This window comes from Mustela nigripes, chromosome 13 (genome assembly GCF_022355385.1).
Source record: "Mustela nigripes isolate SB6536 chromosome 13, MUSNIG.SB6536, whole genome shotgun sequence".
Taxonomy (NCBI): domain Eukaryota; kingdom Metazoa; phylum Chordata; class Mammalia; order Carnivora; family Mustelidae; genus Mustela; species Mustela nigripes.
The window spans coordinates 105,122,292-105,410,649 of record NC_081569.1 but is presented as its reverse complement, the minus strand read 5'-3'; the positions used below and the strand labels follow the sequence as shown (position 1 = coordinate 105,410,649).

General features: G+C 41.1%; 4 protein-coding genes, 1 long non-coding RNA gene and 1 other non-coding gene across 10 annotated transcripts in view; 2 read left to right on the top strand and 4 right to left on the bottom strand.

Annotated features, from left to right (window-relative positions):
- The window catches only part of JKAMP (JNK1/MAPK8 associated membrane protein), a 26,913-nt gene extending 12,960 nt beyond the window's left edge, over positions 1-13,953 (bottom strand). The window contains exons 1-5 of one of the 2 annotated variants that reach the window (XM_059373319.1): positions 13,862-13,953; positions 11,286-11,377; positions 10,562-10,716; positions 2,787-2,993; positions 169-350 (exon numbers count right to left, since the gene is read on the bottom strand). In XM_059373319.1, coding sequence (XP_059229302.1) covers positions 169-350; positions 2,787-2,993; positions 10,562-10,716; positions 11,286-11,377; positions 13,862-13,865 — 640 coding nt within the window. In that variant the 5' untranslated portion in view covers positions 13,866-13,953. The remainder of the gene's footprint in view (positions 1-168; positions 351-2,786; positions 2,994-10,561; positions 10,717-11,285; positions 11,378-13,861) is intronic. The other variant, XM_059373320.1, reaches the window with a different exon arrangement.
- An 85-nt stretch (positions 13,954-14,038) lies between these two features.
- Positions 14,039-27,173, top strand: L3HYPDH (trans-L-3-hydroxyproline dehydratase). Its single transcript, XM_059373318.1, has 5 exons — positions 14,039-14,632; positions 18,800-18,969; positions 22,090-22,212; positions 22,302-22,439; positions 25,638-27,173. Exons 1-5 carry the CDS (start codon positions 14,125-14,127, stop codon positions 25,761-25,763), a joined length of 1,065 nt encoding a protein of 354 aa, XP_059229301.1. The 5' UTR covers positions 14,039-14,124; the 3' UTR covers positions 25,764-27,173.
- Positions 27,174-33,059: 5,886 nt separating this feature from the next.
- GPR135 (G protein-coupled receptor 135) lies at positions 33,060-34,943 on the top strand. The gene has a single exon (XM_059371293.1). The coding sequence runs from the start codon at positions 33,146-33,148 to the stop codon at positions 34,643-34,645; it is 1,500 nt and encodes a 499-aa protein (XP_059227276.1). The 5' UTR covers positions 33,060-33,145; the 3' UTR covers positions 34,646-34,943.
- Positions 34,944-79,295: 44,352 nt separating this feature from the next.
- On the bottom strand, positions 79,296-242,591 carry DAAM1 (dishevelled associated activator of morphogenesis 1). 3 transcript variants are annotated; one of them, XM_059373313.1, is made up of 26 exons: positions 242,415-242,591; positions 177,409-177,628; positions 158,556-158,645; positions 134,321-134,392; positions 129,046-129,140; positions 126,452-126,785; positions 125,749-125,859; positions 125,528-125,631; positions 123,824-123,890; positions 123,508-123,625; positions 122,931-123,069; positions 122,590-122,648; positions 119,220-119,407; positions 118,369-118,671; positions 117,955-118,062; positions 111,619-111,648; positions 110,410-110,516; positions 103,548-103,632; positions 98,456-98,562; positions 96,584-96,672; positions 95,574-95,742; positions 91,775-91,882; positions 90,163-90,223; positions 87,151-87,282; positions 83,067-83,237; positions 79,296-81,995 (listed from the first exon to the last, which is right to left on the bottom strand). In XM_059373313.1, the coding sequence occupies exons 2-26, from the start codon at positions 177,589-177,591 to the stop codon at positions 81,786-81,788; spliced, it is 3,240 nt and encodes a 1,079-aa protein (XP_059229296.1). In that variant the 5' UTR covers positions 177,592-177,628; positions 242,415-242,591; the 3' UTR covers positions 79,296-81,785. The 3 variants fall into 3 exon arrangements, with proteins under 3 accessions (XP_059229296.1, XP_059229297.1, XP_059229298.1); XM_059373314.1 differs by lacking the exon at positions 242,415-242,591 and adding an exon at positions 242,269-242,391; XM_059373315.1 differs by lacking the exon at positions 111,619-111,648 and having other exon boundaries at positions 242,415-242,590.
- Positions 242,592-259,698: 17,107 nt separating this feature from the next.
- LOC132000425 (U6 spliceosomal RNA) lies at positions 259,699-259,800 on the bottom strand. Its single transcript, XR_009399300.1, has one exon. It is a non-coding gene; the product is annotated as a U6 spliceosomal RNA (small nuclear RNA).
- Positions 259,801-268,455: 8,655 nt separating this feature from the next.
- On the bottom strand, positions 268,456-279,315 carry LOC131998842 (uncharacterized). Of its 2 annotated transcripts, none has more exons than XR_009398891.1 (3): positions 279,028-279,315; positions 269,632-269,833; positions 268,456-268,679 (listed from the first exon to the last, which is right to left on the bottom strand). It is a non-coding gene; the product is annotated as an uncharacterized LOC131998842 (long non-coding RNA). The 2 variants fall into 2 exon arrangements; XR_009398890.1 differs by having other exon boundaries at positions 269,632-269,732.
- Between the last annotated feature and the right edge of the window lie 9,043 nt (positions 279,316-288,358).

Genomic DNA, 288,358 nt, shown 5'->3' with positions numbered 1-288,358 from the left:
CTGAGAACATTCCATTCCAAGAAGCCCATTTTTTACGTTTTTTATAAGACTGATTATGTTTTAGCAAAAATATGTATTTTCAAGAAAAAGATCCAAAATTATACTTAGGGAAAATAGTTTATCACACATAAAAATAAAATATATTTCATTGACTTTCATCAAACTTACATAAAAGGCCTCCGCCAACTGCCTGAAGCACAGTTAAAATTGGGAAGAAGTACAGTGCAGCATAAATACTTTTAAATCGATCAGACTTTCCTAACCCACAGGCAATCTTCTTTACCAGAAGTGGTCGGAGCAGCATCATCAATACCAAGCAGAATGCATAATAGATAAATACAATGGTGTATCTGTAAATAGAACAAGGAATCATAACACAGAGAATAAGTTTTAAAATACCTACTGATCAATTTAAAATCAAAGATGCTAAAAAAGATTTTAAAAGTATATTAAGTCAACCTATTAATTCATAAGGTTTCAGTATTGTAAACATTTTTATAGTAAGTTTCTAATAATAGCAATTTACATGCTTTTCCATGTTTCATCTAATCAAGTTCCCCTCAAAACTACAATTAGGGTAAAGTATCCTGGCATTTCTCAATTTGTAAGGAACTAGGCTATATATATGCCAATGGAGAAAATAACCTCCATTAGTCAATGTAATAGTGTTCCAATGATAATTTTATGCCATCACTTTTTGTTGACTCACGAAAGAAAAAAATTTCTATAACTTTTGGTAGTCCTATAGCCTTTTTTTTTAAAGTTTTTTTTTTTTTTTTTAAATAATCTCTATGCCCAACCTGGGACTTGAACTCACAACCCTGTAATCAAGAGTTGCATGCTCTTCTGACTGAGCCAGCCAGGTACCCTGGGTAGTTCTGCTGCTTTTTGAAAAGTTTAGCCCCAGTAAACAATATGTAAAGTAAATATGAATAAACCCAGTGTTGATACCATAAAATCTTCTCTTAATTTTCAAAAACCACTGTTGTGTATAATTAATAAAAAAAGGCAGACAGGCCACTGCACTGTGACTACTGGAAAAGTTGCTGAGAAAAAAAAAACCTACTTAATTCAAAGATGGTGAAACATATCCTGATCAATGAAATTGTGTAAGGATGTGGTCGCAGAATGAGGACAGAGAGCACCTATTTGCCATCTCTGTTCTAAGTATTTGTTGACTTCCCTACTATATGCTTTATAGATAGTATAAAAAACATTTATATATGTGACCAGCAAGTGAGTCTGATTTTTTTTTAAATAAAATGGTTATATACGATATCTGATTCCCTTTTTAAGCTCTCTAAATAGGACCAGGTTAAGTCCTGCAGTCCCCTGGATAGTATATGAGAAGAGAATAATCAAAGCTGAGAGTTATAGCTCTGACACCAACCAAGAACACATTATCAGTCATTTATATATAGTCTTACATGTAAATTATATGTATATACAGGGACAGATGGCATATATACAGGAAATAAATAATTTACAGGGCTTAATGGTAGGCAGGTGGAAAGATGTTCATACCTCTGTATCTGGAACTTTTTTTTTTTTTTTTTAAGATTTTATTTATTTATTTGTCAGGGAGAGAGAGAGGAGCGAGAGTGAGCACAAGCAGACAGAGTGGTAGGCAGAGGGAGAAGCAGGCTCCTGGCTGAGCAAGGAGCCCGATGCGGGACTAGATCCCAGGACGCTGGGATCATGACCTGAGCCGAAGGCAGCTGCTTAACCAGCTGAGCCACCCAGGCGTCCCTGGAACTTTTTTTAAAAATTACCCTTTTACATATGTGAATGTGTTTTTCACACTTAGTATGCTTAAGAAACTGCACAAAGAGGACTATTTTCTTGAGCATATTATGTAATGGTAACTTGCTATATAAAATGTCAACACCAGACTCTTTATTACAAGAAAAACACATCAAAATGAACACGAGGAGAAATTCTAAAAACGAAGTAGTCTAGGACAGTATTATACAGAATCTTATGAATTTGGTATTTTTTTTTAAAGATTTATTTATTTGGCAGATAGATAGCACAAGTAGGCAGAGCGGCAGGCAGAGGGATTTGGAGAAGCAGAACCCCTGCTGAGCAGGGAGTCCCGATGCAGAGCTTGATCCCAGGACCCTGAGCTGAAGGCAGCTGCTTGATTGACAAAGCCACCCAGTGCCCCAAATTTGGTATTTTTAAGACAAAACATTCTCATGGAAATTATAAACATTAGTTGTGGAAAAAAACAGAAACAAAACCAAAAAAACCACTAACCTAAGCACCCTAATTACAATGCCAGCTACTACTTTATTAAGTGCTTCCTGTATGTAAGCACTGCACATAGTATCTGATATGTGCAGACTTAATACTCACAATCATGTTATAAGGTACCATTATTCCCAATGGGAATAATGGAGGTTATGAGAGGCTCTTAACACAATTATGTTACCACAGCAGCTCAGGATTCAAACTCAAGCTTATTTTTAGTCCTAAAACCCATAATCTTTCCTCTGTGTCAGATATTGCCTTATAAACCCCTTTTAAAGAAACAAATGCCGCTTATTTTAGAAATGCTTATATACCCTTCAATACCAACATAAAAACATGTTCATAAAAACATGCATTATACCAAAATGTATTTCTATTCCCATCGATTAGACTGTGTATCCTTCAAGAGCAGAAAATCATCTCTGCATATCTCTCAGTTCCTGGAAGCCATTCTTCAATACTCAACCTATTGAAATGAATAAAATCTATAGTTGTCATTTTCTAAGTGATCTTCGGTCTGTGAAAATACTTACAGTGGGTAAACGGCTTCATGTGTGCAGTGCACCGTGGTGATGTAGTCGGGACTCGGGTTGTAAAGCATAGTGTACCAATCGGAGAGCATCAAGACTCGGCAGGAGCGGATGTAAAGGACACCGACCGGGTCGCTCACAAGTAAGGTGGTAAGAGCTGCCATGGTGCATTCGAATAGCGCAGTGACATGCTGGAAAAGTGCGCTGGAACTAGGAAAGCAAAAGCAGCACAATTACCAGAAATTTTTCAGGATTTCAATGGATTTTAAGAAAACCTGTATGTTTCAAAATACAGGTTCTAAAAGGATCTTTTAACTGATAAATCCTGAAGCTAAAATATCTTCTAAATAGGTTAAGAAACGCCAAACATAAAAACCACTTGAGAAGAGTTTAACCGTCTATATTAAAAAGGGATACGCATCCCAGATACACGGTGCCAGTACTATATAAATGTACAGAAGAGCATAAAGTATCTTTAGTGCCCTGCCAAACTGTTAAGAATGTCTTAGTATCTATGCATTTTAAATGATCTTAAATATCAAAAGCACATTAAAGATTAAATGTAATATATATTAGTTATAAAGTGTAGTAATATAGTAAACACTATAAGCTCATCATCTAACCTAGTAACTAGAACATTAACCTACATTTACCTCTTTTCTTTCCTCATTCTCCACTCCTGGCTCTCCCCAAAGAGGTAACCATTATACTAAATTGTCTTTATCACTTTTTCTGAAGTTTTTATTCCAATTAGATTATGTTTCATAATCTGTCTAGTTTTGCTTATTTTTTTAAAGATTAATTTATTTGAAAGAGAGGGTGGGGGAGGCAAAAAGAATCTCAAGCAGACTCCCTGCTAAGCACGGACACAGGTTGAGCCTGACACAGGGCTCAACCTCATGACCCTGAGATCATGGCCTGAGCCGAAACCAAGAATTGGACGCTTAACAAACTGAGCTCCCCAGGCACCCCAAGTTTTGGCTATTTTTAAGCACTATTAAAGTGATATTTGTCTTGAGATTTTTTTTTTCATTCGAAATTACATTTCCAAGATTCATCCATGGCATTGCTTTAGCTAAAGTTCATTTTCACTGCTATATAATATTCTACTGCATGCCCATTCCATCATTTATCCACATTTACTTTTTTAAGTATGTTGTCAATGCCTTCCTCTCAGTTTATAAGTTGAATTTTCACTCTCTTGTGATATTTATAAACAGATGTTCTCAATTTTAATAGAATTTATTTTATCAATTTTTAAATTTCTGGTTAGCATTTTAATATTCTGAAAAATCCTTATTCCAAGAAAAATATTAACCTACATTTTCTTCTAGGTTTAAAGGTTTTGCTTTTCACATTTAAGTCTTTCACTCACCTAGAATAGATTTCTGTGTATAATCTAAGGTAGGGTGTGACTAGATTTTCCCACTTGGGTAACCCAACTGTCCCAGCAGCAGCACATTACCGAGGAGTTTACTGTCCCTCCTAACCTCCCACCCCCCCCAAACCACCATGCCACTTCTACCATACAAGTTTCAGAGATTACTGGTCTGTTTTTGGGTTCTGTATTTTGTTCCTGGGGTCCAATTTTATCCCTCAGACAAAAGAATATGACAATCATTCTTGATATTACATACATTCTTCTACTTCTTCAGTGGTCTTGGCCATTCTTGGGCCTTTGGACTTCCATATAGATTTTAGAGTTAGCTTGTCATGTTCCACAATATGAATCCAATGTAGCTTAGCTACCTCGGTCTTAGCTTTCTCTCAATACCATGGTACTATAAATGAAATATAGGAAGATAAAAGATCCTGTATATTTATCTTACAGCCAGCCTCTTTACTAAGCTTTCTTACCATTTTTATTATCTAGTCTACAGATGTTTTTGAGTTTTCTATCTGAACAATGTTTATCTATCACTGCATAGCAAACCAAAATTTAGTGGTTTGACAACCACCATTCATTATTTCTCACTAATCTGTGATCTGACTGGGCTCACCTGGGCAGTCCTATCTGTTCCACATGATACCAATCTGGGATGTACTCATCTAGAGGCTTGACTTGGCTGGAGTGTTCAAAACAGGCTGTATGGCTGGAGTAGATGCCAGCTGTCAGCTGTCAGCACAAAGAGGGCTGCTGACCAGAGCACCATGTGGTGTCTCGTTTTTGGTGGTCTGCAGGTAATTACGTGAACAGGTATGAGTTTCTTATTTCTTCTGCTTAGAATGTGTTTTGCTTCCCCAGGAGCAATTTTGTGAATCTGTTTTTCACTATGTCTGTAAAATCCAAAGCTAACATGTCTTTAAATATTGACTCTCCTTCATTTTCTCTATTTTTTTTCTGAAGACTCTGATTAAAAACTATGTACAAAGAGTTAATAAAACTTTTCCTCTGCACAGGAGACTCTGACTTTCAGTTAACTAGCTCAGTTCCTCTGGAAGCCTGATAAGGGTAACATGTCAACTTTATTGCCAGGTAACACTGTTTAGGAGACAAACAACTCCTTGATTGGTAGACTGTACCGGGACTGGGGAGAACTATAAATAAGCAATAAATATCTGATGGGACACCATGGTCTGGCCTTCTTGAGTTCAGCAATTCTTGTAAATTGGCATGTTCCCTGCAGGGCTCTGGAAGCTATACTTATGGAGAGGTTTCAGAAAGAATGGCTCCTTTAGGGCATAAGACCTTAAACCTGGACTCCCACACCCACTCAGTGTGGACTTTATCTTCCTCCAGCTGAACTCAACTGCTTCAAAAGCTGACGCTGCCCTGTAGGCAAGCTGTGTTCGTTCTGGGCAAGACTGGTTCTTGGTATGACCTAGCGTTGTCTACCTCTGGTAGTCTGAATGTTTAACTGAACCTAGGTGGATTCCCACAGGGATTATAGACACACACTACAGCTTCTCATTCTATGCTCCATTTCCCTTAATATATTTCAAATTTTCTATCTCCTTTTCTCTCAGCATTGCATTATTTTTTAAATTTTGTTTTTTTTCCAGTGTTCCAAAATTCATTGTTTGTGCACCACACCCAGTGCTCCATGCAATATGTATCCTCCACAATACCCACCACCAGGCTCACCCAACTCCCACCCCACCAAAACCCTCAGTTGTCTCAGGCCACAGTCTCTCATGGTTCATCCCCCTCTCCGATTTCCCCCAACTCACTTCTCCTCTCCATCTCCCAATGTCCACAGATACATGTATTTCCTAATTCACTAATTCTATCTTCAACTGTTCAATCTGCTGATTGACCTACCATTTTTAAAATTTCATTTCTAGAAGTTCCTTTTGTTTTTTAAACCAACCTGTTTGTTCATTCCCAATAACCTCTTGTTGACTCTTGGAGGTCTTTGGGTCTATTTCTTTAAGCACTACAAGGTAGCCTACAGTCCATTATCTGCAGTCCTTTAGAAGCACACCTATACTCTCTGTTAAGTTTACCCACTCTCAGTCACAGTGCTGATTTTATTTGCTTATCACGGAGTATGAGGTCATTCACAGATATTAATGAATAAGAGTCTTAGGGCCTAAACTAAGGATACGGGAAGCCTTCCAGCAAAGAGGATCTGTGCTTTCGCTGGCAGTCGTGCCCACCACTAGCTTGGGCTCCAGCCTCTTGAGAGTGTAGGCTTCACAACGGCTGCCTCAGATTCAGGACCTGCTGTGGTCAGCAATAAACCACAGGCAATGCTCCCATTCCTACTGTGCTTTGTCACTCTGGCCCCAGCTTAAAGTTGGCTTGTGTTCTCTTTTCTTTTCTTTTTTTTTTTTGTTTTTAACGATTTTATTTACTTTTTTGACAGACAGAGATCACAAGCAGGCAGAGAGGCAGGGAGAAGAGAGAAGGGGGGAAGAGGCAGAGGGAGAGGGGGGGAAGCAGGATCCCCGCAGAGCAGAGAGCCCAATGTGGGGCTCGATCCTAGGACCCTGGGATCACGACCCGAGCCGAGGCAGAGGCTTAACCCACTGAGCCACCCAGGGGTCCTTGGCTTGTGTTTTCTAAAAATGGATTCTTGGAGATCTCCCCTGCCTCCAGTGAAACCAGCAAGGTCTTTAAACAGTGTGTCTTTTCCAAACTTCAGTTATTTCCCACAGGAGGGTCGCTTGGAGCTCCTAACGAGCCCATATCGCAGGAAGAACTCCTGCATGATTTTACAGAGATGGAAAGAGTGCATACATAAACAAACATAATTTCACATAATATAATCTAGTATTTTGCTTCATTGTAGAATTCATATTTTTAGAAGCAACATCCCAACCTCATCATTTCTTGCTCTCATTGTGCCCCTTTCAAACTGTCTGCAGTCAACCACACGATCTTTACAGAACAAAATTGGGCTTCTAAAACTCCCCTTAGTAGGCTACTCGTTGAGTTCCATCTGTCTTTCAGGAAAAATACCCCTTACCAGCATTGTTTGCCACCCCTCCCAGCCACGCTACTTTCCTTTTCTCCTCACACGTCCACACACGTGGGCATCCTTCACTCACCCATCTGGCAAGCTGTGCATCCTTCAAGATCAGCTCTGGAAGTTATCCCCAGGTCTTAGGAATACTTCCTAAGATTCCTGTAGCCTTAACTCTCTACCCTGGTCTCATTTAGTCCCCATCTCTCATAGGACCTCAGTTCTCACCTCTTCATTATACTGTGTGCTTTTTTGCCTCCATACTTTGGCACATCTTCTTCTTACTGATAGACTTTTTCCTCAATTTCTATCAAAATCTACTCACTTTGCAAAGTCCAGCTTAAAGTCAGTTTTTTTCTGTGACCCTGCCCTACTCTGAGAAGGAAAAATTAACTTCTTTCTTCTTCATGCCAGCCTTAAAACTCTCCATAAACCTCTATTACAGAACCTCACAAACACTATGATGGCTTGTCTTTCTCATCCACCGGACTGAGAGCAGCCACATTTCAGTCCTCTCTGAATCTTGCAATGCAGCACAGCATTTGGCACACTGCAAACATCCCTAGTGACCGCTCAATACATTCTAAAAGTTATAAATTATATAAAAACAAGTCACATAAGCAGCACAGCTTCTGACCATACTGCATAAAAATATGTAATTCTGCTTATCTTTGCCCTGGTCCTAAAGAAAAACAAATTTAATACTACACTCTGGGGAAAGCAAGAGTACCAGAAAGGAAAGTTTTGATGAGAGTCTGGCCAATGGGTGACTTCACTCCTAAGAGGGCAAAAATTGGTTCTTGGGGATAAAATAATCTTACATTTGTTATATATAGCACATAGGTGCATACATGACATAGACAGTGATGATATAAAAATTTCATAGGCGTAGGTGAAATTAGGAAAAAAGTATCTGAAAAGGCTCCTTATTTAAGGAAGTGACAATGAATAAAAGGTTGAGAAACACTGGGCTAGTCTCCGACAGCTAGGCCTCTACTTCCTTGATCGTAAGGGCAACATCTCTGGAAAATGCAAGAGATGGCTCTGGTGTCCTTTGCTGTCAATTTCCTAGGCAAAGCATACCTAAGTTATGCAAACTCCTTCTTTTTAAACATACCTGCTTTCCTGCCTGAGAACTAATCACTCCTCTGTTCTACCCTCAAACCCAACCCCACACTCTGCTCCAAGACTCTCCCTCAAAACATAACTGATGTTTTAATTCAAATGCATTTGGTGAGGTGCATCTCTCTAACCCCATCTCTTCCCTGCTTATGGCTGAGACGTTCCAACCAACTAGCTGAGCAATTACTCCACTTCAGCTTTCAGTTTATCACGTCTCCTTTCTTGCCCTCGTCTCTCATCATTCTAGACAGAAATTAAAAGCAAGATGAGAGGTACTTTTTTAAAAACCTTTTTTACGGATCCATCTGAAAAAGAACCAATACTTTTCCAATATAAATAATCAGTGTGGATTTATTAGGTGGGATCCAGAAAACTACTAATTCTAATTCTGTCTGCCCATCCTTCCCATTCACACTACTGGAGTCTGGTCATCCCTACTGCTTGCAAACAGCCTTCTAATATACCTCGCCTCTCATCTACTCTCTATAGAAGTTACCTTCCTAAAATATACAGCCAGTGATGTGTAAACCAAAATCTTCACCAATAAATCATCCACGCAGCAGATACTAAATGAGCATCTGTTACGTGCCAGCAGCTGTGCTGGTCTCTGGAAATTCCATGGAGAACAGAGATGGCCACTGCCCTCATGGACTTCCAGTTGGGAGACAGGAGGAAACAAACATAATTATACATTGTGTTGACTACTAAATACAAAACAAAAACAATAAAATGAAGAATACTATTAAAAAAAAAGAAATAAGGGGGGCAGACCTACTTTAAATTGGGTCTGGGAGGGTCTCTACAACTAGGAGTAATTTATACTGAAATCTGAAAGAAAAGGCAGCTAGGTAAAAAGCTGCAGTCAAGAGGGACAAGAGAGCATCTGAGGCAGAGAAGAGCTGGCGAAAGGGAAAGATGCTGAGAAGCTGGAGGAACTAAAGGCCGGTAGGGCTTGAACGTACTAATTTGGCTGCTCATTCCCAGTATAAACTTCACATCCTCACCAAAGAACCTTCCCATTCTGGGGGTGCCTGGGAGGCTCAGTCGGTTAGGCGACTGACTCAGTGTCAGCTCAGGTCATGCTCAGGGTCCTAGAACAGAGCCCCACACAAAGCTCCATGCTCAGTGCAGAGTCCGCTTGTCCCTGTCCCTCTGCTCCTCCCCCTGCTTGCACGAGTACACAGTCTTTCTCACAGACAGACAAACATACCTTCACATTCTGGCCTCAACCTGTTTTTCCCACTCTCCTAGTTATTACCTTTGATGTGCAATCCACACTCTGACCACCCCAACTACTTCCAGTCCCACCTGCAGCACAGCACACATTTCACACCGCCATGCCACTGTCCGTGCTATTTCCTCTGCCTAAAATGTTTTTTTTGAAGTCTTTCAGATCACACCAGGCACAATTCATCTCTTCCATTCTTTGTGATTCCAGAGCATTTTGGTCATAACGCTTTTTTTTTTTTTTTAAAGATGTATCTATTTACGGAAGAGAGAGAAAGGGAGGCTAAGTGCATGCAAGCTGAGGGGGTGCTAAGGGAGAGAATCTCAAGCAGACCCCCCCCCACCCCGAGCACAGAGCCTACACAGGGCTGGATCCCATGACCTGAGATCATGACCTGAGCCAAAACCAAGAGGAGGACATCTAACCCACTGGGCCACCCAGGCATCCCTCATAACACGTTTATACTTTTTTTTGTTTATACACTTTTAAAATTGATTTATAATTAGTTGCATATGCATTTGTCTTCTCTACAAAATTAGAGAAGTTTATTATTATAAACCACATCAGTTTTTTCTGTACCTCCTCCCCAATCATCTAACCGTAAAACATAGGGCTCAATAAATGCTTGTTGATTTTAACGTTTTAGCATCAGTATTCATAATTAGGTTGCAGCTATATTATCTTAATATTATACTAGATTACTAGTATTAAATTAAATCACAAAGCATTTGTTCTCCAACAATAGTTTTGTAATCATAACCAATTCTTTATAAAGAACCCATAGAGATTGTAATTGAGAAATGAAAAAAAAAATTCCTTCCTTATCATTTAGAGTAAAACAAAGGATATTTCCCTTTATAATTACTAAGACATGCCCTATCCTTAAGTTTTCTTGCCACAGTCAAACGTCATCAGAATATAAAGCAAAAACAGGTTCACCACAATTATTTAATAAGGTCTTCTAAATGATCATCATTCCAACATCAGTCCGTCCAGATACATTCATAGAAAGTACTAACCTCTTTTTCCCTGAGTACCATTCGATGAAGAACCAATGTAAAACAAGGGGAAGCATAGCCATAAATCCAAGATACAGCCAATCATAAAGTTCTGGAGACTCTGTGCATGGCTGACAGTATTTCTGTGCATTTGTTCTCTGTCCTCTTGGACACACCTATAACATAAGAACAATATTTTTTGTACAGATACTATTTTAGGGATTTATCTTAATATCCCAAAGTCATTCTATAAAGACATCCCATTTCAGTTTAAACATGTATACATGTGCATCTTTTAGAAATAAAAAAGAAAGTGCATATGTAAAATATATCTACATTGTATTTGATATATCTGTATAACACTCTTTTAAAAGATTCCTTTTACTAAGTTACTAAAACAGTCGACTAACATTAAATGACAATCTTAGTTAATAACGCTACATAAAAATAATTACAGATAAAAATTCTGGAGTTTTAATGTTAACTTACTGCCCAAGTCACTGCACTATAGCATTAATATGTATTAGAAATTACTATAAAATTATAAAATGTTTTAAAAAAAGTTAATTGAGACTGCAAGAAAGATGTATTACAATTAATAAGACAACACAAATAAGAATTTTATTAATGTGCCATAGTTTTATAAATTGAGTATAATGAAGAAAAAAGATATTCTACAAGTGAAAATATTTCAAAAACAAAAAGATTTTAGCAACAAAACATCAAAATGTTAAGTAAGACTTACCCCACATTCTCCATATATTTCAGTTGAACCATTTTTAAATAATAGGGTCTTTCCACAGTAAAGTCCAAGGCATGCTGGTTGAATATCGACAGCTTTTTAAAAACAAATGCCAGTAAAGTAACATCTTTTGTGATTATAAAATAATGTAATAACAGTTGAAGCACCTGGCAGAAATATCTCAACACAGTTGTTAAAAATGATACAGATTAACAAAAGTCTTGATGCACTTACTTTTAAAATCTAAAATTCCCCTTTTACACCTTGTCACTGCAGAAAGTTATACTGAAACCTTGTTCTTAATGCTATTGCTTCTGGTTAAGAGCCATCAACCAGCAGAGTGGGATCTATCCCCAGAATTCAAAGCTTAACCTGGTATGTCTCCAGTGGCTCCAGCAGCTAGTCCCCCTTGATTAGATGGACTAGACTTTTGCAGTTCCACTTTTTAATTAAAAGCTAACAGAGGATCACCACCCCTTATTTTTGCCCAGTCAGAGCATGCACACATACACACATACACAAAGACACACACAATATCACCTTCGTTCTTAATAGAACACATTTTAATACCAGAAAAGCAGAAAAGACATAATTTCAAAATAAAGGTCAGGCCTTTAAAGTAAATAAATTCACCTTAAGAAAAAGCTTACAACATTGTCCTAACTTTGGTCATGTTTGCTGAGGACAGGTGAAAATTTCATCAAGGTTGTCACTGGGCCTCTGATCAGTATCAGGGATACTGATATCTACCTTAGAATCAAGAATCAACCCCCTGCTTTCAAGGCTTGGACAAAATAAAAAGCAGCTTTTCTTCACAAAAAAATACCTCAGGGCCTACAGATTGTCTTTGGCTTCACCAATAAAAAGCTATTAAGCATGTTTTGTTTTTTCTTCATCGGAGACATCTGATTTCCTTCGTTCACTGATTCATTGATTCAATAAACGTGCATTAAGTATCAGACTCCCTGGCTATGAACTTCTTAAAGAGCCACCGAGCAACATAACAAGAGTCCCTGCCCTCAAAGAACCTACAGCTTAGAGAAGAATAAATCTGAAACAACTATGGTCAAATGTGAATTAATCTGGAAAATTGTGCATTTTATGACTACTGTAGGGACCAAGGGCAGGCTCCCAAAATGAGCCATTCTGGAATACTGATTATTTTAAATAAAAGTTACTTAAGAAACAACAGGACATGTGAAGGACATTCACACTTCTGTCTCCCTGAAAGCAGTATAAAGATATCCTTATTAACACTGATAATGACTTTAAGGTCAAAAAAGCTGCAGAAATAAACCTTGTTACTTTTTTGCCAGTCTACTACCTTAGCCCAAACACTTGTTTTCCTTTTCCGGTAAATTCCTCACAAATTTATTGCCTCTTTGTTGATAATGTATAAAGAACTGCCTGCCTTGGTCATTTCTTTAGGTCTCAAGTTTCATAACTAGGCCTCCATGAACACATAAAACTTTTTTTTTTTCTGTTCATCTGTCTCATGTAAACTTAATTTTTAGTCCAGCTGGAAGATCCTGAAGGTAGAGAAGACTTTTTCCTTCCTTTCACTATTGAATAATTTCCCAAATTCTTCATGAATTCACAATAGAGACTGCTTGGTCCACAAAGCCCTTTCTCCTTTCAAATTCAAGTGGACTTTTGATTTCTTTCTCCCTGTACTGCTGAGAAACAATAGAAAGAGCACAAACTAAAATGCTTCAAGTTTAATATTTTTACTTTTTACTTTTTTACTTTTGCCAAATTCCTGATTTTTTTTAAATCCCTGGGCTTCTTTACCTTATTTGGCATTTAATTCTTAATCAATTGTAATCACTCTGCCCTAAACTACTAAGACAAAAATGAACGGTTTCAGAGTTTTTGAGAAGACAGAAGTTAAAGAACTGGAGGCTTCTTCCACATGTGTTTTGCATCTAGTAGGTGTTTAGTAAATACGTCTGAATGTGAATAGTCTGAAATTCTCAAAACCCAAGGCCTGAAAACAACCATGATAAACTGAAATCAGCTCATCATGGACCAACCAAAACTACGGCTCCCGGTGTCCGTTTCATATCCCCTTCCCCTTCCCCTTCACTGGAGGGTGGCTAAAATATTATGACTTTTTTTTTTCTTTTTTCCAACGGTCTTGTCCCTTTATGAAGCGCCCTATAACTTAACGCCTGATGCTCAAGCGGGCGACTTCAGCAGCGAAGAGCTTCCTCTGCCCTCACTGGCTGTCGGCCTTACTAACGCCCGCGCTTTAAATTCTGAAGTCGACCCTCACGAATGCTAAACAAAGGGACTAAAAGGGACCGAAGCGACCTCTCGCACTCGACCAAGGCCTGGCCTTTTGCCCTGGCACACACAGCCCGTTCCCCTCTACAGCGTGCCTCCTCCGCAGCCCGAGAGGGGCCGAGGCGACCCGGACCCCCAGGACGAGTCCAGAGACCCGGCGAGGCTGTGCGAGCAAGGGGCAAGGATGCGCCGCTATCCGCAGGCCGCCCGCCGGGGCAGAGCCCAAAGCCGCCGGCGTGGGGAAGAGACGGGGACTAAGACAAACGCTTCCCGACCCTTCCGGGACCACTCACCCATTGGCCGCTCGCAGGTCTCCCCGAAGGAGCTCCGGGATCAGCCGCCACGGTAGCAGCGCCCGGACATCCGGCCCACAGCAGCCTCGGCGGCTCCGCCTCCTGGTAACCCGGGCGACCACCCCGAAGCCCCGCCCCCTCGCCCTTCCGGTCTCTGCTCCGACGCCCCGCCCCGGAGGGAAGCTCTCCAGCGGAGTAGGCAGTTGGGCCGTGGGCTCCAGGTTCGCACTGCGGGAAAGTCGCCGCGTCCCGGGACTCCGGCGATGGAGAAGGCGCTGGCGGTGCCGCGGCTGCCCCCGCACGACCCGGGGACTCCGGCGCTGTCGGTGGTGGACATGCACACGGGCGGCGAGCCCCTGCGCATCGTGCTGGCGGGGTGTCCGGAAGTGGCTGGCCCCACTCTGCTGGCCAAGCGGCGCTACATGCGCCAGCACCTTGACCATCTGCGACGACGGCTCATGTTCGAGCCCCGGGGTCACCGGGACATGTACGGAGCTGTGCTGGTGCCTAGCGAGTTGCCGGAGGCGCACCTGGGCGTCCTGTTCCTGCACAACGAAGGCTACAGCCCCATGTGCGGCCACGCAGTGCTGGCGCTGGGCCGCTTCGCGCTCGACTTCGGGCTGGTACCCGCACCCCCGGCCGGCGTCCGCGAGGCCCGAGTCAACATCCACTGCCCGTGCGGGCTGGTGGCCGCCTTCGTGGAATGCGAGGGCGGCCGCAGCTGTGGCAGGGTGCGCTTCCACAGCGTCCCGGCTTTCGCGCTGGCCACAGGTAAAGGACGAGACCCTCCCAGCCCTGGGGCGCAACTAACTACACTGTCTCTCTGGCCTGAAACTCACGCAGTGCAATTAACCCACCCACAAGCCTTTGCAGTTAATAAAAAGATAACTCAATGCAAATGTGTGTCCGCATGTTAGCCTTGCAGATTTGTTCCGTGTATGCCGCAGATTATTTCGTCTGGGTCTTGAGAGGGGCTTGAGGATTACAGAATTCCGTGTCTCCCTTACTCAGCGCCTCATGCCTCACGGTCAGGCATTCCTAGAGATTGCACAGTTGGGTAAGTCAGATAGGGTCAAGGCAAGAGCAAAGAACAGCCAAAGTGCCAGGGTTCACTGGCTGGTTCAGAAGACACTTACTAGACATTACCCCCTGACAAGTTACTAAACCCTGTCTTGTTTTCCTCACCTGTGAAAGTGCCTTCCCCATTTCTTTGGGAAATAATTAAATAAGAATGAATGAACTAAGCAGTTTATAAACCGGGAAGATATAGATGTTGCTGATTTTATTCTTGAAGAACAAAAATAGCTGTTGTCTGAGTCCAAATCCTGATAACCCCTTAAAGCTATGCAACCTTAATCAAATTACTAACTTCTCTGTGCCTGTATTTTTTCACTTGTTATCTCATTGAGTTTTTGGTGTGGATTTTCTGAGAGTATGCAAAGTACTTAAAAATTTTTAAAAATACATTTCGAGAGACAGAAGGACTGTAGTTTAACACCCAGTGCTCATCATAACAAGTGACTCAATACCCATCACCCATTTAGTCTAGGCCCCCACCTCCCCTCCAGCAACCCTCAGTTTGTTCTCAATCATTAAGAGCCTCTTATGGTTTGCCCCCCTCTTTTTTTTTCCTTCTCCCTAGGTTCATCTGTTTCGTTCTTAAATTCCAAATGAATGAAACCATACGATATTTTCCTCTAATTTCGCTTAGCATAATACACTAGGGTATTATGCTAAGCCATCCACATTGTTGCAAATAGCAAGGTTTCATTCTTTCGATGGCTGAGTAATATTTCACTAAATACAGGTAGGTACATACATATATACATGCCACATCTGCATACATTCATCAGTTAATGGACATTTGGGTTCTTTCCATAATTTGGCTATTGTTGATAATGCTTCTATAAACATCAGGGGCATGCTATTAGATCTTGATCTTTCTTGAGGATTTGGATCTAGATTAGCCTAATTATGAATGAGGCAGTAATAGCCCAGGCATTTGCTAGTCTTAGAGCAACCTCAGACAGCTGAAACACACAGGTTGATGAAGAATTCCCCTGGGGAAACTTTGACCTCTAGGAGAGAATGATGTCACATCTGGATAGGGAGGGCACTTGATATAGACAGGAGTTTGGTTAGGACTGCATCTCAAAAATCTCAGCAGTTTAAATAGTTTTGCTACCCAATTTCTCCTTAGGGAACCCCAGCAGCAGACTGGAAGCACTCTAGGTTCGAGGGAAATGACAGCTGGCAGCAGGGTCACCAATGACATCATAGTTCAGGGCTGGCTGGGGCAGGGCAGCCAATCTGTAAGCACATAGTTCCTGAGAGCAACACTGTGTGACTGTTTGATAATTGGTAGGCCATAATGGTCACTTTGAGTCATTAAAAAAGATCCTAAATTCTCTACTTTGAATAATGCTAAAAGGGTGGACTGACAAGTGTTCAAGGTTACTGCTCTACCCCCTCTCCATCTTGAGGACCTTGCAAAAGGGATTCCACGCTTCAAGGTCATCATCTGCAAAATGAAGATGACAACAGTACCCACCTCAGAGGATTGCTGAGTTGTTTTCCCTTCCACACTGCTAAAATGAAAACTTCGTTGTGTTACTGTGTTCGAGTGCTAGAACAGTAGGTAGTCAATATTTGTTGAATGGGTAACTAAGTAAATGAAATTGGGAGAAGAATATGGTGATTAACAAGTGTAAATATCCTCTTAAGAAACCCTATTCCCCTTGGAAATTAAATTTTTGGCCTTACCATTAACATTAACGTATTGCTCGTTTGTGCCAAGCACTCCCCACACATTATCACATGGAATTCACACAACGGTCCTTTCAGACGGGAATAATAGTTCCATTTTTTTTCTTTTTTGTTTAGCTCTTTCATTTTTTTGTAGTTGAAAAAAACAAATATAACATGAGATCTACCTTGTTAACAAATTTTTAGGTATGCAGTATAGCGCTAATTATAAGCACAATGTGGAACAGCATGTCTCTATAACTTCTTCCAACTGCATGACTAAATCTCTCTATCTATCAGGCAGTAACACCCTGTTCCCCCTCCCAACCTTGTGCCTTGCAACTATTATTCTGCTGTTTCTAAGAGCTGAAAAATTTATACACCTAATTCATGGGAGATTTTGCAGTGTTATTTCTATGACTGCCTTAATTTACTTAGCATAATAGCCTAAAGGTTTGTCTATGTTGTAGCACAGGACAGAACAGTCTTCATTTTTATGGCTGGATAATATTCCATTGTATATATCACATTTTTTTTTTTTATCTCTTCATCCCTTTAGCAGTTCCACTTTATACATGAGGACACCAAAGCCACACTTAGCTTTCCAGCTTCCAGCAGCCTCTCTTTTTTCCAGCTACTTCCTCATTCTCCTTTCGTTAAGGCTGATTTTTATGTTACACTAGCATCAAGATAGAGACATGTTTCAATCACAGTTGCTCTTAAGTTCCACAGGCATATTTCACTTTTTTCACTATAAACTTGCTCTGTTTTTGACACATCATGTGTTAGAAGGGCTCTGGGGGCTAGCCTGGGACTGAGAGCATACTGACTGGTATCTTTGTATGACTCAGTGTGCAAACTCAGGCATGCAAGCTGTATTTTATTTTTCAGAGTTTCTGAATTTGAGACCCCATCCTACCTTGTTGATTTGCCTAGTCTCGTCGGTCTACATGCTGTCCCCTTTCCTAATACATGTGTAGCAAATCTTTCTTAAAAGAGCCAAGGTCTTGGGGCGCCTGGGTGGCTCAGTGGGTTAAAGCCTCTGCCTTTGGCTCAGGTCACGATCCTAGGTTCTTGGGATTGAGCCCTGCATCGGGCTCTCTGCTCAGCAGGGAGCCTGCTTCCCTTCTCCTCTCTCTGCCTGCCTCTCTGCCTACTTGTGATCTCTGTCAAATAAATAAATAAAATCTTTAAAAAAAAAGAGTCAAGGTCTTGAAGAAGAGAACCTTTTGGTCACCAGCCTACATGGTCAACCAGTGAAGCATCATCTTCCCCTGGCCATGTGGCTCCTGTCCCTGCCTCCCCTCCTCTTTGCTACCTCTGTCACACCCTGTAGCCTCCCCTAGTGCTGGGAGAAGTCAGCATAGGTCCTCTGCACTCCAGACCCGCCACTTCTTTCCTCGGTCCAGAGGAAATTTCTCTACTGACCAAGAGAAATATGGTGACCCTTCAGGACACTGAAGTTCTATGGAAACTTGGACACTTGGGTTTCATGGAAATCCAAGATCTTTCCATAAAACCTTCTTTCTCCCCCACCATACACTCTCCCAGAGGTAGTGATCACCAAGACAGCTGGAATTGGGGAGGAGGAAGAGGAAAATGCAAGAAGGGGTAAAACAGTTTGAATATCCCAAAATATTATCCAGCCCCATTCTTTTAGAAATAAAAATTTAGGACTTCAAACAACTGACATTCTGGTGAAACTCTGGGAAAGCTGGGGACTTAGAATAATCTCAAACCCTAACACAAAAAATACGGTAAACATCAGTGATTCTATAATGGCTTTATTCTGAGTATTTGCCTGCTTCATGAGATGAAAATACATAGATGAATTAGTATATATGACTTACATAGAAAAATCTTTTTTTCATTTTGTTTTGACATTATAGCTGAAGAAAGCCAATTTGTGAATAGGATCCAAAATCCTATATTAAATTATTCCTATTAGGGACACCTGGGTGGCTCAGTAGGTTGAGCATCTGGCTTCAGCTCAGGTCATGATCCCAGATCCCTGAAATCGAGTCCTCCATCAGGCTCCTTGCTCAGCAGGTAGCCTGCTTCTTCCTCTGCCTTCTGCCCCTGTGCTTGTGTTCTCGCTCTCTCTCCCTCCACCAAAATACACATATTAAAAATGCTCTGAATTGTACTGCCAAAATACTATAACAAACTTATTTTCAAACACATCTTTTTTAGATCTCTTAGTGGATGTTCCTGGTCATGGAAAGATGGCGGTAGATATTGCATATGGTGGGGCATTTTATGCATTTGTTAGCGCTGAAAGGTTGGGACTTGACATTTGTTCTGCAAAGACAAGGGACCTTGTGGATGCAGCAAGTGCAGTGACGGAAGCAGTCAAAGCTCAGGTCAGTACAAACACTGCTTTCATCACAAGGTGCCCGCCCCTGTGGCATGGAGGGAATGTAAATTACACATCTATGCAGTTAAATATCTACATATTTAAATTATTAATAGGACTAAAAATAAGGCATTGGTTAGGATCTTGGGCTCTATAGCAAGACTATCTAGGAGTCCCAGTGTTGCCACTTTAAAGTTTTTCACAACCTTGAATGAGTTCTAAAACCTTCCTGTCGTGAGATGGGAATTGCAAAATACTTGCTTCATAGGGTGTTATAAGAATGAAGTCAGACAATAGGTACAACGGACTTAGAATAGTGCCTACCTACAATAAATGTTCAATAAGTAACTTGTTAATTTTAATTATATACATACTAGTATAATTTGTGGTTATTTACACATACAGAAAATGTATCAAATAGTATTTCACTAATTTGAAATGCATATACTTTGTGGTCATTCTCCAAGACTTGCAGATAATGAATGTCAATTATAGCTCCCAACTAGATTTCATTAAATCTGTTCAGACCTTGTCTTATTTCACAAAGAACAGGGGGTATAGCTCAGGGGTAGAGCATTTGACTGCACAAAGAACATTAATTCCTAATTAGTAAATTTTTCCAATATTGCTAAGAAGTTACCTAAATGACCCCTCGAATTAAGTCAAGTTTTGGTTTGGGAAAACTACTCTGATAAAATCAGTTAAGATAATAAATATGTCTAGAATATTCTTTCATTTCTAGCACAAGTCTGCCATTTTACACTTAAAGTTGGGATATGTAAATAAAACTATGTATGTTTTAGCATATAAGAATTTCATCACTATTCTAAGTAAAAAATAACTTGTGAAAGAGTGCCTATATACTTGTATTAATAATTATTATAGGCCTATTTAACATACTTGCAACTTTAACATAATTTTTAATTTAAACAAGATGAAAATAGGGGCACCTGGGTGGCTCAGTGGGTTAAAGCCTCTGCCTTCAGTTCAGGTCATGATCCCAGAGTCCTGGGATGGAGCATCGGGCTCTCTGCCCAGCAGGGAGCCTGCTTCCTCCTCTCTGTCTGCCTCGATGCCTACTTGTGATCTCTGTCAAATAAATAAATAAAATCTTGAAAAAATATTAAAAATAAAATGTTTTTAAAACGATGAAAATATATACTTTATTTCTGTTCTAAATTGTCATTTATCTAGGACTGTAACTACCAATAGCTAGAATTAGTTTATCGTAGCAATTTCTGAGGTTCTGAATTTATATCAGTTTTCTGTTCACTAAGCAGACAGCTAATAGTTTGAGTTAAAATTTGGTAGGAAATAACTTCACTTTATTTATTTTTTTTTAAAGATTTTATCCATCCATTTGACAGACAGAGATCACAAGTAGGCAGAGAAGCAGGCAGAGAGAGAGGAGGAAGCAGGCTCCCTGCTGAGCAGAGGGCCCGATGCGGGGCTCCATCCCAGAACCCTGGGATCATGACCTGAGCTGAAGGCAGAGGCTTTAACCCACTGAGCCACCCAGGCGCCCCACTTCACTTTATTTTTAATGAGATTAAGAGAAAAAGGCATAGTTTTCTTAATAAAAGGAACAATTTTGGACTTGTCATTAAAGTGTGAACTTCTTACCAAGGTAGGAAGGGGTAGACTTTGAGGGAGGAGGCATTCTGAGAAAACAGGAGAAAATCTTGTATGAGAGGAACATATATAATATTATCTATTGGTGCTGAATCAGGCAGCAGAACGACTTTGTGAACTGCTGACCATTCACACCACTGAGGCAGAGTTAGGGAAAGGCCATTTTGGTAGGGACTGAAGTTAGTACACATTCATCTTTATTCATTTATTCTTTTTTAAAAAGTGTTTATTTAAATTCCAGTTTGTTCACAAATGGTATAATGTGAGTTTCAGGTGTAGTCCTTCTTTTAGCAAACATTTACCTAGAATTTAGTGAGACGCACACGATGCTATGTTAGATGCTAGAGACTCCGGGAGAAAACAAACCTGCCGTCCAGAAGCTCAGTCTGGTGGGGGAAGCAGACGTGAAGAGTGAGAGGTAATGGTTCTGTGGTGCAGGTGGGGCATGGGGGCTTGAGGAGGATGCAGAACAAAGATCAGCAGGGAGACTTCTTAAACTTGGCTTTGGATGGATTTTAAGAACCCAAATCTATCTACTTATTCCCGATGACAGGTAAGTAGTAGCAGAATATACTAATTGTAAGGATGCATGTGGAGTGAGATAATAGTTTGAGAGCTAACAGATGTCACAGAAGCTGAGGAAAAGTTAACCTAGACCTCCCGAGAAGCGCAGGAAGCACTGTGCACTTGGGCCTGACCTTGCTTTACCAATGAAGGGACTTAGCATCCAGTGCGTGCTTCTCTCTCTGAGTTTACCTGTTGCTTTTTATAACACCAGCTGACTTCATCCTTTACAGATTTTTTTTTCCCTTCCAACCATTCTCTTACCTACTAGCTTCTGCATTCTTATAACTTCGGCTTGCTCAAAATTCTCTTCTGAGAGCTGAGTGAAGAAGCTTACCTAACACCCAATTCCGGCCTCTTCGGTTTCTAAAGTAACACACAAAGAAAAAGCTAAGGGTGTCACTCACCATCCCAGTCTCCTCCCAGCCTCTTCCAAGTCCTCGTCTCTGCCATGGAATTCACCTCAGCTCTAGATGTTCACCGTCTGGTTCTTCTGCCTTATCCCCTTCAAGCTCATGAGAGGAAGCACAGGACCGTCTTAGCCTGTCCTGTTTGAGCAGCCGTGGCCAGTCTGTGGAGTAACCATCCTGGGCTCAATGCTTCAAAGAGTGGGAGTGTTTGGAGAGTCTGTGTGTATATAAAATAGGACTGTTCCTTTAGCAGAGGCTATATGCAGGACAAATTCCTTAGACAGGACTCAAGGTATGACAGGAATCCTAACTAATCCAGTGAAACTATGTTTATTCATCTAGACAAAGACATCATTTCCTGCCTTGACCCAAAAGTATTTTAAAAATGACAGAGTGAAAAGTTATGCCTCAGAGGACCCCATCTATATCATTTACAAGGATAAATTTGAATCAAAATATATATTTTGTAGTAATCTACATGACAATTTATATTACATGATGATTTTCTTTGTCATTTGCAGTTTCAAATCAGTCATCCTGAGAGTGAAGACCTTTCCTTTCTGTATGGAACCATAGTGACAGATGGAAAAGACACTTATAGTGAGGAACCAACGACCAACATCTGTGTGTTTGCAGATGAACAGGTATTAAAACTGTAACGTTTGGCTCAAAAGCTGGACAGCATGGAACTGGAACACTGTGCATGCTCTCACCTTCATTTACTCTGAAACAGGTTGACCGAAGTCCTACTGGCTCAGGAGTGACGGCCCGAATTGCCTTACAGTACCACAAAGGGCTTCTAGAACTGAACCAGAGCAGAGCCTTTAAAAGCAGTACCACCGGCTCAGTATTCACGGGCAAGGCTGTGAGGGTGAGTGACTCCTGTAGCTGCTTCTGTGCGAGTGTGCTACTTTGGACACTGAAGAGGCCTGATCTGGGTGTTGGGTCCCAGCTCTCAAAAGAGAATTTTAAAGCAGGCCTGTAAGAACTTCTGTTCAGCTAGGATATTGGTTCTCAAAATGTGGCTTGGAAGCCTTGGTGGTCACCAAGTTCCTTTCCATGGGTCCCACAAGGTCAAAACTTAGTATGCATTAACATTAAGACATTATTTGCTTTTCACTTTTATTGTCTCACGAGTGTATGGTAGACTCTGCAGAGTCTACACCACAGGTGATAAGCCAACTGACTGAATGCAGAAGCAGGTACAAGAATCTAGCAGTCTTCTATAAAACCATACGTTAAGGAGGTTTGCAAAAATGTAAAACAACACAAGCCATTTTCCTCACTAAAATTTTTTTGCTTTGGCAAATACAGTTATTTTCCCAAAAATATGTTGTTTGCAATAATATGCGATGGGTTTATTATTTTTAATGAATTAATGAATAAATACCTTTAATTCTCTCAATATAGTTAATATTAATAGATATAACCTACCTGGAGCACCTGGGTGGCTCAGTGGGTTAAAGCCTCTGCCTTTGGCTCAGGTCATGATTCCAGGGTCCTGGGATCAAGCCCCGCATCGGGCTCTCTGCTCAGCAGGGAGCCTGCTTCCCTCTCCCTCTCTCTCCCTCTGCCTGTCTCTCTGCCTATTTGTGATCTCTGTCTGTCAAATAAATAAAATCTTTAAAAAAATAGATATAATCTATTTCAAAAATTCTTAGAAAATCTTATTTTATTCTATTTATTTGTCAGAGAGAGAGACAGTACACGCACATAAGTAAGAGGAGCCGCAGGCAGAGGGAGAAGCAGTCTCCATGCTAAGAAAGGAGCCTGATGGAGAACTTGATCCCAGGACCCTGGGATCATGACCTGAGCAGAAAGAAGATGCTTAACCAACTGAGCAACCAAGGGGCCCCTAGATGCTCAAATCTTAAGGCATTAAGGAGTCCTGGAACCAAAAAGTTTGAGAACCACTAACTTAGGGTTTGGATTTTTTTTTATCCTTTTTGTTTTTATTCTATAGGAGTGTTTCATTTTTTATAATAGGTTGTGAAAATCCCGAAAAGTTGTGAAAAATAAAACTTTTGTAATAGAATCAAATTTCAAATGTGCTAACAAATAAATTCTGTTCACTAATAAATAGTAGTAAATGAAATCTAAACTAAGTAAATTTAGGAAAGAATTTAGTAGATACATTTAGTAAATGAATCTATTCATAAAAAGTCCTTTAACAAAACAAAATATTGTAATACAGACTTTTATATCCTAATTTGGTGTTTTTGAAGTTTGATTTTTCTGAATATTGAGTTTTCTTTTAGGTTAGGGATTCTTATTAAATATAGTGATTTTATGTAAAAATTTGGAATTGTCTTCAAGTCTGAGATTGAAGATAAAATAATCTACAACATTTATTGGGTGCATCACTGTAAAGTTCCAAGCTAAGTACTTTATGCATACCTTTTCAAGGCACCTGAGTGGCTAAGTCACTTAAGTGTTCAATTCTTGATTTCAGCTCAGGTCGTGAAGTCAGGGTTGTGAGATTGAGCCCCACATTGGACTCTGAGTTGGGCATGGAACCTGCTTAAGATTCTCTCTCTCACTCTCCCTCTGTGAGTGTCTCTAAAATAAATAAAGTAAAAAAAAAAAAAAAATATATATATATATATATATATATATATATATTCCATCTTAATTCTCACAAGAAACTTGGCAAGTCAGTACTGTTATTATCCTTTTTAAACAGGTGATAAAATGGAGAATTAGAGAGTTTAGGTAATTTGCCAGAGGTCAAACAGTTAGTGAATATAGGACCCAAACTCTGAACGTGGACCCCTCTGTGTAGACCCTACACTGTTAACACTACTATATTGTTATTGGACAAAGCAAGTTTTCAATGAGGCTTTTATTACAGCAGATTTATAAAAAGATAATGAAATTACTGTATCCTAATCTAATAATTGGTATTTTATCACAAGATTTAGTTATTCTCATGTTTAAAAATCAAGAAATAAGGGGCAGTTGGGTGGGTTGGTTGGTTGAGTGTCCAACTCTTGGTTTTGGCTCAGGTCAGAATCTTGGGGTTCTGAGATCAAGCCCCCCCCCATGCTCAGCAGGGAGTCTGCTTCTCTCCCTCTCCTTCTGCCCCTTCCCCTGTTGATGCTTGCATGCGTGCGCGCACTCTCCCTAACAAATCAATACATCTTTAAAAAATTAAGAAATAAAAAGGATACTCTGTAGTTAAGATTTGGAGTTATTTCTTTTGTAGCTAATAGTCATACTTGACAGGACATCTTCACTCTCACCATATGCCTTCCCTTTCTGTCCTGACGGTTCCAAGCTCTCCCATGGCAATGGCGCCATCCTGGTCTCTCTCTCTGCCCCAGCTTCCTCTCTCTGTCCTTCCACCTATGGGTCCCCAGCATTCCATCCTTAGTTTCCTTCTCATCTCTTCTGCATCTTGATGCCACTGGGCAATTTTACCCTCTTTTGAGACTTCAGCTCCCAATCACACACTGGCGATGACTCCTGAACCATGCCCCCTCCCATGCCTACTAGGTGCTTCTTTCCTGAGTCTAACACTCATATTCCCAGCTGTCCACCAAACTCACCTCGAAATAACGGTCTCGGAGACATGTCATCTTGTCAAAAAGCTCTTCCTTCCTTCCTAAATGTGCTCCTCCTATCTCATTTGCTATCTTGATTAATGGGAGTCCCTGTTTCACTCCCCAGCCGGGAACTATGCTCACACTGAACTTATTCCTACTCCTCACCTCCCACATGCGTCCGTCCCCAGGCCTGCCAATTCTACCTGCAAAGTATCTCTGTTTTGTTCTTCTCCCTCCTCCCTAAAAACTGCCCTAGTGACTCGAGAGCCCATCAATGAATGAAGGTTACCTCTGAAGAAGTTTCTAGGTTTCTAATTGCTATCCTCTCTGATTTGTCCTCATTTTGCAGCTAAACTTATCTAAAACACAAATTCGATCATGTCACTCTCCTTAAAAACCTTCCATTACCTACAAGATTAACCCTTGGGTTTTCTTTAAAATGGTAAAAACCAAGAATATGGCTCTAGGCCAGACACAATGTAAGTGCAGTCTTTTGGTATTATATTCCTTTCCTCTTTTCTCAGGAAGCAAAATGTGGGGATTTTAAAGCTGTTATAGTGGAAGTGTCTGGACAAGCCCATTACACAGGTACAGCAAGTTTTATAGTGGAAGATGACGACCCACTGAAGAACGGATTCCTTCTCAAGTGACTTCAGTACTCCTCAGGGCTTTCTCTGAATTATGTGGAAAATGATACCCAATTGTATGACTTCCAATCTTTCTGAAGTGTTATGCTGTAACTAAATATAATCATTATACCTCATATTTGCACATGTAATTGGTATAAATGTCACCTATGTCTAACCTACAAAATGCTGAAAATTCCAAATATTTGTCTAGTTATTAACATACCAGGTAAAATTAATACCTCAGTGTTGTTAACTTTTAAAATGTTATTCTATGCTACTTACTGTAATATTTTGTTGTAGATGCTCTTTGAATTATAACTTGATTTGTAGCCCTCACGACGACTCTTACAAGTTCAGTATTTTAGTCTTCCAGGTTTTGAGTAAGATAATGTCCTCTCTTTGAGCAGGATGTAAGGGAGATGGGTTTCTGTGAGGTACTAAACTCTTAGCCTACACAGCCTGGGAAGGACTGGGGTGGGCCAGCTTCTGGGGACAGATGTTGTGGCTCCTACCAGGATGTTCTCTGTGCTGCAAAGCCCAGCTCCTCCTCCAAGGTAAATGAGGTGCCATTAGCTGATGTGAGGAGACCAATGAATAATCAGATTTCTGCTACATCTTTATGGCCCTTATAAAAGGGATTGTTTCTGCATTATAAACACGGGAAATTGATGAATTACTAGAGTAGGGTGAGTCTCCTACACAACCAAACACATGCCCCATAGATTTAGGCCTGAAAGAAATGTTAACTATTAATTCTTGCTAGTTAATTGTCTGTGAATCTGTTAAGAATAATATTTGATCAGGGTGCCTGGGTGGCTCAGTTGGTTAAGTGTCTGACTTTTGGTTTTGGCTCAGGTTATGATCTCAGGGTCATGAGATCGAGCCCTGAGTCAGGCTCAGTGTGGAGTCTGCTTGAGATTCTTTCTCCTGCTCTGCTCTTCACTGCCCCCTGCTCTCTCTTGCGCTCTCACTCCCTAAAAGAAATAAGTGAAATCTTTGAAAATAAATAAACAAAGTAAAACTTGATCATTTTTCAGTCACTAAAAATGAGGTATTAAAAAGTTATTCAATACGTGCTGCTCTCAATAGACAGCAGATTCCTGTGAAATATTTGTTTTTCTGAGCATATGGAAACTGAAGTAATTAATATTAACTGATTTTGTCATCCAGTTATTAAGTGTGTGATTGAATTACCAGATCAAAATGAAAGATTTTTAGCTTTATAATTTTATAGTTAATGTTCTTGATTTCCCTATTATATAAAAATTAATGTTTTCCATTCATTCTCTATAAAATTCTATGGTGAAGAAATCACTTATCTTAAAAAAGAAATGACACTATCACTAGCTTAATATCACAAGAGATTTTCTACATGTCAGTGAGATTTGTTGTACTTTCCTTTTAAAATGAAAATAGACGGGAACCTGGATGTCTCAGTTAAGTATCAGCCTTTGCCTCAGGTCATGATCCCAGGGTCCTAGGATTGAACCCCCGCATGGAGCTCCCTGCTCGGGGTGGGGGGGGGTGGTGTCTGATTCTCCTTCTCGCACTCCTCCTGCTTGTGTACTCTCTCTCTCTAATAAATAAATAAAATATTTTAAAATAAATAAAATGAAAATTGAACTATTATTTGTTCTCCAAATTTCACAAGTCATATTAACTTATCTACATTAAAAAGTAGGCATTGCCTGTATCTTTCTAAATTCTAATCCATACCAGAGTCAAACCCTTGTGGTAATATTCATCCCTTCTATACTTCACCGCTTCTCCTGGAGTCAACACTAGGGAAATTAATCCCCCTACACACCCCCAAACACACACCCCTCCATGTGTCTAACCAGTCACGAAGCCCTGCTGAGTAGATGTTCTAAATATTGCTCACAACTATCCCATCCCATCCTTGGTAAGGGTCTTGCCTCATTAATTAAGCTCCTTCAAGCCAACCACCTTTCCCTCACTGATCTCTTAGCTCTAGGTTCTCAAACGTGTTCATCATAAACAAAACGACACAAACATCCTTTGTCTGCCTTCCCTCTCTAGCTTGCTGTCACCCCTGTTTTCTTCCCTCTGGAGTCAAACTTCTACATTCCTGACTCTGCTCATTGGGTACATTTTCTTATCTTCCATTTGTTATTTGACTATTGTCGTTTGGTTTCTACCTCATTATTCATTGGAAATCATGCTTGACCTACCTGCCAGATCTAACAGCCCCCGAGGGCTTATGCAATCTGTGGGGGTTCTACTGTAGACTCCTGGCAGGCAACCGTGGTCCATGTTAGAGCAAGTACATTCGTGCCCTTGGTGCTGGGTGAGCCACAGAGACACTCACAGGAGCTCTCAAGGTCACGAGGTTGGTACCCAGTCCCCATGAGTACCCATCAGGGCTGCAATTATGTGGGCCCAGGGCCATCTCTTCACCATGAAGCTGCAATGAGTTTTGCTCCAAGTCCTCTATATCCTGTAAGACTTGGGGCACCCTTCTCTTCAATTCCTAAAACCCACAAATTCCATACCATCCCTCTTTAGGATAATGCTTCTCATACATGTGGGTATGAATTACCTGGAGCTCTTAAACTACACGTTCTCATTTATTAGGTATGGGGTGGGGGCAGTTTCAGCAAGCTCCTGGGTGACGCCAATGCTATGCCTACGACTGCATTTAGGAGCAAAACTTGATAACGGATCAATTTTAGTTACCCATTTGGGACTAGGCTTTACAGTTGAGTCTTCTCCTTTTTGTTCTAAAACATATAAGGAAGCTATGAGCTCTCCACCGAGAGGCAACCTAATGGTCACAGCAACTTTCCTGAGAAGAGGCTGAGAAAATTACCTTACTTTGAAAACCAAAACAAAATAAAAACCAAAAACCCAAGACGCTGACTCCTCAATTGGCCAAGGTGCCTCATTAAATATGTCGCTCACCTGCCTGGCTTTTCTCTTTTGAAATGCTACTTAGTTTTTTCTACTCCCTTGCATTCCACCCATGGTTCTTCTCTTTCTGCACTCAACATCCTGTCCCTACTCATCACATCCATGCCCATGCTTTTCTTTCTCGGAGAGAGAGGCTGACAACTTCCAAATCCCTAAATCCTGAGGGTCAGAGCCGTACTGCAGGCCCAGTACTTGGTGGGCAAGTCAAACTCTAACGCCCCTAGAACGTGCCCTTCCTCCTGTATTCTCTAACCTGATGATTGGTGCCCCCTTCCCATGAGCCGTGAACTTGCGATTTATCCTTCTTGTTCATGCCCTTTTGTCCTGTCTGTTGAAGCTTCAGACGAAGATGTCTGTGGATTTGGCTGGCGTCATTCCTTACTCCTTCCTTTATCAACAACACTCACCTTTCCTTGTGGAAAACTCTCTCCATCCTCTGCACGCAGCCTTGCTGGAACTGCCAGACTCTTTCCCTGGACCTGGGATCTTGAGAGAAATGATATAAGGTCTGAAAATGGCTGACATGGACTTACTCCAATAGTGCTTTAAAGAGATTGCCCTCCATTCATTTCTGCATCTCTACCTGCTATTTCTGCCCTGATTTCTCTTGTTCTTGGGGCTAGCTGTCAGGTTATTCTTTTGTAATCTGAATTCCCCCTATCCCTCCAATGAATCCTTTTTTTTTTTTTTTAAGTGAGACCGTGCCTGTGTATATTGTTTATATCCAGAGACCCTAATTCGTATACTACTTCCTGAAAATCTCTTCTCCTTCTTCACTATGTCTTAATTCAGACTCTTCTCATTTCTTATCTGGGCTAACTGGTCTCCTGGTTGCCAGGTTCTCTTTCTACAGTCACTCAAAAATAGGCTTTGGGTATCTAGCAGTTTTCCAAAATGCTAAGTGTTCAGGATCTAATAACATGCCAGGCAGTCAAAGTTCTAGTTTTCACAAAGCCTACAGTCTACAGTGGGAGACAGGTAATGATTCATCACAAAAATATAATTCTAGACAGTGCTGATGTGCTATGAGCCAAGAAAGGCTACCTCTGGGAGACTAACATTCATGTGGAGACAAGGATGCAAGGGAATGGGTAAGGGGAAGGAATGGAGCTCTCTAGGCAGAGGGGATAGTGAGTGCAAATGCCCTATGCCCTATGCCCTATGATGGGAGGTTTAAAAAACTCACAAAAGGCCAGTGTGACTAGAGTGGAGCAGAAAGAAGGAACCATGGCCCCAGATGAGACCAGAAAGGAAGCAGTCAGGTCATGCAGTGCCTTGTAGGAAATACTAAGAATTGGGGACCTTATCCTAAATTAAAAAGAGAAAGTCGTTAGAGGGTTTTAAATCAGTGAGTGGCATGATCAAATATATTTTGCTTAGAAAGGTGTGCTGCCTACAGGGTAGAGTAGGGACTGGATGTGGGATACCAGTTCTGAGTGGCAGCAGTAGTTCAAAGAAGAGAGAATGAACGCTGAAATTTAGGTGGGGGATGAAGTGATGAAAGAAATGAATGGGGCCGCCTGGGTGGCTCAGTGGGTTAAAGCCTCTGCCTTCAGCTCAGCTCACAATCTCAGGGTCCTGGGTCCTCGGGCTCTCTGCTCAGCAGGGAGCCTGCTTCCTCCTCTCTCTCTGCCTGCCTCTCTGCCTACTTGTGATCTCTCTTGTCAAATAGATAAATAAAATCTTTTTTTTTTTAAAAAAGGAATGAATGGATACAAAGACATTTAACAAGTCAAATCCCTAAATCTTGGTGATAAATTGGACATTGGCTGGTTTGGTGTTGAGGAAAAGGAATTAATCTAGAAAGAAGCCTAAGTTTTCCGGATGGAAGATAGTGCCATCTTCTGAGATACAAAAGGTTGAGGACCAAGGATTTTTAGGAAAAGTGGATCACGAGTTCCATTTTAGTCATGTTGAGTTTGAGGTGTTTTTGCACCTTCAGGGGAGATACCAAGTAACAAGCAATAGGGCTTGAGGCTAGAGATGTAGTATGGAGTTAGGGATATATGGCTTTCAAAGCTCTGGGTGCGGGTGAGATGAGGGAGGAAGTTCAGAGCTGCCAGGGACTCTAGTAGAGGGCTCTAGTATTTAGAAGCAGATGATGGGGGTGAACAGGCTGGGGACACTGAGGCAAACATGGCAGGCAGAAAACTGGGAGAGCGGGAGGTCACTCTTTTCTTTCTGAACCATACCTGATTATGGCCTTCCCATGCTTCAACTCCTTCAGCGACTGGTGCCTTTACCACATCTGTCCCCAATGTAGTTCAACCTCTCTGAACATGGCCTGTGAGGCCTTCATAAGAGTGTCCCAGTCAAGTTTTATTATTCATCATTTATTTCTCTCTTCACTCCCTAACCTCACTCACCAGTACCCAAGAGTCAAGGACTTAGGCACTGACCTGCAGACTTTGCACAAGAATCCAATGTCCTTCCCTGTCTTCTCTGTTTGGAGAATCCAATGTTACCACTGATGTGAAGTCTTCATCAGCTACCCTAGGAAGAGTCAGTCACCTCTATAGAATTTCATTGTATTTTTAAACAGCACTTATGATAGTATAAACCTAAAGTTGTAAGCTTCCTTGGGCTGAGATCTTTATTTGTTATTTCTGAAAACCTAGCAGAGATTTGCTAAATAAACTCATCTATTATATATGTTTGTCTTAATTCAGTGGTTCTCGGTGGAGGTCATCCTGCCTTCCTCCAGGGACGTTTTTAGTTGTCACTACTGGCATATCATGGGTAGAGGCTAGAGATAACTGCCAAACATCCTAGCACGCACTCCTATAATGCATTAATGTACCACCTTCAATATACTGCAAATTTCCAGCAAGGTATTTTTCTTGACTGAAATAAGCATTCAAAGCACTACTATCAGTGATTCTAAGATGGGCAAGTGTGCCGGTCATTCTTTAGAGTCCTGTTTCTCAAACTGTGTGTGCCTCAGAAGCACTTGCAGGATGTCTGGCTGGACCCCACTCCCAGAATTCAGATTTGATAGATTTGGGGCAGGGCCTGAGAATCTGCATTTCTACCAAGGCCCCACGTAATGCTAATGCTGTTGGTGTAGGGTCCACACTTGGCAAACCATGGTTTTAGAGAAACCTAGGGGTTTATCACATGTTCCCCTATTAGGGGCTGTGCTCCGAAGCTTGAGATGCAGCTTCCCTGGGCAGGTGGGAGCTACCTGTCCCTGAATCTCCCAGCCAGCTACCTGCAGCGGCATCAGTGGTGACTCCCTGGCTGGTACCACTCTAGACTTAAAGCACACCCCCCTTCCATGGGGTGCTTGTATGGCTCAGTGGGTTAAGCCTCTGCCTTAGGCTCATGTCATGATCTCAGGGTCCTGGGATGAGCCCCACATCCAGCCCTCTGCTCAGGAGGGAGCCTGCTTCCCATTCCACCTCTCTCCCCCTGCCTCTCTGCCTACTTGTGCTCTCTGTCAAATAAATAAATAAAATCTTTAAAACACACACACACACACACACACACTACATTCCAGAGAACTGAGGAAGGATGCCAGGATGGCAAGAAACCAATTGCTCTCTATCCCCCATCCCCATCATGTGTGAACCTGTTATGGTCCTGAGGTCTAGGCCCTTGAAAACAAGACGATATGTAGCCTCCAAAATCCAAATCCTAAATCCTCAGAGCCCCTATATCAGAATTACCTTCGGGGTTTAGATTCATGGGCCCATTCTAAACCTGGGAGTCAGCCAGTGAATGTGCATTTTAAAAAGCTCATACTTTTGTGGTTCTCAGAGTGAGGTCCTCTGAGCAGCAATATCATCACTACCTACGAACTTATTAGAAATGCAAATTCTGGGAGAGGACCCCAGACCTACCCAAACTGAAACTCCAGTGAGGCCCCGTCACTTGTGTTTTAAGAAGCCCTCTACCTGATTCTGCTGCGTGCTCAAGTATGAGAACACCTGCTTCATATTATTCTGCCCCGAAAGTTGAACTCTCCGGATTTGGACTGCTTTTCACTTCAGCGGCGGGATCCCTTTCCTATCTGCCAGTGCCAGACACGTCAACAGGAAGCACAATAAAGGCCTCCCCGTAGGACTTTTGCGTCCAACAAGACGGCTTGAGAGTGAACCCTTGTTGGTTTCCGCCATTTCTCTGACGGCCGGTCCCGCTTTTCCTGGAGGGCCCTGAGGGGGTCGACCCGGCCCCCTCCAAAGCCCAGACCCCCAGGCCGGATAACCTCGGGGAGAGGTGGGGCGGGCCGGGTTTTCCGAGGGGGCCGGGTGGGCGGCGTCCCGCCCCGCGCTCCTGCGTAAACACGGTTCCCTCGGCAACGCGTGGAACCCACGTCAAAGGCTCCGCCGGGTCCGGGGCGACCGCCACCCCTCCCGCCGAGCCCGACTGCCGGCACAGGCCTCTGGCCCGCGCCCCAGCCACCCCGCCTCGGGCTTGCGGCCGCCTCCCCCGGTGCGGGATGAACACAGCCGCGGCCGCCGCGGGGCCCCATGGAGGAGCAGCCGCCGCCGCCGGTCCGCCCGCCAGCGAGAATGGCCTTGTGGGGCAGCCCGCCCCCCGGAGCCCCCTCCGCGGCCGCCGCCCCTGGCGGGACTTCCTCCGCCGGGACGGCGGCGGCCGTGCTCTCCTTCGGCACCGTGGCGAGCGCGGCGGCCGCGGCGCTGGGGAACCAGAGCGACGGGAGCGGGGGCGACGGCACTGGCGCTTCGGCTGGCGGCGGCCTGGGCGGGCCCCGGGCGGCGGGGGCGGCGGGGGCGGCGGGGAGGCCGCTGCTGTCGCACGGGGCGGCGGTGGCGGCCCAGGCGCTCGTGCTGCTGCTCATCTTCCTGCTGTCTAGCTTGGGCAACTGCGCCGTGATGGGGGTGATCGTGAAGCACCGGCAGCTCCGCACCGTCACCAACGCCTTCATCCTGTCCCTGTCCCTGTCGGATCTGCTCACGGCGCTGCTCTGCCTGCCCGCCGCCTTCCTGGACCTCTTCACGCCGCCCGGGGGCTCGGCCCCCGCCGCCCCCGCCGCGCCCACCGCCCCCGCCGCGGGGCCCTGGCGCGGCTTCTGCGCAGCCAGCCGCTTCTTCAGCTCGTGCTTCGGCATCGTGTCCACGCTCAGCGTGGCCCTCATCTCGCTGGACCGCTACTGCGCCATCGTGCGGCCGCCGCGGGAGAAGATCGGCCGCCGCCGCGCGCTGCAGCTGCTGGCGGGCGCCTGGCTGGCGGCGCTGGGCTTCTCCCTGCCCTGGGAGTTGCTCCGCGCGCCCCGGGAGCCCCCCGCGGCGCAGAGCTTCCACGGCTGCCTGTACCGGACGTCCCCGGACCCCGCGCAGCTGGGCGCGGCCTACAGCGTGGGGCTGGTGGTGGCCTGCTACCTGCTGCCCTTCCTGCTCATGTGCTTCTGCCACTACCACATCTGCAAGACCGTGCGCCTGTCCGACGTGCGCGTGCGGCCCCTGACCACGTACGCGCGCGTGCTGCGCTTCTTCAGCGAGGTGCGCACGGCCACCACCGTGCTGATCATGATCGTCTCCGTCATCTGCTGCTGGGGCCCCTACTGCTTCCTGGTGCTGCTGGCCGCAACCCGGCACGCCCAGGCCGCGCAGGCCCCCTCGCTCCTCAACGTGGTGGCGGTCTGGCTGACCTGGGCCAACGGGGCCATCAACCCCGTCATCTATGCCATTCGCAACCCCAACATTTCGATGCTCCTGGGACGCAGCCGGGAAGAGGGCTACCGGACTAGGAATGTGGACGCTTTCCTGCCCAGCCAAGGCCCGGGTCTGCAGGCCAGAAGCCGCAATCGCCTTCGAAACCGCTGCACCAACCGGCTGGGAGCCTGCGGCAGGATGTCCTCTTCCAGCCAGGCCAGCAGGATGGGAGGGGATTTGGCCATGTGGGCCCGAAAAAATCCAGTTGTGCTTTTTTGCAGGGAGGGGCCCCCAGGGCCCGTGACAGCAGGGGTCAAACAACCTAAATCTGAAGCCGGGGACACCAGCCTCTAAGAAGGGTTAGAATGCACAGCTTGTGAAGGCGAAATTTCACCTGCTCCGTTTAATGATACAGGATTCCGGGGAGAATCGTGTTATTTCACAAACCCAAACATTTAAAAAAGAGACAGAGGGGGAGGCTTACCACTTTCCCCAAACGACGTACAAGACAATGTGCCCTTCTTCAAAAGTGCCAAATGTAAAATGCAAAAATTAAAACAATATCAAACCACACAACCAAGCATTGTGAACTGTTAAGTGCCAAAAATGACAAAAATAGAATTCACAATTACTGATAAGCTCATGTTACAGGAATCACACTGTGAAACGAACAAACAAAAATCATTGAATGGAACCAGGATTTGTTCAAATACATAGAGTTTTAGGAAAGAATAGGAGACCTTCAGAATTACTTGAAACCCCTCCAAATCACCAGCATCCAACAAAAGTGGAGATTGTTAGAACTCACACCTTTGACGCAGGGTTTGGGTGCTCCTATTAGAAACGAAAAATCCTTATCTTTACACACTTTGGTGCACTTTCTCTCACCCCATGTCCCTATAATCTTTGTGGGAAACTATATTCATATCCCATTTTAAACCATTCAAGGATTTTTAAATTGTGTCTTATTACCAGAAAATCAACCATCTGAAGGGCCAAGAGAAGTATAAACATAGGGAAATGTGGCTGTTTGAAAACATATTCCAAGATTATACTTTAAAAATTAATGTCCCTCAATCTACCCACCAAATTATCTGCCTTGGGAAGCTTTAAAGCTTTACCTTTACCCTCACCTGCTACTTTTCTTTCTATTCATTTTGGGGATGCTGTTTTCAGAGTACTTTCATATTAAAAAAAATAACTTTCATAGTAGAACATCTAGTCTTTTGAGGTAAATTTGATTTTTAAATGCAGCCAAAAGTGTAATTTGAAGTCAAGTTGATTGAGTCAGGTGAGTAATGCCACTTTTTTTTTTAATGTATACAAAAATTAGAGCTCTAAAAAGTAACAAGATTGGCTTTCCTATGTGGCTCACAAACCCAAGATGATTACAAAGAAGAATTCTAAAATCATTTTGAGAAGTGGCTGTATTCTTGTAATAAACATAGAGCTTTCCACGGGAATTATACTCTCCTGTATTTGGAAGTTTGGGTATATTTATGAAAAGATGATTTCTTGCTTTTATAGACATGATTTGTCTAAAAAATGTAGTTGTTATTAGACAGGGAGAATAGATGTGGTATTACTAGATGGAATAGGGTGTTAATAATTTGGGCATAAAGTCAAAAACTTCCATCAAGCTGGGGATATTTTCAGAAATGTACAAAAGAAATGCTTTTTAAAATTCAAAAGCAAAATTTAGGATTTGTGTGTGTGAAATTTCTCACCTTAAATGCCACTGTTCACAGAATCATCTACTCAGAATTTTTAAAGATATTTTTATGTTTTCTCCCTCTTTCCTTTTCTCCACCTTACCCCTTTTGTCTTCAACATTTCACAGACTTACTTGAATAAGTACTTTAAACTAGATATGGTATGATATCAGTTATCATATAAAGATTTCAATGTGAAATAGCCATTTTTTTCTTTGTATTTAAAGATATTAATGAGTATTTGAACTTCTGTGTGATGGGGGGTATATGTCACTATTTTGCCAAAGATGGAAATACATGATTCATGTCAGAGCTAAAGATACTTAATTTTTTCCCATGCTCATGGCATCATTATGATCATAAGTTTTTATAAATTATCTGTATATATCTTGCTACACTCGATGTAACACAAAATTGATGAGATAATCTCTCCTCTTTAGCACTCATTATATGTATGGATGTGTATACACATACACACAGACTTAATGCAGCTGAACTAACATTTAACAAATATCTACAGTATTTGTCTGTTAAAGGCAAAACAATTGTGTGTTTTTTGGCATTCTGAGAAAATGGAAGTCATGTCTGGCATTTAGGAGGAAATGATAAGTCTTCCAGTTAGCCAAATTATCAGAGAATAGGAATTCAGCAACTGTGAATAGAGGCAGGAGGACAGTGAGGGATCTTAGGGGAAGGGGGCAAATGTGGTACAAAATGGGGTATTGCCTGAAGAGAAAAATCAAAGGAAGGTATTTAAAAATAACTATGGCATGGAATAAACTTTCCTGGTGAGTGAAGGGAAAATCAGAGATATTGGAAGTGACAAGGTGGTGACACAAAGGATCTCAAGGCAGGAAAGGAAGCCCATCCTAACTCTTGGTATGTAGTGGTAGGAAGTTTTAAGAAAGGGTTAGCGTGAGGAAAAGATCATTCTTCCAGGAGCAAAAATGAGAGGGTAAAGAGAGAACAGTGCTAATAAGTTACTATAAAAATTAAGGTATTGTTTGCTAGGTTAGTTGAAGCTATACAACTAGTTAGTGATAGAACCAGGATTTGAACCATAGTCTATCTGGCTTTGAAGACTTACATTCTCTTCTTTACCCTCTGTTGCCCCCTCAAAGGTCAGTGGGTAGTACCCCAAGTTCTATCATTATCTTCATCACCAACAGCGTCATCACCTCTACCACCATAACCATCATCACCAACATCACCATCACCACCATCATCTACAATCTTTATTTCCTACTTTACACTGGGCAACTTCCTGGGTGCTCAGCTACTTAAAGGTAGAAATCACAGCATCTGCTTTAAGAGGGCTCACCGTCTAACTGAGGATCTCGTGCTTTATAAAAACTGGCCCTAATCCGGACTCTCCCGGCGGGGAAGAAAAGGTGTAGCGTTTTCAGAAATGGTTATCAAAGGAGATGGATTTAGAAGCAAAAGATATGTGAAGGCCAGCAACTGATCTGGTCCAGTTGTAGATATTTTGAGACAGAAATTAATGCCTTGAGTAAAAGATGGGAGGACAAATGACTCTCAAACTTAAGACTTATACTTTTCCTCCTGCTGACTGAGTGTACATATAAGTGATTTTGTTTAAAGAGGAGAAAGAGAAGCTACGAAACATTGGGATAAATTAAATATTGCATAATGCATAAAGGACAGAATGTCATCCTTCGTGTCTCATTCTGCTGTTTGAGCGTTTCATTGGAATGACAATAATAGCAATAAGTCACACTCAGCATAGTACATACACGACTCTATCTGATCCTCAAAACAACTCTCTAGGGAGGTACTATATTATCATTCCCCCCATTTTACAGATGAGAAAACTGAGGTATAGGGGTGCTATGTGATTTGCTTAAGGTTACACAGGAAGTGTGTGCTATACATACCTATACAAATCTAGAAGATTGGTGCCAAAAGTCCTGTCTTAAGCACCGCTCCGTGCTGTGCCTCTAATTTGTAAAAGAAAATGGGAAACCTGGAAAAGGGCCAGAGAAGATAAATTATCAAAGGGATGTGGAAATATTGTAAAATGTGAAAGAAAGGATTTTTTTAAATATAGAGAACAGTGACACAGATAGGAAATCTTAAAGTATATGAAAATATTCTGAACAGTTATTTTCAGGTATAATCCTATCCCTTGATGACCCCAGTCACCTGTCTTCTCCATTTCTGCTCCAGAGTCACTGAGCACGACTGGAGAAAAGTCATAGATCAGATCAGTAAGTACCCCCAGAACTTAGAGTCCATGGCCTCTCCAGCCCCTCTCCCCTCCCCCCTCCCCAGCAATCTGAAACTTTTTGCTCATTATCCCACTTTTTTCTGCTCACTTTAGTGAACCTTCAGACTCTCTCCTTGAACTTGTAACTGACTTTCCCCTCTTGAAAGATGACCTTTGCTCCTACTTCCCCAAGAAAAGCAGAAGCCATCAGATGCACAGATCTTCATATTTTAGCCATCAAATGCTACCAACTGAACTGGATTTACACCAGTCCTCAGCTCTGTCTTTCCATTTGTAAGGAAACTGGTGCCCTCTCCAGCCTTAGGAATCTCATGATCTTTCCATGGTAGTCTTAGTCTTTCTCCCTGAACCAAATCCCTCCCGTGAGCGCATAAGCTCTCACTTAAAAGGAAAAACTCCAAAGCCTCTTCTATTCCTCCTTTTCTCTTCTCTCCCTCAGCTCCCTGCTAAACTTGTCAAAAAAAAAAAATTGCCTATACTTTTACAGCTGATCTAAACCCTAGTCTACAATTTTAATGGTGCAAGAAAGTTGTCGCTTTAATGCAGTTCAGTTTCTTTCCAATTCTCTTTCCTGTAAAAGAGCAGAAAATGAAGATGATAGTATCTAGGTCCTAGGGGCTAATGTAGCACCAAGCATTGGTAAAGAGCAATCTTCAGTGGTCGCCTATCCCTACTGACATCCACCGATCAGTCTCCAGTCGCATCCGAAGTCTGCGCGTGATTATTCAAGGGGACCCAGTTCTCACTGTAGACCACTTTAGAGCTCCTCTTTGAACGTGAAAGATTATTATTCCATCTCAGCATCATGAGGGCTGGGCCACACCCATAATGCTGTCTCCAGCTGCTTTTTAAAAATTACTTTTATTTTTATTTATTTATTTTTTTAAGATTTCACTTATTTGTCAGAGAGAGAGAGAGAAAGAGAGCACACAAGCAGGCAGAGTACAGGCAGAGGCAGAGGAAGAAGCAGGCTCCCTGCCAAGCAAGGAGCCTGATGTGGGACTCCACCCCAGAACACTGGGATCATGAACTGAGCCATAGGCAGCCACTTGACTAAGTCACCCGGATGCCCCTAAAGATTATTTTTTTTTAATTTTTCGATTATTTGATGACTTTGATATAGGTCAATAAATCAAAATGATATATCAAGTATACATGGTGAGTTCCATTTGTGGAATGGCAGTGAAGATCTCTGTGGACCCACGACCCGGAAAACCAAGTATAATTGATCAAAAGTATTTAAAAAGCCACCATATGAAATTCCCAGAAATTGTCATAAAGCAGATAGCAAATGAGGAAAGGTCTACTCAAGAAAATCTACTGTAATTCATTAAGAAGAGCAAGAGTCAGTGGCATTTGAATTATACCCACCCCCCCAGCTCAGTGTGACAGAAACTCCACTTTAGGTGAGGACAGCCAAGTACACAAGGCTCCCTCTTTCCCAGCTTCCAGCTGAGGACTGTGGTGTCTCCCTGGGATAAACCAGCCATGAGAATGTCTCCTTTTGTCAGCTGCATGTGGCAGAGGCTAAATTCCAGGTGAGTGTAGCCCACCGAGCCCCCATCCATAGGGCAGATGCTTGACCTCAGGGATGGCATGCTGGGAATACTGGCGGCGTGATTGTCCTTAACCCAGCTGGATGTAAGATGGAGACTCCATCTTGGGAGACATAAGCTGAGAAGACCAGAGGCTACTGCCCACACGCAGTGCCCTGCTCGTAAAGCACGGTGTCACCCCAAAAGAAGCAGGCCACTCTCCTGCCCCCAGCTTCAGAGGTCTGGCTCAGAAATTTTGGCCAGGGGTATAGACAGGACTTTAAACAGAGAGTGCTGAAGCTCTCCCCAAAACAACTAACTTTATTTGAAACAGAGAGTGAAGAAGTTTATGTCTAAGGACATTCTCAAAACAATGGAGTTTGGGTGGTAAAAAATTCAGAGCAGACTAATAGCTTCATGAGAGATACAAGCTAAAACATTTGCCAGCTGGTTAACCAGAGAGAATCAGGGAAAGAAATAGCTAAGAAAAGCTTTGCATTACAGTTGAGTTTTCAAAGTCCTTTGTCTGTTTTGGATAACAGTCCTCTATCTTTTTTTTTTTTTTTTTAAGTCCTTTATCTTTTGCAAATATTTTCCCCAGTCTATGACTTGTCTTCTCATTACTTGACCTTTTCAACATAAACAAAACAAAACATGAATCTGACAGTGAAGACCATACTGAAAAGACAGAGTTGTTCTTATCAATGAGTCTTACTCCTCCCTAAGGGCCATTTTGGAAATTTGTGGGAGCATTTTTCATGTCACAATGTCACTGGCACATAGTGAGTGCTATCTGGGAATGTCAGATGTCCTGCAAAGCATAACAGAATACTGTCCCATAAAGAGCTGTCCTGCATTCCAGACCATTTGGCAACGCCCCCCCAGAGACCGAAACAGCTGATAATCTACGGATCATTACATAATTCTACACCTTCAATCCATGCTGCAGAGAAACACAGCATTTTAAACATGGTTCTAAAGTGTACCGAAAAGTTTCTTGAAGTGCAGCTGTTTTTGTCTGTTTTGTCTCTGTTTTTGGAAACAGAGAATTTATTGTATTTGCTCTATTTAGGTTTTGAGGAAGCAATAGTCATCGTTTGAGAAGCTACAGCTCAACTCGCCATACCTCTTGAGGTGACAGATTGTGAAGAGCACACTGGTACAGGTCTGCATTTGTCAACTCTTGCTATCACTGGGATTCAGCATTTCGGCAGAAGCACCCAGCTCCCTCGCTTGTGCGGTCTGCAAGAACGAAGTACTAGTCACGGTAACATGGACGGATGCTAGGCATTTGGCCAAGAGAAAAGTCTGCCTCATATTTTCTCAAAGGGCCCAGTACATGGGCCAGCTTAAAGGAGACAACGTCCTCTTGCTCTCTCTCAAGGAACCTAACAATCAGTGACACTGAACACATCTTTAGCCCTGCTTTACCTGTGGCTGCAGGAACGAGAGACAAACTAAAGGAGAGATGGCAGAGTTCACCCCTCCCTGGGGTCGTTAAGCTTCTACCCATTTCTGGATGTCAGGGGTCCAAGCCAAGTACCTAGTTTGTTTGTTTGTTTGTTTCTTTCTTTCTTTCTTTTTTAATTTTTAAGAGCATTTATATATTTACTTGTCAGAGAGAGAGAGAGATCACAAGCAGGGGAACAGCAGCCAGAGGGAGAAGTAGGCTCCCTGCTGAACAAGGACCCCCATGGGGGGCTCGATACCAGGACTCTGGGATCATGACCTGAGCTGAAGAAAGATGTCTAACCGGCTGAGGCCCCCAGGAATCACACAAATATCTAATTTCTTGACAGCACAAGGACACACACTCCCATTGTGAAGCGGGGAGGGGATGGTAAACAGCACTTCAGCGGTGATTAGGAAGCCTGAAATACTCTTAATTGCCCACAAGGAGGCTCCATTATCAAGTACAAGTTTTCAAAACAGGGAAAAGTACACCCATTTCAAAAGCAGCCCATCATGGTGCATTAAACTCTCATAATCTCTACATGCATTAACATTCTTATTGATTACAGTTTGGTTCTCATTCTCGTATAAAAAAGTCATGTCATCGTAATGCTATGCAAAGCTAATATCACGTGTTAAGTCCACAATTTAAATTAAGCTGAGTATACAGCGTAAGACAGGAGGAGAAGGTGAAGATTGGTAATTATAATAAAAAGAAATTTAAGGGGTACGTGGGTGGCTCAGTCAGTTAAGCACCTGCCTTCGGTTTAGGTCATGATCCCAGGGTCCTGGGATTGAGCCCCAGGTCAGGCTCCCTGCTCAGCAGGGAGCCTGCATCTCCCTCTGCCCCACACCCCCATTCTCTCTCTCTCTCTCTCTCTCTCTCTCTCAAATAAATAAATAAATAAATAGATCTTTAAAAAAAAATTTCCTTAAGCTTCAATTAGTTCTTTGATCCAACAGTTGTCACATAGGTTCTAACTTTGGCTTTCCAAGTCAAATAAGAAAAGCGGGCTAAGATTATTTCCTCTGGAAGATGAACCATTCATTGTTACCAGTTTAGTAGCTCTTTTCTTAATAACACATATGGCCATCGCATTGTTTTACTATCACTCTTCAAAATTAAAGTAGTGAATACTTCTTATTGGATGTTGTAATATCTTAAAATATTGGTAGCAACATTTCTAAATGAGCATAAGTTTATTTGACTAAATGACAAATAATTTATACAATTAAGATTTTTCTTAATGTACAGCATTAAAACGATGTAAAATTGTATGATAGTAAAACCTTTTCTTTTGCCTCCTTAATTCTATGAAAAAAAAAAAACCTGAGAATATGATTAGTGCTATACATGTTCAATTAGCTTTGTGTTTAAATCATTTATAACATATGAACTATATAAACTAAATCATTTATAACATATAAACTATGTCAAGGCAACCGAGAAATAAGGCAAATTTCCTTACATGGAAAATGGAAGTAGGCTTGTAACTTAGGAGTCGTAGTCTTCTAAGATTTTACTCTTCTCTTCTTTAGAGAGTGGGATTTCGGACATAGCTAGCATTTGAGTGCCTTGTTAGATCACCGACGTATGGTATTTCACTAATTTCTAGCTGAATCACTTGGAAACCTGGTATGGAAGCCAGAGCCAAGCGAGGCAAATATGGGTGAAAGTTCAGGAGTCTGGGAGGAAGCAAGAAGTGAGAGGAAGTGTGGGTACCTGAGGGTGGTACCTGAGAGTCACACAACGAGTGATTTATGTACATCAGCCTGTCTTCCTTGTCCTCTGCAGCCCCTCTGCGGCCAGGTGGGTCTGTTTTTCCAGTCAGTTGAATTTAAGCATCAATATCATCTTTGAAACGTAACAGTGAAATTGGCTTCCTGTGATAAGTTTTCAGTGACTACTGGGTGCCCACGCAACCAGCTTCTGAATGTCTGGTTGCTCTTCCTAAAGGTCATGGCCACACCTAGCTGGCCCTACTGACAGAGGAGACCTAGAGGTCAGCCTGTGCCAAGTGGTCAGGAACTCACTGAGACTCACTGATGTCCCCTGTGCGCATGGAGGAAACTGGTTTCCTTGGGGATGCTCAGGTTGCCCTAGCAACTCCACCCCCTTCCCGAGGCCACCCTCCATGCCGCTTGGTGGGGAAAACCTACAACCTCTATTCCCTTGCGGGGCTGGTTGCGCCTCTCCTATCTTTCCCAGAGAAAAGACAGGAGACTCTGTCAAAGTCGCTGTGATTGCTCTTAACTTGTATACAGACCCACTTCTTTAGAGAAAAGAGAAGATTCTCCCAGTTTTGATTTTGGAAATGGGATGGTAGTCTTAGAGTCCTGCATTAAGGCTAACACAGACTGTCCCACGAAGACTGTCTCTGGGAGACGGGAGCAGTCGGGTCCTTTCAGAAATCAGGCACAACGAGGCAAGGGCTGGATGGGAGTGTTTTTCAGTTGTGGATTTCTTGTCTGAACACCTCTTTTAAACACTAAATAAAATTATGTAAATTCAGGGGCACCTGGGTGGCTCAGTGGGTTAAAGCCTCTGCCTTCGGCTCAGGTCATGATCCCAGAGCTTTCTGCTTAGCGGGGAGCTTGCTTCCTCCTCTCTCTCTGTCTGCTTCTCTGCCTACTTGTGATCTCTATCTGTCAAATAAATAAACAAAATCTTCAAAATATTATGTAAATTCAGCTTCTCTGAATTTGGTAAAAATGCAAAAACAGTGGAGGAGGAGTTTATGCGATCACGTGTAAACTTTCTGTTCTCTACTGAACATTCCCTCCTGACTGTCTCCTAGATTTCTTACTGTGACCTACTTTGAAGGGGACTGACAGGGAGGCAGAGGAGAGAGAGAGAGCCTTTTTTAAAAGATAAAAAAAGGGGAGGAGAGAAGTTGGCCGCAATCATGGGGCATCTGACAAGTGATAAAAACTTGATGCATTTCTTAGTTTAACATCTATATATCGAGCCTCTGCCATGTGCCAGGTTCTCAGACCCTAATGGAAAGCAGAGAAACAGTTGTTTTGTCTTGTGGAGCATGTAGATTGAGGGAAGCCTGTTTATTAACTAAAGTAAGATTGCTGAGAAATTCTTAGTTCCTTCTATTTCTAAACTATTTCTCTCATCATAAGTTTATCCATTAAACCCAAGTAAATGGAAGTGAACTACTCTGGACTATTAAAATATAACATGGGTTCAAAAAAAACATGTTCCAATTTAACTTTATTTTTCCTTTTGCTTTCTTAATTGGGGCAATGTTTTTGTATGACTGCATGTCTACGTATTTTAAAGGAGCTGATAAAATACGTTTGTTCATTTCCATGTAGTCTACTTTCTCAGCAAATTTGCAAAATTTTCCTGAGAAATGTATAGAGGAAACAAGTCAGTCAAGAGTGGCTTTTCAAAAAATCAGTATGGGGATAGACACAGGACAAATATAATTTGAAATCAAACACAGAATGGTGGACTTAGCATGAAATAGGTAACCTGACAGCCTATCAAAAAAAAAAAAAAAAGTCAAATACTCTTGTGTACCAAAGCATTTAAGTTGATAACAGAGGTGAACTTGAGGTCACTGCTGTCAAATAAGTTCTAAATAGATTCCAGACTGACTCTTTGTCTTTGCTGCCAAAAAGATTAATCAACTTTATGTATCTACATTTTACCTTTGAATGATCAAACTGCAGTTGTGATAGACAAAATATTTAAAAATCAGTATAGCATGGGCACAGATGATGTCTGTATAGCTGTCCTTTTTGGATACATCTTGCCTAAATAAATATTCATCTTAATTGTGAGGAACCTAGTAGATTGTTAGCATGCAATGAAATTCCCCCCCCCATTAAAAATTAGGCCACTCCTTTGGAAGAAAGAGTTAATATGACCAAATTCATCCTCAAATGAGATAGCTAACATGGGAAAAAGGGAGAGTCCATTCCTCCTGAGTAGGTTCTCCACTTTTTTCAAAGGTTTATTTGTTTATTTGAGAGAGAGACAGAAACAGAGACAGAGAGCATGCATGAGTGAGGCGGGGAGGGGGGAAGGATGAGGGAGGCAGAGAATCTCAGGCGGACTCCCCGCAGAGCATGGAGCCTAATGCATGGCTCCATCCACGACCCCGAGATCATGACCTGAGCCGAGCCAAGAGCGGGATGCTTAATCGACTGAGCTCCCCCAGTGCCCCAGATTCTCTACTTCTCAACGTTTCTAAAATAAAGTGCTGGCATTCTGGTTGTTGACACTATGTTGAAAAGATACAGAGGGTTCGAGTGGAAAATAGATGTTCGTTTAGTACACATTGAAATACCAGTCACCTTACTGTGAGACACAGAGAGAAAGAGGTCAAAGGCTGGAGACTTTAAGTGTCCCAGATGGGAGAAGGGAGCTGTGTCTTCAGACTGCCTTGCAAATAACCTCTGTGAGAGGCAACACTGCGTTCCACAATGGGAAAGGAAAGAATAGGTTCAGTTCCAGGCGCCGGGGTCTTTTGTAGTATCCTCCTGCCTGCCTGACAGTAAAAGGACAAGTGCACAACTTGACCTTGGTGAGGGCATAGTGAGAAGGAGTTTGGATCATACAGTAATGAGGGTCTGGGTCACTGAAGCAGGTAAGCCAATGAGGCTAGGAGAAGTTCCAGCCGAGGATGAGGAGAGTTTAGGCTGAGTGAAAGGGAAGGGAGGAGCTGATGATTAGTTGCAGCCCTGAGATCAACTGCCATGGTGAGGACCCTACTCCATCCCGCTAACTTTTCCTTTGTAAGTTTCCTGAGGCAAAGAAACCAATCAGAATCCTGAAGAAACTGTACTCAGATGGAATCAATGGCTTAGACAAAACAAGGGAATCCAAGCAATGCAAAGGGGGAAGTGTGGTGTTTTGTCTGGATACCCCCTTCTGGAGCCTGGCAATCACCTCCCCAGCTTGCAGAAGTATTACCTGTTGATAGCTCATAGCTAATCCCTCCCCAGGAATTGCCCTCAGGGGAAAGGAATGGATCTACCTCAAGTTATGCCTACTATCCAGAGGCAGCCCAGAGTCAGTGCCTGGTCAATGTGGGACTACAAAAATCCAGTCCTCTTACCTTAATTTGGGACAGCTCTGAAGGTCTACCCCAGCTCCTGAGCTTCTGTGGGATCTGCTGAAGACTTTCTTGCAATTTCCCCGTAGTTCAACTTCTCCTTCCCAATCCTGCTTCCTTAACTCCTCACAATTATTATCCCTGAGACCACTTTACAATAAACTTATCATATGCAAATTTCTGTGCTGTATCTTTTTCCTGGGAAATACAATGTAAGAGAGCTATTTTAAACATATGTAGAAAAGTATACGTTCGCGACACATTTTATTGGAAGTATGCTGGAAATATGCTGTGTTTGAGTTTATGGTAACTAATTTAGCTAACCTCAGTAAAACAAAAATAAAGATTTAGCAACAGAATAATATTTGGTAATTCTAAATCACTGGACAGGCATTCTAAACATATTATTTTAAAGGCTATGTTTTATTTTTAAGTAATTAATGTATGTTCAGCCAACTCAAACAAACTGCTTTAGTGCTTTTCATAACATCTGAGGTTAATTAAATAAACACCAATGATGATACACTTTTATTTTTTCACATTTTTAATATATCAAAAAAATGTTTCAACTGTGCTTTATAGTCATGACACAAATTTTTAAGCCTTAAGTTTATTATTGTTCAACCTCATGCTTTCAATAGTTTGGTATAATTCATCTAATATGACAAATTTCAGAATTTATTAAAAATTATTTTGTTGAAATTTTATTTCCCTAAATGGGAGAGTCTACATTTGACGTCTTGAAAAGTTCATCTCACAGCTATATTGATGTCAGTGAGGCCTGAGACCTAGTTAACGATAAAGCAAAATTGTAAAAGCTGTTGAGAATCTGTGGTTTTTATCTCAGCTTAATTGAGATATCATTCACAGGCATATGACTCCCCCTTCAAAGTATGTAATTTAGCGGGTTCTAGTGTCTTCACAGACTTGTTAGCCATTATCACATCTGACTTTAGAATGTTTTCATCACCCAAAAAAGAATCCCCACGTGCTTCTGCGGTTGCTTCCCCTTCCCCTCGCCTCCCAGCCCCCGGCAACCAGGAGTCTACTTTCTGTCTTTACTGGTTGGCCTCTTGTGGACATTCTGTATTAATAGAATCACACAATACAGGGTTTTTGTGATTGGCTTCTTTCATGCGTATTAATGAACATTGTTTTCAAAGTTCATGTTGTAGGATGTATCTGCGTTTCATTCTTTTTATTGTTTTATTCTCTTTGTTGATATGATATTCCACTGTATGTATATACTATATTTCGTTTATTCATTCATCAGTTAATGAATGTGTTGGGTTTGGGGTGTTTTATTTATTTATTTTTTTGTTTGTTTGTTTGTTGTTTTTTGTTTTTTAGCTACTATGAACAATGAATGCCGCTATGAACATTATGCATAGGTCTTGTGTGGACGTATGTTTTCTTTTCTCATGGGTATATACCTGGTAGTGAAATGTCAGGTTAAAGAGTAGGTCTATGGGGCACCTGGGTGGCTCAGTCATTAAGCATCTGCCTTAGGCTCAGGTCATAACCTGTGGTCCTGGGTTTGAGGCCCACATCAGGCTCTCTGCTCAGCAGTAACCCTGCTTCTCCCTCTCCCACTCCCTCTGTTTGTGTTCCCTCCCTTGCTCTCTCTGTGTCAAATAAATACATAAAACCTTTTTTAAAAAATGGTAAGACAATGTTTAATGTTTTGAGGAACTGCCTCCTGAGTTGGCTGCAATTTTACATTTCTACCAGCAATGCATGAGGACTCTCCACATTCTCACCAATGCTTGTTACCGATTATTGGTTTGGTTGTTTTTAATATTAGCCTCTCTAATAAGTATGAAGTGGTATCTCGTGGTAGTTTTGATTTATATCTCCCTACTGACTGGTAATTGTCCAGTGAATACTGTATAATGGAAAAAAAAACCAAACCCCAAACCCAAACCCAGATATTTAACTTGGAAAAAAGGAAGATTGAGGCAGGAGGAGCTGATAGCTATCTTTAAGTCTTAGAATAGAGAGAACCTTATTTGTTATTTACAGATGAACAAAGAGTCGATGTTAAACAGAGGCAGAATTTAGCTCTATGTAAATGAAATGTCTAATGGATAGGTTGAAGAGAGAGAGAGGGTCCCATTTCCTGGGAATGTTTCAGTAGATGCTCTAGAAGGATTCTGTAGGGCTATCCTTGCTATGCTGAAGTTTGTAAACCAGTGTGCCAAATTTACAAGTATATTGTTTTAATTTTTAAGTCATACATATATAAACTTGGCAAGGGCATTTTTTTTTTCTAAGCAAGGGATTCACATATTACTAAGTACTCTGTGGGAAACTGAGTCTTATATCAGTTGGAGCCTGTGGGGTGTGGAGTATATTGGGACAACAGCACAATTTGGAAGCTCCTACGTTAGGCGAATGCCTACTCCATCTGGATTAGTCATGCTAGAAGCCACCAGAAAAACATTTTGCTGACTCCTGGATTATAGTCTTTTCTAAATGCTCCCAAACCACCATTTAGTAATGTCCTAAAGAGGGGTGCCTGGGAGGCTCAGATGATTAAGCATCTGCCTTTGGCTCAGGTAGTGATCCCGGGGTCCTGGGATCAATGGAGTCCTACATTGGGCTCCCTGTTCGGCGAGGAGTCTGCTTCTCCCTCTGCCTGCTGCTTGCCCTGCTTCCCCTGCTTGCACTCCCTCTCTCTCTGACAAATAAATAAATAAAATCTTAAAGGAAAAAAAAGTAATGTTCTAAAGGGTCTTTCTAGGGCATGAGATCGTGTTCTGAGAGTCAAACAATCTTCACTGTTTTAACATATCTACTGTAAATAAAGGGAATAATTTAATTCTCTCTATATGAATGATATGTATGTATACTTATATATGTGTATGTGTATATATGTATATGTGTGTGTGTATGTATTATGTCAGTAATTACCCAGTGAATGAATAAATGAATGATGGTGATTTAATGGTAAAAGGAGTGATGCTAAAGAACATAAAGTTGCCTCTAAAATATAAAACAGGGTAAGAACAGAGAAATGCATGGACAGTCCTAAATAATTTTACTATAACTTACATGACTTCTGGTTTTCCAAAATGGACACAAAAAAAGGGAGAATATTGAGCTCAGCTCTTACTGAGGCTAAGACAAGTGATAGAAACGCTAAACACAATTTTTAAGATAATTCCTAATATGGGCTTGTTTACTAGCAGAGTTCAAAAAAGTTTATTGTTAGTGATGATCCAATGTCTTGCTGTGGGAATTGACTGATGTTTTGTTTGGTAAATTTTCAAGTATACAGTCTTTGTGTAATTTATATTAAGTGAATCTTGCCTACAGATTAATATTTCAATAAAATTAAATGGAGAAGATGATAAACTCTTGATTTTTCTATTTTCTCCTCTCTCCCTCCTCTTTAAAGATTTATTATTTTTATTTATTTATTTGAGAGAGAGAGCACACAAAGAGGGGGAGCAGCAGAGGAATATAGAGAAGCAGGCTCCCTGCTGAGCAGGGAGCCCAATGCGGGACTCAATCCTAGGACCCTGAGACCACAACCTGAGCTGAAGGCAGCTGCTTAACTAACTGAACCACTCAGGTGCCCCCAAGATTTCTTATTTTTAAATAATCTCTCTACCCAACATGGGGCTCGAACTCACAACCTTGAGATCAAGAATTGCATGCTCTGCTGACTGGGCCAGCAGGTACCCCTATTTTCTCCTCTCTAACAGCTTTATGGTATATGTACTAATTTCCTTTTGCTGTTTAACGAACCACCACAAATTTAGTGGCTCAATACAACACACGTTAATACTTTTCTTAGAGTTTGGAAGTCAGAAGTCTAAAGGTGGGTCTTAGAGGGCTAAAACCAAGGTGTCCACAGGCTGCTTCCTTCTGGAAGCTTCAGAAAAGAATCCACCCCCTTGCCTTTTTGAGCATTTCGAAGCTCTTAGCATTCCTTGGGTTAGGGCCACATGATTCCAGTCTCTGCTTCCAACATCACATTGCCTTCTCTCTGACCTCCTTCCTCCCTTCTGTAAAGACTCTTGTGAGTCTTATCTGGACCAACCCCGATAACCCAGCATCTCCTCCTCATCTCAAAAGCCTTATGTTAATCATATCTGCAAAGTCACTTTGCCATGCAAGGTTAACATCGCCATAGGTTCCAGCAATTAGGACATGGACCAATTTGGGGACCATAATGCAGGCTTGCACAGTGTATAAAATGTATTTTGGAATTAGGTGGGTACATGACACCAACCAGTCAAACAACCAATTATCGCTCCTTGATATTATTTATCTTGTTTACTTTCACTGCCTTTGCATCTGAATATCTACACGGTTAAGAGAAGATATGGGTTTCAAAAACAGCTAGTTCCTTTTTAGCAATGAATCCTGTGCTGATTCATGATATCTACTCAAGTGAGTGCTTTTGACTCAACTGGAAAAGAGGAAAGTTCAACTCAATGGCTATATTTGAGAGCTTCCAACATGGTGGTCAGAAGGCATTTGCCTGAGAGGGCATCATGACACCCTCCAGAGTGACATCTGCATCAGTTTTGAACAGGGTAAAACCATGGCCAGGGACATCCAAGTCATGGTTGTATGTAGTAACTCAGAATCATCGATACAGTGTTTAGAGAGATCAAACTTTTTGGTAGTTATTACTATTAAACTTTTAATTCTAAGGAAACTGTAGATTCCCTTGCAGTTGTAAGAAAGAATAGACAGATTCCATATCCCTTTTACCCGGTTTACCCACTTTTTTCTAGAGCAACATCTTGCAAAACTATAGTACCATATTACAGTCGGGACACTGATGCTGATACAGACAAGATACAGAACATTTTATCACCATTAGATTCCTTCATGTTGCCCTTCTTCTTCTTCTCCTTTTTTTTTTTTTAAGATTTTAGTTATTTATTTATTTTAGAGAGAGATAAAGGGAGCAGGAGGAGAGGCAGAGGAGGAGAGAGAGAATTGCAAGCAGACCCCACCCTGAGTGCAGAGCCCAACGTGGGGCTCGATCTCACCACCCAGAGACTGTGACCTGAGTCCAAATCAAGAGTTAGACCCTGAACCAGCTGAGCCACCCAGGCACTCACACGTTCTATAGCTATATCCACTTTCTTCCCACATCCTTAACCTCTGGCAACTACCAACCTGTTCTCCATTTTTATAATTCTGTCATTTTAAGACTATTCTATAAGTGGAGTCATACAATATGTAACCTTTGGGGATTGCCTTTCTCTACACAGCATAATATTCTGGAGCTCACTCCAGGTTGTTGCATAAATTAATAATTGCTTCCTTTTGACTGATGAGCAGTATTCCCTAGTAAGGATCTACCACAGTTTGGTTACCCGTTCATCTGTAGAAAGACACTGGGTTGTTTCTATTTGGGGGCTGCTCCAAATAGCGCTCATAGGAACATTTGTGAGCAGGCTTTTGTGCGAACACAAGTTGCCATTTCCCTGGGATAAATGCCCAGGAGTGCAGCTGTTAGATTGTACAGTAGTTGTATGTTTACTTTTTTTAAAGAAACTGCCAAGGTACTTCCCAGAGTAGCTGTATCGTTTTCTACTCCCAGCAGGAAGGCAGGAGTGATCTGGTTTCTTTCTACTCTTGCCAGTATCTGGTATTGTCACTCTTCTCTTATTTTAGTGATTCTGATAGGTGTACACTGATACCTCATTGTGGTTTTAATTTGAATTTCCCTAATGGCTTTTACTGATGGTGAATATCTTCCCATGTGCCCATTTGTTTATTTCAGCTGCCATCTCCCACATGTCCTTGGTGTCACTATGAGGTGGACAGGACAGCCGAGAGAGCCAGGCTCAGCGGCTGTAATCTGCTTCTGCCAAAGCCATTCTGTTGATTTTAAACCTATTTCACATATTAGGCTTTTAAGCAAGATTTCATTTTATTTTCTTTTTCAAGATTTATTTGAGAGACAGACAGAGAGAGTGAGCGTAAGCAGCAGAAGGAGAGGGAGAAGCAGGCTTCCTGCCAAGCAGGGAGATGTATGCGGGGCTCAATCCCAGGATCCCGGCATCAGGACCTGAGCTGAAGGCAGTCCCTTAACAGACTGAGCCACGCAGGCAGCCCACAAGAGTTCATTTTTAAAAGATTTTCTTTGCTTAAAAAAAAAAAATGAAGTCAACTTCATCTAATTTGCTGATTATTTTGTATGGGAATGATTTGACTACCCAAAATCCTAGACAAAAATTAAATTCAGATTTAAAAATAAATGACTCAGGTATGTTTACATAAAAACGTATGCCAAGGTCAGTGTGTGTTTTTTAAATTTTTTTTTTTTTTTTTTTTTTTTTTTTGACAGAGAGAGATCACAAGTAGGCAGAGAGACAGGCAAAGAGAGAGGTGGGGGGAAGTAGGCTCTCTGCTAAGCAGAGAGCCCAATGCAGGGCTCGATACCAAGACCCTGGGATCATAATCTGAGCTGAAGGCAGAGGATTTAACCCACTGAGCCACTCAGTTATCCCTCAGTATGTGGTTTTTTAACGGTGTTACTTCTTTACAGTGAATGAATGCAAGCAGACTCTAATTTTTTTAAATGAGAATTCTCTCTTACTAACTTAAAAATGGCTAAAACATCTCTCACCTACAGTCTGGACCACAGTTTCCTTTCACATATGTCCATTATCCTTTTCCACATCAGGCAGGAGGGGCTGTGCTGTGGAAGAACAAGAAGCAAAAAGAAGGAAAGCCTCTCATTACTCGATTGTGATACCTTAGATGTAAATATAATATACTTGTAACATTCAGGAGTGATGACAAATACAAGCAATATGTGGCCTGATTTTGTGATTCTATAGCTTATTAGAAAATAAACTGTCCCCAGGGAGCATGAGGCCCACTGTAGTCTTGTATTCCTGTGCAGGAAAATCCCCTGGAGACACTAGTATTTTAGCCTTTTCTTCCCAGACTCGGGCCCTCTTGCTTTTTCATTAAGGAGAGATTTAGTGGGCTAGGTCAAAAAACAGCATTGTGTAAAAAAAAAATTAAAAGATATTAAAAAAAAACCCAAACCCCAGCTATCTCTACTACCCTCCTCCTAGTAGTTTCCACAGCCCCGTGATGGCAGTGGCAGAGTCAGCACCCCTGGCAGGGAGACACAAGAGGCCATTATGGAGCCAGGCTGAGGCGAACTTGCCCGTAACTGCAGTTTGCTTCAGTGAGGCCATCTGAGGTGACAGCCTGCAGCAGGAACTGAGCCAGGGTAAGCCGCATCCTCCCCGGGGGATCGAAAGACAGAGGTCACCCCATCCCGGCTCCCAGGGAGCGGCGTGACCTCCCCACCCACCATGTGAGCCAACCGGGGCTCCAGGCTGCCTATCCACGTGTACGCAAACAGCTCTCCGGAGGAACGCGAGCTGGCCACACTGGAACATTTTTCTCCCATAGTATCATCCATCTCAGTTCTTCTGCTGGGAAATCTGTGAAAAGTCAAGGATAGGTCTGGTGAGAAGAAAATCAAAACAAAACAGATTCATGTATCTTCGTTCTGCACATATACCTCCCCGAATATTGTGATCCCCACGGCTATAGCTGAGGGCTTCCAACATGGTGGTCAGAAGGCTCTCTGGAGAAGTTCCATGCTGCTGGCTCGTGTGTGGTTTTCTTTCTCTCTGTGTGTGGTAGAAGGAATTAGTTGGGGGGGGGGGGTCTCTTTTGGAATAATATGTTTTATGTTCCCATTGGACCTTGGGTTTGAAAACACAAGTAAATGTTTAGGAGGAGTGTTTGCAGCAAGGTAGAGCAGGGGCCTGCTGGCTGACTGGACCCTGGGGAAGAGCTTTACTGCCTTCACTCATGCTTCATTGGATTTCCCTCCCCAGGCCCAATCGGTACCCCAGCAAAACTGGAAGGCAGAAACAGGGTGGCGGCCAATTCCATCGTTCCCATGAAGACGTTAATGTCATTCCCACCAAACTCACTTTAACACCAGCCAGAAGATCCGGGGCTGGCAAAACATCCCTTCTTTTTCCTAGAGGAAGTAGAAGGCCTCGGTGCCTTAGAAAATGTGAGACTTGAGCCCATCCCCGGATAATTATGGAATCAAGGCAATTATCGTATCCATCTGGTCTAGGCTGTTCCAAAATAAATGTGGCTACGAGTTTCCGCAGAAGAGCAGTGTTCTTCTAAAGCAGCATCCTCTCAATTTGTGTCCTGGTTTCAAAATAACCTACGTGTACCAACAGCCAGAGACGTGCGAGAGACACCTTCAAAAGACTGATTATAAACTTGGATGCGGCTTTAACTAATACTCTCTCAATCAGTCTGCAGAACCACTCATCGGGAGAAGACCATTACGAGCCCCAGGTGACATACTCGAGAACTGAGGGGCGGTAAAGGTTAAATAACGTTCTCAAAGTTGCACAGACGGCAAGCTGGAGTGCTGGGAATCGAACAGAGGGTTAGACACCGTGTGAAACCACGTCGCAACACCGCCAAGAAGAACCCTGAAAAGGGCTATGGGGGCCCACAGGAGCGACAGTCACAGATAGGCTAGATGCGGGGGCTGCGGTGGAGAGAATTCCCCTAGAACTCAGAGCTTGTGCTCCGTCCTGGGGGACGGGAAGGTGTTGGAAAGGGGAAGAAGAGCCAGAGGCAGGAAGTGGAGAGGTTAACCCAGAACGGGCAATGGGATGTGTGAATATACAGAAGCAAGGGAGAGTATTGCAAGGTCAAGGAATACTAAATGGGGCGGGGTGCTCAGGTCATTGCATTTTGCTTGAACTGAGCAAGGGAGTGCGGCGGGGGGCGGTGGGGGGGGGGGATTGAAGCAGAAATAGGAATTAAGACTGGAGAGCTTTCTCAGTCGGGCCCCAAAGAATTTTAATAGCAAGACTAGTTAAAAGACCATGCCTTAATCCCGGAAGAGATGATGAAGGTAGAAGATCGTGGCGATGGGGAGGAAGGAAGGGATGGCCCAGAGAAATGTGCAGGGAAGTGGGAGGACTCTGATGACCGATTCAGTGCGGAAGGTACAGGACCGGGTGGGGGGTGGGGGTGAGGTCGATGGTGAAGTAACATTTGTGTAATCCGCATATACAGGATGGTGGTATTTGTTCAGCTGGAGAAGGCAGGTTGGAAGAAGGGGACAGACCTGGGGAGGAGAAGGAGAATGAGAGCAATTAAGGGTATGGTGAGTTTGAAGTAATTATGAGGCTATGAGGCGTCCAAGTAAATACTCCAGCAGGGTGTGGGTTGAATGAGTCTGGGGCACGAGGGAGAGGCTTGGATGAGGGAAATAGCTTTTTGAATCCTCCTGGAGTTTTTGAGGCTACGGGTTGTGCCAATTTCTATCTCTCCGTCCAAATTCACTCTCTGTGATCATGTTCCGATGCTAGAGCTGGGCCTGGGAAAACCACATTTCTGTTTTGCTTGTTGCCTCCTTCTTAATCTCTGCCAATAGAGGGAGGCTCTGAACTGGAGGAGGGAGGAGGTATGAGCACCCTTGACCTGACTTCTTCACTCCACAACTGCTCATTTCAGGATCCCATATGCAGCTTGTCCACCTTCTTCTTGTCTCTACTTAGAGACACTCCAACACCCAGCTATACCCTCCAGCCTCCCAGCTACCCCCTTTTCCCACCCTGCCCCAGGTCTGCATCCCCCCCCCCAACAGGAAAATTTTCTTAGTTTTAATAAATCCAACATCTTCCTTTGTTTCTTCTGCCCAGAGGTGGAGTTGCTTCCTTTGGGTGCCACATCTCTGCCATATCTTAGGATTCTCTTTCTACCCTTTCAGTTTCCTAGTTAACAACTTTATGCCTTCTTATCAATTCTTTATATTAATTTCTCATCATTAAAATAACTGGTGTGTTTCCACCTCCTGACTGGACCCTGAGGGTTTTAAGGTGAATATGGATACCCAAGGGAAGTATAAAGAGTCATGCAGAAGACAGCTTTGGAAAGAACCTGAAACCACCTGCATTTAAAGGGCTTTCAGCCCAAGGAGTGGACCAGGGAGGTGTTGGGGAATCCAGAAGAATCAGTGTCTGCTAAGGAAAAGACTCAACTGAGAGAGAGAGAGAACTCCTGACCAAGGCAATAATAGTAATGCAGCAAGATTCTCCAGAAAGGTTATTTCTTGAGATGAAAGGAAAAGAGAGCACCTGGGGGGCTCAGTTGTTAAGCATCTGCCTTGGGCTCAGGTCATGATCCTGGGGTCCTGGGATGGAGCCCCGCATCTGCCTCCCTGCTCAGCAGGAGGCCTGCTTCTCCCTCTCCCACTCCCCCTGCTTGTGTTCCCTCTCTCACGGTGTCTCTCTCTGTCAAATAAATAAAAATAAAATCTTAAAAAGAGGAAAAAAAGAAACGAAAGGAAAGGAATGAAGATGGGTGAGGAGTAAAGCTTTTGAGTCCGAAGGTCATGAGAGTCCAGGATGCGGTGAATTGATGGGGTCTGAGGGAGGAGGAGAAGGAGGTTTGCAATAGCCTCCGAGGAGGAGGGAAGAGAAGGCTGGCCAGGGGCAACCTGTGGGACAGAGCTGAGGGCGGGGGAAAGTAGGGGGGCACTCGGGGAACTGGAATTTGAGGTGACTTTGATCCACACGACTGGGTGTGTTCATTTGTTTTATACCATTAGGGCACAGCAACATTTTGCAGGGCATTGAAAAGTCAGACAATGGGAATAATCCAAGGAAGAAGTTTGCCTGGAGCTCAAGACAGATGTGGGTATCAGCAAGAGGGGTTTAACCGGATGACCCTGGGCTAGGTTGGTAAGAAAATGGAGTGAAGCTCCTGTGGGGGCGACGCACAGAAACACACGACTCTGTGGGAGCACATGAGGCTGCTCCTTATTTAACTCTCCGTAACTAAAGCCATACAGGAAACATTTTCAAATATGCTCTGGCCAGCGAGAAGAAAATCCCCCATAGGGGCTGGACACTAGTTTTCATCTTAATGAAACACGATGGTCCATCTTTAGCCCTAACCTAATTTACCAATTACCTTTGTCAAATGGCTTACAGATCTGTATGGTTTAATTTAATTTCAGGCAAGGAACTGTGTTTTGAGAAGTGTGATAAAGAGCTTAGAAAACTTTAGAACACCTCAAACGTGAAGATCAGGGATATTGTTTTAATGAGGTAGGTCTCCTTTGAATGCCTTTTTTTTTTTTTAACTACTTTACATTTTCTTAGGGCCGAGATCAAGTCTGATAAGCACTTTAACTTAGGCAAATAATGATGGTAATAAAATATTATGCCACTGCAAAATATGCTAAGTGCCCAGGCTTCTGAACCTTTCCGATTTTTTTTTTCTTGTAAATGCATTTGTAGGGGGGTAGTTTTCCCCTAGGACAGACCATAATTTTAAAAACTTGTATTTACTACAGCCCTATAAATTACTGTTTCCCCTTAATGTTGGCAAGTAGTGATTTATTTTAGTAAAACTGCAGACCTCACTAAGCCTGCTTTATTGTGTATTTACTTCCCTTGGGCAAGTGAAACTTTTTTAGCATATTGTTTGGGGGAAGCATAAAAGGTATTAAATTCCTCATTTAATTAACACATGAATTCTTAGTATGCTCTGATCATATATTTTGTACAAAATTGTTCTTATATTCATAAGAAACTAAAATATACAACAATTAGTAATTCTCCTATGTTTAGAATAGAGCTTTATTGCGGCTAAATATTTTCAAATTTATCTTTTTCATTTCTGCAATCCTGATTATCAAAGGTATTTATATAATAAGTTATATCTAAGATTCATTTTTCCACTGATGAGACTTATTTTGACCCTTCTCTCATCACAGATTTATCTAAGAAAGGCACAGAAAAGAAAATTAAACTGAAATAGGTATAGATTTAATTCAACTATCTATAATTAAAACTATAGATTTAATTCAACTATAAAGCCTACAGAGGCTTTTGAAAATGATATGTATCCAGAAGAATATATGGAATGGTGAAGGTAGCATAAAATGGTAAAATGCTGAATGATTTCAGGGGAAAACTATTCAATATCCATGAATTGCAACTACCCCATCACCAGAAGAATCTGAGTGTTGCTGCCTCAGGGACCCTAACAAACACTGCAGGAATCTTTAACATGTATGACAGGAGTTATTTAGTAGAAAAAACACTTGAGCTAGACAGAGGTTCGATTTCCAACTTGGTCACTTATTAGATGTTGGCCTCGGTCAACTTTAACTTTTCATAGTCACAGTTTCCTTGTCTGAAAATTAGAGATAAGAGTAATTACCTCTCAAGGTCCTTGGGAGAAACCACTGTGATTACAGGTGTTGAGTGCTTGACCTCCTGTCGTTATGGTCCCTGACATCCTCCAGCCTCAAGGTCTGACCTCCCAAATGAACATCTGGGGAGACATCAAGTAAGATTTCACGACAGCTTAAGAGGTGGATGTCCCCAATAAGCCATCATCCCTTGACTTATTATAAACTTGAAAATGTGGAACTGTGTATCCTTTGATGACCTGATGCAAAACATATGATAAGGAAAAAAACAAATTTATTCTGGAACTTTTCTCCAATAAAGAAAGGGACAGTGGATGGAACCACTGGGTCCCATACCAGTGCCTTGTCATTAAAGCCACCAAGCAGGGGGCACCTGGGTGGCTCAATGATTAAGTGACTGCCTTTGACTCAGGCCATGATCCTGGAGTCCTGGGATCAAGTCCCGCATCGGGCTCCCTGCTCAGCGGGGAGTCTGCTTCTCCCTCTGACCATTCTACCTCGCATGCTCTCACTCTCTCTCTCATTCTTAAATAAATAAATAAAATCTTTAAAAAAATAATAAAAGCCAGCAAGCATCATGACTTCATTTGGACACATGATTACAACCACAGACTCAAAAACAGTTAGAATGATCAACACAGTTATTGGAAGCATACAGGAACAATTCTTTTGTCAAAAAAGAAAAAAAATAGCTAGGTTTAAGGAATCCCTTGCTATCCCATCCAATTCAAGGACTAGCAGTGTGATTATTTCATTTGACTATTTATCAGAACTATCAAAAAAAAAAAAATCACAGTTGTACCACCAGTTCAGGAAAGGACTCCTGTGACCGTCTCCATGGCAGCTGTGCATTCCTCTGCTTCTCACCAGTTTGAGTCTTCGCAGTACTTGACAGCTTGTGAAGGATTTGCCTGTGGGTCACCTCTTCAGGCACGCAGGACTGGTTTCATCGGTCTCTCCTCAGCTCTGCTTTCTCTTCTTTATGGCAATCGTGACTCTTCTGTGAAGATGTGTGTCACCCACACGCTCCCTTCCATCAGTCGCCCTTGCCAGGGAGCTCTGGGAGCTCTAGCTTGGATTTCTCTTTCACGCTCCAGTCCCTATTCTACTTGTCTGCTAGGCACCTTCACATCAGCGTTTCACAGGTTCCTGGAACTCCTCAGAGCTTTCCTCCGAACGCCCTCCTGGTGAATGGCGTTACTACTGACTCAGGGACACAGGCTCAAAAATGCTGGCTCCTCTTTTGCCTCCAAAATGTAAGCAGTTGCTATATTCTATATAGTTGGCCGTATAAAACCTTTTCAATTAACTCATTTTTTTAAAAGATTTTATTTAGTTATTTGACAGAAAGAGATCACAAGTAGGCAGAGAGGATCATGACCTGAGCCAAAGGCAGAGACTTAACCCACTGAGCCACAGGAGTCCCTCTAATTAACTCATTTAAATTTCTATACCTCCTGCCTTATCTCAGGTCCTCTTCACCTTTCCTTAGGACTACAGCAACGGGTGATCTAAAGAGTAGCCCAATTTTACCCCATTATGCATGCTCCTGCTCAAGCCCAGGTCCAATGACGGCGCCTCCCTACTCTAAAATCTTTGCAATTTCTTTTTGCTTAGCGATCTAAATTCTAAGTTCATCCCATATCAAAGCTTACCGCATTATGGATCCAACTTTCTTTCTGCTCCTCTCTACCTACCTATATTCCATCCACAGCACTTGAAACCAACATTTTATTGAACGCTTCTGTTTTAGACACCGTGATGAACATTGAAAATGCATTATGTTGCTTAATCCTTAAAACATGTAATGGTAGGGATGCCTGGGTGGCTCAGACAGTTAAGCGTCTGACTCTTGATCTCAGCTCAGGTGTTGATCTCAGGGTCATGAATGCAAGCTCTACAACAGGCATGGAGGTTACTTTTTTTTAAAAAAAGTCTGTCAGTTAAGGGTTGTAAGATCAAGCCCCACGTCAAGCCCCATGCTCAGTGGGGAGTTTGCTTGAGATTCTTTCTCTCTCCCTCTCTCTTTGCCCCTTCCCCACTCTCTCTAGAGCAAATAAATAAATCTTTAAAAGTAGGTATATATAACGATATTGTTTGCCCATTTTGCAAATGAAGAAACCAAGGCTTGGGAAATTCAGGTAAATTGTCCAAAGCATTATGGTTAGTAGGGAACAGTGAGGAAATTTAAATCTCAACTCTCTACATATACCTTAAATTTTTTGCTTATCTGCCTCTATTCATGCATTTTCCTTCATGTGAATTTCTGCAATGTCTTCTACATGTTAACATTTGTGTGTCATCCTCTAAGACAGATGTCAAATGCCACTCTTCCTTGAGGTCTCTCCTGATGTCCGAGCTAGTGGTACTTTGTCACGCATCTGCATAGTCACGCAGGAATACAGACCTGGCTTCAGTGACTGGTGAGCTCATCTCTGGTGCTTTGGGCTTTGTGAGGACAGCCGGCAAATATTCATCATATTTTTACCACAAATTTCCCCCCTCACCCACCTCATGCTGCACTGACATAAATCCTGACATATTCTAGGTATTCAGGGTGGGAATTGAGTTGTCTCACAGATAAACAGAAAATATGCCACACTAGTGTCAGGGCGATAATGGCAAAACATCCCTACGTTATAGTCCCTGTGTCTTCTCTGGAAATCATCATGTTCTTTCTAGCAACTGAGCAATTAAGTATGACACAAAGGAGGAGAAGGTATCTTACTGAAAGCTTGACTGTTGACATTAAACATCTGGTTTGTGTGGTTTGTATGTCTGAATAACATAGACACTTTCTTAATCAGTAGACATGGTTACTGACCAGCTGATTTGTCTTCTTTAAGTCAGAGCTGAGTTATTACCCAGTTCTTCTTTTGGCCAGAGAATTATGTAGCTATGTTGGCAACAAAATGTACTCTTTGCCTTGTCCATGAGAGCAACACTAACCAATACCTTCCCCTGTGTTCATCAGTTATGAAATCTGGAGGTGTCCTCATTTAACCCTGGAAAGCAGTCAAATTGATAGGACCCTGCAATTCCACTTCATATGAAATATATGAAAATGGGGTGCCTGGATGGCTCAGTGGGTTAAAGCCTCTGCCTTTAGCTCAGGTCATGATCCCAGGGTTCTGGGATCAAGCCCCGCATCGGGTTCTCTGCTGAGCACGAAGCCTGCTTCCTTCTCTCTCTCTCTCTGCCTGCCTCTCTGCCAGCTTGTGATCTTTGTGTGTCAAATAAATAAATAAAATCTTTAAAAAATATATATGAAAACAAATGTCCACACAAATACTTGTGTGTTAATCATAGAAGGCAAAAAGTGGAAACAACCTGATGTCTATCAACTTATGAATGGGTAAACAAAAGTGGTACGTCCGTATAACGGAGTATTCAGCAAGAAACTTAGCAATAAAAAGGAATGAAATACGGATGCATTCTCCAACATGGATGAACCAAGAGAACATGCTAAGAAGCCAGACACAAAAGAACAAGTATTATGTAATTCCATTTCTATGAAATGTCCAACAGAGGCAAATCTATAGACACAGAAGGCAGTGGTTGTCTGCAGCTGGTGGGGGAAAAAAGTGGAGAGAATTGAGGAGTAACCACCAATGGGCACGGAGTTTCTCTGTGGACATGTGATGAAAATGTTTTAAAGGTGATTGTGGTGACGACGGTACAGTTTGGTGAATATACCAAGAGCCATTGAAAGGCACACTTCAAGCAAGTGAACTGTATGGTATGTGAGTGATATCTCAAGAAAGCTGTTCTTTTAAGAAATAGTCAAAATGATACCAAGGACTATTATGGGATGAGGAGATATGTTAGTCAATGGCTACATAAGCTGCTAAAAATTCTGTCTGAAAGGGGAAATTCAACATTTGAAGACTCCCACCAAACTTTCTCTTTCTCCAAATAGATTACAAGGAGAAAGAAGAGATAAAAAAGGAAAAGGCATTTGGTCATTGGCTCAGTCCCCTGGTACAATTTTGCTTTAATCAAAGATTATGCTTGGGCGTAGTGCATTCAGGAGATACTTTAAGGCTTTTGTTTTGTTTTTACTCTTCTATATCTTGAAAAGGTAAAAATGAATAGTCTATTATTTGGATAATGGGGGACGTTTGTTTTTGGCTTCGATATTAATTCTGAAAGACACTTAACACAAATGAGCTTTCTGGCCCAGCCAGCTATATGTGTTTTCACACAAGCAGTTGTAAACTTATCTAGGCACATTTCACAACGGGCTGTCCACCGAGACCATAAAACGAGCAGCTGTAACATTAATGACTATTATGCACTCCCCGCCAGCTGGGACTTGACAGAACGCTGGACCACAGAAACCCTGCAAGTGAATAACATGGGAAACAGTCTATAAATAGGAAGAATATCAGTTATTTGCCAAAACACACAGATTCTGGTTTGACCACACAGAAAGGAGGAGGAATGCCATCAGGCTCTCTGATGATTTGAATGATCCTTGGACACAAGGACAGCAAAAAAGACATTATGTTCTCCTGAGCAGATGTTAGCGGCTAGCTTAAAGGTTCTCCGATTTTGGTTGCTTTCCAGCTCTCCCAAAGGGGAAATTGGGGCCTGGGAACCCTGATTGTTTGGGCGTAAGGTGTAGGACTTTGCCTTTTTGCTGGGCTCCCCGTGTGCTTAAGAGCCAACACATAGGAGTAGGGTTGGCTGGATCTGGTTGGTGGGGACCGTCTACTTGTTCCAGAGGTGCTGGAGGAGTCTGAGGAGACTGGAGAACCCTCCCGACCACTGTGTGCTAAGCAGAGTGGTTTTATCCTGCCCCATCATCCTGAGTGGCCTACTCGACTTTCTCTAAAAGCCCTACCTTGGAGCCCCATGGGAGTTTTCATTTTCAAACATATTTTGTTTGATACTGTTGTGTTTGGTACCTATTATTCCTTTTAGTCAGAATCTGACACCTTTTACTCATCCTTTTAATTTTATCTTTTCTATGGAGCACCCTCCTACCCACTGAGTGGCCCCAGGCAAAATTGGTCATTTCCATCTAGCCTCCTAAAGCCAGCTCCGTTACAGCTGGGAAACCATGTGTGGCTCTCCCTCTCCAGACAGTATCTCAGATATAAGGATTACATCTATTTTTATATCACTATCACAGTGTATCTGGCATATATAAGTACTTAATAATATTTGTTGAATTCCACCAGACTGAGATCCTGATAGGTTGCCTGAAAATATAGAGATGAGGAAGCCAACTGCCTGGTCTAGAAGGAGCAACACGTGTGTGCGTGCGTGTGTGTGTGTGTGTGTGTGTGTGTGTGAGAAAGAGAGAGATGAATATTAAGTAAGAAATTATTAAACAGAACAGCAAAAGCCAAAGGACCAACTGTTTCTGATGGAGGTATTCCAGGCTTGACCAAGGGGAGAAAGATTTGTTGAAACCATACTCTAGTGGGTGTATTTGTTTGCTCTGCTGCCATAACAAAGTACTTACTGAGTAGCTTCAACAGAATTATCTCATGATTCTGGAGGTGAGAAGTTGGCAGTTGAGGTTTCATCAGGGTTGTTTCTTCTGAGGCTTCTCTTCTTGGCCTCTTCTGTCCATCTTCACGTGGTCTTTCCTGGGTGCATCTGTGTCCTCATCTCTTTTTATAGGGACACCAATCATGCTGAATTAGGACCCACCGTAGTGACCTCATTTAACCTTAATTAAGTGTCTCCAAATACACTCACTTTCTGAGGTACGGGGGTTTAGGTCTTCCACATACGAAGTTTGAGGAGATGCAATTCAGCCCATAACAGTGGGTAATTACCTACTTTGCCTGAGGTTAAGGCTTTTCTTGTACCTCAGTTCTGCGAACTCTTTTAAGCCTGTTTGAACTGATCTTCACATCTAAGCAATGTTGACAGAGCCCCCTGAAGTGTATCCTGAGATGGTAATCGAAACTGGCACGTGTAGAGCTTAGATGTTAAGGAAGATTCCCTTCTCTGTCTTCCCAGCGCGGCACGGGCTGCAGACACCAAGCCTGGGGCCCCTTTCCTAGGCTGCTAGAAGGTCCGTGGTCCCTGAGTCCACACGCCACAGCCTACGTTCACAGACTATTCTTGTAACAAATGAGTGTGCCATTGGAAGTCTCTGCCCCTGTCTGCTCTCTGTTATGGTCAACCTAACGCCAAACCAGGTTAGGGCTCGTGTGTGAGCCTCGAGCGGAAAAGAAGACCAGCCCAGGTTGACACACGAGGACTGTGTCCCGCTGTAATCCAGCCCCCATGCTGGACGGAAAGCTGGACTGGTACTGAGCACCATTCGAGGAGTCCCACCTCCGAGCGAAGGTGTCCTCTTCAAAAGAGTACAAAATGATCACTACCACACTGGGAGACTGTTCAGAGCAGACTCCTCCTGGAAAGAGTAGTACTGGAGTAATTTACTGAGATAAAATAAGTTTGGGTTTATGGGGTGGGCACTCCAGAGATGTTCTTTCTTCAGTTTAATAGTTCTTCAAGGGAGATCCCTGGCCACCTATGTTGGACTCACATGGGTTGGGTTTTTTTTTTTTTTTAAGACTATTTATTTACTTGAGAGAGAGAGAGAGTTCAAGCAGGGGGAGCAGCAGGGAGAGGCAGAGGGAGAAGCAAGCTCCCTGCCGAGCAAGGAGCCCCACGTGGGGCTCCATCCCAGGATGCTGAGATCATGGCCTGAGCCGAAGGCAGACGCTTAACGACTGAGCCACCCAGGCGCCCCTCACACAGGGTTCTTAATAAAAATGTAGGTTCTTCTGTGCTGCCTCATGCTGAGTCAGAATCTTTGGGTGAACCCAGGAATCTGAGTTTTGATCTTGCCTTGTGTAATTTTTTTTCCAAATTGACATGGGCACACCACAGTTTAGTAACTCTGCCTGGAAATGGAGGAGAGGCACTGCTAGGTGTGTGGTTCTGCCTGGACTGCAGTCCCATGATCCACGCAGCCTTCCCCTGGGCGAGACCGAGATGGACGGAGGTCATCAAGTCCAGGCACCATGCACCCAGCTCTGATTCACCCTCTCCAGGGCTCTGCCCACAGCTCTAATTTCTCTCTCCTCCCTGTCCCTTTGTTCTTTGAAGTCACAGCTTGGATCACCCCTAACTAAAAAAAAAAAAAAGTTTTCTAATCCAGATGTTACACAGTGGTGATGACGGTGTGGTTAGTAGAAGGGAACACTCACACTGAGATGCTCATCGTGCAAACTGCTGCAACCTGTCTCAGATGGAATTCTGGCAGGCTGCAGTGAGAGACTATGACTTCTATTTCCAGAAATGAACCCCAAGGGAAAATGAGAGATGCTGGCAAAGGCTTATATTGAAGAACATTAGTCATCAGAGCCTTGTTTATAATACTGATAAATATTTAACAGGTAGGGAACTTCTCAAATTCATAAAATTAAAATGTGAGGTAGTCATTAAATATTCTGCTGTCACAAAATACCTACCAGGTTAAAAAGTGCTTTAACCTTTTTTTTTTTTTTTTGAAGATGAAAGTCTCTCTATAGAATAATTCTAATTTTCTCCCCACAAATCTCTCAATTTCTATCTGCAGAAAAGTTAATTATCTTTATGTTGGGAGCCTCCACGGGCAGAGAAAAGAGCAGGAACCCTGAGGACGATGTAACCTAAATCTTCAGCAAATTCACATTAATTTATTGCCTTCATCTTCATTCCAGTGGAGATCAGCCAGCTTGAGTGAATAGAAATTTGGCTTCGTGGTCAGGTGGAAGTTGGGAATTTGGAACTGAAACACGTAGGGCAGTGGCTCTCAAGCCTCAGCATGCAGAAGGATCATCTGGGGAGCTGACTAAAATGCAGATTCCTTGACCCCACTTCTAGAAATTTCTATGTAAGAGATGGGGCTTAATAACTTCATTTTAGTAATCCCCCAATATAGTTTTGCAGGGGACCAGCAGGTAAAAGCATCTGGGGGGAGGGGGGCCATACAAGCTGGAGAGAGAACCCCAGGGGAGACCTAGGGAAGCAAAGAACACTGGGAAGTTAGGGGGAAGGGCAAAGAAGGGCAAACAGTAATATTGTTCCCGTACTTTCCGTATAAACTAGTACTATTTACTATAATATCAGGACTACTGAACAGTCTGAAAGCCCTTTGTAGGCTAAACATGAGAACATGGCTATCACTTAAACGTGATTTCCAGTAGAAAATATGTTTCAAGTTTTAAATGACTAATTCCCATCTGAACTTTAAGGATTCAATTTGTTCCTATACAGGCAACTGTCCGTTACAACTTCCACACCACAGGGTTCCAACTAGAGTTTGGAAAACCACCCCAACCCTGATGTAACAATTTAGAGGTCCTTCAATTTTTCACAATGACTTTGGCTCATTTATCAAAATAGGAAGAAGAAAAAAGATAAACCTCATTTTGAGGCAAAAAGACAGATATCCACTATCAAATAGAAGATTACACCCAATCTCAACTTAAAAACAACTATAGGGGCACCTGGGTGGCTCAGTGGGTTAAAGCCTCTGCCTTCTGCTCAGGTCATGATCCCAGGGTCCTGGGATGGAGCCCCGCATCGGGGATCGGTGGGGGGTGTCTCTGCTCAGCAGGGACCCTGCTTTCCTCCTCTCTCTGCCTGCTTGTGATCTGTGTCTGTCAAATAAATAAATAAAAATCTTAAAAAAAAAACCCACAAACGACTACAAATCAGATTTAAGCCTCCTTGTGCTTTCCGAAGAGCTGTGGATACCCACCGCTTTGGGGGAGCAATTGCATGAGGAATGAGGGATATAGCTTAAACCTTCTGTTCAACTTCCTTAGATTTAGTTTCGAATCTGGAACGGTCCCTTAAAATTCTATACATTTCAAATTGAACAACTCTAAAGAATAAACGCTTGAACCAATCTCTTTTGGCCAGCAAGGAGGAGATAATGAACAGTGCCCATGCTGAGTATGTACACAGATGTGCTGCTGCACATTTGCAATTTTAGGACGATGATACGCTGTTTAAAAGGAAGTTCAGATGTGAGCTGGAACCAAGTTTGAAAACCTTGTCTGCAGGAGGTGAGTTGGGATGGCGGTGGTTTCCACGTCTGTGTCGGTTGGGTACAAACGGGGACAGGATCCAAATAAAGGATCCAAATAAACCAATACAGAAATAGGTTCCTAAAGCGCCACCCTGTCCTCACATTTTAATTCATTTCCAAAAGGAATATAAAGGCCCAAATGAAAGGCTCTGAGCTAGATGGTCAGTTTGAGCTGCTGAGGACTGAGGGTGTTCAGACTAGATGCGTGATGATTCCAGTTTGAGTGATAAAACCCTTGGTTCAAACAGAGTCCTAAGCAGAAGTAGAAGCCTGGTGCCTTACTGGCCTGGCCCCTCAGTCCCTTGACCACAACGGATCAGACACTTCCATCCGTCAGGATTCTTCAATGCCAAGCAACAGACTCTGACATGGGCCAGTTTTCAGACTGCTGGGGGAGCAAATGAACTAAGGTTCAGAAAAGCCTGGAACTAGGAGAGCTCTGGAGTTGTGGGTAGCCAGAACGAAAGGGCAGCCTCTTCAAGGATTGTCGCTGGAACCAGACCTTGTGCTCCTCAGCTCTGGTCGCCTTGGTTGGGTCACATGTCCATCCCTTGATCTAGAGGCATGGGGACATCTTGAGGTAGGAGAGGATGGTTAGCAGAAGGAGGGGGGAGTTGATCACAGGAAACTAAAATGTGTGTCCAGTATGGTCCTTTGAGGTCCCTTCCAAACCACAGGACCCAGGATTCTAGGACTTCTGTTATTATTACTCTTCCCACTTGCTCTTATCACAAGTAAAAGTTTCTGTAACTATGTTTGTGGTGGGTGTTGACTAGACTTATTGTGGTGGTCATTTTGCAATGCATACGAACATTGGATTGTTACATTATATACCTGAAACTTACATAATATTTTATGTCAAATAGATCTCAATAAATAATAAAAAAAAGAAAATGTTTCTTAAAATTAAAAATCTGTACTAAGATAGTGATAAAGATGGGAAAAAATTTGACCCATCTTTCCCCTACCAAAAAAGAAAAAGAAAATTTCCACTTGCAAGAGCAATCCAAAGTGACTTCAGTGAGTTAGCTGTAGGCTTTGTTCAAATTTTAAATTTTAATCTCAGAAAAGAGCAGCACTGATACAGAAGTAAAAACAAAATTGGGGGGATAAGAGCAATGTCTTTTGCAATTGCTTGTTTATTGAATATGTGTTAAGGGCTCAGATTTCTTTGGTCCAATTTTGCTTGAAACTCTGTGACAGTGTACATTTCTTAATCTTCCCAAGCCTCAGTTTCCTTATCTGTAAAATGGGAGTCATTGGGTTTTTATTGGGTTGTTTTCTGGGAAATGCTTTTTACAGTGCCCTGCCTTCATAAACGGTAGTTATTGTTATTACCCGAAAAGGGCATTTTATCTCAAACATTAATCATGAATATTTATAGTCACATTTTATTAAGTTCATTTTCATAAATTCATTAGAGCCTGGAGACAGAATGAACAAATAGATATTCTCAGCTTCTTAACAACCAAGCCAGGGGACTAAGAAAGTGAATGGTGGTAACTCCCCGAAGGGGCCGATGTGTGTTCTGCGAACACAAAGACATGTCACAGGGGTTGTGCCGAGGTACACAGCTGGTATTTGCATTTGCCAGCAGCTGGGACTATGCTGCAGGAAGAATATGACACATGCTCACTTCAGAGATTTACCCTGCCTTTTCCTGAAACAGTTTCCTGCCTAGTGACTCCCTCAAAATGGCACGGAGTCCATATTTCTGTAGGATTGTGATGTAATCAAAATCTGTACATCCTCCGCCCTTTGGCAAAAGGGCGGGGTTGCTATGACTCTTGGTTTCATCATCGTGATGACTCAAGTACAGATGATTTTAGGCCAACAGTGTCTCCTGGGAATTATGAAACCCAGGCTTCCGGAAGCAACTCACTGAAGGATTTTAAAACAAAGAGGTACTGAAGTCTGGGGAAGAGAATTCCACTCACTTAGTTCATCATAAGCACCTTATTAGGAATGGGAAATGGGGAAAGGAACTGCTTCTAAAGCAGATTGACAAATTATGCTGGTGTGACCAGAGTTATGTCTGAGAGGGAAAGATTCTTGCCCTTCCATTGACGGAACACACTTCCTTCCTCTGGGGGTTGGGAGCTGCAAGTGCCAGTTGTTCAGAAAACTCCATGCCAATTCTCCAGAATTCCCCCATCTTATTATTTCTAAAACCAATGAACTCAAAGCATTTGTTTACCTTTTGATTCCTCACCACGCCATCCACTGGTTCTCTCAGAAGAAAAGGGTGATTCAGTACTTCGAGACTCTGCCTGGGGAGACACACGAACACACGGAGTACTAAGACTGAGTAGAAAGCTGTGTGACACACGCACTCATTTTTGTGGCTCACAGGCCTGCTGGGGCTGGACAGCTCTGTGAACCCGGATGCACACTTGGCAAAACCCCTTGCTCAGCTGGGGGAGATTTCAATCAGCGAGCTTATCTCTGCTTGGCGAAACAGCGTCCACATTTGTCACCAGGTCCTGTTCGAAGGAACAGGCAACTTGTTGAAGTCATTTTGGATGCAGGAAATCCTGTGTTTACTACCTAGGAAATATTACATAAAGATTGGGCTTTTTTTTTCCCCCTTGTAATGCTCTTTCCAATTGAAATTCAGCAACAGAGCCACTGCTGATAAGAACAACATTGGTCAGGAAATGACAATATCGTGATAGCCAACTGTGCACAATAGGCCTTACTTCTTTGTTTCCATTCTGGTTCTCAAAATTGCTTGATAGAATCACTTCCTTCAGGGAGTCCAGTCACTCACAGGTTCATGTCTCTTGGGCTCTCATGCCTTTCGAGGGGCAATACCACCTCCCTGTAAATGTCTGAAAGGATGGGTGAGGCAAATGCCTGGAAAATACCGGACTCATCTGTAAAGATGCTAGGGAATCATGTATAAGAGGGACAGGAAGATCCTCTAGGGCTCAGTTAACCAAATCATCTAAAGGGGCATGAAGTCATTCCCTTTCGAAGTCACCAGCTTAAACAATAATATCTATACTTGTGACTAAAGAGCTTCCTCCAGCCAAAAGGTCAGGGAGCTATAAACAAAATCGGATGGACATTATATAATGAAGAAAAGATGAAGTAATATGTTTAAAGGAAAAAGACAGCAATAGGGGCGCCTGGGTGGCTCAGTGGTTAAAGCTTCTGCCTTTGGCTCAGGTCATGATCCCAGGGTCCTGGGATCGAGTCCCACATCAGGCTCTCTGCTCAGCAGGGAGCCTGCTTCCCCCCACCCACCGCAGCACCCGCCCTGCCTGCTACTCTGCCTGCTTGTAATCTCTCTCTCTCTCTGTGTCGAATAAATAAATAACATCTTTAAAAAAAAAAAAAGAAAGAAAGATAGAAAGAAAAGGAAAAAAGAAAGTATCCAGCCCTGTTCAGGAGTCACCAGGCTGAGAGTATTACTGTCCTGTTGGAAGGCTAGAACAGGCAAGATTCTGCCTTCAATCTAACTTAGCTGTGAGATAGTCCTGTACTTGTTTTTTTCCCCCCTTTGTTTTATTTTGGTTGTTTTCTCATTTGTAAGTTCATTTTTAGTCATTTCTCTTTTTAAGAAATGAAGGCACTCACAAACTTGCCTTTGCCTTTGTGTACAGTTTGTGCTATACTCTGTGGGTAGTGGCTCTATTTTTATATGTAATGATGTTATATTCATAATTTTATAAATAAGATTTGACAGATTTAGCAAATAAAAATATAAGATCTCCAGTTAAATTTTAATTTCAGACAAACAATAAATTTTTTAGTGTATGTCCCAAATATTGTACAGAATGTACTTATTCTAAAAAAAAAAAAGGATTATCTGATATTACAAGTTAACTGGGTGTCCTGTATTTTTATCTGGCAACCCTATTATAAATAGATCTCAGATGTCATTTGGGTTCACTGTGACCCAGTATTTTTTGGAAGATGTTCCTCTCAAATGATTATGATGTTTTTTGCTTAAACCTTTAATGTTAAATTCTTTTCTTTTTTTGTGTGTGTGGTTCATTTATGGGAATGTAACCATAGGTCAGTGGGTCCCAAAGAGGGACAGTTTCACTCCCCAGGGTCACATCTGACAAGGTCTAGAGAAATTTTTGGTTATAACTCGAGGAGGTGTGTTAATGGGTAGAGGACAGGGCTGCTGCTTAATATCCTACAATACACAAAACAACCCTCAAAATAAAGAATTTAATTTAGCATAAAATATAACAGCTACTGTTAAGAAACATTACCATAAACACTTGAAAAGGGGTCTATCATTCAACTGTATCTTTGTTTAAAATATGTCTATTGATCAGTTTCATCAATTGTATTACTCACATCATCTCTGGTCGTATATTCAATCTCTCAGAGAAAGAGAGTGATCCTTTATTGACATCCTCCAGTCTGTTAGACCTCATTCCTACTGCTGCAAACCTTCAGGAAACACAACAAATTTCTCTGATTTTATGGAGCTTTAATTCAACTTGGTTGGATTAGATTAGGTGACATACTAAACAAATGATATACTATGAAAATATATATATATGTATATATCTTATGAAGAAAATAGATCAGAGAGTAGGAAAGGAATAGGTGCTGGGAAGGGTGTGGGTTGAAGCTGTAATATGAGTGGCAAGGAAGTCATTACCAAGAAGTTTATGTTGGTTTCCGTAGTGTAGTGGTTATCATGTTTGCCTCACACCCAGAAGTTTATGTTGGAAGAAAGGTGGGGAGGAGGTGACAGAGAAAGTGATGTGATATCTAGGCGAGGAGTGGTTTAGGCAAAGGAAACAGAAACGCAGCGGCTCTGCTGTTGGTCGCTGCTTGGTATATGATCAAGGAAGAAGACGAAGCCAGTGCCGCTGGAGCAAAGGGAGGAAGAGGGAAAGTAGCGAGGATGAATGGGGTCAGAGGGGTAATGGTGCTGGCCAGCATCCAGATCATTTAGGGTGTAGGAGGCCATTGTGAGAACAGCCACACTGACCTCTGAGTGCGATAGAAAGCCTCTGGAGAGTTGAAGTAAAGTGATAAGATTTTACATACATTTGGAAGGCATCCCTTTGGCTGTTCAGTTGAAAACAGACCACAAGGGGACAGGGAGGTGAGGGAAAGGCTGAAGCAAAGAGACCGGTTAGGAGACCATTGCCATAACCCAGAAGGGAGAGGATGGTGCTGTGTCTAGGATGGTAACAGTGGAGACTGTGAGACTGGATTGAATTCGTCAGGCACACGTACACACTGCTGATAGAAATACAAAATGGTGCAATCCCTATGAGGGGAACGTAGCAATCTTGAACTAAATGACTTACATGTCTATTCTTTGACCCAACAATCCCCCTTCTAGGAATTTAAGCTAGAAATACACCTTCAACAATAACAAATAAAGAAGCAGAAGGTTATTCACTGCAACATCATAAATAATTGGGAAATATTGGAGGTTGGTTGAATAAGCAGTATTACCTGCACACAAGAGAGTAAAAAAAAGAGTGAGGTTAAAGATCTTATGAGTTGACAGGGAAGGTGATCCCAGCAGGTATTAAGTGTGAAAGACTCACTGTAAAAAAGCACACGTGGCATGCTATTGGTTGTGCAAAAAAAAAAAAAAAAAAAAAAAGGAAAAACAAGTAAACACACATATATCTGTTTATCATTACAAAAGAAAAAATGGAAAGATAAACCAGAAAACACTAAAGTTGGATACCTGCAAGGAAAGGTGGAAATACGGAGTCGGGTAAAAGGATATAGGAGGGTGACACTTGGAATATACCTTTTCATACAGTTCTGGCTTTGAAATTCTTAGTAGCCTACATGTTTTATTTCCAAGTAAATAAAAATTAAATAAGAAGGAGGAGACAAAACCCAAGTAACACTGAAAGAAAATGGACACAAATAAATCAGAGTGTATTTTAAATGATTACTGTAACCATAACAACCAAAGGCAGAGGAAAGAAAGAATGAATCCATCCTTGTAATTTATGAGCACAGCGTTTGGTTCTACATCTTGAGTCTGGGACAGAGAAGGATGTGGGGAGAGGAAGCCGAAGAGGGCGGAGGTCGATTCTGTACTCTCCAGTAGGTTCGTTTTTTGTCATGCTATGTAAGAGGCAATTTTGAAGCAACATTTTGTGCCTCTGGTTGGGATTCTGATAGGACCTACGGTGCATTCCAGCAGATGATGGAAAAACCTCAACATAACAAAAAAGGAACATCAGACACACACAAGACAAGACAGAGTAGGGGAGGTGGGTTTGTATTCCCTGTCTTATGTGTCCTTCCATCTTCAAAGCCAGCTATCCCAGTACTCCTACCTCTGCTTCTGTCCTCACATCTCCTTCTTGGTCTCTGAGCCTCCTGCCTCCCTCTTTGAAGGACACTAGTGAGTGCGCTGGGCCTGCCTGGCTGATCCAGGATCATGTGTGTCAAAACCCTTACTTACCTACCAAAGAGGACACGTGCAATGTCCTCTTGGCCACGTAAGGGGATGTGTTCACGGGTTCTGGGGATCAGGACATAGGACATTCTGCCTCCCAGAGGACTATTGTTAAAAAATGTCACTATCATAGCACAGCAAGAACAGAGAATGTCAGAAGCTGGGAGATATGACAGCTACAGCACTCCCTGATCTTGAACTGGATCCTTTTTTGGAGGAGAGAAAGGCTCCAGGATATTCATTTTTCTATCAACTGACAAAATTGGAACTTGGGTCGTTGGTTAGATGAAAGTATCCATATAAATTCACAAAGTCAGTTAATGTACTGAGGCTTGCTCGGTAAAAGCACACTCCCCACTCTTAGGAAAGGCACGCTGGAATACTCAGGAATTTTAAAAACCATGATGTAAGCAACTTGCTCTCACATGGTTCAGAAAAAGTCATTGTGTGTACATAAACACACAAACGGAGAACAAGAGAAATGATGAAGCGAAGGGGGCAAAATGTTACCAATAACAAACCTGAGAAAAAGGGCATAAGGTATTCCTTGCACTATATTAGTTTTTGCAATTTTTCCTAAGCTTGAAATTATTTCCAAGTAAAAAGCTTAAAAAATAAAAATCATCGATCTAACCTGTTACTTAGCCCCAAACTTCTGAGTTTACAGGTTTGAAGGCCTCTAAGGATGGGTGAATTCAGTATCTTAGGAGGCAGCCTGACCAATGCAGGTCAATTCAAGGAGTTTGGAAGTTCTCTACAAGATGAACTCTGCGGGCACTTGGGTGGCTCAGTCAGTTAAGCATCTGACTCTTTTTTTTTTTTTTTAAAGATTTTATTTATTTGACAGAGAGAGATCACAAGTAGGCAGAGAGGCAAGCAAAGAGAGAGAGAGAGAGAGTGGAGGAAGCAGGCTCCCTGCCTGGCAGAGAGCCCGATGCAGAACTCAATCCCAGGACCCTGAGATCATGACCTGAGCTGAAGGCAGAGGCTTAACCCACTGAGCCACCCGGGCAGCCTAAGCATCTGACTCTTAATCTGAGCTCAAGTTTTGATCTCAGGGTTGTGGGTTCAAGCCCTGCATTGGGCTCCATGTTGGGCATGAAGACTACTTAAAAAAAAAAAAAAAAAAAAGAAAAGAAAAAATAAACTCAATTTGCTGGTGACTTTCACCAATTGGTTGTAGCTCTGCCATCTGGTGTAGACAGACTAAGTCTTCTCATCTTCAGATATGAGGCAAGCTGTCAAATCGCCTTAGTAATGTTTTGCAGGCTTCAAGTTTCTTGTCAGTGGCCGCTTCTGAGTCTGTTTCTAAACCTCCTCCCTGGGATGCATTTTCTTTTGTCAGAGTTGCTCTTAAAATGCAGCTTCCATGAGAACACAGCACTCCAGCTGGGCCCATCCACTCAGTTTGATTTTTCCTTCCTCTTCCAACCACACTCATCCTGGGTTACCACAACCTCTGCAGGGAAAAGCCCTGTTAAGGACAGATATTGATTTTCGGACTAAATCAGTGCTCATTAAGTGGTGCTGGGCTGCCCCAGTGGGACTCCTACAGCAGTTACCTGGTAAAACAAAAGGAAACCCTCGGGTGAACTTCTTGGCCTCTGACCTGGAATCTGCCCTAAGGCATTGCCCTTACCACCTTTCCGTCCCACACAGCCAGGGCAGAGACCGGCTTCTCTGGCTGGGGCTGGTAAAGGTGCAATGCAGAGAGTGTGTTTAATTTTAGGGAGGGAGTTGGCTGCAGCAAAGCCCTAGCTCCGGGGACTTGGAGCCTCCGAGGAGGGGGGACAACATCCTACAGTGCAAGTTTTGGAACTTCCCAAAAAAGGTGTTTGGGAGACTTGCCTAGGGTTATAGCTCACTTCTGATGACAGCAGACAAACTCTGGAAGTGAGTTCTTAGATTCTGGTGTTGCTCAGAAATCAGCGCAAGGGACCTTGGGAGCCGTCTTCCGAGGGGAGTCCTTTAAGGACTGTATGTAGTTTCAGGATCCATCAGGCTCATCTTTGCCACATTCTTGTGGGGGAAAGTCCATGATGAGGGTCACCTTTGGCATGTTTTTTGAAGAAAGTCAATGCTAATTGCCCTCGAAGCATTATTTCCTCAGACCGTGTAAGAGAATCTCCTTTCCTAAGGGCATTAATCCTTTAGTGGGGACCTCACTCCTACCAGTGCCTCTAGCCTACCTTTTAGTGTGAATTCACCAGCTGTAAAAATGTCAGGTCACTAAACAGCTGTTGCTTTTCAGGGTGAACTGTCTCACATTCAAGGCAGTAGGAGAGCTGTTCTCTGCAAAAACGCATTTTATGAGAGTTCTTAGTAATGAAGCTTTTATTATGGTGGAGGTTTGAGGGAAGAAAGACAGGGAGAGAAAAAGGACAGGCTCTTCTTGTGAGCCTTCAGATGACAGTCAACTTGCAGAAACTATCTTAAACTGGAAAACCTAAAAGACTTATCATCTGAACTCCCTGAGCATGAATTAGCTCACTAGTGATTTTCTGACCGCCCCACCCCCCTGCCTTCCCTGCTTCTGAAGAGTTAAGGAATGGATAGCAAGATCCTTTGGGTGTAAGAGATAATGAGGAGGTTTTAGAGCCAGGCTAAAGCCGCAAAGGGTCCTGGTCTGAACGGAAGTTCAAGGAAGCATGAGAAGCGAGCCTGTTGGGCTTTACACACAGGGTGATACACACGGATGTGCATGAGCTGGGGAAGTCAAAGGGCACAGTAAGTCATCCAAGTGAATTTAGCTAAGGGGGTATGTGAAAGGGAGTAGGACAGCTTGACTTGATTTGGTTGGAAAGAGTCTTGGTCATCCACATACAGGCTTTTCTCTTTTTAAGCAGCTGGTGGAGACACTTCCTTCTCTCCCCTGTGCCTGTCTTCCTGAGTCACAGCTCAGCATTATGATCACTTCCTCCCTGGGCACCTTTCCCATCCCAGGAAAGTCAGGGAGGTTCCTAAATCTGATTGGACTCAGGAAGGTTTCTCCACACTGGAGGTGGAGGTAGGGAATGGGGTGAGGACACTAACAAAAGATGCTCACCATCCCATGGGGGCCTGCAGGTTCCTTTGCCTTAGCTATGTCCTCACATGAGCATAATGGGTATAAATGAAATGAGTGATGTACTGAAGGTCAATACAGAACTGTTTCTTCCTCCTTCCAGTAAAAGACACTGTAGGCATAGAAGCATAAAAAACAAATACTTTATGTAAATGACATGAGAGAATTTTACTTGGGGACCTTTTTCCCATGGGGGAAGAAAAAACATACCAAGGCTTTGATAAAAATAAAGATCCCCTTTGTCAAAAACCCCTAGTGTACAATCCTATGTACATGTTGTTTGTTTGACACCATGGAAACATAGCTGATTGCAGTAGACAAAAGCATGTCAGGGAAAAGACCAAAAAAGGTTAGATCAAGGTTTTCCCCCCAAGACCACTGAAAAAGAATCCTGATTGGTCACTGCTATGGAAAACATGAAAATCCTTATAAACAGGAAACGCCTTCCTCCAGGGCTTCCAAACTTTCTCCAAAATAAAGAAAATTATAGATTTTAAACCATCTCTTCATGGTAGATTAACCAGGTTTTTGGACTTCAGTAGAGTTTGTATTAATAGGGGTTACAGGATGTAGAGACAAACTAGTATACACACCACTTTTGAGAAAATGGGCACCAACCCCAACTTGGTGATGGTCTATAAATGAAAGCCCTAGAACCCTGACTTTAGATGTACACACAGTCCAGTGGTTCTTGAAGCTAGCTAGTGATTTAGAACTGAATGGTATTAAGCAGCCGTTAAAGCTTGGGAGTTCTTATTTTAGGTTTACTACTTGGTAAGAAACAGCTGATATTATTTAAAAAAAAAAAAAGGAACAAGAAGAAAAATTCAGAAAAGTCAGAACTTGATCTTTTCAATAACTGTGTCTAAACTAGTTTATTAAAGACTATCCTTTAATAAGCCTCACATAAGCCCATGTTAGATTACAGAAACCCTGGAGGGTTCAAATAGCTTCATCCCTTTAACAGAAGCACATTTTCCCCCAGCAATGATTTTTTTTTTTTTAAGGGAAAATGAAAACATAAAAGGAAACATAATGATCTGAAAGTTTCATATTTTTCTCTACTTCTATCAATACTCCATGAACAACTGAGTTCACATTCAAATGTACAGACTGTTAACTGTACGTTCAGTTTGTGGGACGCAATGAAAAAACTGTCTACAATGCAGAAGGCTCTCTTCCATTGGAATGCCCTGCGTAAGAGAAAAGTAGTAGTCTTTGGATACCATGCAGTATCCATGGACTAGATGAAATATTAGATGGTTGACAATTTTAAGACTATCATGAGTCCATTCCAAAGATCAGAAGTACTTAAGTCTGCTATTAACCACAGGACAATCTGTTTTCAGCTTGACTTCAAACTGGGTTGAGGATGGCCAGTCAATGTGGGGCCAAGAAAAAGCTCTAATTTTCAAAGGATATAATACACATCCCTTGCTCTGTATAGATGACACTTCTCATATTGACCTATATCATAAATTAATTTTAAAAAAGGAAATGCTGGGCGCCTGGGTGGCTCCCAGGCTGGGTTAAGCCTCTGCCTTCAGCTCAGGACATAACCAGGGTCCTGGGATTGAGACCTGTGTTGGGCTCTCTGCTCAATGAGGGGTCTGCTTCCCTCCCAGCTCTACCTATTTGAGATTTCTCTGTCAAATAAATAAATAAATAAAATCTTAAAAAAAAAAAAAAAAGGAAATGCTTCTGAGCGCCTGGGTGGCTCAGTTGGTTGAATGACTGCCTTTGGCTCAGGCCATGATCCTGGAGTCCCAGGATAGATTCCCGAACTGGGCTCCCTGCTCAGCAGGGAGTCTTCTTCTCCCTTTGACCCTCCCCTCTCTCATGCTCTCTATCTCAAATAAATAAATAAAATCTTTCCCCAAAAATAAATAAATAAAAAAGGAAATGCTTCAAAATGAAAACGATTTTCATTCTCGAGACATTCTTTTCTGTACTGCCAGCTGAACAATTTCACCAGTAGCTATACTGAGAAACTGTAACTCTATGGAGTCATACAAAGAGGTTATAGAAAAGTGACAGAAAGGGGTAGCATATAGCATATAGCATATAGTAGTCTGTGAACATATTGAATACTACCAAAGCAGAAAACTACCATTCTAGGTCTGGTACATACAAGCTAAAAAATATGTATGTGTTCTTGACTTAGGAAAGAATTGTCAGTATTTAAATTTAATAGTACAAATAAGTTTGATAATGCTGTTTTAGTAACTCATAGAAAGCATATACATACACCCAATGAATTCATCTCTTTATTGCATATTGTTTTTTTAAAAAAATGTACAATCTCATAACACATACAACATTTTTTTTTCTTGGTACTATAACAACAGTCTTGCACCTAGAGACTAAGAGGTTCCAACTACTAAGCTAATAAGATACAAGACATATAATTAAGTTTACAAATTATAATGCTTTCTTTTTGGCATTAATTTAAAAAAACAAACAAAAAACTTTAAAATACACACCCAAGAGAGAAAAGTGGCTACTTACACCAGCACCAATCTAAAAAGTAGATTTTTTTTCAACAATGGCACATGGAATTACCTGCACGAAGCTTTGGGGGAAAGAAACCAAAATGGAAATGGTAAAGGAGGCCTACCAGGATGGCCAAATCAAAATGAGGATGATTACAAAGGGCAAGAGGGACACGCTAGGGGCTTGCTCCTCTATGTGACTCTCCATCCACTTGTCCATTCCTTAAACTGTAAAACAAAGCCATTTTCAAAATACAGTTCCAAAATTGAGCCAGACCAAATTTCTCTTACTATAAATAGAAAAGAAGATAGAGGCACTTTTGTTAAGGAATAGACACATCCATCATCGTCTCCCATTCCTCATCTCCAAGCCTCTTGGAGCAAAGTCTCTGTCTGCCTCTTTAACCCGGTGGATTTGCAGACCCTGGTTACTGAGGGCTGGGGAGCACAACCTCTGCGGTGAGTTTATGACCTTATTTGCTAGTCATTCACTTCCATAAAATGGGTTTGCAATGAGGGGGGAAAACGTAAAAACCACTGCTCTTGACCACCCTTAGAGCACTATTTCACAGCTTTCAGATAGTGCAGAGACCTTCCCATCTGCACCAAGCATTATAGTTTCTACAAATTATTTTTAAATAGCATGATTCCCGTACAGTGCATATTGGTATTCTATTCACCCCTTTATCCCCATTAGAACATAAGCTCCTTGGGGCAGGGACTTTGTCTTGCTTCTCACTGTAGCCCTACTAAGCCTGGCACATAGTAGGTGTTTAATAAATATTTGTTAATTGACTGAAAAACTCAATTTAGTGAGTAAATAATGTTCTAGTGCAACAGGACAAACTATTCTCTCCACAGGAAACCCAACCACAACACGAATGATAGAAAGAAAAGAGAGAATCTTAGCCCCCTCCCACACTACAAATAAATAAAGCAAAGCCAAAAAAAAAAAAAAAAAAGTAACAGTCCTCTTTATATATAATTTAAGGATATTAAGAATTGGTAGGTTAATGGTAAGCATCTATATTTTATTTTCTAATGTTCATTGTTTTTATTCATTTCTCCCTGAGAGCTTCATCTTTTGGACTGAAATTTTACAGGTAGCTTTACTGACACACAATTTAAAATGACAACATATAAACAACAAACCACTTCAAACATACTTAGAGATAAATAGATCTTGGCATCTCTGTTGGTGTTGTTGACATTTTGTGCATTCACTAAGTGTCCTTTAGTCCAGACCCATACTGACAGAAGATGCAGCTTGTCCTACAAAATAGGAAAAAAAAAAAAGGAAAAAGAAAAGGTACCCCATAAAAAATTTTAAATAATTTTTATCCCGTCAGAGAATTCCTCCTTTTAGGTCTTGGGTGGGAAATTTTATTTTTAAAGTTTATATATCTATATTGTCGAACAATAAGCACATTCTGGCAATCTTGTTCTTTAACAAGAGCGCGAATTGCATTTAGATAAATAGTGTTCTTTTCAAAAGCAATGTAAATAAATCTTCAAGAGCACTTGGCAGAGAACTTGATGAAATCAGGGGGAAAAAATTGATGCCCAAGTTTTAAATATATAAAAAAAGTCTGACATTCTACATAATTCAGATTGTGTGCAAGATGTTCTCAATGAACATTTACAGACTGCACCCCCACACCAATGTCGGAAATTCTAAGCTGGTCCTATCAATTACTGATGCAATACACCAGTGTCACATTGTCAACTATCAAAAACCATTTTAAATCTATATTTTTCCAACACTAGTTTTATCAATGAAAATAATTTCAAAGTATACCAAGCTTGGAAACCATAAAATATTTCTCAAGCCTTTTTTTTTTTTTTTTTTTTTTTTGCTTTTGTTTTTCCTTTTTACTCTAGGGAATGTCTCTGTCACCTCTTTCCTCTTTCAGGAGATTATATTGTGCTTCTGAACAGCCATGGCGTTCAGGGGAAGAAAATGAGCCATATTCAATACAAATGCATACACAAAAGTTTCTGAGCACATACATTAACATAGATTTTTTTTTTAACCATACATATAGGTCTCCAGACAACACTCAGACTTCTATATACATTTTTTTAATATATATGTACACATACATTTACATACACACACATTCACACATTCACTCACAGATGAAAGAAGAAATTGCCACTGTTTGGATTGCAAGGCAGTGTTATGAAAAGTTCTAGTCACTTCAAAGGGCTGCTAATGAGCGTTCTAAAAAAAGTATCCAAGGAAAATTAGAAATTAAGTTTTGTGACTGGTCTCTCTCGGCTGCTGTCCGTCATCTGGTTGGTAATACGCTTGCGATTCCGTTTCAGCTTAGAAAGGTCTTTGTCAAATACTTCTCCTGAGCGTAGAGCTGAAACCAGGTCATCGAACTCTCCACCCTCTTCACTATTCTCTTTTGCTTTCCTCATTTTACGTTCCCTTTCACGTTGTTCTTTGAGCTGCAAATAGAAAGCAACCTTTTACAGAAGTGTCGAAGTGTTTTGTTTTCAGTGGAGATGAAGTCCTTGTAATATGGCCATACTCCAGTCACATCAACCCATGTGCATCCAACAGCTGCTAACGCCCTCGGACCTCACAAGAGACGGGGAACTGGGACTTGAGGTCTTATTGTAGAAGCAATGAATAATGAAGATTAGACACTCACCATCTAGAATCTAGGTAAACCTCATGATATTCTAGTTAAAACAAGAGCAACTAGGACAATTCCTGTGCCTATCATGGAACGAGGAAGTTATCACTGAACAGACCCCAAATATTAGTTTATTTGATAGTACAGAGAGACTAAAGCAAACGCTCATAGGACCACTTTCCTCACATCTAAGGCTTAGCTTCTATCTCCTGTGGATGCCTGGAGCTGGCTACACATGGGTTATTATTATTAAAAACCAAATTATACATGCATTAGAGAAAATTTACACAATTCATATAAACAAAGGTGGAAAAATCATCCTCAATCCTACTGTTAAGAGCTAACCATTGTGAGCCTGCAGGGGGTAGACCCCACCACTATCATTTTCCCTATTAACACTTACCTTACCAAAAAAAAAAAAAAAAAAGATTTACACAGAAGTAATTTTGTAAACTTTCTTTTATCATTAAATATTCTTTGAAAATGTGATTTCCAAGGACTGCATATTCCATTAGGTAGCTATTACACCATTTAAAGCTAATGCCTGGTTGGTAAACATTCAGGTTGTTTCCATATGAGGGCTATTATAAAAATTGTGGCTGGTTCTCTTTGGGCAAATTTAGGGTTATTTCTTTATAATGATTTCTGGGAAATGAAACTCCAGATCAGAGGATGTAGAAATATATCTGTTCAGTCTTTGGACATACACTGCCTGACTGCCTGAGAGAGACTTACGGTGACTCAAACTCAAAGCAGCATTCTAGAGAGTACTTCGATGCTCTCCTTCCTGCTGGCACATCACAGCGCCGTCTACACACCAAGCAGCAGCAGTTCTGGGATTTGCAGGAGGTGGAAACGGCGGAGATCCTCATTATGTTACCTGGGCTTCCATGCGAGCGCGGCGTTCCTCTTCCTCCTTCTTCCTTCTCATGTTCTCATTCTCTTGTTTGGCTTCTGACACAGCCTGAAGAAACTGATCAAAAATGCCAAAGAACTCATCCGGCTGGATTTTGCCAGCTTCCTCCCCAAAGTGTTTCACTGCTTTAGTAAACTGGAAGAAAAAAAAAGGGGGGGGTAGTTTTAAGAAGGTCAGTGTTCCAGAGGAATTGTGTGATCAAACAGAAATCTCTCTAGAAAGCAGTGATGTTCAGAAAGACTCAAATATAACTTGCTGGAGTTCAATGAGCCTGTATTTATCTTTGGCTGCTGAACAGGCCCATCAATCACTGCTAAAGTAAAAAATTTAATACTCCTTGACTTTTGAAACTATTTATTCTTTTCCACCTCATTTCAGCTTAACACCAATGATTACCTACTCTGACTTTTTATTAACTAAACAGTAGTAAAAACAAGAAAGCAAAATATCACAGGGCAGAGCACTCAAGACATAAAACTAATAGCAAACTCGGCAGGGGTAGGGAAACTTGTACTTTTAACTTTTCTTTGAAGCAGTTTAATATCATTTATTGGTGCCATATGGTTAATATCAAAAGCAAATGGGATCCAGTGCTTCTTAGCTGCTTTTCCTAATCCTAAGTAACACTAGCATTGTGATATTTCCTGGGCCTCAATTAGAAAACAGTCACGGACTACAGAATCATTAATGCAACACCGAATTTATGACTGAGAATACAATTTTATTCCAAATTCTTTCTTAGAGAGAATCCCTTTTGGTGCAAATCCTCTCAAAACAGCTAAAATGCAAAATATTAAGGTAGAGATAAAAAAAATTAATACAAATATATGTCTCTTATAACAAAATAGTTATTTCCAGTCTCCTCAGTATTTTTTCCTCCTTTGAGTTGGTCAATGTATCAGCTTATTTAAGATTTTAATTCTTTAAACTGAAGTATAATTAACATACAGTGTTATATTAGTTTCAGGTGTACAACATAATGTTTCACCAATTCTATACAGTATTCAGTGCCCACCAGGAAAAGTGCAGTCCCCATCTGTCACCAAATGTTATTACAATTTTCCTGATTATATTTCCTATACTGTACTCTTCTAGTTTTAGTTCTCCTGGTAGTTATCTTCATAACTCAAGACTGCATGATTTTAGGAGTCTTAGCAGTATCATGACTATCCAAAAAATGTTCAACACCAGTCATAATGTTTTTTAGAAATTTTCTTCCCTCTGTAAGGATCTAATGCTGTTACTCCTAAGCTACTAAGGAAGATGTTTCCAGCTTCGGAGTCAAATGAATTCTCATTCTCTATGCCTAATCAACTACTTAACATTTTCCAGATCTCTAATTTTCTTTTCTTCTTTTTTTTTTTTCTAATTTTCTTCATTTAGACTATGAAGTGTTGGTGCAGTGCCCCCAACCCAAGAATTTAAAGTTGCTTTTATTTTTCTTGCATTATCTCCTTTATTGTATTTTTTTCTGATATTTTGGTAACACTATCTCCCTATAGGAAATATTTTTAGTATTTATTCTTTTATCCCCCCTAGTTTTACTGAAATATAATGGACATATAGCACTGTATAAAATTAAGGTGTACAGCATAATATCTTGACTTCAGTATATTGTGAAATGATCACAACAGATTTGGTTAACACCCATCACCCTATACAGATACACACAAAAGGGTCTACTTTCCTAGTAACTTTCGAACACAGCATGCAGCAGTGTTAACTACAATCATCATATTGTCCATTACAACCCCTATACTTATCTTAGCACCTTTTGGCTACCTTCTTCCAATTCCCCATCAATATTTATTCTGAGATAAAACAATTACAAAGTTATATGTGTGTGCATATGACATCTTATAGTTGTCATGGTATATCTTTAAATTTGTAATAAAAATGTTCTTTTGCCATTTCTCTCTTCACTGAGGAGTTGTTCTCAATGTTTTACTTATTTGGAAATATACTATTAGAAACCAGAGTTCTGGGGTGCCTGTGTGCTCAGTTGGTTAAGCGTCTGCCTTTAGCTCAGGTCATGATGCCAGGGTCCTGGGATTAAGCCCCATGTCGGGCTCCCTAATATAAGAAATAGGGCTCCTCCCTCTCCCATTCCCCCTGCTTGTGTTCCCTCTTGTTGTATCTCTGTCAAATAAACACAGGAAATTTTTATTAGAAAAAAAAGGGAAAAGAAATCAGAGTTCGTTTTAAAATTTTATTTATTTGACAGATTTTATTTATTTGACAGACAGAGATCACAAGTAGGAAGAGAGGCAGGTAGAGAGAGAGGAGGAAGCAGGCTTCCCACTGAGGAGAGAGCCCGATGTGGGGCTTGATCCCAGCACCCTGCGATCATGACCTGAGCTGAAGGCAGAAGCTTTAACCCACTGAGCCACCCAGGCACCCCAGAAATAAGAGTTCTTTAGGGAAAAATACTCTGTTTATACTCCACACACAAAGCTCTAGCTTGTCTTCACGGCTTTATAAGCTAATTTCTAAAAGTTCTGGTATGAACAAAATGGCATTAGATGGCCTACAACTGAGTCTCTAAATCATTTAAGTTCATGCACTCCAAGCCATCCTGAATGATCTTTTTATCTAGGAATTCTAGTGATGATGAAGTCATGTATATTTTGGTCTGAAGAAAACTAGTTCCAGACTGAAGTTCCCACACTAAAATTAAAAAAAAAAAAATAAATAAAAGTAGGTTGTGCATGAGCAAGTGTTTTTATATCACAAATTAACTGTAGGGTTGATTCTTATAAAAATGTTTGAGCCCTCAAGGAAGTAGATTCTATACTGCCTTGTTAGGGTGGGGTTGGGGAGACCCTTCCTTTATAGATCTGTATCATCCAAAGTGGTGAGGCATATGTAAGACATGGGTGGGGGTGGGGGTTAACACAGAGGCCACTGACATCAATCATGGGACAGCAGAAGCTGGACTTCTAATAGCAGTCCTCTGACCATACATTATCTTTCCATTTACTTAATCATGTTGGAGGTGTGGTTTACAGTTGAGACTAACTAATGTATCCTAATACAGTCTTCTTTTGCACTGCAAGCAGTTGTTTATGTACACTACACATAAGCAAACATCCATATCTATTACTAAACAGACGACTACAGTGAAATGACTTCCATTACTCAAGTTATCAAAGAAAAGTTAAAGCAAAGGCTATTGTGGCAACTGAGAAATGAGCAGTGTGGAAGAGCTCGACAGGACGGGGTAGGGGTTTAAGATAACTTATTAACAATGGGGGGGGGGTTGTAAGAGAAAAGATGTGTACATGCATATGTATATAAATGTGTATTTATTTTGGAAGAGGAAATGGGGGGTGGGGAGGAGCTGAAGTCCTAGTTATTAGCCAATGAAAACTTTTCCTTTAGAGGAAATCAAAATTTTGAAATAGCAAGAATCTATAACCTAAAGCACTGTATTATTAAAACAATGCCTCAGGCACCTGGGTGGCTCAGTGGGTTAAAGCCTCTGCCTTTGGCTTGGGTCATGATCCCAGGGTCGTGGGATCGAGTCCCGCATCAGGCTCTCTGCTCAGCAGGGAGCCTGCTTCCTCCTCTCTCTCTGCCTGCCTCTCTTCCTACTTTTGATCTCTGTCAAATAAACAAATAAAATCTTAAAAAAAAAAAAAAAACCCAAAACATATGCCTCTTGTCACGAGGCTCTGAATTAAAGTGCATCTCCTTTAATAAGTTCTGCTGGAGATTTTCAGAGGGAATCTCCTGCCCTAAGTCTGTCTCAGGACAGCATATAAGTTACAGGTACTGGGACACCGTGGCCTTGGTAATGCCTGATCTACTCTTTTCTGGTTCCCAGAAGTAAGTACTTTAATCCAGTATCAACCATGAAAAAATTGCAAAATATTTACTGGTCTTACACCATCCAGATACCCTGAGGTCTTGCTAACCTAAAGGCAACACAGGCCACTTAGACAAAAAGGGTGTGTTTCAATTGATCACAGTCCTAGATACAAAGATACTGAATATCTGCAGGTATCAGCCCTATTGAACAACACTCAGTACTCAAGGGGACACTTACCAGGTCTTTAGCTTCTGCGAGAAGGTCTTCCACATCAGAGAAGCTGAAGCTGGCTACTGTGATGAACTGGCTGACAACAGACACAAACTTGTCCCCGGGCTGTGGGGGCTGAGATTTCTGATATTCTAGCTCCTTAAACACAGGAAATGGACAATGTCAAGGAAGCCCTCAAATGTGGACACACCTTGCCTCATTTTCCATATACCTCGAGTTTAACAAGTCAGAATGGCAAACACATCAACACCTACTCGGAAACACCTTGTGGTAGCCTAGCTCCCCGGGCTCTTCCATCTACCACACCAGAGCCAAGCCCACATGCACCCACACTATTTGCAAACAGCCATTTAGCCGATCATCTGAGTACTTCAACAGTGTGATTTCTTATACTAGCTTTAGGATGTAAGTAGATGAGCATTTAGATAAAATTAACAAGTTAAATAAGGAAAGCAAATTGGATTCCAAAGGTGAGTGACTAAAAGCAAGGGAGTTTAACTGTTGATATTCTGTGCTCAGAATTCTGGGAATCCTGGTTCCTTGATTTTTTTCCTTCTTTCCCTCTGGCCAAGTCTAATGACTTTCTACATGAGGGTATCTGGATCAGTGGAATGTCAACTACAGGCACCATAACTGTCTACCATCTATTTTGTTTTCGTGAACAGGCAGGTAGGAGTATTAGTGTCTTATTAATTACCCATATTCTCCATGACCAGGGTGATGAACACACAGATTATTCAAATCTAATGTTCGTAATTAATTTCAACCATTGCCAGATCCACTTTCTTAATCCCACCCTCTGTGAGTGAGGGATTATTCTCCTTCTTGTACAGATACATAAATTGAGGTATAGAGGGATTAAATTAGTGCAAAGCTGATCTGTGATAGTGCCAGAATTTGAACTCAGGCCTGTTTGACTCCACAGTCTCAGCACCACCACACTGGGCACCAACTGGGCACCAAGATCAGACTTGATCTGAATCTATATTCTTCTGTAACTGCTTTGGCAGAGGCACTAACGAGCAGGAGTGTAGAAGTCACAGGATCTGGGTTCTGATTCTGATCCATTACTGATTTGGTTCTTATCTGTGACAAGTGGCCTGGGTCTCAGTTTCTTCACTTGTAAAAAGCAGGGAATATTCATGTCACCATGAGAACCAACGAAATAAGTGGAAAGTTATAAAATATGGAATCTGCTCTGATTGGAATACATTGCCATAATTCCAGTACTTTGGCCTTGAAAGTCAGCAAGTATGCATGTGAGATACAGAAATATAAAAGCAATTTTGAAGTATTTCATTCATGTATAATCTCATTTCATTCAAAGACTGAATTAAGAATTTTATCTTTGATATCTTCAAACTATATAATCCATTTGTGTCCAGCACAATTAGGATTCATGAATATTTAAACAGGCCAAGGTCTGCCTCCCAGTATTTCCTTCTGGTACTACATTGTGACATGTATGCTGCCGGGGGGCAGGGAAGGTTTCTGTGTTAAAGAGTGTTACAGTGTCCATGACCCAGGTGCTGGAGAGATTTCAGCAAAACTACTTTTAGTAGACCCCAAACCCAAAACTTCCTCCCCACCAGGACCCCTCCCCATGCCTTGCTTGAACTAGCTGAGATGCAAAGGTCAGAGCATCCATTACCAGGCTTTAAGGCTGTCGTAACTATGACCCTTGTCTCAAGAGAGCCTTCCAGTGGGAGGAAATGGGAACGGAGTGAAGGCTATAAAACCAGTCTCATCCCCAACCGCCCTTAACCAGCAGGCCTCTGTAATCTGAGAAAGACCATCCCACTTGCTCACTCAGTGCCTTGGCCCACTGGGGTTGGAAGAAAAAGATTTCTTTCATTCAGTTCATCTCCTTTACTTCTGAAAGAGCATTCCCCAACTCCCAAAAAGAAAAAAGAAGAAGAAGAAGAAGAAGCAGAAGCCTTCTATGTTCCCTAATTTATTAAAAACAAGCAGAAAAATATCAGACATAACTTTTATTAGTTATGTCTTTAATGAATTCAGCTGCTTTTTATGGCACAGTTTTGCTATAAAAAAAGAGGAGGGTCCTCATGGCACTGCTGAGAAGTGATCTGAGAGAGACTTAAGAGAGGAGCACCCTTCCAAGCTGCCCGTGGAGCAGTGTCCCTTGTCGAGTGCCAGGCTGGATCTCCGACCACTCTCTTGAGCAGGCTTCTGGACCTGACCCACCTCCTGGCTCGAGGCCACACTGGGTGGGGCCCACGTGGCGTTCAGGTGCCACGGTCACCAGTAAGCCCAGTGGCACAGCCTGCTTTCCTTCCACGGAGGCATGGCCCCAGGGACAACCTCATTGCTGTGTCCGTGAGTTCACCCCACCCCTCTAAGTCGCAGCTCAAAGTCCATCTCCTCCAGAAGAGAAGCTTCCTCTAATAAATGCCAGTCATTCCATAAGCTTTGTACTAACTTAAATCCACCCTTCTTCCTCAGGCACCTCTGTAATCACTCTGCTTCTCTGGATGTGTTTTCAAGAGCAGAAGGAGCGCTCTTGGCCACTGCCACATCGGGAGGGCAAGGATTCTGAATCATCATGACCCCTGGCCTTGAGAATGGACCATACACCCAAAAGTCTGTTCAATAAATCCTCCCCAGAGGACCAACTCCAAGACAACAGAAGTATTCCACTGTTCTGCTAAGAAAGAACATCACTTATTAATAGAACCTGGACTCGGAGAGGATCCTTGAGGATTATCTAGCCCAACCCACTTTAACGAGCCCTGTCTTACAGGCAGGAAACCAGTGCAACCCTAGGTCTAGCTCCCCAGTTCCTGCTCCCGCGAGACCCCCACGACACCCCCACGACGTCCTGGAGCTGAGTCACCAGGGTGACACAACCTGCATTTGCTTCTTCACTGTTCTTGTTTCCCTACTTTGCTATTTTTTTAATCAATATTTTGATCTACGCCACATTTATCCCGCCTTGCTGGACACCATCAGCACCAGAGAGAGTGAAGAGATTGGGAGTAAGAAGAAACACATACTCACCAGCTCTACTGCTTTCAGGCCACTTCTCAGGGTACTTATTTCTTTGTCCAGCTCAGTCATGCTGTTGCAAATAGTAACATTTTAGTGACCAACATGTGACTTACACGTATTGAACAGATGATGGGTTTACATATCTCATGCCTAGAAGTCCACACTAGTTTATTTTAAGTGTTTAAAATTCCCTTCCATGCTCCGATCTCACAGAAAGGTGACATTTTAAGCTTAGGGACTTTAGATACAGAATTATGGTTTCTGTTTTCCACAGCCAGCAAGTGTATTTTATAGATTAAAAAGAGCAGAGTCGAAATGTCTCCCATTTGTACAAAAATACTTCATGTATTTTTCAATCTCACAAGAAAATCTCACTTAAGGCAAATTATTATACGTGGAAATGAATTTTTTGCCATACATGGCTCCCCTTGAACAAATAAAAGAAGCTGTCTTATCCGCATTCATGCTCAGATTGTACTCTCTGTAATTAGAGAGCACTGCTTTTCACTAAAGTTCTGGTCATATGAATATTACAAGGTGATGGCTTAAACTTCCTTTTTTAAAGTTTTTATTTTTAAGTATTCTCTATACCCATCATGGGGCTCGAACTCAACTCCGATATCAAGAGTGGCTGACTCTGCTGACTGAGCCAGCCGGGCACCCGGGGATGGCTTAGATTTCAATCACGATGATATTTCTTAAAGTTATACTAACTAGATTTCATTGTCTTTTTGTAGAGAGAAAGTTTCCTGGGTTTCTCCTATAAAACTTTCTATTTGATGGCTTTTAAAACCTCAGAGATTGTAACACAATCCTCTTAGATAATTCAGATGTAAACAAATTCATCAATGTTTCATTTAACATTTTCATTTCATATCTCATATTTCTATCAAATTCTACAAAAAGAGGGAAAAAACTAGATGGCTCATCATCATTCTTTTCAAATTCACTGCAAAAGAGATGCAGTTTTAAATACACATGTATGTTTTTAAAGGGCCAAAAGGAGGAGGGAAGAACAAGGGAAACTGCCTGCTCTTCAGTCTCTGAAAAGTGGTGTGAAGTCTGTGGTGAAAGTTTGGCAACTTTCCATTTTATTTTTAGTTCCTTCATTTGCATAAAGACTGCTTTCCATTAAAAGGCTGCCTTGGTTCCTGAGAGTGTGTGCACATGTGAAAATTACTAGCAATGCCCTGACATTTAGGTTCTATTTGCTTAGCTATGTATCCTTGTTAACTAAGGGTGTTCCTACCTGTATTGAATAGAAGTACCTTTTAGATGTACGAGCGAAACCACATTCCTTTATAATCCTCTTAATAACTCAGAAAATAAGGTTTTCTGGAAGTTAAAATTACATGCAGGAGTAGTCCAAAGAAGCTAGAAAAACATGCATATATATATATATATATATATATATATATATATATTCAAAACCATGTAGCATATTTCAGTGACTTGGACAGGTTTCAAACTTTACTTCATATGTTATTCAGGGGAAAGCAAACGGAAGGAGCCTCTTCATGCAATGCCAGCTAACTGCCTCAATGGCTAAAGCACAGTCCAAGTGATTAAAAAAAAAAAACAAAAAACAAAAAAACTAAGACAATTCCCTGGAAGGACTCACTTTACTTTTGCTGCGTGAGGAATGTCCCGTAGTTCTTCATTTAGATTGAGGACCTTGGGGTATTTATTTTCCACAATAGTTATGAGATAGTGCAAAAGTGTGATGTTCCTACAATTAAAAAAAGAAAAAGTATTAGACATGCTTAATATCTGTGCCTGGTTTGCCTGTGCAAGTGGCTGAACCTGCAAGAATGCCATATTCCTGCATTCACTCCAGGATTTGGAGACTTTTAAGAGGGATCCTCAAGAGAAGGGAACAGGGAAGAGCTTACATGAGATTTACACAACTTTATGTAAAAGGAAGCCAGTATCTTCAAAAGGGAAGGGGACAAGATTTACTACTTTGGCTCATAAAGAGCATCTTTCAAAATGTGGATGATGGAAATGAATAGGAACCCTCGTCAACAGGAACATACCTACCAAAGACAAGGTGTGCTCAGAGGCTCACAATAAGCTGGGATGGGGGTGGGGCGGTAGGGACTGAGGGGTGCTTAATTTACTAAAAAGTACAGCTATTTTTTATTTTTATTTTATTATTATTTTTTAAGATTTTATTTATTTATTTGACAGACAGAGATCACAAGTAGGCAGAGAGACAGGCAGAAAGAGAGAGGCGGGAAGCAGGCTCCCTGCCGAGCAGAGAGCCCGATGCGGAGCTCGATCCCAGGACCCTGAGACCATGACCTGAGCCGAAGGCAGAGGCCTAACCACTGAGCCACCCAGGCGCCCCACAGCTATTTTTTAAATATAAAAGTACAGAGCAGTGACTCACTGATAAGAATTTATTGATAATTCTCATTTAAGCTTTTTCAACTCTACGATAACTTTTCTCCCCTGACTCATTTATTTTGCTAGCTTTTGTCCCCTCGGACTCATCTGTTTTGCTGGGTAGCAAAGGGTGGTCAGAAAGCTAGAAGGTCACCTGCATTAGGGCTGGGTCTGGACGTGGACCAGGACCGTGCCATCATGGCCATGACATCTTTGCAGCCAAGAATCCATTTCCTAATGTTAGCAACACTTCAGCTCCTACCTCCACAACCCAGCTCCCTCTTTGGTGGTGACAGGCCTGAACCCTGACTGACCTGGATTGAAACAGTGGATGCGTGATAACACTGCCTGTTAGGCCAAGCTGTGGTGGTCTGGTCCCGTTGTCCCGGACTCCAACGCACATTATAGTCACCTGGTCCCAGATGCCGGGGCCTGAGATGGGGGTGGGGCCAGGCACGGGTATTTTTTAAAAACTCCCCAGTAATTCTAAGAGCCAGGATCACAAACCGCTGGTCTACTGAAAGTTACCATAATCAAGAGGACATAAATGTATTTCTTTAAAGACATGGTCATAATCTTTAGGCAGGCTACTAATTTACGATGCTAAATCACAGTAGCCTCGGCAATCCCCACCCCAAGTGAAGCAGAATTGTCAAATAATTTCCTTTCCCATAATAACGAAATGGTTTTCATTTCTGTTTGTCCCTGCATCTTCACAGAAGTCAGTGCGATCCCATTCCTCTGAGTCAACTGGCCCACGTCTGAGAAAAACTTTTCCTTCATTTTTCTTGCTCTCAATAAGCTATTAGAAAACAATAGCCCAGCAAAGTAAAGTAGTGGCTAGTGATTCTGGCCCTTTACTTTGTAGATGTCAAGCTGTTAGCCTTCCATTTCAGATTTGCTGTTCACAGAATCTCGGTGTAGGCCCAAGGGAGCCAAACCCCAGCAGCCATTACAAGAAAGGGTAGAGCCATTTTCTTCACTTTCACAAAGATGCTTTGTTATTTAGAGACACTAAATCCAATTAAACACATATACTTTTCTTAGTGTAGAAAGACTTCAGGCTAGATCAGAACGTTCCCATTCGTTTGCTATCCAAATAATACCTTGCTGGATTGAATATAAATTCTTGAAGAATGAAAAACCGGCCAATAGCCACACACATGATTACTCATCGGTATGGCGGGAAACAAGGGAAGCAGAGGGAACGCACCCTTCACGGCTAACTGTCCCACCCCTGCGCAGTTTGATTAGAGTCAACTGAGTATTTCCTGAGTGACTGCTTATAAACAAGGCACTCTGCTAGGCACTATGGGTTTACAAGACACTGGGGCACTATTTCCAGGGACAAAACATTCACAGGAAGAGGAGGAAAAAGAGATCAGAAATGTTTTTAATTTATTATTTTGAAAAGGCCTGCATATTAAATTCTATGGTAACTTCAACAAGCAGATAATCTCAGAGTAAGTGCCAAGTTATCAGTAATGAGGGGGCAGAGGGTATCAAGGGAAAGAGAGAGAGACAGAGAATGCAGAGAAGGAGGGGGGAGAGAGAGCGGGAGAGAGAGAGAGAGAAGGCAGGGAGGGAGGGGGAGAGAGGGAGAAAGGGAAGGGGTGGGGGGAGAGGTTGGGGCGAGGAGGGAGGGAGGGAGGGAGGGAGAGAGGACTAACTGGTAGTGAGGGTCTCCTCCTCTTTAATTTGCAAGCGGAGTTGAAGAGAACACCCTTAAAAAGGTGACTGCCCTTTATATGCAAGTAAGAGGTTGCAGCTATCTACTACACCTTCCAAATAAGGTCCATGTGTTGTCGGAGCGGAGCTGAGGATAAGAGAACAGGTGTCAAATACCCATGAGGCCAAATACCTTGCCTGTGATCTTAGGCAAGCTAAAGGAACCACTGGACACTGCCTCAGTTTCTTAATCTGACAACAGGTGCTACAGCCCTTTGGCCTGTGTACCCCGCACTATCAAATACAAAAGTGCTCTGGAAGGATCAAGGGCGTACGTTAAAAATAAGGTGGTGATTGCACAGCTGCCCTTTGTTAATCTATCTCTACATAATGCAAAACTAAGGTTTAGCCCTACAACTTAACATATTGCTTATTTCTTATAGGATGGATTCAGGATGGCCATGATGTTCTGCGTCACTAATCTCACAGAAAACACAGAGTAAAGAGCCTTACTAGTGGGGAATACTTAGGGTGAACAGCCCATATTTCTAAGAAGAATTTGGACACAGGGAAGTTCACCTTAGAAACAACTGTGCAAGTTGCTCTGAAGACAGGAAGAGACTTAGCGGAACAGAGCTCCCTGGGAAACTAGTGTTTTATGCCTAATGAGCCTACCTGTTAATGACAGCAGAGTACTTTTCACCTTGGTGTTTCTAACAAGAATCCATTCACCTAAAAAACTCTCTAGGAAACATTTAGAGGAGTCTTGGAAGGAGCAGTTTAATACCAACAGCCAAACTGCATTTATACCTCATAATTTTTTATAGCTGCTAGCATCAATGTATAAAGGACGGAAAGCATACCTAAGACCCCAACAAACTTCACATTCTATCATCAGCTGTCAGTTTTTTTCTTTTCCCTGGAACGCAGTTCTCTGTGGAGGGGGTCATGCCTGGGAAAGGTCACAAGGAGACCATTAGCATGCGGGTCACAGTCTGTTTCTGGATCCGGGCACTAGTCACACAGAGGTTCAGTGTGTGAAAACTCATCCGGTGGTGCATTTCTGACTGATGACCTTGTCTTTAGTGTATTACACTATAATACAAAGTTTATCCAAAAAACTCTTAAACTTAGACTAGATGCTATCTTCCCAGGGATTGAAAATGGATGAAGGATAATAAGCCCGATGGGAATTCCGGGTTATCTGTAATTAGGAGAGGAGAGAAGTCGATGCTGGAGAGGGAAGGAGCATGCGCGAGAGTCAAGCACACCAGAGGCTGCAGCATTAGGGAGACCCAGGAGGCCCGGAGGGGTCCTGACTTCAGCTCCGGGGGCCTCCAAGTGTTGGAAGAATCCGTACTTACTTGTCAATACTGGATTTTGTGTCAGCAATCTTGTTTAGGCTGGATATCTTGAATCCGTACGCGTTGCCTCTTTGGCCTTTATTCATGTAATTTCCAAATGCCAAAACCACTTCTAGTAGCTGCTTCAAGGCGCTGCTCCTGAACAACTCTTCTGAGCCGGAACGGATTGCTTCAAAATAAAGCACACATAACCACAACTACCACCAGCGAGACGCCTCAGTGACACCCGTCCTAACCCACACACCCAACAGCAGATACTGAAGAGGTAAGCCTGGGTCGCCGGACAATCAGGGAGCCTTACAAAACACCTCAACTAGCAGCAAAGAGCAAGGGGAGAGCCAGTGATGTTGTTCAATGGACCCACGGTAGCTGCACAATCATCCTTTTCCTGGCTGATTCATTAACCGTGCGCAGTTAAGAATACATAGAAAGGGACCGCATTTCCCACATTCCGCCGCAAACGCTTTCTTGCCTGGTAGGACTCAGATCAAAAGGATGACTGAGCAATTCTAGCGACAAAGAAGCCCCTGGCCAAATGTGTTCCATGTTACAGCTTGCAGGCATGACCCACAAGGGACTGGGGCTGGAGCAGGCTCCTGAGTCCAGCCTGCATTCTGTGGCTGTGCTCTGCAGCTGCCGAGGTTTCAAACACTTAAAAATTTAACAGCCTGAAATGTTCCCTTAGAAATCCCAGTATAGCACCACTGTGATAAAGCTAGTTACAGACTCCTAGCTAGTGGTGGTCAAATATGTGTCTTACCAACACCCAGCAAGTTAAAAGCCCACTTCTCCAGAAGAGCCCAGGAGGTGTGCTGTGAGCTCCAGAAGCCAGGCCAGGTCAGAGGGCTAGGGATGGATCTTATGTGACTAGCCACCTCAAGTCCAGGAGATTTTAAGGAAAAAAAAAAAAAAATCACCCAAGGGATCCTGTTTACTATCCGCACTTGGACTGTACTTGCAAACAGGCACTTATGATGAACATCATTTTCAATCTGGAGGCCTGACTTTACCTTCTACTTTAGGTTTCACTTCTGCCACCCGCTCGGCAAACTTCTTTTTGAAGTACAGCGATTGGAGTCTTTGCTGATAATGGTTAATTCTGTAAGAGCAAGCACGGACTGATGAGCATTTATTTACTTACGACGTCTATCTATGTTCACTCAGGGGATATGGAGGCGGAGGTACTTTAGAGTACACACCCCCCAATACACACACACACACACACACACACACACAATTCCTTATTCCTCGTCTGGACAGGAGCACAGGAAATGAGGCCACTTTGTCTGAAGAGCCCACTTCCCTCTGACCGCCGGAGTATTTGGGCAATGGCCGTAGGGTCCTTAGCTCTAAAAAGATCAGGCAACTGCTGAAAGAAAAGGAGAGTTGTCCCCTCCCTTTCCTCAGAGTCCCAGGAACTCTTGTGAACAGAGGAGATAAAAAGGAATGAAAATGTAAAGCCTACTCCACGTTCTGGGCAAGAGAGGGGCTGTTTCTCATGTTTCTCCCATGCTTAACTTTCCACAAAGTTTGCCTCCAGCAAAGCTACAGAGTAAAACTCATGTCCATCAACCTCTCCTCATATCATCTTCTTCCCACTCATGTCCCCAAATGATCCCCTTTCTTTACAGCTAGCTCCCTTTCTGCTCCCCTCAGGGCTGACAGGCTCTGCCTTTCAAGACAACAACTAGTGACCAGCGATAAGAGGATGCAAACTGGCCTCTGGTCACCACTAAGATAAGTTGCTGCTGCTGAGAGGGGGAGCGCAGGCACTCTTGCCAAGGCCTTCTGAACTCAGATCACTGCCTTAGCTGCTCTCTGTGGGAAACTTCAGTCCAGTAGCCCCATCCAATCAAATAGACCTATATTTGCAGTCTAGGTTCTCCTCTTGTTAGGTGACCTTCAACAGGTAACTAAATTCCTCCATTAGATGGAAGAGTATACCTCCCTACCCAACAGCCTCCTGGTGGTGCTGATAGAAGGATCAAGGGGGGGTGATGCATGCACAGGTCTAGACAATTACAAAATGGCGGCCAATGTGGGTGACCATCTATTTATCCACACACAGGCTTGCTGGGCACACCAGTCAAAATTCCAAAACCATCCTTTGTCCTATAGCGGTATTCTTCCCAACAGCAAGGTGAGATGGAACAACAAAAATAAGTCTAGATATGGCAGAAATGTAGAGTGAGAGCCATGTTCACCTTGGCTACACTCATAGGCCTTTGGTACTCAGGGGAAGAGCTCTGCCCTGGGGTTGAAGGAGAGTCTCGGCACCACTGGTCCTTTTCTAATGCAGAATCAATTTTTTCAGGCCTGGGATGGCAAATAGACTCAAGCTCACATGCCAAACAAAATTATGAAGCAGTGGCTGCCTCTGGGTTTTCTGGAGAAGGCTTGAGAATGCTTGCCAAGACTCTGTGGGAAGTGTGCCATGACTGATTAGAGATATCTGCATGTGTCATGATTTGACATCCAGACCCTAGTTGTTCATTCATGTGGGCTCCAGGTCGACACGGCTGGGTCTGCCCATTTTCTGAGATGCTGGGCTACAGAGAGAAGGGAGATATAATCCCATAGCAGTCAAAGTGTGGGGGTGGGGGGTGGGGGGAGACACTGACTGGAACCAGGAAAAGTTATGACTTGTTTAGGTCCAGAACCAGAGGTAATTATGAAGAAATGCTAGCCCTGGCTCACCCAGAGGGAAGAATTCCCATAAACAAAACAAATTCCACATAGTTCTGACTTAAGAAGATTTTATAATTTAAAAGGGCTTTAAGTGAAGCCAGGTTACTGGCCCAATTAATTCAACCAGAATCACAAGTTTATCTTCCTGAGAGAGGTCAAGGGCATATTCATGTCTTAGGCATTTTCAAACTCACCGGCTCATTTCGAAAAGGAATCTATCAGCCTTGGCCATCCGATCCAGTTCATGCTTATGTTCCTCCAACAGGTCAATGTCACTTTTTTCAGGAACAAATTTCAAGAGCTAAGAAGCACATGCAAATATTAAAACTGAGGTTTATAACTAAATTCTTGCAGTAAATTTTCACTCTTTCAGTTATCTGCCCCAAAATGAGACTGTATCTTTTGTTGAATTTATAAACTGTGCTACAGGTCATTGTTAAGATACCATACAAATGACTAAATCTTTGCAGTTAGGTGGTCAAAGGTACCAACTTCTAGTTACAACGTAAGTTCTAGGGAGGTAACACACAGCATGACTAGAGTTAACACTGCTGTATATGTACAGGACAGTTGTTAAGGTGGTCGATTCTAAGAATTGTCGTCATGAGGAAGAATTTCTTTTCCTTTTTTATTGTATTTACAGGACATGATGGATGATGCTAACAAAACTTATTGCCTTATCATTTCACATCTGTAAGTCAAACTACTATGCTGTATGCTTTAAATTTATAGGTCAATATGTAGGTCAATAATATTTCAATGAAACTTGAGGAAAAATCTTTTCTTTTTTACTTACAGGTAGTTAAATTGATGTAAGATTCATTCCTGGCAACTTTCTACTCTATATTGTCTTTCAAATCAGATTGTGGAAGCTCTTTACCAGGATCCATTTTGCATAGACCCTTAGAGGGACTTGGGATATTCAATACTCTCATTAGAAGGTGATGCAACGGAGGTCCAGAGAGACAAAGTCACTTACCCAGAATTACAGAGAAAGTTCATGTAATCATCAGAAATAGAACTTAGGTCTCTTGACTCCCAGCTCAATGCTTTTTTCTATTACATCATGCTGGGATGAGTAATTCTATGTGTATTTTCCATTCAACTTGTTTATTTCTCTGCCTTATGTATTTCCATCTCATTTTTTGCTCCATGTCATGATGGATGAGAAGAACATGGTAGGAGGGGCGCCTGGGTGGCTCAGTGGGTTAAGCCGCTGCCTTCGGCTCAGGTCATGATCTCGGGGTCCTGGGATCGAGTCCCGCATCGGGCTCTCTGCTCAGCAGGGAGCCTGCTTCCCTCTCTCTCTCTCTGCCTGCCTCTCCATCTACTTGTGATTTCTGTCAAATAAATAAATAAAATCTTAAAAAAAAAAAAAAAAAGAACATGGTAGGATTTGGTTTTTGATTCTATTTTTTATTTTGGCGGAAGAAATGAGCATGGAATGTGGGAGAAACAGCAATATTTAAAGTTGAAAAAATACTCTGTGTCTTATTTCAAATCACAAATATGTGTATATATACCTGCAGCCCTGTCCAAGTGTGCTATTTTCTGGATCAGATGTCCTTGGATATATATAAATTTTTTAATGATACTGACCCTCTGGACCCCAAGAGTCTCCCTATAATTTGAAGCTGGCATTTGGATGATTCATTTAGTAGGTTTCCAAAGTTTGTTGGATTTAATGATGGGACCTCAGAAAAGGCAGTTTGGGTGCCATCAGGAGGAAAAGAGAAATAGAACTACAGGTGAATGGAAATATATTCCAGGCAGAGTGCACATCACGTGCCAGGGTCTGGAAAGGGTGGCACAGCATTTATGCCAGTAGAACAGCTGTAATGGCAGTGGGGGAGGGTAGCAGTGGTCAAGGTCAGGGAGTAGCAAGGACCTTGAAAGAATTTCAGTCTTTATTTTGTGGGCTCTGGGATAGGACTTAAAATATTAAGTAAAGGGATGAATTTACATTTTAAAAAGACCACTACGCTCACAACAGAGAAGGAATTAGAAAGGATCAAAAGTATTAGGGGGTTGTGATTAGATTGTTGGTATAGTAATCCAGGTGAGAGAGGATGGTGATCTGGATTGGGTCATAGGTAGATTCTAGAATAGAACTAGCCTGACTTGTTGATGGATGTCGGGTTATGGTAGAGGGTCAAAAGGATGCGTCCAGGCTTCTAGCTTAGGCAACAATGTATACATTGTATACAATGTATACAATGTAACAGGAAACCCAGGACCAAATGGAGGAGAGTCGGTGGGGAGAGAGTGTTTAGTGTTTGAAATACTGGCAAGAGAACCAAGTAGAGATTCCTAGTTGGTAGGTGGACAAATGGGTCTGACGCGCTATACAGAGCTGTTTGGAAGACAGAGCATGGATACTGACTACAACATGCAAGGATGTGAGTGAGGTAACCAGGGGAACCGTCAACGGAAACAAAGCAGGGCTGGAGAGAAGCCAGTGTCTGAGGAATGAGTACAAGAGGAGTAACCTTTAGAGGAGACAATGAAATGCCAAAGAAACACATTTCACCATGGAGCAAGTGGCCATCGGTGTCACATACCAGCAGCAAATCAAGGAAGATAAGGACTGCAAAGTGCCCCCTAGCTTTGGCAACAGGGAGGTGGTGAGTCCTTAGTGAGAACAGCTTTCGGGAGGTGAGGAAGAGTGAACAGGAGGTGAGTGTGGACAAGCTTTCAAGAACTCTGCTTGTATCAAAAGAGAGAGAGGACAGTAGCTAGATGGGCATGCATAGTATGAAAAGGTGTTTTGTGAAAGGCTGAGACTTGAACAAGTTAAAAGTGAAGAGAAAAAGGTGTATGATGGGGGGGGTGGGGTGCAGACAGGATGCTCTGATCCAGCTGGGTTCCTAAGCAGAAGGAAGGGCTGGGCCAGAGCAGAGGCCAGAGCCACCCCTCTTTCCTGATGGGATGTCATGGATGTGGATGCCGGTGGGTTCACTGGTCTGGTAGCCTGACTGGTTCTAGGCATTTATGTACCTGTGTTCAAATGGTACCAGTGGACAGGACCAGTATCTTCTTGCTATTCCTCAGTTCAGGGAGGAAGGTAATAAGGGAAGGAGAAGGGAGAAGCAAGAGAGAGAAAAAGACTTGTTTTTTCCTCTTAGTTTGGATTTTTATCTACTGGGCAAGGAACTTCATTTCGAGTCTTAGGGATTCCTCCTCCCCCCACGACACACACACTGGTTTGTGTGCACTAAGCCACAGGCCCCTGTTCAGGACAACACTAGCTCTTTTGTACAGAATGCTGTGAGAGGCACATGCTAAGGTTCAGTCCTTCCCAAAACAGAGTCAAGTGACAGACTGTGTCCGGATAGTTTTAGGAGAGGAATGAAGACTTAGACAAATACCTGGGAATGAGGAGAAAACTATAGTTCCAAGAAAGAGGAGGGTATCAATCTCCTCTGAGTTCTGAGCTCAGCAGCTAAAAGCAGAGAGGAGGGAAGGAATCTGATTCAAATGCAAATCCTAACTAGGAGTAGAGAGATACTAGTTAAAAGTTTGTCTGGGAGAAGTGCTGTGTGAAAGAAGAGGAAGCAGAGGAAGAAGAGAATAAGGAGGAAAAGAGAGTATGGTAGGTAGGTGACCAGAGAGTAAGACCCACAGAATTATCAGGGTAGACCAGGTCAAAAGTATCCCATTTGGCCAGATTCTGCTTCAGTAAATTGATTTTCTTGTATTTATTTGAAGTACATTCTATTTGCACGAGAAGCCCTTTTGGCAAGATCTTGAAATCCCTTCCCTCAAGGAGGAATTTTGCTGCATGCAATTTCACAGTAAACAGATCTTGTGGAATTTTGAACATACGACTTTGTCAATAGGGGCTGAAGGCCTAAGGACCAAAGCAGCTTTCGGCACAGTTCCTCCCTCTGTGTGAGCAGCTTCTGATGCAGGCACCCCAAGTGCAGGGTCAGCTGGGGACCGGAGGGGGGCAGAAGGAAGCTGGGCCACACTTCCGGGTAGAGACCCTTGTTAGGACTGGTTGCAGACGGAGAGGGAAGAGTGTGCAGAGAAGCTGTAAAATGCTCCAAACAATTAATTTTCAGTTTAGGAATTATGTTTAAACTATTTGTACACAAAGGATCCTGACAGGCTTGGATGCACAGTCATGGGCTACTGGTAACTAAGTCAAACATCAAAAAGGACAGCCTGACAACTTATTCCATTGCTAAGTGTGAGGGCTTCCCCAGGATGACTGCAGCTGCAGGTTTTAGGTGGAGCGGGTGCACTGTGGTGTGGTGACACCTCACATTTCACTCTTCCCTGCTCTGTGTTGGAGGCCTTTTCTGACATCAGCCAGAACACTGTGGAAAAATGCATAAGCACACAGACACTCCCTCTGGGGCAGCCACGCCCTCCCAAGATCACTGTTAACAGTGCTAAACAGCCTTTACTCTGCTTCTGGGAGCTGAGCATCCCTGCAACCAAGACCTCAAGTTCAGCCTGGTACCACGATTGTCCACAGTTAACCTTCAGTGGACCTGGCACTAACATGGACCTCTAGACCAAAGTCATGCAAAATAGGATTTCGTACCAAGGACAATGAGACAAGCAGACAGAATAGTTTCAGAGCATGGAGACGATCTCCACGAAGCACGGAAATATTCAGGGCCAGATTGATAGGTAATAATCCCTGAAACATCTTCTATTTCAAGAACATTGTCATTTGGGGGACAACTGCGCAAAGCTGCTGAGACACACATAGCAGAGTTGGAATGGCTCCACAGAACGTGTTAAAGGAACACTGCATGAAGAGAGGCTAAGTCACTCCATCCAGCTTGGCTGGCCAAGGTTAATACGAATTACTTTGATGCAGATGACAGAGCTAAGGGGTTTAACGGTAACTACTGGGGTGTAGAAATGGTGCGTCAAGGCCAAGACACAAACTTTATTAAGGATTCAGTAATGAATCAGTTTATGTAGTAGCCTGTGATCTCATGGTGCTGGTAAGATTCTCTGTAAGCCTGTCCCACAGACTTCCCTGGAGTTGATAGATTTGTATGACCTATGAAGGCATAGTAACTATAGCATGAGGAACAGAATCTGGCCTTGTGGGTCCCAGGCATCTGACAAACTTGTGACCTTCCTTTTCACCCAACATTTTGAGGAGCAATGAGAGAATAAAGCCTCTTAAGAGAGCCACATTCAACATTGGTTCAGAGATGAGGAAATTATCCACCAGCAACAACCAGATTTTCTCAATATCCCACTCCCTGCTGGAAGCCAGTTGTCACTTGTGCTCTGAGATAAGTCTGTCTGGCAGCTCACCTGTTCCAGCATGTCCTTGGGCAGATCTTCCTGCTCGTCCATTGTTAGAATTGCCCGTTTGATTTCATCATTGGACAATTTCAACCTGGATAAAGAATATTTTATTTTGTTGTTAACAATACTGGCTTGAGTATTAAAACTTAATGCAAGATAATTCATTCTGCTACTCCAGCTGCTGATTTTCAAGAACTGTTTTTCTCAAAATCTCTTAGTGAAAGCTTATTTCCTGACAATATTGCCCCTAAAAATAGTATTTTGAAACCGTTTTAACATTCTTTCAGGACTTTGTAATGCTCTGCTGACACAGAGAACATATCTGTTTTATTGTTTAGTTTCTATTGTTCTACTGTTTAGTTTCCTTAAGTAAGGGGTTGGAGGATGAGGAATAGGTAAGACATCTATACCCACCGTTTGCTTTACATATAGTAGCCATGTACTGTAGATGAGAAAGGAAAACTAAATTCCTTTTTTAAAAAGATTTTAAAGATTTATTTATTTTATTTTAGAGTGAGAGAGTGTGCAGGCATGCAGAGGCATTAGGGGAGAAGGAGAGAGAATTTCCAGCAGGCTCCACAACGAGCACAGAGTCTGACCTCACAACCTTGGGGTCATGACCTGAGCCAAAATCGAGAGTCAGATGCTTAACCGACTGAGCCACCTAGCACCCCAAAAAACTAAATTCTGAACTTGATAATTCATCAGGATTGTTTAAAGTTTGTTTTCAGATTAAAAATTGATTTTAAAAGGGTTGAAATCTGTTATTATTAAAAAGTTGAATAGTTAATACTCAGAGTAAAAGGCAAACACACTTCATGGTGGAGGAGTTTTCACATATATTATTTTGTTGGAGGTTTAAAATAACTGTGATGGTCATTTTTTTTTTTTTAAATGGAGGGAGAAACTGAGGCGCAGAATGTCTAAATGAATTGCCCAAGGTCGAATGTACGGAAAGTGGCATTATCTATCACAAACAGGAAACTCTTGATTCCTAACCCTAAATTCCTTTTACAAATCTGCTTATCTAGTTAATAACTTTTAGGGAAGAATTTAAGTAAAACCAGAAATCTGTTTTCTGTTTATCATAAACGTATATGATTTACTAATTAAATTAAGGATTTACATCTTGATTATGTCAGCACAACAAAGTGTGGACTATAAAGAAAAGTCATGAAATTAAAATGCACTTGCAAAAATGTGTTTCTATCAGACACAACCAATAGTCTTCACTAGGGGGAAAGGTCTTCATCAGATGATTAGCTAGAACAACAGAGTCATTCTCTTGTTCTATCTGTAAGCATCAGCTCCAGACTTACTTAAAGAAAAAAAAAATCTTACTTCCTTATTAAACTACCACTAAAGTGACATATTAACATTATTTGGTCTGTTCTAGTCTATGATCTTCAAGAAAAATCACATTAGGCCTAGAGATAAAGACATACACACACAAATACAGGGCAAGATATACAGCCTTCACAGGGAGCATCTGAAGGTAGGGGCTTTGGCATCAGGCTGGGCCCCAGTCCTGGCCGAGAGGGCTGGGCCAATGTGACCTTGGATGAGGTGTTTTTTAAGCCTTCGTTTTCTCATCAAACTGCGTCAAATAATGCCCGTAAAGCACTGATCTCTCTGCCTGGCCATGGATAAGGTTCACTAAACTAACTATAGGTATTACTCTCCAACGGACTCTTCTCCAAAGGGGACAAGAAGCAGCAGTACTTTCCTAACCTAAACATTCACATGCAGATACGTGATCACTACACTGCGCTTAGTAGGGTCATTATGAACACTTCCCAAAGCACTCTCACAACCCATTACTTCTACCAGTTTCTTCTCTGTACACAGCATCCATTAGGCCCAGGAGTATTAAACAAGAATTTCAAGACAGCGTTCTTAATTTAAAGATGGTTATAGTGTTTGGGGGCATCAAACGATAAGCTGCAATACTCGTGCTCTCACAGATAAACGAGAGGGCAGCCTGAGTGCAGGGGTGGGCACAAAGGTCACAGAAGGAGGAAAGGAACCTGGGGTTCACACACACCCCACTCTGGACAGCTCTGGCTTGTCCTTTTCGCTAAACTTTGACATAATCTTGTGAAAACCAGCCATTTTGCTATGTACACTGAATGTTGTTTCATGTGCCAGTAAGTAGGAAAGGGAAGGAACAAATCCGTGCATCTTACTGTACTAGTAGCATCCTCTTTTACCTCCTGTTGTCAAATCCAAATACATGGCATCTAGGCAATATGTGAAACTGCTTTTTTGTTTTTGTTTTTGTTTTTAAAAGAGAGGGAGAGTGTGTCCTGATGGATATGGGGCTAGAACTTATGACCCTGAGATCAAGACTGAGACACTTAACTGACTGAGTCTCCCAGGAGCCCTGAAACTGCCTGTGTTCTAAAAGGAGACCCATTCTATCACCTCATCTGAGGTATGGCACCCTCATAATTCCCTGGACCTGCTCAGACCTCTTCAGGTTGTTTTAGTCTTCTTGGGACAATCATCACCCCACAAACATTTTCACCAGAACATCATGATGGAAAATCCCCAAACTTCATTGGAACCATTTAGCTGAGCTGGTGTGGGTAAAACATATGATAGGATAAAAAATATCCTGGCTTCACCGGACAGGCTCTGGGTAGCCCTCAATTCTAGGACACGAAAGGCTTTGAATCCTTTAGGAGCAAACACCACAGTTCAGCCAGGCCCGGCCAGGGAAGAGGAACATTGAGGAAGGCTGAAACCGCCACTAATAAAAACCAACTGGCTGTGGAACCGTCTATAGCCATCCTGAGAAAAGCCCCACTTAGAAGAAAAAAGTAAATTAGTTCTGTGTCCTTTTCACACTGAGCTGAAGAAACTACTTTATGGTGTGGTTCCGCTGAGCCCTTCTGTTTTGCATTTAAAAGAAAAGGGGTTGAAAATCGGAGTGAGAACAATACTTGAAGTATCAGATTTGCATTCATTAGCTCCCCATATGGAGTGCAGAACTTCTTGCTTTTGAAATTGTATATATTTATGCTTCTCAACCCCCAGAGGCTGTCTGGACTAAACACCAGCTCTAATTCATAACAATTTTGGTTTCTCTTTATGTGTTTCACAAAGAGACTTGAGACTTTAATGGATAGTACTTAAGAAAATCTACCTGTCAACATACTGCCTCACACGCGGCCTGCTGGAGCAGACAAAGAGACTGCGCCCTCGGGGAAAGAGGAGAAGGGGACTCCGCCCTCGGGGACCAGTCTGTAGGTTGCTGGGTTCTCAGTATCATCTGTCATCCACAGAGTGAGTTGCTGCTAATCTCTGTAATTTAAGGACCCTACCAATTCTAATGTTTTAATCGCTTTTAAAGCTTGCCAGTGTTCTGGTGTGCTGGAGGGTGGCAACTTCTCAGACATCCACCTCAACTTTCTTTACAAGGAAGGAAACAAACCGGCCACTTAAAAACAGTAGTTAAGTCTACCTTGCGTCCCTCAAGTATTTCAAAAATTTGCCAAGAGAACTGGAACATCCAGGCATAATGAAAATGAGTTAGGGATGGACGGCTAGATCAGCCTTAGCTCTGCTTCAGTGGATTTAAGCCAAATCCCCCAACTTTAAAGTAGCTTTTTGTGGTTTACTGCACCCTGGCCGCCATTTTAAGTGAGCATCTGGAAAAAAAAAGAATGGCAGAACACTTCATAAAAGTGTATTTAAGGTGGGTTCATTTTGCAATATAAACCAGCTTCCAAGTTTCTTTCTTTTTTGGGGGAGGGAGGGAGAGGTCGGTTTTAGGGAATAAAGCAGAGTGAATTTTAATTGCCACATGTCACCTGGATAAGCCCGGTAAGTTGGTGCTCCCTCTGCCTGTGGCCTGAGGAGGGGGTTCTTAGTTTGAGGAGCACCACGTTCACTGCACTTGCAAGTCTGTGGCAAGCGGGGACCCTCATGGCCTGGAGCTTCTGTTTCAAAGTCACCTTCCAGGCAGTCTCTTTCCAGGAGCTGCGGGTAGTCCTGGCCATGAAGGCGGCGAGTCCCAAGTACAGGGACTGTGCGTCCCTCCCCTGCTGGGCTTGTGGGGAAGGAAGGGCTTCCTTCTGACTCCTGAGTCCCCCCCTCATCTTCATTTTATAGATGAGGAGGGTATTGCTTGTCCCTGACTGAGTGATGCACTCACGAAGGCACCAGGCATGGATCCCGGGCTCTCTTGCCCAGTCTCATTCCTTATGACTGATGATGCCACCATGCGGGGCTCTCCTTCTCAGCTATGCGCCGACCCCTCAGGTGCCTTGGCTTCCGCGGAGTGCCTCTTCAGAACTGCCCCCCCCCGTACCCCCACAGTGTAACTGTTATCGCTCTAGGAGGTCCCCTCCCTCTGGTGAGCCCCATCAGTGTCCTTCTCACTTGGCTGAGCATCTGGCTCCTTCTGGCTCCTTCAAGCTCCATCAGCCTAGGCCTGAGCTGTTCACAAGCTACCTTGCTGGTGTCATTTCCATTCTCCAGTGAGCCATGAGCTTTCAAAGTCACGGTCTGTTCTGTGGCACCCTGCATAGCGCCAGGCAAACAAATGCGTCAAAGTGATAACTCTAAGAAAAAAAGCATCACACACACTTTCCTAGGTTTCTTCCTTCCTTCTAGCCCCTAGCTCCTTCCGCATGTGGTAACGCACTGCCACTGAAGGGGGGTGGTAAAAGTAAGGTGAACTGCTGACCAGCTAAATAACTAAACACAACCTAAATTAAAACTAAATCTGCTTCATTTCTATTACTTTTACCACACAGCACACTACAGGTCAGTCCTGTGCTTTCCTGACAGGAGTAAAACTATTGATCATGGAGCAGAAAAGCATATAGGGCTGAATCCTCAGTGGGAAAGAGGTTTTAGAACCTGATCCATAAGGTCTAATTACTGTAAGGTCAGCTGGGACTCAAAATTACCTTGTTATGTACAATCTGCTTTTTAATTATGCTCATTATAATAACACTCATTCGTTAAATTGGATTTTAATAGCTACTCTAACAGATACAAGGCAATTTCTCAAAAATTATCTTCCAGAGAGAGTTTAGATACAGTGTTCAAGTTCTAAGTCACCTTAAGCTCTGACACTTCTGAGGTAACAAGGAAACTGCACAGCACAAATAAGAAATAATTCCTTCAATAATGAGATGGGAAATTTGCCAGAAAGAGCTGTAACCTTCTCTGTAACTGGTGTCAGTGTTATTATCCTCACTGACATCTCGTACTGAGAATAATCTGTCTATGAGGAACTAGGTCACAGATTTTACTGTGATGAGCACTTAAGTAATATAGAAATTCAGGGTGATAGCTCCCTTTGTCAAGCTGTTTAAAAATGTCCCTCTACACTGCAAAAGCATAAAAAGAGGCAGAAATTCTAGGCTTTAGGGGGAAAAAAAACTTCCCCCCAATTTTCATTTAATGTCACTACTAAGAATGTGACTTGTAAAAGGAAATGACAGCAAAGCGAATTGTATATACTATAGAAGAAAAGTAAGTAGACCTTCAGTTTATTTCCCTGGTATCTTCCTGAGCATGTGTTCAGGGAGAAAAAAAGTGGGGCTAAGTACAGGGCCTGGCCATTTACATAGCTTCCAGCCAGAGGCAGAAATTAAATGCCAATAGGATGGTTCTCGTTACCTTCCTGGTTGTATTAAATTCAGGGATCTCATTAAGCTTCAGTTTCTCTTCTAAGAGAAGAAACATTTGCTCCCTAAAGTAATATATATCTGGCTAATAATCAAGCTCCACGCTGTAACCCAAGCAGCAGTGTTTTATGTTAAAAGAAATTCACTGTAAGACCATCTAAAAATAAAGACCGCAGGGGCGCCTGGGTGGCTCAGCCAGTGAAATGCCTGAGTCTTGAATGCAGCTTGGGTCATGATCTCAGGGTCATGAGACCGAGCCCCACGTTGGGCTTGGCACTCAGTGCAGAGTCTGCTTGAGATTCTTTACCTCCGCCTCTGCCCCTCCCCATGCTTGCACTTCCTGAATAAATAAAAAATAAAGGCTGCCACTTTCCCTTTTTACTCTGAAAATGAAGCCACCTTAAACCAGCTTTAATACCTATATAATATTCTTTCAGAATGTGACCAGGGAGGCTTATATTTAATGCCCCCAAATTTAGGATATTCATTTATCTCTTAAGCGTTAGGTATCTTTGCCTGACAGAAAAGTTCCTTCTAGAGAAAAGAAGAAATTAGATACAGAAAAGCTACTTGAAATGCCCAGAACAACCAGACATAGTGCCTGAAGCTATGGGCAGATTCCAGCCTCCCAAGTTTCCTTTCTTCTTTTCAAGTTCCAAGGCCGTGATGGTTCACTAATTATGAGAAAGATTCTCAACAAGGCTGAAATGGATAAATTAGCATTTCACTCAGGTTTGAGATTTACATCTCTTTAGTCATAAAAATGTTCAGAAAGAACATGAAAATCATAAACTTGAAGTATAAAAAGGTGACTTAGAAAAGCAAAATGAAACAAAGAGCTTTTACCATTGCTGCTGATTCTGGGACAGTGTTACTCAACAGCTAAAATATTTCTAAAGCCAGGAAATATAAGTAAAGGTAAAGTCCATTTTATAGGCTCTCTGGAAAAATAAACAAAACAAAACACTGATTTGGGATGTTCCACTCTTTAACTTCAGGACTCTGTGGAAATTAAACTCTAAGAAACGAAGAAGCATCCAGCTCTGATATATTCCACACAGGGAAGTAGGGGCCATGAGTTCTCCTCTCCTTAGACAAAAGAGAATCCAAAGAACTGAATCTCAGCAGAATCCGATTAAAAGAACAAGTACAAACGTGTGGATGGGAGCCACGGGAGAAGAAAGTTGGTCCTACCAGAAATGTTTATTCAATATCAACAATACCTCGAGAGAAGGATGTTGCAATTCTGAGCTCTCCGACCATCAATCACTGAAAGTTCTTTGACTTTAAGTTTGGAACTCAGTGTGTCATCAATGGCATCTGCTTCTTTCTATAAAGAGCATGAAAGAAATCCATCAAAGTCAAACAGGGACATTCCGACTTCAGACACACATTTTCCTTTAAATTTTCTGTTTACACACACACATACACACACACGCGCGCACGCACACACACAGGCGAGGCTGAGATGGTGAGGGAGGGAGTCCAGGGAGGTGGTGGAACAAAGGGCTAAAATCAAGTTGACAAAGGGAAGTAGTAAGAAAAGTTGACCACCCACATTTGAAAAAGCATTTTTGGAAGAACAAAGTGCATCTCGAAGTTGAAGATGCTAAGCGTGCATAAATTATCAGTGAGCAGTGCCCTCCTTTTGTCCCCCAAATCCCTATGGATAGCAGACAGAAGAACTGTCACTATGAATCAAGCTCGGCTGAGGCTTGCCATTGCCAGTCCTGGCCGTTTGCAGGGCCCATTCACTCCAGAACCATTTGCATCCTGAGCACTCAAAAAGCTGAACAATAAATCCTGCCAAACGTCCTCATGTGCAACAGGAAGCTCCCAAGCCCAGATGGTACCTTTCATCACCCTGGAGTCTGATGGATAACAGACAGGGGGCAGTTCAAGGCATGAGTGCAATTACTTGAATTAACAACAAAACACTACTTTGTTGTGTACTCCGCTGCTGTACAAAAAGCTGTAAGCAATGATGTCCCATCGTAATTTATGGTGGAAGAGGCAAAAAACAATTGTATATTTATGTAAACTGGGCATCAAGGTGAAAATCCAGACTAACTTGATAAATAGCAAGTTTTAATTTTATTAGAGGTCAGAATCAATTTTAAAAATGGATCACAGCATTTTTAAAATGTAAGAAAACCAATGAGCTCTAGAACTGTGTAACAGTTTAGGAAAACAAAGACAATATGAAATTTATAGTAAGAGGCACCATGTGATCAAACGTCAACTGTCTTCTGTCATGCTGAGATTTTCAGGCAGACCTCTAAGTATCAGTTAAGAGTTGAAACCCAATGCAGAATTATATAAGCCCTGAGTTACACTATCTAGGAAAAAAAAAATTGGATAACCAAGATATTTTGAGCTTATGTTGAGCCAAGAAGTTATAGTAAGCAAAATTTGAGTAGTTGCTTACTTACCTGCTTGGAGTTACTGTTCACAAAGAAATCCTACAGCCATGGCAGAGGCATGGAAAAGGCAAATCAGACACATGCAGTTCAGAAATCACAGCAACAAGTGGGAGAAAGTGAAAGCAGTCAAGGAAATCAGTGACACAGGGTAAGAGAGAATTTATGCCCCAAGGACCAGCCATGAGAGTTGATGAAGATGGGAGAGTCTGACTGAAGATACGATGAAGAGTGCGAACTAAGCATTCTGGGGAGAGAAAAACGACATGCGCAGTACACCATTTTCAATGCGGGCAAATCAAATTCAGAGAAGAAAGGACTTAGACACTCCGGAAAGACCCAAGTTGGGAAAGGAACAAATTCTCTTTGAAAGAGAAATGGGCTCCATTTATTCAACATGATGATATTCACTTGAAGCAGAAAAATATCAATCAATTCCATCAACTTGAGGAAACTACTCCCATGGTAATGTCCTACCAGCAAAATATTCTTTTTGGGTGGGTGGGGGTGGTGGTGGTGATGGTGTTGAAATAATCTCCTGTCTTCTTGTGCCATAAGGAAGGATTAAGAAAATACAAAAGACAAACTCAACAATATAGGTCAATAATGTTAATCCTCAGAATCCCCTGAGTCCCAAACAATGCCTGGTGGCACTGTGGGTAGTATGAGGAAAAAGACAGAATGTGCAATTAAGAGACAATACATGATCATGTTGTGTGCAGGCCCTTGGTGGCGCTGTCCCAGCTGCCTCAGGGCTGTTCAAGCACACAAGGTCAGCAGCCTCTTCCTGAAATACTCCAGACGAGACTTGGAACGAAGAAGAGAAAGAGGGAGAAGCAACTGACACGTTAAGAGAAAGTGCCAGCTTTCTTCACATGTTTCTGCTGTGCTGGAATGAGTGGGGCTTTGGTGTACAAAACACACACCAGCTCTCAGGCCAACGGCTTGCACAACCAGCAGTTGTTCAGCAGGTTCCTCAAGGCTGCACCGGCCCTGACAGCATAGCTAAGATGAGCCGTTCCACATCATTCTTCCAGTGGGAAGCACAATGTGTCCCTCTTCTGCTCCACCCATACAAGGATGGATTGCTTTTCTAGAATGGCATTTACATAAGTTGATAACCACAGGAAACCTTGCTTCTCCGATGCCACACTTTTCTTTTGTCCTGGTTTTAACAACCAGGTTTTCTAGTCTGAAACTCCTCAGGACACTTGCCCTGTGAAAGCAGTGTCTCCTTCCAAGGGCAGGAAAAAACTATGGTAACATGGATTCCATGAAGTCATCTTATCCTACTTTTCTCTCTTAAAGAGACAAGTTGAATTTAGATCCAGCTTTTACTGTCTGGCCTTCAAAGAAAAAACTTCTTTGAAGTTTTCTATCAACTTACTCTCCATTAAGTTCCCACCACCAGAAAGTTAAGACTTGGGACCTTCACTGTAGTGCGCTATGGAATTAGGCAACTATCACTGACTGGGTGTGAGGCTTGCAGCTCAGTCTTACTATCTGCAAAATGAATTAACAACTGGATTATTATTGTGATGATTAAACATGATAATTCATGGAAAGCATTTTGTACAGTACCTGACACACACGTATGAGCTTGGTACTTGGAAGCTATTATACAATTATCTTTCAGGCTGATGATCAAGCCCATTTTTTTCTCCTATTGCTCTCTTTTTCCACAGAGTTGAAGAACAGCTGGTCCAGGATCTCCCATTTATCACCAGCAGCAGAAGTAAGGGTAACAGTTAATAGCTAAGTAAGGTATCTTATCTTTCCAGAGGTGAGGATGAGGAAGGCCATGGGAGAGTTTAGTCAATTGTTAGCCTTAAGATTTCCCTTCTTTAGGGGTCCTTTAACCCAACACATTTTAAATAAAATCACAAAGCTTATTAGATATGCTATGTTAAAAATAATGATGTTTCCAGGCCTCTTTCAAATAAGTTACCATTCTTCTTGAAACTTCTAAATTATTCCCTAATTGGCTTGGGCCAAACACCATAAGATCAGCTATATTTGGTTCTACCTAATAGGATGTCTGATTTTTTCAGATGATTTTTGGTGTAGGCCTTTGGGAAACAGAAAGCTGGGACTTGCATTTTCAGGAACCAATGCTGACAGATTCTTAGAGATAAAGTTCTGCAATGACAGGATGCTTCAACACTTCACAGATAATAATAATCCTTACCTGAATGGTTCTTAATCTTTTTGAGGTTGAGTTCCCTTTGTAAATCTGATAAAAGCTAGGGACCTCTCTCTAGAAAAATGCATACTATTCATAGAAATACATACTATTTGTACAAAACCTTTTCTTTCTATATGTGCTGTGGCTAAGGGCCAAGATTCCTGAAATAAATACCCTAATTCATAATTTTTCAATGTAAAATCTAGATCTACAGAATAATGAAAATGTAAAAAGAAAGAAAAATTCTTTGATCATTTATATTTAAAAAAATGAGAAGATAGCATTGAATGTTCCAAATGGGAGCCCAAGAATGACTTCTCTATTACATATTAGCAGGAGAGGTCAGATTCAGGAGCTTGGGATAACAGTTATCCTTAGTTCCCTAAATCAGAGCAGAGAGGCTTTCAAATGTTATACTACATGCTGCTAAAGGAGTGTCCTCAGGCAAAAAACTGAGAAGGAATGGAGATACAAGCTGTTAATTTATTGCTACAAAGATATGACTCCTTTTAGGTTAATGGGACATTCACTTTCCTCTACCCAACTCCACAGATAGGGAGAATGAATTTATAACATCTCAACAGGAAAATTTCCCACAAAACCAAAATGAATATTGTTCAACTCTATCTGAAACAGTACTACTATGCAATGCACATTATGTATTAAAATAAGTCTTTTGTGGTTGGCCTGGAAATCACGCATAATACAGTTTCAATGAGAAAATAAGGTTCTGAGATTCAAGAAATTGACTTTCAAATGAACTTCTGGAATGTAAGCAGGGGAATAACTGCCTGCTAGTCCATTTCATGGGGCACATAAGCCTACATAATCAGCTCTGCACACCTTTGCTATCCACACTGAAAAAAAAAATCCTGAATAGAAATGGTCTAATTCTTAAAACTGTGATTACAGACAATCCTTTACAAAGCCTGACTTTCATCACCAACAGGAGCACTGCATAAGAACCAAGTGAAACTGAGAATTTACGCCACTTTGTAACCTGGTTGTGCCACCTGTTCAGACACTGAATATAAACTAAGCCCTATTTCTACTTATTGGTGAGATAGAAATAATACCTCATAGAGCTGGCATGAGGGTTAAATAAAAAAGTAAGTATAAGAGTGCCTCAAGAATTAAATTTTGGGATTGATGAGACTGGGACTATATATTTCATATTCAGCACCAAAAACGTAATAGATACTTAATATTGTCATTTTTTAGTCTATATTATGGTTGTTTGCAGGTTTCTCCACTTTGCTTTTATGTAGCAAGTTGCTTCGCACACCTGTGTAACAGTTTAATACATCTGCAACCTTTGAAGTATTTCATATACAAAGCAGACATTATAAATACATTTTGATTTTAATGATAAAATATTTCTCAGATCAATTGGGCATTTTTTGTGTATGTGTACATATGTATATAAAATCTCTCCTAAATATCATAAATCAGTGTTCACCTAAATTATACTAATCTCATATTTGAGATTTTGTTCAAAATCTTACTCAGTGTAGTGTTCTTGTTACAGGCATGCAAGTAATGGCATTCAAGTGTTCTTCTGCCTAAGAAACTGACTTGCTCAAGCAACTGGCTGAAGTTCAGGCAATCTGACCAGGGTTTTAGAAGTGGAGAGAAGAAAGAGGAGATATCGTAGAAAAAAAATAGGTTCCCAGTATTCACTTGGGAGTGGAAAAGAGAGCAGTTCAAGTGTGATGATAATTACATAGTGCACTGCCAAGATTAAAATGAAAATGCACGGGTCTTAGACATTGCCATTAGATAGGAGACTAGGGAACACGCAATGACAGATACCCCATTTCCTTTACTCTGTCCTACATATTTCTACTAGAATGTCTGTATCTTTAGATTTTTTTTTTTTTTTTTTTTTTTGTCTCTCAACATGTAATAAACTCAATAAAATGGCTCACATTACCTTCATTTGGGAAATATATCTATGGTTTAAAAATCTCATCTCAAATTCTTGCACCAAGAGAGGAAACATACTTCAATTAAGCAGAGCCAAATGTGTTGAAATTTTTTTTCCAGGAAGTGCTATTGAAAATGTCACAAATGATTCTACTTACCAGTCTACTTAGTGTTAAGTACAACTGAAATGTTCTGGTCTATACTGACGGGAATGACTACTGATTACTTAAACAGCAACTGGTTGCTAGGAGACAATTACCCAATTGCTAGGCTTTCTACAACCTCATCTCCCAGAGCTCTTGAGAACTGTCCACATATTTGTCCCAGAGCACTTTGGCAGCATCCTTCTGCACCTTCTGTTGAAAGCCTGTTAATTACGAGTCTTGTAAACTTGGGTCTTTTAACCACCTGCCCTCATAATAAATGCAGCCTACATGCTCAGACTTGAACAGCAGCTTGGAATAACTGCTGTTTTCCCTTCCTTTAATTTACTTTTCTGAATTCCTAAACCTTCATCTTAGGCATCCAGAATGGGCCAGTATTAGTGACTAAAACTGAAGTGGGAAATCAATTGGATGTGCAACGAGGTCAGAAGATCATTTGAATCTAACAGGAAATTTGCTAAAATGTCACCCAGAGAACACCCTCCTGGGTCAGCAGAGAGCCAGAGAGAAGAGGCCCATCACAGCCAATCAGAACAAGCCTGATCCAAACACCTGCCATACGAGGGCCCGAAAACATACCCTTCGGTTGTCCTTTGAAAGCTACTGGGCATGTCTTATCGTTTTTTTCTTTGCTTTCCTTTATTTTGTGTGTACAACTGCCTCATACTTACGGGGGACGGAGGGAGGTCCCAGCTGAGGGGCTCCTGTTTTAGGGTCATGCTACCATAACAGACAACCATCTGCATTTTCGTACTCAACTAGCATAGCATAAAATGCACTACAGAGAAGCTTTCCCTCTCAGTGAAATATTCTGACTAAAAGGCATACACTACCTTTTCAAGTTCAGATGCATCAAAGGTTTTGAAATAAAAATGTGTCAGCTTTTCTTCTCCCCAGCCTCAGTCCATCTTCTCCTGATGCTTGCTTGTTCTGTTCTGAGACACTTTTCCTTGGGAACCAGGCCCCGCCTAAGCAGACTAGGAAGTGTGCAGCTTGTCTGAGGATGGCCCCCCACCCTGCCCGGGCATGATTCCTGCAGGCATTAAAGACCTCCCAGCAAAGCCCAAGGAAAGCCCCTGTGCAGATGCCTGCGTTCCTAGTAAGACCTGTTCTGCTCTCTGCAGCATCTCTTTGGTCACGGTGAAGAATCTTCCTGCTCATGCTCCAGGATACAATGTAGCCCTTCCCAGGTGTCTGACTGGGACCCTACTCCACCTGTTCCTTGTTCTTCTGAAATTCTCTGTCCCCAGCCACCTTGCTGTGACCTCTTCTGGTCTACTATTAGGAGGATCTATTAAGATGCCATCTCTAGGAGTAAGAGGTACCAGCCAGAAGGGATTGGGGCTTATGGCATCATGCTTGCTAACTGGTCACATCGACACAGCCAGCCAGCAAGCACCAGGTACCACTAGTATTCTCACTAGTATCACAAATGCTTTGCTCATGTTTCAGAAGCTTCTCTGGTTCTCTCTATCAGTGCCATCCGCCAACTAGCTCCGCCTTCCCAGCCCCACTTCTGAGTCTATCAGGTTCATGACATACAGTCAGAATTCCTCTCCGAGGTTTTAGCTAACTGCCAAGTTAGAGTTATTTACAAACTTCTGCACTTCTAAAAGCTCCACCTACTTCAGAGCAGTCCACTTCTGATAATAACCACTTGATACATATATTTAAAAGCCAGATATGCTAAAATGGCTTGAGAAACACACCTCGTGAGGGGACAATACAAGTTACGTAGCTCTCCTAGTACTATTTTCTCCTGGTGACCCTTCTGGACTAAGTACAAGTGATAAAAATCATAAGTATTAAGAACTGCTTCCACCAAAGGAGATAAGGTCTTGAATACACACCAGGGTATGAGTATCAACACGTTCACACACACAACTGACGGGCACCTAGACACACATGTGGACACACACACACCATGCTGCTTGGCAGGAACATACCAGGGTAGACCCAGCAGCCTAGAACTAAGATGCCTATCACATCATGGGGTGACAGATGGCCCAGGAACCACGCACAAGGATGATGTTTTTTTATTCTTTTAGCATCTTGGAGACCATGTGTTGTTACCTGCTGTCTTTGGTAGGCAGAGAATGTTCTTTCCAGGTCTTCAAGATCTAGAATTTTGAAGACTTTTGTATCATCAATTTCAGTCCATACTGTTCCTTCTAGTTTATTCTGCAAACAACAAGTTAATAAGTGCTAGAGTTATAGTTAATACACAAAAAGAATAGACACGATTTTTTTTTTTTCAAAGTGCTACTATCCCCAATTTTTCATTTTACCAGATGCTCAAAGTGGGCTGGCTTCAGACAACATGCCATTTAGTCCAGTTTTATCACGTAAATATCTGAGCTGGTGAGAACCCGAGTCCAAACTAGAAACTGAAATCAATTAACGGCCAGGACTGTTTCCCTTTGCAGGCACAACATTGCAAGCTGCTAATGCTATCCCTTAGAGGGAAAATTAGAACAAAGGGCTTACCTCGGGCAGCTTAGACCAGTTGAAGGATTTCAGGGCATTTGTGGGCTGCGGAATGTTTTTCTTCTTGAGTGCCAGCCCCAGTGGAGCACCAGGAGGTGGCAGGATCCCTCCTAAGGGAGGTGGCCCCGGGGGAGGGGGAGGGCCGCCTGGAGGAAGGGGAGGGGGTGGGGGTGGAAGCATTACACCTGGCAGGGGTGGAGGTGGTGGGGGCGGCGGAACGAGGGATCCTGGTACAGAGGAAGGAAAGGGCCCCCCTGGAGCTCCAGGTGAGGGTCCCCCTGGGATTGAAGCACAGACAGCTCTCTGAAAAGGTAAAAAAAAAAAAAAAAAAAAAAAAAAGACGACAAAATGTCAGTGGAAGAAGTAAATTCATCAGATGATTCTGAGAGTCTGAAACTTTGCCTAAAATGTATGTTATAGAGAAATCCACACTTCTGAGAAGATGGGTTTGCAGGGGCAGTAAATCAAATGGGTGTAGGCTCCTCAGGGACAACTGAGTCAGCCCTTTGTATCTGGAACCTCAGGGCTAATTTGTAAAGCACTCATTCACATATGTCTCGCTTCTTGTAACATCATGGTCTGGTTTTCAAAAAACCAGTTTTCATTTCAAGAAGTCAGTGTGAGTCCCTCTGCTCTGATGAGAGGACCTGTATTAGAAATGCACACCCTCACGTCGCCTCTGCTGCCTAACCCACAGGATAGCAGAGGGAGCGAGTCTTCCGACCCCGTGATAAATCACCAGGATTTATCCCCAGGCAGCAGTTGTCTGCCTAAGGTGAGGGTCTCCAGGGTAAGTGCGGCCTCGGCAGCTGCCAAGACCCGGCCCATCACCCGGCCCTCACTGTGCTCACCCTGCTGAGCTCATGGAGCTGTGCTGTGAGATCCGCCACCTGCTGCTTGACTTGCTTATGCTCGCTAGTCTCCTTTTCAAGTTTCTCTTTCATTTTATTTAAGGTCTGCATCATCTCTTCCTTCTCTTGGGTCTTGGCATCACACTCGCGCTCCTTCTTTTCCAATTTCTGTTGTAATTCATTGTGCTCTGCACAAGAAAACAACAGGACATGAAAACAGGGGACTCTTCAAAGTGGAAGCGCTTTCTCTAAACAGAAAATTGGCTGCGGATGATTGTTGAGGCTCTTTATTAGGTAAATATTATTCCTCTTCTCCATCAAAGGGAGCAGCTTGTGGGTTCAGTGGTGTTAGTACTTGGAGGGGTCCTTAGATGAACATTATTAGCTACAGAAGAGACCCTAAAGTGTGAGCACCTATTTGCGGAGGAGAAGGGGTCCTGGTTGGTACTTACTTCAGGATCCTGTCATATAAATGGCCCTTTAATCACTCTAGGGAAAACGAATATTAAAAGGGCCTCTTTTCACAAATTAGAAATGAGAAGCCACTCTTTATTAGCTAGGTTGCTGGCTCATGTCCAACGAGCACAGGGCTGAAAGGGAAGATCTTGCTCTGTGAGGACATGCTGATCTCAGACCATGTCTGTCCCAACACCGAGTCCCTTTTCCCCTTCTCCTCTCAGAAGGCTACTTGGACTTGAAGGATTTCATGCTTCTGACAAATAATTCTTAAAACTTGTGAAAGCAAATGTTATCATCTCAGCATTAAAAACAAGGGCAGAGTGTGAGAATCACCATAATCTGGGGAGAGAACTATGAGGTGTCCGCTGTAGTTTTACTGACTTCCCAATCCTTCTCTAATGGAACAAGGCATCCAATTTAGCCTAATGCTTATTTACATTGCCAATATGCCTGCTGACTCCAGCCCTCACAGGAGTGAGGGGCTTTGGGAAAAAAGACTAATGAAGTTTAGGCTGCAGATTTTTATTTCAAATACTTGGCCCCGATTCCTACTCCTTTTATTTAGTAAACCCACTAGAGATATAATCCACTGGGGCAGAGCTACACAGAATTAGTCTCTATTTCTGAATCTGGTAACACATTTAAATTCTTGCTTTCTCTGTCTCTTACTTTCTGAGTTCCCCCAACTCAGTTCACAGAGAAGAGGTCAAGCCACTAGAAAGCTTTGGAGTCAAGATAACCACCAGTCCGCTTCTGCCGCTGTGTGGAATGCGCCCCTGACTTCCTCTGAGATGTGTCTAAAAATGACCTCACTGCACCCCAGTCTCCTCTTCTACCTCCACTTCATTCCTCTTCCACAATTGTAAGACTTGCCTCTGATCACTGGTCATGAAGCTCTGACAAACCCAGCTGTGTGTCAGAACCACCTGAGAGAGTTTAACATTTTGGGAGTCTGTTCTATGGTTGGGGGGACAGGGCTTAGGAATTGGTTTTCAAATGCCCATCAGATGACTCGGATATAATACCATGTCTGGGAAGCTGCTGCCAAAAGGCTTCTTTCCACAAAGGACACCAAGTTACTTCCACCTTTCAGGTCCAGAGAACTTCCCATCTCCTCACAGCCTCCACCCTCCGATTCATCAAAGTATGCCCTCTTTAATACACCCTTGCTACCTGAAGCTTTCAGAAAAGAATTAATTTTATCTACAGTACCTCCTTTTTTACACTCTCCCTGTGACCTCACTGACCTTGGCCCTTATCTCTTGTACCACCTATGAGGGGAGAATCCTACCACAGTCCCTATTGTTTACTGTGCAACTGTATGTGCCAGGCATTACATTAGAGCCTCTTTATTTGCTTTGTCATTTAATCTTTGTAACAGCTCTGTGAGCTGGGTGTAATCTGCATCTCACAGAGGAAGAAGAGTGGAGAAGAGGACGTCACTGCCTGCACATGTACCCAGAGCCCAATGCAGTGCCTGATATATACAGGCATTAGACAAGCATCCACGGAACAAATGAATGACTCCAAAGCTTCTGTCCTACATACTCTCCTCAGCTTGCACCCTTGAATCCCCATGCTCTAGAGGGCACCCCTAGAGTTCCCCCCGATCATCTTCTCTTTGGTATAATCTCTCTTCACCCCAAACTCTTAGTGTTTCTCTTCTTTCTATAACAATTTCTGGAATCTATTAATAAAAAATGTATGTGGCAACCTTGCTTATGTGAGAGCAATGTTCCTTACGTGAGGAACCTGTAATATAAATGTACTTCACACATGGTATTTCCTGCTAGCAGTGGTGGCTCTGCTTTTCTGCTCAATGGAAAAGGACAAATGTGATGAGGGAAAAGGAAATGCTCTGGCATCTTTTGGACCCTCTTTTCAACACACTAAATATCGGGGTGAATGCTATTGTGTTTTGCTGGCTGTGGCTAAATAACTTGGACCAGGAAAAGGAAGTCAGTTAACCAGCATAGTGAAAGAGCAGAGGCCAGGAACAGGACTGTTTTTACAAAAGGGCCAACTTCAGTTGTTGTATTCTGAAGGAAGTGGGGCAACTTATGTCCCTTCTCTGCGCTGGCACAGCAATAGGCACAAATGACCCTCCTGGCATTTGATGCTAAGTGTTAATACCAAAGACATATTCTAATACTCACCAAGAACTGGTCTGTGAAAGTCTCATAATGTATATATCTACAACGGTCAGTGGTTTTCTACATGATTTTTCTTTTTATAACTGGTACCAATTTAAGGTCACATGGCGAATGGGGCTGCTGAAACCAAGTGGCCTGGGTTTTCCTTTTAAAATTCTGGGTCATCCCTGCTGTTCTTATTTTTTTTTTTTTTTTAAAGATTTTATTTATTTATTTGACAGAGAGAGATCACAAGCAGGCAGAGAGTGAGGCAGAGAGAGAGGAGGAAGCAGGCTCCCTGCTGAGCAGAGAGTCCGATGCGGGCCTCGATCCCAGGACCCTGAGATCATGACCTGAGCCGAAGGCAGCGGCTTAACCCACTGAGCCACCCAGGCGCCCCCTGCTGTTCTTTATTACATTTCTTAAAACCTAGTGTGACTTAATGAACAGTTATGGGGCGGGGCAGGGAGGCTGGAAGGAGCAGTAGTTAAGAAAATTTGAATCAATGAATACCAAACACCAAATGCTACAAGCTCTTCCAAAAAAATTTACATAATTATAATAAAAGGATAAAATACTTAGCAATCAGCATGAAAACTAAAATAGCTCAATTCAAGAGAAAACAGGGCAAAAATGCCCCTAAGACATGGAAAAAGGAAAGACTGATGCACTAAAGTTGGGAAGAAGTATTAACGCAAATTTCTAAAATATACAGAGGGCAGAGCTGCCCAATTAACCAGTAACATGGCCTCTTCTCTTGTCGGGGCCTCATTATTTACCTTTTCTCATCTTTTCTGCTTGTTCTTTCCACTGTTTAACTTCATTTTCATTAACCAACCTGTATAATAGTAAAAGGAGTATTCATTACAAAAAACATAAAAGGCCCACTGCCAAAATACATGCTCTCTAGGTACAAAAATAGTCCGCTGCACAGAAAGCCCTCAGTATGCTTGAAACCCATTTAAACCCGGATGTTACTCAGATATATTACATACATATATATACTCATATTTGACGTCTAGAACATTTCAGTTCCCCCAGCTGCTATTTTAAAGTAGGGAAAAAATAAATGTCTTACATGGTGACTATTATCTCACAGACTGCAAAATAAGAAACTTACATTCGTACGACATTCTTAATGTTAAAGTTTTCCAAAGGTGTGGTGTCGGGGTCCTGTCCTTTGTCATTTTGAATAACTATTTGCTGTATAATTCTATCTAGTAGTAGCCAGTACTGAACGGTGTTGCCACTTCTCTTATCTAAAAAAGAAAAGAATGGTGGAAAAATACTTCAAGTTGTTTCTAAACTAGGATGAATATTTTTCAATAGTGGTCACCCACCAGAGCCACAGAATCAGAGATGTTTACATCTGCACCAGCACTTCCCAAAGTTTCTGGAATTCCGACATGCAGTGATCACTTATGTGATTGAGAGGCACTTTCTAGCCTTTTCGAAATGTGTTGTGAGGCATATATTTATTTTTAAAATCAAACTAGGTTATAATTCACTTCAGTTTTGGAATGTCACAATACACAGCTCACCATGGAGCTGTGTGGAGACACTCTGGACTGTCACAAAACCAAGGTATGTAATCCATGGTGTGCACCCGACCTAATCAGTACTGCTCAGAAGACAGGGCCCTTTGGATGATGTCCAAACATTCGGAAAACACACGTGTAAGTCACAAACACACTCACAAGGCATTTGGAGGCAGTGGTGCAGGATGGACATGAAGTGAGGGTAAGCTTCACTATGGGTCAGCCTCTTCCTGGTCAGTTCAAACATCTGAGTCGCACTTTTTGTGTCTATGTGAACCTATTCCATATGAAAAAGAAATCTAGGTCAAGCAGCCAATATCCTCAATATCTGCAAAGCAAGGTAAGCAAATCCAAGGCAGCCAGCTAATCCTGCCACGTGGGCAGCAGGTTATACCCAGTCCTTGTCCACTCAACACACAACAGGGAAATTCCAGGAGCTGATGAATTAAATCAGAATAATCATGAGCATACCTACCAGTTCAAATCTTTTGGCAAATTCTAGTTCATCTTCATTTCGGAGCATTTCAAAAAAATCTAAATGTCTGAAATCCAATAAAAGAGAAGCTATTAAAAGTAGAACATCCTACAAACACAAGCACATGGGAATTAGGACATTAATATGAAGGCCTTTCCTGAATATTCATAGATTTCTCTAAAAGAAATATGACAACAGGGGCGCCTGGGTGGCTCAGTGGGTTAAAGCCTCTGCCTTTGGCTCAGGTCATGATCCCAGAGTCCTGGGATCACGCCCCACATCGGGCTCTCTGCTCTGCGGGGAGCCTGCTTCCTCCTCTCTCTCTCTCTGCCTGCCTCTCTGCCTACTTGTGATCTCTGTCTGTCAAGTAAATAAATAAAATCTTAAAAAAAAAAAAAAGTAAGAATTAAGACAACAAAATTTGGATGCCTTTACTTAACTGTTCTAAGGAAAAAGACATACTCTGACTGAAATGAGATCACAATAAGAGACAAACCTAAAAACCTAGGATGGCTGGTATATAGTAGGCAATTAACAAATATTTATCAAATCCAAAAACAATCAAGTCCAGATTCTGCTCAGGGACTCCCTTATGGAAAAATAATTGTGGGGGTGCCTGGGTGGCTCAGTGGGTTAAGCCTCTGCCTTCGGCTCAGGTCATGATCTCAGGGTCCTGGGATCCAGCCCCACAATAGGCTCTCCGCTCAGTGGGGAGCCTGCTTCCCTCTCTCTCTCTGCCTGCCTACTTGTGATCTCTGTCTCTCTCTCTCTGCCAAATAAATAAATAAAATCTTAAAAAAAAAGAAAGAAAGAAAGAAAGAAAAATAAGTTCATATATCTACACTTGCCTGACTGATGAATTAAGACCAAAGAAATACTCATGCCATTCACTTATTCATTCAAGTATTTACTGAACCCCTACTATGTATTTTAGACACTGAGGATAAGTTCTATGAAGACAAGTACATCAGGGTAAAGGGAAAAGAGAACGATGTGAGGTGATGTGAGTTGTGTACACACACTGCTGGAAAAGCTCTCTCTGAAGGGAAGAAGGGAATAAGCAATTTAGACATATGTGGTAAGATCTTTTAATGCTGAGAAAATAGCAAGTGCAAAGGCCCTGAGGCAAAAGTATTTTAACACGGTCACAGATTACCAAGGAGAAGAGCATGTTCAGAGTGCATGAATGAGGAAGAAATGCAGTAGAAGGAAAGGTCTGAGAGCTAGCTAGTGGGATAGCTTAGAAATAGCAAAATGATTACAAATGAGCAAATGAACAAAAGAGTAAAAATTCACATTCACAGAATGCCTCTCATGGTGCTAAGAGATTCCATGTCTTATAGTCAATCTTCATAACAGCCCACAAAAGATAGTGGTCATCATTATCATCATTATTATCACTATTTCTTTGTAGGGGGGAACCAACCAGTAAGATTCAGAAAAATTGACCACCTTGACCAGAATACATAGCAAGTTAGGAGGTAGCATGAGGACGTGGATTCAGTCTGATGCCACACCCGCATTAAATTCTCTATACAATGTGTTACTTCTTTCACTGACAAAGTCTAACCACAAAAGCACCATTCATTGAACTAATATTCAGGAGCCAACTCTTTATGTTACAGAAAGGCCACATGCAAGTCACAGGCACTACGTACAAGGAAAAAAGCATGAGCTATCTCAGATGATACCAATCTGACTTACCTATCTAATGTTGAATTTTCATGTTCCCTTAATTTATCTATTACAGGTTGAATTCCTAACATCAGAAATTCATAGCGAAGATGAAGTCTAAAGTCCAAACTTTCCTGAAAGTGAAAGGGTGATAAAACACATATTTATGCTTTTTGGACTCACAGAAACCTTTTTAAGAAGATTATTCTTTAATAATCCATGTTTTCAAGAGTAGCATGGAAGGTTCTTACCACTCCTGCACCTTGGCTTAGCACTGCATTGATGAAGGACATGATGGCAGTCTTGAGACTCACTTCATCTCGATACCGCCCTGTGCTTTTATCCAAGTCGTTAATTAATGTCTATCAAGGATACAAACATAAAAACAAAGGATGGAATCATCAGTAATCTTACACTCATTTTATTGATTTTTATGCTCAGAAGTAAATGTTTTAAATCTTGCGTTTACTCAGAATCACATGCATCCATAGAAAAGCCACCTTTTATTTTTCTTAAAATATGTTCAAAACACTCTACTTTCAAAATTCCTACATCACCTATGTCCATTTATACATGCATACAAAGTACAAAAGACTGTGCTTTTGACTTGGTTTGTTTTTTATATTTGAGTATAAATACGGTGACATAATCTCACTGTTTATACTGATACTAAATCAGGAATGATAACCTGTGAAATTTCAGGGAACACTGCATTTAGTGGATTCAAAAAGATGTGTTGTAGGAAGCAGGGCCAAATTTTCAAATTCAGTAAATCTAAAATCCCAGGTTGATCAACTAGTGAAGGCATATTCTACTCTGGTACTAAAACCCAAGAGGAAGGAAACGCTTGAGTCATCACCACAGAGGAGAATCTTAAGTGACGATCCCCCTTCAGGGCCAGGAAAGCACCTGTCAGACGGGGTGGATGACAAAGTGAAGAGTGAGCGTGCCTACCTGAAAGCGGGTTCTTTCGCTGGCATACTTCTGGTAGTGCAGCATGGCCTGCAGAACCTTCTTGTGGCCCCCGGGAACCAGGCACACGGCGCCCAAGATTTCCAGCACGGCCACCTTCGTTTTAATGTTCTCTGTGCTCAGACTCTGAGCAATCACATTAATACTCTCAGAGTGGGCCAGGACATGAGCCCGACCTTGAGAGTTGTTCATTAGCGCCTTTATACATCCAATGAGAGAGGTATGTATTCGAGACTCTGAGGTCTCGTAGTCCATGGTCTTTAGAAAGTTGAGAATACATGACAGGCCATCCAAGTCAATAAATCTGGTTACAAACCTGGCAGAAGAAGGTTAAAATGGATCAGACTTAGGTCTCTTTGCGATTTTCTAATAGCCCTTACTGGAAAAGTTTTGCCCGGACAGGAGAAAGGAAGATGTAGTTCCTGAAGTATCAAAGACCTCATGAAAAAAGTCTTCTGAATTCCTGACCCCCTCCTCAGCACAAACCCAATGGTCAGCTCTACCAGATATGTGAAATAATCTCTGTTTGAGATAAACAGATCTCAACCGATACAAGAAATAAAACCAATGAATGGATCATAGAGCCACAGTAAATCAAGAACACGAAGACACTCAGAATATGTGGTCTTAAAGTCCTGTGTTAAGGGGCGCCTGGGTGGCTCAGTAGGTTAAAGCCTCTCTCTTCGGCTCAGGTCATGATCCCAGGGACCTGGGATTGAGCCCTGCATGGGGCTCTCTGCTCAGCGGGGAGCCTGCTTTCTCCTCTCTCTCTCTGCCTGCCTCTCTGCCTGCCTCTCTGCCTACTTGTGATCTCTGTCTGTCAAGTGAATAAATAAAATCTTAAAAAAAAAAAAAAAGTCCTGTGTTATTATAACTTCCTAAACACCTTTATGTTAATCATTGAAAGTCAAAGAACATCCTTAAGCTCCAGGATATTTGCTTGTCAAATGATAATCTATATTACTAACATTTTGTAGCAAAACCCTTCTTTTGTAGGACATGCTCTGAGAATGCCTATATATAAAACAAAGAAAGGGCAGCTGGCTGGCTCAGTTCACAGAGCATGTGACTCTTGATTTTAGTGTCATGAGTTTAAGCCCCATGATGAGCCTGGAGCCTACTTAAAAAACTAAATAAATAAACTGCTAAAATAAAACAAAAGTGAGCCTTTGTTACTGCACATTAATTGATACCCATGGCATTTATTTACTGTAAGCTGATCTATGAGAAAAATTCACGATGCACATATACACGTGAAACTCTGAAAATTTCAGAAATAACGTAACTTGTTTATATGACTACTCCAGAAATTTCCAAACTCACTTAGTTTTGGATACCTATTAATATCTGAGAATGGAAACACACACACAAATAGAAAAATACCGATGTAGTTAGAATTGGTACAAAGCCTGTCATATAACGGCATAGGATTTTTGATAAATCAATATATTTTTCTTAGTTAGCATTTTATAGTCAAATAAAGAAAAGGAAATCTTTATTTTCCAGCCATCTCATGCAGTCACACAACACAGATATAGCCCAGCTGGTTAAATCAAGTCGCTTCATTCACAGCTCCCATGTTAATGAAATGTACCTATAAGCAACCCAACATTCCACCAAACCTTAAAGACTAATAGAAAATGAAGGTGTGAGAGATACACAAGTGGAGGCTGACTGCCCATATTTTTAAGTAACAGTTTCATTGAGATATAACTCGCATGCCATAAAATTCATACTTTCAAATGTATGAATATTCACAGAGCTGTGCAACCACTGACATCTTCTGATTTCAGAACAGTCTAGTCATCCCCGAAGGACCATTTCCCCCTCTCCCCAACCCTAAGAAACCACTAATTTTTCTCTCTGAATGGTTTGGTCTTTCTGTCTATATGGATTGGTGTTTTCTGGACATTTCATAGAAATGAAATCATGCAATATGTTTTCCTTTTTCATCTGGCTTCTTTCACTCTGCATAAATAACTTCAAGGCTTGTCCATGTTGTAGCATATATCAGTAGTCTATTCCTTTCTAGAGATGAATAATAATTCATTGTATGGATATATCACCTTCTATTTATCCATTCATCAGCTGATAGAATTTGGGTTGTTTCCACTTTTTGGTCATTATGAATACTGTTAACATGAACATTCCTGTTCCCTCAGCTATATATCGAGGAGTAGAATTGACAGGTGATAGGGCAACACTATGTTTAACATTCTGAGAAACTGTCCAACTGTTTTCTGAAGTGGCTGCACCATTTTACATTCCCACCAACAATGTACAAGGGCTGTGATTTCTTCACATTTGCACCATCACTTGCTAGTCTCTGTCTTTTTAAATTTACGTCATCTTAACAGCTGTCTGCATATCTTTTAATTGAAGAAAATCAATTTATTGAATGTTCAATGATTAAAATATTTCACCCATGATTCAACTGAAGGTTTTTAAGGCTTCCTTGAAAGTTTGGCTCTTGCAGAAAAAAGAAAAAAGGAGGGTAGGAAAGAAGGGAGAAAAAAAGGGCAGAAGAAGAAAAAGAGAGAGAGACCAGTAATACATGCTATCCAGGAAAGAATTACCTCATTGGCTTTGTCCTTAGTGCGGTCTTCAAGCTTTCTATAGTTTTACTTCTCTCTTCTTCCTCTTCCTTCTCTAAAGCCAGGAGAGATTTTCTCTATGCAAAGAAAACTGAAGTTACCTCTTCAAATTCTATGATTTAATTAGGATACAAGCAAAACAAGTCCACAGATTACATGCTACTATCACTTTTAATACAAATAAACAACTAATAAATCTATTACTAGGATTACTATAAAACCAAAACATAGAGCAAAAGTACTAAGAATTCCAGATTTGTGACCTCTACTGAATGTTCTTTTAAAATTTGGATAAAGCTTTAAGAAATGTTTAGAAATCTTCGGTAGAGATTAACTTGTCCAACTATAGTTATATAACTATAACTACACTCTGATGAGAACATTACTATTTATATTTGATAGAAAGAAGATTGGATCTGCAGTTAAATACAGCATTCTGGCAACTCAAGTTAGTGACACTATGACACTATCAAACCACGGCAGTTTGTGTAATCCTCAAGCCAAAAAGTAGAATCTTCTACACTTTTTGTTATGCCAAATCATTTAACAGGAACAATCAAATTAGACCTGATACTAAGATGAACAATTCTTTCAGAATAAATACTTAAGTTCTAAAAATGATTCAACATCACTTGGAAATGAGGCTGTGGAGTGTGTGCTTGAAGGAGTGGGTGGGAGGCTTACAACCTCCCTACCTGGGGATCCGTTGAGCACAGCTTCCCAAACTTTAATGCGGAGATGGATCTCCTGGGGCTCTTGCTAAAACGAGGGCTCTGATTTGGTCTGTCTGCAGGGAAGCCCAAGATGCTGCACTTCTGACTAGTACCCGTGCAGTGCCGATGCTACACGTCTATGGGTCACACTCTGTAGAGCAAGGCTCTCAGGAAGATCTCAGTTGACATTACAGTCACGGGTGCTGTGCATGTGAGAAAGTCTATTCCATTCCTTTGAGCCCATGATCACCTAGTTGTACTAAAAGTATCCTCCAGCCTTAATGGCCTCAGGGCCACTGGTCCGTTGCCATCATCCTGTTCTGAACATGTGCTATTTGAGTCTCAGTCTCCCTTCCTGCTACCACTTCTGATAGAACGCATGGCTGGGAAACAGACGGGGGTATTGTGGGGCAGCGGGGAAGGGAGGTTTGGCTCCTGTGTCTGTTTGGCTCCTTGTGTCTCCAGTCGCTCCCTTTCTTTCAGGACTACATATCATCAGAGGGTGACTTGACTTCATTTTTTCAAGTTAATGGTATCAGTATTAAGTAACTAAATGGGAACTAAAACCTAAATTTGACTTCACAATTAGGAGGGTTAAAGCTCCAAAGAAATATATCAGTATCGTTTAAGGCAACTGAAATAAAAATCAGTAAAGTCTTATTTTCAAATGCGTTACTGTTTCTGCTGACACTGTCCTCTTGCTGGTGATGTGCCTGGACAGCTGTGACCAGGGGACGGTAGGGGAGGAAGCTGTGTGCAGAAATGGCCAATAAATTTCTTCACGGCTCTGTGAGACCCATTCCCTGGAAAATTCAGCCTGAATCCAGCCAAGTATGTTTAATCTCCTATGGCACAGCTGAACTCGTTTAGACTCTGAAGCAATCACTTTGAATCTGCAGCTCAGAATCAAGCTGTTTATGAACATCACCGCTTGTTCCTAAGCTTAATCACACAAAACTATACCCAAATTGAAGACACACATTTCTTATTATGGTTCACTAATACCAAAGAAAGATGCACGTAATTATTCTTTTAACAATGTTGGAGAGGATGGAACATCTGCATAAAAACAGACTACAGTAAGTCTTTTGCTAGGAGAGCTGGGAGATTTATGAAAAGTCAAGAAAATTGAATTAGAATTTCCTTTCCCAGTGTAAGGACCATTACCTTCCTTTTAAAACAGAGGCAACACACTCTTTTCTGTATGTGATACAATTAGATTTGAATAAAAAATTGTGTTTGTTATACTAAGAAAACTAAGGGTATGCAGATGAACAGGATATTCCAGTATGACTTTTCAAAATAAAATCTATTATATGAAGTCTAAAGTTTTCAAGCTTCACATTTAGGAAAAAGGCTTGATTTGCAGCTTTTCACAGATAAAGGAGACATTCCTACTTTCTAAAGAGAGCTGCTAGGCCAACCATCTAGTATGCCCCTTGGCATACGCAGGTCAGGCTTGTGGCGGCCTCCCTGGGTGCTCTCTGCACTTATTCAATCCCCTTTGCCTGGAAGTGGGCAAAGGACAAAGCGCCTCCTGGTAGGATCTGATGAAGGCTACTAAGGTGTGCACTGGAACATCCAGTTCTGAGAGACACAAAGTAAGCACAGAAATCACTCCTGTCTAGGTGTCTGGTACTAAGCTCCTGTTGGAAACATTTCACTGGTATGAAATCAACAAGGCAGTCTGCTCAGCACTCTGAACTTCACCTCACATCCTTCCTCCCTGGGAGGGCACAGACAAGCCCATCCAAAGGAAGCCCAGGTCCTTCTCGAACTTATTGGGCTGTGCTTTTATGATACTGTTTTTCACTCTTTAAAAGCCAACAGATCACTCTGGGGTCCTCTAAAGAACAAAGCATTCTTGTTAAGAAGCTTACGCAAAGTCACTGAACTTGTTCCGCAGACCAGTTGAGGGCTGCAGTTCTGGACCCAGGCTGTTCATCGGACTCTGGAGGCATTAAAGAAAACAGATGCCTGCCCCAGCTCGGAAAAGTCGGGACGTGGGGGTGGGATTACCAGGCCTCTTTTACTTGCCAAAGGGTTTTTAAAAACCGTGTGAGAGGCAAATTAGAATGGAATCTTTGAGCTCAGTCTGATAGGTTTACATTCCAGCTCTCCTGTTCCTAATTAGATGACCTTGGGCAAGGTAACCTTTCTCCAAGTCCTAGACTCCTTATCTATAAACAGCACTTCCAGCACCGGGTGCTTATAAGGATTTAAAACAACCCGTAAAGTGCCTGTTATGCTGCTGTCCCACGCTGCACGCTCCAGAGAGGTAGGGATTCTAAAGACAAAGGATGGTAACAGCGTGGATCAATCCCCTTCAACAAATCCCTAAGCTAGAGAGCTCAAGTTGAGCTGCCAGGCTGTGAAAGGATTTGGAGGAACTGTAGGTCTTTCTAGTCCCCAGGGACAATGTCTCAGGCTCTCTGCTGTATACTGTTGGGAAATCTCCAATACGGTTAGCAGAGAGACCAGCCAGACCCACAGTAGGAGGCGGTAGCAACAAATAAGGTGAGAAACACAAAATTCAGCATAGGGATTTTGGTCTCACCAGACCTCTTTGTTCATTACATACACAGGAGTTCTGCAGGCTCACTAACTCAGAAGTTGTTACTGCCTTTTACCTTTAACCCTAGAAAGACGCCACCTCTGTCCTTCCAGGAGCATTAGAAAGCTTTGTTAGGTGTTAAGCACGTCAAGAATAGCAAAGTGACTGACAATTTAATTGCCTTGAGATACTCTTGGAAAGGATTTTGGAATAGGAAGCGAATATAATTAAAATGTAGATGACTCGTGAATGCAGCACAGGGTTGTCCAAGGAGCTGGCCGAAGGAGAAAGAAGGCTCTTACAGAAGTGCTTCATACTGGCACATCACAGACCTAGTGCAGGAAAGGAGCCAGGGTGACTCCGTACAAGGCATGGGTTAAGTCACTACAGGACAAATTAACCTAATTGCCCCCAAAGTGCGAAGAAAAAAAAATGCCATAGTATTTAGCACTTCTCCATTTATAGAAGTGAATTCATTAACGAAGAAGCAACTTCCCTTGTTATATCAAACAATGCTGACTTAATTAGAAAGCAAGACTTTCTGCCCCACAGCTCTTTTTATCTCTACCAGCCAGGAACAAGAATTTAGAACTTAACTTTCAAATGCAGGAAATGTAAAAGGCTCTAAGTTATTATTGCTCAGGCTGTGCACAGAAAAATCCCTGATGGTCGTCATAAGCCCCACACTTTGCTAACATAGTCATACAAATACTGAGATCACTCTTTTCTCATCTTTGCCATTATGTAGGATGCCTTGGACAAGGAGGCGTTGGGTGTTATTTTCTGCAGTGCTTTTAGACTAGAAATCCTCAGGGCAAAAGCTTATGCAGTTTCTTCTATAATTTATACAGCTCTAAACTAGGCTGTTTATTATTCATTGTGCAACAGCAAAAGAAGCATCTTCAAAGAAATAGCTAGAAAAGAGGAAGCTACTAAAAGTCAATGTCTCTGAAAGTTTAATAAAAGTGTGATTCACATATTGTAATCAGTTTTTAACTTTTGCAGCAGCAGCAAAATATTAGACAATTAAAAAAAAATGTTTGCCTAAGTATGAGGCAGCTAATTGTCCAAAAGGACCCTGGGAAAGGAAGAAGAGAAAGAGGTAGAGAAAAATACTTATTATGGAAGCTATCATCTTGCATGGATATTATAAACTCAAAGTTGAACCTAACAGAGTGATCTTAAAATCCTGAGTGTACCCACACGGGTGAACACTGGTGTACCATGGGCAATCACCGATTTTTATCGACATGAATAGGATTTGAGTTAGTAAGGCTCAAAGGTTGAGGACTTGTTTTCTGCTTCATATTTTAGCTGGGATCAATACGTGCCCTGAAGGGTGCTCAGAATGCTGACATTACACAGCCATCCATGTGATCAGAGGCGTATTTTAGGCACTGAAAATGCATCTTAGGCAATTACTTAACCATAGATTTCCCAAGAACATCTCAGCATAATTTTTATGTCTTTTATTCACCACTGATTCCATAAACTCCCTTTGTTATTTACAAGAGTGAAGGAGCACCTGGCTGCCCTGCAACATCAAGAATCCAGGAGCTAAGCAAGTCCGAGGTGGAAAGGAGAATGGGCGGAGATCAGTGAAGGAGCAGTTCCATTGTGTAACTGTAAAATGCTATTAACGTGTAGACTACTACTGCCCTAACAACGCTACAAACGACTGGTAAGAGCAACTGCAAGTTAAAGTTGAACATAAGCCAGATTTAAGATTACATTTCCTCTTATAATATTAAACTCACGTATATTTTAGTGTGTGCTGATTTTATGTAAAACATACAGGAAAAAATAATTTCGCCAAGTACCACTTCTGCCCTCCTTTTCACCTCCCCCTACCCCCGCAACACTGAGTGTTTGGAATGGAGTTTGGAAAGATAATGACATTTGGTAGTTCTTCCTCAAGTGAATTTATTGTCCAATTGTGTGCTAAATTTGCCTTTTAAACTGTGTGCCATTGAACAGAAAGTATACCTACAGCAGCCATGGAATTGAGCTGATCGATGTAGAATTCAGGCCAACTTGTCGCTCCCTTGTTTTCTTCCTGGTCCTAAATAGAAAGCAAAAAACGTAATATACCACCAGATATATATACACAACAGCCATAAGCACATCTGACTTTCAGAGCGTCTAGACAATGGCCTAGATAAGCCATTAGAAGACAATGAGATAGAAGATGTCGGTCTTCAAATGTTGGCTCTAATCATCAAACTGTTCCCCCACCAAGGGACAAGACAGTGCTACAGACAGACTTAGGTGTGACAAAGGGGACATTTTCTGAACCACAGATCAAGGGGAATTTATTATTTTATCACTTTTTAAATTTGTATTTTTTAAAAAATTAAAAAAACAATGTACATAAAATATTGTATTCGTTTCAGGGGTACAACATGGTGATGCAGCATTTATACATGGTATGAAACGGCAACCATCTGTCACCATAAAAGTTAGTACAGTAGGGGCGTCTGGGTGGCTCAGCTGGCTAAGTGTCCAACTCTTGATTTCAGGTCAGGTTGTGAGATCAAGCCTTGGTCGGGCTGCAGCCTGGGCATGGAGCCTGTTTAAGATTCCTTCCCTCTCCCTCTGCCCCGCACCCCCACACCCTGGCTCACCCTCCTGCCCACTTGCTTGCTCTCTTAAAGGAAAAAAAAAAGTTTGTACAATATTGTTGACTATAAAGGGGAATTGAACTTAGCCACACCATGGTATGATATTGTTTTCCTTCAGGGGCACAATAACATTGGGAAGGGCACAGTGTTTGTTGTGAGGACAAAGGATGTCTAGCTCCTATGAGCACTGAGGACAGCATTCCTCAACTATACGTCTAGATTAAATCCACAAAAGGAGGAAAAGTGTTTTTAAGAATGACCACAGGATTTGGCCAGTTGTTAATTAGACTATTTCAGTTAGTTTACTCAGACTCCAGAAAACAGTAACAATTTTGAAGGGTTTCATTTGATGTAACCAAAACAAGGTACTGCTTCAGATGAAATGGTAGAATAAAGCCTGACCCTGGATGGATAGAAGTAAAACAAGCACACACTATTCACAGGCCCAGCCCTCTTGCTGTGACAGCTTGTGAGTTTGAGAAATGCATCTGAGCTGATGGGAACTGGAACCCAAGGAATGCAGGAACCCCTTTCTAAAGGTTACTCTGGCCAGTCTTTTGTCTTACAAAACAGGGTGACCTGAAGCCAGCACCAGAGCCCTCAGGGACTCTGTGGATAGTAGGTCCCAGCCTGAACCCTCACCTCCCCGCAAAATCAGGGGTCTGTGGCTTCTGCTCCACACGAACACCAAGTCCGTCAGAAGATGGCACTGTAGTTGGAACTTCACAGGCATGTCTGCACACCTATGTGGCTAGAAGGCATTTGTGTGACCTAACAGACTCGAAGAGGAAAATTTCAGAATTCTCTAACTTCACTTTCAGAGAGCACCTTAATACAACTGTACCCCCTGTCCCCTTGGAAGATATGCTGGGCCAGGTACATATAGCTGCTGGGGGATAATGAAGTAGTTACTACCTATTTACTAAGGTTAGAATCTCAGTCTTTGGGATAGCAGGTGGGGCTTTTAATTTCAGCCCTATACTTTACCTCAAAAACACTTTTTGAAGCAAATCTTTCTAGGTGGGTCTACTGCGGTGAGATAAAAGAAATGTAATTTTAAAACTATTCGCTAAGTAGTCACAAAAAGCAGGCAAAGTAACTCGTGCTTACGGTGCCTTAAAAGCCGGCAGTAACAGATACCTGAACTCGAGCAGTTGCACGAATTTCATCTGGAGACTGAACGGGCCAGATGATGGGGACAACGGCTAGAGCAGCAGCTTTGAAGTTGGACTGCATTACACTTGCATGGTTTTAAAAAGCTTAGGAAATCTGATGAGTTTTTAGAACAGTCCTTGGTTACTATTTAACATGTTAATAAAGTAGCTACAATGGCAGTGTAAATGCTGAACCCTTCTCTCCTCCTAAAATGGAGTATTAAAGTTAGCAAAACCCCGCTGTTACCAATGTATCCAGCAAGCCAAGACCTACAGCGATAGCCTACGGTATTTGAACCTATAAAATCAAATAGAAGGTGCCAGATCTTTTTAGTCCCTCAAACTAGGGCAAGTTTCCAAAACTACAACAAAATCCTGTCCTGTGTCTCGGGTCCCCTGAGAGCCTGTCTATGGCAAGCTTAATAGTCATGGTTAACAGAACAGGAGATCATTTTAGAAGCTGAAGATCAGTATACAGAGAGAAATCTTTACACTTTGAAAATGCTTTAGTAATGTAAACATATTAAGAGTAGACCTAGATACTGTAGTCAAAACAGGGGAAAGACAGCTTCATTTTTACTTCACATGCCTCAGAGTTGAGAAAATCATATGAGCAAACGTATGGAAAAGCTTCTCATAAAAGTACTGGTGTCACTATATTCCTGGGGGTGATCCTCAGAGTTCTTCATCTCAGCAATGTGTCTCCAGCTTCCTCTGTGCAGCCCTGGTCCTTCGATACAGATGTGTCCTCCGGTAGCCAAGTGAAACACGTCTGTGAATCAGCTCTCTGCTCCTACTTTGTGCAGCTGCTAGAGTCTGTAGTTATGCAGAGCCACGGGCCAGAAACAATGAATGCAATTGCTGTCAGGGAGCGGGGATCCCCTCAAGAGCACTGGACACTGAGACAGGCTGAGGGGAAGAATCTCCCCTAAGAAGTCCACGAAAGAAACTGCTGATGCAGTCGAGATGTCTGATATTCCTGGAAAGCACCTGGGTCCTATGTGTTACCAGCCTCTAATGTGTTATTCTTTGAGCCATCTGCCACCCCTCTAGTTTCTTTGTTACAGAGAAACAAGTGGAAAAATGAACAAGATTGTATAGAGGGCATTAGTTGTAATGAAAGCAACAGCAAATCTAACACATTCAGAGCTTACTGTGGGTCAAACATTGATTGTTCTAAGCACTATGCTCTTCATGTAATCTACTGGATGGGGAAGCCGCTGTTTCACTCATGTTAGTGAGGAGGAAACCGAGCAAAGAGAAGACCGGTAAGCCGCCAAAGGTCATCCCATTGGAAATTCAGAGGCAATGGGAAAGAATCAGGGCAACCTCTTTCCTAAAATTAGACTTCAGATTAATCACAAGCAATCTGAAGTAAGTACAAAGCTGGCCTTTCACTCTTAACCACTTAACTGTATAAGAAACTCAGATGTGGTTAGTTGCCAAAAATGAGTTTGCTTTTCCCTAATCCTTTATTGCTATTTTTGCTACATTCAACATTTCTGAATATTATTCTAATTCTGAATATTGTTCTAAGGCCTGATGTCTTACTTGGATGACCTCTGATCCCTTTTCTCTAGACTTTTTCTGTGGGAACTCTTCTGCCCCCTTATCAATGCCTTATCTATATATAATGTGTGTGCATAGAGACAGCACTTATGAAGCTTTTCCCTAACCTGTTCTCCTGTTCTGTTACATACCAGTCTAATAGCGATCTTCACAGGGATTTCTCAAGTGCGCTTGAACATGAGCTAACAGCATTGAGCAGTTCAGGACCCTGAATTGCAAACAAATCCCTCCCTAAATTATACACACCTAACCCTGCTTTTGACCACTGCCTTGACCGATTCCATTACGACTTTTCTCGAATAAGAAAGAATATTAGCTTCATTCTATTCTTTAAAAAAGCTATTTTTCCTTCTTTTAAAACAGAGTGTAGGTAACACCAAACGACCCCTAGAGAAGGTTTTGCCCTATGAGAATACAAATTCTAGCAATCACATTAGATCCTTTTACATTCTACCTACAAAATGGCTAATTCATATTAAAATCTAGTTTTGATTTCTTTTAAAAGTGTTATAAACATTTATTTGCATGCCTATTTGCATGCCTATTTTTAGGTCTACTAAATAATTAGCACTGAACTGATACATTTTATGTTGCTAAATTTTCTGATTACTGTTTTTAGATAATATTTGCAAATATCACTTAATTTCAGAGCGATGGGATAGTGGAGTGATGACTACATTGGCCATCTGAAGATGAGATTCCAGAACTTAACTTTTTGGTTTACTTAATCAGGATTTCTTGGTAAGTTTGAGTATCTCTGGGCCTCATTTTTCTTTCTCCAAATTGAGAGGGTAAGGCCAGACTGTTTCTAAAGTCCCTAGAAGTTCTAAGATTCTATAGAACTCTGATAGTGAGGTTTTATGGAAAACCAGTGTGTACTCTCCCTAGTTCGAGGGCCCAATTTCTAAAACCAATGATTTTTTTTTTTTTTAATTTATGTTGTTCAGTGACTCAATTACAAAATACTTAACTTTCAACAACTACTTCTTTTATAAGGTAATTAGAAAGGGGGAAAAACATTAATTTTACTATTTCTCTAATCCAACTCCTCCTATTTCCTTGGTAGGTCGATAGTCAAGCATAAGATAATACTGATGGACAAAACTTCCCACTGGATGGAGGCTCTGACACTTCACTTTGCTTTCAACCTACACTAACTAGTTTGAAGCTCTTCTCTTATTATCTACTTTGTTCCCATTATCTCACATTCTGAAGAAACAACAAAACAAAACAAAACCCCCTTTGCTAGAAAAGAAAAGTGGTACAGCACAAGGGACCTTCAAGAACATTTACTTTCTTTTCCTTTAAATCAGGCTTTAATTAACCAACTTATTTAGAAAATAAAGAAACAATAGTTTTTTTTAACTTGGCCTCATTTTTAACTGGCACATTTTTCATTCCAGATCTCTAGTCAGTGGCTAGTGAAAAAAATTCCAAGAGATCCTCCCCGACTCTCTTTAAATGTACAACAGCACATTTATTTTTCTCAACATCACGTTGCCCATAAGAATAAATTTTGTACTATTTCTTTGTACTTTTTCCGCGCTAAACATTCACAGCTATGTCCCAGACTTTCTTCTCTCATGTCATGATCATCTCTCTCTACCAAGCCAAGCTGGCTGTGTTCCCCTTCTACCACGATCGACAGACACCTATTTGAATCCTCTGTCACTCACTACTTCTGGTAACTTATAGGCAGGCAAGTTAAGTGACCTCACTATGTGACTCAGTTTTAATCTCCTTATCTGTAAAATGGGTGCCTACTTCACTGGCCCTTGTGAGGATTTAAAAGATTATTACAAGTAAAGAAGGCACTGAGAACAGTACACACAGAACATGATTGATAAATGTTAGTTAGGATGATAAGGATAATATTCCAGAATTTCCAGCTATGGACATTGTTATGCTAGGACTAAAAATTTGGAGGTACATTTGGCAGTGATTGTTCAAATTTAAAACACACCCACACAGCCTGTGTCCTTCCTTTAAGTCTACTTTCACAATGATATACTCACACAATTATATATTTAGCCCACAATTATATATTTACACTTTTTTTTACCACAGTGCTGTTTTGAGTCAGCAAATAAAGTGAACAAATATATGGCAAGGGAGATGGCTGAATAAATTACTTTGTAGCAGTAACACAGAATGAAGGAGAATTATGTAATCGCATTCAAAATGACCAAATATAGTATGGAGGGGGCAGGGCAGGGAGGAATGCCTCCGAAAACCATTTCTCATCTGTAGGGAAAAAATGTGCACATAACATACAAACATTTCTGGAAATAAACACAAGAAAATTGAACAATGGCTACCTCTGGGTAGGTCTTTTCTTACTAACCTTTGTATAATTCAAACTTATTTTGCCACAAATATTCACTATTTTCATAGTTAAAACAGAAGTTCTAAAGCACTGTATATTCTGTTAGGACAAACGCCTTACTTTTTCAGATGTTCTGTGTAACACAAAATGCATCAGGTCAACAAGATCCTGGCAACATTTGGGATGTCTCTGTTCTCTACACCGGGGGCACCCCTCTGTTCCCCACAGCAAAAAGGTAAAAAACATTTCGATGTTGTCTTCCTCATTGGATTTTCTATTTCTATAACATACTACAACCCTAACATCAAATGTTCATGTAAAGGAATTTTATGATTTGTCCAAAGATTTATGTACCTGAAGGATGCTAAAATTTTCAAAATTTCTACCCCTACATATCTGTGTGGCAAATAATTTCTTAGTAACAGCTGAAGACTTTCAGTGAGACTCAAAGCACAGTTAAAAAAATTAAGTCTTTAAGTATAACTTCTTTTGAAATTAACACAGGGCAAATTTTTAATAGGATCATTTCCCAAGTAATAATATGTAAGAACTGGTAGAGTTTTTCTTTCATTTCAGATGCTGTTAGTAAGACCCCAAACAGGCTATACAAAGGTCAATTAATTGCAAAGGACATGTTCTGTGGTTGTTCACTAGACCATAAATCACAGGCTGAAGCAATATGCACTTGGCCAACTAAAGCCATAAATTTCCACATCACTGTTACAAACCTATGAGATTCTTAGATAGTACTTGTGGGAGACATATCCTTTCACTGTCTAGATTGGCTAAAAACCCTCTAACGATGTAGAAGGGTAACTCCAACTCAAATAGTAGAGACATATTAAGGTTTAACTAAATGAACTTCAACAGTAGAAAGGCACTGTTTCAGTATAATACAAAGTAAAATTCATTTTGGTAATTTTTAATATAGGACAAAGGTAACTAAATACTAAGAAAAAGCTGTTCCATTTATGAAAAAAATGGTACTAGAACACATGTTAACTGTGATCATATATAGGATCAAGAAATCCCATCCCTTGTTAACAATCAAAATAGTTACCTGTGGCATTAAACGGTCATTGCGATCTTGTTTTTCATGGACCCAACCCCATATACTAATGAATGCAACAGATGTTAACTGAATTTACTTTGCTCCTAGAATTTTTACAGAATATGAAAGACAAAGGGGACAGACTGGCCAAAATATTTTATTCTGTTAGGTATGATTCCCTGATGGTCGTGTCATCTACTAAACTCAAGTGCATGATAGGGAACAGGTCGAAGGAACAGGGAAGGAAGAGCAGGTAAGATGGAAGATGGAAAAGTATTTTGTGGAAGTCCTTGCTGATTACTTCTGCTGACTTTCCCTTCCGGCTCAATAATAGTGTTATCAGTATCTTCTCAAAGGACAGTCATGGTGAAGCCTGACAGACCAGGGGTTGGCAAACTTCTTCTGGGTGAGGCCAGGTAAGTGTCTTAGACTTTGTCTGGCCACAGAGCCTTTTGCAACTCTGCGCTGGTACAGTGTGAAAGCAGGTACAGCTAACACTTCCATGAAGGAGCACTGCCCTGTTTCAATAACACTTTATTTGCCAAAAAACATTTAAGTGGCTGGATTGCTGTCATGCCCTGTGCTAGAACAAGCTTGGCTCTCAAGAAGGCAGGAAAGCATCAAAGTTCAAACGTGGGCATCAATTTTTTTCCAGGTTATCTCCGCTCCTGGAAGCCACTCCCTTTCCAGGAAAGCCCATCCGTAAGTTAGGATCAGCTCACAGAGTACGTGGAATTTGCCTGGTTACCTGCGTTGTTTTCTAGAGAAGTAGGATGTACCACGCCGGAAAAGTCCACCATCTTCCCAAACTCACTGCTCCTTCAGAAGCAATGTAATCCTGCTTGTTCAAATAGGATAGGGGAACCTGGGTGGCTCAGTCAGTTAAGAGTCAGGCGTTTGGTTTTGGCTCAGGTCATGATTTCAGGGTCGTGAGACTGAGCCCGGTCTCAGGCTCCGCACTCAGCGAAGTCTGCTTGGGGTTCTCTCTCTCCCTCCTCCTTGCGTGCTCTCTTTCTCAAATAAATAGATAAACAAAATCTTTAAAATAGCATAGCATCCTTTAGTCTTTTAAATCCTGATTTTGGCCTCCAAATCTTTGTCTTGTTGTTCTTTCCCAGGGAAGAGAAACAGCAGCAGGTCCACAGACCTGGATTCCTGAGTCCGCTGCTTGCTCAGTCCTTCGTACAGCCTTCCTTCCAGCCCCTCGCAGTGGGCTAAAACTATACCCTACATTTGACACTTGCCAGACGGAGGCAGTTGGTTTCAAAAATGAATTCCTGTGTTGTCACATTTCATGATAGTCATGCGGTCCCCGGGACAGCCCATCTGGTTACACTGCTTGGCCACTGTCACAATTACACATCAAGTGGATCTACTGCCCAAATCCGGCTGGGCCCACACAAAGAATGAATACAGAACAGCAGCTTCTGCATCTGCCAGGAAACCCAACACCTCCTCCTAAGCCTCCGAATGTCAGTCAGTTTCTGGAAAGACTGGAGGCTGACTTGCAGTAACAAAGGCTTTCATATTTAGCACTTAGAACCATGTCAGAGGCGCAAGTCTCCTTCCCCATTTTTCCCGGTGCTGCAGAACATCTGTATGTTTTTAAGGAGAGCTGTCACATAATTATATAGCAAGGTCTCTGATCCCAGAGACACCCTACTCCAAGTTACCCCTCACAGGGGTCCTTCATATAAGGTCAGCAGCAGGTGATCGATCCTAATTCTCCGAGAGAAGGCTTCAAAGAGTCCACAAATGTTTGGAACCAGCACCCTCACTGACTGTTAGAAAATTCACCTTAGAATGAATTGACAGATGTCTCCTTGTAACTTCAGGCACTTGCTGGCCTTCGTTTTGCCCTTGGGAACTGCATGGAATAAGTCTAATTTCTCCTGTGAACAATAACCCTGCAAATATTTAAACAATTTGAATAAAGCTATTATGTCCTCCCAAAGTCTTCCCTTTACTAAGCCAAAAATTCTCCACTGGCTATACAGCATAAGTTTATCCTCCTCAATTCATAAGTAAATCTCAAATTTTCCATCAGTTTATCACACCCTTATGTCTCCTTTTTGGAAAAAAAAAAAAAAAAAAAAACTCCAACAAATATATTTAAATTCCTCTGAAAGGGATTTGCTCGCATGTCAATGATGCATAACTCTAGAGTGTCTTTAAGAGGGCGTCTGGAAGATTTCTGACCAAAATATCTACCCAAGAAACACAAGTTCTTGCTTTCTTTCTTTCTTTTCTTGTTTTTTTTTTTTTTTAAAGATTTTATTTATTTATTTGACAGAGATCACAAGTAGGCAGAGAGGCAGGCAGAGAGAGAGGGGGAAGCAGGCTTCCTGCTGAGCAGAGAGCCTGATGCGGGGCTCGATCCCAGGATCCTGGGATCATGACCTGAGCCGAAGGCAGAGGCTTTAACCCACTGAGCCACCCACGCGCCCCAAATTCTTGCTTTCTTGATGGTTTACAACAAATAACATTTATGATTTAGAATAAAAGATACATGTCTCATGAAGCACAGTAAAATATGTGTAGTTCATGTTTTATTAAGTATACATATTGTAACATCATTGGCCATAAACTCAGTAATAAAACAGGTCTTATAAGATGGAGGACACTTCATCTCCAAAACACAAATATAAATTAGCAGAATTTAAAAAGGGTGAATAGGACCTAGGCTCACTAGTTGCTGAGAAACGTTCTGGGAAATTCAAGCTTCATTTATTAAATCATTGCTTTTCAAGTGTTTGGATTCCACTTACACTGCCCTTGCTTCTTTCTTGTACATCATCTTTTCAAACATCATGGGAATTTCTTCCTTGTATGTGTGTGAAGTTGAACACCTCTTCTGACCCCTGAGCTCTGCTCTTTCCAGATATAAAAAGGCTCACTAGAATCCATATACGATGCACATTTTCCCACAGAGCCTCCTGCTATCATATCATGTACTCCAGTCTAAAATATTATTCAAGATCTCGGATCATTTAAAATAAGTTAGGCCCTTCTCTAACAATTCTTGAAGTTTACAATTCTATATTGCTATTGATAGAGGATAATTTTTAAAAGGTAAAAGCATGGCATGAACTGATGTCAAAGATTTTGCTGAACTCATTAATAATAAATGAGGGAACAAATAAGATGTTACAACAGGTTCAAAAGCGAATTTACAGGCAAAGGCGTATATAATTATGTAGGTGTAAATAAATGCAAAAATGATCATCAGGAAATAATCAATTGTACTGCTACTGTTCTTTTTTTTTTTTTTAACATTTTTCAGATTTCTTAAATAGTTTGAATAATGTAAAAGTGAAGAACACTCTGAAGAGTGCTATAATAGAAATTTTCACTACATTTTTTCCCATTTCAATATAACTACACTGTAGCTGAATAACAGATGCATGACTAGTACTTCCTGGTTGAAGAGGACACAATCTATAAACATTTAATGTGGAAGCCACACTGTATGACTAACACTGCTCTAGGCCCCTCACACCTAAATTACCCAGATGCTCAGGCGTGTCCAAAGCTCTTGCTCAAGAACACCTACCGTGTCCTGACCACTTCACCTCAAACTGCTGGTTTCTGCTGCCTTGCCATGGCTGTGTGGCACGGTTTCTACTTGTACATCACTGAGTTTCTGACTTGAAACCACTGAGACCACTCTAACCTTCCACCTTATAACCAGCTGCACCTGGTTCTCTAGCCTTCCCAGAAATTTGTTGGGCGAGTAGTTGGGGTATTTCTAACAATTCTTGCCCAGCTCATCTGAGGGCAGGGAGCTGTGAGCTCAAGTGAATTTTGACCTGCTCCTCATCACCCCAATTCCCAGCCAGAAAAAAAGCTGTAATACTCGACCATGGTAGCCTAAGAGTTTGGTCAGGAGCCCAATACCCTTTAGGAGTAACACAGAGCCTACACAGAGAGCAGCAGAACTATAGTGCTGAATGCAGACTTCTCAAAGGCACGACAGGAGCAGAATCCCTCTGCTCATCATGCCCAAAAAATCAGTTCTGAACTGAAACTGAAGAGGCATCTGCTTTCCTTCTCATTCATTTACCCACCCAATAAATAGTCATTGAGTTTTATAAAGGCCTAGGCACTGTACTAGGTATTAGAACCCATGAATAAAAGAACAAAGCTTCTGTTTTCCTTGTTAGTGAGGCATGAAAACAGGACATAGGACACTGAGGAGAACAGGATTTCAAACGTTAGCATTGAGAGTTTCTTAGAATATCACAAACTTCTGACAATAGGTTCTCAGTTATTACAAATATAGTTACAAAGAACTAAACCCATTTGTAGAATTTACTCCCTTTTTTTTCATCATGATAAAAAGAAACAGCCAGTATTGTTAACGCTCCTGCATTTTTTACTAATCTCCAGTCTCTATCAATGTATCTTCTAACTTCAAAATAAAAATCAAATGTAAGCATTCCTAAGCGCAACTGGGAAAAATGGTTTGAGACATTTCTTGATAGCACAAAATGTTACATTAGTGTTCTTTATCTGTCCCAAGCTTTATTTACACTGGTAAAAATGATCCAAAATTTCTGAGTGGGTTAAAAGAAACACTGCGTATTAAAAATTAGCCTTGTGCTACCTCTCAGCCATCTCTCATTTTTGTTCTCCCCCCGAATCACAAACCCCGATAAAAAGTGCCGCTTGAAAGAGATCTGGTCTTCCTACGAGGACAGCAGCAACGGAACAAAGAGAAGAGCAACAATAGGACTTCAAGAGCACAGAGACAAATGGCATTTCTGAAACAGCTCAGGGGCTCAGTTTGTTCGAACACCCTGTTCTTTCCTGAAAAAGCCTTGGCTGACTTTCCAGAACCAAAATCTTGAAAGTCATATGCTACAAGGTCCTGGGGGAAAATGCATTTCATGTGCTGATATATCTAAGAAAAGAGCCACAGTCTTTACCTAGAGCTAAAAGCAGAGACTTTACAGTCCACTTCCTAAACTATGAGGCATTTATTTTATTTATTTTAACAAGTCATTTCTTTGGCAAAGCACGTCACAGCATGGAGTATGACTGGAGCCTAAAAATCTCCATCAGTATAACTTCAACATCTGAAGCCAATTTTAGATGACAATTCCCCCTCATTTTCATGGCAAAGAGAAAGAAACATTCTCCAATTATTATTTTCAGAAATGATACAAGCCCACATTCCCCTGTTGCCTATGACACAAAGGTATACAATGACATAAAACAAATCACTTCTGTGTAGCTTGTTAAGAGTCGAGTCTTTGACCCATATGCCACGACGGAGTGCCACAGACCCAGGTACAATTCAGTCCAGCTGGCTGGTAAATTAACATGTTTGGACACACATCACTAAACCCGTATGCAGTGTGGAAATCCAATCAGTGGTGTCAATGGCCTTTGTTGCCTCACATCTTGCTACCAGATTTGCAGCTACCAGACCAGCCTTTCAGAATGTCGTAAAGCAGGTTTTGATGTTCTGTAACCTGCTCTTGGGAAAACAATCAAAGTGTGTTTATGATTTGCAATATAATGCTTAACACAAGGCTATAAAGAGAGGGCTTTGGAAAACAGTAATTAAACTAAGCAGAGAATCAGTAAGCCGGTAAAGACATACTCCATTCAGAGAGCCATTCTCAGGATGACTGTGAAAAATGCTAGGACAGGATTAATAGTTCCCCAAAAGGGCGGTCATAACCATACTTCTGATTGTAAGTTATCACTTACTCTCGGCATACTACTGAATTAACGACAGCATTGGTGGCAGAAAAAATAAAACAGAAAAGCATCCGTTAGAAGATGTCACCATCTCAGAAATGCCTAAATGTGAGGACGTCAGGAAGTACATCCTAGAAACTGAGGAAACATAGCCTGTCTTCCCTTACATGGGTGGACAGATAAAAGGATACTATCTTAAGACTGCTTAAGACAAATGTTGTTCCCATACTGCACTGAAGAAGAACAAGAGAATTTAAGACACTGTAATTTAAAGTTGGTATTCTTTGGTAGACTTTCTTACTGTAACCCATTCTAGCTCCACAAATTACTAGGTTCCTGGGATATAAGGAATTTGGAGAACCCCAAATTAGAAGTATTAGCCGCATATTCTAAGTTACACCGGAAGCTCAAAGTTCCTTCCCACTTCATGAGGGGGTGAAGCTCTGAAATGCACTAAGCAGAAAGACTATGGATTCACAAATATTAGGTGTGCTGGCGCTATTAGTGAAAAGAATAAAATAAATATGTATATAGGAAAAGCTCAGGAAAATGGGCTTTTGTTCTTCTTTGATACCACTCCTAGAGCGGATACTTCCTCCCAGTGATGTCTTGCATAGACCTACCTCCAGGAGATGGTGACATCAGGCAGGCTTGGGGTATTCATTCTATGAAAGTAGGTGCCAGAGCATTTAGAGAGTCTGCAAAAGACCAGGGAAGACACCAAGGGTGGGGGTGGGGGGCATGGAATATGATACTTACATCCGACTACAATCTAGGAGCAAGAGGAGCACTCCAGGGCAAGGATGGCAACATTGGCTACATATGCCTCATTCTCCCATCATGTGTCATGGCAGACATTGCTAATTAATTACCACACTGGTCTTACTGAATCCATTCATAATCTCTCAATGTTCCTCAAAGTGCTCCAGGCTTTAACCCCCAACTATTCAGAGCTGGTAATCAAGATAAACCTCTTTGCCAACTCTGTTTGAAGTTAGTCACAAGTGCAGTCAACCAGGGAAGGAAGCCACAGTCCTAAGGAATGCTGAAACCAAGGATGTGCATCCATCTGGAGGGTCTCCTGTGCTGTAGGGCCCTCAGGGACTCACTGAGCTGGTGATAATCAGAGTAAGCAGCTAGTTCTGGATTCTCTGATGTGAGATATAATAATATCCCTTTCCACCAGAGATACAGCTATGACCGAGACACTCAGTGTGTATTTCCAAAACTGCAGGTGCAGAATTTTGGAAGTGAAAGAAGGCGGTGCCTCCGTGCTTCAACATACACAGCCAAGGGGCTCAAAGGGCCTCACAGAGCTGCATTTTGAGCCTTGGTTCCATAACAGCACTCTTGACAAGGACTCTAGCAAAGACTGAGAGCTCCAAGATAGTCCTGTACTGCTAACTCTACAATTAACACATGATGGAATCCGTTCTGTACTAGAGCTGTCAAAAGGAATCTGCTTAAGAATTAAGATTTGGAAGCCCAAACTAGCTGCTCCATGGCAGTTGAGAACCACTCTCCTCCCAGGGATTCCATTCAAACCCAAAACTACAAATTTTTTCCAGCGACTAGAGCTCAAGTAGGAGTGTTCTCTCCATAGCACAGCACCAAAGGATGAATGAATGGCAAGCAGAGAGAGAAAGCCAGGGGAGTTGCTTTTCAAGCCCCCATTCCAGAAGGAAAAACAGATCACCACAGGACACAAAACACCCACTCTCCCCAGGACTCCACATTCATTGATTTGTCAAACCAAGATAGCCTACTTTTTCCCAGCTCTGTATCACTTACTAATTTCTATTGTTGTTTGAATGATTAAATGTGAAGGCAAATACAGGGTCATTCTCTCCCACCCTCTTCCAGCTTGGTGTTCCCTATTTACAGGGAAAACGAGGGCTTCCAGAAAGAGGTGTTACTGCAGAAATGCAAGTAGGAGGAAGTCCACGAGAGAGATGATATCCACAAAGCAGATACAGACTCGCTGCTTGACAATGCTATCAAGAACCGGAGTATTTACAGACTGAGCAATCAACAATCCCCAAGTCCCGGAAATGACTTGTGCGCAGAAACTCGTTCAGAATTTAGGCATGGGGCATAAACACACAGCAATTACACATCTCCATTTCTTAACATCCAAAAGAATTGAAGAGTGGAAGAAAGGAGAAAGGCTTTCATGATTTTTACAAACACTCAAGATGAAGGCACTTGGGTTAGAGGAAGAGACACACCAACTGTGGCATTTCCAGCCATGGCCAGTCGGCTTACTGGTGCAGACGTGCTGGCTCTGCACCTGCATGTTACTTGCCCCTCAGGAAAGCAGCTGGTGCCTCAGAGGGACTTCCTGTGTGGGGTGATGGCAGACATCAGTCAAGAGCTAGCTAAAGATGGAAACACAATTTGCCTGGGTCTGGGACTGAGGGTGTACAGAGGTCTAGAGGAGAGGAAGGGTGAACCACACACGGAGCAGTTTCCTTTGTAGTCAACCCAAACAAACATATTGCTGAGTGAATTGTCCATTTTTACACACTTCTAACATTTTATACTTTTGTAGGGCTTTTTATGGGTATTTGGATGGAATGCTTTTCATTTTCCAAACCTGAGTTTTTCTTCTTTAAATGAGCACTTTCTATTCCAGTAATTTTTACTTCAGTTTGCTAAGACATATTGGAAAAAATGGAAGAACCTGAGCGACAGCTTCTTGTATTAGGAACACTCAAACCTCAATGAAGTGATTGACCAGGACAACAAAATACCAGTTCCCTCCCCTCAGAGGTTGGCAACTGATCTGCGGCAGGTATAAATTGTTACAACAACTTCGGAGAGCAATTAAAGGTGAAAATGATCTTAGCAAACAACCCAGTAATTACATGTCTTGGTGTTTATTCCAGAAAAATTCTTGAACACATGCACAAGGTTGCTCCTTGCCACATATCTTTTTAGATAATGAAAAATCGCAAATAAGCATTACCCAAAGGGTATAAAATAATTAAACTGGGGCATGTTCATATAATGGAACATTGAAGTGCACTTAAAATGAAATACCATATGAACATATCCATGCAGAATAAGCTTATAAATACGTGGGCAAGGAAAACACATAAAACCTCCAGAATAGGTCACCTCTGGGCTTCCACTACTATATTTATAATGTCTCATTCCTTTTTTTAAAAATCCATGGTGATTATCATAAAGTGTCAGCATTTGTTCAACATGGGTGTTCATTATATTTTGTACTGTTTGTATATTTAAATTTTCACAACAAAAATAAAATCACCAACCAGGAAATAACAGTTTATCCCATGAGTGGAAGGGAAAGTTTTCAGAAATTTGTTAGCTTTCTAACTTCTAACAAAAAACTTCTAACAAGTTTTCTAACTTCAGGGACTGCATGTTGATCACACTACCCTAGCACTTCTGATGTAAAGGGAGCCTCCTTTTACCAATTTCGGGTGCTCCCAGCGAAGATTTCCTTGCTTTCTTCCCTTATCTACACTGTATCCTCCAAACTTATTATTTCTGCCTCCAAGAGCTTCTGAGGGCTTGTGAAATCTTCACTACTGTTCTACGAAGACCAGGTATTAGGATTTAAGAATATGGAGATGAATGCCAGACTAGCACAAGTGGGAACAAGCAGAAAGTGAGTCCACACTACTGTTTTGATCACAGTCACCATCACTGAAGTAGACAGTGGCAACAGCTGTCACGACCATGCCCCAAGCTCTCTGGTAACTCTGAAATGGCATTATCGCCCTTTGTATAACCATTCTGTGACACTGGTCTCATTTTACAGAGGAGGAGAGAGAAATCAGAGGGGTTCAGCAATATGCCCTAGTAAATGGCACCCTCCCTCCCCCGCTCACCCTTCAAATGGCCTTTAACTATGCCAAGTATTTTCTCATAGCTATTACTTGCCTTCTGTTTATCTTAGAAAAAAATGGTGTTGCACACACATTACGATACCGTTTAGAACAACTATGGGGGGACAGCGGCAAACATAATTTTGGAAGCTGGCAGGCAGATACCTTGACTGAAAAGGCCTTTGGAGATCATCTGTTCCAAGGCAAGTCCTTTTACTGACAACATCTCAAGGCTGAAAAACAGAGGCCTATGCAGAACCAGAATGTAAAACCCAAACGGGGGACTACAGAACTTGTCCAGAATATTTTAGATTTGTTCACTTCTCCAAACACCAAGGAAGAGAGAGAGGATTTGGTTCATTATGTAGGCAAGTTTGTTTACTGCTTCTTCATTAATGAAGCTGGGTGCCTGCTGGGTATCAACACAAAACTATGAGCTCAGGACCATTCTGCACACTTTAAGACAGGGGTGGTAGCTGGCACAGCTGGAGTGATAGAACTGGTTAACCCTAGAGGGAAAAAATGCCCAAAATTGAGGTTATTGAACAAAGGATTATAGGACAAGGAGGCACACAAGTACTCATGAACTGATCACCCTTTTTGGAATACAGCATTGGTTTAAGGGCTGCCAAAAGGAGGGAATCCTTAAATTTTCTACCCCAAATCTAAAACTAGGTATTCATTTTGAGAGCACTGGTTTTTTCAATAAAGAGAAAATAAAGCAAGGAAGTGGGTCACTAACTTTGAGATTATGCTACTTAGAGGGGGGAAGGGGAATGAGAAACATGGCTTCAGTGGGTTTCTGGACAGAAGATGGAAGAAATCTCACCAGGGCCAAGGTTCTCATGTTTTCACATTATTGCCTAATAGATATATGGTACTGAAAAACATTGGGTGGTTTACAGATTCACCTTTGTTTTAATGTCACCAGGGAAGAGTGAAAAAAGAGAGGAGACAGAAGGGAAAAAAAGTCCCCAAGCTAGACAAAGGAGGGGTCAGGGAAGCCAGGGTTGCCATGACAACCCAAGCACTGGTTGCATTTTAAATAATATTTATTTTTCCTCCCAATTTCAGTATAAGTATGTGGTAGCTTTGTAATGTTCGAGTTGGCTAGGCTGAACAGCATGTTTTCTTATAGGTTTCTGGGTAAGGTGAGCCGCAAGAGAGATTCTCACAGGAGATGTGGAGGGCAGAAGTGAAGCAGCAGCCATTTTGTAGTTCATACATGTTGTCTTTAGCTGCTGGCTCACCTTGTTGGTGTGGAATAGCTGGCAGGTCTGTAACTGCTCCACCTTCCCCTGGATCCTCCCTCGGCTTCTCCTGGGCCAGGTGTGTGTATGCTGAGCTCCATGACTAAAGGTTCAGGCTTCTGCAGGACACCCATACCAAAGTCAGAGGCGGACAGAACTGATGTGGACTTCAGTCTGTCCTTGTGGACTCCAGCCTACCCTCACTCTCTTCCAGTTTATATCCACCCTCCTTCCCAACTGTGTGCTCCAAGGAGCTCCAGCAACAGAAATAAAGACAACAGCCTTATGGATAGTGCTCAGTCATCTTCCATGCATGTGTCAGGGTGAATCGCTGCTCTGTGTTGCTGCCAGTAATCCTGCTTCTCTGAAACCTGACCATACAAATACACTGTATGTACTTTTAAAAAGAGCAATTTTATTTTTACAACTGGGGGAAAATATTCCAAAGTAAGGAGCAGAGAATGTACTGTAGAAAATTTGGGAAATATCTGTATAAGGAAAAAAATTAAATCACCCACAATCCCACCAAGCAACTGTTTCTGTCTGCCTACCTCTAACTTTACTCCTTTGCAAATTTTTGACGGTACTACTTATGGTTTTATGACTTTTCTTTCTTTTTTCTTTTTTTAAAACATGCTGAGCAATTTTCCATGCCATTACAATTTCTTTGAAAACATGATTTTTCAATGGCTACAAAATACTCTGTTAGGGTTGTGTGCTATCATATAAACATCCTCTTTTAAGTTGGTTACAATCATGGGCTTTTAGGAGCAACACTACCAAGAACTGCCTCACCCTGGTATATTTCTCATCACTTCCATGGGATCAATTCCTAGAGGAGGAATGTTTCAGGCTGTGAACCCATATTATCAGGTGGTTTTGATTACTATCTTCAGGTCAATCAGCATCTCATACTGAGGCCAACGTTCAAAATACTTATCAACCAGCATAGCATGGGCACCAATGAATCGGAATCGACGATGTAATGTGGGAACAGGGTCTTAGAGTCCCCTTTGCTCCATGCCAGTAGTTAAAGCTTGAGTCATTGGGGGGAAGTAGTAGACCCTTGTGGGAAGGGTGACTGTCACAGAGATTTTTATCAGGAGGGTTCGAGGCAGCTGCTTTTTACCAAGGAAGTTGGCAATATTTTGACAGTTACCATAGTTTCACTGAGGTATACCCATGTTGGAGTTTCTTTTCTTTTTTTAAACTATGTTGGAGTGTCTACATGTCTTTCTCTTCTCCAGGCTGAACAAACCTCAGTTATTTCAGTCTTCCCCCACTGTGCCTCCTTTTTTCAAAAGTTTAGCCTTTCTACAGATTTCCTAACAAGCCCTACAAATTTGTGTGTTGTGTAGTGAAGATCAGATTAGGCCAAAAGTCTAATGTTGACCTTTTCAATATTGGAAGGGACAAAGAACAAAGTATAAACCAAGAACAGTGCACGTGAGCATAGGTCAACTGTTAATAGGAGCCGGTGTCTAGATAATGGGATAAAAGCATGACAACATCAGCCCTTTCACTGCTCTAACTGCTAGATAGGACAAAGTGGTGAAAAAACTGTTGTTGCCTGAGTCACACACATCTACCCCCAAAGATTGGTGGCTCCTTCCTCCGTGCCCCAGAGCCTGTTTGCTTACCTCATTATGGAGCTTATGACAAGACTTGGCAATTATTTGATCTTATCTGCTTCTCCTACCAGGATCATCCACTCCAGGAAATTTGATTTATTTGTTTAACCATCTTCAGAATTTAGCCAAGAGTCTGCCCTGGAGGAGTACTCAATACACCTTCGGTGAATCACAAACCATCCTGCCCCTCACCAAGAGCATGACTTCATGGAATGAAGCCCCAGATACTCCAAGTCAGTTGTGTCTTAGTGGTTCAGCATGGACTTATATACAAACCGTCATCTGTCAGAGTCAGGGAATGTGCAGACAAGGCCAAGAGCTTCAGAGCCTACAGAACCTGGAGACGCCCCCCAATATCCAGCTACTGTGCTCCCCTCATTTATTCTTTTAGAGAAAGAATAAGGGCAAAATACATCCCAGTCTTATCTCTGATCACTTCTACTTCTGCCACTGTCTTTAACCCCTTAGCACTTGGGTGTACAAATGCCAACTGGAATCCATCAACAGGTGAAAACTCAATGGCAGGAAACCAAACCAAGTACTTGTTAAAAAGGTCTAGAAATACAATTACTGACATCTAGGTTTTGCCCGTCAACAGACTCCCTCTCCCAAATTTTGATAGCTAACAAAGTAAACACATGAAAATCCAAAGCTCACTCTACAGTGTGTTTAAACAATTACAGTAAAGAAAGGATACCTAGCTTCCCTTCTTTCTCGGGTCTTCCAATGCCCAACTACTGCTTCTCATCCCAGCCTACCCACAGCAGCTTCTCATTAGGATACTGGAAACAACTAGAGGATGAACGTATCATCTTGCCTCCTTGTTTTACAGCTAGCTTGTCTGACAGTTGTGCAGAAAGCCCATGGTTCCTCTTGACTTAATTCCACCACTTCACCCTATGTTCCTTTAAACACAGGAGGCCCTCGACTCTCAAGGAACTGAAAGAGCCACACCCTGACAACCGTGCACAATACAACTTTAATCTTTGTGTGTGTGTGGTAAAAGGAGAATTGCTTTCTGTGGAGATGAGTGGGGAAGTGATCCAATTAAGATATGCAAACCAAATGAAGGGAGTGAATGAAAAACTAGCAGCTGCATTTTTAGTCACTGTTCCTGCATGTCTTCAAAGGCACCAAGCACCAGGCCCAGGTTTTGCTCACGTGGCCACATCTTCCCCACAGCCAGGTCAGGCCAGGTTCTTAAAGTAGTTAATGAAATTTGAGTCAAACACACCCTCATCAGCAGAATAAAAATTCATCTTCTCTGCAGAAGACCCAAGAAGATAGAGACATGAAATACGGAGAATCCAAAGCCATTTACTGAACCCTTGGCTTTAGAGATCGGAAACAAGAGGAGGGCAAGTGGTGCTCTCCTCAAATCCTGATCTTGGACTCAAATTCCTGAGGACACTACAGCTAACGGTATCCAGCGCCACTTGCCTACTCGGTAAGCGCTGAAGCCCAAGGAGGGGGAGCAAGTGTTTTCCGGAGGCCTGTAAGGACCAGGTTAGTGACACAATTCGTGCAAATCACTCCCGTGAAGAAGCACAATTAAAGGTTTCTGCCAGGGCCCATATGATTGTCGTCGCCGAGAGACAGTATACGCACCACTTTCTTCTCTCTCTCCAAAGCCCTCTCCTTACTTTTCCCAGGGTTTAAAAATCATGTTAACAATAAGCAAATACAGCATGGCCAGATGCCTTTCGTGGTCAGATGGTTCATTGTTTAAAAAGTTTCAGTTTAAAATCCAAAAGATTGTTAACAGATGCAGTTTCTGGCTGGAGACTGGGAAAAACCTCACTTAAACAAAAGAGTATGTTGTGATTGGAGCTAAAAAGGGAATTACCTTTAAAGATAAGAACCACAAACATTTCCTATTTGAAAATACCTCCAGCCCCACCAACAGGACCTTTTTGTGGTCCTTTCATGAATGTTAAAAAACATTTGACAGTGGACTGCCACAGAGGACCAACGAAGGCAGACCAACCAGCCCAGTCATTTTTACAGATTTGTTTGGACTTTCAACAAGGCCACAACATCCATCTCTTACTCTCCCCCGGATTACTCAATTAGGCAAGCCGCCAATTAATTTCTTTCCAATTCTTTTAGTCCTAGAAATACTTCTGCTGCTTTCGTTTTGGCTCTAGAAATGGATTTTCAACTAGAGAGTAGATAGAGGCAAGTGTGAGAAATGAGCGCAGGGCTTGATAATCAGACAGCCGCTGCTGGGACTCAAGTCACCATTGGGTGGAAAAGAGCCACTTGGCTGAGGAAGGCCTGGCCCCATCCTCCGTTCCCAGTCTCATTTGCCTCCACAACTACTATGCACTTTCACACAGAAAGCCTGCTTTTCACCAACTCATGTGTCTGTTTCTGTTGGCTTTCATGGCCCCTGACTCTATGGCTTCACTATGTGTGAGAATGTCTGTAATGCCCTGGGTTCTAATCTTGAAAGATGGAAAAATCTAAGAAGCCATGAATCTGTAGCTTTCCCTTGGCCTGAGAAATGGATGTGGTTTGGCTTGCTGGTGACAAGCCTGATTTGAAAAGGCTACCTAAGATATGGTCCAAGAAAAACAGTCTGTTCTTAGGAATAAAGATGGCCACCCTGGGCTCCATTTCGAGAATAGGCAATCTGTCCCTTAGGAGATCACATTATATATATGATGTTATATATAAACATCATGCCCTTTTCTGCTTAAGTTTTTGTTCTCGTAGTCATTGTATTATTTCCCTATTTATGACAGCGCCCCAAAAGGTCAGTTGCAGGCCAAACACAGAGCAGAGTTTTAATATTTTGAGGCGCTCTAATCAAGAAAATCCTTAACTCAGCAACGCTAGCATCCATTTTAAAGTGAGGCAGATCTATAACCCCATGGAAATCTCTAAAGAGTTAAAATGGCTTTCCCACTCAGCCACTACTTGGCTGTCATGTAAGGAATCCGGGCTGTAAGAATGAAGCTAGCAGGAGGACTGTGCTTTCAGGGACCTGTGCAGTCTGGCCAGGTAGTGGTAGGAAGGGCCCATCCTTCAAGAAATGGGATTCTGAGGTCAGGGGTCACATCCGTATCTATCTTCCTACGAAAAGGCAACCTTGCCATGAGCACATGAGACAGGGTTTGCAAGGGGATTTGATAGGCCTGGAAATTGAAAAATGAGCAGCAGCTGCAAGTCCAAGGTCATTACTATCCTCCAGGGTTTGCCTTTTCTAATCTAAGGGGCAGTAGTTTCCATGATTAACTTTCAATTGCTGTCAGGGGTGTAATAAAATCTGGGAAAGAAGAAAACTTTCCCCTCAGTAAGCTGCTCCCATTTTCCTGTCCTTTCCTTTCCTCCAGTGTATATTCTCAATCCTCACTTCATACTGTTTCCTAACTTGAAGAAAAAAAGTCTTCACTCAATGTCCTATGTGCATACAGGCACTTGAAGATTCTTCCTTTTCAGTTCCAGGGCGTAGGTCTTTAAGATGGCCTTGTGAAAAGGTCCCTTATTTTCCACGACCGTACAATGCCATCACTTCCAGAACTGAACACTTTTAATTTTAAAATCCTTTCCCAGTGTATTACATCTGTTTCCTGAGCCATGACAATCAGTTCAACAACAGAACCATGCACAAAGAGAAAAGAGTACACAGTCCTTCACAAGCATGTTTTCCTGGTTACTACTAGATTAGGAATCCTTACAACTACAACTTGGTCTGATCTGGTAGCAGCTCAGAAACCATACAGAGAGGTTATAGCTGGACACGTCTCTCAGCAAAGGCCCCCAGAACCAAACTCCACACATAGTTTTATCAACAGTAACTGCTCAGGTGGAAAACTAATTGTGCTTTCAATTTATTTTGACAGTTCAGTATAACACTAATGACAAATTAGTGGCTCAGTCATCATACACTTATTTCAATGTGTTCTGATGCTGGAGTTACAAAGAGGAGTTATGCCATGGTGCCTTGCCCACAGAGACACTGAGTTGGGCTGCCAAGGGGCACATTCTTGCTATTGCAAGATGTTTCTGGAAGGCCAGCATGGCAATCAAACAAGGCAGCAAAGAGGCAGAGGACCTGGAAGAGAAGTCACGTGCAAATGCACTAGTTGCATAAGAAAAGGGTCCTCGGACTCATACTGTGCCTTGAAAAGACATTGGACTGCTACAGTTTGTTCCTGTTCTTTGCCTTGAGGCAAGGGTGAGTAACTACAGAGTCCACTGTCCTGGAGACAGGTAACATTTCCCGTAGGTGCTAGCCTGCCCTTCCTGTTTACCCCATCTTGATTCAAGTTTCTATTAGAACAGAAGAAAAAGTGACAAAAGATGGCCATGAACTTGATTGGTTCCAAAACTGGGGTGGGAACAGTCTGAGAATTTTCACAGGGTTTAAAGATGGCAGAGTGAACTTTATTGAGGAGATATGGTCCATGGGGTGATGCCCACACCGGGACTGCTGATATCCATCCTCCCCTTCTTCAACAGTAACAGGACCTAGATAAAAGATGCTTTCTTTGCAGGCAGAGGCCATGTAGCTAAAGGTAGGATGTGAGGGGAATTCAGGTGGATGATTCCCAGGACATGTCCGTAAGAGGGGAGGTGGGGAAGGATGTTGCCTTCTTCCCCTTCACACCTCATCCTCTGAAACAGCCAGAGAGATACCTGGGACCATGAGGACAATGCCACACCCTAGAGGCACTGAAATGGAAAGTTGCTAAGAGATGGGAAAGGAAGATTGAGGTCCCAGAACACTACTCCTAATCCACCGAGATACCGACTTTCATGTAAAGAATGGGTGGAAACTTTGATTTTTGTGTACACCGCTATGGTTTTGGGTCTCAGTTGCACAGGCTTACAAATAATGGTTATAGGTGTGGAGGACATGGGGAGGTGTCCAACAAAGTGTCCATAAAAATATCCAAGGTGTCAGTATTGTGCTGCACACGTAGCAACAAGGCCACGATCTGGTTTGTACATCACGAAGAGCTGCCTGAATTTCAGTGGTGAAGAGGAAAAGCAAAGGGCACAAAAAATGATAATTTCCCAGTCAACCATAAACACAATGAATCTCTTACCTTTTTCTTGCTACAGTATATTTGCCATTTTTTCTCAGCTGGAAGTGCAAACATGGCTTCCCTGTGTTTGTCTGTCAGGTCAAGTTCATCCTGAGGAAACAAAATAATAATTAGTATTTCATAGATTAAATGTTATTCCTATAGGAGAGGTTATCAGCATCATTACAGAAAAGAAAAACAAAAGCAAAAACCAACATATATTTCAATGAACTTGGGAAAGACCAAGAAGGCAAGGTACGTGTTGCCACCATTAAGAAAGCACGTCTCTGGCATGGGGCTGAGTCTTGAGCACAGAAAGGACGAGGCTCACCCTACACCTACCGAAGGGTGTGGAAAAGTGGGCTGAGCACGGACAGAGTACCCTGAGAGCACCCGCTGAGCGTTAAAGGCCATCAGAGCTCCGGAGTTTGGATTACTCATATTATAGATGAGGGTTCACTGGCAAGGGATGGGGGCTCCACAAACACTGAGTATGAGGCTAGACCTGAAGAACTTGGACATGAGAGGAGGAGACCAAGGGAACTAAAGGCAGGGGCACAAGAACAGACGGGGTGTGTTTGGGGGGACAGTGAGCAGCTTAGCGGAAGCACGGGAATGATGCAGAGAGTCATCACATGAAAGGTTTGAGAGGCAGGGAGAGACCAGTTTGTGAACAAAAGTCTTAAATGCCAGAATGAGTTGTTTATTCTCTTGACCCACGAGAGCTGATGAAGATTGTGCGGAAGCACCTGGCATCTTCATTATCATAAATCCCACTAATATTTATTCAGCATTTTATGCACCAAGCATCATGTGGCATTGTCTCGGTCCCCACAACCCTGAGTCCACTCATTAGTACATCCTCATGGGAGTAACGCTCCCTGCTGTAGTTCAGCTGGGGGAAATTTAGGTGGGAGACTGGGTAAGTAACTTGCTCCAGACCTCACACCTGGTAATGACGGGGCCGGTTTTCAGCCCGCAGCTGTCCAACTCCAGAACCCAGACTCGGCCTCTCAGATCCGTGTCTGGAAACATTAATTTTACAGGGGAGAGCAGCTTAGATTGGACACGAAGGGAAGGCAATTTACAAACATCCATAACTAATGAATAGCAACAACAGGATAATGAATATAAAGTGCTTAGAGAAAAGCTCTTGGCATTTAATAACTCAATCATCCCTGGTCTGTATTACTGGTGTGGAGCTTCTGGTACATTTTTCTTAGTAGAGGGAAAGTTCTCTAGGTGAGGGTGCAGACTGGTGGGTGTGAGACAGATGAAAAGGTGCTGTAAACCAAGGCACAATGAGGCTTCGATCCCTGAGGAATATAAACACGTTCCCCCTCTGAATGCCTTCGGTATATACCTGTAATTCTGCCTCCTGTAGACACAGGCTTCACACTTCATACTCCTACCTCCATTTATCATTGAGTCCTGTTATTTCTTCCGTGAAAAGTGTCACGATTTTTCCTTTTTTTGATTCCCAATGAAACCACCCAAATTTATGCTCTAATAACCGCTCTGTTGGCTCCTGGCAGTAGCCTCCCCACTGCCTTCTCCACCCTCCCCACGCACACCCAGAATTCATTAAAGCAGCTGTACTTAAGCCTGAGAGAACCTCAGCATCATCTGGGGGGCTCCTTAAGTCACTGATCGCCCAGAGTTAAGGATGGAGCCAGTGGGAGCGAATGTGAACATCTGAGCATCTAAAAAGTTTCCAAGTATGGCTGATGCTGCTGCTCCGGGCACACTTTTAAGAGCTGCGCCTTCAAAATCGAGCTCCTATGCGGTTTTGAGCTCCCGGTTCAAAAAACTTCATTAGTTCCACACACTGACAAAATGCATTATGTATTCCTCAGCCTGCCTTTGATGTTTCCCATTTAAAACCCCAATTTAGCCCTTCTGCCCTTATTCTGTTACCACCTACATGTCCAGGGCCCAGCCACTCAGAGCCCAATATACTGTGAGCTTCCTGGGGAAGCGACTCATCTCCTTAAGTCTCTGCTTCCTCATCTCCAGGATGGGCATATCATTCCTCTTGCAGGGCTATTGTGAAAATGAGCAACATGGACTAAGTATGGGGTAATGCTTGGCACAGGGCAGGTAGCTGGGTGGCTGCAGTATTGTTATTTCTCTCATCATTTACACATAGATCAGGTGCTATTTTCTTTTAAGAGCAAGGTAAATAGTTAAGTCACTAAAACACACACCCATGTACATGACTCCCTAAGCGCAAGAAACTAGTTAAGAATTTTAACAATGAACAATCAGGGAAAGAACAAAAGATATTTACAGAAAATCCCACTGTGAGGGAACATGCTAAAAATGTTAAGATTTTTGCATACAACTAGTATATATACGAAGTGATTATTTTTCTTACTTTCTTCTTTTTTTAATTTCCTGTTAAGTCATACTCGCTCTCACCTATTGATAAATGAGGAAAGTACTGTGACATAAATCACTTCCAGACCGCTGGGGTTTTTCTTTGGGTGGGGGGAGCAGGTTCAGGTCAGTTATTCAAACAGCTCAATAATATGGCGCTTACTTTGGGGAAAAGGTCCAGGATTTGTGAGAGAAAACAATACTACTCCTGTAACAGCACTGTTTGTGCTAACTGAGCAGAGGTATAAACAGGTAAAGCCTAAAACCTAAAAATTCACAGCAAAGAGTATTAATAAGTATTAATACTACTGTATTTTGCTGTTAGAGGTAGAATAATGCTTCACAGTTGAACTAGGACTTAGAAGCAGATGGTTTTAAGGAAAAAGAGAATTTCCAGAAAATTAAAAAAAAATTTTTTTAATTGTTACAGGGTCACTGGTTATAATTTTGAATTACAGTAATAAAATGGGGGGGGGGTAGTGCCTGGGTGGCTCAGCCAGTTAAACGTGGAACTCCTGATTTTGGCTCAGGTCATGATCTCAGAGCCATGAGATCAAGCTCCATGATGACCTCTACACTGAGCATAGAGCCTGCTTAAAAGATTCTTTCCCTCTGCTCTTCCAACCCCCCGAATGCCGCAATGCTTTCTCTCCCTGTCTCTCTCCCCCACCACAAATCAATCAATCAATCAATCAATCAATCTTTTAAAAATACTACAATTTAAGAAATTTAAAGATTAAGTACCTTCCTCAAGGTAACCAAGCTAGTAAATGGTGGAGGAGGAGCTGGGGTTGGAACTATTTTACAGAGCCCACGTTCTTAACCACAAGACTGTCCATTCTGTTGATCATTCAGCAGGTAGGTAAAATCACAACACTGATGCAAGTATGAAAATGTATCCATCTGCTGCACTCAAAGCCTACGGAGTGTCCACGAGCAGAAAGAGGAAGATGCTGCCATCAGCCATTCCTGAGTTCCAGGTCTGGCTCTCATCTGGTTATGTAACCTTGTGCAAGTGACTTAACCTCTGGACTTCAATTTCTTCACCTGAAAAATGAGAATCATAATATATATCTGACAGAATTGTCTCAAGGATTAGCTCATGCAACCAAATTTTGTTTTGTATTTATTAAACGCGAGGCACTATGCTAGGTGCAAGGAACAAAAAAGTATCACAGAGCTCATATTCTTGAGTGAGAATAAGGGAAATCAAATAATCTCATGAACCAGGATACGATCACACAGGAAGCTGAGCTCTGACAGTCTGCCTGTTGTGGGGAAAGGTAGGGCAACGAAGACTGCCCCAAGGAAGTGAAGTGAAAGCTGAGAGATGAATAGGAACTAAATAGGTAAAAAGCACAGCAGGCAGTGAACAGTAGCTTTGAAGGATACTATGAACTTTGGTCTTTCTCTTAAGAGCTCTCTTAAGAGCAACGGGAGGTCACTGGCAGATTCTGAGTAGGAATGACATAGATTAAATTAGATAATGACTGGGAGTGCCCCGGCACAAGGCCCAGAGTGTAATAAGACCCCCACCCCTCCATTCCAAAAGTATCTCTGCTCTGACTCATTCCATTTTAATAATATGGCTGAATCAAGCATGCAAGACTCCAAGAGACTATCACACACAGCCTTAGAGATCAGTCAACACTTCCTCGCTGTCCTACCCATTCCAGGACGCTGGCCAGACATTACAAAGAATACAAAGATGAATAACAGACCTTGATTTCATGGAATTTAAGAATCTAGTAAGGAAGACAGGATGATAGATAGAAAGCTTCAGTCGTTCCCTTTCTTTTCAGGATAAAGTCCAAAATTCCTCAGCAGGTAGGTAGAGGTCCCTTGTGATGCACTGACTTATCCCTTCTCCTTTTCTGCTGCCACCAGCCACCTTTTAGCACTTCTGGTCACAAGTTGCCCACTTTTTAAACTTTTGCACCTGCTGTTCCCTTTTTTCAGAAAGCCTTTACCACCATATCTAAGGATCAGTCCCATTCATCCAAGCTCTTGTCAAGGTAGCGCGTATTTCCCTCCACATGGCCCACCTCCACTCTCCTGGATGAGCCGCTCCCCTATTCTTGCCTCTACTTAGGGCATTTACCACATTGCGACTGGCATATTATTGGCTTGTCTGACTCCTGTCCTGGACTTGTGCCCAGAGGGCAGGAACTGAATTTGTTCTATTCATCTCTGCCATTAATTAACTAATTATTGTTCTGAAACAGTATGTGACATGGCTGGATTGCCCCCTGCCCGCAAAAAAGTAAGGGGAGGGCACGTGGAAAAGCCAGGAGGAAGAAAGGGAGGGACGAAGGGAGAGGATTATTGTAGGATATAGCAATCATCAGCGTATTTCGAAGATTAACCCCTCCCCTATTCTGGGCAGTAAAATGTACATACACTGAAACATACAGATTTAATACAATCTTCAGTTTGGCCAGGGTAGGCACTGAAGTGGCTGTAGCCCTTTATACTTGAGAAACTGGTCGTGTCATCTCACTCTCCATTAGCAATAGATGGCAGCTCTAGTTACCCCACATTTTCACCAAAATTTGGTGCTATGTCTTTTTAATTTTAACCATCTAGTTTATTTGAAGAGTTATCTCAATGTAGTTTTAATTTGCATTTCCCTGATAACTGGTGCTGAATATACCTTCTCACGTGGCCCCTCCCACGTGTTATTTTGTGAACTATCCAAGTCTTCTGCCCAGTTTCATTGAGTTACCTGTCTTTATTGCATTAGAGACATTTGTTACCTATTTTGGAAACAGCTCCTTGGTCCTGGGTATATAGAGACTATTTCTCCTAGGCTATAGCTTGCCTTTTTATTTTGTTAATAATCTATTTTGATCACTACGTATTTTAATTTGAATGATGTCTAATTTATTAATCTTTTCTTCTAGAGTTAGTGCTTTTTGTCTTCTCTGAGGGATCTTTGTAACTTGCAGGTGAAGAAGTATTCTACAGTTTCTTATGGGAGCTGCCTAGTTTTAGTTTTAGCTTCTGTGTTTGAATCTTACTCCATGTCTCCTAGACCTGATTCCTGCGGTCCTTCTTTAAATACAGAATGGCTGGATGCCTTTTGCCTTCTCTCTTTTCAGGCTACTGGCACTCATTTAGATATACTTGTGGACAAGGAGGGCAATAAAATCAAAGTTGACAGAGGAGGAAAAAGAAAGTCATACAAACTAATTTGAAAGCCACCTTGACATATTAGGTCCTTCAAACTCTGACATCACTTCAAAGTAATATTAGAGATTACAGAGATTTTTCATTTTGATACTTAATCCAAATATTGAAAAAGGCAATCCTGGAAAACAAAGCCGGATCACTATATCTCAGTACCTCTTTACATGAGATTTTTTAGAAAAAGTACATCTATGGGGCAGAAAGCCAACTGGTGGTTGTCTGGGGCTAGAAGCAGACGGGACTGATGCAAATGGGCAGGGTGGCTGGAGAGGTTCCGGAGCAGGATGGTGGCAATCGCTGCACAGCTGCATCCATTTCCTAAAACTCACTGAACTGTACTCTTACAATAGGTGAATTCTATAGAATGTAAAATTACATCTCAATACGCTGCTAAAGAAATAGAATCAAGCTTGGTTGTTGGAACCCTAAGGAAAAGAAAAAATTCAGAGTAGAGAAAATATAACCTTAGGTAAACCATAAGGAAGGAAATTTCTGCCTGAACCAAATTTCTGATAAACCAAGGAGTTGGCTTAGAAGAGAACCTGATTGGATGTGTGGGGGGGGCTGAGGGGGGCGTGTAAAGAAAAGGAAAAATGTGGTCCCCTTTAGGATAAGTCGTTTGCTCTGGGAACTGTTAAAATTTCAGACACAGCTTTTGTTTGAAACCAAAGATCACTTCCCTTGAAAATTATATATGGATTCTATTATTATGCATTCCATTTAGACCAAGAGATAGTATTTCCCCTAAGGCCCCTTAATATTAAATTAAATGATAAGTTTAATTTAATGATAAATCCTCAAGAACCTTCTCAGTGTTTTGTTTTTCATTTTTCCCTATTGGTGGCTCTACAGAAAAGTGTTGGCTCCTCTGTGTCTCTGTGAATTAATAAGCAAGTTTTCCACGGAGATTAACAAATGTAATTAGCCCAAATCCCCGGCAGCATCCTGGAGGCTCCTAGATCACCTTACTTTTTGTTTTGTTTTGTTTTGTTTTACAATCATGCTAAGTCAGATATTATTTTGGGGACTGTCAATTAATGCCAAGACAAGCAGAACAAATTCAGCTCCTACTCCTACGCCCTAGACTTGGATCGCCCAGCATCCTTCACTGGCCACAAACTTTTCTTTCATATTATGCCTTGTTGGACAGAGTTTTAAGTTAAATGAAGGAAAATAATTTAGCCAGTGATAAAAGGCGAAACATTCACACAAAGCACCATTCCTCTTCCGCTCTGAACTCAAGCTTCTTGAAAACTAACAAACAGCAAACAAAAGCCTATAGGCTTTTCTTAGAGAACATATCATGTTTTTAATATCTTCATAAAATATATATTTGATATGTAGTATCTTGGAAAAAGGTATAAATGACACACTTTTTATTAAGAAAAAAGTACCTCTGAGAGAAATCCAGCTGTGGGAACTAAAGCTCTAGGCTTCATCACTAACAAAGCGTATTATTAAGACCCACTTCTAAAAGGTTCTGTACAAAGAAATCTCACTGGTCCTACACTCCACAGAAGCAGGCAGCACTGTAAAGAAATCTATATAAATCATAAAACAATTGGCACAGTACAAATAAATCTAAGGAAATGGATTGATTTGCTAGATAAAGCAAGGGAAGGAATTTTGAAAAAATATACAATAAGGGTCTTGAATGAGTTGAAAGAGCGCTTTTCAGAGACTTAGCTAAATTGAAATAGGGAGTTATTTATAAAACGTCCAAAACAATATTGAAAGCATTTACTCTTTGAAAATCCACCAAATCAATACATTTCAATGAGCCAACAAATACGTTTCCAGATTACAAGAGAAATCTTTAACAAAGGAATTCTGGATTTCTATTTCTAATGAGTCAAACTAACTACTCACACACATACTAATGCATCATGTGGAGGTAGACGGACACGCAATTAATGCTCTGTCGGGGTGGGGAGAGAATAAAAAAAAACGAGGAGACATGAAGCTAAGACAGGTCCTGGGGTCATCCTGTCAATCAACTTGCGGCTTTGTATGCTTTTATTTTTGCTTTTTTGTGGTCCTTGACCAGGTAGCCAGCCAATGTTGAGGTCTGACTCAATGTTCAGACCTCACGAAATTTCTAATTATTCTTACTCAGACAAAGCTAACTTTTCTGGGAGAGAATAAAAAAAAACGAGGAGACATGAAGCTAAGACAGGTCCTGGGGTCATCCTGTCAATCAACTTATGGCTTTGTATGCTTTTATTTTTGTTTTTTAGTGGTCCTTGACCAGGTAGCCAGCCAATGTTGAGGTCTGACTCAATGTTCAGACCTCATGAAATTTCTAATTATTCTTACTCAGACAAAGCTAACTTTTCTCCTTTAAACTGCATATACTTCAGGTATTTGCCCACAGCATGGAGGCCCAATTCACCCACCCTGGCCCTACCCACCAAAGACTTCCCCACATACCTCCAGGCAGCAATGCTCCAGGTCACTTCACAAACACCCTAAGTTAGCCCTGGCTGGATTTAACCCTCTCTGACATTAACCCTCTCCCTCCATCCCATAACTCAACAGTACCAGAAAAAAGTCAGATGCTCGGAGGCACAAGGGACTAGGCCTTAAGTCATACGACATAGTGATAAATATAATGTCGTGGGGAAAAAGGCCAAATTAGTTTTAAAAACGTAGAGAGAAAATGTACTGTTAGGCGGAGACATTTCATCAAATGTATGAACATCTAACCCCGCCACAGCAAGTGACCGGCACATCCCTAAGTCACAGATTGCCAATTCAGCTCTTAAAATTTAACCACAGTGACCCTGAGAATAGTCCTTTACCTTCCCAGCGGTGGTTTGAAATCTGAAAGTGACATTCCATATTAGTCATTTTAAACAGAAGTACATTCAGTGACTTACTACCTGCTCCTAACCAGTCAGGAAAAACATAAATGGAAAACAACAGAGTGCTTTAAATCCCAAAATGGATGTGTACACACAAGAGAACCTTGAAGGTTTTCAGCAGGTAAGATTTCAGCCAACATTCTTAGTCATTAGATGAAATACCACAATATGACTCACCTACACAGTCATGTTCTCTGTGTCTGATAGACATGCTTTAATTCGATATATAAAAATAAGAAGTGAGATCCCACAAGCAAAGGCTGACTAACAGAAATAATTTTTAGTTCTTAATACCAGTGGTTAAGTGTTTTATAATATTTCCTTTCCTTTCTTTAACAGTAGGCAATGCAAACCATAACCAGTTTGCTAGACAAAACCTGCTACTAAACCTGTAGGCTTCTCGTTCTGCTTCTCTGTGTTATTACAATCAGAAACTCATTAGAGCAACTTTTAATTTTTAATTAGTATACATCACCAGCAGTGTTGCAGGAATCTTAAATAACTCTGTTCTAAGTATATGTTAAAATCATCTCCCAGTATCCATCCAGCCACCTAAATATCTAAATATCCAGTTTTTACATCTATAATCTGGTAACTTCTGTTGACAAGGCTTAATACAGAGAATTTCTAAGCAGTGTTTCCCTAACTGAATGCATGGAGGGACTTCATCTTGTGGGACAAAGAACCAGCGTCGAGTTTAAATAAGCTCCCCTTCTCTCAGTGACACCTGTACTGCTCTTGCCAGCCCAGGCTCTTCCCGCACCGGCTCAGCAAGCTCTTCAGAGACCTTTTGGCAGCTCAGCAGACACTTAAGTTTTATTTGGGTCAAAAGACATTTAGTAGAATAGGTCTCTTCCCACACTGCAGCTATTTATTTTATCAACTCACTTATGGTAGAGAAACTGGACAGGAAATAATTCTCAAACATTATCAACCTTGTCCTCTCAAGCTGCTACCCTTGATGCTAGACACTTTGGTGCTCCCATTTGAAGAATAAGACTGAAGAGAATGGTTAACAGGTGGATGGGGGACAGGAAGGACACAAGGATCAGCCCAAATGTATCACTTCTACTTCGAGAATAATTCAGAATATATATACCCAACCACTGGAGGATGCAGCAGTCATGAATTCAGGCACATATGCACACACATACACATTAAAATAGTTACTGAGCATCTCAAGTATTAACTTTTAGTAATTCGTTACTCATCCAGGCCACAAGCATTTACTGAGTACCCTCTCTGGGCCACACCCCACTCCCGGCCCTAGGGTTCTTGAGGATGAAAAAGCCAGATTACAATGCCTGTGTGTCATTCTGTTTAACATAATGAGTGTCCATATGGGAATAAACTCATACCATCTGATTGTTTAAAAGATGGCAAAGGACTTGGCTTTTTCTTCTACATCCAAGAAATGCCCATCTTTCCTATAAACAACCTGTATATACATTCTAAGTGAGCTTTCAGTTATTTGGTTTAATTTAATTCTTAAATATTCCATTGCATAATGAAATAAACAGCAGCTGTAGGGTGTTTCCAGTGGATTCATTTAAAATTGGACAAGAGGAGAAAAACTACTACATTTTTAAATCTTATTTTCCAAAAAATATACAGAGATGTGGTTCTTTATCCATAAGCCAAAAAAATCATAACTAAAAGATGTAACTGGTACTGAGCTCCTACAACATACACCAAGAACAGTCTAAAATTACTGAGTAATTCTGGGAATTGAAGATGGGGGGTGGGATTCCAAGTACAGTGGATAAAATTGAGGACAGTTAGAACTGAAATACACCACCCACATACTGGGCATTTACCTCCCATAGGCCATGTGACATATGTTTTATGTGAACAAATGATGTTTAGATGAATCCCAATGCATCAATATATATTCTCATGCGCAGTTATTTATACAAACTACCAGATTGTTCTAGCCATTACTGAAACACATTTTCAAAATTTATACTCAAAAGCTTACTAAACCACATGACTTGTGGAGATGAAATTATTTTCCCAGTCTTCTAAAACCTGGACTGATTTATACAGGGACATGTAGAGAGTTGGCAAGTCAATACTGGAGGCTGACTTCGCATAATTTGCACATGGTAGCCTGAGGATTAAGTTAAATAATCAGATTTTAAATTGTAGTCAAAAGCTAAGTAGGTATATACTGCTCAGTCTCTTTAGAATCCATAGTAATGAAAGTCATCAAGGCCAAGATGACTTGTAACTATTTTCAAGAATTATTAGCTCAGAGATGGTTTTGCAGCTATTTGTATTAAAAGAAAAAGAGGGGCGCCTGGGTGGCTCAGTGGTTTGGGCTGCTGCCTTCGGCTCGGGTCATGATCTCAGGGTCCTGGGATCGAGCCCCGCATCGGGCTCCCTGCTCCACAGGAAGCCTGCTTCCCTCTCTCTCTCTCTCTTTGCCTGCCTCTCTGCCTACTTGTGATCTCTGTCTGTCAAATAAATAAATAAAATCTTTAAAAATAAATAAATAAAAGAAAAAGAAAGTTTTCATGTTTCTTTCCTCCATCTCTCCACAATCCCCCTCCCATTTCAGTCCCTATAATCTAAATTAAGAAACACCCAGAAATAAGTGTATTGATTTATAACAAAGTATCTAACATGGAGTCAAAAATCTATACTTAATTGCCTATAGAAAAGGATACTTGGAATGATCTTGGTGAGATAAAACATAAATTTAGTACTAGAAGGAATAAAATGGTTTTGTGGTTTTACCTTAAGCTTTACTGTTCTTGTGTGGTAAATCAGAAGACAAGAAGGGAACTTAAGAAGCCTACTGTCCACCTCACTGTTTTTAACCAAACTGGGCCTCCAACCAGTACAAAGAAATGTAGACTATCCATTGGGATGAAGATCTACTGCCAACCCTACTTTGATTCTTAGAAGAAATGTAATGTTCAGTTCAGAAGTATACAAGCAAGCAAAACCACCTACATTAACATCACCCTGTATCACAAATCATTAGTTGTTCTCAGGGCCAAAATAATTTGTTTATAAAGTTCTGGGTTTAGGATCATTTTTTTGGGTCATCTGCAAATTGACCATGTATTGGCAGCCGTTCACATCCTCTACATAGGAATTTCAGCACTGAACACATTTAAGACCATATCTGCTTTCCCACTTACCTCTGTGATGTACTGCATATTTTCATACCGTTCTAAGCATTTTTCTATAAACTCATCAAGTCAAAGTATCCAAAAATGCCACAGAGTCAGGGGAAGATCTACTCAATATATTTTCTTCTTCATTGTCAACTAACCATGTCCTTTAGCTAAACAGAATTTTCTCGTTGACCATTACAGGTTTGTCAAATGAAAAGAATTTTTACCTCATGGAAATAGAACAATTTTAATATCAGTTTTTCATTCTGCTTTTTGGCTTCCAGACAACTGAACACTTTGAGACTATTCTAACATTTCTTTGAAGTCTTTATACGGTCTGATTTTCTCTGCTTAATTACCAAGCAATCCTTTAGACTCTAAGAAACAATAGATTAAAACTAGGATTCCTTATAACCAGTTTTTTTTTTTCCCCCCTTCAATCAGGTTAAAATTAAATGTTCTTGCTACCCAATTTTTACATCTTTTTTGGAGACAGGGAACTGAACAGCTTCTATGAGAAACTTTCTATTCTTAGTCATGGTCTTAGTGTGAAAGGCAAGTTCTAAAAACAAAGAGATAAAAAGTGTTGAAACTTGTCATCAATTCTAGTGATAATGGAAGAATTTTTATTAAAAAGAGCTTAAGATAGTCCTAGTAATAAAAGAAATTATGTTGGCAGCCTGAGAAGAGGAGTAAAATTTCACGTAGTTAGGAAAAGAACAAAATTTGTACACTGGTAAATCTGTAAGACAAATTTGGATTCCTGTAGCTCCTTTCATACCAAAGTTGACTTCAGAATATATTGAAAAATGAAAAGATTACTGAAGTAGATTCCCAAGTGAATTCAGCTGGCACAGCTTACCTTGACTGTGAATTCATCTGACTCTGATATGTCAACTAAATTCTCTCATTCCTGCTATCTTCATTTCTCAAATTCTATGCTGGCTACTAATGTCCCCAGGAATCAGTAATAATAAAACTGACCTATAGTGAATAATTGTGTTTATGAGGATACAAATCTTCCCATCAACCTATGGTATCCATCATTGCCACATTCCTCACTGAGATTTGATTTTCATCGGCAATGCTCAATAGTATAAATGGTAGTTTTGTGATCAATAACAAATTTTTAAATAAGTTTCTTTAACATAGTTTACATTTCTTAGAAGGCACAGCACTCTATAGTCTATTATCCCAAAACATTAGACCGACTGGCCAAACAAATGAAGACAAAGGAGTGGATTCAAAAGAAGACAGATTAACCAGAAAAGTGTAAAATGTAACTGGTCACATTTCAGATTTAGGAAAAGTTGGATCCATGATGCATATTTCCAACTAGTCATAAATTCATAGTGATGTACTTACTGTATTAGAAATGAAAGCTTTCCTCTAATAAATCCAAATACAGAAAACAATGTGTGTACTAGAAGACTGGAGATTTGGTGCAAAACACTTCAAAACCATAACCAGGTTTGCCCGAAACCTGGTTTCTCACCTAAAATCTGTGCCAGGCAAAGCAGTTGGACATCTGCATGTTCTATAAGGTAAGAGAGCTGAGGGAACCCATTAGGAGACATCATTTCCAATATCATTGTTGTTGTGGAATGGTCTGTAGGAAACCCTTAGCCCACCAGTTCCTGGTGTGTGGAGTCTATGCACTGGGTGGAAGAGCAGAAGGGGCCTCCTCCTAATTCTCTCTTCCCTTTTCATTTCAAAACTAAAGTACCCTGAGAAGGTATACGTTGCAGCAAGAAAGCATCTCATCTCAACAACTGGACTCAAGTGAAAACAGAATCTATTCAACAAGACAGGACACCTTTTGCTATACTTATTAACACTTCACCGAGACTGCCAAGAGCAATGGTTATTTTTGTATATGTAATCAGACAGCAAAATATTTTGCTGTACTTTAATATGTTTGGTTTGCTGAGAAAACTATAAGAAAGCAGAGATCTCTTCCTCTCATTCAAATAAGAATCTAAGATATATAACTAAATCAATAATACAATCATTCCCATCTCCTTTCCAGAACCTCTTCTCAGAAGCCTCTGATTTCATGTTCCATCTATACTCAGCTTTCTGTTCCTTGAGCCTTCTATGATTTTTCTCACCTCCCAGCCCCCTATATATGCTGTTCTCACAGTCTGTAACACTCCTCTCTCCACTTTGCCTGGATATTCCTACTTGATTTTTGTGTCTTAACATCAAATGAAACTTGCCCCAAAGCCTTCCAAGACCCTTCCCCACTAGGTTAGGAATCTGTGGGGTTTGGGGGTAGGTGTCAGCAAATAGCAAGTTTGAAATTCACTGACAGTTAAGCTAAGGAGCCAAGCTAGAAAGGAAATCAAATACCTTCTTTTTCATGCATGCAAGTGGAGTTGGAGAACCCAACTTTCACCTGCAGACAAGTGGCCTTGCTGAGATTTCAGTGCAGAATTAGACACTGACCTACCAGCAGTACAACTACAGAACTCCCAAGGGGGCTCACTCCTAGGAAATTCATAGCACCAAGGGGCACAAAATGTGTTTCCGGAAAGCAAGTTGATTCGTAGAGAAATTGAGGAAGAGAGAGGGACTCAACTATGCATATCCCCAAGAGGAGCTGGAAGAGAAGCTAGGAATTCCTGGACAAGAGAGCTAGGATTATACACAGGGAACCTGTGAATAGGACTCCCTCCTTGTGAAAAAAAGGGAACTGAACATGCTTCCCCAAAAGTATACACTGGGGAGAAGCCCCTCATGATCCTCAGACACACGAGGTAAGATTACGTGTTTAGTTTCCCCCACTAAACCTTCGGTCCCACAAATTCGTGAAGAACCATGACTGCTTTGTTCACCAGTTATCACATGCATACACCCCAAAAGAACTGACCAGTCAATTAATGACACATTTTTCTGTTCATCCCAAAGGAAATCTTCTAACATTGAGATGAAAAAGTTACTTGAATAAGAACCACTTACAGAGTTTTAATGCCTAGGAGTCTTCAAATAGGTTGGCGAAAAAAATCTAAGACCTTTAAGAGATGGTGGAAAGACCATAACTAAATCTTATCTTATGGGAACAGTATTGAGTCTTAGGTTGGATATGCTCACAGTTTGTGGCTAAAGCAATGGACAAAGCAGAAAAAGTGGGGCGAGAAGGTGGGGGAGGTAATCAGGAAAAAAAGGATTGATGCTTGAAAGGCATAAAATACATAGCTAACAGAGATTACATAAGCTCTCAACTGAGTATTTTTAAAAATATACCAAATCAGTTAAAAATTGTTACACAGAGGCTATTTCTACTCACAAAAATAATTTTGTGAGTATTTCTACTCACAAAAATAATTAATTAATTAGTTTTGAAAATGTCCAAGTTACATGCCCTCAGTTCTAAAGCTATAAAATAGCTTTAAAATCAGAAGGTCAATGTGTAGGAAGTAATAACAAGTGTTGGCACAGATGGGGTCAAACTGGAACCCTCACACACTGCAGGTGGGATTGTGAAATGGTGTAACCAGTTTCAAAAACAGCCTGACAATTCCTCAAAAGTTAAACATTATGTTACCATATGGCCCAGAAATTCCACACTTAGGTCTACACCCATGAGAACTGAAAATCTATTTCCATGCAAAAACTTGTATATGAATGAAGTTTACAGCAGCAATATTTGTAATAGCTAAAGACTGGCAACAACCCAAACGTCTATCAACAATGAATGGATAAACAAAATGTGGTACATCCACACAGTGGAGTATTATCCAGCCACAAAAGGCCATGAAGTACTGATACACACTACAACATGGATAAACCGAAAAGATCATGCTACGCGAAAGAAGCCAGCCCTGAAGGACCACATATCATATGATTCCATTTCTATGAAATGCCCAGAAGAGTCAAATTCACAGAAATGGAAGTGCATTAGACATAGCCTGGCTGCACTGGGGAGAAATGAGAAGTTGACAGTTAATAGGGAAGGGAGCTGATTTTTGATGTCATGAAAACATTCTAAAATGTCTTGTGGTAATTGTCACACAGCTCTGTGAATATACTAACAGCCACTGAGTTCTACAATGTCAATAGGTGAATTATATAGTCTGTAAACTAGATCTCAATAAAGCTGTTATTAAAAAAAAAAAAAAAAAGATACGCAGGCTTTTGGACTGGGGCCTCCAGGAACCACTACATCCTAAAATTGGAGCAAGTCTGACTCCACGGCCTGCGGCCGGTGCTCCTCACACCCCACCTTCTTTACAGATTCCCATGGCTGAACTCCCATTCAGCTCTGCTTTACTTATGAGATGATAAGGCTGCAGTAAGCAATTCTGCAACCTACCTGTTCAGCACCACGTTTAAAAACATTAATAGACTACGTCATCAGAAGAGGCAAAGGAAACCAGCTTGTAACAACCAGCTGTGACGAGAAGCTTCCTCTGCAAGTTAGGACCCACACTGACTCACTCACAGCAGGCAGATTAGCTTTCAAAAAGAGGAAAAACCTGGCATGTCTGCTTAGGGTGTTGTGCCCAGGAAATACCTGAATGACTTCCCATCCCTCTCATTGCACTAGAATGTGGAGTGTAAAGCACCTAATAGGAGGCAGCCTTTTTAAAGAAGTTACCTTCTTTACACCAAACCTCTCTGAGATACAGTACTATCCTCATTTCCTAGGCAAGGCAATAAACTTAAATTCCAACAGAAACCATCTTATAGGAAGTAACCACAGGTTGCAGAGTGGTCTGACCCCACATGCCAGGCGCTCCCCCCTTCCCCATGTGGCCCTCCTTTCCTGGCATGGGCAGAGGCAGAAGTGCTTCTGTGAACACTCAAGAGAAACCAGGGCAGAAGTTTCCAGTGGCTTTGAACCCACCTCTCTTGCCCCAGGACACCCCTGGCCGTTGGATGGATTTGTGGTCTAAGTCCCTGAAGTCAGGAATAGATAGAAATCCATCGTCACTCACCAGGACAGATACAAACCTCAACATAATTTGTTTTCCAATGGTTTCAGCTTAAAGTTCTGGTTTGGCATTGGCTTTTTAACAACTAACAGCTGCAGGCAATTTTCACACAGAATAAAGACATCAATAAGGCAGAGAGTGGAATTTTCTCCCTTATGAATACAGAACAATGAGCTGTCTTCAAGATGTATGTGGAGCTGCCACCACGGGGGCTCTGGCTTCGGGCTCATTTGGAGAGTCTGATAGACTACAACTGAAAAGACGGTGGATGTGAGTGCTTCAAGGGTACTAGCTTTGCCCTCCAGCTCCACTACCACCAAGAAGGCCTTCATCTATCAGTGACATCTATCTCCTTAGGCTGACTTTTGGTTTTAAAATACTTTAAGTGGGAAATAAAACCAAGTATGTGAATACATTGTTAACTGCCCCTTTTTGCAGCCCCCATGGTAGATGACTCATTGCCTCTCTCTGGAAGAGGATTATGTGTCCTCAACCCCCCCCCCCCCCACCATGCCCTCCGCCCAGTGGCCTCAGGAGTGGTCATGTGATTTTCACTGGCCAAAGAAAAGTGGCAAGGCAATAAACTTAGGCAGAGACATGTACCATTTCTAAGCCTGACCTTAGAGCCTGCTAGTAGTTTACCATGTCTCTCCTTCGTCTTCCACCAGGCTTGGGTCTTGGCTGGAAGATGGTGAGGAACAGAATCACAGCTGACCCACAAAAGACACACAGCATTAGCAAATGATAAACCACTGCCGTTTATAACGGCTTAGGGTTTGCTATCACAGGATGAACTAGCTTAAGATGACTGAGACAACCGTTAACACTGACCCTCTCCACTTCTCACCTTCAACTGCTCCTCACAGCTCACCTCCTCCAGAAAGCCTTCTGTGACTACCCTCCTCATCACCGTGTCCTCACAACACATCTATACACAATCTACGCAGAGGTGGGTTGTGCTTCTTCCTTTATGCCTGCATCAGTCCCCTTTGGCTACTGAACTATCAGCTGTTTAGGAATAGGTTCTAGTTTTCCATTTTGAACCTCCCGAGTAACACCCAGAACAGAGTCTCTGCATGAGAGGCAGGAGAGAAGAGAGATTCCTTAAACACTGAAAATATTCATCAACAACATAATATACAAACATGCTATCAAGAGGCAACTCTTCTCTCTCCCAACCAATTCTGTTGGTAATAGGCCCGTTAATCCACTCAGGAGACAAGAACTCAAACATCAGCTTCACAGTACCCTCTCATATTGGCCTGTCTCATACGATAAACTTATAGGTAAATTCTGGTCTAGAGGAGCTGGACTTGACCTGATCAGTTCAGATATTACCCTTGGAAGACAGCAAGAAAGCCTACGTTACTTTCCTGACCTAAGAGTCATGCCGTATGGTAGCACTCTCTAATATCTGTTGAATGATATCAATGGTCTGAGGAGAACTGACTCCACTACAAATTGCCAGTGGTGATAAAGGGAGGATAGAGTACTCATGTAACATTTATTGAGCACTTATGAGGACCAGGCACTGGGCCACTCCCACTATGTAAATTCTTCTTAGATACTACATCAAACTGGGAGGAGGCATTATTTCTTTTCTCCCGTTCCAGAAAACAGGCTTATATGCTTTTTCCATACTTATACAGATAGTAAAGTCAGAACAGTAATTTGAACCAACATCTTCCTAATCCCCCATGCCACTACCCTTTAAACTATGCCACAATATCCCCTAAAACATAGAATGGAAAGAAACACTACTTCAGAAGTGCCTGAAAAGCCAAGCTCAAGAGAGCACTTACATCTTTTGGTGAATGGGTCCTATACTAGACACATCTCTCACTTCAGTATAGTGGATTCTAAAATATGATAGGATCTATAAAAAGTTTCCCACAACAGTTATTACTGCAATCCTATCATTAGGCTAAATAATTACACTGTACTTAAGTAATAATGTCTTTCATCAAAGGATCCAGGACAGGAGGAGGAGTATGACTAATTTTTAAAAAGACATTAATACTATACACTGAGGGTAGGGGTGGAGAAAGCAGGAGGGAATTGTGGAAGCTGTGAAGCAGACAAGGGAATTCTTTATCCACACAATATAGACTCAGACTGGAATGGGGAAGAATAGAAAGAGCAACTTGGGATGCAGTTCTGCCACATATTTTGAAGACCTAAGGTCGAAATCCCTCGACTTAAAGCAAAGCCCTTCGATGTAGCAATGCTAGAGGCCCTGTGCTCACAGCTGAGGTGCCAATATAAAGGGGTCATTTCAGTGAAGAAGGGCAAGCCCATGGTTAACCAAACCAACCATGCACATCTCTCTCCTCTCCCTCCTGGCTCCCAACCACCTCCAGGAAGGAAGTTGGGGACTCACCACAAGTTCACTAAACATGACATCCAGCTCCTCCACAGGGGGCATGGGCAACGCTGGCTCCATGGTCTGAAGCGCAAAGTTGCTATCGTTTCGCAGCCGATAGGTGATTTCTGGGTGATCATTATTTCGGAAACAGCAAAAGATGAACGAGATCCCCCGTCCACCTCTCTTCCTTGGGGCCATGACTGAATTCTGTTCTACTTCTTGAAGGGACTAAACTCTGCAAAAGAGAAGACAGGACATGGTTAAGGGTGAAAAAATGGGTAAAACGTTGTTTTTTGTTTTAAGTCAGACCAATTCAAGAAAGAGACCTCTGCATGGAGACAGTTGATATGCCCCTATACGGCACAGAGAGGACAACCCCAGGAGGATTTGGAGCCTAGCTGGGCAAAGAGCACAGTCTTCTATTCACTTGTTGAATGCTTCCTACGACCAACTGCTGAGTAAACAGTACAACCCTACTGTGCGTGCCGCAGCACATGCCCCAATCGCATTGGGCTACTGGCCATTCTTTGCCTAACACATGCTCTTTCTTGCCAACCCATCTTGTTCTTGAACTCCCCTGCAAGAATGACCTTCTCTTCCTCACACCCCTCAAGGATCTCTTACCCTTTAAAGCTTGGTATCAGTTTCTTCTTTTCTACCTTCCCAAAGTAGAATCAGTGATATGTATGCTAAGGCCTACCTACTCATTCCAGCTCATATCACATTCTAAGTTCCTTAAGAGAATACGTTCCTGTTAGACCACGATGAGCTCCAAGTCAAGGGAAGGAACTGCACATCAAGCAACTGGTCGGCACTCGTGTCCTGCACAGTGCCAGGGAAGAAGAAGGCACTCAGTTACTGTTTATCTTGTTGAATAATTTAAATTCATAACAAAGGAAGAGTAACTTCACATGAGCTAGAAGAGTCATAGATATTCAAACAGAAAAGATCAAATGAGTTCACCAAAAAGGAGATGGTTATAGTATATTCACATAATACTGTGCCCTCATTTAAAAACAAGGCATATGTATATGTGGATATGGAAACATGTTCAAGATGCCATATGATATATATACTACAAGATTACATTTTAAAGAATTCATATACATACTTATGAATATATATAAGAAAGGACTAATAGTAGCTGCAACCTCTAAAATAAAAATAGGGGATTAGAGAACTGTTCTTTTTCATTTTGTACCCTTTTGAATTTGAATTTCTACTACAAAATTACATTTTTAATGATTATATAGTTTAAGATTATGATTATATATATATTGCCTGGGGAAAATTCCCAAGTTATACTGTTAAGTGAAAAAAGCAAATCAAAGAATGATGTGTATAACATGATGCCATATGGCTTTTTAAAAATAATCTCATACAATGATACAAACTCCAGTAAAATTTTTCATAAATAACTATGATTTACAAACACTTCTAGAGTCAAGATCTCTGCTTACTTAAAGGACAGTGGTCTCCGGAGGGTGGCATTTAGAAGTCTTGGGATAGGAAGAGAGGGAAATGTTCAGAGCAGCGTGTCCCTTGTGTAGCCCTATGTGATGATCCAAATGGCTCTGAAATAAAGACTTAGCTGAGATATCCAATACCCCAATCTGTTGAAGCACACATCTCCTGGCCTACAGTGTACTTGTGCGAGGTCATGGGAGGCAATATGCAGTACCTGGGATTCCTTTGGCAAATGTGTGTACTACCTATTCTATAACAGGCACTATAAGCACCTAAAGATACATAAGTGAAATGAAATTGTAAGCTCACTAGGAGCTTATAATCTGGTGGAAGAGAGTAGTGCACCAAGTAGTTGTAACAAAAGTCCTATCGCATATCATACCAGTAAGTGCTATAAAATCAAGCAGAAAGTCCACAGGGAACAATCTGAGAAAGGTCCCCGATGGACGAGTGGAGCTTTAATAGATAATGGAAAGCAGAGCATTTTGGCAGAGGGAACAGTGCGAGCAAAGACACGAGGTGGGAAGGGGCACAGCGTGTACTGGGAATGAGTGGTGCTGAGGCACAGGTTGTGCTGTAGAAGCCCATCTTCCCATTGTAAAGCCCTGGGGCTCTCATTTTCCTGACCCAAACCCACCAAAGTCTCCCCAATACCAATCTAATTAGCATTCAGTGCTCCACCAAATCGGATCCAATTCAATTTCTCTGTCTTCTCTATTTCCTGGAAAGTATCCTCCACTTTAGCCAACAGACCATTTTCCATGCCCCATAGACATCCTCCCCAGTATTCTGCTCATTGCTTCTGCCTTTATCTTTGTCAACAAGCTCCCACCCTGGCAGTACCAATCCTGACAGCCCTTGGTACTGTGAGCCCATCCATCACTGGTGATAATGGAAATGTGGTTCAACATTTCTGATGGGCAATGTATCAAAGCCTTGAAATAGTCATACTGTTGACCTTCTAGAAACATATCCCACCGAAATATTCAGAGATACTATCAAAGATGTCACAAAAATTTTTTAAATGTTAGCTATTATGACAAATAAATGAGGGGATAAAATAGGTGCTGATAATAGAGGACCATACAAAAAGGGTAATCATAGTACAACTAGATGCAAGACCACCAAGCAGTTCTCTGTAAAAGAATGTTAAATGACATGCAAATTAATTTTTAGGATATGTAAACTAAGGAATAGGTATACAAAGTCCCATTTATGTAAGAAAAAGTGTACATGTATGAGCATGAAAAAAAAAACAAGAGAAATGCACCAAAATATGAGCCAACAGTTAGCCTGTGTCAAATGCATGACTTACTTTTATAAAAAACAAAAAACTTTTCTATACTTTTCAAGTTGTTGTCACAATGAAGACATACTACTTTCACAGTAAAATGGAGATTAAAAAAAAAAACACTCTAGATTGTTCATATGACAGATGGAAGGAGGAGAATGTGTATGCAAAAATGTTCTTTTCAAAAATATCCAAGTTATGGTGATCTATACACCAGCTTCTCAAACTATCTGAGGCAAAGGACTACTTGCTTTCCCTCCAATCTGTTAGAAACATATTTTTGTACACTATAGTACAAATATCTCAGCAATGTCAAATTGCTTTAAGAATTTCTCTATGTGTGCAATTCTTGTATTCTTTGTTAACCAGCATGGGGTACGCAGCAATAGAACTGATATATACCAGGAGATGGGAGTTAAGACTTAGCTCATTAAAATATAACTGTTAATCTTGGTCTCCAATGTATGTCCTCAGGGCAGGAGCCATATCCCCCTTGGAAGCCAGGCCAGAGTCCTGCACACCCTGTCAATCAACAAACTGAGGAGAGACTGTTCAGGGACTACTGTTAAGGTCTGCAAGATTAAGTGCCTCCATATGGGGGCAAGGAGACAATGTTCAGACTACTGGAAGATGAAGGGAAAAAAAAAAAAAAACAAAGTAGGCAAGAGCTAACCCATGAAGGGTCATATGGTCCCCGCTCAGCTTTCCAGCTTTCCAGGCAGTCTTGCTAACCCACCCTGCTGAATGTGGTTTGGACCCTCTTAGCGTTTTGTGACCCCTATGAGGCAGAGCCAACAGTTACAGTAATTTGTGGTCTGGGTCTTGCTTCCCCTATTGAAGAGTCAACTCCATAAGGAAAAGTGCTCACGTCCTGTATCAGTGCCTTGCACAGGAGAAGTATGACCAAAGTGTTTGGGAAACAAATAGAGAGCAACTTTACTTTTGTACTTTATAGGTTATTTCCCTCAAACCCAAGTTTTATTATATTCTGGCTATACTGAGGTGGGGAGCACAGGAAATACTGAGATCTAAAAATCAGTCCAAAGCATTTCTTAAATCTTTTTTTTTTTTTTTTTAAAGCCAGCAGTTCTATAAACAAAAAAATATGAGGGTCTTGGCTAGTTTCTAAGATGGGTAATAAGATATAGAACCTATTTCACTTAAGAATGTAATTGAAATCATTTTTAATGAGGACCAAAATATTGCCTTTGACAGGTGATTTGTGTTTAAAAGCCTCAGTAAAGCCCAAAGGCCAAGTTTCTATGCTGGCTCTTCTGTGTAACCCCAAATATATAAGGTTCTCCATTAAACCCATCTTTAAACTGTAAATGATGGCAAAGCTTTGAGATTTCCAACAGGCTGCCATTTTTAATACATATTTGGAATTCTACTGTTCAGAGCATAGTCTCCCAGATATAGACCAAAATGGACGCAAAATAATCATTCCATTACCCGTCATTGGCAGTAGACACTCTGGCCAGCCCTCCTTAACTCTCTAACATGTCACTAATGAGCAAGTAATCCCAACAGCTGCCTGTGTGTGTTTGTGATTTTTACTAAACACACTCATACCCACCACTTCATTCCATCATCCTCTTTTCACATATTGGACCTAAGGAGAGACTTGAGAGGTTGTGGGACAGTTAGAAAGAGAGAAATTAGCAACTTACTTTGCTGGGAAACAGAAGGAGATGTTGACTGGAGAAGACTAAGTGGTTAGGTGTGGAGCAGGGAAACCTGACAGAAGTCAGGGAACCTGCATGCTTAATCCAACTGGAATCCAATCCCCACCCTCTCCAACCTCAAGGCCATGACCTTTATTCAGCCTCCCCTTATCTCTCATCAAAATGACTACAGTTTTCAATTCTCCTCCTTGGCCCATGGTTCCCCAGTATAGGGGTTGACAAACCTTTTCTGTAAAGGGCCAAATAGTAAATATTTTAGGCTTTGTGGGCCTTTAAGCTTCTATCACAACTAGTTATTTCTAGTTATTATCACAACCTGCCATTTTATTACGAAAGCAGCAACAGGCATCTGTAAAAAATGGGCATGTCCACGTGCCAATAAGACTTTTACTGTGGATACTGAAATCTGAATTTCATATGACTTTCTCACATCATAAAATATTTTTAAAAATTTGTTTTATTATTTAAAAATGTGAAAACCATTCTTAGCTCATGGAACATACATACAAAAATAGGTGGTGTGCCCATTGTGGTCCATGGGCTGAAAGTCACCAATAGATGCCCTAGTTCATTATATTAATCATTTAATTTACTAAGTCAAAAGTGTGTTGAGTCCTGGGGTACCTGGTTGGCTCAGTCAAAGAGCATGAGACTCTTGATCTAAGGGTCATAAATTAGGTCCTACAATGGGTGATAGCGATTACTAAAAAAAAAATAAACTGTTAAAAAAAAAAAAAAAAAGCTTGTTCACTACTGATTATGTGCCAAACACTGTGCTAACTGCTAAGGAAAGAGGGATGAAAATGAGATGATGTGCCCTTCAGAGAGTTTTAGAAAAATTATTTGGGAAAAGGCATGAAAAAAACCACACAAAACAAGGAAACAAAACTATAACTATTAATTTTAGTTAGTTACAGTTAAAGGGGATGCAAGAAGCAAGTGAAAGAAAATGGTGGGATGCTGGTGGTGGTGGCGGAGACGGCGACTTTCAATACTGTAATCACGGACAGCCTCTCCAAAGACAGGGCATTTAAGCTGAGACCTAATGGATAAATGGAACTAGACCTGCAAAGAGCTGGGGGAAGAGGATTCCACGCAGGAGTGTGTGCAGAAGCCAAGAGCAGGTGGGGAATGTGGCACCTCTGAGTCAGGGAAGGAAGAGCAGTGTGGCTGGGGCATTGTTAGTAATGGCAGTGTTGAGAGAGAAGAAGCTGGAGAGGAAAGGGGCCAGGACCCCAGGGCCTTGCCCAGCAGAGTGAGGAGTCTGGGATTTATTCTCAGCACATCATAAATCTGATTGTGTCACTCAGTTCTGCAGTGTCTCCTGGACACAATCCAGCTTCCGGCCTGGACCATCCAACCCTCCGTGGCCTAGCCCTTGCCTACTTGATTTTCTACCCTTGTCTCCCAATACCATGAACATTGCCCACCCACATGCCTCACACACCTATGTGCGTATAGTGATCAGACCTTGAGAGGAGTCGCACTTCTGAGCCCACACATCCACAGTTTTCTCAGCCTGGGTGCTCTTTTCCTTCTGTACCTAACCATCTTCCATTCACCACTCAAGACCCACTCAACTACTACTATTTTAATGGCCCTTAGGTTTCCCAGAAATAGTCACACATATCTTTTCACAGCCCAAGCACCATATACATAGTTGAGTGTTTTTTGGTTGTCTGGATTTCTTCCTTTCTTTCTTCTTTTTTTTTTTTAATTCACGTCTGTTTTCTCCACTCAACTATGAGATCCTGAAGACAGGGACAAAGTTTCATTCAGTCCCCAGCACATGGTATATTCTCTATAAATGTTTGTTGAATGCAAAGGCATAAATACCTAAGTGAACAGATGGTCTGTCTCTGAACTTCAGGGCTGTGTGACTGGGTGTTCTTCCCACAGTTGCCTGCAGATCTGTTTTTCACAAATGCCAAGACACAAAAAGTCAATCACATCACCAAGTGCTCCTTAGCCACTTGTCAAGGTTTCTGATGCTGAAAGTAGCCTTTCAAACAGACTGCATCGTCCGGGTGTCTACGGCCTCCCTCGAGTGAGCAGCTTCTTTCTCGCTGAGCTAGCTGGCGCCTGGTTTTTCCACCCACCCTCCCAAGTAAGCTCCATGGGAAACAGACCTGCTGATAGAATCTTTTCCCCATTCCTTACATTCAAGAAACACTTTGCCTAAGAAAGTATTCATTTCCTCAGCTATCACAGCTGAACCTCAATCAGCCACACAGAGCATGAGGTGCTAGAGACACAGATGAAGAAAATTCACAGATTCAGGGAGATGCCGGCCTAGTGAGGACATTCAGGGAGCAGCTAAGTTGCTAACTCTGTCCAGTAAAGACGGAATGCAGTTTCTGAAACCTGGGGCCTAGGCGTCCACATCTTGGTCCATTTTTAATCAGATCAGCCCGAGGGAAAGGACTAATTCCACTGTGACAGCTGGGCCCTCAACCAGAACACATCTTCTAATCTCAGCTTCTGGCACCATTGCAGAGGGGAAGAAGTCACTTCTGGGACATCCAAAATGCAATCCATCTATAGCATTACAGATGGCTATGGCTATGCCATGCACACGGAAGCAATTAAAAAGCTACTTAAGATTCTGGAGCAGGTGCATTTTGCTTAGCAAAGAATAAGAAATTTAATCCATCTGTGGCCTCGCTAGAAGTTAAGAGTCATTTGTACTGCTCTTTAACAAAACAAACAAGACTCTCAATGTGGTAACAGTCAAAAGCTGAGGGCCAAAGTTTCGGGAATATAGATGATGATGATCATGATGATATAAAACATTGGAGAACTCAGAGTCTCCAAGAAAACCCTCCTTAACACTCTTCTCTAATAAGACCAAGTCACAACACATATGGGATATGTAAGATTTGTCTTCCACAAAGCAACACAGTATTGGTACCTAATGTATGGGGTAAACTTGGAAGTCATGTTGACAAAAAAAAAAAAAAAAGACGCAGACACCTTTCTGGTTGCTTCATCAGGGACTTTTGCCTCACACTGATAAGATGGAGGTCCAGCCTGAGGGATATGCTCAGCTATCACTGTTCTCCTCTGACCAAAGTGGTTCCAGGGAAACAACTTAGATCCTGGTGGAAGGCAAACAAGAAGAGTCTGTGAGTTCCTGCCAGCCACCAACTTGGTTAGACAGTCAAGAGTTTCTGACTGTACTCATCAAGTGCGGTGGGGACCACGTATACCATGACCCACCTGTTTGTTTTAAATCAAGATAGTAGTTCACGGGGCGCCTGAGTGGCTCAGTGGGTTAAAGCCTCTGCCTTTGGCTCAGGTCATGATCTCAGGGTCCTGGAATCGAGCCCTGCATCAGGCTCTCTGCTCAGCAGAGCCTGCTTCCTTCTCCCTCTCTGCCTACTTGTGATCTCTGTCAAATACATAAATAAAATCTTTTTAAAAAAGTTATAAAAAAAAGATAGTAGTTCACATTTAATTCTCCAATTATAATTTCAACAATGTGATTGTTTCTGTATTCTAAGTGGTCTCCGGAATTTCTGAAACAATGTCACAGACATAAAAAGATGGACAGGCTAAACAAAACAAAACAAATCAAAACAAAACAAAACCGTATGCCCTAAGAGCAACTTCAAAGAGAATGGTTGGGGAACCCTCCGTTCTAATTACCATACCTATTGTTTTCAGAGCTGCAGTTTCCCTCACATTTCACAATTTTCCAAAGGGCTCTGACACGCACTTTTGTTTTCAACAACATGATAACATTAACCCAAATTCTCTTATCAAGAAGAATGTGAAAAGAAAAAAACTGCTTTGCTTCTTTCCTTGGCCATCTCTCTCCCCTCTCACATTCCTCATGTCTGGTTTCATTTCCCAAGCACACCAGATGCCAAATACTATTTAGAGCTTTAAAAAATCATGGGATACAGTCTAAAGGTGGTAAGAGGAACGTTTGAAAGGGGATGTGTTTTCCCTGCACTTTCAACATCCTCTCCACCAGGAAACGGAAAGGGCGTTTCTCAGTAAGTATGTCCAGCAGAGGGCTGGCCCTTTCCACATACTAGGTCCCAAAAGGATGCTCTAACAGGGCACTTCTGGAAGTGGCTCTTGAAAATTCACCCTGTAGTCAGTCCCCTCAGCCCACACTGACTCTCCTGAGGAAAGAGAAAAGCAATACCGGCACCCCACCATTGACAGGAAAACCCAAACCCAAACATTCAAAAAAGCTACCAGCATCCTAAAGATACTCCCTGCCCCACCACCTAAAGCAGGACAGTGAAGGCAAAGAAAGCACAGTCCCTCCTCTGTGTCCACTCTGCATTAGTGTAGGTGGGGGGGGGGGGGCAAAGTAGAAGCCAAAATTTGTCCCATTCCTTCCCCACTTCCTCCTTAGATAAGGGAGGAAGGAACCCAAGTGAAGTCCATGCACACCCTCAAGCCAGACCGAGCCTCAACCAGCACATAATTAAGCCTTTCTTCCAAGCCCAAGTCAGACTCCTGCCAGAAAACACCCCGCTCTCCATGTAAAGAGCAAAGGAGGGGACCTCCAGGTTTCACCCTAAAAAGCTGGCAATGACTTTTCTGTCATGACTCAATACTTTAACCATGAGTTTAGGCCATAAATCCCTAAAGCCAATACAACCCGGTTCTCAAGTTAGGAAGTGTGTGTTGTTCACGTGACAGAAACCAGTCTGAAAGCCAGGACATCTCGTCTCGATCATCTGGGAGAAGGGCCAAACCAGAAGTGTCACTGGAGCTCCCCACCAAAGAAAGCACAGCCCTGCCAGACAGCCTGTGCCCTTGGGCCTGCTGACCTGTTGCTAGTCTGTGAGTTAAGCCAATAAACAAATTTAAGTTGAAGCTGAAAGAAATGCAAATCATTTCCCCCCTTTTGGTTTCTCTCTTCAGTACAGCTAAGGGATCCACTTAGATTGTACAAAGACAAATTTAAAGGAGGGGTTACACAAACATATGAAGCTACAACTCAATGGCCACTTTTGTTACATCAAAGCTCTCATTCTTCCAAGAGGCCAAGTTTTGATCCTTAACATGTAAAACAAGTAACTTTCCTGAATCACCCAGCAGCTCTTTCAGAAAGCTGGGGCAGGGAGACATCACAGGTGCCAGAGAATACCTGTACGTCGCAAGACACCAACAACTGCCTGTAGGCTACCTGCTCCGGTCCTCCGCTCTCCCCAACGAAGTGACCCCAAAGTCAGAGTCTTCACCGTGACCAGCAGATGTGGTGCCCCTTCAAACGCCTCCCCACTGCCATGACCACCCTTCAGGTATGTGAGGTTTCAGACCTTCCCAAACAATCAGCCAACACTTTGGTGTTATCCACAACAGAAAGTGTAAGGGATATTAAAAGACACTGCCTAAAAACAAGTAGATTATTACTCATTTTTTGGGAACCTTCTCACAATTGCAATAATTCTGGCAAATCCTGAAAAAGAAGAGGTTGAATATACACTTAGTTTGAACAACTACGTGTTCCAGATCTTCAAGTAAAGTTGAATATGGCTTAGAGAAGAGAAAGTGGAGGTACCCTGGGCCAGGCACTCGCAAACGCCACCTTCACAGTAATGTAAGTCCCTCTCCCCAGTGAGGCCATAACACATGGTCCCTTGGGAAAGTGAGCTGTGCTACTGACCTGCACATCCCCCAAACTAGAGGCTATTTGATCATGTTCCCTCTCAAATATCATAACTACATTTTATCATCAAGGCATCAGACTGCCAAGTGGGTGTAATTTTTCTTGTACACACAGGCCATTATGGAGAATAATGTTCACTGGCATCCTAGGGAATCTACAGCTTTCTGGACAGAAAATGAAGAAATAAAAGCTTGCCTGGAGGGTTTTATATGTTCATGTTTACTGAAAGAAAATTTAAAACTCACTAATTACCTTCCTCTGTTCATGTTCTTCTGACTACTTTTATGCCAAGATTAATACAATTGCAAGAAGAGAAAAATGAAACACCATGGAGAACAAAAGCTCTTGGTTAAACTTAGCCTCATTCTCTGGTAACTATTAGGAAACCCCCAACTTTCTCATGGAAAATGTCTGTGTTTCGCAGTTAGGGGAAAACTAATGAACAGACACAACATGACACAGGCAGCTGTGGAGACCTGACCCAGGTTCAAACAGCGGCTCACCCACTCCTTTCCTGGAGGAACTGTAGGAAAGACTTCAATATCCTGAAGTCCTCTATAAATGTTTGATGGATTTTAAGTGGACATTACAAAGGGAAGTGAGAACTACATTAAAAAGCTGGAAGGAGGACTTACATTTGTTAACTACTGTTCGGTGGAAATGTGTGAACCAGATTCCTTTCTCTGACATTCCTGTGTGTATCAGCAGAACAAATTCCTGGAATGAGGCTGGTTTAATCTCTACAGGACAGTTGTCATCACTAAATCAAGGGCTCTGCAGGTTAGTCAGTTTATCTGCAAATTGTGGGAAATTCTCTGAGAGTTTTAGGGGCAATGTGGGAAAAGGCACTTTGAAAAAGTCATAGCTTTCCCGTGTATTTTGAAGCCTTCGACGGATCTGGTGTTTCAAGCCAACCATTTACACAAGAGCTGCCACAGAGCACACCCCTCTCAGTCACTGCAAGGACGCCGACATGGGTAATTCTGACCCAATTCTCCTTCACATTTTACTCAGGCACCAATCTCACCTACTTATTATTCTAGTCTGTACACCTGAAGGCATCTTTCTATCCATGAAAGTCATTAGGAATTGATCCCCACGCTAGACCACCTACTGCAAACACCCAGAGCCACCGGCTTTCACACTTTTGCCTCGGAAAGGTCATCTGCACATGGGCAGACACGGCCACCATTTGTCATCACAAATGTAAAGAATGTTTATAGAAAGCTGGGTCCATGGGGACTCCTGGGTTTAAAATTACAGTGTGGTGAGATGTTTACTAGAGCCCGAGTCTCTCCACAACGCCTGCTACTCAGAGGGATTCACTCTGGGCAAGGCCAGCGCCACACCTGCGCTCAGGCTATTACTAATGAGTCCTGCACATGACAAGGTGAGGAGAAGCCACCCAGAAACAAGAAGGACAGATGATGGAGTCCCATTGTGAAAACTGGAACTCCCTTCGAAAGTGCCACCCTGCCCTCCATAAAAATTCTACCTACAAACTTTACATCATAAATCTTCAAGAGAGGCTTGTGAAAAGACGATGTTTTGTAAAAGCCTCAGTTGAATGCAAGTTCAGGTGTGGAAAAAGGGATTAAAGAGGCATTCCCACTCCTGTTTGAGAAGTTGTGTGGCTCTAGTGGGTGTTGCTCTTCAACCCAACCTGCCCTGGCCCTTTTTGGGAGACACATATACCCTCTAACGATCAGAAGTGAAGGCATTACTCTGTCACATCAGCCTATAAAACTCACTTCCAAAGCCCACAGCACTAGAAACACCAAGAGAAATAAAGCTTTGACAGTGGGATTTCCCCAATCTCTCTTCATGTTTGGAACCTCCATAAACACTTAGATGTACAGTCCTCCAAAATCAGAACAAACTTTTTCTTAATGGAGGCTGGGGCGTGGGGTGGCACACCTCAGCCCCAGAAAGAGCAATTGTGTACTCAGAGTTTTAATGGGGTGGATGGGAAAGTCAATTGTATCGCCTCAAAACGGAATGCAAAATAGCAATATCTATTGTTGTTTTTAATGTACTGGCCCTCTGATCCACATCTAAGAATTCCTAGATTCCACATGCAGGGATTAACCTACAGATATACTCACACATGAGCACAGAGATATAGTAACAAGGTTACTCACTACAACACTGTAATAGAAAACCCATTCATCATTTGTAATACAGAATCACTAAGTGACCTTCAACAGGTGAATGTTTTACTAAATGTTGGTGTACCCGCAGCATAAAAACACTGGTTCTCAGGACGCCCGGGTGGCTCATTCGGTTAAGCATCCAACTCAATGTCAGCTCAGGTCATCATCTCAGGGTTGTGAGATCAAGTTCCACAGATTTCTCTCTCTCCCTCTGCCCCTCCTCCCCACCCAATAAGAAAACAAACTAGCAAACAAACAAAACCACTGGTTCTCATACTCTGATGTCCAGGCTTTATTTACTCCATACCAATTACATCAGATTTTCTGGTATTGGGGGCCCAGGCATGAGTATTTTTCCAAACTCCACAGGTGATTCCAATGTACAGATAACTTTGAGAACCAGTGCTACACAATCCTATTCACAGGTTCAAAGAATGTCCTACGCCCGTGAATACTGACATGGGAATGATATTAAACAGAGGAACAAAGGAGAAAGAAATCTGGCTGCTTAGCAAAACATATGTACAATTTATGTTAAAACTAAAACCTGTCTTTGTGGGCGCCTGGGTGGCTCAGTGGGTTAAGCCGCTGCCTTCGGCTCAGGTCATGATCTCAGGGTCCTGGGATCGAATCCCGCATCGGGCTCTCTGCTCAGCAGGGAGCCTGCTTCCCTCTCTCTCCTCTCTCTGCCTGCCTCTCCGTCTACTTGTGGTTTCTCTCTGTCAAATAAATAAAATCTTTAAAAAAAAAAAAAAAACCTGTCTTTGTAACAATATACACATCTATATATATGAATGCATAGAAATCCTTCCAGAACTGGAAGTATAAACTGTAAAGTTGTTAAAGAACTTAGTATGATGATACTCAGTAAATGGATGGCAGCTGTTATTTCCATGTGCATCTGAGCTTCTGGAACCTACAGTTTCACATGAATAATGAACTCTTAAAAGTGCATCATACAGTATTCTACCAAAACTAGAAAGTTTGCAAGCTTTCCCAATAACACCATTAAAACTCTGAGTACATACCTGGATAACTCGTTAGTCTTTACTTAAAATTACAGCTTGCTTTGTGCATACTTGGAACCCATGCCCAAAAATGCAGACAGCTTCATTGTCATGCTATTGATTTGTCGATCTACAAAATGGCCCATTTCAAAGCTGTTCTGCATCAGCCAACAAATGTAAAAACTTCCATGTAATGCGAGCTTCTTCCACCTTGAGGAACACAGAGAGGAAGAATATTCCCAAGGCTGTGTGTGACAGCCACAGGGGTGACAATGTGACAAACTTTTAAAAAATGTTTTGTTTCATCTTAAATTTTGCATATTCCAAGAGGCAATCAGTGGAGAATTTCTGGTTCACTAAAGCCATTATGTTGGAAGTTCTTCAGTTGGTCACGGGGCCAATTAAAAAAAAAAAAAAAGTTGGGAAGTTCTCCTATTTGCACTTTTTATGTAGCTGTTTCACTTGTACTTCTACTGTGGATCAGAAATTATAAGAGCTCACAAATATAGCCCAGAACAAGAGGCTTAAGTATGTTCATACATGCAATGAAACTTAGTACTTGGTACAGCATTAAGATGCAATCAAATATATTTAAAAGTATATTTTTATAAAAGTAAATTCAGTATAATTTTCAAAATTCTTCTCTATTTTAGGTAATTTTAAGAAGGTATGTGTGCATCATCCACATTTACTTGGGCACTGAATGTTTGACTACAACAACTTTATCGTTGGCTTGCAGTAGTTTTTTCCCCCAAGTATATAGCTCCCAAGGATATATCTTTAAAAGGTGAAAAGTTTGGGGTCCTCTTTTTTTTTAAGATTTTATTTATTTGAGAGAAAGAGAGAGAGCGAGCGAGCATGAGCTGGAGGAATGAGAGAGGGAGAAGCAGAAGCAGATTCCCTGCTGAGTGGGGAGCCTGACATGGGGGTTTGATCCCAGGACCCCAAGATCATGATCTGAGGCGAAGTCAAATGCTTAACTTACTGAGCTACCCAGGCACCCTGGGGATCCTCTTTATCAATCACTAGAAAAGCACCACAGTGTTTACAGAACCAAACAAAAACATGGTGATTGTATGAATTTATAAATGGCAAGAGAGGGTCTTTCCTGGACCAGGATTTTATCAAGGAATTTTATGAAATTGAGGTCCGAATGCTGACAATAGTCCTACAAGATAAGATTCTAATTATTTCCTGGCAACACCTTCTAAAGTTTACGTAATTGAAACCTGATTCCTTCAAATATCACTAAATATTCATTGCAAACAGCTGGAAAGGAAATCTATGATTCTGAGAACTGCAAAATGATTACCAGTATACTGGTATCAGTCCCAGTGAAACAAAGTTACTATTACTTTGGAAGCAATGCACTGGAAGCATACACTGGAAAATATACACTGGAAAAGGGAAAACTAAAATGGATTTTTCTGAGACTGTCACAAGGTTATAAAAAATAAGTACACACAGCTCATTGGACAATGATGACCAGGTCCGAACAAATGGTCCAGCATTGAGTCAATGCAGTAGGCTTGTTGAACTTCAGGAAAATATCAAAGATTGAAGGAAATCAATTTGATACCTCTTGAGTTAACAGCAGTTCCATTGGCAAGTGAGTTCCAAGTCAATTCCAAGAATCCCAGATGACCCTGCAGGAGCAGGGTAATGATAATGATAATGAAATTCTTCTGAAAATTAAGAAGTCATACAGAGATAGAGTCTTAAGGAAGTACAAAGGCCATGTGCTCTCAGAAAAACAATGTTTTCTTTTAATATGAACTTCAAAACTGCCTAAACTGTACATAATAAAAGCAAATGCATAGATCTTAAGGACAGAGATGGGATAGGGGATAGTTGTGAGAGCCAGCAGGCATTGCCAAGGATAGGAGAACACATGTGTTGAGTGAGAACTGGTGAACATGTAACATTCCTTTTCATAAGCAAAGCTAACAATCCACCAAAACAGAAATAACCAGTAGCTACAATAAAAACTGTTTTCTCCTTGGTGATTTTTCTCCATGTGACAAACATCCTTGGGAAGTTATTCACATAGCTTATGGATTCTGAAACTGCATGAGCTGAATGTGTAGTGAAGAAAGATCTTCACTGAATTTTAATTTCTACACATGGTTACTACACTCTTCATTTAAACCGGGCCAAAAAAAAAGGGCCGTTCTGCAGTCATAAAGGGGGAAGTATGAAGGAACCTGATACTAGACAGTGTGCCCACTCCACCCTACTCTATAATTTGCTATATAATTAGGTGAGAACAGTAATTGCTTTATTGCATAACAAGAAGACTAGACACCGAAGAGATTGCCTCTCTTGCAAAATTTCTTCTAAATGCAATAACAAAAAACGCTGTTTTAAATTGTTACTTCAGGGGCACCTGGGTGGCTCAGTTGGTTAAACATATGCTTGGCTCAGTCATGATCCTGGGGTCCTGGGATCGAGCCCCACATTGGCCTCTCCACTTAGTGGGGAGTCTGTTTCTCCCTCTCCCTCCGCCCCTACCCACGCTCATGCTCGCTCGTGCTCTCTCTCTCTCATAAATCAATAAGATCTTTAAAAAAAAAAAAAAAAAGAATTGTTACTTTAACTCATACAAAGCCTGGAGTAGTTGGGCTGACAATAATATTTGGACTTCATATTCTAAGAAATACTGTTAAACAGTCAAAAGTCATCATGTAGCTAAAGTTATCAAGAAGCTGTCAACAGAGGACTGGTTAAATGACGCAGGGCACCTCTGTATGATGAAATACTGCGCAGCTATTAAAAAGAACAGGAGGGGCACCAGGGTGGCTCAGTTGGTTGAATGACTGCCTGCCTCTTGATTTCAGCTCCAGTGATGAACTCAGGGCCGTGAGAACAAGCCCTGCATAGGGCTCTGTGCTCAGCAGGGAGTCCGTTTGAGATTTTCACTCCCTCACCCTCTGCCCCTCCCTAAACTCCTGCATGCACACAGGCTCTCTCTCTCTAATAAATAATTCTTACCAAAAAAAAAAAAAAAAAAAAAAAAAAAAAGGGACATATTTTCTACCATTAGGAGGTCTTAAGTATATTAGGAGGTCTTAAGTATACCATGTTGTGGAATCAACATGGTATACCAAAATGTAAAAAGAATATACTTATATGAATATGCAAAGAAACTGTCTAGCCTGTGGTAAAATAAGAGCTACAAAATCCCATGAAGTAGCTCCTCCTAGAGAATAAAACAGACACTGGAAAAGGAAGGAAACTTGTTTGCATTTCAGTTCCTTCTATTCTAATGTTTTGGGGAAAAAAATAAGGGCTTGGACTACTTTTTTTTTTTTTTTTGCCTTGATTATCAAATTGTTTCTGAAAGTTTAGAAAGTAACTAGCCCTTTTTAAAATTAAGTGACTTTCTGGGGCCCCTGGCTGGCTTGATTTCAGTGTCATGAGTTCAAGCCCCACACTGGGGGTAGAATTTACTTAATCAAAAAAAACTTTCTTGAATGGCTTATCAGCCCTCTTCAATATACCAGCCACTCTCAACATGCTTTACATCCACTTATTATCTCAATTAATAAAAGAGATAAGCAGTGAATCCTTAAGTGTCTCCCTCTGAGAATACAGTCCACGGTCAATGAATTTCTAGACTCTGACTGTAGTTGCTTTAATTTCTGCACTTTTCCATTTCACCACACCCACCCCTACAATTGTTAGTTCTCAAAATGAAAACAATCTGTTCGACCATAAAACACCAATAATGAACAATGACTTCTTTCCCTTTATACTTATAATAAATTTAGAATAGGAGGTGGGGGGAAAAAAGGAGAAGCAGCTACCAAACCATTTCCTAAAAACAATACTGTATGTATCAATGCAATGACAACTCATCACCATAACAACAGAATACATAGCTGCTCACTTTCACCAAAATAGTACAATTCAAAATCCCCTTAAACCCATGGTATTCTTTGCTACAGGAGTAAATACTGGTATCTTTATCTTCAAAGAACCCACTTTCTGGGTGGCAGCCCAAGCAGCATTACATAAAAGACTAGAAGCGTCTAATGATGGAACTTTTTGTTAGGTATTTATTAGGAAGTTTGACCCAGAAGGAATGAACTTGTTTAGTAATCTTAAAGCCCTGCTTCCTGAAGTCCAATTCTAAAGCTACTGAAATAGTAGTACAGTGTATCCTCTTACATTCATGGCTTCTGACCCAATCGTAAATAAGCAAGCAAATACAGTAATGGGGAGTATAAATTACAAAAGGGCACCAAATTGTAGCATGCAGCTGATCACAGAAGATGAAGGCAAACACTGGTAACTATTTTTTAAAGAAGGAAAGAAAATTAATGTCAAAATAAGAGTGGTATAAAACTAAGAGAGACCTTAGAGTAACAAAGTCAAAAAAAGGCTACGCATTTTAATAGAACATTCAATCTACAAGATGATGATTAGAAAAATTGCTTAATTTTTATTTATACATGATTTCTACATATATACCACCACCCTTCCTCTGTTCCCACGTCTCTCCTTTTTTTCATCCTAAAATCATCATTTACCTTACATACAGCACTTTCCATTCCATGAAAAAAATCAAATGGGGCAATCTCTTGTTGGTAGGTCTCCCTCCAATTCATCAGCAGTAGACAGACTTGCAAGAAACACTCTTGCTAACACGGCTACAGGCTCCTTGTGGTTTCTCCTCTTTTAAACACCACCCACCTCACCCGGGAGTGACACGTAAAGGGAAAAGCCAGTCTCTTTGTGGAAGAGCTGGTTAACAACTGTACTTGCTCAGACTGGAAAAGTAACCAGGACATAAATGCCCACAGGTAATCAAACCTACACACACACACACACACACACACACACACGCGCGCGCGCGCGCGCACACACGCACGCATGTGGGCGGCAAACTGGTTTTTCCTCATAGGTACAACTCCCAGGCAGCCAACAATCACTCCCTTCCCCCACATACATACACACAAATCCCAAGTTCACCATCCTGTGTGATAATTTACACATTTTTATTCACTCACTCACTCACTCATTTATTCATTCATGGGCCTAGTGTGTGCTCACTCTTCTGTTTAGTTTTGGGATACAAAGATGAATGAAACAGATGTGGATCTTGCCCTATAGCACAGCTAGTTCACAGGCACACAAGCCTAAGGCTTCTTAAGTTATTTCAAGGTTCCAGACTCTGGCTCCGTGGGGAGACAGTGAGTAAGTGGAGTAATCGATTTTTCACCTCATCTTTGATAGGGAAGAGCAGATTCTACTTGCTTTACATAACAATTCAGTTTGCCAGTAATTTCCATATTCCCTTGAATATGGATGAGGAAAGGAAGTAAAAGAAGCAAAGGATGATGTCTATTCTTAACAAACAGGGGACACGGAGTACCCTGCTAAGGTCTGGAACCTCAAACAAGACATGGCCTTCCACCTCCATCCATGAGGGATTAATAGTTACAAATAACTAGAAAAGTGGACAAAATCCATGAAACAACTGTATTAAATTCTAGACAAAGGCAATGCAAGACAGTGATCCCTGAGGGAAGGAAATTCCAAGTGAGATAAGCTCTCCTATCACCCCAATTCACTAGGCAGTAGGGCAGGAAGAAGGAACTCAAGCCAAGCCAAGCTCAGGGGTGTTGCTAAGGAGTCAAAGACAAAAATTTCAGGGAGAATGAGGCAGCAACTCTGGAAATCTACAAAGGGGTCTCCGCAAGGCATTGTCTGAGTACTGCTCTGCACCAGGACCTAGGGTTCACACCGGACTGGGAATAACTGGCATTCCCACCAGCCTGAGAAGAGCTAGTTTACATAAAACATCAGAAAGTGTCCCCAAAGAGTCCTAGACACAGGCTGCACTGGAAAGGGTTTCAAAAGGGTCTCACTGATCCCAAGTAACTTAACTATCTGTCAGAACAAAGGCCAACACTTGGGAGTCCTTTGCGCAGAGAGAAATTGATACCAGATAGAAATTTGGATCTATACAAAGTAATGAAGAATGCTGGAAATGGCCAACCTGTGGGTAAACATAAAACCAGACACTGCCGCAGAGTTTCCCTCGCCACTGACCTTCAGGATGTGTTTTTGTAGGAATCCAATGATGACCCTAACAAGGTCAGAAGGAAAGGATCCAAGTAGGTCCTAGTCTACCATATCCCTCTAAACTTTGTCTCTTAGAGTCCCTTGGGCCTCTATTTCCTCTGAATAATGCCCTCCCTTGAAATTATATATTATACATTATATAATGACTAGGAAGGTGCTTTGGAACTTCTAGGGACTGAGCAAATATTTATCAAGTGGCTTCTATGCATATTTTAGGCTCTTTGTTCCCGGAGTTCAGTTTCCTCATCTGTAAAATGAAAATAATAATAGTACCCAGTTTAGAGGGTTGTTGTTTGGATTAAATAAGTAAATCTATATAAAGTATATAGAATAGTATCTGGCCAGGGTAAGTTCTTATAGACATGATTATTATTACAATCCTCCCATTACAACTACTACTATTATTGCTGCTGCTGCAGTTAATTAATGCTACTACCGGGCATATGATGATGAAAAAGACCAATTGGGTTCTTGCCCTCAGAGTCCACATTTGAGCTATGCAATAAGGAAAACAAGGCTTTGGGGATAATTTGTTAAAATTTTGTCTGAGAAAAAAGTGGGATAGCTGGGAAAAAAATTACTAGTCTGTAGGGGTCCCTAGAACTTACTTCCAGCTCTGTTCCTCAAGTAGCCTGGGACTCAATAGTTAAGTTATTCAGCCTGCTGGAGACTCAGTTTATCCTTACAGAGGCAAGTGAGAATCTTCAACGATCCCTTCCAGTTCTAACATCTGATGAAGTGAACCAGAGGACTCATTTTAGAAGCATGTTGCTCCTGCCTTTGTTTGAGCAATCTAATCCTCATAGCATCAAATCCCCATATAGGAAACAACCTTGAGGAAGGGATTTTGTGATTTAAGAAAGCCATAAGAAAGAAGCTCTGGATCTAGGATCAGTACAAAAGTCTGCACATAACTCCCAAACCTAGAACCAATGCCACCGATTTATCTCTCTAACAATGGGACTGAGTGCAACTGTCCTGTTGTTTCCACCTATTGCTGGTAAACCACCAGTTTAATTTTGAGAAGCTAAAATAATTCAAGCAACCATGGAAGCTCTTACTTTTGGTTCCGGTGTTTGAATTGGCTCCAATCAAACAGAATTCTCTTTCCTGTCTACATTTCTACAATTAAGAAGAAAAATTATAGTATAAGGTAGAAGTCCCTTATGCCTGAGAAAAAGAACTATGTTAATAGCTAGCTTCTTCGAAAGGTTGTTTATACCAGCATGCACCACAACTGGTAAGCTATCAATTACAAACACAAAAGCCCCCCCCCCCCAAAATTAACTGATTCAAATTTTACAAAATTTGCTAACTTTTTTTTTTTTTGCTCTTTTTTGATAAACATCATTCAAGATAAAGATTCCACTGGAGGAAACAGGAAGTGGTGGAACCCTGAGAGAATGAATCTATGGCTGATCTTCCAAAAATAGTGGTGAAAGGAACTTTCCTGAAGTTTTCCCTACATGTTGCAGAAGATGAGCCAAAGATTTTGCAGAACCTTATAAAGAGCCTGCATTAACTTTATTGGAGAGAACATGTCACACAACATTAACTCGGGGAAAAATATTTTTTCTGTATGTTCATATAAAATGCTGTGTATCATTTCAGGCAATTCCCAGATCCCTTGCAGTTTACCCCAGTCCTCAGCCCAGAAACTTTAAAGTAACACACAACCAAAATGCATTAAAGGAGTCATTAAAGCATACTTGCTGGTGCCTATGCACACATGCATGGGTGAACACACACACACAAATTTGAGAGCATGCTGTATCTGTCTTGGGACACTTGATTGCTATCTTTAAATGGACACATTTCTTACCTATTTGTCTAGTCGCACACCTGTGCAGGTGTCATTTCCTCCTCCATATGATTCTAAAGGGGTAATTAACTAAGAGATCTTGCCTCTCTATTGATAGAGGTGAGCACATGGCAATGCAGAGCCAACTGAGGCACTCAATCCCCTGGGCAGGGACTGATCTAGAGATGGGCACCCAGAACAAAGAAAACTAGAAGTCTTTATGTGCATTGATGCTGTAGATGCGAGTTGCTTTCTTTTTCCTGGAATCATGAGAAACAAAAATCATAAACACCTGGAATTTAGAACAGTTGCCTTTTCCACCATGTGTTGGAAACGCCTAAAAATGAAGCCAGCATAGACAAAAGCAGAACTCAGAAATGGGACAAGAGGAATGGGGAGATGAGGAGGTTTTAATGGCAGCATCTAACGTCTAGATCCAGATAAGTCTCAAGTCAAACATCTCTAGACCTTCCCAATGCATGTTTCAAATGAACTTTTTTCCCTTAGGCCAATTTAAGTGGGTTCTGTCCCTTAACATTACAACAAACAAACAAACAAACAAACAACCGTGATTCATGTTCCACTTGACTAAATGCGATGGAAACTATCACTTACTGAATGCCTCCAAAGTGTCAGAGACCATGTGGAACTCAATACGCATCATTTCAGCTAATTTTTATCAGCAGATGTCAAATTTTACAATAAAATAAGTGACCAAAAAAATTCATATAACTAGGAGGTGTATGCAAGGATTTAAACCCTACCTGTCTCATTCCAAACCCATTTTCTTCCCACTAACCTCAAACCACAAACCCGTGTCTCTCAAGCTACAGCATTATTTCCCAAGAATTGACCTAATAATCAAGCTGACAGTCAAGCCATAAATCCAAACACAAATGTCTCATTTTAGAGAAAGCTTCAAAGACATCGCTGCTCACAGATCAATATGAATAATGTAACACCTCTTTTCTCAAATGATTCCTATTTTTGGAAACAAATTTTGCCAGACTTGACTTTCCAGGAATCTTAAATGAGCCTATGGAGGACTTATTCTCTGAGGCTTGGAAATAATAAAAGTTTTTGTGTGTATGGTGCCGAAAAGACAGAGTACAAATGTAAAAGTCATCATCACACCTAAGCAGGAAGCGTTCAGAAATAACCACTCCACCTCCCTTTCTCAAAGACAGGCCACAATCCAAAATTTTAGTCATTCATCTCTAACTTTGTTCCCAGGAATAGAGTTTGGGAAAGACAGACTCTGTGGCAAGGAAAGGAACCTAACAAGAGTTGGGGAAAGCAAAAACAAGGCACAATTTTAGGAAAGTATCAAGAATTTGAAAATTCCAAAAAAATCCACTTTAAAAAAAAAGAATCTGAAAATTCCACCATTAGGCCTTGCAAAAGAATGTATCAGAGGTAAAGGCGTCAAACCTGTTGAGGGAGGTGAGAAAGAAGGGGGCAGAGAAACTGGAACAAGCAAAGGTGTGGTCAATAGAATTTAATGTTCTGCTGTAGGCATAAAATTCATTAGCTACATCTCTCTTTTTCCATCTAGGAAAAGAACTAGCATGACAATAAGGAAACTGTGACTAACTAACAAGAAATTACCACCCCTTTTTTTGCAGGACCTGAGTATAACAGGTGGAATTGAGGCCCTGTTTGGGTAACAGCCAACTGTCCTAATTATAGGTTGGATTATTTATTTTATAGAACCACGAAAAAAATGGAAAGCTAAAACCATAGGATATCACCCTATTTCATAACAGGTAATAGTATATTCCCTTTGTAAGGTAATGTGGTTTTCTAAGTACCTGTGTAAGCACGGTGCCATCTGATTTTCCCAATAACCCTGAGAAGAAGAGAAGCACAGGCAACCAGATACTGTTTTCACTTCTATTTTCCAGATGAGAAACTATCATTGAGCACACAAGTGACCTCCACAAGGTCAAACCACTCCTAAGCAGCAGAGGAAGGACTTGAACTTAGGCCATCCTTCTTCCAGTATTCATAATTGCCAGCCGACCATCCCAGGATTATCAAAGAGTAGCCTTGGGCTCTTTTGTTGAAAGCTTCAGATGGAAGAAACATCCTTCAAGTTGTATTTCAAATAGATGATTATTATTGGTCCTCAATGTATGTGGTTTTTAAGGGCAATACACTGTACTTCCAAGAGGTGTGTATAGTGGCAAAAACCATACAAATGTAGATAGCTCAGTGTTTTATTGGGTCAACTACAGCTTTACTGACTCTTCCATTCATCTAAACATTAATTAAGCAGCTATTTATCAGGGATTGTATATGAGGGATATAAAATTGAACAAGCCAAACTCTGTGCCTTTCAGAAATTAAACATTTAAGAGGGAGAGGCTGACTTGTAGATGTGCTATGAGAACACAGAGCAAAGAGAAACTATATCCAAGACTATCCCCCACAGAATAAGAAACAAGAGAAATCACACTTGGTTCCAGGCATTAAGGAATTGACAATCTAACAGAAGAGACTCATGAAGACTGCAAAATACAGAGCAATAGATATAAATGCCACAAAAGAGATATTAAGTACTCTAAGTGCTCAGAGGACATAAAGGGCACTCTAATTAGGATGACCTCAGAAATTTTTTGAAAAAGATGGAATATGAATAGGCCTTTAGAAAACTGTTGTTATCTTAGTGGAGCCAAAGGAAAAGACTACAAAAGCTCTGCTCCCTGTAGACACACCCTGACAAACTCCAGGTTCCATTTGTGTCTATGACAACGATCTGCCAAGGACAGTGGTGCTGCTCAAGTCCCTTGAATTTTCTCTCATTCACGAGATCATAAAGACATCTCAGCAAACAAACAAACTGGATGCAATACATCCAAGACTGTCATTTCTCATCTTTCTAGAACTGAGCCATTATGTTAAGAACAGGCAATCATTTGTGCCTCTAGTATTTCTCATCAGTGGCCTTTGGAGCCACTGAGGGAAAGATTACAATGTAAAGAACAAATATCTTACTCTTCAAGATTGTTAATTATATCCTCACAAATCATGCTCACCAGAACATGTAGTTCTGAAGGAGAAACAAGTTATGATACACACTAATTTGAAGAGAGAGAAGTTACAAATAAGACTCTGGGGTGGTTGTAAACAGATTCTTAATCACTGAAAACTCTCACCTAGCAAATTAATCTCAAAACCCCACACAAATGCGTTTAAAACAACTGATAGTATAAAACAAAAAACAAAACAGAACAAAACAAAAACCTATACAAATGTTTTCAGTTTATTAACAATGCTGTTTTAAACATCTGTTGGATTTTATCAAGATTTTTACAATCTAATTCTAACTGCTTAGTAGAACAAGTCAACTTTTACTACTTTAACTCTTTGAGTCACAAAAGAAAAGGAGACACCCAGTTCCAGAAGCAAATTATGAGGCTATCATCTATGAATCTGTAATCCTTTAAATAACAGAAGAGCTAGTTCAGAGATTTTCCACTGATCCGCTAGTTCCTGCTCTGGGCAGCAGGGTGGGAAGGGGAGAAGGTAGAGAACTAAGCTTCCTTGGCTCTTAGGAAAGTTCAGACATGGGTTAGTGTCTTACTAGAGACAAGAGCCTGTGTTGGTCCTGGTGCAAAAACATTCATAAATTCAAGTTTTCACATGTATGCCCAATGGCATTCAGGTATCCTTGACTTATTCTTCCTTCTAAAGAAAAGTATGTAAAGTTTGCCATAATTTCAGATCATTCCATTTCCTAAATTTGCTGCTTTAGGCTAAACTAAACCCTATTATTAGCCTAGGTTAGCTAGGAGAGGTCAAAATAAACTTTTTCAATTTTCAAATCTCTTAAATATTTCTCCTGGTATTTCCACTGCAATGCTTGATCAGTACTCAATTTTTCTGCTGCAACAGTGTTGAATATGTATTTCACCCTCTGTGGGATGTCTCTTTTGGAACGTTTCTGTCACGCTACAAATAAGTTTCATTACATGTTCTCCTCTAGAAGAACAAGAACAGATGTTCATGTTCATATTCTCTTAGTTGTAAACCAAATGAACATACAGAGCCTCCAATTAAGACAGCTACTCTTCAAACCTCACTCTTTCACATATATTCTAGAATGTGTAGGTTAAAATGGATAGACTCTACATAAAAGGTGGGCAAACTACAGCCTAAAAGCCAAATATGGCACCCCACCTCTCACGAACAGTTTGTTTAAGTAAACTTTTACTGGGTCACAGCCACACCTAGGTTTACAGACTGCCTGTACCTGCTTTCTGAGTAGTTGCCACAGAAATATTTTGGTCCTGGGCGCCTGGGTGGCTCAGTGGGTTAAGCCGCTGCCTTCGGCTCAGGTCATGATCTCGGGATCCTGGGATCGAGTCCCGCATCGGGCTCTCTGCTCAGCAGGGAGCCTGCTTCCCTTCCTCTCTCTCTCTGCCTGCCTCTCCGTCTACTTGTGATTTCTCTCTGTCAAATAAATAAATAAAATCTTTAAAAAAAAAAAAAAAAAAAAAAAAAGAAATATTTTGGTCCTGAAAACCTAAAACATTTACTATGCAGCACCTTATAAAAAAGTCTACTGACCTCTGGTCTATATTAAGTACACACACAAAAGTGTTCGGGGATGCTTTCAAAAACACTTATATTCAAAATAAATTCATTCATTCATTTAACAAATATATACACAGCATATATTAATTAATCTTTGGAAACTGTTCTAGGGGATGGAGACCCATTAATGAACTGGAAAGATGAAGGCCCCCATCTTCATGAAGGTCTTATCTTGGAGGAGACAGACAAACAAGACAAAACTGTAATTCCAGATAGATAAAACAGGGTATTTGGAGAGAGCAGACAAGGACTCTGAAGGGGAAGTAATTCTTCAGGAGATGCAAAATCATGAGGATGACAGCTCAGGAGATGCCACTGGAATGGACATTTGAATGATGAAAAGCCAGACATACAAAGATCTAAAAGATTACCCAGGCACAAGGAATACCAAAGGCTCAAGGGAAAGAAATGCTAGGCCTGCTCAAGAAACAAAAAGGTGACTAAAGTACCTGAAACACAGTGGACAAGAGAAAGAGGCACAAGGTAGTAAGGTCAAGGGGTCAGCAAGGGCCAGACCATGTGTGATGAGTAATAAGCAAAATCATGCTTCTAGTAAACTTCCATCTCCAGTTCTTTAACTATTAAAAAACACTACTAAATTTAAAAAAATCTAATCATAGTATAAGGATTGCTTTGGCAGCTTCATTTTGCCACTGCTTCTTCCTTTTGAGCTGCTGAAAATTACCCGACGCTCAAATGCCTAGGAGCCCAAGAAAGAACACTTTGTTAAGAGACAGTTTCTGCTAAGGAAGTAATTACCCTCTTCTCCCTGCACAACGCCCCTCCCAAAAAAGATTGACTACTCCACTCATTGGAAAGACATAAAGTGACCATTTCAAATGAGATTTTTTTTAAGAAAGAGAATTTCCCACTATTAAGCATAATTAAGCCTATTTTCCTAAGTCTGCCAAGGCTGTTCATTCAATGACATAAGGTCTGTCTCCTCGCCACCTCCAAGAACCAACTGTGTGCATGTCCACCAGAATTCTTTTGAAGGAGTTGGCTAGTTTGGACAAAGTGTAATATTCCTTGAAAGCTAGGAAAGATACATCATATTGCTTGATTTGCCATGTCTAGAGTAAACGGAGGACTGTTCCACTGCAGAAAATTTCAACATGTTGCTGAATGGCCACCAAATCCATCTCCTTTGTTAATGCCCTTTCTTCTTCAATTTTTTTAGGGGATTCATGAATCTGAAAAGACAATTTTCCATTTTTAGATCCAAAAATAAAAGAAGTCAAGGGCATTCAGAAGAAAGGCCAAGATACAGGTGCTCTGATAAAACCATGACTCTTAGTCAACAACTACCTTTAGGAGAATGAGTAGTTACAAGATATTCTGAAGGTATGACAACCAACTGTCCTTCACTAAGACGTGACATTGCGCAGATCTGCAGGCCAAGCCCGCTCATTGGTGAACACTGTGTGAGGACAGATAGGGTATGGATGTTTATAAGCAGACTTGAACTGCTAGAGAAGATCAGTGTTGAAAAATATGTTGAAGGGTGAACCTTCAAGCAACAGCAAAGCCAGAAAAAAGCCAGCACACAACTTCCCAAAAGAATCAGTTTCCTCTCCTGTAAAGCAGGGATAAAATAGTAGTAACCTTCAGGCTTTACTAGGTGCTCAATAAATCATATACTAATCAAATGCGCCAATCACTTTACATGCTTTACTTTACTGAATCCTCTTAAACTCAGACGTAGATCCTATTTTGCCATACTTAACAACTGATTAGAAACAAATGCCCACAGGAATTATATAATTTGCCCCAAAATACTCATTTAGTAAAAAGCAGCACTTAGATCCAAAACTGGCTGGCTCCAAAGTCTATATGCAACAGAAGCTGCATATCGGTGGTCCACCAACACATTGTCTTAGACCTACTCAGTGCTGACTAATAATATAGTAGCAGCTAATGTTTGTTAAGCACTTACTATATGCCAGACACTGAGTTCTTCTAATGAACTATCTCATCAAGTCCTATGATATGCTTTTTATAATTGGCCCTGTTTTACAGCGAGGCTCTAAGATTCAAAGATTAAGTATATTGCTCAAGGTCACGTAGTGGATAAATGGTACAACTGAGATTTGAACTCTGGCCGTCTGGTTCCAAAGCCAAACTCTTAACCACTAGACCAAACAGTCTCTTTAAAAAATAATGTCTTAAAATGTAGTTTTATTAATTGCCTAGTAGTTGGACATCTTATTAACTCAGAACTTTCATTCCCAAGCAATGACAATTTGATGCACAGTCTGCCATCGTCCCAGCACTGCCTACTCTTTTTCCAACACCAAGGCTAGGAGTCAGCTTCCATTTTTCATCATTATTGTTTGCTCTCTCCTTTTCTTTTTTTTTCCTTATAGAAAAATTTGGAGGAAGGTCAATAATTCTTGGGCTTGCATTTCCATCAAAATTGGGAAATAGAAGATAGTGAGCCACATGTCCAAAGAAAAATGGGAGATAAATGGACATGAATATTCTTGTACGTTTAATATGCAAAATGAACAACTGCTTTCCTTCCCATGCTAGGTCATATTACCTACCTGATAGGAACATTTAAATTTGATCTGTCTTAACCTCAACATCATTATAAACAGCAAAAGACATGCTGACAGCAAGTGTACAGCTGTTTAAGAGAAAAAACTTTTAATTCTGTCAACAGGATGACGGAAGGAGTCCCACATATCATAGAATAATGTTGCTTAAATTCACATGACTTGGAGTCTCTGGTCAATTTAATATCTGTTTTGTTTTGTGAATGTGTATTTGCTTGAATAGAAAGAAACGCAAGCCCAGGAAGAGGCTCCATGTTACCCCATGGAACACTACTACCTCCCTGGGTAAGGAACCCCTATCTGAAAAAAAAAGTCCTCTCAACCCCATGTTGTCATCTTTGTCACCACCACCACCGTGCTTGCTTTTACTTCCAGTCATACCAGTTACTGTACTGCCCCAGTCAGACTTCCAATTGACAAAGGCTACCTAAGTCTAGTTCCACTATGGCCCTCACTGGACCTGTTTGTAAGGAAGCAGTAAAAGGCCCATCCAGATACCTGCTTTTTCACAGAGAAATAATGGATTTGTCATGTGGTTTGCCTCATCCATCTCAGCTGAAATTCCATTTGCAAAGGAAAGAGAATTAATGATGGGCCTTAAATTTCTAAATCACTAAGGCTTTTATACCAGTAAGCTGACAGCACTGAATTTACCCCAATGCTGTTCCATTATCTCATATATTCTACTATTAAAATGGGGGTTGGGGACAGAAACTTATTTGACATTCATTTCAACCTAGTGAACTATTTATAGGCAGGAAAATAGTCATGTCCACCACCCCTCAGGATGGAAACCACCATCCAGAGCCATGGCTTTGCTGAAGGGTTTCTGAGGATTTTCTAAGAACAGAAGCTGACCCACATGGTGGCGTTAAGCCTCCTTCCTTTGAGTTTTAACCAAGAATTTTAATCAAGCAGCTTTTATGCAAACTTACTCTTACCAACTTTCTAGAACCTATGACTATTACTGTTGACCCATTATAAGGTTAAAAAAAAAAAAAAGTGAAATCTTTCTATTTTATTTACTTCAAATTGAGAACAGAATGAATATACAAAGAGCCAGGAGTGGTCACAAGTAAACATGGGTCTTCCTTTTCATCTTATTTGCATGTTTTGTATTCTTGGTTTAACCTCCCTTTGGAGCCATGGAAAGTGAGTTTCAAAATCAAATTCACAAAAATCAAACCTACAACTCACCAAAATCGAAAGCTAAATGATACACTGGTGTCAGGAAGATTTCTTCCAAATATAATGGAAAACAAACTACAGAAAGCATCCTCTATTCAGTGAGAACCAAGAGTGCCATTACTAAACATGCTAAATCAGTGACTGCCACAGCTGACGTGTCAAGCTGACGTGTCAAGTGACAAAATGGCATAAACCAAAGAAATACCCTGGGAGGAATTTTTCACATCAGTCCACTAATAAATGCTTCTTAGTTTCAATACTTGCTGGCTCATCACAGCTACAATACTCATAATCCAACCTTCATTTTTTAAAAAAATCTTACTAGATGACTCCTCTAACATTTTCTAAATATAACAGAACTTTTAAAAAATTAAGATGTTTTAAAATTCAGAGGAGAAAAGTGGAGAGTATTCATTCTACCAACGCACTGCCATCTGTAACAAGAAGAAATAAATTACTTAAAACCAGAGTGGAGTCTAAAACAAAGTGACCTTTTGATCTACAACACTTAGGGGAAGGACAGTGGGAAAAGGCAGGCAAGGAAGACAGGATTTATTCAGATTGCCAAATGACATGAGTACTGAGTGTGCTGGCCTCCAGGTGGTTCTGGAGTAAAGACAAGAGTAAGGAAAAGCCATCAAGCACAGCGCACATAAATATGACCCTGATCCTAGGGGGAAAAAACCTGAGTAATGAAGCCCAAATATAGGAGCACAATCTAAAAATAACCCTTCTGCTTTTACAGAGGTATTTTCCTGTTAGTGTTCATTTGAAATGTGTGGGAAGACAAACAGTTTGAATTAAGTGAATTTCCAGATATTATCAAGTCAAGTGAGGCTCTCAACCATAATCAACCAGTAGTAAAAAATCAATTTCTCCTTCCTTTAGTTTTCTCGGGGGCAGGGGAACACAAAGGAAAATAATGGGCAAGAATGTCATTTCTAAATTCTATGAGAAGCTGATACTATCCTTAGGTAAAACATCTTAGTATCTAACTTATATCATGGGAAACATTAAATCCTTGGAATTGTGTGAGAACCACTGTAATTTTTTTTTTCCATAAAGAAAGATGAATAAAAGACGACAGAATGTTGACACTGTGGTTACATTTTCCTGTCATGTCACAAATTTAAAAGATTTCAGTATCACTGCCTAGGGTATTTCCCCCCCGCCCTTAAAATTAATCAAACAAACAAACAAAAAAAAGTGATGTTAAAAATAAACAAAACACACAACTTACAGGTTGACATATATAATTCCAGCACTTCTTCGAAAAATATTTAAAGGGTATCTACTAGTAACCAGATTCTATGCTCCACACTGCGTCCAGCTGAGGTCAATCTTTCCCCAATGGAAGGTAGAAAAAGACAGTCTTACTTCTTTTTGCCACACTACTTAAAATTATAGAACTACAATGGTAGTGCAAAAATTAAAGAAATGGATTACCAAAGGATCCCTTTTCACTATATAAGAGCGGATTAGGCATAATAGTATGCTCCTTTGGTCACATGGGAACAATAGTCCCACCTTGATTATTTCAGGACAAAGCAAAGATAGAGCCTGGTGGTAATGACTGGGCCTAAGAAGTCACCAAGTATACAGTGACAGCCTACCTTTGGAGCTATAAGTACCACTCATTCAATAGTCCTGGGCATGCGTATGGGTGCCCAGCAGTGATGGTAGGACAGAAAACAAGAACCCATCCCTGCCCTCAAGAAGAGTCAAGGTTTAGTGTAGGAACTTATAGGGCAAACAATTTCTCCTAATCATGTTCAGGAGCACCAGATCTGGTTTGAGACACCATGGAAATCTACATAAGGATGTGGTTACAGATAACCTGTCCCAAAAATCCAGGCCCACATCCGAACCCTCCCCCTCTTTTTGAACATGAACACTTACAGGGATGTTCAGAGTTGTGACAGATTAAACTTGCAAATCACACTTCTGATACCTAGCCATCCCAAACAAGTCCTTTAGGATCTTCACACAAACGTAGTTCTCATAATCTCATGGCCAGTTGTCTCAGCTAAACAATGTAAGAAAAGAAGAAGGTGACCTACATAGGTAGTCTATAATGGAATGAGAGTTGGAGACTTGCCCCTCTTTCACTGAATGCACATTTTTAGGAGTGTGGGACAGAAGGAAGGAAATGAAAGGTACACCACACCTTTCCTGCTCATACATAAACCCATTTCTATATGGTGGTTCACTTTCTAAAGTACCCACTGTATTTGCAATAGAGTCTGTATAAAGAATCAGAAGCTAAAATTAGAACATAAGAGAATTATTTTAAAGGCATACCATGTATTAATTAAACCATGCAGAACTGAGTATTTTGACTCAAGAGTTGTTAGTTGTTTAACTGGAAACAGTGGACCTATGCTGAACACTTTTTATGAAAATATAGAAGTGAGAGAAGAATCGGACAGAAACCTGACCGGAGACCATGACTTTGTATAACTCTGGGGCACCACTCATGCTGTACTTTCTGTTAGTGGAGCTGGGCAGCACCACCCACATGGTGACACACAGTGCTCCCGAAAATGATCCGGGTCACTAGGGCTATTGAGTACCAAGGCCCACTCCTAGATTCTAGGGAAAGCGCCCCATATTGTATTTTTAGGACAATGCCTCCCAATCTAATGACAATATTTCCTTCTTTGATCTCTCTCAACTTCTATTTCTCTTGTTAGCAAAAGGGGGATTTAACCTAAGCTAGCAGATACATGGTTAAAATCATGTTAAGTGCTCTCCCCCCCCCACCATTTCAGAGAACTGAGAATCCTGTTGCAATCTAGTATTGTTTTTTCATGCCTAGCATATGGATTTTATAGGGAATCACCTACCCCTATTCCTTGCATGCTTGGGGTCACACTCCCTACCCCTCCAACCATGCCAAAAATGTGCCAGTGCTGAACAAAGACCTGGGATAGGCAATCAGACTTTCTCCTTGGAATTCTAAATCTCTAGAAGTACCAGTGCTCTCCAGCTTTCTTACAGGTACAAGGCCCACCTCATATTCTTCAGGCAACTTTTTTTTTTCCTTTTTTGTTTAAATTTAGTTTCTCTTGCTTACAATCAAAATACTTCTGATGCATCAGCTAAAAGAAAAAGAATAAGGAAGTAGCACCATTGGTCCTACTTGGTGGCTTCTCTATGAAGCTGGCCCACAACAGGCTCAAACCAAGCTGTCTGCCCACCAAACACCGCACTCTCCTGCACACCATGATGAATCCAGAATCCTAAAGCCACTGCATTTGGTCTTAGGGGTCCTCACTGGTAATGAAAGAAATGAGGCTAAGCAAATCTGTGGAATAAGGTGGAGAGGGGAAGCAATGAATGGCAAAGAATGAGACAGCCACGTCCTATACAGTATTAGAGGAAAAAACGGTTTCATCAGTGTTGCTTCATTAACTATATTTGATTTTTTAACTTCATCATAAAAGTATTAATTATCATTAATAGACTCACAGTAAGTATAATTGGAAACAATGAGTGTGCTTAACAAAGAAACCATGAACCAGATCATTGTTCAAAACTAGGCAAACATCTTTAAGATAGAATATTCAATTTAGCACCTTAAATGTTAACGAAAATGAAAAACAAATTTAAAAAAAAAAACAACAACACACTGAGCACATTTGCTCTAGAGTTAATCAATCAGCCAATTATAGGTTAAGTACTATAGATTAAATACTTACAGATTAAGTACAGGTAGTACATATACTGCCCTTGCCTTTCAGGAGCTTAAAATTTAGTTAAGTTCTATGATGTCCAGAGAACAGAGCTATTGATTCCCTGACTTCCATGGATCTCTCCCCCAGATCATTCTATCTCCTGCCAAAAGCTTCTGGTAAAACAAAATCACAGGAGAGGGCCTGAAATGTGGATCAAATGCTTAAAATCAAGAACTAAATCCAAGACAATACTTTACAATGTGGCTCAAAGATGAGTAATATAGATGTCATTCCGGAAAATGTGTGTTTTCAAAAAGCAGTTACATCCATAGCAGGAATCACACTTGGGTCCAAAGACAATCTATGGCTAGCACCCAGCCAAGGTAAATGTATGCATTTGGAGCAAGGTATTAAATCACAGTTAAAAATCAATAAAAGCATGGCTAGATATAGTACAACAGTCCCTGAGGCAGAGGAGCAGACACCTAAGGAATACTAGAGAAGCAGGACCTTGAGAACAAGAAGCCAGAGTAAGCACTCAATGAATCAGAACACATGAGAGCCAAGTTCATGTTCGAACTAAACATTATGTGTTTATATGTTCATGAACATATGAAAGCAGTTGACACTAATTTTTTACTAGACCTAAAATCCAGCTCTGAAAGGCAGAAATTCCAATTTTCTAGACTTTATCCCAGGTTTTACTCTTGGAGGACAGAGTATTTTATCATAGTTTACATATAAATTTACCATGGGCTTAAAAAAAAGGCACTACCAATTCTAAGCAGGCGTAAAACATAATAAAAGAATAAAGAAAATGAGTGATTGTTCATGAAAGAGAGAATATAAAAGCTGCTTCTTGAAGTGCTGAACAAGAATAAAAAGTCCTCTTGCCTGTCCCAGAAGACAGCAGAGAACAAGAACCAGAATAATCACATCACAGCATGGCAATGATTTTCCCAGGCAGTTATGCCAACAAATGGCTAATTGCTATGGAGTTTTTTCCAGCCCCCAGGAAAATATCATTTATTAAAAAAAAAAATTTCATACAACCTCACCTACAAGGTTTCTGAAGATACACTTTGACGGTGTTGGAGAGAGGTTGGGTCCTGGCAAGAGAGAGTGTTAAATTCCTCTTCAGTATCACACCCCTCACCTAAGAGGAATTTAGATATAATTTTGATGTACACACCATCACCACCAAATGCCCACATTAGAAAGAACACAATCCTTAAGCCACTGAGAATTATTCAAGGTACTGAAGTCAAAGAAAGAATGCTTACATTGGCTAGGAAAGGTCTTTCAGTTAATTGCCACTACTCTGTCCATTTACCAGAATCTTCCTGGAGAGCTAACACATTGTGTGCCTATGTTCTATAGCATGTATGTACTCAGTCCTTGGATGTCAGTTACACAAAAGCACCAACTTAACAGTCACTTGCGGTAGGGTGAGGGAGTAGAAGACTTGTGCCTAATTCTTCTGTTCATAAATTTATAACGTGTGGATACAAATTTCAAGGTAAGTAAATATAGTTAACAAATATCCAGTCTTAAAAGTAACTCCAAAGAACTAAAAGTCAATAGACATAAATTTAAACCAAAATGAAACCTAACCTCCCAAAAGTCAAGTAAAATTTTACTTTACCCTCATCTCACTCCTGGATGATGGAATTAGAGGTATCAGGTTTTTTGTTTGTTTGTTTGTTTGAAGGATGTTATTTTAATTAATTAATTAAAGATGTTATTTTAAAGTAATCTCTATACTGAATGTGGAGCTCAAACTTACAACGCAGAAATCAAGGGTGCCATGCTCTACACACTGAGCCAGCCAGGAGCCTCTAGAAGTACCAGTTCTAATGGAAGGGATGTAGATAGTAATTATTTATACTGTTTCAGAATGTCTAACATGCATTGGAATATGAGCGATTCTGATTACTAGACATTCACAGCCCTTTGGAAACTGAACCATAGCAAGGAAACACTGCCCAGAAACAACTGAAGCATGAATGACACATCCTGTTACCTCTCACATTTAGGCTAGGAATAGACAGCAGCAATTTACCAGCACTTAAATTCACCTAAGCAAAGCTTTCTCTTTGCTGTGGTTAATGTCTTGCTTGGACTTTATGGGAGAGAGAAAAGTTGAGAATCACCCTAGTCTGTGCTGACACGCTCTATCTCTGCACAGTCCAGGAGAATAGCCACCAGCCATATGTGGCTAACGAAGGTCTGAAATGTGGCTAGTAAGAATGACAGACTCAACTTTTAAATTTTAACTAATTATAATTTAAATGCCCCAGATGACTAGTTGCTACCATTTTGGACTGTGTAGGACATGTTTTATTTAGAAGAATCAAATCTCAGACTTCTCGTAATGTCAGTCACAAACCACACTGATATATTCAGAAGCCCATTAAAGGTGAAAATCCCACAAAGAGATGAGAGGATGATTTTCCTTTATCAAATAATACTGGCCTTATATTGAAGAAACTGTAATGTAGGTAAATCCACTCCGGTACTCAAGTTGAAGGTAGCTGTATGAAGTGTTACGGTGACTGATGCCTCAGAAATCAGTTAACAGACACTCACAGGAAGCCAGGCCTGAGACCTGGCAGGTCAGACAGGCTGCATCTTTGAGTTCACTGTGGCCAGTGACAAAAAAGGCACAGGTACAGATTAAGCCCCACCCGCAGGAGAACCAGCCTTTTTCAGACAGTTCTCTTTCTCCCAAAACCAGGTCAAACATAATGTCAGATGAACAAATGCTCAAAAAATGTTTAAACTGCAGGAAACTCCAATTTGGGGGGAGAATGAGAAGGCATTATGAACTCTCAATCCAGTCAAAGCATGGCTGGACCATAATAAGTCAAAAGAAATGTATGTTTATATATTTATGTATACATGTGTATATATTTATGTATGTGTATGTATATATTTAGAATTAAACTCTTTGCAGTTCCAATAAAGTAATTAACCCAAATATACAGATTATTACAGAAATTTCATAGAGGCATAGCTAACAAAAAAACACATCAACTGCTACTCTAAAGTTTACCAATAAATACTTCACGGCGATGTGATATTGACCCTTGAAATAGTTGTACTTAAAATCTTTTTTTGAGGGGGCCTAATCTAGGACATACAGATGTAATAAAATGCATAGGCAATCTGCAAGGATGTAATACATAGGCAGCTGTCCAAAAATCACCCACTCACACACACTTCACTTTAATGAAAGCAAAATAGTGACGTGATAGAGCTAACACAGGACCTGAATGTATGTGCATGAGATGGGCAGTTCTTAATGGAGAGCAGATAGGAACATGAGGTCCTGTCCTGATTTGAGCAGGTCATTTCAGGGAGGGATTCTGGCAAGTCACAGGAGGTATGACTAGACAATGCTCAGAGGAGCAGACCAGCTAAAACAGGGTTGGTGAAGCCCCAGGGACCAACACTCGCCTTCCAGACCCTCCCTGTGTCACAAGACGAGTGAAAGAGGCTCACACTGGCTGTAGGAATGAAAATCTAGAGGCAATCTATGTTCGCAAACATCATTCATAAAGTTCTATCTTGTGAGAATAAAAATGAGGGAATGCAAAAAGAGCAGTCATCAGAGGCAGGCCTTCTCCACTACAGTAATCTGACTTCTCACTGCCAATACATAACCCAAAGTAACCAGAAGTTAGTGGGAGTTAGAGCTATGTACCAGGACAAAGAGACGACAATTCATTTCTCCATTTCTCATTGTTCCCTTCCCTGCCTACTCCCCAGGTCCCACACAGAGCAAAGGATCTGGGATCTTGCCTTTGGCTGGTGTCCTGGGCCACTTCCAGGATCTCTGAACTTGCCTGTTCAAGGCCATGGTGGACTATGAACATGGTACACGCAACCATTGCCGTGTGCAGGCCTGTAATAAGCCTGAGATGCTGCGGCCTGCAAAAACCATGGTCTAGGCCAGGCCTGCCAACGGCCCTGAGCCAGCTGACCAGCATCCAGTCACCGTCTCTTTTCCAAACACCGACTGAACAAACCTTGATTCAGCTCTTATGTTACGCTCTGGTGGAGAGCAGCACAGAGGAAGCACCAAGAGAGTGATTGGAGAAAAACTATTCTGGGCATAAACCAAGTACATGTTCCCGTGGAATTGTTAATAACTCAGGGGTCTTTTATGTTTGTTTGAACCCTCCATGTCTAGCTGAGGAAAAGACATATTTCTTTTTTCTCCTTAGGGAGAATAAAAGCAGGAAAGTAAAATTCCTGGTAATGTCATATCCAGTCAAACAGGAAGGTTTGTAGGCTCAGGGCTGAAAGGTTTCCAGAACTACACTGAGCCAATCTGAAAATAATTTATTTCATTTTCATTTGTTTCATTTCCTCCAAAATTATCACTCATCTCCCTGATCCCATACCCACCAAGACAAGAGGAAGCATTCTGCAAACACAACAAAAATATGGTATTTAAGAAACACCTGAGATGTAAAGAAATTGGAACCCTCATTCATTGCTGATGGAAATATAAAACGATAAAACGGTACAGCCACTTCAGAAAACAATTTGGCAGTTCCTCAAATGTTAAACATAGAGTCTCCATATGACCCAGCAATTCTATACTTAGATATTTACCCAAGAAAACTGAAAACATATGTTCACGCAAAAACCTGTACACAATAGTGATAGCAGCGTTCTTCATAATGACAAAACAATGGAAATGACCACAATCTCCACAAATAAACAAAATGTGGTATATCCATAAAATGAAATATTATTTGGCAACAACACAAAGAACTGTTGTACTGATACATGCTACGACACAGATGAACTTTTGACAACATTATTCTAAGTGAAAGAAGCCCATCACAGAAGGCCGCATATTGTATGACTCCATCTACATTAAATGCCCAGAACAGGCCAATCCACACAGAGAAAGCAGACTCGTGGCTGCCTGGGATGGAGAAGAGGATGAGACTGAAAATGGGAGCACAAGGACGATGATGGATGTCACCATGGATGACTGCTAATGCCCATGAAGTTCCTTTCTGGAGAGCTGAATATGTCCTAGGATTAGAGGGGCCTCGTTGGCTCAGTCAGAAAAGCATGCAACTCTTGATCTTAGAGTCATGAGTTAGAGCCCCATGTTGGGTGTTGAAACTACTTAAGTAAACACAAAACTTTTTGAAACAATTGACGAGATCGGGCGCATTCAGGGCGATAGGGCCATAGACTTGAAACAACTGAAAAGAAAGAAAATGTTCAAGGATTAGACGGTGGGGATGGTTGCACAATTCCGAATAAGCCCATGAACAGGGAGAAAAACAGATCTGCTCTGAAACACAGGACTTATATATGTGAAATGTATCTTATCAATAAAGGAAAGGAGGAAGGGAAGAAGCAAGGATGGAAATCAAGAAGCAAACGGAGTCAGACCTGAAATGTCTCACCTGGAAGGATAATTGTTCTCAAGGGGTTTTTTTGTTGTTGGTTTTTTGTTTTGTTTTGTTTTTTTACCTTGTCATAATCACAGACTATAAGAAATTGCAAAAAAAAAAAAAAAAAAAAAATCCACAAAACGTACAGAAAAATTCCCTGCTTCCCCCACTGGTAGTATCTTCTGTAACTATGATACATTCTCAAAACCAGGAAATTAATATTGACACATTACAGTTAACTAGAGTATAGATCCTACTCAGATTTCTAGAGATGCCTTTTATTCTTTTTTTTTTTTTTAAAGATTTTATTTATTTATCAGAGAGAGAGAGGGAGAGAGCGAGCACAGGCAGACAGAATGGCAGGCAGAGGCAGAGGGAGAAGCAGGCTCCCTGCTGAGCAAGGAGCCCAATGTGGGACTCGATCCCAGGACGCTGGGATCATGACCTGAGCCGAAGGCAGCTGCTCAACCAACTGAGCCACCCAGGCGTCCCTTTTTTTTTATTTTTAAAGAGAGCACACAGATGCAGGGTTGGGGGAGATGGAGTACAGAGAGAGGGAGAGAGAATCTGAAGCAGGTTCCACATCCAGCATGAGCCCCAGGCCTGGATCCCAGGACCCTGAGATCGCCCCCACCAGCCGAAATCAAGAGTCTCACTCACATTTAAGCAACTGAGCCGCCCAGGTGCCCCTCTAGGGATGCCTTTTATAAAAAGGGTCTGAGGAATAATCCTCGTGATAATACTCTCACCCTTTTTACCAGTCACTCTGGTTCAATTATGGCAAACTAATTAAGAATTCCAATGACAAGGAGATGAGTGGTTGCCATTTTAACACCTCCCGGTTCTTTACTTGCCTTTGGAAGAACACTTAAGTTACGGCTAGTGAAATATTCCAAGCAACTTAAGTCCATACACACTTGAAGGGCCCTTCAAACTTGAGTGACTCACCAAGCTTCTGCCCTAGAAGGGAACTCAGAAAGTCTTTCTCTAGAGCAGCCCTGAGGGTGATGTGCTAAAGTCACTAAAGCTCTCAGAGTCTCTCCTTAGTGGACAAAGAGCCTGTAATTTGCCATCCTAATTCATTCTGAAAGAAGAGAGACTGTTGGAGAGCTGAAGGACGAGAGGAAGAGGCTGCAGACAGTTGTTGCAACTGCCATGTGGAAAATGGCAAGAAATTCCTACTGGAATTTCATGGAAAGTCTTCCATGAAGTTCCCCAAACTTCCTCTACATCTCAGCTTTGCGATTAGGAGCAAAAACTACTGCTTAATTACCTAATAGTCGGTTTTCCATGAAACATTCTCTTCCGTTCCTTTTTTTCTCTTTCCTTTCTTTCCTAACTTTTCGCTCCACTGCTTCAGTAAAACGTGAGCCAAGCCCGAGAAAGTCCTTTCCCTTGCCCATCATTGTATCTGCTGAAACATATGGGAAAGAAAGAGGTTGAAACTTACTGGCCCAAGTGAGGTATTTGGCATTGCCGCAGTGAAAAGAAAAGCGTCTCCATAAGAGAGGTGAGGACCTTTCTGGGAGGGTGAGGAAGCAAGAGGCCTGTCCAGGATCTGTGGGAGCAGTCAGCATAGCCATAGGTCACCAGACACTCATTCCAGTTAACCTGGATCGCTGACAGCCCTAAACAGCCAAGGTCAACAAGGACAGCAACTCCTAGAAATCATGGCGGGCTTCAGGGGAACTTTCAGTTTTGCGCTAATACCCCCAGACTGAAAAGCGTAGCCCAGGTCGGGTCTGTTGAGCAGCCTATGTGGCTGGTGTCTCTAGGGCATGTTGATTTGATCATGGAAGAGGACCACTGCAGAGAAATGAGCCCTGAACTTAGGTTGTCCTTGGACTGATGGCAAAAATCTAAGAAAGATACCAAAGACTCTGCTTGGACAGTGCTTAAAATCAAGACAAGGTAAAGCATGCCCCCCAAACACAGCAGGAAAGGAGCACAGCACTGGGAGAAAAGAGAAGGGAAGCAAATCCTCTGCTTACCACATCGCTCTTCACTGTTTTAAAATAACATTTAAAAAAAAGCTTCACCATCCCTCCACCCACCCCAAATAGTTAGAGAAGCCCACACCCAAACAAGACAAACATTTACAAATATGTATACCACATAACCTTGTATTCAAGGGTGGAAACAGATTTGTCCCTCCCCTGGTATTACAATGTAAACAATTTTTCTTTCCATATGAGTATGTGCTCCACTCCCAGCAGGCAGTGGTATCGGTTTACAACTTCCACTGCTCCTATGAATAGCAGCTCAGGCAGGGGGATGAAGAGTGGCCTGCAAGTGGGACAATCGGGGTCCTCATCCTGGCGCCAGCGTTTACAGGTAACTCCAAAACACTCTGTGTAAAATGGGAACGTGAGATTATGAGGGCTTTTCAATTTTTTTTAAGCTGTGAAACCCTTCATCCAAATGAAATCCCACGGAGGATCCCAATATATAGAAGTTTTAAGTAAACAAGCGGGTTAGAGCTGAAGGGGTGTGGAGATGGCGGACTCTCCCCAAGGCATCTCCTGGAATTGGGACTGCATGGTACATAGTATAAAACAACTGATGAGATCGCTAAAAAACAAAAACTCAATCCTACTTTAAAAATGTAAACTGAGAAGCCCCAGAGGTGGCTCAGTCAGTTAAGCGTCAGCCTTCAGCTCAGGTCATGATCCCAGAGTCCTGGCATGGAGCCCTGAATAGGGCTCCCTGCTCGGCAGGGAGTCTGCTACTCCCTCTCCTTTTGCCCCTCCCCCTGCTTGTGCTCGCTCTCTGTCTCTTATTCTCTCTCATGAACAAAATCTTGAAAAAATATACTTAAATTGAAACCAAGAAAAATAAAAAGACAAAAGACAAAGTGGTAGAGTAACAGTTTCTAATGCCTGACTCTTGATGGCTGGGGATGGGGTAGGGAGGGACAAAGGTAATAATTCATAAACATGTAAATGTCTCACACGGATATGCATGTTCATTTTTCCAAGTGAATCTATGTGTTGGGACTAACGAAACAAACTCATTTAAAGGGTTATTGAGTTCATGGTCATGTGGGAATCCAGAAGTTTTTTAAATTAAAAAGGAATCATCACATTGGGAACCCCTGCTAAAGAGAAAGCCATAATATTCCACTTGAATCAAACAAGTAAATCTCCTTAAAAAAACAAAAAACACACCTTCAGTGACCTTTTTATTTTAAAGATTCTACTACCTATCATGTCAAACTGGTTTCATTGTCTATTAGTTATGGTTATTAGAATATTGCTTCAAGAAGGGCTCTGAGGCCATGTCCAGGCTGATTAGGAAAGAAATGTCACATTAGATAAGCATTAGGTAAATATGTCTGCCACAGCTGTGTAGGGGATAGGAAGTGGAGGGAAGGACATGGGTATGTGACAGACTGTGTCAAATAGGCATCTCTAAGAGGTTAGTGGAGACCTGAACTCTCTGATTCTGTCATTATACTAAATGTATTACTAGGCAAATTACTTATCCCACATAACAATTTGTTAGCTCTAAAAAGGAGTCAATCCTGACTTCTGATGCAGAACACCAGGGTCAACTCAAGACAGTGAATGCTATACTCTTTTCAAAACCACTAGAGAGAACAGAACTGTCACAGAACTGGTGAGCTAATTCAAGCCTCGCCACTTTACTTCTGAGGAAACTGAAGCCCAAGAGAATGTTGGCCAAAGTCACACAAGTAGACAGTAGGCAAAAGAGTTTGCATTCCCCTACGGAGAGTTTCTGTAATAATGTGTGGTTTGAAATCTTGATTTAATTACTTGTATTAGTTCTCCTAATACAGTATAAGGGCTTTCTATTCGATACTATAAAAAAATTTTTTCACTTCAAAAAAGTTCATGCCTCTCAACTAGATGACTGTACTAAATAAACTCTAGTGTTGTTGCCATAAAATGGACATATCCTTTGTCCCTTTTAAGCCAAGGTTATTAGAAAGGTTTCTTCAAGGGGCACGCGGCTGGGTCAGTCAACATAGCATGCAACTCTTGCTTTGGGGTTGTGCGTTCAAGCCAAATATTGGGTATAGAGAATACTTAAAAGAATAAAATCTTTTTTAACAATAACAGTAATCAAATCAAATAAAAATGTCTCCTCAATAGAAGAAGGTAAATTACACATTTAAAAATCTCAGTTCTTGGGGCGCCTGGGTGGCTCAGTGGATTAAGCCGCTGCCTTCGGCTCAGGTCATGATCTCAGTGTCCTGGGATCGAGCCCCGCATCGGGCTCTTTGCTCAGCGGGAGCCTGCTTCTCTCTCTCTCTCTCTGCCTGACTCTCCGCCGACTTGTGATCTCTCTGTCAAATAAATAAATAAAATCTTAAAAAAAAAAAAATAAAAAAAATAAAAATAAAAATAAAAATCTCAGTTCTTAAACCAAATAATAAATAAACAAACCAAATAATAGTTGCCAATCTCAGTAGAAAATTAATGATGTTATATTTTACAAACTGTCAAAGCTTGACCTACTTAGGACCAGCTCCTTTAAATAATGAAACCTACATAAAGTTATAAAATGTGACTCCATCAGTCATATATTCTACCTAAAACTTTTATAATAAGAGTTATCAGGGACTGGCTAGATCAAAAAATGACAGAGCAGGGGCGCCTGGGTGGCTCAGTGGGTTGAACTTCTGCCTTCAGCTCGGGTCATGATCTCAGGGTTCTGGGATCTCTGCATTGGGCTCTCTGCTCGGCAGGGAGCCTGCTTCCTCCTCTCTCTCTCTCTGCTTGCCTCTCTGCCTACTTGTGATCTCTCTCTGTCAAATAAATAAATAAAATCTTTAAAAAAAAATGACAGAGCAGCATTTTATATTTCTTAAATCAATTCTTTTAGTAAACTCATAAAATAATATGGAACTCTTTACCACTAATAAGTATGTTTTCTCTCTCTCTGCCTGCCTCTCCATCTACTTGTGATTTCTCTCTGTCAAATAATAAAATCTTTAAAAAAAAAAAAAAGTATGTTTGACTAATCCAGAACTTTATCTGCCACAGAATAAAACTTTATAATCTCTTCTGTTTCCTGTAAGATTTTACCATTGCAAACCAAGAAAGTGTTATAGAAAATTAAGATAAAATATGTCATGGTCCATTTTGCATTGGAGTTGTCATCTGTCCACAGAATGTGTGAACAGTATCTGATCTCTACTTACTAAGGCATTTGGTACTCTTGGAAATTCTGGTCTATCAGTTGATTCTTACAATGAATCAAACCATTTGCGATTTGAATGGTGCCAAGGAACTAACAAATACACTGGGGAGAAATAGCCACTCTTCCAGGTGAGAAAGATATAAATTGATGTTTCAGAGAGAATGCAAAAGGAGCCTTCTCAGGATCTTGGACCCTTACTCCAGAGAATCCTCTCAAAGGTCTCTGGGTCAAACACCACTGGGTCAGATCATGTCTCTCAAATGCACAACACTTTCAACACTTGCCTTTCTAGAAAGCTCCATGGGATACATTCTTCAATTTACTTCTTAAAGGAAGACAGACAGCCACAGTGCCTCAAAACAGAGTCCCAGAAATAAATAAATAATAAATAAACAAATATTGTGAACAGAGCCATAATAACACTAAGTTGTCTTCTCTAAAGTATGCTGGTAGACACTGCATTATATTCTATCACTAGGCTACCATAATCATCTGAAATTAGTTTTAGCATGAACGTCTCTCTCTGCTTAGAAGAGGATTATTTTCTGTTTAAATTAGAACAGACCTAGAACACTTAGGGTAGGAGAAAATTCATTTCCCCTACAATATGGACTTATGACACACTGACATGAAAATAACTGGACTGTGCTAAATACCGCATTTTCATAATATTGAGCGCTGTACAAGCAAATTGCCTTAAATATTTTAGCTAAGCATTCAAATATCTATTTTACAATACCATTTATAAACAAAAAGTAGTACTGGATATAACGTTTCTTTTATCACATAAACCACTCTAATATAAACTTCTGCCTCCCTCATAATATTTGGATTATTTCATTGTTCTACCTCCTATTCTTCCAAACATGTTCAGTCCAATGGAAAAACTACAGATCATGTGCTTGTCCTCTCTGCCTTTAGAAGTGCCTTCTCTGTAGCAGAGCCTCACTCTCAGCAGCAAAAGCACAGACAGTGATGAAACAACTGAGGCAAACTCTAGGAAAAGCAAATTAGCCATAAAATGACAGAAGCTGACCTAAGGTTTTCCTTCACATAATGAGGAAAGGGCTTGTTAAAATAACTAATTATGCAGGTCTACAGCCAGACACTCTTAATCACAAATAAATATTTTAGTTCATTTTAAATGTGCCTGAAACTCTCATAAGTTTCCTTCTAAGGGTTTCCTTGATCATTTACCACATTTATGTAAAGTTCTGGTAGCTTCATATTTGCACTGGTAATTAATTTTGTACGATCTATTTAAAACACTGAGATTTAAACAGGTAAATGGACAAGCAGGCCATTTGAGAATGAAAAAAGTACAAATGATCTGGAGAAAAAAGTTCTACTCAACAAGTATCTAAGATGCAAATTAAAATACAATGTGACAGCATTGGCCAGTTGTTCAGTCACAGATAACTGTAAGATAATACTCAACATAAACATGTGTGAAATGAAAAGAAGCTTTAATACCTTGATTCAGTGTCAACTGGAAAAACCTTTCTTGAGGTAGTATTTACAAAAAACTTCAAAAATTATAGACCCTTTGACCCATTTATTTTGTATCTAAGAATATATCCTAAAAAAACAAAAACAAAAAGAGAAGCAAAAAAACCCTGAAACACAAAAATGATGTTCAAATGGTTTTTAATGGAAAAACATTGGGAAAAGATTGCCCTATACAACACATAAAAGGAAGTAAATGCTGCCGTCTTAGAAGTTTATCAAGAGTTTTAAAAACCTCATACACATTCAGATGCTTACCAACAAAAATAACCACAAAACCCCCAAAATGTTAATGAGGATGTGTGTACTTTTGTTGGTGGGAATGTAAAATGGTACAAAGGCTATTAAAAAAAAAAAGTATGGCAGCTTCTCAAAATATTAAGAAAAAGAACTACCAGGCGCCTGGGTGGCTCAGTGGGTTAAGCTGCTGCCTTTGGCTCGGGTCATGATCTCAGGGTCCTGGGATCAAGTCCCACATAGGGCTCTCTGCTCAGAGGGGAGCCTGCTTCCTCCTCTCTCTCTGCCTGCTTCTCTGCCTACTTGTGATCTCTGTCAAATAAATAAATAAAATCTTAAAAAAAAAAAAAAAAAGGAAAGAAAAAAAGAAAAAGAACTACCATATTCCAAGCTCAGGGTATATCACCCAAAATTGAAAGCTTGGTTTCAAAGAGCTATTTGCATACTCATGCTCATAGCATCGCTACCCGTAATAGCCAAGAAGTGGAAGCAACCCCCATGTCCATCAATGGTTGAATGCATAAACAGAATGTGGTACAAACATACAATGAAATACTACACAGCTTTAAAAAAAAGCAGGAAATCCTGCACCTACTACAAAATGGATGAATCTTGAGGACCTTATTATGCTAAGTAAATAAGCCAGACACAAAAGAATGCCCTAATATTCCATTTACATAAGGTATCTAAAGTACCCACATTAATAGATAAAGAGAGTATAATGGAGGTTAGCAGGGGCTGAGGTAAAGGGAAGTGTGAGGGGAGGCAAAAAGGAGTTGTTTAAGTGGTAGTGTTTCAGTTCTGCAAGATTAAAGGGTCTAGATATCCGTCTCACAACAATGTAAATAAACGTAACACTCTGGAACTATATACTTAATAAGGGTTAAGATGGCTCTATGATGTGTTTTTTATCACAATAAAAAGAGTGTCAGTTTTTAACTTCAATTTTTTAAAAAAGGTTTTCATAACATGAAATACGCTTATGATAACATTTGGTTGGGGGAAGGATGCAAAAAAGTACAGGTAATACACAATCAGAATTTTTCCCCCAAACTTCTCAAAGATGTAGTCCCATAATGTTAACATTATTTGCCTCCTTGGTAAGACTTCTCTTGTTCCTTTACACTTCCTATTTTTTTTCCATTTTTTCATATAGTAACCTGCATTAATTTTGTAATAAAAAAAAATAAAGTAAGTTTCTCACTTAATAGTTTCGAAACAGCCTTGATAATGCCCCATGCTGGGCAGGATGATATTTTATCAAAGGAGGGACTACTGTTAAGAAAAAAAACAAGATGTAGAAACAAGCAAAATAGATTACTGGGTATCTTTTCAGTAGAAGGCTATTTGTGGTCTAGCAGGTCCTCCAGGGATTATCTTTGACCTCCCCCCCCCCCCTTTTAAATAGGCCAGTGGTTCTCAAAATGTAGTTTGGGGAGGCCTGGAGTGCCTCAGACCCTGCCAGGGTGTTTATGAGTTCAAAACTATTTTCATGATAATATCAAGATGTTATTTGCCATTTCTCTCTCATTCTATCAACAAGTACACAGTGAAATTTTCCAAAACTTTCAATACCCATGATGAAGTCATTAGTCAGATGATAACCTAAAATAGGTTTCATTATTTTTTTAAATGAAAGAATAGTTTTAAAGTTTCTCAATTCTGATTCTAATCTAATTAATATATTACACACACAAATTTCTTTGGGGTCTTCAATACTTAATAGGATCAAAGCATCCTGAAACAAAAAAGTTTGAGAACCCACTGGGCCAATTTCACAGCTCTGTAGGGGCAGGAAAGTTAATTTGTGGGTAACACACAGCAATGTAATGGCCCTTATCTGTAGAAAAGCAAGCAGATTTTGCCTGGTAGAGGTACAACTGATTTTCATACATGTAGAAAGAAAAACATTAATTTTTATAGTCTTTCAATAATTAATAACCTTCTAAAACAGAAAGCACCAGGCCCAAATGGGTTCACTGGTGAATTCTACCAAACATTTAAGGAAAAAATCATACCAATTCTCTATAATCTTTCAGAGAATATAAGTAGAGGGAACATTTCCTAACACATCCCAGTAAGCCAGCATTATGCTCATAGCAAAACCATTACAAGAAATATATTACAAGAAAATATATTACAAGAAAAAATAGGGCAGTTATCTGATGAACACAGATGTAAGAATCCTCCAAAAAAAACTTAGCAAATTGAACCCAACAACATATAAGATGCATTATACACTACAATCAAACAATAACAACGCACCTGGGTGGCTCAGTGGGTTAAGCCTCTGCCTTCGGATCAGGTCATGATCTCAGGGTCCTGAGATCCAGGCCTGCATCAGGCTCTCTGCTCAGTGGGGAAACTGCTTCCGCCTCTCTCTACCTGCCTCTCTGCCTACTTGTGACCAACCTCTCTCTCTCTCTGTCAAATAAATAAATAAAATCTTTAAAAACAAAACAAAACAAACAAACAAAAACACACACACAAAAAAAAACACCTCTCTGTAAACTAGAAATAAAAAAGAACCTTCCCAACTTGATAAAGACTATCTACAAAAAACAAACAAAAACCAGAAACAAAAAGAAGGTTGCAGGACACAAGGTTAATAATTAAAGTCAACTGCTTTCCAATATGCCAACAATGAAAGAGTGAAAAGTGACTTTACAAACAATACCAGTGACACTAGCCACCCCTCAAAATGAAATACTCAGGTAGAAAATCTGATGAAACATGTATAAGATCTATATGAAGAAAATACATAACTTTAATGAGTGAAATCAAAGAACAAAATAAATGGAGAGACTCCATGCGCATGGGTAAGATGACTCAGTATTGTTAAGATCTCACTTCTCCCCAATTTATGACACCTATTTGTTTACATACTGTCTACTGCTATTTTTCCTACAATAATGACAGAAATGAATAGTTGACAGGAACAACATGACCTACAAAGCTGAAAATTTGTACTATCTGTCCCTTTATGGAAAAAATTCTGTATTCCCTATTCTAAGTAATTATGGTCTAATTAAGCGGTTACTTATCTCAACCCAATCCTATTTTTTTCCTTCAAAACAAAATTTAAATTAGATAACCTCTTCTTCCTTTCAATGGCAGTCATATAAAACTGGTCTCCTAAAACAATGTGTTGTATTTTTAAAAAATAAAATATTTCAATTGTAAGAATTTTAAATATATGTCATGTTCTTTGAAGACAAAGGATAGGTCTTTGGAGAGCCTACAGATAAATAATTAGCAAAGCCCTATTACAAAAAAGTAATTATTTTATGATCTTCACAATTTTTAAAATCTGGTTATTTTCTGAAACTCAAAACTGAATTATCTTTCTCCTTAGGAAATTTTTTTTCCTTTCATGGAAGCTAAAACCAATTTAACAAAAATACTAGGCAAAAAAAACTAAACAAATCTAAGTATCACTTAATGAATCTGTATGTTGTATACTTCCTATAAGAATTTAACCTGTACTAATTCATGCACTCTAAGTATATAACACTTAAACTGCTCTCAGTAATAGGAGTCTAAAAAACCTAACATACTTGCTCCACTCCCAAATATTTTTCTAAATATCTATACAAACATGAATCTAGTAAATTATCTATATATTCCTTTCACTAAATAAGCTTTTCTACTGCTAGTGACCCAACAGGTTCATGGCATCCATTATTTTCATCTTAACTAATTTACAGGAAATGAAGGAAATAGAAATAGATGTTGTACCATGAGATCTAGACTGTGGGAAATTCTATAGGACAAAAAACCCAGCTCTTTCCACAAGTATGTTGGAAAGAAAAATGTTGCATAGGATTTAGAGAAGCTTAAGGAATATATATATTAAAAAAAAAAAAAAACCTGAAATGTATGACACTTTCTGGAATCTTGAATTAACAAGCTTTTTAAAAAGTGTACATTTGATAGCTGATGAGATATTTGGTAATTTTAGAGCAATAATGTAAATTATCTTATGTATGAAAATGGTGTTTTAGTTATATTATTAGAGTCCTGATATTTTTGGATATAAATACTAACATATTTTGGGTTGAAATTATAAGATGTCTGGAATTTGCTTTAAAATAATCTCAGAGTTGGGACACCTGAGTGGCTCAGTTGAGCATCCAACTCTTGATTTCAGCTTGGGTCATGATCTCAAGTTCAGGTGACCACTACATACAACTCCACGCTGGACCTGGAGCCTGCTTGAGATTCTCAATCTCTCCTTTTCTCTCTCCCCAAAATAAATAAATAATCTTAAAAAAAAAAAAAAAAATCCCAGAGTTGATGTAAAGTAGTTGTGGGCAAAAATGAAAGAGTCACCATGAATTGATGAGCTATGGATATATGTAAAATTCACGTATTAGCTCTATTAGTCATTCTATGTGGGTGTATGTGTGTAGGAAATTTTCAATAATAAAACATTCTTAAAATATCTTCATTTTCACTCTACTTGAAACAAGAAAAGTAATAATGGAAAGCCATTAATCTGAGAGGGAGATATTTTAGGAAGACAGAAGAGGTCCAGAAGCACATTTGTGAGGTGTCATTTTTGGATTGTAGATGTTCATCTTAATAATCATGAACAGTAAATCGAAATTTCTGCTATCTGGTATAACAGGCAGAACTTTAAGTGACACTTCCGATTACCCTTTGAGAGTGGAACCTATGATTATGATGAGTCATCATTCTCATGGTTATGACACATAGTATGGTTAAAGGGAGATTATCCCAGGTGGGTCTGGCCTAATCAGGCGAGACCTTAAATTTAGACTTTTCTCTGGCTGATGGCAGAAAAGGAAGTCAGAGATACACTCCAGCTAGCCTGCAGGAAAGGAAACATCCATGTGTGAACTGCCAAGGTAGGCCACAAGACATGAAATGTGGGTGGCCTCTAAGAGCTAAAAACAGTACCTGGCTGACAGTAATCTTCAGTTCCTAGAGTCACAGAGAAATAAATTCTGCCAACAACTATGGAACATGGAAGAATCCCTGAGCCCCAAATGAGAACTGCAGCCTTAACTGACACGTGAATTTTAGCCTGCTGAGACCCTAGACAGAGAACCTAGCCACAGCATGCCCAGACTTCTGACCTGGTGGGGTTTTAAAGCACTAAGTCTGTGGTAATCTGTTACATAGCAATAAAACTAATATGCCTGGATAAGCATCCGATACCTGAAGAGTACACCACAGTACCCCCAAAGCTCGCCTTCTGCACATGAGTTTATGATCCCACTGGCACTGAGTACCTAAACATTCAGCAATTTCACTTTTAATGCAGTGTTTCTCAAAGGATCATGAACCCAAATTTGAGAAACCTTGAGCTACATAATCCCTTATAAATGAAATATTCCTTATCCAACACACACAGTTAGCTTTACAAGCAAGATTACATACTTGAGTGCTTTTTACAGTGTGAAGACTTCTACAGCAGAAAAAGCCTGCAAAATTATCATATGGAACAAGTTTAAAGCAAATTGTGACTAATCCAAGTGTATCACCAAAACCTTTAGCTTTTCATTACAGTAGGTATAAAAGAGCACAGAGCCTTCTATCCTTTAACACGCTAGTCCACAATTAGGAGGTGTGAATCCAGAGTCCATTTCTTTTTTTTTTAATAATTTTTTAATTTTTTTATAAACATGTAATGTATTATAAGCCCTAGGGGTACAGGTCTGTGAATCGCCAGGTTTACACACTTCACAGCTCTTACCATAGCAGAGTCCATTTCTTTATAACAACATTTCCAAAGTCTCAGGTGGTCCATAGATATTAAGGAATTATAACAACTATCCTTTGTCCATTTTATATATGTTTAGGGGAAAAAAACTGAGATACATGAAGAAAAGAAATAGGAAACTATGTCATAGGTATTACCCTAAGGTGTAAAATTCTAAGGTTGCACTTAGTAGGATTCTTTTTAGCCTTTTTTTAAATTAACAGCTTTATTGAGATACAAAATTCATATGACATATAATTCATCCATCTCAAATGTATAGTGTAGTGGTTTTCTAGTATATTTACAAACTGTAACCATCACCATGACTTTTAGAACATTTTCAACACCCCCAAAAAGAAATCCTGTACTCTTTTTAACTGTCATTCCTTCTTTAATACCATGTAATTTTTCTCTGGTACCAGAAAACAATGGTCACCTGAAACACAAAATCAACACTTGAGAAAGAACTGAGGGTAGAAGATTTGATCTACAGGCATAACAAATACTGGGAAAACTGTGATTTGGGATTGTGGAGAACTGCTTCTTATAACTGATGCTATGAACATTCCTTTGAAAACACAGACATGATCCAAATACACAAACATGAAACTACTTGCCAGGGAAAGCAAAAAATCTCTCATTGGAGAGACTCTTCCCCTATTGCACAATGTAATTTGCTTATATCAGAAGCTGAAGACAGAGGATGATCTGAGCTTTATTTAACCAAAACAAGTGTTCTGTATTCCAAAGGCAAAAATCTGGAACTTAAAATAGCACTCTTAAATGTTCACACCCGACATTAAAACATATTTGATAAGCCAAATGAATAAATGAATAAATGAATGAATGAATGTTTTAAGATGTTTCCATGGCTTATGAGATGGTCTATAAAATGCCCACTATATTTCCCCCGGAAACTTAGTCAGTCACTCCCTTGCCTCTGCTATGCTTGATAGAAATCTGGATCTGAAATTCTAGGTAGAATCCAAGTAAAAGGAGCCACTTTATCCTATTTTCCACCTTTGGCAGTTATAACTCTGGGACTTCACAGTCTGGTCTCCACAGTGGCGTATGGCATAAGGAAAGAAACTTGAAACAAACAAATCTACCCTCTGTTTATGAAGCCAGAAGAGTCTGATGAGAAACTCACTGAGTGAAACACAGCTGTGGATTTTTCTAGAATAGAAGCTAGTAAGAGCATTCACCACTACCACTCTTCCACCCACCTTACCTCAAAGGCACTCCTGGTGTTTGCCATTTGTAATGGGTGGTTTCTGTTTCCTTTTACTTCAAACAATAGGTGAATGTGCAGTTTGAATCTCCTAGGGAATCATCTTGAAAAGAAGAAGGTAATGTCTCGTGTTTTTCAGATCTTTTGCTCATCCACTTGTTTTCAGTCCTGGCTAAATACCATAATTACCTGGGGAGCTTTAAGAATCCTGGAGATTAGGTCCAAACCTGGACATCTGCTAAATCAGAATCCTGATACCTCTCCGTTTTATATCCACCACAGAGGATATTCTGACTCCCATCCAGGGCACAGAACCAACAAACATCATTCAGTAAGAGGCATGGACCCCTTCAGAAATCCCACCTAACCTCTACCAAGGGACTTTGACTTCTGTTTTAACTGAAACTGTGTGCTTCCCGAGCATTATCTTTGTGTTAGTTGCTCAAGACCTGAGCTTGGGTTGGTTAATTAGAACTTCTTAAGATTCCCCTTACGTACAAATCTTACCAATGTTTTTCTGAGAGACAATTTTGAGTGCTGCCAAAGCCCAAGTTTTAGACTCAAGTTTTAAAGACATTCTGGGTTGAGGGAGAGGGAAGAAAAATGAAACATCATTTTTTTAATTTTTTTTCGGAGTTCTTCCCACACTGCTGTGGGAAGAGATAATGTGAGATAAGCTGTCATTTTTAAAGGCTGAAGGCCCCTCCCCTTTTCTTATTTTTTTTTACATCATTTTTTTTGAAGATTTTATTTATTTATTGGACAGAGAGAGAGAGATCACAAGTAGGCAGAGAGGCAGGCAGAGAGGGAGAAGCAGGCTCCCTGCTGAGCAGAGAGCACGATGCAGGGCTAGGTCCCAGGACCCTGAGATCATGACCTGAGCCAAAGGCTTCACCCACTGAGCCACCCAGGTATGCCCCTCCCCTTTTCTAAGCATTTTGGCCTTTGGCAATAATGACAGAGCCAACTTTTCTTTCCCCAAAGCCTCATCTTCCTATCCACAGATAACATTACTGACCAACCAACACAGGCCATGGGCTTCAAAGTTGTTTACCCCCTAGCTCTGGTGGGTTTCCCCTGACCCAGCATCAGTGTCTCACAGAATTCCCTGTTGTGACCAAGACTATGTCCTTAAAATGTGGCTGGCCTCCCAGGCAGTGGTCATGGAAGAATGGAGAAATGACCTCACGGGGTCTAATCCACTGACCTTTACTTTGCTTTCACCAACTGCCCAAATAAATAAAAACAGCAGGGTAGCTCAGTTTCCCAGATGAATTCTAATTTATCCCTAAATATCCAAGCCTCATCCAATGTTTAAAGTTCTCAGGCTATCCAAAATCTGTCAGCTGGATCTCAACCAAGGCCAATTTTGACCCCCTTGGGGACATTTGGCAAGGTCTGGAGATGATTTTGGTTGTTACAGCTGGGGGAAAGGTTGCTACTGGTATTTAGTGGGTAGAGGCCAAGAATGCTGATAACCATCCTATACTACACAGCATTGCCCTCTACAACAGAGAATTATCCTGTCTAGAACGCCAGTAATGCTGAAGTGGAGGAACCCTGGGTTAGGTCATTTGCCAGTCCACTGGTCTGAAGAACTCTCATCACAATTTTAATTTACTTTAAAAAAGGGATCACAAATTCAAATGCCTTCAAGGTCCAAGGAGATAAAGAATTATCACATAAAGAGGCTGTGAATGAGGCACTAGGGTATGGGGGACGCAGGGGGGTGGGGGGGGGGGTGGCTGTACCATATCAGAGTGTAAATGCTCACTAAAATCATTTTTTAAAATAACATTGTATTAGTCAAATAAAACATGACAGCACTGGTAGTCAAACTCTGGCTTAAAGAGTTTATCAATTTGACCAGAATTGGATGATCACCCCAAAACACTGTTTAGCCTCATCCCTTACATTCTATGGAACTTCCTGAACCCTGGGACTAGGGAAAATAACTAGAAGCTGTTCAGTTAAGGACAAACTAGGGATCAGATTGTAAGGGTTTAGCTTCAGTATATCAGATACATAGTGCTAAGAACAGGGGCCAACGCTGGAAACTCTGAAGGTGAAAAAATGGTGTTCTTCTATCCCTGGTCTCCATTCTAGGGACACCCAGCAGGTATGACATCAATATTATACAATGCCATACAAGTACAGTCATTATTTTATGACACCATTCTCACAAAAGTTCAGAATTTTCACATTGTTTCTCAGATGAGGAAACAGAGGCTGAAGAGTTTTAAGAGAATTGCTAAGATTACCCACATCTGAACCTAAAACTGTTGTTTCTTTTTTCTCAATGCAATTACATCACAGCAAACAAAAGGTGAAAAGATTTCAAGGTGTCAAACATTCATGACTAAACTCTATCAACATAAAAAAGTTATACATAAATGTTAAATTTAAACCTACTCATCACCGTCCTCTTTTCCCATCAGAAAAACATTAACATGTTTGCCCCAAGTCCCTGTTTTAAGATCTCTTTTCCGCATAACGGAAGAATTAAAAACAGGTTAAGTATCTCCAGCCCTCCCTTCTGATCAGGCTGTAGAGAGGAAAGCCAAGTCAGCAAATAGAACTCAGGAGCAAGGAAGCCTGATCTGATCTGAATATCCCCGAGTGTATGCATGCTTTCTGTTGGAGGAATTCCTAGCCTGAGGAGACAGTATAAACAAATGCAATCCAGAGGGAAACAAACGATAAGATAAGTGAGACCCAGTAACCCCCTCTGTCCTCCCCGCTACCTACTTCCCCAACTTATCCCATCAGAAAAACAATCTAGCTTTGCTACCACAGAGCTCCCAATTCTTAAGTAAGAGGTTAAGGGGGAAGACTCGCTCCTTTGTGAGGTCAGTGATTGCGGCTCCCCTCCTGTGAAAGCGGGCGGAATGGGGACAACCTGCTCTTTTCCCCATGGGGAGGATATGAGCGCAGACCTGACAAGGAGGCAGTTCACTGCTCCTCCAGATTCAAATTACAATTCAAGGAGTGTAAGAGGAAAAGATGGAGTATGTTAGAAAGGTAGCTTCAGTCACAGCCTGAAAAGAAACTGGGTCAAACTAAAAATAGTATGTATATATATATATTTTTCTTTTTTTAAAAAACCAATCCCTTAGCAGAAAATATCATAGGCAAGGCAGTTTCTCACCACGGTTCCTGGAGCTTCTGTAGCTGGAAGTGTCACCTACACACAGGCTGTCAAGCCCTAAATGGGTCATAGAGGTTTTCTAGTCCAATCCAAACTCCATTGTTGATTTTTTTTTTTAAAGATTTTATTTATTTATTTGACAGACGGAGATCACAATTAGGCAGAGAGGCAGGCAGAGAGAGAGGAAGGGAAGCAGGCTCCCCACTGAGCAGAGAGCCCGATACGGGGCTCAAACCCAGGACCCTGGGACCACGACCTGAGCCGAAGGCAGAGGCCTTAACCCACTGAGGCACCCAGATGACCCCCATGCTTGATTTTTAAAATGTAAAAATATAACAGGCCTTTCATTTAATGTTCTGAGAACACGATGTAGTCTCAGCCATCACCTTCAATTCTAGCCCAATTCATTCCACACTGTCTGACTTTTTCCCAAATGACCATGAAGCACTGAGTAATTGCGGGGGGCCGGGGGGGGTGGGTTGTCAGGGGAAGCTCTCATGCAAACAAGGTTGCCACACCTTGTTTGCCACAAACAGAATAGGAAATAAACAGAAATGCTATTGTTGTTTCTTTTGCCATCATCCTAAATCAAATAACCACTAATATGGGGTACATTTAAAAAAAATATATCCTGTCACTTACCTTGGATGAAATCATATGACATTTTCTGTATCTACAATTTCACCAATTTTCGAGAGTAGGGAATGGTTTCATTTTTCTGCTTCATTTCCTTCAACTTTTAGAATATTTTTTTGTAATAAATTCTCAGGATTTAGAAGGGCCCTTAGTCTAATTCTCTTGTCACAGAAAAGAAGATGTGTATCTATAAACAATGGAATATTACTCAGCCATCAAAAAGAATGAAATCTTGCCAGGTGCAACGTGAATGGGACCAGAGGTTATTATGTTAAGCAAAATAAGTCAAAGAAAGACAAATATCACATTATTTCACTTATATGTGGAATTTAAGAAAACAGATGAATAGACAGGAAGGAAAGGAAAAATAAACTAAAAACAGAGAAAAAGGCAAACCATAAGAGACTCTTAACTACAGATAATAAACTGAGGGTTGCCTGAGGGAGGTAGGTGGGGGAATGGGCTAAATGGATGATGGGTATTAGAGAGGGATGAGCAGTAGATGGGTATTAGATTGTTGGGATGAGCACTGGGTGTTCTATGTAATGAGGAATCACTAAATTCTACTCCTAAAACCAATTCGACACCATATGTTAACTTACTTTAAATTTTTTTTTTAAAAAGAGAAAAAAAAGAACTACAGATTCTAACTTAACTCATGTCTTGACATTTCACTGCTCAGTCTTACCAAATCTCTGTGAAACAAATACAAATTTAGACATATATGAACAATCTTACTGATGTGGTGAATGATTTTGATCACCATCCTTCCCTCTTCTTCTAGGATGCAAGTCTGCAGAAGTTTTATGAAGAATGGCAAAGCCAAGAAATGGCACCAAAACATTCACGAATGATTTGTCACATACCCAAGAAACAGAAAAGACCAAGGCTCGGTGGCTTTGGCAAAGTTTTAGGAAGCTACTCTTAGTTCTAACCCACTCTTCACAGGACACACCCATCAGAAACATATATCCTCAGCAAATTGCTGGCAAAGCCTTGCCTCTAACGTATGGGGTCTGAAAAACCCAAGATCCCTATCAGTTCATCTGATAATACAGCACCATCTTTTGCCACTGTGGTGACAGCTATGCATTAACATATCCATAGTGCACTGTCTAGTCTCCTATGTTGCCAGGAGCATGATGAATTTTTTAAAAAGGGGAGGGGGTACCTGGAGGGGAGGGAGTAGAGATGCAATTTTTTCTTTTTTATATAGATTTTATTTATTTTTTTTGACAGACAGAGATCACAAGTAAGCAGAGAGGCAGGCAGAGAGAGAGGGGGAAGCAGGCTCCCTGCTGAGCAGAGATCCCCCCCGATGCAGGACTCGATCCCAGGACCCTGGGATCAAGACCTGAGCGGAAGGCAGAGGTTAACCCACTGAGCCATCCACGTGCTCCTGTTTTCTTTTTTTAAAGATTTATTTATTTGAGAGAAAGATAAAGAGAGCAAGTGCAAGCTGTGGGGAGCAGAGAGACAGACCCTAACATAGGGCTCTACACAGGGTGATCTCAGGATCCTGAGATAATGACCTGAGCCAAAAATCAAGAGTCCAACACTTAACTGACTGAGCAACTTGGTGCCCCTGAGTATGGGACTCTTAATCTCAGGTTTGCAAGTTCGAGTCCCATGTTAAGTACAGAGACTACGTTTTAAAAAAAAATTTAATTAAATTTTTAAAAATTAAAAAAAAAAGGTTGACTAAAATTACAATACAGTTTGTAGCTCCAAAACAAGGCAACACTAACCCATGGCCTTGATCTGGTTTGTATATCACTAACAAACTGAGCTTAGCCAAAAAGCAGAATATAAGAACCCATTTCAAAAAACAAAAGATGGGCATCTCTATTGCCCAGACAATGACCAAAGCTGGGATCTGGGCTATCTACTCTTAGAAACCTGAATTCATTTGCTTAAGACTTAATGTTTCAATAATTTTCCTAAGCTCAATTTATATAACACTTAAGTTCATTTTAAGCAAAACTACTAGAAAGTAACATTTTAGATTTTGGAAATATGCAATAATAACCACGTTATTTAAAAAAAAAAAAAAAGAAACCTGAATTCAGAAATCCCACCAGATGCGCAATGTTTGCCAATCGCACAGAATATTTTTTTTCCCCAGAAATGAAAAGGACAAAGACCGGTTTAATAGTTGACCCTAATTTTGTACCTTCCAGAATACAAGGTATCTTCAGTTCTGCTCTTGGTGCAATTTATAGAACAGAATGAGCCCAGGTTATTACTAAAAAGTGATTGACGTACTTAGGAAGTGTAACAAGATGAATGGGGGGGAAACAAAAAGCTTCTGAAATCAATGTCCATTGAATGAGTATTATGTTTGAGTAGCCTAATGGCTTATAAGCCTTTTGTTTCCATTTTATTTTCCTGACAATATATTGTTAGGGCATAACTTTCCTATTATTTCCCTAAATGACACGGTTTGAGTTTTACTCAACTGTCTTCATTAAATATTGTCAAAGTGGGACTATATCCAGTTTTAAGCCAAAAGGAAAAGATCTATTGTAAGTCAGGAAATCGTACCAACTACATTGGAAACTGAACCTGCTTCCTTCTGTTTCCACATTTAATTCACAATAGTGGCTATGGTTTAAAAGAACTGCAATCGTATATTTGACACCAAATTTGCTCCACTGTAAAAATAAATAGAAGGCTCCCTTCTGAGGTGGGAAATAAAAAAGCTTACTTTAATATCTAAGGATAACCCAGTATTAGATTACATGTTTGACTACTATTCAAGTTTTCATTATTTCCCTTTCAAAAGAGCTTTCACAATTTATGTTAAAAGACAACAAGGAGGTGGGAAGCTCAGAAGTTATGAGAGTTTTAACTCACCAGGCAGGCTTCTGTGGCTCTATTCTGGGTGAGAAGGGTTTTTTCGGATAAGAGATTCAACCTATTGAAAAGTTATCTCTGGGCGCCTGGGTGGCTCAGTTGGTTAAGTGACTGCCTTCGGCTCAGGTCATGATCCTGGAGTCCCAGGATCGAGTCCCGCATCGGGCTCCCTGCTTGGCAGGGAGTCTGCTTCTCCCTCTGACCCTCCCCTTCTCATACTCTCTCTCTCTCTCAAATAAATAAATAAAATCTTTAAAAAAAAAAAAGTTATCTCAGTTAACAAATACATTCTAATGCTGGACAGGCTCCAAATGGATTTAGAGATGGCATATAAGAGCATTTCTTTTTTCAAATAATTTGCCTATCACCCACAGAGCCAAAAGGAGGAAGTTCAGAAGTGTTATCATCCAAATACCAAATGCAACATTTTTTAATCTCATGCAACATTTGCTGCTCCAGAAAGTCAGAGTTTAAGGAACCATTAACTGTAGAAACATTTTTACTCTCAATTAGGCCAGCATTTATTGACCCAGCACTGTTTCAGAATTAAGAGATACAAAGGAAGTTGTTATTCCCCCTAACTGATGGAGAGAAAAGAATTAACACATAGGAAAACCAGAGGCAAAGTAATCCTGTGGGGTGTAAAGAACTAGGCTGCCTGGGTCCCTAACCTAGTCATTGATCCTAACAAGCCATTGACCAGTTGCATGACCTGAGCTAGGCAAGTTCCTTAACTTCTTCGTGCCTCAGTTTCTTCATTTGTAAAATGGTGATGATAGTATGTATCTCACGGAACTCTTGAGTCAATGGTTAAGCCCATGTAAAATATCAGGAAGGACCCCGGCACAAGGTAAGCATCTCACATACCTTGACTATTAGCATCATGTTAGCTGTGTTAAGTTCTATGGTCAGGCAAAGGGCTCAAAGGAGGAAGGAGCAGAAGGGGTTGGTAAAAGCTGAAGCAGGGAAGGATTCCTGGAAGAATGGATCTGAGAGCACAACGAGAATTTAGAAACTCAGAGGAGCACCCATTGCAAATGAGGGGGGCTATCACTGCAGAAAGTCACAGATGGTGTAAAAACCAGGAGTGCTTAAACATCAACAAGGAAAATGAGGCTCACCAAAGCTGAGTATGTATTTGGTAACCTCAGATTATTTGCGGGGGGAGCAAGGGATGCAAGGAGAGGCCTCCACAGACTTGCTGCAGTGCTTCTGGATTAATCAGTGTTTAACTAATTTTTAGACCTGTGTACTATGAATGCAAACTCACTTTGAAATATACTCAGTTCTCTTCTCCTGGAACAGTGGAAAGGATGCTAGAAAATCAAAAGGTAAACTTTTTCTTTTTCTTGGAAGAAGAGCTGCTATATGGAATGTAGGTCCCCAAAATCAACTTGCACCTCATCTGCATCTGTCCCTCTTTCAGTGGGAGTACTAAGTAGTGGCTTGGATGACCTGGAGGGGCAGGGAGGCACTTCAGATCCATCCTTCAATTCCAGTCTCTATCAGCCGCCCTCAGCCACTCCAATAAACACAATCTACAGAAAAGGACAGTACACTTGCTAAGCAAATGTAACCTCAAAGGAGGTATTCTCCATCCCGGTCTGCACCACTGACCAGATGCTACCCCACAAGCCACACAGAAAAACTGCCCTTCTTACTGATTTCTTCAATAGTACCTGTGCAATTAGTTGCCTCTCAACTGAACTCTTGGGAAAATTACTAAGAACAGATTCTGTGAGTGTTTAGGACACATACTCAATTTGAAAGGTTTCCTCCACTGCCAAGTTAGAAATCGTAATGCCAAAATAAGTGACTGTAGTCCACATTCCTTATTCAAAGAAGAAAAATCACAAAATAGAATAGAAAAATTTTCATTTTGACTGTGCCCTCTCTAGAATTTAAACGAGTTTGGTAACCTAAATTGTCAAAGTTGTTTTCTGCAGTAGGACAGGCTTAATTAACACTTGGAACTACCAGGAGCATGACATGAAGCCAGGGAGGGCCCCACAGAAGTTACAAGCTCTGTGATTATTTCCTGAACCAAACACCTAAGACACTCAGTGGTACCAAGCTTTGTTGGAAGAGCTTGTTTCCCCTGATCCAATAGCCAACTTTTTAAGTGATTTCACAGAAGACTTCAAGATTCTCAAGCCAAAGCCACTCTTTATAACATCCCCAAAATATTTACACAATGAAACACTTTCAATCTTAACCATGTTTTGTTTGTAAACACCTTATTTGTTCTGATGACCGCAGTACCAACACTAAAAGCAGTCTTTTAAACAAAGTAGCTCCAATAAAACCACACACAGACTCACAGGCATTCTTAACACCCAGAGCCTATCCACAGAGCAAGAAAGCCAGGATTCAAATTCCTTGGCACCTACTCACTAAGCTCCTGTAAGCACCACCCAAGGACATGACCCACTGCACCCTCCTTACTATCATGCCTCCCTACTAATTAATACTTCTAAAAACCCACAGAATCTGATTACTAGAAGATAACAGAATGTTACAAATATTGGACAAATGTTTCCTACCCCTGTTTCTTCTCTCATATTAGCCAGCATGGGACAACTGATCCTGTTTGGGGGTGAACTCCACCCCAGGTGAGAAAGCCATTGTCCAGCTCTTCTACCCAAATGGTACCTCAGGTACCAGAGGTGGCCTGGCAAAGGCCTCTAGGTATCTTTGTCTTGGGGTGTGTGTGTGTGTGTGTGTGTGTGTCTATCTGTTTGTTTGTCTTCTGTCATACACCTCCTAGGAAAGTTATCTGGGTCAAGGATAACATAAGAGAAATCTAGAAATAAAGAAATCTACTTTGGGATAATAATCGTATCAAGAACTGTAACAAGAATTTTAAGGGGGAAAAAAGAACTCTGTGAGTGAATGTATTCCAAAAGCAAGTAATTACAAAATTCATCTATTTCAAACTCATGAAGGCCTTTTATACTTCGAGTTATATGCTACATGGGAGTTTTCATTTATGCTAAGTTGAAACTACTTCATAGAAAGCTACAGGAATATTACAATTGATGCCAGAACTATCAATGAAAAGAATGCAATCTTGAATCTCCATTCAGGGTTCTACTATTGACTCAACAAACATTTACTAAATACCTACCAATGATCAAACACTAATTCTAGAGAGACAGGGAAGGACAAGACAAAGACCCTGTCCTCAAAGACCTTAGGGGAGTGGAAAAAAAGCCACACATTTGAACTGCTGTTAGAATTATAAGGACTCAAGAAATAGATAACTGAAGGAGATTTCCAGTCAATGATAAGTTCTAGGACAAAAATAGTGAGTGACAATTTCTGATTCTGTTTCCTCATGAGGATGTAACCACCTATTTAAAACAAGATGATGAATGTCAACCACCTGGCACTCAGCATCCCCAAGCATTTACCTGCACATGAAGGCACATGGATACACACTCATACAGCCTTTCCCCCCGCTTAACTACACTATCTGTGATAATCTACCTTGGTGTGTAATAAAAGCAGAAAGTAAACAAACTGTAATTCAATTACACTTAAAACTGCATTCATCAAGAATCTATAAAAAGGCAAAAACTAAACAATTAATTCTAAGATGCCCAGATAAACAGAAGTCCAGATACAGGGCTCATACTAGTAAATATTAAAAATACTATCGTAAATAGTAATATGGCTGCTTTGCCCACTTTGAAGAACTGCCATTAAGTGCTGGGCTATTTTGCCAGTCAAATCATACAAGTAAGGCTCCGGGATATTAACCCAAAGCCACAGTGTCAGAAGCTGAATTTAACCCATCCTATTATTTTGAGAAAAGACAATGACCAAGTCCTTCACAGAGTCACAAGATTTTATACCTAGAATCAACTTTGGGAATCCCCTTCTCTCCCTCCCCATATTACTATTGACCGAGGTCCCCTCAGGTAAAGGGTTAACCCCAGGGTGGGGTAGCCAGCAATGACAGAGCCGGAGCAGGACCCAGGCCTCCTAGATCCCTGCCCCGTCTGCTTCATTTTCAAGGAAATGCATCCTTTAGGCAGGCGGCAGGCTTTTAGGTTTTATGAGAACCACAAGGACGATACTGACTTCCATAATTCAATTTCAGTCATTAACTGTCCCTATAAACTTCCAGAGAGCGGCACCTAGAGCAAACTGAGGCCCTTTACTGGTAGCCAGAGAGCTCTCTTCATGCAAAACGGAGGACACGCCCTCCTCGAGAAAGCTGTTTCTAACACTGTCATGTACATTATTAGTTAAATTATGTATCTAGCCTGAAAGGCGAAAAGATCATTCCATTGTAGTTTTCAGAGCTTGCCTCAGGAAAAGGGCTCCAAACTATTACTCCTGGAGAGGGGCGAGTCCAGGTACAGGCACACGAAGGTAAAAGGGGTCTTGAACTGTGTCCAGGCTACTTCTAAGAGAATGGCTAGAGAGGCCTGGTTTGTGAAACCGGTGAAGAGAGCAGCTGGGCCTGGAACGAGCATTTGACCACACCCACTGGCCACGCCCTCCCAGCTGCCCGCAGAGCCACATCGAATTGAAACAGCAGTGGGAGCAGTTAAGATTCCGACGGCAGGAGTCGCCATGGCAACGGGATTCATCTTGCAGACAAACTCCGCTTGAATACACCAGGTCCTTCTCAAGAAACTACCAACTCGAAGAGAGCAAAAACGGTCACGGGTTGTATTTGCTCTTGATGCTCTCCTGCTGGTGGGGATGCCGTGCGGGTCCGAGTTGGAGAATATAAAGCGTAGGTATCAATTCATAGGCCCACTCAAGTATTTTATGGGGTGGGGGTGGGGGGGTACAGAACACCCCAACGCCAGGCTATGAGCAACTTGAGAAGAGCCATTCTCAGCGTTTGATGAATGAATGAGTATACGAAAGAATGAGGGTGCTAGGGAAAGGAAATCCAGAGGACTTCATCGAGTTCCCGGGACTCGAGTGCGTCTCAAGTAGAAGGGCAAGCCCATCACTAGCAGTTGGATTTTCGACACCAGCTGGTTCCTATTGCCCAGCCCTCCTACCCTACAGCTAGCCTCATCGTTAGATGATTCGACACCCTGCACCGCCTTACCACCTCCCAGCCCAGGGCTCCGGGCAGATGCTTGCCCCCGTTCAGGTGCTCTTTGTGGAGAAAGCAATCAGAGCAAGGGGAACCAAGATGCACCTTCCCCAGGCGGAGATGCAGGAGCGCTCTGCGACGCCTCGAACCCGCTGCACAGGCGGCGCAGCCTCCCCTACTGCTGTCCGCTAACACCCCCATGCTCCTTCCGCAGCGCGGGTTTCCCTCCTCTCCTCCGAGACCTTTAGCTTCTAACTTTCTCGGAATTACAGTCAACCCGTCCCTTTGGAATAAAGCTTGAAGTGAGGGCTGCAGGGATGTTTGGGCTTCTGCTCGGACGCGGGCCAGCGGGTAAACGAGTGCCTCCTTCCCTGTCGCCACCTCTGAGTCCACCACCCCTGCCTCGGAGCCTCCCGGGCCAGCAGCTCCCAACGGCGGCAGGGCCCGCAGCCCCTGGCCGAGGCGACGACCCCCCGGCGCCCCAACGCCGCAACCTCAGGAGCCCGCAGCAAGGCGGCGAGTGGTACCCTGCCTGCTCTTTTGGCATCCCTGCGCCTCAGAAATAAAGGAGGGAGGGACCCCTGTCCTCGGGGGCGCTTTCCTCCGGGCTCGCCTTGCTTTTCGCCGCGCTTGCAGCCATTTTCCCAAACCCAGCTTGGCAGCCGGGAGCTGTCTCGGTCCCGTTCCCACCCAGACCCAACCTGAAGGACGGGTTTAATATTTACCTACTGGCCCTGGGGCTCCGGAGAGGCAGCGGGAGGGCGCGCCGCGAACCCAGCGCGGGGCCCGAAGAAGCGCGCCCACCCCCGCGCCACGGCGCGGTGCTACTTAATGAATGAGTGCGGCGGGCCAGGCGGCACGTCCCCCTTACCTGAGCAGCCCCTGCATGCTGGAAAGGCGGCTCAGCGCTCCGGGTACAATGGGATCCGGTTAAACAGTTTCCTTCACTGCCGCTCGTAGGTTACCAACTCGCAGGTGACATCACCCTCTCCTCGCCTGATAGGATACAATGTGGCGCCCACTGCGCATGGACTCCCCTGCCGGGCCCGCGCACCCCTGGGAGTTGTAGTCTAGGTCTCACAAGCACAGCCCCGGTAACTGGGGCTCGAAGAACTACACTTCCCGAAGCAGTCCTCGGCCGCTTCTTCCCCTCCCCTTGGTCCCGCCCCCTCAGGGACCCGCCCCCTCCCCGCCCTCCAGCCTTGCAGTGTTCGCGGTGGTCGTTCCAGAAGCTGAGTTGTGGACAGCACGGGCGAGGGAGGTGGGGGAGGGCACCCTGCGGTCGTGCCCTTTGACTTGACCTCCACTCTGCCCAGTGCGGACTCTGAGGGCCACCAGGGGTCCGGCGCTGGTGCGCACGGGCCAGGGGGCTCTGATGAACCCGGCTCTTGGCCCCGGCTGGAAAGAGAAGATTAAGCCTTTCACGGCTGTCCTTGCGCGTAGAAACTAATTAATAAGACGCACTGGTTTCTGGGTTAAAAAGCGGTCCTGGAATTCCCCCACGTCGCCGAGGATGAGGCGATGCCGGCCCCGAAGAAGAGAAATCCCCGTATGCCCCCACCTAGTACAATTCACCTTTCTGTCCCCTTTCCTTCTCCCACATAACGGAGTCCGGATGACCAACCAGAACGCAGGGAACAGCTTAGTTGGCTGAGCTGACAGAATAACGGAGGCTGTCACTAATAAAAATGCGGTGTAATAGACAGTCGCCGCAGCCCTCCGTCAGGGAGCCTGCTGCCGCTGCAGAGATAGTACTATCGCGCAGCCATGCTTTTGTTCTTCCCTGCAGCCGACTTCCCGCTCTGATGGCTCTCAATTCCCAGGAAGACGACGTCCTTGACTGAAGTTTTAACAAACAACATGTATGTATACATGTACTTTTAAATCCACAGCACTCTCCCCTCATTCTCCATACCTTCCTCGCAAATATTTTTTAAATCATCTAAACCAAACAACATCGTGCTGTTCAAGACTGCCGTGATCTTAATACAGCCAAATGTTTAATTCAAGGTAAGCAAAAGGTGTGTAGCAGAGTTCTGACCCTTTAGGAAGATTTTATTTTCAATATGTAAAATTTTGCCGTGACATTTTTCATTATTTAATGATAACAACTATTTTCAAAAATTAACACTAATATCAAAAATTAACACTAAGAGCAAAGCTCCAAGTGTCTTTTTAAGTGAATAAAAGAAACCAATGTATCTAGTTATTCCAGTTGTAAAGGCAAACTATAATGGCTCACACCCTTATTTCCACTAACAAAATCTCTAGAAGACTGTACGTCTTGCAGGGAAAAAAAAAAAGTTCACAATTAAGCTTTCAAACAACTCCATCTAATTATTGGTAGAAAGCTTATCACTTTTTTTTCTCATTTCATTATGCAACACCAACTTGGATTCAAAAGAAAAGATATTCATGAAACTGGGTGAGGATCTCAGGGGAGAGAGAGAGAGATGCTTTGTTTTGCTGAGAGAGGAGTTTTAGTGCTGAATTCTGATTTTCTTTTAACAAGCCTACTCTTTACAGACGAGACACATTTTTCTCCACTGAAGGAAGATAACTTTGAATGTTCTGAGCTATTCTATCCATTTCAAATATTGTGTTAAATGGAACCCAGACAATGCAAATGTTCCCTTGGCCATCAGATCAAGAGTATAACCAGTGATATTCTAGTTAATGGGTAGGCTTAATGTATTGCAGCTCATTGTGGAAAAATATTCAGAAAGAAACTTGACCTGAAATGATTCTAAAGGCTCTCCAGTTTTATAACTGTGTAAAGCTTTTAGATGGAAACATAATCAGTGAGCCTGAAATTTATTGAGTCAATAAATTGGATGTAGAGACTCTCTATAAGGCAGAGCTTATCCTTATAGATAAAAGTATATTATTGAGGTACACTCTGAGGAGTAACTTCATGGAACAAATCACTTTACAGCAATTTCTCTTGGGTCTTCAGCAATGAAGGAGAGCCTGCCTGCGGAAAAGAATTCCATTCTCTATAGCAATTAATGTTATAGGGATGTGCCATGTTACACAGCTCCTTTCCATATGTAAAAGACATCATATATGGTAGACTCTAAGCACAAAAATGTGTGGATATGCATATGTGAGCGGTCCTTCCTATTCAATAGATATGTCAATAACAGATACAGAAAGTAAGGTGTTGGATGTGGAAGCATTTTTCTATGAGTGGTGATGGATTTGAACTGATCCATGCACACTGCTTCATTGGTAACCAAGGGAAACAAAGATGGCTCTTCAGCATCTGAAATGCAGTCTGTGGACCTGGGACCAGAGGAAGATTAACAACTTCTATCGAGACAGAAGGGAACTGTCTCTCTCTTCCTCTGTACGAGACACATGCACATACATTCACATACACTCATTGTGTGTGTTTGTATCTAAGTAGCCTCATGAGACATCAAAAACATCCCCTCTGTCTAGCTTAATTTATATGCTCAAAGGGTTTCTTTGCTTTTTTTCCTTTTCTTTTTAAATGGTTGCTGTTGTTCTAGAATGATCTTATGAAAGACACCGCCTTGCCGCATAATCATTGCCAATTAATTAGGAAATTGTGGGACTACTGAGAATAGATTTAATTGACCATCTACAGGTGGAGGAGGGGGAAGGTGTCTTAGAGTATTTTGCTGATCTTTTCAAAATAACCTCTCTCAGTCTGGTTACAAGGTTTTACTCTACATGTTGGGTTTTAGATAAGGGAGGAAATGAGATATAAACAGTGAAAGAATTTTAAGTTTGTAGCTTTGCATGTGTTTTCACACAATAGCTTGGTGTTTTGCAACAATTGACATTATGTGCTGAGCCCTGGTTTGGGATCATGCCATTTTACCACTTTTGAGCAATGTGACTTTGCTTATTCTGTGCTGCTTACTCCCTCTGAGCCTTGATTTCCTACTTCACAAAAGGCTTTTGAGCATTAAATTAGATGAGACATATAAAAACATTTCTGCCATTGAAAATTCAGATGCTGGTTCTTGTTATCATTTGCAATTTTCCCCTGAAGATTATCTCAAATGTCAACTATAATTATGAAACAATAAAAAGCTACTTAAATTTTTGAAAATTTGTTCTTAACAAGAAACTATTAGAAACTATGTAGCGAGCACATATTATCTCACTAACCTATAAGTAGGCAAAATGTACTTTGAAAAAAAACAGAAAAAAAAACGAGAAATCCAAATTTAAGAGTGCTTGTCCTTAGCTTGTTTTTAGATCCGATGGCCCCAAGCTGTTCTCACTATCACAGGCCATCTTCCCCAGGCTCCTGAATAGAGAGAGGCACCACTGAGAGGTTGGAAGCAAGAGCAAGCCTGAGGCCTAGGTATTTCCCCACTAAAACTTCCACAGAGTAGCACTGGCTGATGTTTCTGGCAAGGGCAGCAGCATTCCCCACGTTGGGCTGGCCCACTGTAGTCCCAGCTTTCTCCAGTTCACCCCAGCCTCTGTTAATGCCACCTTCTCCCCTTGTCCCTCCAGCCTAGGGGTGGGTAGAGTTAGCTTCCTGCTGTTGCTAATCTCTCATTGCATGTTTGACTTCTCAGACTTTCTATCACCCCCATGACCAATTCCCTGTACTGTATTATGTCTGTCTTAAATACTTAGAATGGTTTTTGTTTTTCTGGTGAAACCCATAACTGATATACTTGCATCTTAATAGTTCAAGTTCTTAATTCTTGTATCTAAAGTTGTGTCTAAGTTCTTGTCTCTAAAGACACAAGTTCTTGCGGCTAATACTTGTGTCTAAAGTTCAAGTTCTTTTAGGGGCAGGCAACAGAAACATTTCGATGGCAAGTTAATGGAAAATAACTTGAAAGTGATAGGATTAAGTGAAAGGTTTAAGTAACCAAGGCTCCACCTACCAGCTTAGAGAACCGAAATGGTGATAGCTTTTGGAACTTCTCTCCAGAGTGCTGCTCTAACAGTCCTCAGTCTCCACATCTTTTTGTTCCAAGTCACAAATTCCTGAGAGAAGCTAATAGCCCTATCTCAGAGTGACTGTCCCTGAGTTAATGATCTACAGCAGTGGTTCCTAAAGTATGAGGTCCCAGACCCACAGCCTCAATATCACCTGAGAACTTGCTATAAATGCAAAAGCTTGGGCCCCACCCACAGACCTACAGGAAAAGAAACTGCAGGGATGGGTCCCACAATCTATGTTTTAAGAAGTCCTCCCACTGTGTTGGACCCACATGAAAGTTTTCGAACCACTCCTCTGTAGAAAAGATGATGGGGTCATGTGGCTTAGATATGGTCACTCAGGACCTATCCCTGTGTGTCTGGGAGTCTTCCCAGAGAGGAAAACGTGTTATGAACTTGGCAGCCAGCCCAAAAGGTGTGGAATAAAGCTGGTAAATCTGTCAAGGTCTTCACGGTAAAATAGGGTTCTTCCTGAGAGAGAGGACTTTGGAGTATTCTGAGCCAACGAATCAATTCAGTCACAGCAAAGTCACTTGGAAAAGATGCACTTACCACGTTTAATTGAGAACTCAGAAAAGCTGAAAAACCAGCATGGGGCAGTATGAGAGAGATGCAATCTTACAGAAATCTAAGAACAGGAACATTAATAAGATCAGACCACAGTAAGAGGGGACATGAAAATAGCTCCAGCCACTCAAAACTCGTCAGACCAGTCTCATCTGAAGAGCTCCTGGGAATTCAGAAACAGAAACTCTCCTTTGAGGGGCACCTGGCTAGCTCAGTTAAGAGAACATGTGACTCTTCATATCCAGGTCATGAGTTCCAGCCCCATGTTGGGTATAGAGATTATTTTAAAAAAATCAAAACTTTAGGGGCACCTGAGTGGTTCAGTCGATTAAGCATCTGCCTTCAGGGCAGGGTTCTGGGATCAAGCCCCACATCAGACTCCCCAGTCGGCAGGGAAACTTGTTCTCCCTCTCCCTCTGCCTGCTGCTCCCCCTTGCTCGCTCACTCTCTCTCTCTCTCTCTGACAAATTTTTTAAAATATATTTTTAAAAATAAATTTTTTAAAATAAATTTTTAAAAAATAAAAAATAATTTTTTAAAAATATTTTAAATAAATAATTTTTTAAATAAAAAATTTTTTAAATTAAAGTTTTAATTATAAAAAGGAAAAAACTCTCCTTTGACTATCTTAGCCAGCATCTTTATACTACTTTATTTATAACTGGCTTAGGGTTGGCCCATCTATGAAAACTGTACCATTCAATTCTGTAGCCACTGGCCCCATGTGGCTATTTAAACTTAAATCAATTAAAATTAAATAAAGTGTAACATTCACTTCCTCAATCACAATGGCTCCATTTCAAACAATAAGGCTACATGAGGCTAATGGCTATCATATTGAGTATCTTAGATATAGAGTATTCCTGTCATTTGAGAAAGTTCTATTGAACAGTGATGAGCTTCATCACTTTATGAATTTTCAGAATCCGTCATGCTGAAACCCATCTTCTTTTTTCTTTTTTACATCTTTTCTAAGTCAAAGTTCAGAGAAAGAGAGAGGATGAAAGAGATAAAAACAACCCGATTTTTCCAGATCATGCCAGATTAAACAGATCACACCATAAATCATTGACTAGCATGAAAAAGGCAGACAACCCAACAACAACAAAAATGACCAAAAATCATAAACAGGCACTACACATACATATAGACATATACATACCATGTCAAAATGGTCAATGAGCATGTGGACATGTAAATTGTGAAAATTCAATGTTAGCATGTGAAATTGAGCATATGAAAGGTGCTCAAACTAATTAGTCATCAGGGAAATGCAAATAAAGACAACAGTGGGATACTACTACACATCCATCAGATTGGTTAAAGTTAAAAGGACTAACTATATTAATGACTGGCAACCAAATCATTCACTGCCAATGAGAGTATCAATTTGAATAGTTTCAATATCAATTTCAATAACAATAACCACTACTAGTGTCTGCTGAATGTGAACGTGCACATAGGTTGTAGCTCAGCAATTCACTCCTAGGAATATACCCAACAGAACTATGAATACGTATTCACAAAATGACACATATCTTAATGTTAATAGCTATGCTGTTATAGCCCAGGGTGGCCAGGCCATGTTTGAGATATACTAAAAATATTGTTGGTTTGTCTGAAATCCAAATTTTCACTGGGAAGTCTATATTTTTACTTGCTGAATCTGGCAAACCCATCAGAGCCCCAAACTAGAAACAGCACAGTTGTTTATGCAAAGTAGAATGGATAGATAGATTGTGACATAGGCACATAATTAATACTATATAGCAGAAGTTGGCAAACTTTTTCTGTAATGGGCTGGATAGTAAGGTCTTGTGGGCCATATGATCTCTGTTATGACTACTCAACTCTGCCATTGTAGCGTGAAAGCAGCCAAGATGTAAAGAAATGGGCATGGCTATATGCCAATAAAACTTTATTTACAAAATCAGCAGCTGGCCAGTGAGCCATAATTTGGTAACTCCTGCTACCTGGCAATGAGAATGAATGAGGCATGTCTACTTGTAAAAATATGAATGAGTCATCACAAAAACAACATTAAGCAAAAGAGTATATATTGTATATATTTACATAAAATTTAAAAACAAGTAAAAATAGTAATGGTGTTAGAAAATAGAAGAGTAGTTATTTTTAGAGAATAGTTACAGGAAGGAGCATGAAGGGGAGCTCTAGGGCGCTAGTACTGCTCAAATTTTTTTGTCTGGGAGCTCGTTACATGGGTATTTCCCTTTGAAAATTCATCATGCTATACCTTTGTGATCTGTGTGCTTTTATGTATGTGCATTGCTTGAAAACAAAATCATTATATAAATTTAAAACTAGGCCAAATTATCTCAAGATCGTGCCCATAAGAATAATTTTATGAATTCTTATACCCAGGACTTTTTTTTTTCTAATTATAACAGGAATTCATAGTTTTTTGTAGAGAATTTAGAAAATACTGTTACTTAAAGCAATAAAATCACCTGTAAGTCTACAAACCAGAGAGAAGTATTAACATTTCTTCCCCTGCCCTCCTCTTTCACACATGGGATCACCTTATTTTATAATTGGCTTATTTTATTTGAAACTATATCTTGGGAGTTTTCTATGTCAGTACAGTTTTTTACATCTACATTTTAATGGCTACATAGCATTTTATTATGTCAAGAAAACCACCCTTTATTTAATCAATCATTTATTATGCAATAAGTCACTTCCAATTTTTTGGTATTAAAAATAACTCTGATGTACCCCTTACTTCAATTTTTGTGCCCATCCATGAGTATGTGTTTAGAAGTAGAAATACAATGCAGGAAGGCATAAAGGCTTTTCATGCTTTTGCTATGTATTGCCAAATTTCCCAGACACTTGTTTTTGTTATTTGCAGATGTTACGGTTGATGTATTCACTGAGAGAAATGAGTCACGTCCTGAAAGGAACTTAAACTGGTAAAGATGAATTCTAATAATGCCAATGGGGTATTTGAAGGAACTTTCGGATAGGAATGCATGTCTGAAGGAAAAGAAAGCCCCTTCTGTTGTCCATAGTTATCTGGCCCTCTAGGATATGCTAGGTGTGTTCATTTGCTAGAGATGCATAATAAAGTACCACAGACTGGGTGGCTTGAATAACAAAAATGTACTGTGTCACAGCTCTGGAGGCTAGAAATCCAAAATCAAGGTGTGGGCAGGGTTGGTTGCTTGTGAGGGCTGTGAGGGAAGATTTGTTTTAGGCCTCTCTCCTTGGCTCGCAGTTGGCCATTCATTCCCTATGTCTCTTCACATAGTCTTCCCTCCCAATCTCTCCTTTTTTTAAGATTCCAATCATATTGGGCTCACTTTAATGACCTCTCTGTAGCTTGATTATCTCTGTAAAGTCCCTATTTCCAAATAAAGTCACACCCTAAGGTACTGGGGGGTTAGGATTTCAGCTCAAGAATTTGGGGGTGTAGTGGGGGTGGAGAGTAGGACAAAATTCAACCCAGAACACAAGGGGGAACCCACACAAGAGAAAATTGGCTTTGTTGTTCTCGGCAGTGTTACACATCAGTATGTTATAGTCACATAAATTTAAGGCAGTTGAACATCTGATTAAGAAATAGATCTATCTAAAAGATAGATTCTATCTTTATAGGATAGCAAACTGAAACTTATCAAGCATAAGAAATAGAAAATGCCAAATACTTCCAGCATCACAGGGCGGTCTTCATGCTGACTGTTTCTGGCTTCCAAGGCTGAAGTCTTGCCTCCAGGTACACAGTCCTGTCACTCTGGATCAGGAATTCTCATGTGAAGACTCCACTGACCCTCCATTGGTAAAAATTCCCTGGCCATGCACTTTAGATAAACCATCCCAAGTTAGCTCTCAAAATATCCCCTACTGAGTGTGTCACATAATTTTCATTTTCTTTTTCTCTTTAAACATCCAATCTCTGCATGGGCTCTTTAACCCCAAAATGGTCAGTCTCCATGTGGCAAAACCTTCTCTACATGTAGAAGTTGGGCTGGGAAGGAGGGAGAGAATTCGACTTACTTTTTCTGTAACTTTCCTTTTTGGGAATGATCCTGGCAGAAATAATCTCCTTTGTAGCTGAAATATTACAGCATGTAGGATTTATGTAAGAGCCTTGTTTCACAGCAGGTTATGCTAGCATTTAGACACTGGATTTGGAGATTAGGGGCGACTTTAGTCCTGTATTACGTGAGAACCTTGTGATGTGGAATTTCTCATGGAAAGCCACACTTCAATACAATATGTCATGGCATATTATCTTTGTGAGAGTGTTTTCTCTTCACCAAACTGTGATTGTAACCTTTTCTCTTGGGTTGTCTAGGCCCTCTCCCTGTGTCTCAAGCTCCTAAAATAATATTTTGGGTTGTCAGAAGACTAACCACCCAGCTAAAGTGGAAGAGGAGATATTGAAATGCTTTATTCTGGCTTCGCTTTCCAGCGAGTGACAGGTTTTCTTCTCTGGGATTTATGTTATTGTTTTAGGAAATTATACTTATTTAAATCTAAAACCCAACACAACCTTCACAGAAAAGAACTTGATAGGATCTCGGGGTGCCTGGGTGGCTCAGTGGGTTAAAGCCTCTGCCTTCGGCTCAGGTCATGATCCCAGGGGCCTGGGATCGAGCCCCGCATCGGGCTCTCTGCTCAGCAGGGAGCCTGCTTCCTCCTCTCTCTCTCTCTGCCTGCCTCTCTGCCTACTTGTGATCTCTCTCTGTCAAATAAATAAATAAAATCTTAAAAAAAAATTAAAAAAAAACCCAAAAGCTCTATAATAAAAGTGTAAGCAAACTACAAAACAAAAACAAAAACAAAGGTGATAAATACTCAAAACTCATCACATGTTTTGTTACTACATTTTACTGTTAGATCTTGAGATTCTGCCTGAATCTGAACAGTGCCAATACTACGTCATGGTTTACTGGTGTACGTCCCTACCCAATGGCACTCTGCTCAGTCCAGTCGGGGACATGATACTGGTAGCTAGAAGGGAAGAGTTACTTCATGGAAATCTGCAAATGCTACAAATTAAAGCTGCCCCTGCAGATCCCATTGTTAGTCATTTACCGGCACCCTCCATCCTCTGCATTGGTAATAAAACAGAACAACCCTCCTCAAAATGCTATGCAGTGCTTTGTATTTTTCTTTTGTGGCTCCATTCTGTGGAGTTCCAGACATGAAATACATATGTCATTTTACTCAACTTGGGCAGAAGTGTGGCATCAGACCCTGAGCCGAGAAAAGACCAATTCCTTCCTGGGTGCAGGGAGCTAAGAATTTTCCCTCGAACAGGAAAGAGAAACATGGTGATAGGCTTAGCAGGGGTGAGTGGTTTTGAACCAGGAAGAGAGGAAGTCCGCCTGGCATTGTAGGTATCATCAGATGGAATGCAGAGAGAATTCTAGAAAAACCACACTAGTACAGAGCAGCAGCTTAGAACAGGGCCCCACATGCTATTCTTAAAACCATTTTCCATGGTCTGCAGAGTAATGATAAAAATGATCTTAAAAAGCTAATGTGTTTTTTTTTTTTTATGAAACGAATTTTTGTTCATTAAAAATTACTTTTTTATTAAAAGATCATAAATTATCGCAAGAGGATGAAGATGACTTTATTAGAAGCATGAAGATATTACCCAAACTATATATATGGGTAGTTTACATCTTAAGAATTATATTGTCCCCAAAGTCCATTTTGTGCCTATTTCACAGGCTTGCAATTGAGAATACTTGTTTTTTCTTTTTTTTTTTTAATTTTATTTTTATTTTTTAAAGATTTTATTTATTTATTTGACAGAGAGAGATCACAAGCAGACGGAGAGGCAGGCAGAGAGGGAGATAGAGGGAAGCAGGCTCCCTGCTGAGCAGAGAGCCCGAGGCGGGGCTCAATCCCAGGACCCTGAGATCATGACCTGAGCCGAAGGCAGCGGCTTAATCCACTGAGTCACCCAGGCACCCCTGGAGAATACTTGTTTTTTCTTAAAAAAAAAAAAAAATAGGGGCGCCTGGGTGGCTCAGTGGGTTAAAGCCTCTGCCTTCGGCTCAGGTCATGATCTCAGCATCCTGGGATCCAGCCCGGCATCAGGCTCCTGCTCAGCGGGGAGCCTGCTTCTCCCTCTCTCTCTCTCTCTGCCTGCCTCTCTGCCTACCTGTGATCTCTTTCTCTCTGTCAAATAAATAAATAAAATCTTAAAAAAAAATTAACGTTTTAAATGGTGATCAGGTTCCCAGGCTAGACCAAAAAAGCAAACAGACCACAGAATAGAGCTAGTCATAGCATTCATCGTGCTAGCGTCTGAATGGTGGGGAAAGTGGACTGTCTGCAGGAAGACAGAGGGCAGAAGAGAATGATCCCAGGACCCTGAGATCATGACCTGAGCCGAAGGCAGCGGCTTAACCCACTGAGCCACCCAAGGAAAGAGTATTCTTTTTCCTTCTCCTGAGCCAATTGGTGGTGTCCTAGGAGAATCTGAACCAGGTGAAGTGCGTCCTAATCCATTTCCTCACCTTGCTTTGGGCCCCTCTCCCTCCCTTCTCACCAGGCTTGCATTTCCTTGTGGCACTAGGTGTTCTCCACCACGGTACCTTCCAAGGTCTATCTGAATTCCGAAAGGGCTCCAAGTCCCACAGATTACTTGTCCTCTCCTCCCCTGGGTCAGAGCCCCTCCATCTATTTCTCCAGCACAGCTGGTCTTAGGTGTCACTGAACAAGTTCACACAAATGTGTGAATGGCTGATAGCGCCTAAGTTTCTAGAATCATTTTAATTTTTGAAAAAAATGAATTTGCAAACACAGGTTATCTCTAGTTGGCCCTGGGTTGCGACATTTAAAAACAAACAACACGAAAACTAAGGCAGAGTAAACATTGAGGGTTGCAGGGGAGAGGCATTGGAAGAGGAGGGAAAGGGGGCAGGTCTCACAGAAACACTGCAAATGAGTTGCTTAATCCTTTAAAATGTGTTTGTGATTTTCACAAACTCCTCCCTTTGACCCACAGCTTCCCCGCCTACCAACTGGCCAAAGTCAGATTTTAGTTAATCCTTGTTTTGGTAATTGCCCACTGGTAAGAGCAGCAGCAGAAGAACTAATGTTTTAAGATTAAACATTATAATCCTCTAAATTTTTTCAGATTCATATTTGAAAAGCTCCTTGTTTCCCATGAGGGGTTTTTTTGGGAAGTGTGGAGCTTTAAGCCGTAGAAGGGGGGTAGTGTGAGGCGAAGTATGTGAGCAAAGTGTATGTGCGTGTGCTTGTGCATGTGCACACGTGTGTTCTGGAGTAGATGTCTGTACACGTGCACAAGCTATCATTTAAATAGGAAGAACTCAATGTGTAATTAAACACACAAAGAGCTACAACAGACTCCAGCTTTGCCCGACTTAGGAGACTGTCTTAATCAGCTCTAAAACCTAAACTTAACGTCTAAAATTCCTTCTACCAAGCTATTCCCTTCTCGGGCCAAAGTCTTCCTCCTGTGGTTACTGAATGCGTACTCTGCACAATTCGAATCTCACTGCTTCTTTTTTTTCCTGGTTAAATGTATACTTACGACCCTATGCTTGGCACATAACAGGTGTCTTCTGGTGATTGAATTGCCTTTTGATCTATTGTTCAGAGTTAACTGGAACTCCATTATCATCTCTCAATCAGCCTTTACTCATTAGCAATAAATGCTCATCAATTAGCTATGGTCATTCATCGATAAACCTGAGCCCTAATGAACAACCACAAATGTTGATGAACACCCACCAGGTATGAACAATAGAAGGGAGTTTGCACAGATGGTGATCGTTGTGGGTCACATCTTTATCTTGCATTCATGGTGGGGGAAGAGCCAGGCAAAACACAGAAGGCACCATGGCCCCTGACCTTGAAGAACTGAGAGATGAAAAAAGTGAATGTAAGAGTGCATCTCTCATTTCATCACAAGGAATGTCACCAAAGGAAAGGAGAGAAATCTTGGCAACCTGAGAGAAGTTCAGAGAGAGACGTTTTGAAATGGAAGCTGTGCTTCTGTTTGGGATAGGTTGAAAAGCAATAGAGTACCCTTCTCCTACTTACATCTTTTGCTAGGCCGTACCTGCTTACTTTTTCATTCCCAGGCGCTGCTGTCTGATAGAAATACAGGTCACATATATATTTTGAGGTGTTCTAGTAGCCACATCAAAAAAAAAAAAAAGTAGGAAGAAACACAAGAGAGCAATTTTAATAATATCTTTTCAACATGTAATCAAAAATTAAGTAATTTACATTTTTAAAAAAACTTTATTTATTTGACAGAGATCACAAGCAGGCAGAGAGGCAGGCAGAGAGAGGGGGAAGGGAAGCAGGCTCCCTGCTAAGCAGAGAGCCTAATGGGGGGCTCGATTCCAGGACCCTGAGATCATGATCTGAGCTAAAGGCAGGGGCTTTAACCCACTGAGCCACCCAGGCCCCCCAATTTACATTTTTTTTTTACACTGTCTTCATAATATGTGTATTTTTATGCATACAGCTCATATCAGTTCTTACTAGCCACATTGCAAGTGCTCACTAGCCACACGTGGTCAGTGGTTATATAGAGAACACTGGAGATCTAGAACATTCCACCCTGCAGGGTGCTCCATGTGCACTAAACTCACATTTACTGGGGAGGGGACAATTTGCTTTCCTATCCTGTCTCTACATCCTACAGCCAGAAATTGGTTGGAGGCAGGAAAGGGAGAAGGCAAATCATTTTTAAAGTTTTCTAAGGACTATTTAGCGGGGCTTGTTATCATCCTGAGGTACTTAGGGACTGAAGACAATCCTTTGCAAAAGCAGACTTTATTTGTGATGCAATCAAAAGAATTCCCTGCATTCTGGGAAGTTTGATTTATGTCCTTACATGCTCATCACCTATGTGATAGGCCTGGCCCTGGTTCCCCACTCCATTCCTTGGTGCTTTGGATGGAGAGGAATTCCCTGACCCATACTATCTCTCCTATCAGGGGCTACCTAAAGATAAGTCATTCTGGAAGCATTTCCTTCTGTCTCTAGTCATCTGTGAAATGCCAAGGCTCTGCCTCTGAGGGAGCGTAACTGATAACAATAGCTTCTACCTCTCTGGTGTTGGGACTCTTCAAAGCGAGCTCAAAGACGCTGCTGTGTGCTATCCTCACCTCGATGGTTAGGACTGGCCCTTTAATGAAGAATCTAGGCTTCTGAAAAATCCCGGTGATTCGGTGATTCGTCTCTGGCAAAGGTTTTTGAGTTTGAGAGCACATTAGAAATCTTCCAGAATATTTATTTCTGCTGGTGCCTGGGCCTCTTGCCCCAAGCGTCAGAATTTGTGTGGAACAAGAGGCCCTCCAGGTGATTCTGAGTCACGTGGTTTGGCTTTCTGTGGTTTAGAAAGTCTGGTGGCTACTGGAAAGCAGGTTCCTATACATGGAATGCATCGCTGTGTCCGCAGCTGTCCCACATTAGGAGGTAATGCAATAAATCACTTGCATTTCCACTTGAAATCATGTTTGCAATCCTTTTTTGTCCATCAGAGGGGTTCTTGTGGCAGCATGAAGTTCTGGTTGTCTTTTTGGGAAAAGCTGCTGGACAGTTGTGTGTGTGTATGTTTTAAAATAACAAAAGGGAAGCATAGAAGCCAAATAAAAATCAAATTATCACCTAGGGCAATACTAGGTGTGCCATTGACTTATTTTTCTTCCCTGTCCTTGCTAGATTTTTTTCCTTTTGTCTGTTTTATTTTTTAATTAATAAGGCTCTCTTCAAGTAAGTGAGAAAATACAGATAAACTATAAGACACTTTGGCATAGATCCATCTTTCATAAATGTTCGTTTCTTTTTCACAAAATGGATTCCTAACATTAATTCTGTTTGCACCTGCTTTTAAAAAAAATGATTTTAATTATTTATTCATCACATTGAGAGAGAGAGAGAGCACAAGCAGGAGGCAGGGGAGTAGAGGGAGAAGCAGGTTTCTCACCATGCAAGGAGCCCTGATGATGTGGGACTTGATCCCAGGACCCCAGGATCGTGACCTGAGACAGTGCAGATGATTTACGACTGAGCCACCCAGGCGTCTCTGCACCTGCCTTTTTAAAAACTTTAATCTTGTACTTCCCTGTAAGCTTAAAAATGTCTTCATATTATCATTTTTTTTAAAAGATTTTATTTTTTCCTTTGACAGACAGAGATCACAAGTAAGCAGAGGCAGGCAGAGAGAGAGGGGAAGGGAAGCAGGCTCCCTGCTGAGCAGAGAGCCCGATGCGAGGCTCGATTCCAGAACCCTGGGATCATGACCCGAGCTGAAGGCAGAGGCTTTAACCGACTGAGCCGCCCAGGCGCCCCCATATTATCATTGTTTTTAACGATAGTTTCTTCTACCAAAGGAAAGGTATACCATACCTTTCTTCTACCATATTTATATCAGCCCTCTACATTGGAACTTTTAAGTTGTCATTTTTTTTAATAGACTATTTTTTTAGGGTAGTTTTAGGTTCACAGAAAAACCTAGAAGCAGGTACAGAGATATCCCATATACCCCCTGCCCCTATATATGCACAGCCTCCCCGTCATCCACCCCTTTCACCAGAGCGGCACACTTGTTATGCTAAGCCTACACTGACAGATCATTATCACCCAAAGTCCCAAGTCTCCATTAGGATTCACATTTGGTGTTATCCATACTGTGGGTCTGAATACATATAAGACGACACACATCCACTATTAAAATATCATACAATGTGGTTTCACTGCCCTAAAAATCCTCTGTATTCCTCCATCTCTCCTTCCCCTAACCCCTAGCAGCCAGAATCATATACGATAGAGACTTTCGATTCTTTTCTTTCTTTTTCCCTTCCTTCCTTCTTCCCTTCCTCCCCCCCCCCCCGCCCGCCCTCCCTTCTTCCTCTCTTCCTGCTCCTCCTCTTTCTCCTCCTTCCCCTTCTTCTTCAACAAGGTTATGGCAAAGATTCTTTATATACATCTCTTTTGGGGGAAGAGCTTGAATTTTTAATAAATAAAACACAAAATGCAGAAACGAATACCCATTTCCCATTACCCCAAATTAATTACTATTGATGTTTCAACACATTATTTCCCAGCTTTCCCATGTATATAAATATTTTTCAAGTATACATATATTCTTCTTTAAAAAAAAGAGAGGAGGAGGGCTGGGGTGCCTGGGTGGCTCAGTGGGTTGAAGTCTCTGCCTTTGGCTCAGGTCATGATCCCAGGGCCCTGGGATCGAGCCCCGCATCGCATAGGGCTCTCTGCTCGGCAGGGAGCCTGCTTCCTCCTCTCTCTCTGCCTGCCTCACTGCCTACTTGTGATCTCTCTCTGTCAAATAAATAAATAAAATCTTAAAAAAAAAAAAAAAAAAGAAGAGGAAAATGAAAACTCCCTTTGGTGACTGTCTTCTAAATTGGTCCCCTCCTTTCTCTGCAGAGGAAATAACTATGATGAGTTTGGTGCACATTATAATCCATTTTTATACATAATATACATATATCATATATGTATCAAAAACATTTAGTAAAGTCTTATTTTTTTTTACACAAACCAGTATTGTTCCGCATATATCATTCCATAGTTTGCTTTTTCATTCAGTAATCTTTCTGATAATCTGTTCCTATATAATTCTACAGAAATCGAATTCATTCCTTTATATTACAATATTACTATCTCTTATTTATCTGTTCCTTATGTATGGAAATTTAGGCTGCTCCTCTTTCTTGGGGGGGTATATTACAAATAGTAGGTGAGCATGCACATGCTTATTTCTTTCTCTTTGTAGATTTGTATCTTTTTCTGTAGGTTAGACACCAAAGGTAGAGTCATTGGGTTGGAGTAAGCATAGCGTTTTTTTGGTTTTTGTTTTTTTTAGCATAGTTTTTTTTTAATAGACAGTGTCAAAATTGTCTTCCAAAATGGATATACCTAGTTATCTTCCTACCAAGAACCTATTTCTGTATTTTCAGAACCTGTACAATGCTTGAATTTGGAAAAAATGTTAAGCTTTTACAGTGTCATAGATGAAATATAGCTTACTGTTTTCAATCCAGTTTCTCACATTAGGAGTGCAATTAAGCATCTTCAATGTTTAAACATCTCAATGTTTTCAAAGTAAACATACACTTATGGACAATTATCTGATGATTTCTCAGGGAAAATTCCTATCTGATCAAATACTGTATTTCAAGGCTTTCAGAAGATATTTTGAAATTAGCATCTAAAAATTTATAACTCTTTATATTCTTATTGAAACCGTGATAAAATATTCATTTTCCACACTCTCATAAAACTCTGGATTACTCCATCTGGGTCAATCAAATAAGCAAAAAGTGTGCCTTTTTGTTTTAATTTTTCATTTCTTTGCTTATTAGCAATGTTAATTATTTTTAAAAAATCATATCCACATTTTTAGAAATTCACATTTTTATTTATATTTCTTCTCTTTTAGACTATGGTTTCTGACGTTAGCTAACTTTTATATTGGGATATTCTCTTTCTTATTAACCCACTGTCATATAATTTGTAAATTCTTCTCAGCTTGACATCTTTTAACTTTGCTTATGATAATTTAGTTATATATACGTATTTTTAAAATTTTAAGGTTATAAGTATTAACATATTTCCATTATATTTTCTGCCTTCTCTTTTGTTTTTGATTATTTTTTAAAACTATGGACCATATGATGAATATACATGTCCACCTCATGCAAGGGCCATCCTAATCTTCTTGTATTGTTTCAAGTTTAGTACATGCTCCCAAAGTGAGCACTGCCTTCTCTTTTAAATAACTTGTGTTTCTTATGTCAAAATGCATGTGCATTATGAAAATTCATTAAAATACAAATAAAAGAAGAAAGTAAAACTCATGCAATTTTACCACCTAGAGATAAGAATTAAAAATATTTTGTCACAGACCTGTACCCCTGGGGATAAAAATATATGTTTATAAAAAATAAAAAATTAAAAAATTAAAAAATTAAAAAAATAAGCTAGGAAACATAAAAAAAATATTTTGAAGTATATCCCTCCAGACTATTTCTAGCCATCTCTACTACACATACATATTTTCTAGTAATTCTGCTGAACATGTGACTCAGGAATAATGTTCTAGGCCTGTGGTTCTCCAATGTTGGCACACACTGGAATCACACTCGAAGATGCTTGTTAGCATACAGACTGCTGGATCCCACTCCCATAATTTAGTGAGGAAACCCAAGAATTTGCATTTCTAACAAGTTCCCAGGTGACACAGATGCTGCTGGTCTTGGTACCACACTTTGAGAACCAGTTTTAGGCTCTCCCCATCTAAACTATCACATTGCAGTCATTCCCTACTTAAACACTTTTTATGGGTTTTTTTCCTGTCTACAGGACAAAGTCCAGACGGCTTGGCAAGGCCCACAAGCCTTTTATGATCTGGGCCTGAGCTGCTTCCTCTCCAGACTCACTCTTCCCACTGGGCCGGGCTCTCCACCCCAGGCGGCTGACCCATGTGGACTGTATCAACAGGTTCTGTGCTTTGCCCTGTGGGTCAGCTGACAGGAGACAGGAGGGTGGGAAAGACAACAATCGTGGTATTCCCTCCCTTTCCCTACCCTTGGGTTTCTTTCCTCTCAGGTTTGGCAGTGGCTGCCTTCCTCTACCTAATGTCCAAATCAATTTGATTCTTTCCTATAGCTATGGTTCTCACTAAGCTCTGGTCATTTTCTCCTACGTTGGCCCCTTAGGCTTTGGGACCATAACAACTTCCTGCTGTTGTTGGTCTGAGGTGAGCTTTATTATCCCCTTTGGATTCTTTTTACCTCTGTCCACACCTCTGTGGTCAATCTCTTTTTTTTTTTTAAAGATTTTATTTATTTATCAGAGAGAGAGAGGGGGAGAGAGCGAGCACAGGCACACAGAATGGCAGGCAGAGGCAGAGGGAGAAGCAGGCTCCCCACCGAGCAAGGAGCCCGATGTGGGACTCGATCCCAGGACGCTGGGATCATGACCTGAGCCGAAGGCAGCTGCTTAACCAACTGAGCCACCCAGGTGTCCCTGTGGTCAATCTCTTTATTTCATGCTCTTTGATTACCCCTTTTTGGTCACTCCTTCTCTATCCTGAAGGGACTGGCTAATCCAGGCCCTCTTTTCCTTTCTTACCTTTTTTTATTTTTTTAAAGATTACTTATTTAATTGAGATAGAGAGAGAGAGAAAACATGAGCTAGAGGGGCAGAGGGAGAGGGACAGAACCTCAAAGCACACTCCCCACTGAGCGTGGAGCCAGACACAGGGCTTAATCTCATGACCCTGAGATCACAGCCTGAGTCAAATCCAGGAGTCGGAGGCTTAAGCAACTGAGCCACCCAGGCAAATATCCTACTTTCTATTCTTATTTCCCATAAACCTTTTTTTTTTAGGCTTTTAGGCATTGGGCATCAGTCACACATTTCCCAAACATAGCTGACCCTTGACAACATGGTGGGGCCTAAGGCGCTTACTCTTAAGCTGTTGAAAATCCATGGGTAACTTTTGACTGCCCCAAAGCTTAACTACTAATATCCTACTGAAACCTACTAATATCCTACTGATAACAGAGTTGATAAACACCTTTCAGTTATGTTATATACTATATTCTAATAATAAAGGTAGATAAAAGAAAATGTTATTAAGAAAATCATAAGGAAGAGAAAGTGTATTTACAGTTCTGAACAGTACTTATTGGAAAACTCCAGGTATAAGAGGACCCACAAACCAGTGTTGTTCAAGGGTCAACTATACCATGTAGTTCACAATCCCTTGCTTTTCTCTCTGGCTGAAAAGTCCTTTTACTTTATGCAGAAAATTGTTCTTCTGCCTTTAATCCATAGGTAAAATTCATTGTCCCCATAAAGACTTCCCTTCTCTTCAAATTTACTTCGTATTTCTGGGACTTTTTCATATACAGATATATGGAGATATGTTTCACAAACCATAAAATCACTCATTTAAAGCATACAGTTCAGTGGCTTCTAGAATATTCTGAGTTATGCAACCATCACCACAATCTGATTTCTGAACATTTCATCACCCCTAAAAGAAACGATGTATCCATTAGTGGTCACTCCCTCACTCCTCTCAGCCCCTGAGAGGGGCAAACCATTCACCTACTTTCTTTCTCTATGGTTTTGCCTATGCTGGATATTTCACGTAAACAGAATCATACACTCTAGTTTTGTGACTGACTTCTTTCACTTAGTTTAATATTATTATGGTTTATTCATGTTGCAGCATGTATCAGTCTGCCCTTTTTATGGCCAAATAATATTCCACTATACAGATATGAGACATTTTGTTTATCCATTCACCAATTGATATAGACATGTGGGCTGTTTCCAGTTTTTGGCTATTATGAACAATTCTGGTATGAACATTCATGGACAAGTTTTTGTATGGACATATTTTCACTTCTCTTGTGTATATACCTAGGAGTGGAATGTCAGGGTCCTGTAGAAACTCTGTTTAACATTTCAAGGAACTACCAAAGTGTTTTTCAAAGTGCCTCTACCATTTTACATTCTTACCAGCAGTGTATGAAGATTTTGATTTTTCTACATCCTTCTCAACAGTTGTTATCTGTTTTTTTAATTATACCATCCTAACTTGCATGATGAAATATCTCCTTGTGATTTTGATTTGCATTTCTCTAATTATTAAGGAAGTTGACCATCTTTTTATATGCTTATTAGCCATTTGTGTGTCTTCTTAGGAAAAATGTCTGTTCTGAAGTCCTTTACATATTCTGGATATTAGACTCTTATCATAGATTTGATTGGCAAGTATTTGTTTCCATGCTGTGTGTTGTCTTTTCACTTTCTTGATGGTGTCCTTTGAAGCACAAAAGTTTTTCATAATTCTGATGAAAATTGATTTATTTATTTTTAATTTGGTTATTTATGTTTGGGGTATTGTATCTAGGAAACCATTACTTAACCCAGGGAATGAAGGCTTATTCTAATATTTTCTTTGGAGTTTTCCAGCTTACTCTTACATTTAGATTTTTAATACATTTTCAGTTAATTTCTGCATATGGTGTGTGAGGAAGGTCCAACTTTTTTTTTTTAATATGTAAATATTCAGTTGTCCCAGTACCATTTGTTGAAAAGACTTTTATTTTTCCCATTCAATCATCTTCCCACCCTTCTTAAAAGTCATTTGAACATAAAGATGAGGGCTTCTGGGACTTTTTGTATATAACTTCACTATAGCACTTACCACAATGTTTTAATTTAATAGAAAGTAAGCTACTTGAGTCCAGGAATAGTCCATGTCTGCTAATGTAGGTAGAGCAAGTATTTAAATGCATCTAGTTTTTAAACACACTATTTAAATACATCTTAGTGTTTTCTTCTGCTAAAATGCAAATGATACTTGGGAAAGGACATTATTAATTCCTTACTATGAAAGAGTTCATCAGATTAAGAGAGAATAGGAATTCTAGGGAGGTAAGCACAGGGCAGGTGGGTTTTGATAGAGGAGTTAGGAGAAATAGGAGTTAGGAGAAATATTCAGTTAGGAGAAATAGGAGTTAGGAGAAATATTCAGCATCCATTGCATAGGTTTCACTTGGGTAAGACAATACCTTAGGCAACTGAAAGTGCGTTTCCTGGTGTTGGGTCCTTGAAAGGAGCTGTGTGGAACCAGAACAAAAATAGAAATTAGAATGTAAAAGAAATAAACTGAAAAAGAATTCACCTAATTAACAATTTTGTCAAGGCCCAGCCCACTTTCTGGGAAGCACAGAAGTCAAAAAAGTTATCAGAGAAGCTTGGATATTCAGTTAAGATGAGCTGGTGGGTGCTCTGATAGAGCACTTGTTTACCTGTTTAGTTAAAGTGGCAATAAAGCATTTAAAAATAAACACGGAAACTAACACAATTAAAATGAACCATAGCTCTATTATAAGTGAGGATTCTTTGGGAGGAGGTGTTTAAACAATAAAGGATACAATAAAATAAACATGGAGTCCAGAACATTTTTCTAAGGCACAGAATGTTTGCTATCTAGGCAGTTTACCCTTAAAGAATAACCCTTCATGTTGTAGGCGAAGACGTTAATCAGCAGACAAACAAAAAAGCAAATAAAAAAAGCTCAAAACTGAGAAAATATTACTAACATTTTTAACACACTCCCTAGCTTCTTTTCAGAGTTGGGTATTAAGAAGTAAGGCAAATAAAATCTACTTTCTGAGTTTTGTCCTTCAAAGTTATTTCAGCTTTCCTTTTCTGACTACAAAGTATGTGGTACTTTGAGTTCTCTTCTCAACCAATTATAGTATCCAGCTGGTTCTCTCAGTATTAGGGGAAAAAAAATACTTTTCACATGTTTATTTTATACTTGTATCAGAGGCATTATTTTATCCTTGAGTAAAAGTATTCTTTAACAGATGACATACAGAGTCCCACCACCTTTTGCCACATGATTTTGTGAGCAAGGATGGGAGACAGCAATTTTCATCTCTAGACTAAGAGATAGAAATAAAATCTTTTACTTTTCCTCAGCACTCCCTCATCCTTGGGAGACCATCAGCTCTCTCATAGTCAGTTCTTTGGGGGTATAAGAAATAATTCTAGTGTATAGACTTTTATGAAGAAAAAAAATCTAGAATATAGTAATAGGATCCAGTTTTGTCCATCTTAAAAGTCAGATTACTTTATTCCCTTAGTTTTCCCTCTTCATCTCATCTTGATCCTGCTTTAAAAATTTTTATTTCCAAAAGATTTTTGTTTGTTGTTCTTTGATTTTTTATAGCATTCTGTTCTTGTTTCATGGGTATATCTTCCCTAATTTTTTAAAAGATTTTATTTATTTATTTGAGAGAGAAACAGAGTGCAAGAAAGTGGAGGGCCCAAAGGAGAGGGAGAAGCCGGCTCCCAGCTGAGCATGTGGGGCTCCATTTGAGGACCCTCAGATCATGACCCTAGCTGAAGGCAGCCGCTCAACTGACTGAGCCAACAAGGATCCCCTATATTGTGCCTAATTTCAATAAAGTTATTAATAATCTTTTCAGAAGAGTTCTTCTTACATTTTTATTTCCTCAAAGTACTATTTTTTTCCCCCAGTTTGGGGGTTAATCTTTGATTTTCATGTTAGGAGCTTTCCTGAGAGAGTGGCAATCTCTGGCTGCTCATGTTTGAGAATAGACAACTGAAATGTGTTGCTTTGTATAGGACCTTCTTCCCTCCCCACCCTCCTCTTTCTAACCCACTCTTCCCTCCAAGATTCAATTCAAGCACTACCTCTTTTTTGGAACTGATTCTGGTGTCCCACCCTGCCTCGACACTTTCCCACCCCCCAACTTCACCCCACACAGACACGGAACAAGTTTGGCTCTGCTCTTGGTACAGTCAATACAGCAAGCATCTGTAGAAAGAATGAATATAGGAATGCCCACCTCTGACATGTCCTTTATTTGCATTACTCATGATTCTTTCTCAATTGTGGAAAAATCAGAAGCCCGACAACTGATAAAATGTTGAGCAAATGGGGGCACCTGGGTAGCTAAGTTGGTTGGATATCCGATTCTTAGTTTTAGCTCAGGTCGAGATGTTGGGGTCCTCGGTTCAAGCCCCACATCAGGCTCCACACTCAGTGCAGAGTCTGCTTGTCCCTCTCCCTCTACTCCTTCCCTGGATCATGCTTACACTCTCAAATAAATAAACAAATAAGTAAAACCTTTTTTAAAAAGTATTGAGCAAATGAATGTATTTATAAGCAAAAGAACAGTCTTCATATTGCCCTGCAGGTCTAAAGCAGAGAACGAAATGGAAGGGCAGTGAAACTGAAGAGGGAAAGGGAAGGCCTCACATATAGCTGGCACTGTGCTAAGTAAGTAATTCATGTACTTTAAGTTATTACAATGATCCATGGACAACAATTTATGGACAAGAAGTTGAGGTTCAGAGAGATTGTGATTTGCCATAGGTCACATGTGTATGAATTGGAATCAGGTCTCTCTGGTACATCTAAGCCTGTGATCTGGGGTGTCTCTGGGGATTAAGACAGGTAGGGTGTTGGCTTTCGTTGGACTTTTGGTACCCTGATGGAATGAACCCCTCCCCAGCCCACTTGACTCCCTCAAGCCTGCCTTTAGTGCATTTATATACTTTCTTAAAAAGTTTTTATTTAGGGGTGCCTGTGTGGTTCAGTGGGTTGGGGCCTCTGCCTTTGGCTCGGGTTGTGGTCCCAGGGTCCTGGGATCAAGCCCCGCGTTGGGCCCTCTGCTCCAAGGGATCCTGCTTCCTCCCCTCTCTCTCTCTGCCTGCTCTCTGCCTACTTGTGATTTCTCTCTCTCAAATAAATAAAATCTTAAAAAAAAAAAGTTTTTATTTAGATTCCACTTAGTTAACCTAGTGTAATATTAGTTTCAGGTGTACAATATAGTGATTCAACACTTCCATACAACACCCAGTGCTCCTCACAACACATGTGCTCCTTAATCCTCATCACCTATTTCACCCAACCCCCATCCACCTCCCCTCTGGTAACCATCAGTTTGTTCTCTCTAGTTGATTCTGTTTCTTGGTTTGTCTCCCTCTCTCTTCTTTTTTTCCCTTTGCTCATTTGTTTTGTTTCTTAAATTCCACATATGAGTAAAATCATATGCTATTTGACATTTTTTGCTTAGCATAATATGCTCTAGGTCCATCCATATCATTGCAAATGACAAGATTTCATTCTTTTTTATGTTGAGTAATATTCCATTACACACACACACACAGGCACACACATTATACATATATGTTTGTGTGTATATACATCATATATATCACATATTCTTTATCCATTCGTCAGTCAATGGACACTTGGGCTGTTTCCATAATTTGGCTATTGTAGATAATGCTGCTATAAATATTAGTGTGTATGTATCCCTTCAAATTAGTATTTTTGTATTCATTGGGTAAATACCTAATAGTGCAATTGTTGGGTCACAGGGTAGTTCTATTTTTAACTTTCTGAGGACACTCCATGCTGTTTTCCAGAGTGGTTGCACCAGTTTGCATTCCCTCCCTTTTCTCTACATCCTGTTGTTTCTCGTGTTGCTGATTTTAGCCATTCTGACAGGTGTGAGGGAAGATCTCTTTATAGTTTTGATTTGTATTTCCCTGATGATCAGTGATGTGGAGCCTTTTTTCACGTATCTGTTAGCCATCTGTATGTGTTCTTTGCAAGAATGTCTATTCAAGTCTACCGCTAATTTTTTAATTGTATTATTCATTTTTGAGTTTGATAAGTTCTTCATAGATTTTGGATACTAGCCCTTTCTCAGATATGTCACTTGTAAATATCTTCTTCTGTTCTACAGATTGCCTCTTGGTTTTGTTGATTATTTCCCTTGCTGTGCAGAAGCTTTTCATTTATGCAGCAATCTCAATATTTTATTTTTGCTTTTGTTTCCCTTGCCTCAGGAGACATATCTAGAAGAAAAGTTCTTATGGCTGATGTCAAAGAGGTCACTACCTGAGTTGTCCTCTAGGATTTTAATAGTTTCATGTCTCACATTTAGATCTTTCATTCATTTTGAATTTATTTGTGTGTTTGGTGTGAGAAAGTGGAGCTCCTAGCCTCAGCAATCAGACAACAGCAACAGCAGCAACAAAAAGCATCCAAATCAGCCTGGAAGAACTCAAAATTTCACTTGCAGATGATACTCTTTAAAGAAAACCCAAAAGACCAAAAAATTGCTAGGACGATACACAAATTCAGTAAAATCACAGGATACAGAATCAATGCACAGAAATCTGTTGCATTTCCATACACCAATAATGAAGCAACAGAAAGAGAAATTAAGAAGCAATCTCATTTACAATTGCACCCAAAACAATAAGATACCTAGGAATAAACCTAACCAAAGAGGCAAAAGAAATGTATTCTAAAAACTATAAAATACTTATGAAAGGAATTGAAGAGGACATAAGGAAATGTAAAGACATTCTATGCTCATGGATAAGAGAATCAAATATTGTGAAAATGTCTATACTACCCAAAGTAATCTACATATTTAATGCAACCCTATCAAAATACCAACAGCATTTCTCACAGAACTAGAATAAGGAATCCTAAAATTTTTACAGATCCACAAAAGACCCTGAATAGTCAAAACAATCTAGAAAAAGAACAGCTTAGCTGGTGGCCTCACAATTCTAGACTTCAGGTTCTATTACAAAGCTGTAGTCATCAAAACAGTCTTGTATTGACACAAAAAATATAGACACATAGATCAATAGAACAGAATAAGAACCCCAAAATAACCCACAATTATATGTTCAATTAATCTTCAACAAAACCCGAGAGAATATCCAATGGGAAAAAGACAGACTCTTCAACAAATGGTATTGGGAGAATTGGACAGCAATTTGCAAAAGAATGAAACTGGAGCACTTTCTTACACCATACTTTTATTTAGAAGGTTGCTGTTTTTGAATCGAGGTTTTCAAAAAGCCACGGGGTGCCCTGGTGGCTCAGTGGATTAAGACTCTGCCTTTGGCTCAGGTCATGATCCCAGGTTTCTGGGATTGAGCCCCACATCGGGCTCCCCGCTCAGTCATGAGTCTGCTTCTTCCTATCCCTCTGTGGTTCCTCCTGCCCGTGTTCTCTCTCTGTCCATGTCAAATGAATAAATAAAATCTTAAAAAAGAAAAAAAAAAGGTCAGGCAAACCGCTTTATGAAGTCACTTTCACTGAAACCTGAGGATCTTATTCCCTGTGTCCCTCATAGTGAATGTCTGTTGGGCTCAGGGCATAACGCCTTATAAATGTTAACTTTGTATTTATCAGCATGGCTCTTAGCTATAGCAATCAATAAGACACACCCTTCTTTTGCTAATGGCTGTAGTAAATGGCATCTGTCCCTTTACATTAAGAAATCAAATTACAGGGGCGCCTGGGTGGCTCAGTGGGTTAAGCCTCTGCTTTCGGCTCAGGTCATGATCTCAGGGTCCTGGGACAGAGCCCCACATCAGGCTCTTTGCTCAGCGGGGAGTCTGCTTCCCCGCCCCCTCTTCTGCCTGCCTCTCTCTGCCTACTTGTCATCTCTCTTGAATAAATAAACAAAATCTTAAAAAAAAAAAAAAAAAGAAATCACAATACACTTGTCTGCCAAATGACTGAAACAAAAAAGCATTTCCAAGAGCCATACCTCTTTCACTGCTGTTGCTTTTTCTTTCAGGCTTAGCACTAAAAAGGCAGATAAGGTAAACAGGATGGGCCTCCCGGTTCCCTCGCCTTACTTATTCCTTACATGGGCACTGACCATGAAACTAATGAATAAATGAGCTTTTCAGGCCTAAATGTCATACACGGCACTTGAAACAAGCAGGAAAGTTCTAGAACTTTTCTACAAACCATCTCTCCACTTAGCAGTGTCAGAGAACTTACCCAACAGAAGAGGTTGAGTCTAGGGGCCTGAGGAAATGGAGCAGTTGTGTTATAGGCTATAGATTTTTATGTTTTTTATCCCCAAGTCATTGGATGTAGGTCCAACCTGATTTGGTAGGTCCAAGGCCCGATTACAGAATTATCATCTTCATTAACAAAAAATATTGCGAATTTTTCCCATATCTGATTAAAGGATTATTACCTTATGTATATCGCAACTTTCTTCATCATTTAGCCTCTCATCACTTAGCCTCTCCCTCAGGCATGAATCTGGGCTTTGCTTTGGTGCATCTTGAGAGAATTCTTTGGATAGAACAAGTCATAAAAGCTCAAATGTATTCATTCTCTTTTCAATCTGTGAGTCTGATCCACCATAAAGCATTCTGACTACATGAAGAAAGGAACTGTATAAAAAGCAAGTATTATTAATGTAATACTTCCTCAGGCACATTTGCCAACCAAAATATTAATCTCCCTTTAAAGAAAGGCTTGGGAGTTTCTAGTTTATCGTTCAGTGAAGGGTTTCTCTGTGTTAAACCATTTCAAGCAAGGCTAATGTCCCTGCAATGTAATGTCATATGTAGTCTTCCAGAAGGGACACTTTGGGGTCTGCAATTTCCCCTGTTTGGGAGGTGCCCTAATTTTTCTTAATTACTGGAATGCCAGAAAAGTGTGATTTAACTTAGGAGGTCAGTCTTGGATACTGTGTGTCAGCCATCTCTTTGTGCTGAAAATGGAAGGTTTCTATTTACCACTTTTCCATTTAAACACATCACCCGTATCTGCTACAAAAACAGATGAACTCAACCGTAATGCTTATTTAAGTCGAGATAACAATCACTGGCCCAATTTTATTTCCAGAAAAGCTCAGAGTATTAGTTCTAGCTTAACCTCCCTCTTTCACTCTGCTCCCTTCCTCTTTCTTTGCTCTGAATGCAACCCTTGAAAAATCATCTGTCCTTTTTTGGGGGTAGAATTGGAACCAACCCCTCCCACCATCCCACCCCCAAGCAAGGTCCTGGTGAGTTTGTGACTGGGCAACAAGGGACCGATCCCATCCACGCTCCCAGAGGGGCCTGGACAAGCACTGCTCACAACAATCCAACAGCTGTGGCAGACAACCCTCTTCCTTTCCCAGCAGAGCACGGAAGGGGCTGAGTCTCCCCGACTACATGGGGCATCTATCTTGTTTTTTTCTCTATAAGGGCAGGTGGACTCCATCCTACCCTTTCCCTCTTAGCCTACACATCCCCAAGCAGAATGTCAGTCACTCGAGGCTTTGGACATGAAATATGATGCAAGAGCAGGCAGGGAAATCTTAGACATGGAACAAAGCCATTGGAGAACTATTGCATCAGCCTAGGACTTTGATTTTTGTGTTTGTGTCTTAAATGCTAGTTACTATAGCTACCAGGAGCAACAGATATAAAGGTGATAATGGAACCCGGCAGTGGCTTTCCAGGAGGCCTGTGTCTCACATTTCCTTTTTGCGCTTTTCTGGCACTGAACGTTCTTTCAGTCAAGGATACCTACTTTAATTAATGGTTAAATTGGAATTTAAAATGAATCATAATTTGCCACCTGACGTTGATCATCTGGGACCTCAGAATTCCAGGATTCCAGTTTTCTGCCAAAGGGGAAAGACTGCATGTTATAGAGCTAATCAGAAAGAGGGTCTCCATGGGGTGCCTGGGTGACTGAGTCAGTTAAGGGTCTGCCTTCAGCTTGGGTCATAATCTCAGGGTCCTGGGATCGAGCCCCAGGTCGGGGTCCCTGCTCAATGGGGAATCCACTTCTCCCTTTCTCACTCTCCCACTGCTCTCTGCCCCCTCTCAAAAAAATAAAAATCTAAAAAAAAAAGAAAGAAAAATGGTCTCCAAAGTCCATCTGAAGACTTAGCAACATTGTTATTTATTCTGATTTAAATGCCCAAGGTCAGATTTATCCTATTAACTTTAATTTGAAGAAACAATTGGTAGCAATCCCCCTGCTCTCTGCTCTTCCTGAATAATTAGATTAGCATTTTTCCATCCCATTAGACATCACAAAAATTCAATCCTATGAACCATGGAGTCTCACGTAAAAGTTATAAAGACTCTTCGTAAAAGCTGGAGACCAAACTATATGATTTTACGGAGTTTCTGTTTGGTCATCTATTTTCTTTTTATTGGTCCTCAGATTGTCTAAATAGCCATTAAAAACTTGTAACTTCCCTCTCCCTGAATTACTCAGTTCTGTTGTCAGAGGCCGGGCCTATTGGCAAAATTTCCCTTTAATAAAGCCTGCCCTGCAAAAGCACACAACACAGAGACTTATAAAAGAGCTCCTCGAACTTAACAGAGAAGCAAAAAGCAAAACAGCTACTCTGCTCCTGATGGAAATGATTACCAATTCAAGATTACCCACAGAGAAGCCGCTCTCCATGATGCATGGAAAAGTTTCCAGAACGTAATCTAATAATAGCAAAAATAAATAGAAATACTAAATAAATACTCCCACAAACCCACAGTTCACATCACAAATGGAAATCCAGAGTGCTGACAGTGTGCGGGTTTTTCCTGTGACCCAGAGCATGCAGGAGGTTCGCACCCCATCTAGGTGATAGCGTTTCAAGGTGTGGAATGTCACTGTGCTTTTCCGTGTGGAAAAACTGATGTACAGAAAATGGATATGGCTCGCCCAAGGTTATCTTGCGCAGAGGCGAGTGTGTGATGGACGCCAGTGTCTTCCTGTTCAGCTGAGGCTTGCTCTTCTGTTACATGGCCTTTACCAGCACATAAACTCACTTTCACCAGAAAGCCTTATTACGCTTTCCTTACATCTCACTGAGCCTAGTCTGATCGTGAGAAAATAATTATTGTAACAATAGCTTTAAAAAATGTATGGCAGCAGTGGGGCCCCTGCCTGGCTCAATGTGACCCTTGTTCTTGGGGCTTTGAGTCCAAGCCTCATGTTGGGGGTAGAGATTAGTTAAAAAATAAAATCTTGAAGAAAAAAAAAGTATGCTGGTAATGTGTGTTCGTTATAGAAAGCCTGAAACTATATTCAAGAAAAAACATAAAAATCAATTGTAGTTCTATCATTTGCATTTCAGTACATGTCCTTTTAGACATTTTCCTTGACATTTTCATGATATACAAATAACACGTAAATAGGTAATTTTATTTTTTTATCAAGATGGGATCATATAATACATAATTTTATTATTTTGCACATGTAGATTTCTCATATATCAATGTGTTAATAAACATACTTCTACAGCTTCATTTTTAAAGGCTAAATAGTATTCTATTGTAGAGAATTTGGTAATTATTAATTGCTTTTATTTTTTTTAAGATTTTATTTATTTATTTGACAGATAGAGATCACCAGTAGGCAGAGAGGCAGGCAGAGAGAGAGAGAGAGAGGAGGAAACAGGCTCCTTGTGGAGCAGAGAGCCCAATGCGAGGCTCAATCCCAGGACCCTGAGAACATCACCTGAGCTGAAGGCAGAGGCTTTAACACACAGAGCCACCCAGCTGCCCCTATTAACTACTTCTTTATGAATTATTATTTTATGAGGTATGCATGCTGGGAAATACTGGAGTGAACATTTTTATAATTAACGTTTGCACACATCCTTAATTACAAATACTTAACTACTCATTGATCAGTATCAGTGTAATGATGTTTTTAAGCCTAGCAACTTAGAGACCATGTGCACCATAAAAGCATATTCCTTTGGAAGGCTCCATATCCTGCCTCCCTAGGGCACCACATAAATAGTTATCTGTTGAAAGAGACCTTGAACTTTGCAGTCATTTCTATTTTGGCAATATAGACAGGCAGGATTTTTTGCACCAGGGAGACAGAAGAGATGAAGAGTTGAAAGCCCTGGTAAATAAGAAGCTTCTTCGTTACTGGAAGCGTTCAGTTCAGTCCCATCCCATACAGGAATGTTCTCTAAATGCCATGGTGATCAAAACCAGGACCGGTGCAAAGGGACAAATTGTGGGGAATAAACTGTGAAGGTCAGATTATCTTCTGAGCAGCCACATGGAGAAAGAAAACTCCTGATGACAGAATCCCATCCACGAGCAGCTCAACCTTGAAACATGAACCTTCATGGGATATCATGCATCCTTCTAGGAACTGCAAATCTCCTTGATCTTTCTGCCTGCAGTGTTTTAGAGATGTTTACAGTAAAACTGTAACCTAAGACTTGCCTTTCAGGAAAAGAATAACTGGTAATCTGATCCTAGAAAGCTTTCTGCACTGGGCTTTTTAAATAGTGAGTGGAAGGATTTCCATCCCCGCCATGCCCCATGAGGCAAAGGGGAAGGGAACTTACATGTATGCCCTGGCTTTCACGAGCTGAGTGCTGTGGCAGATACTCAACGTGCATCATCTCCTTTTCCTCCCAGTTGCCTCAGAAGCGACTCATTGTTGTTCCATTTTATACGGGGAGAAACTGAGATTTGGGTGGATTAGAACATTCACCCCCAGTCACATAGTTGGCTAGTCGCAAAGACGAGGCTTGAACACAGTGCTACCAAACTGCAAGTCACATGTCTTTTCTACCACCCTTATGTATTTAAAAAATCTTCCCCACATCTTACCCAATATTGGTGATTCCTCTTTGCCTCAGGCCTCAGCCTTCAGACCTTGTGAGTTGGGATTCCCCTTGCATGTGGTGGCAGCCCTGAGAATATAGCCATGAAGTGATCTCGAGTTTGACTAAAACTCTACCTTCTTCAGGTGACTGCAAATTCTGAGGGGCTCATAAGCCTGTGTGCTCTGTAAGTGACACTCATGTGGAAGCCTTTAAACTGGGTGTTCTTGACTAACCTGGTCGGGAGACAAGGCCCTCATTTCAGCTCTCTATTCATAGAAAGGGGCTTGGAGCCAGCCACAGGCTGGGACAACATTGATGAGATTCTGATGAGAAGGACTGCAGAATAATAGTTAAAGATTATCTCAATGTCACTAGATTCCAGTAACTCAATCAATTAGGGATAATCTTAATAATAATAATAATAAGAGGGGCACCTGGGTGGCTCAGTGGGTTAAGGCCTCTGCCTTCACTCGGGTCATGGTCCCGGGGACCTGGGATCAAGCCCTGCATTGGGCTCTCTGCTCAGCGGGGAGCCTGCTTCCTCCTCTCCCTCTGCCTGCCTCTCTGTCTACTTGTGGTCTCTCTCTGTCAAATAAATAAATAACTTTAAGAAAAAAAGAAGAAGAAGAAAAATTAAAAGTAATAATAGCAATTGGCCTTTATTAAGTTCTCACAGGTTCCTGTTGCTGTCTAAACATTTTGTACATTTTCTGACCCCACCTGGTGTACTGTAATTCAGTTCTGGCTCTAACCACCCAAAGTTAGCACAGACCCCACCTGTGTGGGGTCTGGTCCTTCACAAGCCTGCCCTCACTTCAGATGTGGGGGTCCCCAGGCCACCATATTTCTGACTGACTGGCTACATATTTGGGGTTCTCACAACCTTTGCAGGCTTGATAATTCACTAAACCAATGAACAGAATTCAGGAAAACACTGTATTTATTATTAAAGTTTTACTCTAAAGGATACAGATCAGGACCAGTCGAATGAAGAGACACATGGAGTGAGGAATGGGAGGGTCCCAAATGGAGAGCTTCTTTGTTTTCTCCTTGTGGAATCAAAGCGTGTCACTCTCCTGGCATCAGTTGTGTTCCCCAACCAGGAAGCTCCACTAAGTTTTGGTTCCCAGAGTTTCATAGCATATTAAATCATTGGCTACATGAATGAACTCAATCTCTAGCCCAATCCCAAAAAAGTCAGTAGATTAGGCTGTTACCACATGGCCCAAAACCCCAACCCTCTAATTACATGGTTGGTCTTTTGGGTAACAGCCCCTATCCTGACCCATCTCCATCTTGATAGCACAAACTCAGGGGTAGCCCAAGAGGCTCATAAGTAACAAAGTCATTTGAGAAATTCCAAGGATTTTAGAAGCTCCTTGCCAGGAATCCAGGACAAAGACCAGAAAAATTCTTTATTATCCAACAGTACACATTATTTAATTTGCTCCTTACAACATAGAGATAATAAAAATTATCTCTATTTTTAGAAGAGAAAATTAATGTTTAGAGGAGCTATGCATCTAGTCAATGATAGAGCCAAGATTCAAACTCAGGTCTCCCTGGGCTCAAAGTCTACCCTTGATCTTAATCATTAAGCAATAATGCCTTCTATGTAAGACCCTAATTATTCTTAAGAATGCTATGTAGGAGAGTATGCATGCACACACATGTATTCTGAAGCTTATCATTTAATTACCACAGAAATGTTCTAGTTGAACCCCAATATGCATCCCCCTTTGAGCAAGAAAAGCCCTTGAGTTTTAGATTTTCCCTGACACCATTGCATCTAGCTATGAGGATACAGAATGCATGTAATTTCTGGGGCACATCTTTGAAAAAGATGTTTGTTGCCCTCTATGTTCTCCTTTCTTGCTTTGATAGCTGGCACATGATCTGGTGCTAGTGAGAGCCACCATCGATCATGAAAATGAGAGCAACTCCCTAAAAGGATGCAGGGCAACAAAATCAAAGCCACCTCGCTCCCTGTGACCTTGAACTGGAGCTACAAACTTGCCCTAGAACGCTCAACTGCTTCTGGCCAATAATGTGTGAGAAAAATAAACTCCGATCTTCCATAAGGCACTGGAGCACTGGGTTAGAAGATCTTGACCCCTACTCTAGCTAGCACAACTATTGGTCTCGAGGTTTTTCTCTAGACTTCCAGTATTGCATAGTGACAGGAAGAGTTAGCATGCCTATGAATGTTACCTGTGTTCAGCATTACATCAGGCTCTATCCCTACTTGTCTCCTGAGTGCTTTAGTGGTGGGTTCCCCTTGTCTACCCTCCTTTATCAGCTTGAAAGGCTTATGTGTTGACTTGGTTGAACACATGCTGAAGCTCACCGTTCCTTCTGTACAAATGCATTGTGCTATTGTACAACGGTCATGTTTTTTTCTTCTGTTGTGAAGCACTGTTGATAAATCTCAAAATGAAGGGGGAAATGCCATGAACGTTCGTTCCTTCAGTCCTTTAGACATGCACTCAAACGCTGCTGGGCAAAATGTGATTTGTGCAGTTACTGCTCTATGTCATGGTACTGTCCCTAAGCTGACCTTGTTCCTATGCCAAGTTCAGCCAGTTTTGCTGGATTTTGGTCTTGGAGGTTAAAGTTTGACTGGAATCCATATCCAGTGCCTTTGTTTAGATTTCTCCTCAATAGGCTCAGATGCATTTTAAAATACAACTTAACCCAATGCATCTAACTCAAAAAGAAGTAAGAAGGGTAAAGAACACTAGTTCACCATTTTAAGCTTATAAAATCTGCAACTACTAAAAACCCACTACATGGCCTTTTAAAACTCAACCTCATGTTTGTCTCAGTGAATTCTTTGATAGCTGGTCCTTAAAAGCAAATACTAACAACATGCTATAGGGCTGTTTCAGAATTGTGCTCACTGAAAAACTGACCCAGAGTTTCAAAGCTGACCACTGTTTTCCACCGTTTTAAGGAAGTAGTTTAATTTACGTATAACTGAAACTTAGAGAGGGTGTGTTTATTTATTTAGTTTGGGATTCCCAAATTACTTAACAATATTTAAAGCCAGAGAAAGGATTCTGTGTGACGGGAAGACACAATGAAGAAAAACGAAAGCTATCGTCCTATCTTCTTTCTGGGTTTCATGAGAAGTGCCTCATGGTAGCAGAAAAAATAACAGTCTGTGAGGTCTACGTATAAGATCATCAAAGCACAGTTAGATTTACATTTGAAGGGCTGAGACTAACCATTCAGAGAAAAGTGGATCGGAATGGATGCAGTATATAGGAAGATGAGGAGGCAACCTTTCAGAGATGGGGTGCCCAACTGATTCCCCTAATTATCTTTCATGGAGAAGGAAGGCCATGAAGAAGACAGCCATGCTGAGGGCCCCTGAGAATCCTATTTTATTGTCTTTCTTTCAACATTTAATCTAACATGCTTTTCTTTTATAATATAACATTACTATGAACTACTTTTATCAGCTAACTTTTCATAATTCCTAGTGAAGGAAAATACCCTGAAATAGAATGAGGAAATGAGAATGCAACATTTTTTTTAAAGATTTTATTTATTTGAAAGAGAGAGATCACAAGTAGGCAGAGAGGCAGGCAGAGAGAGAGAGAGAGGAGAAGCAGGCTCCCCGCTGAGCAGAGAGCCCGATGCGGGACTCGATCCCAGGACCCTGAGATCATGACCTGAGCCGAAGGCAGCGGCTTAACCCACTGAGCCACCCAGGTGCCCCGAGAATGCAACATTTTATCTCTTTTGGCTTACAGGGTACTTGGTAGGAGTCATGGAGAGTAAAACCTACTCTATTTTAAAAGAGGCTTTGCACAACAGAGGACAACTTGGGGAGACTCAGCAGGGAGTGTTGTGAAGATGGCAGATCCAAGGTCAAAAAGGAGACAAGAAGGCAGCCAAGACACGTTTCCTCCTACTCCCTCCTACTTGAATAAAATTTGCTAGGTTTCTGGTGAAGTCAGAGGTTCAACAATCTCTGGCTGTGCCTGTTCCCATAAAACTCCTTCACGCTGGCATCAAGCATTTAAGGAATATACAGGTAGGGGTGCTCAGTCATTGAAGTGTCTGCCTTCAGCTCAGATCATGATCTCAGGGTACTGGGATTGAGTACTGCATTGGGCTCTCTGCTCAGTGGAGAGTCGCTTCTCTCTTTGCTGCTGCCTTTTGTCCCCCCTACTTATCCTTTCTCTTTCTCTCTGTCTGACAAATAAATAAGACTTTTTAAAAAATGTTAAAGAATATACATGTAAAAACAGAAAAAAATCAAGAAAAAACTTTATGTTTGAATTATGAAAGCAGGGTTAAAGACAGATTAATAAGACATACCAGATGTTGGTTATATGCAGTTTGGTTGTTGATATTAGAAATGCAAGTTCGCTGAATGAAAGAAAAGAATTGGATGGCAGCATCTTTTCCTGTAAATGTAGTGTAATTATGGTGGATTCATCTTTATAAAATGAGCAAAGCAAGTGAATAACAACTTGACTGAAATATCCAGGAACTGTCACTGAAGTCCAAGTCAGTTTATGTAGACTTAACCTGTTTAAACAACCACTTTGGTGCTTCTTTTGCGGTGAGGGTGAGATCAGTCATTCCATCAAGCCCTGCATTGTTGCAGTTTCTCAACCCTCTTCTGTGTACTGAAGGATTTACATGCAAATAACTGGTGGGCATCTGTGCTTAGAAAACTCCTCTCTTGTTACAACATAAAATATTATTAATAAGTAAAAGTCCGATTTTTTTAAAAAAGATTTTTTTTTTTTTAATTTTAGAGAGAGAGCGAGAGAGAGCTTGGGAGGGGCAGAAGGAGAGGGAGAGAGAGTCCTAAGCAGACTCTGTGCTGAGTGCAGAGCCCAATGCAGGGTTTGATCCCATGCCCCTAAGATTATGATGCGAGCTGAAACCAAGAGTCAGACGCCTAACTGACTACACCACCCGTGTGCCCCTGATGTGAGTTTTATATACAAATAAGACCAAGTCATTTGAGGGACAATCACTCACCTCTCTGTTGGGGACAGTCTCTCAGTCTTGGGCAAGAATATGATCAACATCATCAAACATTTACTCAGTCCCCCGTAGGAATGCTCTTTCTTCACTGGGCTCCATGCCTGCTTTTGCTGGGGCTTTTCATACAGGCGAAACTTCAATCTCTCAAGGAAAATTGTAAGAAATCATTTGTGAACCAAGCTCTAAAAATTGGTATTTTTATGTACTTACATCTGTCATGTAACTCACTTATACCGGAGCCAAACTCCAAAAGTCTGAATTTTTAAAAACACCAATATTAAGGTAGACTTGATCTTTGAAACTAAATATCAGGTGACTGAAAACTTTCCTTTCAAGCTATCTTTTTTTTTTTTTTTTTTTTGGAGTAGGTTGGGAATGAGAAAAGCTGTCAGGGCTCTGGATAGACTATCTCTGTCACCAGTTTTATACATATAATATGTACCTATATTCACTTTACACATACATAAATGTGTTTAATTTAATAATGTGTTTAATCTTTAGGTGATTCTATTGTGGGTACTGTTTCAGATTTTTAATTTGGGGTGCATTCTTAATAAATAGTTTTATTCTCATCTCATTTTCCTGAGTTGCATAGAATTATACATCTTTACTAGGCTCAGTGAAATCCTAATACTTGGCTCTTTTCTTCATAAGAATGGTTTCTTTCAGGACTATTCTTTCCTTTCTGGCTGTGAGATCTACAGTGGTGGCTCAGGAGGGTTGGTTTAACCATAACAGTATGGGTCTGACCAGAAAGAACATCTGCCTTCGGAAACAGCCATCTCTGAGAAGCACACCTATAAGCAGGGGCTGGCAGGAAATCCAGGTAAGTAGCACACATAATCTAGAATAGTGTTCCTGAAACTTGAGTGTTCACGAAAACCACTAGGCTAACTTGTTAGAGACATGGAATCTTGGACTCCACAGTCAGAGGTTCTGATTCAGTGGGGTTGGGTGGCTCAAAATAAATGATGTTTGTAACTACTCCTGAGTGATTCTGCTGCAGGTGATCTGCGGGCCACACATTGAGAAACACTGACCTGGTAGATTGCAACACTGGTAACAGATGAGGGTTGGGGATGGCGACTGGCAACAGGAATGTTGCCTCCTGGGAATGGGATGTTGTGCAAGATGGACAGAGCCTTGGCTGAGGAATTCAGATACAGAAAATATTCCCAGAGCTGAACTGGCAGGCAGTGGTAGGTGGAAAGTCCCAAAGTTCCCATTTTCTCAGCTAAGACAAGTCTCCAGCCTTTGGAATGACTTCTAAAAACAAGGCAGTGCTGTATCCTGGACAACTGGGCCCCAGGCCCAGGGAGCCAAGCACCCATCTGACCCAGGGTGTCAGGTGGAACCTGGGACTCGGTGTAAAAAAGAACCCGTGTTATGGGTTGAACTATGTCTCTTAAAAATATATATTGACATCTTAATCCCCACTACCTGAGAGTATGACCTTTTTTTGGAAATAAAGTCTTCATAGAAGTAATGAAGTTAAAAAGAGGTCATTAGGATGGGCTATAACCCAATGTAACTGGTGTTTTTATAAAAGGGAAATTTGGACACAGAGACAGATGCACACAGGGAAGGTGATGTGAAGATACACAGTGAAAAGACATCTGTGTGACTAGAGCCATGTATCCATGAGCTATGGACTGCGGGCACATGCCAGAAGCTAGAAGAGTCAAGGGAGTGTCTTTGCTAGAGGCGTCAAAAGAAGCATGAACCCGCCAACTCCCTGATTTCAGACTTCTAGGTTCTATAGCTATGAGGTAATATGTTTTTGTTGTTTTAAGTCAACTGGTTTATGGTATAGCCCCTAGAAAACCAATACAACCCTCATACTTCTCATTCCTTTGCCACTACCTCTGCTCCAGCCACATGACCATCTATGACCTGGGTGAAGCCCTCCTCTCCAGGTTTGCTTCCTTCTCCTTCATTCTCCACCCTGTGGCTAGAGGAATCTTTCTAAACACAAACTGATCAGTTAATTTGCTTGCTTAAAACACACTGGCTTCCCATTTCTTTTGGGATAGAATCCAAACCCCATGACTGTGCTGTCTAGCCATGCCTATCTCCCCATCCTTGTATCTTGTGATTTACCTATTTCCCTTACCCTTCACCCACTCACATTCTATCCTCCCAAACTGAGAGTTCTTAGACTAAGTCCCATTTTATTTCTTCCTTGCCTTTGAAGATACTGAATCCCTTCTTAGGACTCCATCCCCTACCTCTCTTGCTACCTAGATCATATTGTGCTTTAGGTCTCATCTTGAATGTCATTTCCATTAACTTGGTTCAATGTCCTTCTTGAGTGTTCACAGCACTAATTAGTGTCCCATGAGCACACTTGTAGTACTGGGTTGTCACTGACTGCTTACCTGTTGGTGTCTGACCCACTAAATATAAGTTCTTTGAGGCAGGGATCAGACAAATGGTAGCTCCAGAATTTCCATGGATTTGAGTGACAATCTGGTTGTGGATTTGAGTGACAATCTGGTTATGAGAAGGGCTCGAAATTTATTTAGGGGAGGGAGAGCTAATGGAGATGGTGGGGTATCTAAAACTTCCCTAAACTATTCCTTATATTGGCACATAATAGGTACTCAAAATGTTGAATGACTGATTGAATATGTGAGAAGTTCTATGATCAATTCTTGTGCTCAGGTCAGAGCCAGATGCACTGAATCTGAAATGGGACTAAAACATGTATATAAATATACTTAAATATTTATGTATATTTATATTCGTGTGTGTGTGTGTATGTATAATTTTTCTTAAAATTTTTTAAAGTAGTCTCCACACCAAATGTGGGGCTTGAACTCATGACCCTGAGATCAAGAGTTGCATATTCTAAGACAAGGGATCATAGGAGAAGAGAGCTAAAAATGAAATAAAACCAAACCAGAGAGGGAGACAGACCATAAGAGACTCTTAATCTTAGGAAACAAACTGAAGTATGCTGGAGGAGAGTCAGGGATGGCATATCTGCATGATGGACTTTGGGGAGGGTACATATTGTAATGAGTGTGGGGTATTATATAAGACTGATGTTTCACAGACCTGTATCCCTGAACACTATATGTTAACTAATTGAATTTAAATTAAAATAATAATAATTAAAAAAAGTCACATGGTCTACTGACTGAGACAGCCAGGTGCCCTGGGACTAGAAAATCTTAAAGATTGATTGTGGGTGGCTCGCGCTGTTGGAAGAGTAGAGATGCAGAGACTGGGGGCCAGCCTAAGCTCTTTTCTGAGAAAGGCTGACTAGTCACTTCCTCTGGCTTGGTCCTTCCTGTACTCATTGAAAGTTCAGCTCTCATTATTGACTCTTCACCAGCTGCTTCCTTCTTCTGCAGCAAAATTAGAGGGCAACATTCCTCCAAGGTGGATGGTCTACACAAAAATGATTTTATTGATTTTTAAAGATGCCACGCAGCAGTCCCCCTCTCCTGGGCTTACTGAATAGATGTGGCTGTCCAGGATCCCATGAAATGATGTCTCTTTAGGGAATGGTAATGGTTCCATTATAAATGGACATTAAAATGGAAAGGAATAGGAAGAGAAAAGAAACATAACTGAATATTGGATAGTAAAGACCAACTTTGGAAGAGGAATTTATATTGCCCATGAAGAAACCTAGGAAGAATCCCGAAATCCTATTGTTAGATGGTCAATGGCTATTTATCAAGTAACTTCAAGGAGTATTGTTCTAGAAACTAAGGAGGACATGGAAAGGGGCAAGAACTTCCACAGGTGCATTGTGGGTGTATTAATGGAGTATATACAATAGTAACATTTGTGCGTAGCTAACATATTTGGAAGAGGGCTGGAACAGAGGAGGAGTCCAGCAGCCATGTAGCATTGTAATTTCCCTGCTTTTATGTTTTCCAGTGGAATTGTAGGCTGCACTCTGGGCCAAGCTGGTTCCAGTTCAAGTATGAACTAAGAGAAACAATAGCTCAGAATGACAGTAGTTGATGTTGAGAAGAATTCCTGAGAGTATACCTAGGCTCACTGAGGAAACAGTGCCAGATCAGTTAGTGATGTCCGTCAGTTAATGAGCAGGGAGAGGAGCAAGAACAAAGACACCGTATTATTTGCATACCTTTTCCTGTTCTAGATCATTTGGCAGATGTCTGAATATCCTCTAGGACTTTCACTTCCTAAGTACTACCTAACTGTAAGCTGGAAGTTTGATCTTCTAGAAATTCTTTTGATGAGAAGTAGATTGTGTCTTCTAGGTTGAAAAAAGAGATTCAATTAAAAATGCACAGATATTTCTCCTACTTCAAAAAGACTGCTCATTAATAATCAAAGAAACTGAACAAGCAAAATACTCTTTTTAAAACCTATTAAATATTGAAGATGAAAGCAAAAAGAAAATTCAGGGAAATGTACACTCCCATCCAATACTGAACTAAGCACAATTTGGTTTAACCCTTCTGGAAAGTCATTAGGTAATATATATCAAGAGCCCAGAATGTTCATATCCTTTTACTTGATGATTTTAATATCTCAAATTTATCTTAATCATATAATCAAGTAGCTATGAGGAGTCATGTTTAAAGATATTTAATATAGTATGGGTTTTTTTTTTTTAAAAGATTTTATTTATTTATTTGAGAGAGAGCATGAGAGGGGAGAAGGTCAGAGGGAGAAGTGGTCTCCCCATGGAGCTGAAAGCCCGATGCGGGACTTGATCCCGGAACTCTGGGATCAAGACCTCAGCTGAAGGTAGCTGCTTAACCAAGCCACCCAAGCGTCCCTAATACAGTATGGTTTTGATGACAAAAAGTTGAAAATAACCTAAATATCTAACAATATGGGATGGTTAAATAAGTAATGTTAAGTGCATTTAATAGAATAAAATGGGAGCTAAAAAAAGTCCCCAAAATTATTTTTAAAAATATTGATACTTTCTATTCAGTGAACATTGCAGGCTACAAAGCACTATATATAGTCTGATTGTAATTTACAAAAAGTATTTTTTCTCTTTAATAGTGTTTGTCTTCAGAGTGTGTCACATGCACACATACACATAAGACTGGAAGGAGATACCCCCAATGTCAACAGCTATGATTTCTGGATTCGTGCGGGAATTGCAATTATTTTCATTCTTCCCTACTTTTCAGTATTTTTCACACTGAAATGTAAATGAAGGAAAGAAAATAACTGTTTCTTAAAAATTCACCCATCTTCTTAAGTTAATTCTGGGTGGTCTAGTGTATCTACCAGTCTCCAGCTAGGACTGAACAGAATTTTTTTTTTAAATCACAGTTACTTCAGTATGTATCATACAAGACATGCTGCAAGTGATTCTCCTTCCCCCTTTTTTTTTATATACAAAGAAATTAAACACTGGAGGGAAAGGGGGCATAGATAATTGGGGTAAAGCCAGGATGCAATCATTGGCAAGACCTTAAAGAAAGTTCGAGGCTCCAGTTTCCTAGTCCCAAACTTAAAATACTCTGTTCTATTGTTCAGGCCCATTTGTCTGTTACATGCCCTCTAATCAGTTTGGAGTCAGTCTGCAGAATTAGATCGTGAATGAAAAGTTTTTTTGTTTTTTTTTTTCCTTTGTGTCAGCTGCTGTGGTTGAAGTGTTCTCCTCTGAGGCCTCCAAGCTAAATGAATTCCAACTTCAAAGAGCCCCTCCTATTTTCTGTGACTATGGGATGTTTACGGCTGGACATACTTCATGTAGCCATTCTTTCCCAGTCAACCTCAATGTTAACTTTGTTAACATGTTAATGTTGCCCTGTTACATATTAATCTTTGGCCTTTGTAATTTGGAGATAACAAATACTTGGAGTTCTAGATTTTGTAAGATTGTTATCTTACCAGTTACACAAGTGAAAATGACAAGACAGGGACTTCTTTCTTCTTTTTTAATCCAAATAATGCAATTGATTCCATCAAATTGATAGAGCAGGTTATGGGAATAAAGGCAGCCTCACTTGTCGTGTAACAAAGAAGGAAAGAACAGGCTTAGAAGCACAGAAATCCGTCCGTTCTTTGTCTGATTTAATCTCTGACTTGCCCATAACTCAAGTTGTTTTTTTCACTTTCCCAGAGACCCAGTGTCTCAACTGTAAAACAGAATAATTTATGCCCTTCACATAAAATACTGGGTTGGGGTAGGCGGCCCACTCAAAGTGGAGATTAGTTCAAAGAGACACAGATACCTTACCAGTTCCATTAGCTTCTTAAAGAAGTGTATTGAATAGTTAGATGTCATTAGATTACTTCTTCAATACTTAAATAAAGATAATAAAAATATACCTCATACAGAACTTGTTTACAAAGCAGTATGGTCAAGTAAAAATGTATTCTCCATTAGATTTGCCAAATACTAAGTTCTAGAAAGCCTCTTCAGGTACTTAATATCTGAAGCAACATTTAATATAAACAGTGTGGGCATATTTTATGTGAATTTGAATTATCTAAATTAAAATAGTGTAATATAAAATTTTTAAAAAAGTTATCTTTAATGTAAAGAAATTGAGAGGAGAATCCACAAATTTAAAATGTATGATAAATAGCATGATTTCAAAATTAGTGGGCCTGGTGGAGCACTGCTGTTGTTGCCTGGCAAATGATAGTTTCCTGTTAGTCATTTAGGTAAATGAAAATACGTGCTCTGTCTCAGCAGGTCTAGTCCTGAATCATACTCATCTTGAAATAAATGTGAGCCCTGAATTAATCAAAATCTCTGGGCATCTATCATTTACATAACATTCTTCTGTTTTTCTTGCATAAAAATGATTATGGGAGGGTGCCTGGGTGGCTCAGTCAGTAAAGTATCTGCCTTCAGCTCAGGTAATGATCCCAGGGTCCTGGGGTCCCTGTTCAGCAGGGATCCTGCTTCTCCCTTTGTCCCTGCCTTGCTCCCCAACTTGTGTGGGCGCTCACTCTCTGTCTCTCACTCTCTTGTGTGTGTGTGCATGTGCAAAAATAAATAAATAAAATAAAACCTTTTAAAAATTTATGGGATGTCAAGCATTTACTATCTTAAAGTTCTCTCAGTTTGACTTTGAATTTAAATAGAAAATTAGATCAAGTGGTGCTGGTGTTTTGAATCTAGTTAAACACATAGTTTTGAAATTTATAGGAATACCAAATATTGGGCTTCCACTTTTTTAAAAGCCAGACCAAGACTCCTAAAACTTTCTTCCTCCATCAGGAAAGTAATTTATTCCTAATTTGAAATAGGCTTTGATGACTCAAATGACATTGACTTCAATTAGCAATAATTGCGCCTCGGATAAACCTCATCCGCTATGATGCGCAAAGCTTCCATAGCTCGATTTGTGAGGTGCTAATAGCTTTCTAAAGGCTAAATCTGAAGATTTATATTTGGAACTCTTTTGCTTGGCTTCTCTGCATCATTTCCTTACTGAAACCCTTTCCACTGTTCTCCTACCACTCAGTGCTCTGCTTCTGGGTGTTTTCTGCTTGTTCCTCTTTTTCTGCCCCTTCATAAATACTGGCGTTTCACAGGTTCCAGCTTGTGGTCTCTTTCTCTTCTAACTCTATAGACTCTCCCTGGGTGGCTTTATTGTTCTCTTGACTTTAACCTCTATGCTCATAGTCATAACTCCTACCTATGACTGTCTTTAGCTCTGCATGAATAACATTAGGCAACCACATGGGAATTCATTATCCCCGTTGTCCTCATCAACCTATTTCTGGCCTTTGTATCTCCGTATTTCCTCTCCTCCATCAATGTCATCACTCAAGCTCCAAGCTAGAGGACAAAGTCATCCATACTAACTTCTTCTCCCTCAACCCTCACTATCCCACTTTTTGTCCACTGTTACTAATTCTACCATAAAACTATATATTAATTTTGTCCCTTGTATCCATCTCCACTGCGACTATGTAAATGGAAGTCTTCCTCATGTCTTGCTTGGACTACTGCAGTAGCATCCTAAACTGTTTCTCCACTACCAGTCTCTTGCCCAGGTAGGTCATCGCCCACTCCACTGCCAGGGTGAACTTTCTAGAAACAAGGCTGATCATACTTTTAAAACATCCATCAGTTCTCTGATCAATAGAAGCAGTTGACTGAATGAACAATGGAATTCTTTACTAGAATGTTAACATGGCATAATGGTTAAGAGTTCAGATTTAGCAGTCCAGCATAGGGTGACTTGGGAATTTTATGTTATGTGAGTGATCCTGGGCAATGTCTCTGGGCTTTAGTTCAGCCACAGTCTAACCAAATGAGTTTCAGAAGTAAAAGACAGATTTCCAAATGAATGAAATTAAATGAAATATGCAATAATTCTGGTTGCATGAACATCCGTGTGACAGGTACTCACTTCCAGAAGGTTGATCAAGATTAGAAATGTTCATATATTAGGTTGTAGCCTCTAAAAGGACTTAGCTATTTCCCAAAGGGTTACATGTGAGATACTAGTTCATCTTTTTTTTATTCCACTCACAAATAAATTTCTTATACATTACTCTATAGTTATAAATCACTCTGAGTATCTCAGGCCTGGACTCCCCAGAGCTGTAGATCATCACCTGAACATAACTTTCAGATCTCTGGGTGCCACTCTGCCTACTCCAACCCCACATTATATTGGTCTCTTCTTGGGTGTCTAGAACTTGTTGTCTCCATATGTATATCCTCAGTGATTCCTTGTTTTCATTTTTGGAGAGAGATTTCTCAGTGAGGACAGTGACATTTATTTTCTGGTGATTTTTGTTGACAAGATACTGTGAGGCATCCAGAGTTCTGGCACCATTTTTCAATGAACTTCAATTACAATAATTGAACAGCAGAGCTAGAGGAAATCTTAAGAGATGATGTCATACGGCCCTCTGCCCTTCGGCAGTATTTCTACCACTCCATTGAGTTTGGACCCCACCCTGGAAACACAGAATAACAAAACCCCGAACCTGAGGAGCCACTAAATTATAGCATGGCAACTTGTCCTCCAGAGAATGATATAAGGGAGAGCCGCCCCTGTAGTGTGGAGAATCCCATGAAGCAGGTCAGGCAAAGTCACAGTAAGCCTGGCCAGGAGGCCAGTTTTCAGAGGGGGATCTTGTGCTCTGCATGGGTTCTCTGCTCAGCCCTGCAGACCACGGCATAGCTCTGTTCCCTCCTACTGGCACTGAGTTAGACACTGAACCCAGCTCATGAGTAATACCTCATTGATAGAGTTGGACTGAAGGATCTTGAGGGGATAAGAATGTCAGTGATCAGAGCCAATATTCTTGAATTAGAACCAGACAACTTTAAAAATTCATTGGTCTTAAAAACATGATCTGTCTAAATAATTTACTGACCACAGATGGAAAACGGTCC

Coding starts and splice junctions, on each gene's coding strand:
- L3HYPDH (XM_059373318.1), top strand. CDS start 14,125: ATGGAGAAGGCGCTGGCGGTGCCGCGGCTGCCCCCGCACGACCCGGGG. Junction 18,970..22,089: donor CGGAAGCAGTCAAAGCTCAG/GTCAGTACAAAC, acceptor TGTCATTTGCAG/TTTCAAATCAGTCATCCTGA. Junction 22,440..25,637: donor TCACGGGCAAGGCTGTGAGG/GTGAGTGACTCC, acceptor CTCTTTTCTCAG/GAAGCAAAATGTGGGGATTT.
- DAAM1 (XM_059373313.1), bottom strand. CDS start 177,591: ATGGCCCCAAGGAAGAGAGGTGGACGGGGGATCTCGTTCATCTTTTGC. Junction 110,517..111,618: donor TGAACAGTAACTCCAAGCAG/GTAAGTAAGCAA, acceptor TGCTCTTTATAG/AAAGAAGCAGATGCCATTGA. Junction 95,743..96,583: donor AGTGAAACCTAAAGTAGAAG/GTAAAGTCAGGC, acceptor TTTATTTTGAAG/CAATCCGTTCCGGCTCAGAA.
- GPR135 (XM_059371293.1), top strand. CDS start 33,146: ATGGAGGAGCAGCCGCCGCCGCCGGTCCGCCCGCCAGCGAGAATGGCC.